Genomic DNA, 288,358 nt, shown 5'->3' with positions numbered 1-288,358 from the left:
GAATCTGAAGTGACTTTAGATTTGCTTGCTTTCCCTTTACTTTTTCTGGGATCACTTTTTGATGTTTTGGTTTGTTCGGGGCTTTTTTTTTTCTTCTTTTTTTTTTTCCTCTTTTTTTTCTTTTTTTTTTTTTTTCTTTTTTTCTTTTCTTTTCTTTTTTTCTTTTCTTCTTTTCTTTTTTTTCTTTTTTTTCTTTTTCTTTTTTTTTTTTTTGAGGGGGGTTGGGTTGTTGGTTTTTTGGGGTTTTTTTTGTGGGGTTTTTTTTGTTTGGTTTTTTTGTTTGTTTGTTTGTTTGTGGGTTTTTTTTGTTTTGTTTTGGTTTGGTTTTGGTTTTGGTTTTGTTTTTTGGGGTTTTTTTGTCATGCTGTTCGCTGCCAGGCGGTGTCTGTGCCGTGTCCCGGCCGTGCGGGAGCGATCCCTGTCTCCCTGTCGTTCCCCGCGGCCGCCACCGGAGGGCGCCCCTGGCCAGCCCGCGGGGCCGTGGGGCCCTCCCGCCCCCACAGACCGGCGCTGTCCCACGCCAAATTGCTTCAAATTATCCAAAGGAAAGGGAAAAATACAATCTGGGGATCTGGGCAGGCGAGAGCTGAGGGAGGAAAGAAGGGTTTTGAACAGGTTTTGTGCTTCTGAGGCTGTCTCAAGGCTTTCGTGCTCCAGGCACGTCACCCCTTTCCCCTTTTACTTGAGGAGGCCTTTCAGCAGCCACATGGAGGGGAAAAAAAATCGAAGAAATAAACAGAAAAATGTCATTTTGAACGTGGCTCTGTATTTTACAGCCCATTCTGTCATTACTTCCATGGGAAGTGACATATTCTCCTGCAATTACCATTAGCAGTTTTATTGCAGGAATTTTCTGCATTCCTCAGGGTTGCTCTGCAGCTGGGCCCATCGCAGGCCCGGCGAAAAGCAAACACCCGCACACGTCTCTGCCTCCAAAGCCGGGCCAGGGATTAGCGGCCAGCTCAGGGATTAACTTCTGTGCCTGGGCACTGGGGCCTTCCGAGCACTTGCTGCCTGAGCCAGCCTGGTGGCTGGCCGTGCAGGAATGGCTTAATGCAGAGGCCAGGACAAAGAGCAGGTGAAGGAGCCCCCAGCTCTCCACAGCAGCACCTGGGAGCTCTGACTAAGCTGGCTCAGGCTCTGTCCCTACCCTGGCAGACAAACCCCTCCATGAGAGCTTCCTGGTGTGAGCAGCGTGACAAAGGTGCATTCCTGCAGGATGGCTTGGCCCAAGCAGAGCCCTGCGTGAATTCCCTGCTACTGTTCCTGCTGTCTCTGAGCTGCCTGGTCAGAACTGACTGAGCCTCATGCTGTGTGCATGTAACTCGACAGGAGAGCCTATTTTGACCAGTTCTTCATATGTCAAGAAACTGAAATGTGTCTTGAAATGGCCAATAATGAGTTGAAATGACCTTTGAAGCATCTGGTAAAGGAAGACTGAGAGGGAATGTGAAGCTGAATCTTTCACCCATCATCAGCTCTCTGAGATGCCACAATATTTAACAGCTGCAGAGCACACAAACACTTCTGAGGCGTTTGAGAATGAGGAAAAATGTTCCCTGAAACCGGGGCTGTGGATTTGTATAGAAAACTTTCATGGTCCCCTTGCTGTCTGAAGGTGGAGAACTGAGAGAGGAGTTACTCAGCTGCTCCCAATGGAAAAGAGAAAAGAAACTTGCCCAAAAGAGAAACTTGATTTCATCTTCACACAGCCTGGGGACCTTCAAACTTGGAGAAGTAGAAGTCAGTGTGAATATTCAAACTGGGCAAGCTCTAATGTGAGCTGTGAAAGAAAGTGCTGCAGTCAGGCAGAGACTGAGGAATGTAAGTCCCTGGCACACTGGTTAGAAACTGCTTTCAGGCAAGGTTCAATCCAAAGACTGATTGAAATAGCAGACCATCCAATTTGATTGTAGCAGGACACAGAAAAGCAGATGAGGAGATCTATTATAATTCAGCCAGAAGGAAATACTGAGACCTCCTCTGTCAAGTGGGGTGTTTCAGAGAGAAAACCTCTACTTTTGGCATTAAACCCAAAACACAGAAACATTAAGCTGCTGAAGCTAAAGCAGCTAAGCCTAAGTTAAACAGCTACAGAAATGCCTAGCTGGAGCAGGGGTGGCAGCCTGGGTAGTAATACTCATTCTCCTGGAAAAATTTGTATTTTCTTCCATTTAAACAGTGGTTCTGTCTGCTTCCCTGTATGTTCCTCAGCTACTGCAGCGCTCATTTTCCACATTGGGAAGCCAGGGACAGGCCCAAGCAGTGAGAAAGGTGGTGGACTCCTTCATGCCTTAGCAAAACCAAGACCTTTCCCCTTCTTGTGTTTCTTCCTCTCTGTCCACAACACACTTCTTCTCTTTATCTTTTGTACCATCTTCTGACATGCTCCTGCGCCTCCATCTTTATACCAAATCACTACATTTAAAGCATTTGGAATTTAAGTTGGCCTTCCTCTCCCTCCAGAAACAACTTTTCTCTGTGCCTTCATTTGTGGGTCTGTGGGTCAGCTCCAAGGAGAACTCATAAGTAGGAACCTTTTGGTTGCTTTATGTGGCTCTTGTACAACCAGATAGGTTTCAGTAGCACATGTGTTGTGCTTAGTGTAGAGAACCATCTCTTCCATCAGTGAAAACACAGCCCCTGTGCCTGACAGGCTGGCTCCAAGGTTTTTATTGCATGTCATAGGAAAGGGATGACTGCAAGCACATAGGCATGAAGGCAGGTTCAATGGGTTCTCAGCTGTGAAAATACATCTGCTGTCTCCCCCAGACCCAGAAAGACTGAGTGCAGCCACAGAGCAAGTTCTCTTCATGTAGGTAAAATCCCTCAAGTTCCTCAGAGCTCAGTCTTCCAATGCAGGAGCACTGTAGGGGTAGGAATCTCCTTTACCCAGCCCACATCTATTTTTGCAATCCCACTGCTGTTCTGCCCCCAGCGGCCCCCAGCACAGCTGTGCTTTACCAAGCCCCACATGAACCTTCTCTAAATGTTGCCAGAAGGTGCATGCAGCCACCTTTTCAGTAAAAGGGAAGGGTCACAGGCATCATTAGCAGACCATGTTTACACAGAAAAACCAAAACCCCTTCACAGAATGTGACGTATGCACACAGGGAGGCCAGTTGCCTTTTTTGAAAACACAGCGATACACTTGAAGGCTGCCAGATTCTGCAACTCTTCCATGGTGTGCAGATGGTGAAGCTTTTCAACAGATTGAGAAACACAGGAGAGAAAATAATAATAAAAAAAAGAAGCAAGAATTCAGAATTACAAAAGCCAAACACAAATCCTCTGACAATTGTCACTGCTTGGAGTTACAACACAGGCAGAGGATGGCAAAACCACTGTCAGTGAATCACCATAGAATGCGTTGATTTGCTTAATTCCTCGGGAGTCATGACATGACTCATTCCCAACCTGAAGACCAAAGGAAGGTTTTGAAGGAAAAATGTTGGATAAAGCAGGCTCTTTGCAAAAGAATGAGGACAGTTTTAATTCCAGTCTTTGATATAATTTCATTAATGCTCCGTGCTGTGGTTGCAAAACAAGGCTGTCCCTGTTTGGTAACATCAGGTGCTCATCTTTAGCGGAGCAAACTGGCTACATGTGGAAAGGACAATGCTGAGCAAGACTTCACTTCTTTCACTGACAAGTGTTGTCTAATGTTCTGATGTGTTCTTTAATGCAGTTTTGTAATTGGTGTGCCTACTCTGCAGGCAGGGTCCCAAAGAAGTGAGGTGCTGTAAAAATTTTACTCAAAAGACAACATCCTTCTTTTTCAGTGGGGATATGTCAAGCCTTGCATCTGATTCACATGGGAAAAGAAATTTTGATTGTATGAGTCATTTCAGCCTTTGGATACGTAACAAAATATACAGTGTGATCTGATGCATGACTAATGTGTTTGTGTATTTAAGAGTCTGTGGGTGCTAATGGAAGTTACAGAGGCATATCTAGAAAAGAAGACACTTCTGAGCATATTGATTCATTACTTTTCATCTATACATAATCAGCTGCTGTTTCATAGATCTAAAAAAATTCCTCAATGTTTTGTGTGTTTTAGGACTGCACTTCAAAAGTACCCTACATCAAGTCTTTGTTTAAACATCCCACTCATCTACCATTAACCATCTCCTTGTGTTTCATTTCAGTTCATTTGCAAAGGCTGTGCACTATCTAATTAACACAAATTTTGTTGCTTGCTGCAAGCTTCCCTTCTCCAAGCTGTCACTCCCAAATATGTTCATGAGAAATTTCAGCCTTTGTTAATTGCATTTGCAAAGTGACCTTTATTCTCTCTGGGTACCTTCATTATTCACAGGTAGTTACTGAGTAACTTGTAGGAATGCTGCAGGCGTGTCATCTCTTATTAAGAGTTGTGTTCCCTGGCCATTCAGTGTTAGTGTTGTGGGACTGAGGGCCTGAACCCTCTGATATGGGCTCTACCCTCCATTTGGAACGGACGTTCCTGAACCAAACTTCTTGATACTTTTTAATTATCAGGGATTTTCTCATGACAAATTGAGCTTGAAATAGGAATAAAAAAATGTGGAGAAAAGTCCTGATATTTGCCATTTTCTTTAACCAACAGTTTGTAGATAATAATTCAAACAAAATAGTTGAATTTTTTAATTAATACAACCATGAAAATTAATATTAAATAATTTCTATTCACCTTACTTGTGGATTTTGTGGTGAGGATTCGTTCTAAGAACTGCTCACATCAAACTTAGGGAAACTTTGTGAATAGTTTCATTTATAACTGGCAGCACTCTGAAACACATTGCTATTGGATCTTCACATTTGGATCTTTGCATTCTTTGAGTCAGTATTTATAATAGGATCATAGGATGGTCTGTGTTAGGAGTGACCTTAAAGGTCATCTTCTTCCAAGCCCTCTGCCATGAGCAGGGACAATTTTCACTAGACCAGGTTGCTCAGAGCCCCATACAATCTGACCTGAAATACCTCCAGGGATGGGGCATCTAGAGCTTCTCTGGGCAACCTGTTCCAGTGCCTCAGCATTCTCAGAGAGAAGAATTTCTTTTTAATATCTAATCTAAACCTATTCTTTTCCAGTTTGAAGCTGTTCCCCCTTGCCCTATCACAACATGCCTTTGTAAAAAATCTCTCTCCACCTTTCTTATAGACTCCCTTCAGGTACTGGAAGGCCACAATGAAGTTACTCCAAAGCCTTGTCTTCTCCATGACTAGTTAAGATTTACTTTACACATGTACATTTTTCAGCTCTCTCATGAGTATCCTGTTGACCCATCTCCTTTCCTTTCCTGCTTTTAGCTGTGTTTTGCACAGGCACTACCATGCTATTTGAACGCCCATCACATTGCTCTGGCACCACACTGAATGAGGTATGTAGGCAGAATGGACCAAAAATTAATTTTAAGCTCAGGGTCCAAGCCCGTCTCAGTTGAAATAGGTAACTTTATCTCTGTTTCATACTTCTGCTGTTAGTACTGAGCAGACTTGTCACAGCATGAAGGAGCCAGGACAACCAAAAATACCTTCTGAGTCTCTCTTAGGTCAAATATAGTGTCACCCCAGTCCTGTGCTGAATTTAAAGCAGTTCCAGTAGTGATGCCAGATAGTGACTCCAGTAACTAATTCTGCACCTGTATTTCTCTAACAGAGAAATGACATAACACAAGAAGGAAAAGAAACTTTGAAGCTGTCTGCCCCAGGACAGTAGGACCAGGAAGCACTTTCCATGATCCCACCACTGCCTTTTGACACAAAGGGCAGGAATGAGGCCTCTCTGTCAAGTTTGCAGTACTATATCCAAGTGTTCTCAGCCAGTGACAACTCCTTTAGGTGGTCAGCATAAACCCATTAGCGGGAGGATTTGACAGCCACTATCACTTGAGCCAGTTAAAAACTTTTGCTTCCCTCCCTGGAAGTGTTTCAGGACAATTTGGGTGAGGCTTTGAGCAATCAGGTCTAGTGAAAGGTGTTCCTGCTCATGGCAGGGGGGATGAAACTCAATAGTCTTTAAGGTCCCTTCCAACTATGATTCTATGATCTGCCTGCCTTTGAATAAGAACAAAGGTCAAATGCACGTAGCAAAGGAGACACAGAGCTCATCTTCTTCTGAAAATGCACGTGCTATAAACAATGACCTCTGTGTCAACCCACAGCACTAAACTGTCTTTGGTAACATTACAAAACACCTGTTTCTTTCATATTTTATTTGTCATGCTATTATAATCATTGCTCCACAGAACAGCAGAGGAACATTGCCCTTCCTTTCCCAGAAACTGTACAGATCTGTACACTCCTGTTGCAACTGCAACCACTCATAAATTGGCTGCTCAGCCATGTTACAAATGCCAGGTGTGTTGCTGTATTTTTCACTTTCAAGGCAGCGCATTTATCAAACACTCTTTCCCCATCATAGGTGACGTTTATGCCACTTGCAGAGTTGTGACATTACCTTGGCTTTTGCCTGCAGCTGTCAGGTGCTGTTGCCTTGCAATGCCACCGATTCTTGCAGCAGGCATGGGAGGGTTGACAATCCCTGCAGACTTTTCAGGGGTCAGGCACTGTAACAGTGATGTCCAGCTGCTGAACCTAACTGAAGGGGAAGATGTGTTTATATGGAAACAGTGCAGCAGTGTTGCATTTCTGAGGAGCTGCTAAGTGCTTACTCCTTCAGGAGCCAGCTGTGGAGCTGTGGTCTGTATGCAGGCCCTGGCATACAGCAGACATTGAATAGGGATAGGTTTGCTCCATACCTATATCTGTTTATCCCTGCTAAAATCCCCAGCAGATTTTTTTTTCATTTTTATTTTGTTGCAAATGTATTTTGGGAAAGCAAATTTATTCACGTGTCCATGCCGTGGCTTTATTTAGCAACTCAAGTGTTGTTTTTCATTTTGCTTAAGCTGCCCCCAGCTGCTGCATTTTTTGAACTAAATGAGCAGAGAAAAGGGAGATGTGTGTTGTGTGTTGGGAAAAGAGTAGAGAAATTGTGTCTGGTTGGATGAGGTGATTCCCTGCTTGAGACGAAGGGAATCTCTTGCTATTGTGCCAGTGCTGCTGGAAATTCGCAATAGCATTTGATTTCGAGAAGTTTTGTGTGCAACTTTGAGTTAGCAGACTACAGACTCACTGGCAACAGGGGCTTCTTTTTTTACTGAGAGCAGTCTGGTGTCTGATATCTGCAACCAGATGCTGGGATAGTACTCTGTCCTGCTTCTGATTTAAAAATATACCACTTGCCAGGCAGTGGTACCAGGGGCAGGAGCTGACAATGCCCATGGACAGTCACCCCAGGTGCTCAGGGGAGACTGCTCTTTTCATGAACATTAATTTCTTTGGAGTGCCCCAGCCTGCCAGGTCACAGGGAATGTGCAATAGTGCAATTGCAGGAGGTATTTCTCTGGCCTGTGCTTCTCCTTGGTTAAAAAGAAGGTCAATTTTCTGCCAAAGGATACAACTGCAGTTCACACCAAGTGTCTGAGTAACTATAGCAGAGTGACATATGGTGACCAGAGTTGAAGCCCAGATCAGAGTGGTGATCTTTCCATCTTGCAGAAGAAACCTTGCTGGGCTTCCCTTTCTCCATAGGCTGACCACTCGTCACAAAAGCTTTCTGTTTCTAGGCAAAAGTATTAAAAAAAATTATATGTCCCTACTGTGGAGTGATACAGAAACAGGAGCTCTTCTCTTGCCTGTAATCCCAAAGCATGTCACTGTGATACAGAGCCAGCCCATTATGCATTTCGTGAGCCTTGCAAAATGTTGGACTTTTGGTGTATGACTCACGCTGCCAAGTCTGTTCTACCACAGGCAGAGGGGTATGTGAGGGGCTAATGGAAAATCAGAGCTTGCAATTGTCCAGGTTTAAAATGCAGAGTCAAAAGGCACTGCCAGTGGTGAAAGACTGTATTTGTGTCATCATGCCAGTATGCTGATCCATCAGTGCTGGAGCATGTGGGATACCTCTGTGACAGCTTTCATAAAGTCATACATCAAATTACAGGCACACGCCAGTGCCTTTGGAAAAATGGCTTTTGCAAAACTCATTTCTCCCTGACTACACATTCAAATTCTGTGAATGAATCACTGTAGATAGAAAATAGATAAAGAAAATAGAGTGGAGTAGCGTAAAATTGGAAAAAGTACTTCCAAGTGTATTCAGGGTGATGGTTTATAGTGAAGCAGGTAAACAATCATCTCTCTCCAATCTCTTCCTCTTCCATACACTATTACGATGATGCAGTGGTGAGAAGTTGTAACAACCTGGTCATTTTAAAATTTCTTCAAAATAATACAGCTGCACTTGTCAGGAAAAGCAAGTCAGTTGAGGAGAATTTTGCCAAAAGCAAATGTTACTCTGGGGAAAGACATTGGATTTGGCTCTAGGGGCTTATGAGGACACAAAAGGCAAGGTTTACTTTTGCATTCTGCCACATTCACCCCAAAAGGATGGTGAGGACCATGGATAACTCTGTGCATCCCATGGCAGCCAACCCAAAGGGATCTCCTGAGCTCCTGTTTGGCAGATATAAACAGCCAAGGCAATGTATGGACATCACACCAGTGATAGATGAGAATAGACAATGCCAGAAAGACCTGAGGTCATTCTGGCCAGCTTGATGTTTACTGGCTTCCAGCTCCTCTTTTAAATTTTGTTACTGAGAACATGGATTTAAAGTGTGTTCCAAAATCAAGACAGATGAACAGTAAAAAGATTGCATGTAGCAAGTGCAAAGTGAAGTCCATTGGCTGAGTAGTGAAATTGTCTCATCACAAACAGAAAGCTAGCCCCTTCTAGCTGAATGTGAAGGGTTTCCCCAGAGAGCACTGATACAGGTATCTGGGCCACCAAGGGTCACCAGATACAATGCTTTAGCAAGACCAGTTTCTCACATACCATGAGTTACAAAAAGTGCTCCTTTACAACAAATACCTGGAAAATAGAAAGGTGAGGGTGGACATCTGTTTCTCACAGTGTACAAAAAATGAATATGAATAAAGCTTAGAAATTCTGTTTTTTCTCCTGCTGTGAGACTTCAGGAGGTCTGGAGACACTGGTTTGCATGTGGGGCTCTGACACTGAGAACCCTGATGTGATCTGCTCCTGGTATAGATACAAGTACAGAATTGATCATTATTCTCACATCAAACACTGCAAGGTCAGTGTTTGGGAATGGATCTAATTTCTTACAGGTTGTTTCCTGTAGTAACAACCAAATTGTCCCAGTAATCCAGACTGATGGACAGGCATTAATTTCCACTTCCTGAGGATGCATGCCACCCAGAAATAGGAATGCCAGTAACTGCGGAATTTTTATCAATTCAATCTATAACAGGGGAAGATAATTGCTGCAGATAATAGATAACTGGGCTAAAATAGCAGTACACCTGGTGTGAAACTGCACTGTATAGGCTTTTCCTCATAATCTACTGGTGTTGAAAACTCAAGTTGTGAACAACAAATTGTCTTCGGACAACATAATACTTAATATGATGATACTCTGTATCAGTGAAGGATTACTAAACTGCAGAATCATAACAATTTCTCACATTCTGCTGACTCTTCTCTACCATTTGCTAATTCATCACTACTCTTTACATCCTAGTCCTTCCTCTTGCTGCAAATGATCCCTGTCTAAAAACACAGGAAGAGGCAAAGATAATGTTTTCCTTCATTTGATTGCTACTCTTCTTCATGTGATTTTTCTTTCTGAGTGAGTGTTCTGTAGCACCAAATTGATGCTGGTGAAATGTGCACACACATAACATCCCAGCTCATTCATGGTGGAAGGAGCCAGAGCCTTAGCAGGACCATATCTAGGTCACCATATAAGTAGGTCAGTAAGGAGTGGAAGTAGGTTATCCAATTGTTATGAGGGGTGAGGGCTGCCCATCCACTTCTAGGGTACATTTCCAGAACACAATAAGGCAGCATCACAACTGACATTGACATTGACTGGTGTCCCCCCTGGGGATATCCACGGAGATGCCAGGAAATAAATAGACAAGGAAACAAAACTACTCTGTCACATGGGAGAGGGCACACCCAGGTCTCGATGCAGGCATATTGGAGGAACAGCACGTAACCTGCCTGGTGAACCTTTTGCTTTCCCATCCATTCTGTGCCTGATTAATGGACAGAAAAAGGACTTCACTTTCCAGGGCTTTATTCTGACACATTTCATCAGCTCTATCACTTGAGAGTACATAGAAGACAAATAGTTTTATCCTATTATGTCAGAACAAATTGCTGCCTGCAGGCCTGATTCTCTGCACCGTTATGCCAGTTTTACGCTGGTGCAATTTTACTGAGCACTGATGAGCTCCACCAGACTAAAACCAGCATGACAGCATGAGGATGCAGGTTCTTCCTCTTCCAGAGGATGGAAGATAGAGCTCCAAGGCCCTGCTGCATTAATAGCAGTGCTCCCAAGTACAGCCTCGATGAAAAGTAAAGCCAGACACTGCGTTTTGAAGTGTGGTTATTTCCAGGGCAAGGAACAGAGAGATGTAGTCAAGGTATTGTGCAGTAGTTGTGTTATGGCAGGTCCTGACTTGGCTCCCGGTTTTCTATAGGAGGCATAGGTTACAAGAGGAACCAATGGCATGTTCCCAGTGGCTGGTGGCAATTTAGAGTAATGTCTCCCCTTAGCTCTGTGTCCGCTTACCTTTCAGCCTCGGCTAAAAGCATTTCACAAAGTGTTTCAAAGAAGATCCTTCTGCAGCATCCACTCTGTGGTTTCCCTGTAAAGAAACAGCTGTTCAGAGTGAGGTGGAGGGAGGATGCAAAGCAGATGGCATGTGGTAATTTGTAAGAGCAAAGACTCTTATAGGCTGCTACCAGTTGTTTTTTCATTAGGGTCCCCCAAAGCACCTGAAGATGAGGAATGTCCCAGAGTTTGTCCTGATTTCTTAAGTTTCTCCAGGCTGGCCCCATGTGGCCAGTGAGCTAGAAGAAGGAGGAGGAAAGGGTCAGATCATTTCCCCCCCACCTGGCTTATGTAGTTTCTTTGCTCATCTTTCAGTGTTCTACCTTCCTATCCTGGCTGGTTTGGATGTAAAACCAAACTGAAGGGAGGAGGGAAAGGAGTGAAGGCTAACATTAATCTGAATAAATCAGACAAATTATGAATATTCCCTTTGCCTGTCTGTGAATGAAGAATGACGTCTGTGTCCACACTCCAACTTTTAACTGAATTATTTTGAAGTACAAAGGTATGTGAGCTCTAAGCCTTTTTCAACACCTGCAATGAGCTCCAGTTCACCCATAAAGTCCTCTCTGATAGTTTGACAAGAATAACTGAGCAACACATACAGAAAGGGGGAATGACAAATATCGTGTTAAACAAGGACAAAATATAAGTTACTACATTGATCTCAGCTGTATAAAAAAATACGCTGACAGGAGACTCGGGAGCTTTTTGGCATAATTTTTAAATGGGAATTTCTTTAGTACCCAACCCTGTAATATCTGGTTGCTCCATTAAATGGTTTTCCCCTTGCTCCCTCTGCTTTGTCCTAGCCCTATCTTAGGGCTGCAGAGCCCTGACAAGTATCAGGAGCGCTACAATTATCTGCAGTTTCCTGGGTGCAGCATAACATGTGATCCAAGAACATCCTTCCTCTCCACTTCCCATCTCTCTAGATAACAGCACCCCACAGAATTCAGTTACTATTCACTGCTTCCAAAAACCTTACTTTTTGCTTTGCTGGGAGCTGGAAGCTGCTGATATGTGTAATTTGGTATGTTTCCCTTCAGGTTTATAAAATACCTGTGGTCTTTGTTACGCACAGTTCTCACATGGTAGAAAAAAAAAAAAAAAAAGAAAAAAAAAAGAACTAACTCAAATGTAAGATAAACAAGTAACTGAGCATGCCTGCTTGGAAATGGCTAGATTTTTATCAGGAAATAAGCATTCACAGAAACCTTATTTAAACAGCAGCATGTGTCGCTCCCTTTAAGGCTTTTGCTTAGGAACAGATACTATATTCTATAATATATGTATATGAAATAGATTTGAGGACAAAGAGTTGCTATTTAATCCCTGATAGAAAATTTCAGAACACTTGAATAGACTAAGTCCTGAATTTACTGTAGGCTAGGTAAGCAATATAAATCTCCCCACAGAATCAGCTGAATTGGAAGGGGCCACAGGGATCATCCAGTCCAACTCCCAGCCTGCACAGGACCATCCCCAAGAGTCCCACCTGAAAGCATTGTCCAAATGCTTCTTGAACTCTGTCAGGCTGATGCTGTGGCCTCTTCCCTGGGGAGCCTTTTCAGTGCCCAATCACCTTTTTACTCTTTATCTGCTGTATACTCACTGATTCAGGGGGCACAGGCTACAGCTATACTAGTAAATTAATTCCTAGGACCATTCCCTGGACTGAAGCCAACCATGTCCCTGGTCTTAAATTCTCCTGCTCCCAAAAACAGGATGCTGGACTGAAACTGTCTATGGTGAGTAGTACTTGGCCTATCCTACATGTGCCCAGACAGTTTGGGAGACAAAACTGTGCTGGTCGTGACTCAAGTGGCCTAACAAATTCAAGGTCAAGCCTCACCAACCATCTGCACTGGAGAGTTTTTTAATGCTGTTAAACTTAGCCATGTAGCTACAAACAGAGAGAGTTTGTGCCATGACAGAGCACAGCTCCTGAAGCCCAGCTCTTCTTTCCATGGCCCAATACCTTGGGTTTGCTGTAAATTTTAGGATATCATTGCTGCACCAGGGAAACCCTGGTGCCTATTCAGAATGAAGGAAGCAGACATTAGGTAAATAACCAAACTATGGTGCTGTATAACCTTACAAGATGCATGCATGTGACTTTAGGCTAGATTATTCTTGTACTTGAGCAGCTAAGTTCACCATCACTAATGTATAAAAAAGGCATTGTGTTGACACATTTGCAGAAAAAGTCCAACTGTGACTGTGAGTCACATTTCACTTACACTTGGATTTCTATACAGCCCTTTCACAGTGCTTCTGCTCTAGGCAGAACTCCCTATGATTAGTCATCTAATTCAAACTAATTATAATGGCAAGAGAAGTTTTCTGAGTGCTTGAAGAGAAGGCATTGATTTTTTTTGTGGGCTGTCTGCTGTCGTGACATTTCAGAAGAGACAACAAAACATGCAAAAGAGGAAGAAGGAACAGAGTGTAAAGAAACAAAACTAGGGAAATATTTTGATTGCAGAGGAAGTCGGCTGGTCAAGGAGTCTCTATCTGTCCATGATGCTGTTTATTTTATGGTTAAATTTAGATACTGGCTATTGGACAGCAAGACAATTGTGAAGGCTTTCTAGTGGATGGGACTGGTTTTATGGCCCATTAAGCTATTGCAGAATAACCATAAAGAGTGCATTAAATTGTACCTTAGGCAAAGGTAGGCAGAGTTGCATGCTCACATGTACATATTTCACACACTTACACTTTTTGCTTTTGCAGAAAGGTTGCAAAAGGTGTTTGTGCATTTCCTCGCGCTGAAGACAGTGTGCATTAAGAATTCTCAAGCCAAGGGAAGAGCAGCAATATTACAAGTCAGCACAGGGGATCTTCAGTAGGCAAGGGAAACTTAGACCTTCCTTTCAAGCTATTTCAAGAATTATGAAAAGTAAAATGGCTTTGGACACTTTATGCGATTTTACAGGGTGAGAGAAATAGAAATGTGTCTGGTACACACAAAAAAATAGGCCTACACTTTTTTTCTGTCACCATGAAGAAATTCACTGGAAATCCACAGATTATTATTTTTCAATTGTTCTACCCTCATGGGGTTTAGGAATAATAAGAAGTGACCAAAAAACCCACAAAAACCCAACTGAACCAACATGTGCATACAGAACAACAGAAAAAAATTCCAAGCTAAGAAAAGAAATTATTGATTAGTTTTTGATTAGTCAGGGGCTTTTTCATCATCTTGTGGGCTTTACAGCATATTGCTTGGACAAAGCAAGGAACTGTTCCCAACCCTACAAGGTAAACAGTGCTATATATCAGTTTCTGTTCACACTATTTCTGAGTTGGATCCATCTCTGTCCAATCATATATTGGCATGATTTTTATGTCAGTTATGGGGGTAAATGATACGTTTGGGAATGACCTTTCCTGTTACTTACAGGGCGAACCCCCTCTCAGAAATCCACTGTGATCACCGATTGCACAGAAATCTTGAGGTTTTTATTTATAGGTAGTCTGGACCTTAGATAACACTTTGCAACACCATCTACTTGAGGCTTGCAAAAGTCTCAAACACATAAGTTGATTGTATTCTCCTGTAGCTCATTGTGACAACAGGTTATTCAGTGTTTGCAAAGGGATCTGATAACGAAATATGCTTCAGGCTGCTTATGTCCTGTGAAGCATTAGGTTTTCTTAATGCAACATTAAAAGGTTGCCTATCTCCAGGGACTGTTCCTCCTGGATATATGCACACCTATAAAATGAAAGCACAGGAGACACAATTACACTCCACTGTTTTTAAAACTCCCTTGAATAGCACAGAGTCCCCTCCCGCAGTGACAAGATGCAAAGCTCCCAGAAATAGTAGAGGTGTTGTGTGCTTGTTTCCTACTTCTCTTACCATTCATTTTATCTCCATAAATACTCAGAGGCTGTGGATGGGGTTTTCTGGAGACAAAACTCATCAGCCTTTGCTGTTCTTAATGCAGAGAGTGTACCCTTGAGGAGCCCAGTGCTGACACACTTGGTGTTTCAGTCTTTGCTTCAAGCTGTCTCCTGTCAAACCAAACCTCCCTTATGGATGGAAAATGTGTGCAAACCAGTTCTCTCGTCCTGAAACCATTCAGAGCCACGTGGAGGGGCACTCTTGAAAAAAACTTCAACCAATACCCTACCTATCTCTAATATTTATATACATACATTAATATTTATATGTGCATGTAATTATTAACAATCATCTTGAGAACTCAACAGAACTTTTATAGCAAAGTAAGTAGCATGTACTCATTTGACAGATAGTTTATTTTCACTACATGAGTTTGAGAGAGCAAAGGAAGAAAAGACAAAAAGCCCAAAGGGCCTAAACTGCTCCTGGGTTTTGAACCACAGCCAACATATAATATCTAAGGCTGATGCTTTTCAAGAGCTTCCAAGGCACATACAAGATGGAAAATTAAATATGCGGTCAAATCCTGACAGTAGTTTTTTCCCAACAACCCAGTTGTTGTGGTGAAGCCATGCTACACAGATAGGAGGATTTTTGTGGAGTTCTGCAAGACAATGAATCTGAGGCAGGTGGAGGAGAGAGGTGATCTGTTCAAGGGGATTATTTTCTGGGTCTCTGCTGTATCTTCTCTATAACCTTTCATATATTTTCCTATATTCAACTCCACCTCCAAAACCAGCATGACTAGCTCATTTTGTGTCCCCGTCCTGTCCACATCCTCGTATCATTAACAGCTTTCTTGGACCAATTCTCCACTAATTCCAGCCCCTTTGCAAGTCTTCTACCTTTACTTATCCCAGCAACTGAGCAAAAAACCGTATTTTTCTGGCTTTTTTAGAAGTCATGCAGAAATTGCTCTGTAGGCAGCCATCTACATTACTGCTGATTGGCCAACTGCTTCTCCTAAATCCCTTCAGAGCAAACAAAAGAAAGAGGTGATGACTGCCTTTCCATTTCTAGAAGCATTAATGTGGCCACTTTTCCATCTCCTTAACTCTCTAGCGTTTTACACTAAATGTGGGCAGATCTAAAATATCTTTCACCACATTTGTTTGAAATTGGTTAAAAAGGTCAAAAGGTGTTGCAAATAGCAGCAGGGATGATGAGGAAAACTGATGGATGGGTAGATAGATATCACTTCACACAAGCCTTTTAGGAACCACACTGAAAGCAAGTTAGAAATGTTTAAAAAAATGATTCTTGGTTGTGCTTTGTGGTTAAGAGATCTGGGGTTTATGCTGTTGTTGCTATGGATACATTGTTATTGTGTACCATAATATAATAGCACCAAAGAGGGTTTAGTGCCAAGAGATAGATAGATAGATAGATAAGAGGTAGGTTTGTTGTCACATCAGCTTCCATGCACTCCAGGGGACATAGTGCTGTGCTCTAATTAATGCTGACTTCGAATGCCTCAATCGCAAATTAACATGCTCAACTGAGTTGTGGTGAAGAGAAAGACAAGGAATGTGTTCTGATCAGTCCTGGCCCATGAGAAACACCAGCACAACAATCCAGTCCTGCTAAATCCAGAAACATTTTACTCATTTTCATCTTAACCACAGTCCTCCCTGCTCCTAAGAAGGATCAAAAAGAAGGTCAAGTCTTCCTCTCATTCACTCTCCAGACTGCTCTCTCTGGCCAGACACTGTACTTGTCTAGTGTCCCTCTGGGCGTGCTGGTGCTCCCTGAGCCCTGGGTGGAGCAGAGCAGCAGTGACCTGCCTGCTCACAGCCAAGCCCTCAGAGGAGCCTGGGAAGCTCCCTAAGCCTTGGGGTACTTCTGCTGGAATGTCGCAGGCATAGTAGCCATGCTCATTCCTACCTCATCAGGAAGACAAGCAAACTGTACCTTCCTGGCAATACTGATCTTTCTAGAAAGTGGAGAAAAATTCACCTCTCCTAAAGAAAATTCTTTAAAATCCTTTTCTCTGGGGAGCTACATGTTTGTTTTCTGTGAATATGCGAGAAGGAAAAAAAAAAAACAGAAAGGAAATTTAATCTAGAGTACATCACAGTCAGGAAGAGATAAATACTAACTGATAATGAATGCCTGTAACCTTGTTATTTAAGGTTTCCAATTGACAGGAGAATGAAGTAATGAATGATTAGAACAGCACAGGAGACAAAAACCTGGTAAATTAAGCTCAGTGAACATAAAAGGAAGATAAAAGGCAGTTGCCTACCAATGGCCTGTGTCTGATGACCTAGCAGCACCTTCCCTCCTACACTCCTGGGGACTGCTCCCACACCAGCTCCTCCTCCTGGCCCAGGCACTGAAGGTGCAATTAGCTGGCAATTGTGGGTTGTGAGTCATTCCAAGAAAAACTACCCCCTTCATGCAGAGACTAGTGAGTAAAAAGGCTCACAGGGTGCCTAATACAAGTGGTCTGCCATGAAGTGTCATCTCTTCCATGTTGACAGGACCTTCATTTGTGGTTATAAGTGTGATCCACTGCTGCTGCCCAGGATGTGCTTTAATTACAGCATTGCCTGTGGCTTCCAGCTTGCTCCTAGCTTCTTAGCAAATGCTCTTCTCTGAACCCACTGTCAGTCCTTGCCTCCCATCAGCTCCTTCCTCTAGGAGTTCCTTTTGCGGACAAGGACTGGATCTAACTTCCTACCAGAATTATACAAATATCCCTCTCTTCCTCTAAAAGTCAAAAAGGAAATAGGTACTCAGATTTCGTGGTGATGAAAACCCCTAAAAATCCCTAAGAAGGAAGGGAAACAAACAAACCATCCAGTCGGCCTTTTGCCAGCCCTCTAAAGGACTAAAATATCAACTATAATGTGACTCCAAAATGGAAGAGCCGGAAAATTGGGAGTCTGCCTTAATTCTGGATCACCTGGTGGTGACTGATGGCTCACCAGAGTGATCACCCACAAACAACTAGATCCTTATTGTTGTGCTCCATGATTGTCTGCAAAGACTAGCATAACCTTTATAAGGGCTCTGTTCCTCATCAGGATTTAATTGTGAAAAATCTGCCTTCTGCAGAAACTTGAAATCTGGGATTCAATGGCACAGGTTTATTATGTAAAAATATGTTTATTATGTTTATTATGCCTGCTCACAGGCACATAATGCTGACCCTTTTCTCTGCTCAAGCACCTTCTGGAGCAACTGCTGGCAAGCAGAAGAAATTAGTCACCGCTGGGCAGCTCTATGAGTCCAAATGCTACAGTACATAGAAGAGAGCAAAAACATAATTTTCCTATTCCAGGAAGAAGTTCAGTTGTGTCCAGTAGGTTAGGCTAGGACACGTGGCATATCTAGAACTCCTCCAATATGTGCAGTCTTGCATTTCTCAACCTGTGGCTGTATCTGGCCGGGATGTTTTGATCGGTTGGGGTTTTTTTTAAACTTTTCCAAGCAACCATTAGCTTTTGAGATGCACACGGCCTTCTATCTGCATATGTAAGTGGTCAGAGTTTGTTCAACACTTTTCTTACTTTTTGCATTTCACGTGCTAATAAGGTTGAAAGAGAGTTTCTTCTTAGATTAAGAGGCCTTCAAAGAAGCTCTCTCTGTGTTGGAAGTTTAGGGCTGGACTGCCGATGACACCTTGGTTCAGGACAACACGTAGGCACATGCTTCGGTTTATTAAAATCTGGAGCCTAATTAGAATACACACACACCCCCCCTTTTTTTTTTTTTTTTTTTTTTTTTTTTTTTTTTTTTTTTTTTTTTTTTTTTAGTCAGCAATGAATTAATGTAAAAACCAAGTCATAGCTGTCTGACTGCGACTGCTGGGACAGACAGGAACAGGGAATGAAAACCATGGAAATGAGCAATAAAGTTACAATACGGTGCCTCAAAGTTCATGACAAAAGTCTTGGCCAGATAGTGTTGATTGTAAGAAGAAGTGAGACCTTGTTCTAGACAGTTTACAAAGCCATGGCTATATGAGGAAATATATGTTCAAGCAAGCATTGATTATCCATTTTAAAATAATATTTTAAACATGTTTTAGCAATATTGAGGACTCAAAGGAAAATTGTCTCGAACATTACTCATGTAACATTGCTTATATGCTTTCTTTACAGATAAATACAGATGTGAAATTGCAAGCAAGAAAGCATCTTTACAAAGTTCATTTAAACACATTTTTGTTTTATAAAGTTAATGTGTAAAAAAATATCATATTTCTGTATAATAAATCTGCCCCTTCATTCTATTTGCAGTCATGCCTGCTGGTAGCAGGGGAGAGAGCGGAGACTGCTCTTCTCTTTTTCCTAGCAGTAAGGGGCTAATAATTTCCAGGGGAGCTGGACTTAGTCACTGGCAATGTAACAACAGGAATCAATGGAAGCAGAAGAAGAAAAAACCAGAATGAGCACAGAACTAAATGCTGACACCTATATGAAGTGATGGAAAGCACAGTCACTTTTAGGAGCTGTCTTGCAGGTTGGCATGTGCTAATACAATAAGGCAAGTGAAGAGTCTGTAAACAACCTGCCCTGGAAGATAAGATATGATGTGACTGTGGTATCTTTTGTACCAGTGATGGTATCAGCAGCAACTGGTTAGGAGAGAGGGGGTTGGGTCAGCCGTCCTGGTGGTTCTGCCACTTCTGACTTGAAAAATGATAATGTCCAAACATGATAAAAGCTTGAGAAAGACCTTGATACAGACTCTCACCAGTCATCTCTCCAATGTTTTGAGAATGTGCTTAAACTCAAAGTTTTGGTACCCTAAAGTGAAATGGGTATCTTGAAGTGAAATTAGCATTTTGAATGAGCTGAGGGGCCCATGCTTTGCACGCAGGGAGCTTTTAAGCAGACCCTTTGGAAACTGTGTGAAACTAGGGATGACTGTGTTTTCCAGAGGCTGCCATTTCCAAACGGGGCAAGCAGTCTTCACCAGAGGATGCAGTCATGTAGCAGTCATTTTTGAAATGATGTTCCTCTTTGGGTTTGAGATCACCATGACAGTTCAGCATAAAGCCACATTGGCTTTACAGGCTTCAGACAAGGGCTTCTGAGGGGGATTTGTTATGCCAGAAAAATGCTAGCATGCCAGATTGGCCTCGGAGCACTGGTTTGTTAAACACTTTGGCCAGGGCATTTTCTGTGCGGGCGATGGGGTTTTGAGGAGAGAAGGATCTGACAGGCTTGGCGAGCCTCTCCTGCCCGGGGGAGGACACATGGATTTGGAGGTGTCGTGCAGGGGGGGTTCTCTGAGAGACTCCACACATGCCTGCAGTGCACTGCTCCCTGACTGCCCTGGCTGCTGCGGTGGCTGGAGGAAAGAAAAATACCCATTTTTGCTTTTGTATTGTTTGCATGAATTAACAGCAAGGGGTTCTGAAATAATACCAGACTGGTGATGAGCTGAGCCATGTATGCTGCAGAGTGAGTGCAGGGGAGGAGGGGTTGTGCTTGCAGGAACTGCAAGAGACTTTAAGTCAAGTTCAGCAGAATTGGCCTATGTATTGCTTGTTTTAAAGATCACAGCATCACTGCTTTCATTTGCTTTATCAATGTAAAGAAGTGGCTTTATCTTGCAGTGATATAGTCCCGGGTTCCTAGTCATGTGGAAAATATTTCTTGAGAATAATGACATGGCCATGGGCTTTGTCTGCTTTAAGTCTCACATGGGGGCACAAACAAGAGGGGTTTAGGGAGGTCGCTCATTTTACCTTCAAGGCCATCCGCTTTCTATTTTCCTTCTAGTTTTTCTGCTGTTTTTAAAATTATAAAGCTGCAGAACAGCTACCTCCATTTATATACATTTTTACATAAAGATACCTTTCGTTCTTGACATGCAACATATAGAATTAAACTGTGCTTCATGTATTTGAACAATACACACCTTCTCTTTCAGTAGTCAAGAAAACTACTTGGTGAATGGGACAATCTACATCTTTTCTCTCAAATGTCCCAGCTCAAGCTCCTAGAAGACCTGCAGATGTTACTCTCCACTCCTCTCAATCCCGCAGCTAGGTCATCTCCGGTCCTTTTCCACACCTGCACTGGACCCAGTGGGTCTGCAGGGCTTTGAATATACTTTGAATGGCTTTGCCTGTTCAAATCTTCTACCTGGAGAAGCCCAGACACACTGCTGTCAGTAAGACCCGTGCTGGTTTCAGTACAGGTCTTTAAGATGCTGAGCATGGCTCTAGTGGAACTGCTGTCTAAGTTTTACGCCTTCATCTGTTTCCCTCTGTACATGCTTTTGCCTGTATCAAATATTTAATTTTATATCTCTGGATTTTTTTTATCATTTATCTTTGAATATGCATATGTGCATATGTATGGATATACATATGTGTATATTTGGATGTATATAGCATACAGAGTTATGAATAAGTTTACATAATTTGTTTTTGATGGGGAAAAAGACAAAAGGAGGAAGTTTTTACACCAAAAAGTTGGAAATTACAAAGCAGATTAATACATCCTCCCATCCACAAATATCTGTGTTTTGAAGATGCTCTTGTCTTTAGGAGTTTTTGCATGGCTCTGTCAGCTTTCAATATCTCTTAACACTTTCAAATTGTGTGAATATTTAATTGGAAAAAATAATTTTGAATTATCATTCTGCAGGATTGGTAAGGAAACTTATTATTTGCAATACTTCTTAGTGCGGCTGATTTCGTTAATGTGCCAGCAACATCAATAATTTCAATATAACATTTTAAAGTATTTTTGTTAATACAGATACATAAAGGGGTCAGCCAGCAGAGGGGGCACAGAAGCCAAAACGTTGTTTTGGTGAGGTATCAGAGATGGGCATTTTCCCCTGTGTGTGTGTGTGTGTGTTGTGTGTGTGTGCGCATGCTGAGAATAGAAGAGAAACATTTTCATATTCCTTAATTTACCTTTACTAATTTACCTGCAGTGAAAATGTGTTCTGTCTTAATTACAAACACTCTTAGAGACTGTGTTTCATTAAATATGTTGAAAGAAAGTGCATTTGCAGAGGATCGTAGAGCATTTGCCATCTGATGGTTTGCATCATGTATATAATTTTTCAATAACAGAGAGAGAAATTGTCTGTGTGTGCCTTCTGACAAGAAGAACAGAAGGGATAGAAGGATTCTAAATATTTGGGGGTCCCAGGCTCCTGACTGGCAGAGCACCATGTTTTTATGAGTTGCATTTTAGGGCAGAGGCAGGCCCAGCGATGCCCAGCTGCTGCAGCCGGATGGAACACGGACGGCTGCCGGAGAGCAGAGAACAAAAGTAAAGCCAGTGCCCAGAAGCCACATATACAGGGAGGTCAGGAAGGGACAGATAAAGTATTTCACTACTTAAAAGGGAGAGAGAGAGACACTTGTAGGACAAACAGGAACACCGACCACTGAGAGGAAATCCATGCAAGCACTGAGTCAGACAGACACGCTGCTCCACAGCAAACCAAAGGCAGGAGGATGAAAGTGGTTCAGATCGAAAAAACTTCTAATGTAACACTTCCTTGAGAGGGAAAGCCAAGGAATACAGGGGCAAAAGGGGGAACTTAATATTCTTACACAAATAACACTTTATTGTGTACCTTGGGAAGCTGGTGTGCATGAGGAACAACCACAGATGGTGCTCACTAAAGCCTGCTTAGTGAGGTAGACACATCGGCTGAAGGGCCGTCGGAAGTCCTCCAGTAATCTCACAGGAGAATTAAGCTCTGAACAGCAAACTTTGGGTACAGAAGGAATCCAACTGCCTCAAAAGACCAGAGTGTTTCCATGCCTGTTTTGATTTTGGCCCATCTCCATCTTTTTTTTTTCCTGCCAAATTCCCATTTTCTTCAATGGATATTTCGCTTGAGTCATGAGTTAAGGGCTGGACCTGAGACCACAGAACATTTTAATACACAAATCTACAAAGGACATATTATTTTGTGATGTTTTTAGGAATTTTAATGGTGGCCTTAAGAGTAAATTTACAGTGTGTAGCATGTGACAGTGACACTAGCTTGAAATATTCATGACAGCAGATGATAGTTTCTGGTATGACATTTTCTTGTGTTGTGTTTGATAGGCAACTCATTCAGCACTTTGCAAATGTCAAGATTTTATTCTCTGGAGTACACTACAAACTGGATTTATCACTAATATGAATTTACTAAAAACATAATCCATAACAGCAAAACAAAGGTGTACGGCTGAGAGGGGCAATAATGCCTCCCTCGCCACTTCTGCTGTGGTACCAGTGCCACAGATATGAGCATTTTTAATGATATTCAATTTTTAAAAAATTTCCTGGTTTCAGAAGTTATTTGAATATGAGACATTTCAAACTTCTATTTATTTTTAAAAGCAAGTAGTTAGCTCTCAGGCCTGTGAAAAATAAATTGAGAACACAATCCTGGCACAATCCTGAAACTTTGAGAGCTAGTTGTTGAGGCACAAATACTTTTTAAGAGCTTCCATATGACTTTTTGTATGACTTTTTCATGTGCCATATTAGCAGTGCTGCCACTGATTATTTCCAACAGCTCTCCATGGATTTGTTCTGCTCCATATCCTGCTTGGTGCACAGAGCCAGCACCATGGTCACCGGCTGATAGTTGGTCCCTAGAGTCTTTATTGAGGGGTGTTGCTCAAAAGCAAAGCAATATTCTAAGTGCAATTGTGTAAAGGAGAAAAGCAGCCAGCAGAGGGGGGAAAGGTGACCTGGAACAGGATAAACACCCCAACTCCAAAGTAAATGTAGTAATAATGCAACAGAGCCCCCCACCCATGGAGACATTGGTTAAAATAGAACATGGTACAGACAGCTCCCTGCATAAACTTCAGTAGACTCCACCCTGTGAGGAAAGTCTACTTATTTCTGAGTGATTACATTAAGCACAACAAAGAAGCTTGATTTTTGACTGATACTTGACCTATACCTCTCTTGTTTCCCTAACATAATAAAAAATGCTTATAATATAATAGTTTTGCAATGTTCCTCTGCTTCCTTCTATCAGTAATGACAACTAGGTATATTCCTAGTTCTCTAGACATTACGTCTAGTTTAAATGCTCTGTGCAAGATCAGTAGGAGAAGCCACACTTGTGGGAGTTGCCACTCATTTTAGTCTTATAAGGATCTAGTGTTTCATATTTAAAGAGTTCATAGTCACAGGATAGATTTCTTCATTGAAATGTCACAATCACAATTGGCTAAGCCAGGCTGTGGGGCAGGAGTGCTGTCAGCATCCCTCACTGACAGTACACGCAGGTGTGCTGATGGACAGGTAGTGCTCTCTGACAGAAAGCACTTGTTGGCCACAAGAGTCTCCTTTGTCCTGACAGACTATGATGCTGATGACTCCATCTCTCACTACATTATAGAAAAAATGTTGCAGGCAGGAAGCCAGCAGAAAACTCTAACAGTGTATTGTCTAAACAGCTGAGTCTACCATGAACACACATCCTCTGCTTCTCAGTTCAGCCTCCTGTAGAGATTCCCTTCCACCCAGTTTTGCTATTTGGATGCACTGGGCCCTTCTGAAGACAGGGTGTAGCTTGCCAGGGATGAGACAAAACTTTAAAGGCTGGCTGTGGCACAAACTAGCTGAGGAACAAAGGACTACCACATTCACCACACTGCTGTCTATGGCAAAGAACTTTTTTGATCTAGTTTTCCCGGAGAGAAACCAAATAAAAATTGTCTGGGGAACAACTGACTGCTCCAACATCAAGCCCTCCTCCTCATACTCCCAACTGCCCCGCGGAGAGAAGGACAGGGTTGCCAACATAACAAAGGTTAATTCTGTAACACACATCAGAGCTGTGCCTGCACGGTGCAATAGTGGTAATAAACACACCAGGACAATCGAAGGCAGCAGACAACTGCAGACGGTGTGCCTGCCCCTCTCTGCTCTCTCACTTCTGTTGTACAGAGACAGGGGCCTGTCCCAGCCCTCCTAAATTAATCTGCAGAAATGGCAACTGTGCCGCTGGAGCCGTTCCCTTTGGAGCTTGTTTCGCTGTGTAACCCCTCTTAGAAAGGCTCTCCCAGGTACTTTCTCTGCCATTAAATACTTGTGTGTGGAAAAACCCAAGAGGTGCGATGCTCCTCCTGGGTTTAATTTCTCCGGCTGTTGCATTAACCGGCTCGGTAACTCGCAGTAAGTTTGTAAATAAACGAAGACTAAAAGACAGGAGGGCTTGCTCGGGCAGACAGAGGAGGATGGGGTGGCAACGCCTGCATCCCGCACCCTTCCCTTGCCATTGCGGGGGCCGGCGGGTACAGGTGAGTTGGGGGCACCCCCGGGGCGGGCAGGTCCCGCAGCCCGGGCACGACTCGGGGGTGTCCCCGGTACCGGCCCAGCCCGGGGAACCGCGGGGCGGGTCGGGCTCTCCGGACCGCCACCCCCGCCCCTGCTGGAGGGAGGGAGAGAGGGGCGGGCGGATGGACGGGGCGAGCGGGCGGGTGGGGAGAGCGTCGCTTGTGGCTGCGAGGAGCCAAGTCGGGGCAGAAAGTTGTCCGCTGGCAGCGGGCGCGCCGCGGAGACACAGTCCGGGGGCTGCTCCGCACCCGCGGGCAGGTAAGGGGGGCTCGGGCGGGGGGCTCACAGCCCCGGCAGGCGCTGCCGAGTGTCTGTCTGTGGGGAGACCGTGTCCTCCGCTGCGGCCGGGGGCGGGCGGCCGCGGGACGGGCTCGGGCTCTGGCTGTGGGTTGGGGTCGGGGTCGGGGTGTCCCCGTCCCGGCCCCCGGGCTGAGCCCCGGCTCCGCGGGGCGCGGCCGCTCCGGCCTCCGGCGCGGCCGAACAAAGAGCCGCGGCCGCGCTCGGCTCCGCGCCCCGCGCAGCGCTGGGCGCCCCGGGGGGAGCGGGGCTGGGGCTCTCCGGGGCTCTCCGGGGCTCTCCGGCTCCGGGCGGCCACCGGCGGGACAGGCGGGCTCCTCCGAGCCCCTGCGGGGCGTCCCGCCGCCGCCACACGCCCGCGCTGTGCCCGACACCCCGGGGTGCTCACGGGGAACCCCCTCCCGCAGCGCCGCGCCCGCCGCAGCAGCTTCGGAAAACGCCCCTCAGGATTTTAGCAAAATGGAAAGGTTTGCTGGCGCCGATCTTGGGTTAAAGATGATCGCCGGGGGAGGGCGGGGATGAGCTTTCAAAGTAAGAGGTGAAAAGAGAAACAGCGCCGTAAACAATGACAATTTCAAAAGGTCGGGGTTTGTGGAAATAGTTTTAAGCCTGGTGCGGATCGTTTGGCGGTTTTTGTACCGAGTTCTGATAACGTGGAGTAAATTTCGCCTTTTCGTATGTCTGCAGAGTTCTGGTCATTTCCCAAGGGAGCAATGTGTATGAGTCTGAGGGTATCGTGCTGGTTTTGTACACGACCGGAACTCCCACTGAAATTAATTTAACGTTTTGTTTTAAGTTACTAGTGGGATTAATAGCCATTTTCTTTAATCAGCTTTCAGTAAGGCTATACAGGAAAATCCTCCTGGAACCGTTGGGATCTTTGTATATGCAAAGAATGTGGAAGGAAACCAGTACTTTGTATGACCTTTTTTTTTATCTAACTAAACTTACAATAATGTGCTTCTATGTTTTTGGCGTGAGTGAGACTTACAATCCTCCAAATGGGTTTACTTTTGTGGCTGTTCCCTGTGGGAGGCAGCGGTTGGTCCTGGCCAGGCTCGCTCTCTGTAGCTGGGAAAAATACAGACATTTGCTCTGGGTGCTCTGCTGTGGACCCACTGCACCCTCTCCTTTATGCCAGTTCATCCGACCCTGTGGAAAGCCAGTTCCAGGAGTCAGTGTAGCAGAAACCTAATCCAGCCCCAGAGTTTCTTGGGGGGGGGATTTCTTCGCAGCTCTGCCTTCCCAGAAGAGTGTCTGAGGGAGATGCTGAGCCCCAGTGCTGTGGGGAGAGTGGAGGGAGGAAGGGGAGGACCACCTTTATTGCTCTAATTTCAGTGTCGGGTAGCCGTGGCAGGGCTGAAACTACAGAGTTGGGCTCTGATTGTGTTTTGAGTGGTTTAAACTGCTGCAACATGGGGTTGCCCTGGCAGCCCTTGCCTAGCTCTGACTTTTCCCCATTCAAAGCAGCACAAGCACTTATACTGTCCTGTGGTGATCTGGATCTAGGCACTGAGCAAAAAAAAAAGATGTAATTTAAATCTGGATCAATTCCATGATTTGGTTAATTTAGTAAGAGAGGAGGAAAGAGGGAGTAGAGAAGGTAGGGCAGCTTTTTCTAAGCTGGCAAAACTTAATACTGCTGCCAAAACTGCTTGTGGAGCTGCAGTGTGACTGTAGGTGCTCCCAGGTGCCTTTCCCCTCCCTGCCTCCCCCTGGGAGCCTGTTCCCGTGACTGCATGTAGCCTTGGGAGGCTCCACTCTGGGTAAAAATGAGCCTTTGCTAATTAATCCATGAAGTGTAATGGAGTAGTTTGTAACAGAAGAATTAAGCAAGTGCCCAAGTGTTTGCATAATTGTTGCTTTTGACAACAATAAACGCTGTAGGTAGAACAGCACAACATGCAGGGTTTTATAAAAAGTGTATGGGATTTTAAGCACTTACTGGATTTTGCTGCTCTCTGCAGTGTCTGTCTAGCACTTAATGCATGAGGTGAGCCAGAAGTTTTACAGTCAGTCATGACACTTGTATTAGTAAGTAATTATCACATGGGCTTGTGACAGGAATGGGTGCTAATCAGCCAGATGAAATAAGTGTGTTTCTCAATCCTGGGGATGATGGAAAAGAAGAAACTGAATCCCAGTGTAAGACAGCAGAATCTTTGCTGCAGCACAAGATGGGGAATCTGTTCTTTCTGTTCCTGTTTATACCATTCCCACAAGTTGCTTATGCTGGTTCTGCTGACTATGAGTTGGATCAGATCACTGATCAGGCTGAAAATTGGTGCTTGCAACTGGGAAAAAAACCATCAGCATGCTGACTGCTGTCCTGTTTCAACACTTGCAATAGCGTCATCTGAAGGCAGGAGGTAGCAATTGATGGCCAGATGCTGTGAGACCTCCCCTTTGCATAGCAGTGTAGTTTTAGCTGATGTTGGATTGATGCTGCAGTTGCTTCTTCCATTCCCATAATTGCAGTCACTTGAGCAGCTGGCAGAAAATATTCATGTGGTGCTCAGGACCTGGGCATCCCTCACTGTCTCACGTTAGATCCCCACTGAAGGTATTCTGAGTGTCTGGAAGTAATGAATTGCTGCAAGTGTTAATTAGTTGTCAGTTTCTACCTACAGAAGAGAGGCAGTCCACTTTGCCCGTGGCCATGGGATTGAAGTAGATGATCTTTAAGGTCTCTTCCAAACCAAACCATTCTATGATTCTATGATGTATTTGCCTTCAGGACTTGATGGTATTGATTTGTGGGATTTGGAGATTCTTCCTCTTGGGTCACAGTACAGCTCATCAAGGAGCTGACCAAGACTTAGTTGAAAGACAGGTTTTTGTTTGTTTTTAATAGCAGATGTGCTTCCAAAACCTGCATTTGCTATCCAGATCTGAGCTCTTTCATGCTCAGCTAATGATATTATCACCAAGCACTGCTGAAGGCCTCACTGAATTGCCTTCAGTAGGATGTCTGCAGAGGTCATGTGGGTGCCCTGCCCACAGGTGAGCTCCACGTGCTGTCTATTCACATTTGCAGTGACAATTTTACTCCGACCTTGCCTTTGATAGTGCCTGGGCACACTGATAAGGATCCTTCATGCTGTTGTGGAACACCCTTATGGATTAATAGGGTTGTTTTACCACTTAAAGCCAAAGGTGAGATTCTGATGGTGTCAAAGTGAAGTCATTGCTTCTGAAAATTCAAGAATAGTAATAGTATAATGATAGTGGATGGGAAAAGTTTCAATGGTTTCTGTATATACCCAAATTCCCTGTGGGATTTTTTCCCTTCCTGCAAAGTAAATTGCAGTGACACAAAGTAATGCACTGGAAAAGTTTGGACAAATGCTACCAATGAGATTATATAATACAATAGCGAAGGAATTTATTATGGAGCCTGTTCTTGATTCAAAGAAGAAAGATTTTCCCTGGTGGGTTGTGGACAGTTTATATCTTCCTCTCCCATCCCAAAAGTGTATGTGTCGTATTTTGCAACCAGAGAAATATATGCCTGTTCCTCTTCAGCAAATAGTTTGTGAGGACTTTAATAGCAGTTTCAAAGCTTGTAGTTCATTTCCTGGGATAGCATAGCTGGAAATAGGGTTTACTGTTGATAGTAATTAAAATATGAGCACTTTTCTGGCTTTGTTTCTCTTTTTTCTGGTCCATGTTAAATGCTAGGGTGTCTAAATTTAGAAGTGTTTCTAATGTCTATAGGTGTTGAGACAACAATTTCCTAAGTGATCTCAGTGTGTTCTTCCTTTTGAATTGTGTATTTTTTCTTTATTTTAAACCAAATTATTTGAAAAACAGTTATCAAGTAAGAGTAATAAATAGGTTCTGCACTTTTTTTATCACATTTGACATTGTATCAAGTATGCTGTGATACCCCATTTGCAAAGCAAATAGGTGTTATTGAGAAGCCTTGAAAGTTTTGATCAAGGGGGAAGCTGACAGCAAAGGAAACAAGGTTGCTTTGCTTTATATGTAATCCTTATCACTTATTTTTTAATTTTTTGTTTCTTTCTTGGTTTGTTTAGTTTGGTTTTTCTTTCTTCTTTAGTATGGTATTTCTCATTCTAGCATCTGTGTGCTTATATCCCAAATACCACAGAAGTGTGTTTCGCCACAAGCAACAGCGACATCCTTCCAAGGAATGAAGGGTGAGAAAAACACCCGCAGCACATGATCACCTTGTGAGCAAATTGTCTTTTCTGCTGTGGGCACTTGGTGCTTTGCTGTGGGCACAGAGTCAGACCTGGGCAGCAGCACCATGGAGGAGCACTCAGGCTCATCACTGCTCACCCATGAGCTCCCTTTCCCTGGGTGGTGCTGTGGCTGGCTCAGAGCACTGTGGGGTTATGCAGTCCCACACCGCTCGCATGTCCGTAGTCTGTCCGACTTGGCGTTGGCAAAAGAGCCAGCCCTGTGACGTGCCAGCTTGCCAATGACTCCAAGAGAGGCTCCATTTTGAACATGCCAGGATCCCCCTTGGCTGCCTTGGTGCCTGGTTGTGCTGTGTCATTTGCTAATGTGGTTTCTTTCTTGCTGGCCTGCATCTTAATGGAGTTCTTCAACCACGCTAACTGATTGTAATAACTTTTGCCTGTCTAGACAGGGCCTTACTGTGTCTGATTAGATCCCAGCCTTGTGGCGTGCATCACTGCCTGTTTCTTATAAATGTGATGAAAAAAAAAAAAAAAAAAGGTGCACATTAATAGTGCTTAGTCTGTTTTTTTGCTTTGCAGTGTTGGTATAAAATATTTATAGATGTTTACTTTTTGCCTGGAGGAAAAAAGTTTTAGTCAAATGTCTCTAGGATGCAATTTAGAAGGGAACCTCTTATCTCCAGTAAGGAAAGAGCAGACAAATGTTCTCTTTGAGGATATTAATTGAGGTTCCACTGAAGGCAGTTGCAAGAGTTTATTGCTCACTGAAGTCAGCAACTTCCTCATATAGGTAAAAAAAGAATTTCTCTGAATCATTAATAAAAATCAAAAGCAGGAAAAGTGGTCTTCCTGCCTGGTTTTAGTTCCTTACTGCTTTTTGGAAGTGTAGTAAGTTATATTCAACTTTGGTACTCTCAATATTTAGGCACTTAAGAGGAAAGGTTGTACAGTTTTCTACTGTAATTTAAAAAAAAAAAAAATTAAAATTGTGATCCAATTTTAGGAAACCCAATAATTACAAACCATAGGATTTGAGATAAATTTGGGTTGGTAGTAGTCTGTCTTGTCTTTTTCTTCCGTGCCTTTCCCCCCAGAAAAAGAATGATTCAGGTTTTAAAGTCTCTTAATTAATAAAGAAAAACTGCCTTGGCAGAAGAAATAAACTTCTGGTTTTGATTCAAAAAGTAAATCAGAAGATGGTACAAATGTGCACACTATTCAATAGCTCTTATTAGTATTTTAAACTCTGTGTCATGGTAACAACTGCTTCCGTTTTTCTTGTACTGATAGGATGGATTTAGACTGAGTGAAGAAACTTGACAAAAGAAGTTAGCAGACCATTCTGGTGTCTCACAGGACCGGGAAGTAAGACTACATTTTTCTGGAGCTGGGACGAGCAGTCGCAGCTTGGTTTATGTGCTGTGCTTGCCCAGAGGAAATTCCTACTTTATAGTGAGAGAGTGGCCAAGGACTAGCATATTATTCTAATTAAATCATTTAGATTCCATTGCTGTCATTTGAAAGGCTCTGTGCATCTTCTGGGTTTTAGATGGCATCTGCCGGGACACTGTGAACAGTTTGTGTACTTACATGCCATAATGTCATCTTCAATTGATGCAGTAAAGTTTAAATTGCTGATTTATTTTGTTATTAGTCACTTTATTTTTGTTATTTAGTCACAAAATGCTCTTTAAAAAACCTACATTTCTTCAGAAGTAGAAGGCATGTTTATATGTGTTAACCATATACTGAATTAGTTTCCTTTGTGAAGCACCAGAATGTTATTAAAATAGCTTTTGGATGGAAACATTTAATGCAGCCCTATAAAAATAGGACATTTACCTCTCTTTCTAGTTCAAGAAACTAGACTACTGCAGAAAGACTGAGTCTGAGATCTGGAACTGATGTTGGTGTAGCCATGTTCCCACTGCAGAGTGTTCCTTTAGATCAGATGGCACAAATTTGGTCTTGGCTGTCCATAGATGTGATCTGCCCATAGATACAGAGAGATCACACTTAAACATGGTAGTGGTACTAATAATGAGGGGTTTTTTTTCAAGATTTCTAATAGAATTATATAATCATTTTAGTGTGAGATACTTGGCAGAGTTAACTCTCTATAATTAACTTGTGTGATCATTGTATACATGACAGCAGAAAGAAGAGAAACTTGAACCACTAGGATACTTTTGTTTGGAATACAGAGCTTGTTAAGCAATTACCAACTTTCAAGCTTTACCAACTGACTGCAAGGCATCTTGTTTGAAAAAAGAAATTGTTAAAATAATTTAGTTTTTTTCCTGTGGTTTTAAACCAACAGAAATGTTTTATTTGAATTAAAATACTTTGTATATGTATCACTTTATCAGATCTCCAGGGGGAAATATTTGCTTAAAGATGTTCAAGTTTTCAGATGAGTAACTGGCTAAAGCCAGAAAGTTTTGAAAGAGTTATGGGGCTGCTTTTTTTGAGATTAATTTTCACTGACAAATAGTGATTATGGTGCAGCTATTTACCTGTGTAACTGTGGTCTCCATTTGGCATACTGTACCTATAAAATGTTTCCTGCATGAAAAAAGTTAAATGTTGCTAAGTGCTCTTATGCTCTTTCATTATCACAAAGAACAAATAGCAGCTGAAAAGCTAAGTCATCAGAAATAATTGTAAATATTTTTTAACAATAATATAATTACTCATGCTGATGTTTTTGTGACCTCATGATCATGGTCTTGTTATGAATCTTTGTCCCTTCTCTTTGTGTTTTTTATTTAATGATAGCATTGATTTGGTTACTGAAAGTAAGAAAGCTTTACCTTAACTAAGTGGATTGGACTCATGTAGTTCCAAATTAGAGGACAATTTTTAAGTTGTATCACAATCTAATAGTGGACAACAATAAAGGGAAATATCTGTGCAACACTCACAATACTCTATCACCCATAAGGTTTATCTGTTTATAAAATGTCAGTAATGCATTAGACTTTGGACAAAAGGAGATGCTGCTAGTAGGCAGCTTAATCTAGAAATATTCCCTAAGGGTAGTATGGATTGCAATGGGTAGTAGGGATTGAACAGAGCTTTAGTGTGTCATACCATGGCCGTGATTTTTATTTTTTGTAATTACTCTGTGGGCTTCTGGTTTTCTCTGCGTTTGTGATTTACATGTCTCAAGCCTGGTCAAGGTCACCTCAACTAAGATTATTGGTATTTGTCCTATGACTGGCAAAGTGATAAAACTATTGTTTTTAAATTTGCAATTGAGTTGACATTTCAGGGACATGAAATGATGTGAGCTTTGATTCTTGACAATCGCTATGTAGGCTACTGATGTGTGTTGACGCTCCCTTCTTGCAGAGCAGATTTGTTGTAGTTGGCATATTATTGCTGATAGTTCTCAAATTCCTTGCAGTAGTCCTGCCCTCCCATTGCTCTTGTTACGAACAGCCGGTTCCTAGGCTGGCAGCAGGGAGGGAAAAGGTGGGGTGGTGGGCAGGTAACTCTTACATCAGCCGCTTGCAAGTGTGCAGCAGATATCGGCAGGGCCTAATTAACAGCTGCAATTGCACCACTGGGAAGTATCCACATGCACAGAGGAGTCTTGCAGTCTGCTCAGAGTAGCCTTTATTATTTTACTGGGTATTTTGGACACTTGAACCCTGGTAAAAATATTGTCTATCTGATTATTTCTCCAGAATAAATCCCTTAATAGCCATTGCATATATTTAAATGCCTTCCTGAGTGTGTCTTCCTGAGGACCAGATCAGATGAGGTTTGAATTCAGATGATGAAATCTGTGTCTTTTTTTCTTTTTTTTTTTTTTTCCTCTGGTCCAAACAGAAGTAGGAAAAGGAGAGCTGTGCTGTTTTTCCCATTATTGAGAGAGACACTTCACCAGAGCACCTGTCTGAAATAGTTGCTCCATATTGATTGTTTTAAAATTCTGACTTGGGGACGTCATTTCACCAGTGGTGAAGACTTTTACCTGTTTAATTGGCTTCATTTTTATTAACAAAATGACATTGCTTTTGTTGTCTAACATGAGCCTAAAACAGCAATGAAGTGCTGAGAGGAATATAGAACAAAATAGGAAACTTGGAATCAGCTCTCATATACTGCTTCATTTGCTAAGGCATAGAGCCCAGGTATCACTTATTTGCAGTGTTTGTTGCTTCAGTAATGGAAGGGGAGCTTTCTGCCTTTCTAAGGTGATGGAGTCTGTTTCATTTTGTAAAGTGGTAGAAGGCCCTAAGAAAGATACCAGATGTATATATTGTTGTTTAGTCTTCCTATGGAGATATGCAACAATATTATCATCGGTGCTACCTAATGAAGAGAGAGAAAAATTTGAGTGTTATAGTACTGTAATTGATGACCAACAATTAATTATAGCATCCTTGAAGTAATTTTTTCCAAAGTGTTCTGCTTTTTCATAGTGCTCCCAAAACTGGGTTTTTGAGAAATGTTTTCTTTCTCCATTTTTCTCTATTGGGAGATACCTTTTAGACATCATCTTTCTGCCCTCTATTTCTTTTGGATCCTGACAGCTTCTACATTTGGTCATGGAAAAGACATTTCCCATAGTAGAGAACGACATTAGAAAAACAAATCACCGAACAGTTGCGGTTCTCTTGTTTGACAGTTTATGGAGCAAATGCTGGCTATGCACCATTTAGCATTCTCCAAGACAAAGTACCCACACAGTGCTGCCAATTTCATTAGAGAGCTACACCAGCTACTTTTAAAATTTGGTCCTGTTTACATAGGAATTTCAGTTTTACTACCATACCCATCAAAAGGTTATTGTCTGCACACAGAGTCACGGCTTTTAGCAAATCTGCCTATAAATCTAAGTAACCAGTAATTAAATGGAAGCCTGAATACCAGGCAAGGAATAAAACTAAGGGTCTCCCTGTGGATTATGAAGTTATGATTAGTATGGGCAGATTTTAAGCATCAATCAGCCAAAAAAAAAAATATAAAAAAAATTGTAATTCATCATTAGGACTTACCTTTCCAAAACCCAAAAGTTGAATTTCAACATCAGGCCAGAGATTACTCAAGGAAGAAAATGGTTACCATGAAGTGATGATTTCTTTTTCCTTTCAAAGAAAGGTAGCTGGAATAGGTGCTGCTTTTCCAGTTCATTATACAAATGGGAATAAAAGCTGGGTGCCTGAGGATGGCGTTGAGAAAAGTATGTCCAACAGCTTTGTTGTTTTCTCAGCTATACACTGGTGCTCCATGTCTGCTTGCTCTCTCTCTTGGCTCCCATTTCCATGGCCTAAGGTCCACAACAGGACCTCAGCAGGTTAAGCAGGGTCCAGAGTTTACATACTAGACACATGAATTATATGTCCACAGTGTATCAATCTCTGCCAGAATCTGTCTACAGCCAAGACATAATGTATAGCAACACTTTTTTAATGAGGAACATGCATCTGTTACACGTTTAGCAGAGGATATTTCTGGAGCAGTGTTAAGAAAATATGCTTTGGTTTTACAATCCCATACCCCTCTGTCTGTAGAGATGTAATTTTTGAATCAAAGACCAGACGTAAGGGCTTTCAGAGGCTGTGCTGGATGGAAGCCTGGCAGCTCTACCCACTGTAAACAGCGTCTAAGTCTCATCATTCCCTTTTCTGCTCCCCCACCCAACCCAGTAAGATGTGCTCTTCGGAGGGTTGAGGAAGCATTCCCAAGAAACACTTGAATAAAAATCCTGTTTTGTTTAAGAAGCCTTGTGCAAATGTGTAAATTCCTAATTTTCAAAAGCTGTTGTAAAACAGTGTAATTCAAAGCAAAAGCCAAGTGTATTGGTTTTGTTAGACTCTCATTGCAACACTTTAAATCATCTTCAGGTGAAAAATGTTATGTCTGTGTCAAAATATTGACACTTGAGTCAAAAACTGGCCTTAAATATTTTTTGTTGGATGGGTGATGCAGATAAATGGACATGAATGGCCCCAAGATTGAAGTCAAGACTTGAAGACAAAGCTGTGAGTGTGGGCATTTCCCTCTCCATGCTGTGGTGAAGGCAGCCAGGAATGAGCTCTGCCTGTGGTTTGTGCCAGCACGAAGCACTGTGAGCATTGCCAGCTGTGCCGAGCCCGAGGTCATGGCACAAAGATGTCCCTGCGGCTCAGCAGAGTTTATTAGTTTGGCCCAGAGCCATGCTAAGTGTTCAAAAGACTTTTGGTTATCTCTAAGTGTGGGCAGGGATTTCTTGTGTTTGTTCAGAACAAGTTTGAACCTGCTGGCATTATAACTTAGAGATATATCCCGTGGATCTGTGTCTTTGATGAAAGGAAACTGGCATGGCTTAGTATCTTGCCTCTCTTTGACTACCTTTGAGTTTGTTAATGATTTTTTTTTTAACTTTTCAAAACTTACCTCTCTGTATAAAAAAAATGAAAGAGGAGGAAGGAATTACAGAATCATTTGGGTTGGAGAAGACCCCCAAGATTGAGTCCAACCTTTGACTGAGCATCACCTTGTCAAGACCATAGCAAGTGCCTTGTCCAGTAATTTCTTGAACACTCCTGGAGACGATGACTCCACTGACTCCCTAGGCAGCCCATTCCAATGCTTAACCTCCCTCTCAGTGAAAAAATTCTTCTTTGTGTCCAATCTCTTCTAGTGCAGCTTAAGGTTATGTCCTCTTGTCCTGTTGCTGTTTCCCTGGGAGAAGAGGCCAGATGGCACCTGGCTACGCCCTCCTTTCAGGCAGTTGTAGAGAGCAGTAAGGTCTCCCCTGGGCCTCCTTTTCTCTAGACTAAACAGCCCCAGCTCCCTCAAGTGCTGCTCGTAGGACTTGTGCTCCAGAAACTTCAGCACATCAATTGCCCTTCTCTGGGCACAATCCAGCACCTCAATGTTCTTATTAAATTGGGAAAACTGAACATGGGACTCGGGGCATGGCCTCACCAGTACCAAGTACAGGGGGACAATCACTGCCTTGCTCCTGCTGGCCACACTATTCCTGATCTAGGCCAGGATGTCATTGGCCTTCTTGGCTAGCTGGGCATACTCTGGCTGTCAGCCAGCACCTCCAGGTTCTTTTCTGCCAGGCCACTTCCCAGCCAGTTCCAAGTTAAGTCAACACTACCAAAAAGCTTTTCTGCACTGTTTCATCTTCTTCATTAAGCCTTCCTTTTAGAGCCCTGTACTTGTAGGTTCTGCAGTCTTCAGTGTAAAGCTTATGGGAAGCAGCATTTCCATATGGAAAGGGTAGCAGAGGTGAACATTTTGAAATGATGCAATTACTCCCTTCCCCTTATGTCCCGTTATTTCCCCTGCTGCCTTGGTTTGCCTTGGAGAGAGCCAAACTATATTTTGGAGAAAGATAGATATAATGGAATAAACAGTTTTTCTGCTGTTCATGTCTAGCCATTTTGTGCTTCAGGCCCTTCCTGCTAGAGCTGGGCTTTGACAGCATGCTGCAGGTTCCTGTCAGAGCAGTTGCCAGATGACCTGGAGAGGAAGAGATGCCAAGATCTCCTTAGCTGTATAGTGGAAAGTTGCATTGAGGGAATAGTGACTTAGTGCAAATTAGAGACAGAGGTGTCATCCTCATCAGGAGTACTAGTCAAAGGCACTTGAAGCCAAGAATCAAATGATGCAGAATTCACATGTACTCAGGATTTCCATGGCTCTGTCAGTTAAACATCTGTGGAATAGAACCCTAACAGAGTGATGGCATGGAAGGTTTTCCCATGAGCCATTCTACTTGGATGACTTGCATGACTTGCATAGAGTAGCCATCTCCATGGTGTCAGAAGAAAGTTTTACTTGATGTAGTTACGTAGGTTCTTGGTGTAACAGTGTATCTCTGGTTTGGCAGTAGGAGTTATAGTGCTGTACATGGAGAATAGGAGGGAAGTTGTGTCCTGTCCATAAGAGGTGGTGTGAGTAAATCTCAATTTTACTCTAGCTCAGTTTGTGTATGACTTAGAGATCAATTCTTTGCGTATTTCCCCATGGTATCTCAGCTCCCAGCTCCATGACTACTCTCAGTTTGCACCTGAGTAGTGGCAAACTGTTGGCTCCACAATACGCATCAGAAAAAGCTAGAATAAATCACTTCAGACTGACAAAGGTTTGTTTTAAAATGAGGGGCATTTTCTCACCCAAACCTCCAAAACATATAGTTTAAATTTGTTTTCAGAAGATGAACAAGGGAGCGCTGACTAACTGAAGTTCCTGCAGTCCCATACAGCAGGAGGAGTTGAATGAGATGTGTGGGGAGCTTGTGTCAGCAGTGCTGGTCACTGTCCTGTGGTCTTGGGGAGTAGAAAGAATCTTGGGCTAAAAACCAAGCATTTATGTGGGCTGCTGGTGTGTTCATGTGAGGAATGGGCTGTTCTCTAGCAACAAAATAAGTCAAAGGGCGTGCAGGATGCTGCTTCAGAATACCTTACAGTATTTTGCTCTACTTAATATTTTAAGGCTTTTGCACTTTGGCCTGTGTTAGCATAAAAATAAGTACAGGACTATCAGACTTTCCCCACAGGACAAAAATTCCATTTTCCAACCACCTCTAATTATTTCCATTCTGCTGTCTGGAAAGGATCTGGAGACAATTTAGGAAGCCAATTTAAAATTGACTTGGGAAAAACTCATTTACCCTCCTGAGCCTCCTTAGATGTGCAGTCAGTGGCATGTGATCAATAGGAAATCTCATGCTCAGTGATTTTGATGCTCACAGAAGGACCTTGAGACCATGAAGTTCAGCCTGAGAACTGCTTACCTGTATGTGTGAGTTTTGTAGACATGGTGGACTGAACAGCTCGCTTGTTGAAGAGCTTTGTGTGGTGAGGGAAGTGACGAGGAGCCATTAAAAGCAGGCAGAGGGTGGCTGTGCTCTTGGAAATGCCTTGTCATGAGGCTTGTGGCCAGCCATTCCCTGCTTTCTTCCTGTGGGAGCTTGGGTGATGCTGCAGCTTCCGAGCCCAGCAGTGATGTCTCCGGCCTGTGGTCCTGAGGGTGCCTCTGGGCAGCGTCTGCAGCTCCAACAACAGGGAGAGGGAGGCACCAGGAAAAGTGTGTGTGCACATCTGGTACCAAAGCACTGCTCCTCCCAGAGCTTTGTCCGATCTCTGTGCATGGATACAGATTTTTCTTCAGCTTTTCTTGCGTACCAGGTCTACATACATCATCCTAAATGTCTCTTTAATCCTATTAGGGCTGTGTTCAGCTGGGGTTTGGATTTGTCACTAATGAGTGCTTGAGGTTAGTAATTTTCAATTACACTTTTCTAGCTCTCAATTAAAAAGGTGGCTGACATTTTATATGGAGAAGTTAAAAAACTTTTCTTTTTTCATTTAGACTGGCTGCAAATTACAAAATCAGGACTCATGGGTATACAAAATGAACATTCTTGAGAAATATTGTAAAAAGTGTTATTCGTGGCTAACATTTAGAATTTTAAGGTTTTTTTAATGTGCTTTATGCTATGCTGGCAAATTGAAAAAGTATTCGATCCTTATATGGAGAACCAGCAATTTCCCACAGCCCTGCTTTTACAGTGCTGAATGCATTTCATTTTGTGTGTGATTTTCCCCATTTGCCAACTGACTACATCATACAGTTTTTTTGGCATATTCTTTCTGTCTTATGACCATCAGCAGATATTTTGAGTAGCATATTATAAAGCCACAGATCCTTTTTGCTGCCTTGTATTTTGCCTGTTGCCACTGGGAATGGAAAAGATTTTATTAATTTTGTGGCATCAGATGAGGCTTCAGTAGAGTCTCTGTGCCTGACCCCAGCACCCGGTGCTGGTTTCCCTCCCTGTTGGCAATGGAGGGACATGCCTGATGATCTCCAGTGTGTTCTTTAAAAGTAGTACAAGATTGTTCTGGAAAGGTATGAGGGAAACGATTGATACTTGTAAACAGTTCAAGATGCTCTGCAAATCCTTCAGGATGATCTAAGTGTCAAAGAGATGGAGCTGAATTTGGGGCATGCTGCTGAAGTGGAGAAAACTGGAGCAAGGAGAAAGATGGGACCAGGCAGAGGTCTGGAAGTAGTGATTGCAGAGACATGGAATATTCTTGCACAGCAAGCTAGTGTTTTATGGAAACACAGACTGACCACCAGAAACTGAATTACAGAAACTGGGGAGAGTGTAACACTACTGGGTGCTGCAGTTGTTGTAGGGGTCCATGAGAATTTTTACCTTCAGGTCTGGGCATTGCAGCAGTAGGAAGGAATATGGTGTATATAAACTATCGGGCACTTCAGAGCAGTCTAAAAATTTATCGTGTTTAGGACATTGTGGTTTCTTTGGGTAGCATTTGTAACAAGATTAACAAATGATTGCATATTGGAGGCTGATTCAAGTGGTGTAAAGCAAGACGTGAATGTGGATTGGCTTAGCTTAGTGGGTATGGGGGGAGAGCTAACATGCTAATCATCATCCCTGAAAGCTGTAACTCTTGTGTGTAAGGGGCTATTATTTAAGACACTGTGAGGGATTATGAATGGTAAAAATTGAAAGTAGTAAGCTTAGTAAGAAGTGTAATCTGAATAAAAAGATAATCTTTACTGTCAGACCTCATAAATAGTAGAACACTTTTTGGGGAAGGGATAGGCGCCCTGTCCCTGGAGTTTAAATTTAGGCTAGGCAGGAGATTAGAATATGCACTGCTGTGAGGCAACTCTTCACTGGCAGGATCTGGATTGGCTTCAGTGTTTGGCCATCAGCAATGTTATTATTGTGAAATGTTTCCTGGAATGATACATGGGGGTTTGGTACCATAAAACAGTTTAGGTTTTGTTGGTATATTTCTAAGGGTGAAAATATTGGTGATGAATTGTCACTGTCAAATCTCTGAGCCAACATTTTTATTAGAGAACATGTCCTGCAAGACGTCCACGTGCACAATTATCTCTGTAGGAGAGAGTGTCACCCAAGGCCAATACTGATAGATCATTCACTAAAGCCTGTATTGTAAATGGCTGTATTCAGAGCTCAGAATGGGTGAAAAGGGTGGGGTTTTATTGCTGCTTTCAAGTTTGACTTTAGTCAATTACATTTTTTCTCTTGCACATTGTCCCAGACATAAAGGAGGGGATATATTCCATTTACTGAATTCAGACTGATTCTTAGTCAGTGGCTACTTCTTACTTGTGTAGAACTGGTGTAGAAATTAACACTTCCAACTTGCTAGCTGCGAAGAGTAACAAATGGGGCTAAATCATCAAAAAAAGTCCAGATTATTTAAAACACTTACATTTGCTACTACTTTTTCCCTACAAAATCATAATACAAGATTTTTCCAGTGTCTGAGCTGTGCTTGACCAATAAGCCCATTTAAACGTTCTGTTTCTTTTATAACAATTTACTTCAGCTTGGAACAGTGCTTTATTTTCTCTGGCCCACGTGCTAACTTTTTATTTCTTGCAGTGTTTTGCATTTCAGTGGGACTTGTGTGTTATAGGGAGGACACTCTCCCAAATAAAACTTGTTTGGTAAATACTTTAAGCAGCTATGTGGAGTTAACTGGTTTTGGATCTTAGGGTGGGAGCTTGACATTAACTTTTTGTTCACTTGTATTCTCTATATCCTCTTGAGATAGGAAGTTCTTATTGTGCAGTTATCTTCCTCAGACAAAGAACTTTTCATGGAGAGCTTTTATGTTTTGATGTTGGCTTTTTGCTTTCATCCTTATGAATTTCTTTGTAGAATTGTTGTAGTTGAGGTTGCAGAAACTGAATCTAATACATTGTTTGCCGTATTTCACTTAGTATTATGGTTCTATTCATAATTATTCATTATCGGTTTAAATTTTTTCCATTTGTTATTAGCATTTTTAATAAGTATATAGTAATTTATTCTTCTATGTATTATTGATATATACACTTTTTATACACACATACATATACATATATAAAGTTTTGCAGAGAAAATATAGGAATGATTTAATGGTGTCTTCAAAAGTTCATGGGAAGTTTATGGAGAAGTTATGTCTGTAAAGATACTCTAAAGTTCTCTCTTCTGTGTCTTATCCTGGTTCCTGCCGTGCTTTCTGAACTGGTTTTGCATCAGGAGCAATAATCTCTGAAGCCTTAAGCACTAAACCCTGAAAAGCTCCAAGTTCGTGGTTTAGCCATGTGAGGTCTTTGCTATCACATGGATACTAGACATTCCCTTTTGCATTCCCTGAATAAAAAGTGAATCAACTAGAAGCATGTTTGTACTAAGCCACATCAGAGTTATCCTCTGAATTAAGGCTATGTAATAGGTCCTTTAAAAGTAAATTTGTGCAAAAAGGTCTGAACTTTTTGTTGTTAGTTCAGATATAATTTGACAGCTCTAGTTTCATCACTATTAAATTTACAGTTTTATTTTATTTGAATGAATTGGAGTGTGGTTAATCTGTATGCAACTTTATATACCACTAAAATCTTCCATATGGAATTTAGATTAGATAAGGTTCCAGGAAATGGGAATCTTAGATGTGAATGACTGTAAACATGCTTAAAAGAGTTATTCTGTAAGGATTAAATAACGTTTAGCGTTAAATTTCCTATTTTTTTTTTTTTTTTTTTTTTTCTGTTAGAGAACACAGCAAACAGTGTAATTCAAGTTCTAAATTGGGGTGCATAGCATTATGATAATTTGCTGACTCATAGTATTTCATGGGCTATGCTACTTCACATAGTGGTGCAATGGATGATGATGTGCAAAAAAGTCAGCAAAACAAGAATCTCTGACTGATAGAAGCCTACACTTCTGATAGCAATTAATTGGTCTATGGTGCCTTCTTAACACATCTTGTGTTTTCTTTCCTCGGCTGAATGTGGATAAACTAGGAAGATTGGCAAGCTGAAGCTATAATCTGATTTTCCTGAAATTTCTGTGGCTAAAATATTCAAATCAAACTTTCCCATGTCTTCTTGTTGAAGATCAAGAAAATAGTGAGCTATTTTCCCACTATTCCCACCCACATTTGATATGTTTATGTGCAGTGTGTGTGGAAACTTCCCCTCTGTGCCTCTTGTACAAGTCATTGGCTTCTAGAGTACAACTTCTCCAGAGCAGTTAATGAACTTTGGGGTGGTTTTTTGTTGTTGTTGTTTTTTTTTTTTTTTTTTTTTTTTTTTTTTTTAATAAATTAATTATTTTAATCCCTTTTCTCCCCCTCTCTCCTTTGCCAACAAGATTTTAGGATGTTTTCTGTCCCCTAGTAATCCCGTTAGTTTTGAGTAGTTTTCAAAAGACCCCTGATGACTTGTTCTGAATCTCCTGTCTTTTATGCCCTGTTGGTCATTGGTACATCCTTCCTTAGGAAAAATCCCCATCCAGAGTCTTCATCTTGCAGTTTATCGGACCATTAAAATAGCAATAATAATGTGTAAAAAACAGTGAAGAGGGGGGTGGGTGGGGCTGGGATGTGGGACTAACTACAGAACAGAGTGAATTTCACTGCCAGGAGTGATACATCTTTTGCAGATATTCTAACTTGCTTTGAGGAGAAGGGATCATACAAAATAGCTTTCCTCTGGGCTTACATTCTGGTGCAGAGCTCATAAAAATCAATGGAAGTCTTTTCTTCAGTCTCTTAATGAGTAATGCCTGCAATCTTCTTGTAGTGCACAACTATGTACATGCTGCTTATGTTTCTGTTGCCATTACATAGAGATTATGGGACAATCAGAGCTGAGATAGAAGTTCTTAGCAGTAGTAGCAGCAGTCCTGCGCCAATATCCTGGTGCTTCCACCACACATGAGCCCAGGAACTGGCAGGAGGAGTGTGGGTGGTGGTTGTGTGAGGCTGCCAGGCTTCACCCAGCCCTCAACCCCTTCCTGCCCTCCCCTGGCTGCTCCCCTGGCCTGACATCAGTGACAGGATTAGGCAGGGGCTGGAAGGCACAGGTTGACTGAGAAATGGTGAAGTATAATGGGAACCCAGGAATCAAGTGGGCATGGGACCTCTCACAGTTACATTAATTTATGCACTGCTGTGATGTGAGCACCAAGTGTTTTGAAGGAATTAAATAGTTAAGTTCAAAATTCTTTATGTGCCGAGCAGTGTCTAGATGGTTTATAGCTGCAAGTAAGCAAAAGGTTTACTTACAAAATTGATTTATATGTTCATTTATGTTCTTGAATATTGAGAACAGGGAGGGAATTAGCAGTGTTTCATGAGCTACACTAGCACATTTTTCACCTTATATGGAGAATTGCCTGCCACTTATCAAGCAGGGTTAGATGTGCTGTTATTGTCACATTCCTTAAAGTTGGAAGAAAACTTGTTTCTCTGACTGAAGATTCAACTCCTAACCTTATGATTTTGTTGTTTGAATACTGTTTTTTCATCCAGGAATTGTTGGGATGGGCAGCACTTCTTGAGAAAAATAGCAGTGTGCACATTTTCGCTGCTGTGTTGTGGAGTTCATTCCTCAGCTCGGGTGGAGAAACTTAGATGCTTGCGAGGGAAAATATGTTTCTGTTTGGAGTCATCTGGAGTTCCTCCTGGCTGACTTCTCTGGTCCTGAAGAACACAACAGGAGGGAAGGTCCCTGGAAATGAAGGGAAGGACCTGCAAAGCGTGTGCACGTGGTATTTAAGGGGGTAGACCTCAGTTTTTGTTTTTCTTTATCCCTGCTGAAGATAAAGTGGCTGGTGTTTGAAACAGCCTTTTCCTGGACTCGTTGGAAGGATAGTGACTGACAGCTGCTGGCTGTGAAGTCATTGACCTGCTGGTGATTGGAGTGTGAGATGGAATAAGTGGAAATACTGAAGTGGAGACATGTTGCTTGTTCAGTCATTGATATCCTGGATTACAGAAGCCTGACAAAAGATTGAATACTTGAAAGGTTAAGAAGGTGACAATTATCAAATTTCCTTTGTTCATAAAGTACCACTGATGGTTGCATTCACTGAAATACTTGCATTTGAAAAGTGGGAGATCAGGTCTGTCTTAGTGCGAGTTCTTCAGGTTAAGGGACTGCTTTCTATTTGAAATATTTCTGGGGTTGTGTCGTTCAGGAGGGCAATAAGTCTCACCTACTGCTGCTTCTTGGTTTTTTGAGTACCTATGCTATTATAAGTTTTTTAGCGTGTGCTCTGCCACTCTTGTGATTTGAGTTTGTGTTGTGATTGCAGAGATTTTTTTTATGGTACAGCTTGGGAATTAAAATACTTCAAAATCTAATGATTAGGTGCAGTGGTTATAAAACCTTGCTTTAAATTGCTGTTGCTGGTTTCATTTCCATGCAGATCCAGAAGAGTTAACTGGAAAATGATACTCAGGTTTTTCTTTCTCCATAAAGGCAGTGTTAGCTGTATTTTTTTGAATAATAAGACGTAGGGAAGAATTCATGAGCCTAGTAATATTTGAAGCCAACAGAAACAAAAGGGTAGTTTATATGGCTAAATACTTTGAAAAACCAACATTTGAAACATTTAGCCAAATGGTTGCATTGAAGTATCCATGCAATTTTGAAAGGGTAGAGCAAAAGATGCAGATTTTTATTTTCTGTTTTCCTGTTTGTGGTTTTTATCATTCTTCCCCTTTTATGGCTCACCAAAATAGTACCAGATTTCTTATCATGTATGGATATAAAAGAACTTTAACTACATATATTTATTTTTAGGACTCCACCCATGGGCTTTGGATTTTGTGAACAGCTATTTCAGTAAATTTACATCTATATGTGGAAACTGGCAGAATGAATACTGTGCAAATCCACATTTTAAAAAAAGCAACTGCTATTATAGGAGGTAAATGATATCATAAGAAAGCCAAGTAAAAAAGATTGCATTTTTGTTTGCTGCTAAAGGAATGATCAATGCTTCCTGCTGGCTTTTGCACTCTGCAATTGGAGACTCTGGTGTGCAAGTGGTTTAAATAATGCTGGGGTTTGTGTCTGGTTGGCGCTGTATAATGCTGGGGCTGAAGTGACTTAAATATACAGAGTGTGGGCCAAGCTTGAAGCCCTTTCTCAGGCAGAACACCCATTGAAATCACATTTAAGTGTCGTCAGTGAAAGCTTTGCCAAAGAAATCATTATGGATTTGACCCCAAAGTTATTACTACTAAATTTCATATATAAGCCTTTCATTATAGTGTTTTTTAAGAATGGAGAAGTTGAATGAATCCTGGAATTCATTATAACTCTAAGTTTTTAACAGAGTATCAGCCTCTTAAATTACATTTTCATTACTCAAAACAGTTTCTTCCTCTTTGTTTCTTTCTCCATTTTTGTTGCTCAGAAAGAGGTAGAAGAGATACTCAGTGGCTCAGAATTATTTACCTCAGGCAAGCAACCTACTGAGGTGCCTAAATTAGGAGCTGTCTTCCAGCCTCTCCATGTGCACAGTGGAGAGGGTTATATCCAGAGGGGATTTTGCTCGATGTCATCTTTTGGATGTGACTCCATTATGCCCAGGGGTGGTGCAGGGTGCACTGATTTAGGAACCCAGAGGGATGTGGTTGCTTGGCAAAGGACCTCTATGATTTATAATGTGAGTTGTGTATGATTTTTAAAAAATTCATTTTTAGGAGTTAACAGGTTAATTTTTTGTCTGTCTTTGCTCCATGGATGATGGGGAATGGCAATAGAGCTGTTTGCTTTAGTACAGAAAATCTGACATTGTTGTGGGACCTTTTTGAGGTCTTCAGTCTCTCTTGCTCTCTCGTATGCTTCAAGTCTCTGGCCTTGGTGTCCTCTTCTGGAGGCTGCAGGTTTCATTCAGATCTCATGAAGTGTTTTGTGAGTCATGATGTGGACTAATGGATTATGTGACCAAGTGCCTGCAGTGCCTGGCTGCTTGTAGCAGGACTGGCTGAGCCAGGTGGTCCCTTCCTGGCCTCAGATCCCAAGAGAGGGATTTTCAGCACAGAATCTGGATGTTTCCTACTTTTTATAGCTAAAACTGCAGTAATCCAGCCTTCCCCTGTTTAAAATACTGAAGGAACAACAACAGAAAGGGCAGGCCATTAGGGTTTTAAAGCTGTTTTAATGTCTTTGCACCTCCAACTGCATTGCACAATATTAGATGTAAAATATGGTTGATAGAGGTAGTAGGAGCACCCTTAAGCATGCCTCCCATATTCTAACATCGTATTTTCACCTGTGTTTACTTCTGGCCAGCCTTCAGTCATTCAGACAAAAAAATTCCCAAGTTTTTTTTTTTCTGCTTCAGGCAGAAACCTCTTGGAAAGATTTTCAACAGAAGAACTCCAACTGTTTTTGAAAGAATGCATTAGAGAAATTTAGAGAGATTTGTCAACTTTATTTAGCCAGTCATTCCTTCAAAGCATTGTTATACCTTCAGGGAGTAGAGGGGGGAGTCAGGGTGCTTTTTGCAGCCCAGTGGAAATTAATACAGATCTACCAACCTGCCAGAGTTGGCAAAAATTCTTATCTGCACGTGCTAGCAAGAGCAGCTCAGAGGTTTGCTGATACAATCACTGGATACTCCCACTTTATAAAATGGGCTTCTACCTCACCGACCTGTCTGTGCCTGGGGTGATGAGGATGATGATGGGTGGTACTGAACACCCAGCTGGGTAGGTCCATGGTTCCTGCTGCCTCTGCTTTGTTTGAGAAAAAGGTATCTGGGTGTTTAATAGTCTTCCAAATTCATTAAAGCCTCATGCCAAGGCATAATTGAGGCAATAATTGAAACATTACTACTTTTTTTTACTACTTATCATATATGCAGTTAATTCCAATAAAGCTGAGAGTAGAATTTATAGTACTCTCAGGAGTGAGAGTACTCTGGGGTTGACAGGTGTGATGCCCAAAGTTTGGCTACAAGGTTCAAAAAAGAACTTTTTTCTTCTACATTTTTTTGCCCAGGTTGCAAGAGACTCTAAAAGATTGTACTGATAATTATTTATTACTTTAAAGGAGCAATTGTTGGAATCATGACTTCCATAGAGGGGATGGATCTCTCTGCTTTGTTTAAAAACAGCTAAGCATAAAAATACTACTGGGGAATTTTATAAAGGTTGCAATAACCCAACAAAAACAAGAATCTAATGCATGACATCCTCAAGGTGTTTAAGAAATCAGGAAAACACAGGTTGGTGACTTGAGGCTGATGGCAAGACTAAGGTCATGTCTTAGTTATTCTGCAGGGTGGGAATGAAGCTGTTGCTGATATATCAGTATTGCTCCAGTCAGAGTCTAAAAGCTTCATAAAGTTTGGGTTACCTCCTCCCATTTTTTGTTCTTTCACATTTATAAGGACATTGAAAACTCTTGCTTCTCCCTATCTCAAGCCCTTTTTAAAATATTCATCTTGCTCAGAAAACACAAAATACTCCTCCTAGTGAGAAGTGCTTTAGATCTTTGCCTTCTCAGTCATGATCCCTGAGAGGGACTAAGAGCTCTTCTGAAAGAGAAAATTTATATTTGTGGAAGTAAGGTGGATAGGAAGAGGGAAGCACTTGCCAGCCTCTAGTGTTGGTCAAGTTAGCAGACTAAGATCAGGATTGCAGCAAATAGGTAATTGTTTGCAGACTATAAATAACTAGGTTGTTCTTAAAATCTTTCTGCTAATTTGTTGCGCTAACCCTGATAAAGAACAATATTTTATCACCCTTCAAACGTGCATTCACATTTCACACCCAAAGGTGTGTGTTGCCTTGGATGTCATTGCAGAATTAGTGATACACTATTCAGCATTTTCAGCCTCTTCAGGTTATTAGGACAGTGTGTAAAGATTGTCCCTTAACACAATGACTGCCCCTCTCAAAGCATGTTTCCAACAAAAATGCAAGTAATTAAAACTTATGTGACTAGAAATGTTGTCATCTACATCAACTTCAGTCTCTTTATTTTGCAGAAAAACGTAAGGGTTCTTAGAGTGAACTAAAACAATTAAGCAGTTCAGGACCCTGTGTTGTAAAATCTTAGATAAGAGTTAATCAGTGTGACAAATTATAGGTTTATCTGCCTGTCATGTGAAATTAATGGTGAGTGACCCAGGGAATTTGGTACCGAGGCGAGAAGGAGGAGCTCCAGTGGTTTGCTTTATGTTTGTCTTGATGTGTTGAATTTTTTCAAAACATTTAAACAAAAGAGACTGAATTGGGCTCTATATTTCAGGTTAATACTTTGAAGCTATTTCCCCCCACCATTTCTGTTGCTTTTAATCAATTATGAATGTTCTGATGTAAATGCAGAATTAAAATACTAGGCTATTTTCTTGTGCATGATGTAACGCCCAAAAATTTATACCAAATGAATGTTCTGGAAGAGGGAAAAAAAATACTTGGGAAAATGTAGACAGTATTTTCTGAAGCATATCTTCCTGCATGTGGTCTGTAAAATGTAGATATCTAATTGTTAAATATGGTATCTATCACCAAATGTGAGTAATGAGCTGTTGACAATGTTGCAGAAAATTAATTACAGAAAATATGAGGCTTGCCTTTCTGTATATGCAACTTTTTGCTATTTTTTGTTAGCTTCATGGAGAATCTCACAGAAATCCCCAGCTTTTTTCAGTTTTCAGTTTTTTTGAAGGGTTTCTTTTGGTGGGGGTGCAGGGTGGTGGTGGTGGGATGGGGTTTTGTTTGTTTGTAAGTTTTATTATTTTTTACTTTTGGGTTAGTTGGGGTTTTTCTGGACTTCTTTCTTTTTTGGCCCTGAACATTACCAGATATTGGGTGTCTTTCTCAGGGTGTTCAGCCTAAGCTCTGACAGAATAATGCCACTGTTGCTTTAAGCCCATAATGTTGCTTTATATAGATCTGTCCTGATTTATAGTGTTGCTTTAAATAATAAGAGAGTTCATCTCCCTTTCAGAAAAGGTTTATGACTGATCTCTGCCTGGGTAGGAATGTTTATTTTTCTTAAGTTGCCTCACTGCAAAAATGTTTTGAAATTGAGAGTCCCAAACTGGTGATGGAGTTTACAAATCTATCGCTCGTGCTCTCTGCAGCTCTGTTCCCTTTAGCACTAGAAAGCTGTGGTTTGTGATGCATCTCGCATAGATCAGGCTCAGTTTTCAATTTCTCTGTACTTTCCCTATTGGTCATCCTGTTTTCAAAACTGTATCATTGAAGTGATCTATAGGTGTTGGCAAAACCATTAGAAGTTAGATTTAGTTACTGCTTCTAGTCCATTGCAATAACACAGGCTTATTTTCTTTCCTCCATAGCTGATGATAAAATAACTTTGAAATAAACAATTTGAGAAAAAAAGCTTTCCCCCACCAGGGATAATGGCAGAAAGGGAGAGATTTGCAGTGGATTGCTTCTGGATGCTCTCAAAATGGCATACATCAGCTTTCTTAAAAATGTTACATTTAAATGTAAATCTTTAAATGCAGCATCAGCTTTCTTGCTTGACTTTTGCTGGAGCCATGTATTGATTATGTATTAAGTTGACACAGGCTGATGGAAAAGTCCTTTCTAGCCCTGTACCAGAAGCATGTGGGGCTGTGTTGTATCCTGTGTGGTAGTTTGTGCTTTGAAAGTGAAGAAATAATTCCAAGCATGGGAAGAAGCATGCGCAGGAGAAGAGATGGTATGAAGCGGGTAATTTAGGACATGGAAGGGAAAGCTCTGCTCTTCCATCTCTGCCTAGCCTGGTTTTCTGGTCTGCCCCATGTCTGCCTTCCTAGTGTCACTTTCTGGTGACCAGTAGAAGTGACCTAGGCTGCTCCTAAAGCTGAGTCACCAACTCTACCTGCCACTTTTCAGGAGACCTTCCTGAACAAAGGAAGACATAGAAGTGGGAGATGATTTGCTTGAAATCACCTGGGGCTTCTGTCCCTCAACCTGTGGTAAGGAAGTGGTGTCTACCTTGCTCACAGGGCAGTGGGCAAGGAGAAGGTCATGATACAGGAATGATTTCTATTTGTGTGTAGAGATCAGGAGGGGATTTTCACAGAAAGAGAAAAGTTAGCCAGTCCTTGAGACTGTTCAGAACATCTTGTCAGGGTGGAATTGTGGCTCTAAAGGCAGATGAAGCATGAGCTTTTCCAGACCAAGCGCAGCATGAGTTATGGTGCAGAGCTACAGTCAAGGAGGGCTTACCTGCTTTTCAGGGCTGCAAGTCTCATGATCTGGCTGTAGACCAGACTGTGGCTAGAGGAATTTTAGTGAGATCTTTAAAAGGAGTGAGGAAACTTTTAAATAAAGCTTTCTCTTTGACTGTCTTCCTAGGTGGGGATACTGAAACCACTGGCTGGCTGGGAGTATACCTAGTTTCAGTTGTGGTATGCACTTAATGCTTGGTGCATTCCTGTCAAGTATCAGTGTCATTCCTACTTCCTTGCCTGAGCCAACTAATTCAACACTGCAGGTCTTTGGCACAGCTTTGCAAGTGCATATTGGACCTCCAGGCTTGGTGAGTTTATTTTGTAAAATTATAATGATTAAAAAAAAAAAAAAAAAGTAGATGACTATGAAATTCAAGGCAAGAAAATGTGAGACTTCCTAGATAATAAAGTAAAATAAAAATTATCTCAGAAGTTTAAGACTGAAAGCTTGGTCTTTTGTAGCTATGTTGTGGGGTTTTGCTTCTTCTTTTGAAGTTGAGAGGAAAGCAGTTTAATGCAGAACTAATTAATGTTCATTTCTCTGAGGTTGAGTGATCTCTGTTAAGTCACACCTTCTTCAGGTAACTCAAGTGCATTAATCAATGATCATCTTTCTAATTAAACTCCTGAGGAGAGAGGGTTTAGAGGATGATCATTAGTTTTGTGTAGAATCAGTGTATTAAGGGAAAGTAGTGTTAACAAGATGTTCCTTTTTCTAATGTGATCAGTCAAAGGTTAGTAAAGGTCAGAACTTTTGTTCATGTGTTACCTCTGAAATGCAGATCATCAACAAAAATAAGAAAATATTCAAGTGCTTTCAGAAATAAACATTTTGAAAATAGCAATAAAAGTGGGGAAATAAATGCTTTGGATCATCCCAGGTATACATGTCTTCTTGGCTTTGTTCTGCATTTGACAGAGCAGTTAGAGTAGATCCTGAAACTGGTCTTGGGAATGGGAGATTTCCTGAAACAAACACACAGGGAAGCGAAGTCCAGCTTTCCTTGTGCAGTCAGCTTCTGCCTTCTGGGCAGAGCTGCATGCTGTGGCACTGCCCTGCCTTTGTGGGCAGGCTGAATGGATGTGCTCAGCCCATGGTTCCTTCCCAAGAACGGGAGGATTTGCTGTCCCTGAGCAGAGCTGAAGCTCAGTGTGTGTCACTGGGCAGCCTGGGCTCCCAGGAGTTGGTTATATGCTGAATGTGTGAATATGACTCTGTTGTGTCCAGTGTGACACGTGGTGCATTTAGAATTGTTCAATGGGGCTGAAAATGTTGGTTTTTTGTTTGTTTTCTGTAAGCAGGAGCAGCTTTCCCAAAGGATTTTGCAGACTGTCCCCAGATTTCTCTAGGGGAAAGGGGAGGGATTGCAACCCAAGAAAACCATGTGGAGGAGACTGATGGACTGCTGCAGAAAGCTGCAACAGCTGCCACAAACTATTCACCGGTGGTTGGTTTAACATAGATGCCAGGGATGAAATAAAAATATCTCTCTCTGGTGACTGACAAGGCAAAGTCTAGATGTGTATCCTGTAGAGCTGTTTGCAGTGCATTTTATAGGAGGGTGCTGTACTGTACTTGGTTTATCTACCAGTGGCTAACCCTGGGGGGAACCACATGAATAATAAGCGTCGCTTCTCTGCTCCCTTCTTGCCAGACCTGTTGAGGTTTGGTAGCAGCTCATACCTCCATTTTGACACAGGTGTGCTGCATATCTAGGGAATGGAGGTGTCTGTAGAGTTGTCTTCCTGAATTGCTCAGCACCTTGTCATTGTACACTGGCTTTAACCAGGGGCTATACTTTATAATGATGATGCCTGGCAACCCAGCAAAAAACCCCAAAAAACCCATCAGCTGGAGTTTGCTCCCTGCTGGTGCAGACAGCACTTGCCCTGCTTTTGTACAGCCCTTCCCAGATCAGTTGAGGAACTACATCTGTGACTTAAGTGTTGATATTGTGTATATAATGTAATTCACTCTTTGTTTACAGAAGAACTGGAAGGGCCCATGGTAGCTTTGTACTAAGGACTTTGCTTCAGTGCCATGCCTGCTAGCCATTTGCTGGTGTTTATTTTTGTGTACCCTCTTGTTCAGCAGGAGAATGAAAATGTGAGTGCGAGATGAATGACAAACCAAGGTTGTTACCATAGCACATACTGCCTAATCTATGCTGTTGAGACTTTCACAGCTATGCCTACCTGTCTGTCCTTAACTAAATGACAGAGCCTAGGGTATTGTATATGCCATGCTTAGTGTATGGGATTTTTGTCCTTGTTAGTTGGCAGGAGGCAAAAATCTCAGTCTGGATGTGTGAGGTTTATGTGACTATTATTTTAGTACAGCAGTTCTTTCTTTTTTAAGTACTACTTTATCTTTTTTTTTTTTTTGTGACACATGAAAGGTTGTTTTTTTTTTTAGATTGATTCCTTCAGAAGTGCTTTGCCCTTGGTAGAAGTTTAATGGGAATCATTGGTACTAGAGGCATTTTGGAGACAGGAAAAGGAGAGGACTATTGTAAGATCACTGGTATAAAATGCCCATTTCCTCCTAGACAGCTAGAAAAAGATACTTGAATGTGTAAAGGTCTGTATGTATGGAGCAATATTCTACCCTATAGATTTTTCTTATGTTAAGCCTTATTATTCAAGATTGTGCAGAAACAGGGAGATGGGTATTGCGAATCTGGCATAGCATTGCTGGGAAGTTTGTATTCACCATGGCAAACTTCCTTCAATATTTGATGGACTGCTTGTGGGGGAGCATTGTGACTTCTCTAAGAGGTAGCTTATTGGGAGTGCTGGAAGCACTTAAAAAAATTTGGCCCACTACCCTGGCCAGGAATTTTCTTCAAACAGAGCAGGGCACCATCCTTAGTAACTGTTCATGTAAGACCTGACTGGTAGGGAGGGACTCTTGTGATACTTTGCCACAAATTGGTTCTTTTGTATCAGAAGTAGTATATCATGTGCCTGCTAAAAATGTTGTGTTCTTGTTTCTGCCTCTTCCATTGCAGAGAGAAATGTTTTAGCTGTACATTTACAAATCTGTGAGGACTGAGTACTGTGAGATCACCCTGGCTGTATTAGCTGACAGCTAGCTGCATTCCCCTATAGTTATGGGCCAGCAGAAATCCAGGAGGCTCAGGTTTGTCTGTGAGGGCAGAGTTTAACTTTGCATTGTTGAAATTACACGTCTATCCTGACCCAGATCTTACATTTAGCTCTGTACTAGGTGTCACCCTGTGTCTATCAAGCCATTAGTAAAGAAGCCATGTCTGTGAAGAGCTGGAAATGTGGTTCCAGCTGGAAAGGAAAATGCTCGAGCAGCACTCTTCAGTGAGCTGGAACATGGGAATAAAAGGGGCACTTTCCAGTTGAGAGATTTTGCAGATGAGAGCAAACTGTTGCCCCAGGTTTTGAGTCTTGGTTGTTGGTGCTCAGGAACTGAACCCCATGGTGAAGGAAGCCCTGTGTGGCTTTGAGGAGTGGAGCCATGCTGTGCCATTGTGTAGGAAAAGGAAGTACAACAAAAAATAAAGGTCTGGCAAGGTAGCAGTGCTATGAACTTTGGCAAAGATGATATCATGGATCATGGCAGTTTTACTTGAATACCATAATCATGGCACTTGCAGCCTTGTCTTGCAGCTCTTGGCTCTGTGTCTCTTACGGCCATGATTAGGAGGGCTTTGATGGTCTGAGCTCTAGATGTTCTGTGTAGATAAATACACCTTTCCCCACCAGCAAAGCAGGTCTGTGTTTTGTATTTGGAACTTAACAAGTAGTTTTTTTGTGTAACAACTAAGAATTATTAGTTACATTTTATTACTAACATTTCCTTTTGGGTGTAACTTGCAGCCTGACACTGCTTTTTTCTTTGCTGACCCACTGTTAATTTGTCCATTTTGTATGGTGGTTTTCAGCTTGTATTATTTACTATTTTGTTTGCATTTTATTTTAATGGAACAGCCTCTATTTTCAGTGAAGTCAGTTTAGGACTTCGCTCTAACCTCCACTGCCTTTGGAAGCATGAGTATGATAAAATTCTTGTGTTAGTTTTAATTATGTTATATGTCAGCTTAACCATTGTAGATATCAGGATATTTTTATGACAAGGTGCTTTGTGCTGTGAAGAAGCTGTTTAAAATCAGCTGTGCCAATTTGAACATCAGAGAAAATATTATAATAGAGTCTGACACTATGCAGAATGAAAATGACAGACTTTGTAGAGCATGAAGTTCTCCTTGCCAGCTTTTGGGAGCTCAGTTAGTCACTCTACTTGTTCAGTGCACATACACTGAGGCTGACTGGTGTCTGTCTTAGCATTTTCAGGTGACGTGGGTAAAAGAGCAGCTGGTTGCTCCACATCAGTCTCCTCAAAAGTAGTGGATGGCTCTTTAGAGCCTGGCTTGGTTGGTGCAACAGAACTTCCATGGGAGATCTTTGTACCTGATGTGCAGACATTTTGCAGAGGTCCAGGCTGGAATTTGATAGAAGCTTTAAATATGGATATGTGGAAACAGGCAAAATCCTACTATGATACAGGCACAGTTTGTTGTTAGGGACACCACTGTAGAAAAGGGACTGTGGTGGTGCTGGCCTGTTTCAAGCCACCTTTCCTGGTTGAGTGTTTCCTCGATGGAAACCTGGACAGCTTAACAACAGCTCTTTTTGAAGCACACGTTTATACTGTGTTGTTTTACTGGTTTCTGTTTTTCATTTGTATGTAGGAAGAAGTTTTTAGCTGTGAGCAGTCAGTGCAGAATGAGTAAGTGAGGTATGAATTGAGTGGAGATGTTTCTAGCTGTTGTTTTGTTTTTTTTTTTTTTGCTTGCGAGCTGTTGGCTTATTCATAGGAGAGGTTAATGATGTAGTTGGCAGTGGTTCAGAACAAACCTTATTTCTATTTTCTGTATCTAGGGATACAAGTGTTAACAAAACAATTTTTGTTTTTCAGATTGCCAGTGCTACGAAAATAGGGACTTCCAGCAAGAAGTTCTTCAACTTGTGAAGCCACAAGGACACCTCACCCCTTTCTATACTTTCACTCATGATGCAGAGGGAAAGAAGACATTTAGAGAGCAAATAAATTATGCAAGGTTTGTTTGCTTTTATTTTGTTGGTTTGTTTATTTCTGAGTGGGTATATTGCATTATGAAATGTTATAGGCCAAGAGCCAGATAGAACCAGGTTAAAATTTGTTTTAGTCCCTGGGTCTTAATGTTTCATATTGGTTGGGTGTCTTTGAGGCTGTAGAATCAGCCAATAGAGACCATCAGCCCAGGGGGAAATGTAGGCTATGTGAACTGTTTCTTTCAAGGCATTAATCCAAATTTTAATGCCCCTGACTTCAAAATAGGTTGTATTTACAAAACTTGAGTCTAGACAAACCTCCAAATCTGTAAACAGCAGAGATGCAGTTTTCTATACTTAGGAGGGAAAGGGAGGGGTTTAGGCTTTTTTCTGCTTAGCTCACAAGAGCATTATGATGTGGTAAATTTATCAAAGAAGAGGGAATAGATGAGCAGTTTCTGGTGTAGATTGCATTGGTCCAGAATTAGACAGAAAATTATCAGCAAAGAGAGCCCTACTCCTGATGTCTCACCTAAAGGACAGAGTGGCATTGCAGTTTAATTCCAGAGACCATCAGATGTCTGTCTGCTGTAGTTAGAAATGCTGTGAATGGCACGAGAGAGAGAGAGAGAGAGAGAGAGGTGCTTTGGTTGAGGGTTTGAAAGACCTGGTGCAAATGACCTTATGATAGGGCAAGTTTCCTCCATCCTGTTTACTTTTTGTCATCTGAAATAAAGGAGTTGTTTTTGAGATTTTAAAAGACTTAATCATGATGTTTTGTAAACAGGTCATGAGAGCCTTTAACTTTTCATTATTTTTAATTGCTTCAGCATTGTTTGCTGTTACTAACAAGAAGCTTCATGATGTTGTCAGTACTGTGCTATCTACTACACCATGTATGCTACTAGTTGTCACAAAATCCAGACTTGCCTGGACTTCGTAGCAAGAATCCACTGCACAATCTTGACGAAACCACCTTTTAGGAAGTTTAGGCCTATGGGCAGTTTGCATATTACAGGGAAGGAAAATGGTTAGACCTCAACACATCCTGTTCTTTCTCATTCCCCAGGAGTTTGTCCCATGCAATCATATCCACTGTCAAGGGATGCAGTTTCAGAGGGATTCAGTCTCATTCCGTGCTAGGACAGAATTGTTTTTCTTTCCTGACAAAATTGGGCAAGATTGTGCTGGATAAATAGGAGAATCTGTTGCAGAGTTACAGGGTTTTTATCCCCTGATGGACACATACTGGGCAGATGATTATTAGACCTAATTGTTATATAGTATTCAAACACTTAAAAATTAATTTCTGTGTTCTCAGTTTACTTTGTAACCCACTCATCTCTTTGAAAATTAGTACATAATGGAGCACTGCTACATTTTGTAACAACTTAGAGTTTTGCCACATGAATGGGATTTAGGGCACGGATGCCACAGAAGTAAATATGCACAAATTCCACATATGCTGTTGTTTGGCTAGCAGAGTATTTGGCCCATTCTTCTCTGAAACTGGCTATTTTTAATACTAGCTTAGACATTCAGGATATATTATAAAATGAAAATGGATTTGGAAGTGTGGTCAATGTTCTGAGCATGATTACAACTGGTCTAGAAGACTTCTGAATTCTGGAATCTCCCTCCTTAAGAAAGTAAAGTAATACAAAGAAACAACTCAAAAATAGTCAGCTTCTAACTGATCTTGATAAAAGGACAGCTGTGAAACTGTGCCATTGATTGATACAATTAGTCTTACTCTTCCAGTGTGTTGTGACATTCTTTATTACCATAGGTTAAAAGTACCACTGAGATTTTATGCACTGCAGCACTCATAAAAGTCGTAATTTGCTATATTAATCAATCTGTTGGGGGCCTGTGGGGGTTTTTTGGGTGGTTTTTTTGTTTGATTGGTTTTGTTTGACCTGTAATAAAAGGAAGTATTGAACTTGAGTCTAAAATTTAATGATACTACTGTCTGTTGGGGCATTTGATCCCACAATGATTGGAGTCTGCTGGTGCTTTTTTTTGCCGTGTTTCAGTGCTTTGGGAGGGATGCACTGTTTATTCCCTTGCAAGTTCTTAAGCTTTTTAGCAGTCAGTGTGTTTTGTTTCATTTTGTTTCATTGTGCCTACATGCCGCTCTCCAAAAAGCAGTGAAAACCCTGGGTGAGCTTGTAAGGGGCAGAAGGTGAATTGGCGAACGAAGGAGAAAATTACGGCATACAGATTCCTAATGATAAACACACCAAAAGCATCCTAAAATTATAAAGCAGTGTGGTGCATTAAAGCTCTAATTTGCATTTTGGCTAAGGCGTAGCTGCATTTTTGGACTATCCCTTTAATTTGGTTCTTTTAATTACCTGCTGATGAGTTCCTGTGGTGGAAGCAGCAGGAGCTGTGCCTGCAGCAGTTTCCTGGCATAGTGGTTTCTATCAGACAGAGCAATGGGATTCCTAAGGTTACTTTGAAATATGGGGTCTCCTGCTGTAAACCAGCAGACTGACATGAACAGGAATCTAATTAAAAAGTCCAAGATATTGACTAAAGCTCACAAATGCCATCTGTTCAGCTTTTCAGCTGAAATTACTCTATGAATTGCAGTAACAAGTTTGATTGTTCCTGTGTTTTTGTAGCTGAGTTTTGTGACAGCAGCCATCCATACAGGCAGAGTTGTGCAGGCTCTGTTAGTGTTAGTAACTGCTTGGACTTTGTGAAGTATTCCAGCAAAGTATGTTTGGGAGATAGTGCTGGATTCAAACTTAATCTCATGAGGAAGACATTGATACCCTGCATAGGCCTTGCACTGATTTACCAGCTTAGAGAATGCCTGGAAAGGGGCAGCACTCCATCTGTAGACTTTTGCAACAAATTGTTCCTAGGTTAATGTAATTAAAAACAAGGTCTGGTTATTTACCTCATTTGGAAGTGAAAGTGTTACTCATGTGGTTGGTTGCAGGAGAAGATGCCAAACAAAAAAAGTTTGTAGACTGAGGAGGGAAAAAACCCCAACAAGTTTGTGCTAGAATGATCAGGAAGCAAATCAAATGTGCGAAGAAGACCCCCACAGTATCTTGACAAAAACTATGGAATGGAGTAATCTTAAAAACTCTTTCAGTAATATACAATGTTGGTACCAAAAACGTGCATTCAGCCTTCATAAAAAAATGAAGTAGGGACATTGCAGAAAGAAACTTTGTGGTAATTTGGGCAAGCCTCTGTGCCTGTTCATGTGCAGTATACAAGAGGAAATGTTCAAAACAGTCTGAGGAAGCAGAACAAAACATTGGTGTACTGATGGAAGTCTTGTGGCCTGCTGTTAAGCTCTGTATCCAGGAAACAATTTCTTCTTGACAGACAACAGTAGATAAACTCAGTAATTTCCTAAGAAACTGATTTCCTAAGAAAATCAATCTGGTGTATGCATTTTTTGCAGTATTATCCCATAAGAAATATGTAAGGCCCTAAAGTCTTCAAGGTAAAATAATATTATTGTCTCCAAAGCTAGCTATCTGTAGTTACTGCCTACCCTTATTTCCTAGTTGTACATTGCTTTCCCTGTTTCCTTGGTGTTCTCTGTCACAGCTTCCTGCATCATGGCCTGCACATGCCCGTGCACATCCACAGCTGGTCTACACCATCATCAAGGATCACCAGCCTCACTAAAGATGGCATTAAGAATTTAGGCACACCTGACAAGTTTAAGAATGCTAACCTCCATCCACAGGGCATCTCTCCCTGTTACATGTATCATTTGACACCTCTGTGAGCTGGCACTGCTGACAAAGTGCTGGGATGAAAAGATCAGTGTCACCTTTTCCCTGCGGAGCTATTGGGACTGTGGTCCATGGATTGTGGTACCATGGGAGGGGAACACTGCTTCCCAGGGGATCACACAGGGTGCTGACCTGTGACCCCACTGGGATAATTAGCAGTGTGTCTGCTCTCACTCTGCAACCAATGAGATGTAGCTCATCCATCATTCTGGAGAGCCCATCCTCCCCTGTGAGGTGACAGGGGCAAGGTGTGTGTTGGTACTGCAGCTGATATACAGAGAGGTTAGCCCAGGTTCTTCCTGGTCTGTATGGCCAGGCCTTCAGTAGAAACAGTGGTGCTCTGTGCGTGAGCATGAGAGCAGAAGGAGTATTTGTGTTTATATTTCTCTGAGAGGCATTTAATTGAGGTCACTGTTAGTCTGGATAGATGCTTGTTCTCCCACCTGAGCTTTAGCACTGCCATCAGCAGTCTGTGGACATCCTTGGTCAGTGTTCTCATGGCTGCTGCTCTTTGTCTGCTCGGAGATGTACAGCCCTGACTGAGGATGGGCTCTCCTTTTGGCTCCACCATTCCTGTGTCCTGTGAAATCTCACAGCGTGACCTGCTGGTGTATTGTCTTCTACCCTGATATATCAGAAAGGTCTCTTTTTTTTCCTAAGACTATGAACATCAAATATTCCCTACAATCATCAGCTGAATTTGCATATAGAGTAGTCTCTTGAAAACCATGTTGTGCTTTCATATTGGAGAATGACAATGACAAAATCATTGACTGTGTAATACAAGATAACATTAAATAGGATAGCAAAATGATCTTGGAAATTGGAGATCCAGAAAGGAAAATCATGGGTAGTGGATATTGAGAGTCTTCACTTCAAAACTGAGTCAGTATTTCTTCTTAGCATCCTCATGCCTTGCAAAGCTTAAATGTCTGATAAGAGCATTGTGGACAGTATTAAAAAGAAATTTACAGGGGATTTCGTTACTCTAAAGGATAACTTAAGATATCTTTAGATATCCTTATCTAAAGGATAATTTAAGAAAGCACTGCCTCTTTGTGTTTGCTCTTGCAAGCAAACTTGGTGCTTAGTCCAGTGCAAACATTGCATACATTTGTGTGAACTGAAATTTTAATTACTGTTCTGTCTGCCTGTTGTTGGCATGGAAAAAATAATTATTGATTGAATTGAACAGGTGTGCCAAATCTGAAGTTTTTATAAACCTAGTTTAAAATACGTTTTATTTTTCAGAAAGGAAAATATAATTCATAATAATTCACAAGTAGTTGTGTTCACTGCAATTTCCTGTAGTGATGCTAATCTGGTAGATATTCCTACAGTGTTGTAGAAGTTAGTTTTCAGGTGGCTGGGCCAGTAAATGTTGCCCCAATTTATTAATTGAGGCCTCGTGTGAAAGCTCTGCCCTTCACACAGGGGTACAGCTGCTGTTTGGGTTGCTCAGAGTGGGTAGTTTGTGTATAAATAACAGTTGGCATTGGAGTCTGGTATCTCATGAAAGATATTTGGCTTTCAGGTATGTTTTTCCCGTTGGACTTATCAAGACATTTGATTTCCAGAAGTGCTATTCCTTTGAAGTCTCCGCAGCGTATCTGAAGAGGTGACAGTATAGTTGCAAAACACCTTTTGACTTGGGACCAGAGCCAAACGGTGCCACCCACTCTCCTGCAAGTTCCCTTGCACACTGATCACTGAGGAACTTACCTTAAACCCTAAAAAAGCTCAGCCAACCAAAAACAAAACCCACCAAACCCATCCCAGTTTTAGGAAGTGCAGTGCTCTTGACTGCAAAACTGAATTTTAACGCTGTGGATCATTTCCTGCACCATTAAAATGCGACTGGTACAAGAGCTGCTGTGTTGTGTTTTGCTGGACGTGAAACAGTGGGAAGGGCAATGTCCAAAGCTTTGTCACAGGGAGTGATAAATCAACTACCGAGGCACTGAACCTTTAGCTTGTTGGCATAGCAGGGGGAGGGGCAGAAATTGCATGGTCAAAGACATCAGAAGTAGTGATTAAAGAGATCTTATTTATTGTTTTAGTTTTCTACCTCAAAGCCTTTTCTGCTTTCTGAGTTGGCACAATGGATGAAATTCTGTTGCTGTTGATGTTAACAGGAAGTTTGGCATCATCTTTAATGGGACCAAGATTTCACCCAAGATTTCAATGTTTTAAGGTAGTTTGAGTGTTAATACAGCATCTGTGTATTGTGCAGTTCCTTGATTTGTAGGCAATAGTGTAAGTATTAGGTATCTTTCTTCAGTTACCTTAAGAATTTTTTTTTTTTGTGTGTGTGTGTACAGGAAAGGATGTTTTTACTGGCAGACTAACCAACTTAAGAGAAAAATTAACAGTATCTTGACTTAAGTCGTAGAGTCATAAAATAGATATTATTTATAAGCAATGAAAACTTTTGAGGAAAACATCTGTCTGGAAAAAAAAAGTGTTATGGAATGACATGGATGTTCTCCCGATTGCAGTCTTGAAACAGCTCTGCTAATTCCTTTAGTGGATAAGAAAAAGACTTGCAAGAAATAATTAGATTTAAAGTCAATGTGATCCGCTTGTGTAGACCCCTGTGTATTCAAATTAGTATAGGATAGTTCTGCTCTCTTTTCCATAGAAAGTAATAGTCTAGGGATGCCTCACAGTTTCTTAGCCTGTGACACCAATGTCAGATATTATCTGTTTTTTAATATACTGTATAGAGATCTGCATAGGTGACTTTCATATATATTATTTTCCATTCAAAGGCTGTATCATTAAGGGTAGGTGGGAATACTAGAATATTGAATAATAATAAGATAGTATGCTGAGATATTTCTTCATTTTCTGGCTATTTTTAACTGGTAAAATTTACTTGGATGGAAAGCAGTTTTCTATACTGTGAATTCAGTTAAATCCTCATGAGGTATATCCTAGCATTCCTTAATAAAATCCATGTTAAAATGTTATTGAGTTCATCTGGTTTCCAGGATGCGATCTTCTGTTGCACATTGGCAAACCTGACTGAAACACAATTATTTCTTTGCATCTGTTGATATCTTGCTGGAACCTGAATTAATAAGTGCTGTTGAGGACAGGAACTGAATTTTTACTCTATCCATTACCTGACACACTTGGAGCTTGTGGGAAGGGAACAGATGCTTTTCAGCCTCAGCAGAATAGCACATGCTAACAGGATGTTATGTGAATTATGCTAGGGTTAGTTCATAGAATCACAGAATCATGGAAATGTTTGGGTTGAAAGAGACCTTTAGAGATCACCCTGAAAAGTCCGCCCCTCTGCAAATGAGCAGGATCTCAACTAGATCAACATTTTCAGAGCTTTGTCCAAGCCTGACCTTGAGTGTTGTCAGGGATGGGGCATCTACGACCTGGCTGGGCAGTCCAGTGTTTCACCACTCTCATCATGCGAAGTTTCTTCCTTATTTCTAATCTGAATCTGTCCTTTAGGTTAAAACTAATAGCCCTTGTCTTATCAGTGCAGGACCTTCTAAAGTCTGTTTTCATTTTTTCTTATAAGCCTCCTATCGTGAAGGAGGAAGAAGAGAAAACTTTGGCATGAGGCTCACTGCAACTTTGTCTCCATATGACTCTTCTTTTCCCCAGCCATTACTTCAGCCTTCACCACATATTAATCTTCAGTTTTCTTGTTTTCACAGCCATTGCAGGCCTCCCCCATCTGTCCATACCCACCGTAGATGAACCATGACAGGACTGAGCAGCTAGTACCCAGTAAAGCATATTTCCAGGTCACAAATAACCAACTATTCCATACCTTGTTGCCTCGTTCATCCTTTTCTCCTCTTGGGACCCAGAAGCCTGGGAAGAGGGGAGCCTTTTTGGTGCTTGTTCATTCTGTGCGTCAGCAGCATCTGGGTTGTTTCAGGAGCTCAGCAGATTGCTGTGCTGGAGCTTAGGAAACGATTGTAAGATGTCTGTGTTGCTTAATTTCCTGTGTGTCATTTCCTGTGATATTTCTACAGAATAGCCCTTTCTGTTGCACAGACATAAATCACCTGTGCCATAATGATTCCATAGAAAATGGAGCAGTGTGTTACACATGCAGAGAGGCTGTAGTGCTGTCTACTAATGCTATTAAATATACTTTATATAGTGGTAGATTTCTGGAAAATCAAGAGTGAATTCCTGTGGGAGTAACAAAATAACAAATTTACCGACATTTTAGTCTTATTTTGTGATAACTCTATATGTATTTCTGTCTTTTGAAATGCTTTTGGAACAAGTTGAATTTTTAGCTAATGTACACTTTCTCTAGCTTTTACATGCTGTCATTTCTTTACTGTTGCCTTTGTCCACCAGAATATTTTTCATTTCTTCTTAATATAATGTGAAATCAGATCAAAGTATTAGCAAATAGCACAGGATTGGCTGTATACCCAGCATCTCAGACTCAATATTTATCCAGACTATATATAGCTAATTGATTAAAGTGGTTTCAGGTTTTGTGCAAGTCAAGAAGCTATTTATGTGTGTTGGAATAAAAGCCATAGTGTTGAACAAAGTTTTGATTATTCCCAGAAGTTGGAACTGAAAAGATATTTGATTTCCAAGACTTTAGTAGAATCAGTAAAGAAAGATGTATAGTAAAATCCAGGAGATGAAGAGTGGGTTTCCTAAGTTCCTTCATGGGACTTCATGCGAAAAACAGAGAGAATGACAATATTTTAGAAATTAATATATTGTGAGGCCAGAAGTGATCACTGTGATCATCTAGTTTGATTTCCTGAACACAGATTGTGTGACCAAATTTTTTTTCTTTCTGAAGAAACATTAGTTCCTGTATTTTTGTTAAAAAAACACAAAACTTCAGTCCTTGATAGGCCACTTCATGGTTGCTGTATTTCTGCAATTCCCCCCAAACCTTGTTTCTGCTGCTTGCTGGTCAGAGCTGGAGACTGGCTCTCCTAACTGGACCAGTGAGCCTGATCCACTGTGTCCCCTTCCTAGTTCACAAGCAGAATGTGATGAAATAAACAATATAGGGGACTTTACCAGCCTCTGCTTGTTTGCATGTGTTTTGACAGACAATGCACCTCATGAAATCCTTTCCTGCTGAATTAATTATGCAGCCTATAAGAGAAGCTGCAGCAATAGTGCTTAGGGGAGCTGAGCCCTGTCCCCCCCTTGGCCATCATTCTGCCTGGAGAAGCTCTCTTGTCCATGCACCCATGTCTCTTCTCCTTGTCTTTCTCCCTGCCTTTGACTGGGGACAAGGACACGACTCCAGCACAACACTTCTGGGTTTGTTATGATAATATGCCCTGTTTGGATGTACTTTGCCAGGCAGTAGCAGGTGGCATTCTGCAGTAAACAGCCTGATTTTTAACTAGTTACCATGGCAGAAAACTGTAATAATTTCCCTAGACAAAGTCTTGGCGTTGCTGAACCCTGTGGGGATTTTACTACAGTCAAAGGGATGTGGGTCAGCACTCATCCACTGCATTTTTATTTTTTTGTCTTTCACCCTCTGACCTTGGCAACTTTGAGGAAGATTTACCATCCTGGGACAGAGATGCCAATCTGATTGTATTGCTGAGTGTTGCCTCCTGCAACAAAAAGTTGGGGTTATAAACAGTCCTAGTCAGAACCATTTCATTAGATAAAATGTTGTGAATTTTTTAATACCAAGGTTTATAACTGCAAGGATTTGGAAACCTTAGTTACAGAGTCAGTGCTTCTGTCTAGACTGTGGAAAGAAAAGAGTGAGTGTTGCACTGTGTAGTGGTAGCTTAGTTTTTGGCAAGAAGTAACAAAATGTCCTAAGAAAACTGTCTTTGTCATGAAGATCAGTTCATATATAAATGCACAACTCTACTGTCAGTTAGTGGATGTTCACTCCAAACACTTCTACAAGGAGTGTATGGAAAAATTTATACTGTGGATTTTCCCAAAATGTAGTCTAAATCTGAGAAGGCTATTTAAAGCAAATACAATATTAAAAAGTTTCAAAGCCATTAGTTTTAAACTGTTGTGTTATTTATACGTAAAGTATTGCTTTTGCCTATTTCATGTAACAATTAATCAAACCTAGTGACACTTGCAACAATCATTCCTTGTTTCAATTTGGCACAGTCAGTTACTGGAGGCTTTTAGCACCATTGTAAGGGCTAATAAGGTCATTTTCCACCCACATTGCTATTTTTTGGTAGTTTGTCTGTATATGTAACCTTCCTAAGGTAGCTTGGCCTTAGCTCTCCCTGTGCTTAGAAAGCTTTCCATGACATCTGTACAAAAGTTTCTTCACTGAAAATCAGGCTGATTTATTTCTCATGCATTCTTGATGAGGCTGGCCAACAGCTGATCCAAAATCTCTTTTTATAAGCCTTTTATATACTGAAGGAATACTCTGCATTCCATTTTTGTACTTTTTTTCCAAAGAGGTCTTTCCTTTTTTATTTCTTCAAAGTGTCTATGTCTTCTTTTTAACTAACTGGAAAAAGTAATTCTGCAAAAGTTCTAACAATATTGATGAAAGAATTATTGTATTTGAACATTTTAACAAATGAAAGAATATTTTATTTCTGTTTCAAAATTGCTGATTTATACTGTTTAGTGGCTGTATCTCTTTAGTTGTAGTGTCATTCCTACTTTCTTCATGTGTACCTCAAAAAAAATATGCTAAAAGGAAAAACAAAACCAACAGCACAAAAATTATGATTTGCATGAGAAGAAATGTAAATTAATTGCTGCTTATTTAAAGAAGCTTTAAATAAGCCACTCTCAAAGCTCTTTTTTTCCCCCATACCTGCTGTCATAATTTTGTTTTATTCTATGACTTATTTATAAGGCATCCTTTTCAGCCAAATGTAGAAAAATGTGGACTTTGTTTTGCTTCACAGTTGCACCAATGTGAAAAATACAGGATGGAGCTGTCGTTTTTCTGTAGAGATCAAGAATGTGCCACATATTCAGAGGGCCTTATCACCTAAAATCAGCAACTTAATGTGTAAATACATAGTGTAAATACATTGCTGCTTAAGAAAGGAAGATGGTAAGTGAATGTAGTTCCAAAAGTTACAGTTATCTCTTTAATTGGTTGATGGGGCTTAACATTTCTGTACCAGCTTTCTACAAATCAAATCTCCCGCCTTGTGCTTTTGAGGAGGAGAGTGTGGCTTTTGGATGTTGTGCTGCTGTAGAGTTTCCACATGAAAATGCATTCAGACGTTTTTGGTTAAGATAAGGGAGAATTTGGAGGCAGGCTGTGCAATGCCGGGTGTGTCAGGGAGCAGCAGTGGTCCCGGGTGGGGTTCCTGTTGGAGCTGCAGCCGGTGCCAGGGCCTGCCTGGGTCACCAGATAGCAGCCAGGAGCCATTGGAGCATCTGCAGGAAAGAGGTTGCCTCCCAGCTTTGCCCCTCTGGTGCTGGCATCTGCTGGAGTGCCTGTTGGAGGGGCTGGGCTGGTGGGAAGATAACCCTCTTTGGAAAGTGGGGCGCCCAAATACGTGAAGAGTTGTCTTTTGAGTGGACTACTCTTAATATCCTTAGAAAAGGCTTAGAAAAGTCTGTGGCCTTCTCCTAAGGTCAAATCTTTGAAATGGTTGTAGAAGGGTCTGGTGCAAGGGGTACAGGTGGGGCAGGCAGCACCTTTCTCTGTTCTCCTGTATAACATGATTGCATGATGGTTTACATCACTTTCAGAGTTCCTCTGCACCTCTCAGCTGGTGGTTAGGACATGTTTGTACTTGTCCTCTCTATTTTCAGGGTGACAAACACCCATCAACTTGGGTGTCATGAGTGCATTTAGCCTAGGAGACTTCTTGAAGTGGGGAAGCAGCTAGCTGCAAATGACTTTGTTGTAGGGGAAAACAGATATTGACTTACTGTCTGATTTCAGAGCATGGTGCTACCTCCATAATAATTAGTTTATATTTTTGCATTTTGTTTTCTTTAATAAACTGTTACAGTGGAATAAAAACTAACTGTTCAAAGACTGCTCCAAGCTAATTTTGATGCCATGGCACAGGTGGAATAAAGAAACGGAACAGAAGTCGATGTTCCGCTAATTGAGGTGGGCAGAGGAACTTGGAAGTCCAAGGATGTAGTGGGAGTGGGAGACAGCAGGATAAACGTGCAGGATGGCAGCATGGCCATCTGTCTGTCTCACAGGCATGGACCCAAGACATCCTCAGCTCTCTGTCTGGGAGATTGGTAGCAGGCAGCTGTAGCAAACAACGTTGTCCATCTCCTAAGGGCCAGATCACACAAACTGGGAGAGTGATGCAGTGAGATAAGGGAGTGGGGAGAGCTGGGTAGGTGTGATGGCTGGGCATGTGTGACAGAGCAGCTCCCCTGTGACAGGATCTAACCCCACCTGCAGCTCATGATCCTGAGCATCCAGCTTCAAAACAGTCCCTGTAGTAGAAAGCTGCTCCAGGTGAACCAAGTGGGGCATGACCTGAGCTGCTTCACATGGATAATTGGAAGGGTTTTGGGGACTCATTATTGGACTGCATTCAGAGAGGAACAGGTAGCTGGGAAGTGAGGTGTGTAGCAGTAGTTGTGTAGCGGATAAAATTTGTGATGTTGATGTGAGAATAATGGAAGACAGGAAGAGGAGAAGTGATGGAAAAGAATAGCTAGAAAAAGAATATAGGAAGCACAGGTCAGGAAAAGCATATGGTGTAGTTTATGTTTTATAATTACTTGGTGAGAAAAAAGTAACTGAGATTTGTCTCTCTGAATGAGAGATAGCTCTTGTATGTAATTTGGACAGCTTGATGGCACCCCTCTGTTGCTCAGGTTGTAACATACCTACCTGAATTGCTACACCAGATTATGTCCATGAGGTATAGAAATTATTTGAACTTTCAATTAGGCTTTTCCTTACAGAAAGGTAGTTTTTGTGTAGTAATGCCTGTATGCAGATGTTTCTTATCTTCTTGGAAAAGGAAGTGGCAAACTTATTTCAAGGCAGACAGGATGCACTTATCTGAGGCTGTCCTTTTTCAATTACTGCAAGATGTGCTGCTTGTCACTAGAGGGGAAAGGCTTATTTTCAAAAAAAAGTAGCAGTTGAAAATGTCAATGAGTTATTTGGATTAAAAAAAAAAAAAAAAACAAACCTGAAACAACTACAATAAATAGATTGTATGTCGTATTTTCATGGCAAGAGAGGAGGCATGTGCAGGTTCTGACTGCAAGAAGAGAACAGTTAATATGAGCACCCTGCTATCTCAGATGCTTATTGAAAAGGGGGTGAATTAGTCTCTGAAATGCCTGGGTTATTCCACTGGCTGCAGCAGGAACTTGGAGTAGTTCTGATCAGAGAATGTGAATCCCACCATGTTCTTGCCTGTCGCTGTAGGTGCCCAGCACCAAGAGCCATCCGATGGGTATCCAGCCAGTGCTTTTGCAAGGTTTGGATTGTGTGGCAGAGCTGCTGTCTCTGAGTAGGAGTGAATACTGGCTCTCATGCACTATTTAGTTGCTGCACAGATGGAGTCAAAATGGCATCTCAGGCTGACTTCTCCATGGTTGTTTATGGCTTGTAGCGGTTTCAGGAAACGCTGCACTACTAATGTTGCTGAAATTCTTGGATAATGCCATTTCCGTCACTTCAGGAGCCATTGTTGTGGTGTGTGAAGGGCTGCAAAGCATTTGTCTAATGCAGGGACCGCACAGAAATGGTGCTAAGATGTAGCAGGCTTGGGTGTTTTTTTAATCTTTAATTTTCTTCTGATGTTTTTACTTTGTCATCTGTCACTCTATACTTGTTACAGGGCTTAACCAGTAGAGTTTAATCAAAGCTTTTGGTTAACAGAGATATATTTTTTTTCTTTAAGAAGTTTGAAAATGACTAAGGTATCATCTTCCAATGAGTTATTTTTATAGATCATAGCAGCTTGTTGGTGTGTTAGCAGCCAACATAGGTCTGCACATAGTGTCAAGAACCTGATGATTAGAACAGAACCAGAAGGTTCATACATTTGTGGTGGACTCAGAAGAGGAAATATCTCCCTTTTTTAATTGCAGAAAACTCATCTAATATTGCTATGCAGTGCCTTCCTGCAAGTTATTCTCAGTAGCTATACAATTATCACCATTCGTAGTGATAGCGAAAACCTTCCCCAGCATTCCTGTGAAGTTGTGAATCACACTTCTCCTGAGATGCCTCTTGATAGATAGACTGTATGAACTATTGTAGTTAGAGATATTTAAGATGAATTATAGTATGAATGTGAACACAGTGTGAATTATGAGTTACATTTGATTTGCAGAATATGTTATGTCTATTGAACTAATGCTGTCACAGAGAAGGGCTTACCTGTTGTGTTTACAAGAGATGGTCTTGTCCAATTTTCTGGCTGGACTTGCCAGATCTGCTTGTTAATCGAACTGTGTTAACAACCCCTCCCAGACAGATTAAGTAAGATTATTTTCATTTTGGTGTTGGAGAAGGTTAATGTAATCAAAGATGCAAAACAGTGGTGTTGAATCTGGTATTTGAAGGCAGGAGCTGCTTCCCTCTTAGGCAGGATTTTTAGCAAGTCATTATTATTTCATTTGTGTTTTCCACTTTTGTAACTATGGTTTCTGAAATCTAAGTCCTTTAAAGTGAAATTAATCTAAACCCAGAATGTAGGTGGTTGTTGTAGGACACTGATATTTTCTCATTTGCCTGCCCAGAAGTGGCTGTGTGGAGGGCGGCCTCCGTTGCCTGCTGTGGCTGCATATTTGAGCAGGCATGCAGGAACTGGATGTTTCTTCTGGATTGTTTGGAAATTGACAAGGACATAATGAGTTTGAATGGATGACGTGGCTTTATAGTTTAATTCTGTGAAATACTGATCAAAGTGATAGCTTTAACTGTTGCAGGATGTGTCTTTCTCCTTACCTCAGAAGATCCTAGAGCAGGATTAAATGATGCAGTTATGGTGCTCAGAGGCACAACATTTGGTTGGTGGGGTAGTAAGTCTTCAGCTTCTGTTTTTTACAAACTATCTGGTTTATAGTGCAGTTCCCAGGATGTTTTCATGCAGCTTGGACAGAAGCCTGGGTGGGCTGCTGAGCCACCCCCATGGTGCAAGAAGTGCTGGAGAGATGACGAGGTGTAGGGGAGCAATCCTGGCCTCAGAGTGGTCTGACAGGCTTCTCCCTTGCATTTTGCTGCAGTCAGGAGTTTCACTTCTTCTACTGTGGCCATGTTGTTTCTAGGCCCAGTCTGAGGAGGTCTGTACTGTACCAACAGCTTCTGCTTTCCTTTCCAAAAGCCAGGTCTTTGATTCAGGTATTTGTGCTTGGCTGTGGCTGTACGTGATGTTCAGCTGGTGACCATCCTTGGCTCAGAGGTTGCTGCCTGTTCCTGGAATTGGCCTGGCTCCTGACCACTGGGAACCATGGTCCTCCTGCTGTGGGGCTGCTCAACCAGACTGCAGAGGAACAGAGAGGAGGGGTGGGGAGCAGCATGAAGGATCTTTGTTTAGAGGCATCTAAGTTTCAATTGGACTTGAACATTGTTGCACACATAATTAAGGCATAAACAAAATGTACAGTTTTATTCTTAGTGGCGTGGCTTGTGATGCTGCCAGAGGTGAACATGGACTCCTGTTGTCAAAGCGAACATACAGCAGGAGCACAGCCCTGTGGTCCTGTGGGAGCAGCAGGTGAGTGCTGTGCCAGTCACAAGGCTTGGTGCCACCAAGGCTGACTGTGTGTGTCCTTCCCTGCTGGGCCCCAGGTCACACCCACAGGCTCTTTTCTCTTGCTTCTTCTCCTCTGCTCATCAGTTCTTCCTCTCTTTCATAAGTATGTGGGCACAGGTATTTGTTTTAGTGATTGCTTCTTTTTTGCAGGCAAGGGCAAGATGCTGTTGTCCTTTCTGTGGACTGACTCAAAAGTCAGTTTCAGGCAGTGTGTTCTTCTAGCCCTGCTTAGTGGGGGAAACCTCAGTGTGTTCTTAGTACCTTTTGATTAGGCAATACCACCCCTGTCACTGCTCAGTACAAGGCTTCACTGGTGAGCTGCATCCCCACACCAGCTGGGGAAAATGGCACTTCCACCCCAACACAAAATATGCTGTTTTCTTCTATACATTCTTTGTACTTCACAGATACTTCTCCTGGTCTGCGCCATGCTGTTTTGTTGTCATGCTTTCTTCTGACTTAGTCAAATGTCTATGTGTAAGACTTGATTAGTTAAAGCACTCAGGCAAAATTAACTGAAGTAGAGCTTGTCTTTTCCAATGGCAAAACAAATCATGAGGAAGTTTGAGTGGAGCCAGTGTTTATCTTGCTTACAAGTGAAGGGTCAAATTAATACTTGGTACATTGTTATGGCTTTCTTTCCTTTTTAGTGCTTTTGGATGCCTCAAATGCCTTAATACACAAGCAGGCACCATCCAAAGCTAGCCAGATCAGTTGAGTGATTTAAGCAACAAGTTTCCAGAGGACTGTGGATCACCTTTAGATGCCTGTTGTATATATTCAACATACATTTTTCCTCTGCTTCTCACCTGGCAGCTGGGAATGTATTTTGCCTCTGGCTGCCTAAAGGAGGGCATCTAACTGGCAACCTCTGTTGTCATTGCTACTCATTAACTCTCAATAGCACTAGTTGTTCTCTTCTAGTATTTTGAGGTGGGTAACATTACCTGTCAGCTCAGTCTGCCTTAGAGCAGCTTCTTCCCTCCCTGCACATAAGCAAGACAAGAACCAACCCCTCCCCAAAGTGGGGAGCAGGAGGGCACAAGGGCGGTGTGAGGGGATTTTCTCCCTGCAAAGGTTGTGGCAGGTCTTCAGCTGAAGGCCGTCTTGCCTTGTGCCTACATGCTCTCCTTCAGTCTTTCTGGATTTTCCTCAGCCGACCAGGGCAGCCCCCAAGCCCAGGGTGATCAGGGGAGGCCATGTTACCTCTGGTAAGAAATTGGAAGTGTGTGTATGTGTGTTTTAAAATATCAAAATATTTGCAGTGGGACAAATCTGTTTGGAAACTGTCCTTGCTATAAATGTGATCCTAGGTCTCTGTTGCCTGTAAAATGTACCTTGTCCATTTCTCACCCCTGTTTCATGTCAAAGTAACATACTGCATTTTTATCCTACCAATTTATTTCAATCTGTGGAAAAACAGAGATCTCTAGCTTTTTTTCTTCTTTTTCACTTAAGTGGAACAGTGTTTTTGTGACACTGATTATGAACCAAGCTGTGCATTGACCTGCAAACATCTGCAGAGGTTTCTGGTCCCTGTGCCTGTTGCAGGCTCAGTGATGTGTCGTCATGGGTTCTATAGAAGTGAGTTTGGTTAGGGCCCTGCAGGGACCTGCTGCCTCAGGTCCCCGCCAGCCCCTGGGGATGCAGCCAGCACTGCTGCTTGGTCTCAGGGTGACACAGCCGTGCCCTCTGCCACCAGGGTCTCAGAACTTCGCTCCTGGGATGAACCCTGAGAAAGGGCAAACCACCTGGGGTTGGTCAGGTCAGACCCTTAAAAACTCAGGGGGTGGTCTAAGCTGTAAATTCTAGTTAATAAACACTCTGCTTTAGTGGTTGAACAATGCACGAGACCTTTAAAAATCTATTTGTCATCTCAGTTGTACTACAAGTCAGTGTCACCTCTCTGTTTTTATTTTCTTCTCTTTCATCCTCAGATTATTCCTCCAAACAAAGAGGAAACAATTCTGACAGCGCTTTGTCAAAGGTAGCTAATAAAACAATGGAAGGATGTAGGCTGAAGCATAAATGGGATATTGTGGCAGATGTAGATGATTATTAACCAGCCAATGTTTCCGCCAAGGATTCTAATCATAAACACAGCATGGAGTGAATCTGGGTGTATTAATAGCAGAGGTTTTATGGAAAATCAGAATGTGGGCTTTCTTTTAAACATTCCATTTCCTGCTTTAATTGATAGAGTGTGATGCTTTCATGCAAATAATTTGGAAAAGATTATTTTGTATGTCTGACATTAAGTACATGATACAGGCCAGGAACAACATGTCAAAGAAGGGTTTTTTGAAAAGGATTCTTACAGTGATGCTTTTTTAGAGATGTGACTAGACAAATGCTAATCTCAGTGATATAAAAAGCCAAGTGTCTGTGGTAGGGGAGTATCTATTTGTGTCTATGTAACCTGTGTTTTAATGTGACTTTGCAAGAAAAAAAAAAAAAAGATATCAAAAAGATCATTACACTGCAAAACTTGTGGGCTTCCAGTTGGATCAGATGTCCTCTTATTTAGTTTCAGTTTCGTATTGTCCTGTGTTACATTTTGAGAAATAAAATGCTAGGTTTGTACTGTAATCACTGATTTAGAATTGAAATACTTTAAATGTACACCTTTGTTTCTGCAGCTCTGCTACAAGTTTGGTCCATCACTCTTCTTTTTTGAATTTCTGAATTTCACCCAAATAGAGTGATGAAAACTCTACTTGACATGTTACACCTCAGCTCTGTGAACATTGAGTTCTAATACCATTTGCAACCATCAACAGTTCATTTGTCGTATAGCATCAGCTATTTTTGAAGTGTAGACTGTTGCTTACAATGGGATAGAAAATGCTGGGAAAGGAAACATCATTTAACTGTTATAATACATTAAAAAGACAATATAATTGTCAATGCATGTGTTGTTTTTATAATAACTTGTACTCTGCCAGTATCAGCCAATATATTTCAGAAATTTTGTGACAGGAAGGGCCACAGGATAAAATTTGAAAGTAAGGGAAAGTAGCAGAAGTTTAATCAAGATATATGGACAGGTACCAGTTTCTCCACTGGTCATCCCTAGCTCTCCAGGAAAATGGGATAAACTGTAAAGCCAAAGGGGAACAGCAGTATTGACCTCGTGGAGGTTCCTCTTGCTGCAGCATGTATCTTTCTGCAGGAACACCAACGGGTCCATCCACAGCAAAGCATTTACTTACTGCATGTGGTCTCTTGTCGCTTTGGAGCCTGTTTTCTGGTGGCTGATTAAAAAAACCTTCATTGTTCTTGATCTTAATTTTTCCCTTTCTTTTTTTTTTTTTTTCTTATTTTTCTTCCCACCCCCCTCCCCGCCTCCCCCCAAGCTGTTTCTCTGCTAAAGAAATCTGCTTAAATTAAGCAGTTGGTGCCAAGTGAAATTATTCAATTATTGGCACTTTTGGTCTTTCTTTTGAATAAACAGAGCCTTCCTGAAGGCAGGGCAGTTCCTCAGGAATTCCTTTATGGTGAATTAAGCAGAGCAGTGATGAATAACTGGGAGCAAAGGACAGTCTGAGCAGCAAACCAAATTGATTATCTAAGTCCTCAGCTGACTACTTCAGGGCAATTTTGGATGGGACCGATATCCCCTAAGGCTTAGGTGGAGCCTAATCTCACCCCAGGGAGCTGCTGTTGTTAATGTGTCCTGCCCTGTTATCTGCCCTGCCTGTGTGCAGCTGGGGAGGGCCAGAGCCGTGTAGGAATTAAGGGTTTACAGGAAAGACCAGGAGCTGGCAGCTTTGCTCAGGGATGCCTGGTGCACGTTGGGGTGGTGGTGACAGGACATTCCTGTGGCACACCCAGCCCTTTGTCACCCTCTGGCTGCCTCTTCACCCCCCTTCTCCTATGCCAGTGTAGTCCTGCCAGGCAGCCAGTCCTGCTGATGGTTTGGATGTGGTGCCCTTTGCCTTTCCCTCTTGGCACATTGGGTCGGTTGTGACAGTTCCAGCAGGCACTGGCTTTGCCACACGGCCATTCCCTATCCAGGTGCTTGAGGGGTCCAGCAGCTGAAGAGTCTGGTCCAACCTGCCCATGCCTTCAGCTACTCCTGTGCCCCAGCACAGAGCACACACCTGCCAGGGGAACACAGCAACACTTATTTCCCCATCCTGCTGTGCTGCTCTGGGAGAGATTAAAGCTTCTGTCAAAAAACCTGGAATGAGCCTTTACCAGTGTTTTCTTTCTACAGCAAACCTGTGACCTGCCATATGTTATAGGAGAGAACAAAGCATCATAGCATGGGCTGGTTTTAAGTGCACTTTACTTGGTAACAGCCTAATGAGCTCCCTACCATCTTGAGAGACTTGTCATTCGCAGCAGTTCTTTCTTTTATTTTTTTCTTTAACTCATTCTGGCTACTGAGGCTATCATTGTAACAGCAGAACATCAAACCAGTCTGTAGGAGTGTAGAGAATGATCTCCCCTCACTGTGTACTGTAAAAACTAGCATCCAGTCTGATAACTACCTTGAAAGGCTAAGGTGAATCAAAGACTGTTTACTGCACACATTTTTTTCTTCCACTGTCCTTCTGAATGGCTTTCTCTAGACTAATTTGTAATTTCACCTATTATTTGCCATCTGATTGCATTTGAAGAGGCTCTGCATTTAATATTGAGTGCTTTTCCCTGATGGACACATTGGGGATGTGATTGAAGATAGAATGAGGAAATGGGATGTGGAACTCAGGATGAGAGCAGGAGAGAGTGATGATTTCAGCTGTTCTTGTTTGCACTGCCAGCTCACTGTCCTGCTAAAAAGCTACTCCAGAACTGTCTGGTATTTTCAGAGTTAAGCTGATAATAAAATATGCAGCCTCTCCAGGAAGCTATACAGACTTACTGTGAAATAAGCTTTGAAACGGATTTAGGAGCATCCCCACTGTTGCTTTCCAAAGAGGATAGACTTGGATGGGTACATCTTGCTTCCTGTGCCACTAGAGCAGAGCAGCCCTGGAAGACTGGGGAGGTTTCCAGGCAGGGGCAGCAGCCCCCTATTCCTTACTTTTCTCTGAAAGAAGAAAATTCAAAGGGTGCCAAGCTTCCAGAGTAACCTGAGCTCACAAGCTTCAATCAGATCTGCACCTCAGGTGCCTGCATACCACATAAATGTAGTGCCTGCTGTGGAATGATTTTGTTTCCTGATTATTTATTTTTCAAAACTTTGTTTCTGGGGAAAGAGGAGCAACAGTGGATGGACAATACACCAGACACAGCAGTTAAAGCATCTCTGTTCCTCAGATCACTGGTAGCAGACTGGCATGCAGCATTTGGATTTGGTCTGGATTTTCAACCTCTTGCAGGCAATTGCTGCTTCCAGTGGCAAGTCACAAGACAGTCAGCAAAGATAGCTGAAAGAGTTACTTTTCTCTTGGTGGACAGAGGAAGGGAAAGGATTGTGGGAAGCTGTATTTCATTATCTTGGATATACTGAACAGAAGTAAATTGTGACACTGGCCTCTGCCTGCTTCTGGGATTAAGTTCTCAAAAATATTCTCTGGGGCAGTATGCTTCCCTCCAGTAAATATTTAACTAGCTGCATCTTCATCAGAATTGAACAAAGAACTACTCCACTGTAGATGGCACATACTTATCATGGAATCCATGCTTCTTGTTCATTCACATTGTGCAGAAATGGTACATAATACATGGAGATACGGGAAAAGGAGAAAGACTGGTGGGAAATAAAGTTCATAGACTGTCTCATCCATTTGGTTTTCGCCCTGTCATGCCCTTATACATCATAAGTCACTCTGATGTAGATTTTCAGGTTGCCTGGTACAGAGGTCACACATGGAAGTGTTTGTCACATGCTAAATTTTGTATTCAGTTTCTTTGCTTCTTAGCACTACTTGTTGGAGAAACTTATAGAAAGAGCTTTGGAAGCTTGGCTGGGCTCTGGCCAAGGAGTTGCAGCTGGTCTCCTAATTAAAGAAAAAGAAAATGATATGTAGGCCTGTGGGGATCTGTCAGACACAGATTTATTGGGCAGGATGGAGGGGACTTAAAGCTATCGCCTCCACTCTGTCAGCCCCTCCTCACACAGTGCACATGCACTGAGTTTCATCGTACTTTTGCAGCCTTGCAAAAATCATCATCTGGAGCACTCTTATCTCCATGCTCCCTGCTTCCTTTCCCTTTTGCAGCTCCTCTGCAAAATGGATGCAAAATGCAGGAAATAATGTGCAAGATAAATGTATCTATATCAAAATAAGAGATTTTGCAGGTTAGGATTGTTAAGTGATAATCTGACTATCTTTGCTGTCTCCTAGTCATCCTCAAACATCAGTAAAGAAAAATACATCAAGATTGTTCTTGATAAAATGGAGAAGCTGCAGCACCATTCAGTTGGAATATTTTAAAAGAATTTTAAAACATGAAAAGTTTTTCAAAATTGAAATTTATTGATTTATGCTGATTTTTGCCATGTTTGGGTCCCCAGTTCTTGGCACATTGCCTGGGGAGGATAAGGAAGAGGGACCAGTTCATCCTAAGAGTCTCTGCACTCTTCTCTTGAAAAACTTCCCACATGATCTTTGTTAATGGGGAAAAAAAGGCAGGGGAGCCAGAACCTTACAAACAGAGATAACAAACCCTGCTTGTCATTCATTTGTGCAGTTAATGTGCTTTAGCTACCATCTTTGGACGACTTGATGCTTTTGCCCTCCCTGCATAGTCCAACCCTTCCACAGGGACTGCAGGCAGAGAGGTATGAAGAGAGGACACAGGTTTTGTACTAGGTAATAAACCTAATAATCTCACAAGTGTAGTAGCACAGTTTGTTCCAGGCTAATCTGAAGAAAGTTCGTAGCTGGAAGTGATCTCATGCCAACATCAGTCTAATTGGGATTTCACCTTCAGGAATGTGAAAGAAAATTAAAAAAAAAAAAAAAAAAAAAAAAAAAAAAAAAAAAAAAAAAAAAAAGTGCTTTTTGAAGGGAGTCATCATCAGGTAAGCCTTAAGCAGTAGTTCAAGGTACAGGACCTCAGTGGGATAAAGATGTGTTAAAAGTTAAGCTTGTGCTTAAGATGCTTTTCTAATACCTTTTGCATGTAGAAACCTGAGTGCTCCAGTTGTGTACTCTGGCTGCAGTATTCTGCAGTGTACACACCACCCTAACATATGTTTCTCAAAGCTGGGAGAACCATTGCGTATTGTGTCATTCTTCATTTCATGACACTGTTGATGCAAACCAGGACAGGAAGCTGTCTGGGATAACGATACATCACTTATTTCTGTTTACTTTTTTACCTTCTCTCCTTGCTCAGTGGAAATTAGAAAGCATTAAACCAAAAAAGTAAGAGCATAGAAGTGGATAAATGCTTCCCTTTTGCAAGAAACTGTACACATTTTCTTTTGTCTTCTGTATAATGTAACCGTTAAAAACAAAAAATAGTAAAAAGATAAAAGAAGGGTTAAAATTGTTTTGTAGGTAGTTTACTTTTTGACCTTGCTGCCTGACTGTGCTTACAGGAGAAGCCGATCAAGAGGTCTCAAGAGTTGCAGCTTCCTGGGATTGTCTGTCAGAGGAATGAAGAGCAAAAGAATAACTTTCCATCATGAAGTATGTGCCACTATATTTTCAAGTGTCCTTAAAAGACTTTTCTTTGGACATAATAGAGTGGATTCAAGGACCCAAGAGGTCACACCAACAAATAGATATCAGTCCTTAAACTGTCTGAGTTTTTTAAATGAAAGTCAGCAGTTGATCTCGGTAATGTTTCCTGTGTTAAATAGTGGCATGCCTTTTGGTGCTGGTTTGCTGTTTGGGTTATTTACATTAGGAAGTAGAGTGACCTTTAGAATGAAGTATTTCTTTTAAGAAGAATTCTTCCTTTTTGGTGAATATATAAAGTCTTCCCTTCTGCAAGCAGCTGGAATCCAGCAGCAGGAGGCAGTAGGATTGATCTTCTACTTTTCCTTAACATCTCAGTCCACTTTTCAACTATGACTTTACTGAGACAGCGCTGTCTTGATTTATCTCAGGGCCAAGATAAAAGCATTTCCCTCAATGACCTTGAATTTCTTCAAACTCCTCCATCTCCTGTTTCAGGCTTGGTGTGCTCGTCTTCCCAGCAAAAGCAGAGTCCAGCCATTGACTAGCTTTGCTAAACAACCTCTGTTTGCAGTCTTGGCAGCTCAAATGCTTTGCTCCAAGAGATGTACATGGATGGAGGGCAATTATGATCAGAAATTTTCAACAATATTTTTATTTCCTTAGTTTTGGCAGGTTTGCTGTCACATAAAAGCTGTACATGCTTTGCTGTAAGTGAAATTGGTTCCTGGGGTATCAAGATGGAGCCCTTGGATGTTCTTTTCTCTGCTGCTGTGGTATCTCATCTGTATTTGAGTAGTTAGCTTCATTTGAAGATGTTTGTTTTCATCTAGAAAGTTAATTTGCAAATAGTAGTGCCACGAATTCATCACTTCCCTTGCTGTATGAGTGGACATAAAGAGCCTGTACCCTGCCCTTGGGGATTGTGTGCAATCTTCTCTTCTCTTTTCAAAATTGTATTTATTCTGTTCTGGGAAAATGACAACAATAAAAATTAGTCTGCTTTTAAGGTGGGGATAAGATACCTCAGAGTTAAGTGGCATTGCATGTAACTGCCCCTGTGAGGAACAGCCTTGGAAAAAGAGGGGTTTGGGGTTTCCTCTTCATGCCGTGCCTGTGCAAGGAGGCCCTCATCTGAGTGCAGCTATTGTACAAACATGAATTTTGTCTGATTCTCATTATGCATTCTCATTACCTTCATGTGTGGCCTGGGAGGGAAGTGGGAAGGGAGGGCAGAACAGACCAACCCACTTCCCTCCCTGGTGGTAAGCCAGAGTTTTTAATGTGAACTGATTTGGGGTAGGAGAAAAACAGACCAGCATCTGGTGTGTCTGACTGCAGGCTTTTGCCCTGTTCAAATCCTGTATGTTTGTGGAAACTGGGCTTTCTCAGCATGGGAGGGTTTAGAGTGACTTGTGCTGCCATCCTAAGAGTCACCTATGTGTTAAACTCATTTTGTACTGGGCACAAGTTCTCTTCCTAGAGCTGAGTTGGTTCTCCAGGGCTATTTACCATGCTAAATTCTGTTTTGCAACTGAGAAGCAGTCATAGTTATCTTTTTTGCTCATCAGTAAGTCATGTTATAAGGAACTAAACATTTATATGATTGTACCTAATTTTAGCAAATTCTTCATTTGGCACTTTTTTGTGTACATTTACATGGGGCATTTTCATGGCTTCCTAATTTAAGTGTTAAGTTTTGGGGTTTTTCGAGATTAGAGTTATATATAAAACGGATGAACAATGTATTTACTCTATTTTGTTGTCCAGAATGTCTTAAATGTGGTGGCAACAAGAGAGAATGGAGAAAATTTATCAAAGTGTGCAGTTACTTAATGGAGCTAACAGAAATTAATTCAAAAGCCTTATGGAAGTGTGACTTGGCTGCCCTCCATCCTAGCCCCTTCCAAACTACCCAGTCGGGTGCTGTTACCCTAGTGCTCCAGGACCACTAACCACAGGCACTGAAAATGTCCTTGCCTCCAGCCCCTTATGAAAAGCCTAAGTGATAAGTGTTGGGACAGCTAATGATACCTGGAAACTATGTGATGTTGGTCAAAAAAGGAATTTATTGTGGGAGGAAAGGAGCAAGTAGGACAGTGATGAGTATTTGGGGACAGAGATGAAAAAAAGAAGTTAAAATTTGCCAGGTGGAATTTTTTTTAAAGTAAATAAAAAAGAGGCACACTAAGATACACGTTCTGAGCACCATGTATCTTTGTTTTTTGGGGTTTTTATAACATAATCTTGGCAAAATCAATTGTCTTAAGTGCTTTAGACTTCCCTCTCCCCACACTGTTTACAGATGTTTGGTGAAAACTTTGTGAACACAGAACAGTCTGTGAATTTTGTCCAGGTCTTGACAACAGTTTTATGGACTGATTAATGACCTATGTTGCTGTAGTTGCAGGTTTCCTCTTCTGTCTGTTGGTGTTGTAAGAAAAGCAGATATAGCTTTCACAAAAAAATAAAACCAAAAAACCAAAAACTCCAAAACCAACCAACCAAAAAAAACCACAAAAAAAGTACCAAAAGACAAATCCCCAAACTCAGGGATGCATTCTTTTAAGCGGCTACTTCACAAGATAAAGTAAAATGGAGAACTTTTCTCCTAAAAGCTGTAGGAGGAAGAATATTTAAGTTATAGGGTCTGTAGGGTAATGTCTTGTGGTCCTTAAGAACTGCTTATCTTGAATGCTTAAAGCAAGGAAAAGCAGTGAACCAGCAGAGGAAGGAGAGCTGTGCTAGTTGTTTTAACTCTTGGTTAGGCAAATAGGATTAGCTATGGGGGATTAAAATGATCAGATCTGAATTTTACTTTAATATAAGTAGGACCATATGTCTTTGAGAAACCCCATCTGGTTTCAGGCAATCTTAGTGAGAAAATGAGACCATTTCAATACTTTTGTCATTTGTTGTGGGGTTTTATTTGGGATGAGTGGGGGGTGCCACAGTTTCAATTTGTTCAGTTCATGAAGTTCCTGCTGGATTAATCCTCTGTAAGTGAAAAGTTTTGTTTTTGTTTTCCCACTTGTCAGCTTTACACTGTGTTTTCTAAAGGGACAGAGACAGCTTGAAAATTGAATGCTCTAGAAAAGAAAAAATGGGACCTTATAGTCCATCACTTCACATAGCCTTCATTGTCTTCCAAAAAATCTAGTGTGACCATTTTTTGGAAGGAAATAGGGAACAGTGGCAGTGGTGAATAATGTAACTAAGTTACGTAAGTAATGAAGATCTTCAATGTATTATTGAAATGCAGGTTTCTCAGTTACCCTGTGTTCCAGGGTGGTTACAGGTTCAGTCTTCATCTAGTTTACAGAGAAAGCAGAGAAACAGATGAAACTGTGTGCAATGGGTGAATTAAACTCAGCCAAACAGCTTGGTTGTCCTTTTTTCCCAGCATTTCATTATTTTCTTCAGAATAATTGCATTGATTCCATTGAAGTTACTCCTGCTGTGGGGATGACAGTCTGGTGTTGTGGTTTTCTTTGTTTATCCTGCAGCTGGACTTGTAGGTACCAGCCAATTTGTTTTAGAATAGTACAAAAGTTAGGTGGTGTTTGTTTTTTCCTTTTAAAGAATAACATAATATTAATTTAAAAGGAAAATCTTACATATGAACTCATGGTTTAGAGCCAGCCAAATATGAGTCAATAAGGTTCTGCACTTATTTTTTCTGAGAAGGGGTTCATCTTTTCACTGTCTTAGCCACCCTCAGTTCTGCTATGGACCTGGAGCTTGCAGGATAACGTTACTGTTTCATCTGCCACCTCATTTGGATCCTGATGGCTACATCACCTCATAGAGTACAAAATTGCAATATAAACCAGAACAAACAATATTGAGCGAGACTTGTATTATAAGAGAAAGTGAAAGAACCTGGTGATTCTAGTCCCTGAGGAGGGGAGAGGAAAAAAGCAGTACAATGGCTGGGCAGTACAAGCCAAGTACAGGAAGAAAATTGCTGTTTATGGGCTTCCTAAGAGTACCTGCATTAAGCTTGGTGTAGTATGAGAAATGCAATAATGCAGAGAGAAAGGGAAAATTGATAGTTCTAAATATAAATCAGTGCATAGCCAAAGAGCCACACAGTGCTTTTCTCCATGGAAATTGCTTTTCCTGGGTAGTAAATGGTACTTCTGGAGTCATAAGAAACTCCGTTTCCCAGAGTAACAACACTTAGTCCATGTTGTACACTTGCCAGAAATGCCATCCTATGAGTCAGTGCTCTGAACTCAGGTGTTTAATTAAAATGACTTCCAGTATTTTAGAAAGACTACTCTCCCTGCCGATCATACTTGAGACAAGCTTTATTATAATTGTTTCTTATTTCCTCTACCAGTAAGCATGAATGACAGAGGCATGACCAGATCTGCTGTTTGCACTCCATTCTTGAACAAAAAGTGATAGAAGCAAGGAAAATCTTTCTGTCTTGTGAATTTGTTTGTGTGGGTACAAAGCAGAGGAAAAGTGCTACAGGCTGTAATAGGTCAAATTTGATGCTCAGATGCTTGCAGAATAAGAGTTTTCTGTAGACACTGCTTAAAAGGGAGATGGATCTCTTTCACAGGAGCAAAGTTTGACTTGTAATTCTATCTCTAGGAAATGCACATGCATCCATTTGTGTTTGTTTGTAATTCCTTGTATTTCAGAGCCAAGGAGAGAAAGACATTTTGCCTATTCCTGCCAAAGGATGTAAATAAAGCATCTGCTTTCTTTCACCATCTATAGTGGCCCTTACAGAAACCTGTAGGAAGCAGGCATGATAAAGGGCACTAAATGGGTGAGCCAATGAGCTACATTTACTAGCTGTGGTTTTTAGTGGTGCTGGGCTTCTCTCCATGCCAAGGCAGAGGGGCTCTGGCCTTGTGGGGAGCTTGTCAGCTCAGCTTTTGGCCAGAAAGCTCTAATCAGACTCTTGCCGTGGCACTGGCTGGGATCTCCATTTTCCCATCAGCCTGTGGCTAGCAAATGGTGGCAGGCATTTGGCTTAAGGGGCTTCTCAACCTCTGCTGCCAGAAAGTGTGGAGATGAATTTCTGGTTGCCCTCCCCTTGCATGTTTGTGTAAGTAGTTCTAAGCTTCACCTCTTCTGCAGTGACAGGTTTCTTAAGCAATGGTAGCAAAACAAAAACCACAAAAAACCCAAGAAACCCCAACACCCCCCTCCCACAACACCAGACCAGCTCTTCTGTTTTTAAACTCTGGTGAGGGCACATCTTGAGATACTGTGTTCACATTTGGGCTTCCCAGTACAAAAGAGAAATAAAGGTACTGGGGAGAGTCTGATGAAGAGCCATAAGGATGATGGACTGCAACATGATGAGGTTGGGAAAGGCTGAGAACTGGGATTGTTCGCTCTGGAGAAGAGAAGGCTCAAGGGGATCTCACCAACACGTAGAAATACCTGAAGGGAGGATACAAAGAAGTTGCAGTCAGGCTCTTTTCAGTGGTGTGTGGCATCAGGAGACCGGAGGCAATGAGCACAACCTGAAGCCACAGGGGGTTTTCTCTGAAGATCAGAAAACACTTTTTACAGTGAGGCATGACCATTGGTTAGTTGGCCATTCTCATTCCCTAATAATGGAATTATTCATAGTTAAAATTGTTTATTTGTGTGTACCTTGACAAAGTAACAAGGAACAAACTCAAAAATATTTGCAGTCTCTGTAAGGGTCACTGCTGAGTTTTCCCTTTTGTTCATATTGAGGTGTTAGCTTGCTGTAACAGCTACGAACTTTATAACTGGGATTGACAAGGCATATTAAAAGCACTGTACTGTTGTCACACTATTGTTGTTTTGCTCAGTTCTTCAGAACTCCTACAGAGTGCATGCTTTCTGTCAGGGACGTTGAGCTTTGACAGTTCATCTTCACATTGCAAATACAGACCACCACATGGAAAATGAGGTGCTCTACATTTTTTCCTCTGCGTATGTGCTCATTTATCAAATTCAGAGTTGTCAGTTGTAGAAGTTTGTTGTGGAAAAATGAAAAATGATAAGTTACCAAAACATGTTGCAGGATTTTATATGGACTTCCCCCTCTCCACCAATTTCACATTTCAAGAAAATTATTTCATCCAACACATGATTTTTTAAAACTTTTTATTATCTCCACTTACTAAAAATAGTTATTTGACCAGATTAAAATATTACGCTGGAAGCACTTTGGAAATGCAGAGCTGAAGTGCAATCTAGACTGTGGATTTGATTTATTCCAGACACAGTGAAGTAAAACCTTGAGATCCAGACATTCCTTGTTTTTGAATATTGTTCAGTATTGAATATTGTTCAAAAAGGTCCAGACCTGAATCTTGCATTGGAAGGTTGACCAATTTATATATCTCTTTAGGGGGTATTTAGCAAGATTTGATTAGACCTGGAAGGCAATGACTGTTTAATATTTTGATGAATAGAGAGGAGTTAAGGATTTCCTGGGGATGGTCCTGAGGTCATCTTGCATTTGACAAATACATCCTGCAAGACGAGGTTGCAGACTGCCCCTTGTGTATTGGAAAACTAATGCCAGCATTGATAAACTCAATATATAGTGAGTGTGTTCAGTGAAAAATACTCCTTTTCTGTATTTAGCACAGTTAAACAAGGTGACAGTTTGCTTAATGTAATATTTTCTTTATTTTTTTATTATTTACTTTATTATTCTGCAAATTCGAGATAGTAAAGATGCAATAATCCGAATTTAAGATGGGAGATATGTTTCAGTATATTGCCTCAGTGTACCTTAGCAGCCTGCCATAAGGTCAAGAATAAAATAGCTGGAATCAGGCATATCTAAAGGACTATTCTTAAATGAAATTCAGAAAATGGAAAGTCTTTCTGTGATCTGTGGTTGGCTTGGATTGGCCTCTATCTTAACAATGCCATTATGTCAGCAATAATGTTTCAGGAAGCTGAAAAGGCAGCTTGATAAGGAGGGAGAGAGCAGTCAGGACTCAGAAACTGCTGCTACACAGTAGACTGTTCACACAGCATAAGTGTTGTTTAGAAAGTGTTGAGCACTTTGGAAAAACAGATCTGCTGCAGCACATTGCTTAGGGATACTGAAGTCAAAGAGCATCCAAACATTGCTTTGTGAGTTGCCTTTACTGCAAATAGAGTTAATGTTTCATTATGTTTGGAAAAATGCTATAGAATTACCTTCTGGGCCTCATGGAAAAAGTGAAACAACAGGAATGTTAGTTGTTACCCCTTTCTCAGACGCCAGGAAAGAGTCCTTGAGGCTGCCATAACCTAACAAGATATCCTGTTGAGGTCAAGAACATTTTTTTTTCCTTCCCTGATCTTTCTACCTCAGGCAAGGAGAAAGGAACTTAAATTAGTTAGAGCAAATAGAAAACACAAAATGCTGATGCTGGGCTTGTTAATTCACATGGAACTGGGATACACATGGGGAAGGGCTTGTGTCTTTCCAAGCATGGCTGCACGGAAAAGCCCCCTGCTGTGTGCCTGGGAGATGGGTGGGAGCAGAGTGGCTGTGCCTGGCTGACTCCGCTCTTGGGAATGCAAGAGGGGCTGGGCTGGGATGGGATGAGGGTATGCAGAACTTTACAATGACCCAGACATTATGAACTTCTGCACATTGGGGTATTAAGGATTACATCCCTAAGTGGCTTAGCTTGGAAGGCAGTAAGTATGGGCAAAGAGGGCCTCAGAAACCCCTGGTCCCTGATTCTCTTTTGTTCCTGAGCTGGGAATTAAGTCCAGCTCTGCTGCCCACCCTGCAGCTCAGACTGGAAGTGGGAAAGGATGCCCAGCACACGGCAAGGGGAAGAGGAAATCCCTGGCCACATGACTTTGTGCAGATGGTCTTGGGCTTCTCACATAATCCTTTGCTTTTGTTTCTTGGGAGAGACCCCACCTCTCCTTTGCTTGAGTGTAAGCTTGTGTAGGAGGCTCAGTGGGGGGATCTTGCTGATTTAATCATTCCTTACATTTTGTTTGCCTATGTATGGGACAATTGAGCCTGTAACAATCAATCTTGCACGCTCTCAAATAGGAAAATGCTACGTATGATCTAAGCTACATGCTGAAATGTGGTTATTGGAAATGAATTTTATGGCTGAATAGGCCAGCATCGTGTTGTCTCTCTGCTTTTTTGGGCTTTTAGTTAGTTATTTAATCATAACGTCATGCCAGCAGAAGATTTTATGTTTTTCCATTTAGCTCGCTGACTTAATCTTCTGCTTCTGGAAATGTTTATATGCAGATGACAAAATAAAGATTTTGTAAGTAAACTGGTGGCTTACTTTTTGATCATGTTAATTGAAAGGCTTATCTTTGTAGCATCTCTTTAAAGAATAAGAAAGGAATTTCCTGAACTTCTTTTATATGCATAAAGGTAATTAATTTTTGCTGTTTCTTATTCATATTGTGGTTGCTTAAGAGCAGAAGTAATAATATTAATTTGGAAGTGTTTTCCTTCCGTTTGTCCTTCCATCAAATTGGCAGTTCTCTATAACTGTTGTGTTCCAAATGGTAATCTACCAAATATTTACATGTCTTCCCTTATAGCTTTTGAATGCATTTGTAAATCTCTTTCTTCTCACACATGGTCTGTGTTTTGGTAAAAGAGGTCTAATGCAGACATTCCTAATTACTTCACTAAAATTCCATATGAAGTTTACGTGAGGAACTCTGTTCAGATCTTAGGTTTTGAAGAGATTCCAAATTTTGGAGGCTGTGAAGAAAATAAGACAGTCCTGTTGATTATAAGACTTGCATTTTTTCCGTGTCGAGAAAGGCTAGGATTAGGTGAGTTAATTGCTGCTGCAGAGCATGTTTGATTGCTCCTAATTAAATGAGAAATAATCCATCATAGATAAAACTGCCTGTTAGTAGTAGCGTTCCCCTTCATTTCTATGTATATTGGAGGTGGGAATATGTTTGAGAGATCTGGCATTTTAGCTCTGAGTGACACTTGTCTGTAATATCTGTGCTGCTACTCTGTTTTGTTGATACCTGTCATCTAATCATATGGTAGATGAAAGGAAAAAAATCAACAAACAGCTATTTTGCCTCCCCCTAACTTCCCATATGTTGAGATGCTTACTGCTGCTCACTTAGCATTCGGGCTGCAAACTGTGTGTTTCAATTTTCTCTTTAATGTATTTTACTTCTCTACTTAGTTCAGTGGGTGTAGTGCATAGCAGCAACACATACTCTCTTTGTTCAGGCTGAAGGCTTTAAAAAACATCGAGATGATGATAAACTGAGGTGCATATTATTGTGGGAGCTGGTGCCCTCCATCTTTCGTTGTAGGGTGGGGATAATAGAAGCCTCTTGCCTGCCTAACTCATGTGATTCAAATGGGACACATTGTGATGTTCTCCTCAATTAGCATGATCGGCTCCCGGGGAGCAAGGGAACGCTGGCTGGGGTGGTTCACATTTTCCTCTCTAATGAGTAGAAAAAGTCTTTCGAGAATTGCTAAATAATTCAGGCCATTAGGAACCTGTCAACTTAAACAATGCCCCCTCTGACCAGAAAAATGGTTGTGAGCAGTTGGACACCATGGCAGATGTTGAACTTGTTCTCATTGTTCAGTCTGCTTCAGGCAAATAGCTTTGCAGGATTTGTGTGTTGCTCTGTTGAGGCAGTGCATGTGGGTGTAAAAAACACATGTTAGGCAGACTTCATCTAGCTTTTATACACCAGTATTTCTTTTAGTTAATTAAATGATATTATAATAAGCTGCTAATATTGCCATTTACCACTTTTAGTAAGTTTGCCAGCTAGCTATAATGAGAAACCACAATCAAGACTCAAAAAAAAGAAGATAAACAACGTCCCCATCCCAAATTTGACTTGTTTTAATATTCCTTCTGTCATGTTAATTTCTTATTTTGCATTTTGAAGTGCTTCTCTACAAACAGAATGATTAGAGGTATTGTTAAGGAGAATTTACTGTATACTCATCTAACCCTGGGATCTGAAACTTCTGGGGAAGCATTTATGTCTTGAAACATCCTATAAAACCATACACATATTCAGGACTACTTTAGTTGAAATTCATTATACAACAATCTATTTTATATGCCTTTAGGTCCATGCTATTGAAGTAAATAGTGTTTTGATGCATTTTTCTTAGAAACTTTTCCATACTTATCCTTCCGTAACATTTATTTACATCTGCACATTTTTCTAACTTAATTGATGAACTCATGATCAGTATTCTAAATAAAAGTTATATAATAATTATTTAATAGGCTTGGTTAGAAAACAACCTCTTAAAGCTTCCTACCCCCTGGCAAATATTTGTGCTCCTGTCTTGAATGGGTGACAGCAAATAGTCAATTTTGCACAAGCAATTAGCTGGTCTGTTGGATCAGTTAATGGAACGAGCAATGGTAGTAATGCAATGGGAAATAACATGTGTGCTTTCTAAATATTTATGTTGTAAGACCTCCTAGTATATTCTTGTGACAAATGACTCCAGTTTCTTACATGTTAAATGGACAAGTTTTTTTAAATGGGATGTGTGAAGACTTCAGTTCTCATTTTGTAACAAAATGTATTCCAAAAACCTTTGCACTCATATTTTTATGAGATTTGTCCACGGTTTAGATTTTTGTTTCCTCAAATTAACTGTCCTAAATTGAGAACCTTTTTTACACGCAGCTATTGCAGTAAAAGAGCTTTTAATTATAGCTTGGAAGATACAAATATCTATTTAATTAAGATTATTTAGCTAACTCAAATTTGTTACTGTTCATTGAATATTGGAAAAGTGTGTTTTTAAAGTAGAGTGCTTGTCAAAAAAAGATGCATCATTTCTGCTGCAATATACCAGTAGTGGTATTGGATGTAGCAAGTGCTGTTAAGGACAGGTTCTGATCTTGGTATCAGTGTTTCTCACTTTTTTTTTTTTTTTTTTTTTTTTTTTTTTTTCCCCAAAAAAAATTCAGCTTCTACTGTTAGTTCTAAAGAAAAGGAAATTATTAAAAAGTGTGATCCTTTGAGGTTGTACAGGGCAAGCCTCTCTGTCCATGTGGATACCATTGCTTCTGAGGGAAACCTTTGTCTCAGGTTAACCCTTGTGAGGGTCTTGTTGATCTCATATGTTGCAATGAGAAGCCTGTCAAAACAACCCTTCATTTTTATTACTGAGCATGACATTATATGGTGTGGGATTATGTGGTCTGTTGGGATCATCCAGCTGTGTCCTCTTGCCCACCCCATCCTGCTCCTTGGCAAGATGGAGTAAGAAACAGAGAAATCCTTGATGCTGTGCAGGCACTGATCAGCAATGGTGTAAGCAGTCGTGTGCTGTCACCACTGTTTTGGTCACAAATCCAAAACAGAGTACCATAGGGGCTACTGTGAAGAAAACTAGCTCTATCCCAGCCAGTCCCAAGTGCAGGACTACTGGTGGATCATTGCATGCCAGGCTTCTTGAATCCAGCATGCTTAGTTGCTGAACTTGAGGCTGCATAGTTCATCTTTTTTTTTCTCTCCTATCTTGGCATTTTTCGGTAATGCTCATGCCATGTGCCTTACCTATGATGTGATCATATATGTTATCATGCTTTATCTTTCTTAATTTAATTATACTGAAAGAAATAAGACAGTAACTACAGGCACTTCTAGTCCCTAACTATTCTCTGTGAGACTTGAAAATAGATCATAACCACAAATAGTACGTCCTTGTCTACAGCAGTGCTAAAGAACCATGCAACATAAAAAGAAAGGAAAAATTGCATCTTGCTGTAAGATCAAATGGGTTTTATTGCGCCTCTTAAATGGCAGTGGATTCTCACTGTTTTGGGCACAAGGTGTGTGTGGAGTGTGTCTATACAGCAAGCCCCTCTTCTCTGCTGAGCTGGGCAAGGGAGCACTGACTCCACAGGGAAGTGGGCATGGGGAGAATCCCTTTGATCTCTTTCATCACAGCATTTCACAGAGACGACAGGAGACTGACAGAAAAGTAGTAAGCACTTAGGGCATTGTAGGTCTCTCTGATAACTAAGGGTATAAAACTGTGCTCATGTACATCATGTTTTCATTCTCAACATCTATTCTGACCCATAGCCAGAGCTGTTAGACTTGTGTTGATGATCTCATTCAGTAAGTGAAATGGCAGGCTTTCTGGTGAGCAGGAATGGGCTAACACACAGGCTCCTGTTTACTCTTTTTCCAAACTCCTCTGAATCAGAATTAAGTAATGAATGACTTCAAATTTTTTTGTCATTTTGCATCTGATAAACATTTAGAGATGAAACCAGAAAGCTAAGTGTGTGAGCACTGGCTTGTAGAAGGTTGAATTCTCAGAAAATGAACCAGTGTCTTTATGAAAGAATTTATTGTGGTGTAAGGTTTGCCTTCATCACTTGTTGAATGGGAGACCATCGTGTTTCTTGTGCAGTTCCACTTCAAGGCCAAAGATACCAAGAATGGATCTTAAGTATGGTTTAATGAGAATATTTCTTTAGCAGATGTTGCATGATTCAGATGTTTCAGTCATGAGATCAGCAAGGCTTTGAAACTCATCTCTGGTTATTATCCTGTTGACAACAACATGCAATTATTCTTCAGCATTATTTACATGTAGTATAGCATATCTTCCCATCTTTCTTGAGAGTTCCATTAGAGGTTTTCGATTTGGGAGCCCAAATTTCCTACTTCAAAATTCTTTAATTCCTACATAGATTCTGTTTCAGAGAGCCTGGGAACCTGTTTTGGATTTCATGGGAAGGCGCTGTACACATCTGTGTACTGTAACAATCTGTGGTTAAGCCGTGATTGGCAAGACACTGATATCTTTCCACATGTGCCATCCAGCACCCATCTGTTGAGTATTAGTCGGGGGACCTTATGGATCAGGGATTTTCACACAGCTCAGCTGCATCAATGTCAGGTGAGCCAGGCAGGAGAGGTCAAGAGGCAAAATGGAGAACTGGCATTTCAGAAACAGACTGGACTGTGTCTAGGAAAAGAGATTTTATAGGTATGGCATATGTATATGAAAGTAGGCTGATTTTAGGGAAAGAGATGTCATTGTCTCAGCATGAATGCTGGGGATAGGTGCCTTTTCTATCTTTTTCTTAATGGATTTCTATTGCTAAGGAAACAAATCTTTGGTGACTGTGGGATGTCTTAGAACTTTTGAAGTAAAATCTAAGAGTTTGGAGTGTAAAAATTATATAAAAGGTTTAAATACCTGTCTTTAATTTTGATGATTCATTTCTCTTCATCTATAAAATTAAGTGGCTTTAAAACATCTTTATAGATGGAGAAAAATGAATTCTCAAAATTAATACACACAACTTTGTTTTTATTTCCATTATGGACTTCTCTGCACAAACTGCAGTTTGTTTTTATTGCAAAACAGAGACATTAAGATCCATTAAACTACCAGAGACATAGATTAGCACAAGCTAGGGGGGTTCCTCTTGCTGTACTGAAATACCCCTTGATTTCCTGTGTGACCTATCAGCTCTTTAGAAAATAAAGACATTAACACCTTTCCCTTCCCCAGCAATGTTGTGATGATAATACATTTGTGGAAGATTGGGAGGTGCATAAATACTTCTCATAGTAGTAAGAGATTCATCTATTATTTTCACCATGGGGCTTGCCTACACCTTGTTGATCTCCAGAGAATTGGAGGTTGTCCCGAGTTGATAATGGCAAGGCAGCAGGTGAGAAAAGGGGGACAAGGTGGATGTGGAGAGTCAGTTTTGGGAGTGTAATAAGTAAGGACCCTCATGTTGTAACCCACAAGCTAGACTGTACCATGTAAGTCAAGTAGAGGTCAGAAAAGTATGCCTTTCACATGCAATGTTTGTGTGCTGAAAGTAATCAGTTAGGTATACTGGAGGTTAAATTTTGAAAATAAAACCTATTTGAAAATGAACTTGGGGTATCAGCTGGAGTCTTAAGACCAAATTTAATGAATGTTGATTGCCTTGTCATAAAGAGAGGGAATACATTGATGGAAAGGCTGATAAAAAGTGGAAGGCATGATGAATACACAGGTAGATTAGAAATAATGTTGTAAGCTGAATGACCCCTAGGACTGCAATGATCACCTGCAGTGAACTTCAAGAAGAAGAAAGTACAGGATTGAGTGTTTTACACTAATAGCAGGAATACACATTGACATTTGTGGGTAACCCTCTGCAAATGGAAGTGGAAGGGAAAGGACAGCCTTATTACCTGTTACTGAAAGATTGTGAGGCATTCATGTGATTCAGCTGGGTCCTGGGTTGTATTGGTCTAGGTATATTTCACTGAGTTAAGGAATGATCAGTTTTTTTTAAAAGGGTGCTGGAGAGACATCTTTGGGAATAGCATTTAGCCTTCTGAACATTCATCTTTTAAGACAGATAAATTCAACAGAATAGCTGATGATGAAAGGCTTTTGGACTGGTTGGGTAGTAATTTTATCTAAGTAATTCCTTATTTTATTCTCAGGAATCATTTGAACATGGTTTCATTAGTGACCTGAGAGATGGGCTCAAAGGGGAAATGCTGTACTCTGTGTGAGAAGGGGGATAGGACCAGGGGCCAGCTGTTTCTCCTGAGAGAGAGCTGGTACTTTGACTCGTGAGCTGTCCTTCCTTCCATGTTAATCCCTGGATTTGGCCTGTTAGTGAAATAATTGGACCACAGCAATGTGAAGTGAAAAGAATGTAACTGTACCAGGACCATCAAGAAGATAATAGTCTGCTTTGCACAGAGGGAAAAGTTTTTACCAGAACAAGCAGATGTGAAGCCCACAGACCTATTTTCAGTTGCAGAATTTAGGAGTATGGGCATAAGTCATGTACTGCTCTATCGGGTTTTACAAAAACTGGCCTATGAAACTCACACATGGAAAACTTAATGGAGTTCAGTAGAATTCAAGGAAGGATTTGACCTTTGCCATGATGAGAAGATAATATTGTTAACCTGTGAAGTTTGAGAAGAGATCCAAGTTGTTTTCCAGTGGATGAGTTAGTTATAACTGAGCTTTGGAAAGGAAATAGAATTTTGTTCCAAATTACTTCAAAGCTGCTGAGTTCTGGAGCTTCCTCTATAATGAGTCTCAATAATGGACACAGTAAAACAGGGGTCCACTTTTAGGTGGCAATTCCTCTGTTACCGTGCAAATCGTTATTTCATTTTTGTGGACCTACATACTGATTTGGGGCTTTTGAGGGTTGCTAATGCTTTTTATTATAGTGTTCATGTATTTCTTTTCAAATGAACACGTCATCTGCAGTGTAACTTGGCTGTATTTTCACACTTGGCACTTGAATGTAACTCTGCAGTTTTATTAGAATATTTGAATAAAGGCATTGTTTTTTGGCCGAGTTTGTTCACCAACTGCTGCTGCAATCAATGAAGTTTTGAGCTTTTCTGGTAATAAAGCAATTGTTCATGCACCTAGCTACGGATTAATAGCCTAGCTCTGTATGTTGTAACTTGGGTGATGCCATTTGCATATTAAGAGACATATTTTATCTAAGGTCAGTTATTAAAAACCAGTTATTAAAAATGTACTGGAAAGGTAATTCTTTCCACGGGAAAGTATAAATGTCTGACAAAAGAAAGTTTCAAGGAAGACAGCGCTGGAGTTTGTGGTTGTATCCATAATGCTGTTGTGCAGAGTTGTTAAACACAACTGGGAGCTGCTCCTAAGAGTGTGTTTTCGTGGCTACAGCATTCCTGCTGTGGTTTGAGGAATTACATTCTTGCCAGGGTGTCTCACTCGAGGATGTTAGGGTTACCTACTCCCAACTAACAAGCTTAGAGGGAAAAAAAAAAAAAAAAAGAAAAAAAAAAAAAAAAAAGGAAAAAAAAAAAAGGCGGAGGGGGAAAAAACCACAAAAGACAAAAAAGGAAAAAAAAAAAAAAAAAAAAAAAGAAAATAAAAGAGGAAAAGAAAAGTGGAGGAGACCCTGGAGCTACCTTCAGGCAGGCAAACGCCTTGCAATTCAGCAGATTTGCAAGCAGCTTTCCTGTGGAAGCAGGCTGGAGGCTCAGGAATGCGGGGTCAGACAAGAGCTCAGTCACGGTGTATTCCCCGGCGGCTGCCCGGCATCGCGGCGGGCCGGCCCGTGGAAAACCACCCTCTGCTTAAGCCTGCATCCTGCTGCTCCACCAATGGAAAAAATTGAACGGGAGGAGGGTGTGTAGCCTGCAGACAAAAATACATCCAGCCTCGCGCAGGATCTGTTTTTAGTTCCCGGCGGCTGTGCGCTCTGGAGTGTTAGGCACAGTTTCCTGGCATGCCCAGGGCAGGGAGAGGCTGTGTCTGCGTGTCCCTCTCCCCGCCGCAGTCTCGGGGAGCAGCGCCCTGGGCAAGGTAAGCGGGGCTGGGGACCGGGAGGGAGATGCTGGGGGACAGCAGTCAGTTCCCCGCTCTCCGGCTGCCGGACAGAGCTGGAGCGCTGAAGGGAAAGTGGGGAAGGACTTGGGAAGCCTTTGAAGCGGAGGGCAGAGAGGGCTGCTGCATTGCCAGGACTTGCAGCCCCTCTGCCGCCTCTGCCATGGGGGGCTGCTGCCAAGGTGAATGGTTTTCCTCCAGAAAACAGTTCTTGGTGGTCATCTCTCAAACTCTATTGCCTGAATTGCTAAATAAGCCACTGCTGGGATCATTTTACGTCTCTGCTATGATGAGGCTGGATTCCTTTTTCGAGGCAAAGCATGAGAAAGTGTGATTAACGGTGCTGTGGTTTCTGTTATGTTAAAGTGATTCTTCCAATACAGTGAATTGAATAATCCCTCCGATTTTTTTTTTTTTAAATTATTCCATCTATTCTCAGTAAGACTTAGAGTGACTTACAATAAATAGCGTACCCAAGCAAGGGTGTAATGTTTGTGTAGTGTTAGAGGAAAAAGTTCCAGTCAACACTACTACCTCTGCTGAGATGGGATGGTATAGAAAACTAAATTTCTACATCTGCCAGAGGTAGTTCCAGCACAGGTTTTAATCTTTATACATAAATTTTTAATACATAATTGTACACAAACAGTGAAAATGCTATGTTCCGTGGCAGACAAAATAAAAATGAGGAAAATGCCCCAAAAATGGAGAAGTGCCTTTGCCCCATTGGTTTCCTTTTTTTCTTTCTTTTTTTTTTTTAGAGTGATGATTAATTGTTTTTGCAAAGCAATCAGAGTTTGCAACTTTGTTTGTGCTTGTTGCCGATGTGGTCACTGAGTTAATTTTGTACACTGATGACTTCATTCTGGAAATCATACATCTCTTTTTCTTTAGGGTGGATAATTTGACAATCTTATACAATGTATAGTAAGTTACAATTTAGAGGCAAGAGCTGGAATTTTTTTATCTGATCGCCTTCAGTGGGAAAGGGGTATCGATGTATCATGGCAGGATGGACTCTGAATAGGGCAGTCTGTAGCTGTGAAGCTACAAAGCAATTTTTTTAGTGAGGAAACCTAATCCTCATTGTACTCTTTTTGTTCTTTTAATGTGTGAGTAACATGCTGGTACTACAGGGGTACAGCAGTAACACAGGAAAGCTGTGTTACTGCTGTAGAGCTCTTGGCATGCAAAAATCAAGGTCTGCTTTCAATTTTCCAAGGGACTGTGTCTCAAGTTTACTTTTGGTGTCTAACTCCCAGATCTTCTGTCCTCTTCAGGAGGTCCCAGGGCTGAAGGTTGGAAAGCATTTACTTTGGAATTGACACTCCCAGGTATTTATGAATGTGTAAACTGAGAAGTAGAAAAGACTATGCCAGTTGTGGGCTGGCTTCCCCCTCCTGCGTGTGGAGCAGGCTGTGTAATAGGTGACAAACAGGGAGTTTTGCAGCCACCCCAGCCCCTGTCCCTCAGCCTGAAACACACTGTTCTGCCAGTTCCTAAAGGAGGCTTTTCTCCCATGCCATGGGTTAAGAGCTGTTCCAATAGACTTGGAATGTGTTATGCCAGAAAGAGTCTTTGTGGGCAGAATGTGTAAAGGTTCATGCCTTGGATTCTTCATTTCTGCCCTTTGCTTCTCTTCTTTGGTAGGGTCTCTGTGGCTGCTCATGGTGTTGTGAGCTGTGTCCTAGTCCAAAAATAAACTTTATCCTGTCTTCTCCAAAGCTGATGTTTTGGCACCTACAGTTTTGCGGGGATGTGTGTGAGAGAATATCCTCATAGCTTCCTGCTGACTCTGGCTGTATTTGATAGCACAAACTGGTTGGTACTGAAACAGACAGGAAAGGAGAAGGGCAAATGTTCTTGGTGGAGAATTGGGAATCCCAGTTTGACCAGAAAGCCCAAGCCTGCCCTCCTGGTGTTACCATAAGTAAAGATGGCTGAGGCAGAGACCTCTTCAGAAGTTTGTTTTAGCAAAGTCTGCAAATTGCACTCGGTATCCAAAGTGCTGGGCAGCGGTGCTGGAGCCCAGGCTCCCCTGCTTGGAGTATCTTGGCTCTTTTCAGGTGCACCATCCTCCCCACCCAGCCTCAGGCTTTGACAACCCCTGAAAGTACCGTGTAATTCTGCACCAGGACCTGACAGTGTGCTTACAACCCAAGTAGGTGGGGAAGTCTTTCAGATCACTGAGTTAATTTCCCCTCCGAGGGCAGGAAATAAACCCTTAGACATATCAACTCTTTAACTACTGCAGCTACCACATTAAGCCAAGATGTTAGCTGGTTTTCCTGATGGGTTCTTTTTTTTTTTTTAAAAAAAAAACAAGCTTAATGGCTTTTATTTAAATGGATGTGCACTTTAGCCATTGTGTATAAATTCAATAACATTTACAAATGGTGAAATTTGTTTTTCCTGCCAAAGAAAAATAAGTCCCTAGAGATTTAGACTGTATCAGCACTGGTGTAATATGATAAGGATCTTCAGGCTTGATTCAGCCTTCCCTATTGCACTAACTTGAAAGCTATAAAGCCTAATTCAATAAAGCTGCCAGTGTCTTGGACCTAGAGTGATGGGTTGAGCAAAAGAAGGGCTTATGTGCCCAATACGGGATGTTTAATTCTGATGTGATATAGATGTGAAACACTGTAGATCCATTGGAATTATTGTTATTTTAAGACAAGAAACCAGAAAAGGAGAGTGTCCATTTCTTGCTTAAACTGTAAAATTAGAAGTCCATCTGCAATGTAGGTATGATTCACAACATGAAGTGTCTGGGGTCATAAAGGCTACTTACATTTAATGAGAAAAACAGTTGACTTTAATTTGATGTGTAAGCTATCAAGCAGTTCCTAATACAGGAGACTAGAACTCTACAGAGACTAATGAGTGAGTGAGGAATTCTGGCTTCAAATTAAATTTTTAAGGCAAAATAGTATTTTTTTTTCTTTCTTTTTTTTTTTTTTTTTAATACAGGCATACTTGTGGTGTTTTGGTTATTCATTCTTTGAATGCAGCGGTATATAATGCAAAGTATCCTGCCAAGAATACCGTGGCATAATTATTATGGTATATTTTTATAATAGGAATGTGATTGAGATTGCAGGAATAAGAAATCTGCTTCTGATTTGTGGAAGCATGTGACCAAAGTGCGTAGTTTGAAAAAATACAGTAAATTGTTTCCAGTAAGAAACTCCACATTTAATCCAGCTACAGTGTTGTGCTAACCTGCCCCCCTCATTAATTTCACATATCCGTCCATACATTGCCATGCAGGAAGGGGAGGGCAGGTTCACATTCTAGCATTCTGTATTACTTTCATATTAAAAACCAAGGTAGATTAAAAGTTAATTAAAGCTTCAAACCTGTAATTCTGTATCCATGTAAAAATTCACAAAGCACAGCGATTCTTTGGAAAACTTATTAATACATTAAAATCTGGAAGTTAATTATATGCAATCTCAAAGATTTTGTAAGCCATTTGAAGTGGACAGTGTTTTAACCGTTAGGTGAAAGAAGATGTAAAAGTTGTTTGAAAGAAAATACAAGATTTGCTCAGGCAATTCAAACCAATAAAAAATAACACAAAAAGCTTTTCCTGATGTATAAATCTACCAGTGTAATTGCTGCACATCAAACCCTACAATGTTTCTAATTTGGTCTGCTAAAAGAAAAGAAAACAAATTGGTCATTTCTTATAAATCAGGTGATTTTCTGTTTTGTTTTTTTATTGTTCTGAAATAGTTTCAGATTCTCCATTGTGCACAGTCTCCTGGGATGCACTTAGGAGCTGTGCACTGAGAGCAACAGCCTGTGTAAGGACCTTGATGCTGCTTTTTCTCTTCTCTGTGCCTCCCCACTCTGTGTGCACATCCAGAGGTGACCATGCTGGTCCCACTCCATGGCTGGGAGCCCTCACCTGCCCTTGTAGAAATGAGGGTAAAGCAGAAAGCATGTGAATCCTCTAGCTTCATCACTAGAGAGTAGTTGATGGGATATACTCTGCCCTCAAAGGTGCTTTGTATAAGACCTTTTATCACTGCAGAATGAGTTGAAGCTCTGCCTTTCTTTGGCAAATGCTTATACTTGGTTAGGTGGCTGTGAGGGACTGCTCAGTGGCAGGTATTCCAGGATTGGTCCTATCCTGTCTTGAAAGGAGCTGCAGTGGTACAGGTAACAATCCTCCTGTTAGTGAAGAACGTGACATGAGTTTGTGATATGTGCTTGCTGCTTAAGCTATAAGTAAAAATAAAATACTTGGTTAGTTTATTTCTTCCTTTCCTCAAAGAAAGATTTTCTTAAAAATTAAAACTGCATCCTGCTGTGTCATTGTGAAGAACTGAGAAGATGAAGGCTGCTCTCATCTCCCAGGTAACAAGTGACAGGACCAAGGAAAATGGCCTCAAGTTGTGCCAGTGGGAGCTTTATATTAGATATTTGAAAAAATAATAAATCTTCACAGGAAAGAGTGGTCAGGCATTGGAATAGGCTGCCCAGGTAAATGATGGAATCACCATCCCTAGAAGGGTTCAAAAGGCATATGAATGTGACACTGTGGATAAGTGGTGAGCTTGGCAGTGTTGGGTTAAGATGATCTTAGAGACAGTTTCCAACCTTAAGGATTCTGTGATTCTATGTAGGATCTTTTTGTATAGGGATGAGACAGCTAGCTTTAGGTCTTACCCTATCTCTCCTTTTAAATGCTTTTTCCTTCTTAATGAGAGGAGGTTTTAAATTTAGGCTCTTCTGCTGTGAGTGAAGAGTTTTGTTCTTGGTAACGCTGAAGACTCTTATGAGTTCCTGCATTTTTTAATGAGCACTCAGTGGTGCCAATTTTATGGTATGATATTAGCCTCATCTGCACTCATCCATATACTGTTATATATTTTATTTTATTTTATTTTATTTTATTTTATTTTAATTTTTATACTGTTTTTGCCACTCTGGCACAGATATGTTTAGTGAAGTGAAACTCAACTTCCCTGTAGCTCTTCAGTTGATTTTTGGAGAAGCTTCAGCAGAGGTAAGTGGTTTGTAGACCACTTATTTTTTATCTGCCAGTGAAGATTTGTTTTCACCAGCCACCCAGAGGAATAAAGGCATCAAAATACATCAGAGGCTTAGCTTTAGTACATGTGTTTGTCTCAGGAGGATTAACTTTGTGATTCAGACTAAAGTTTAATGTTGCTAGGGTTGACTTTAGTTGAGGTCTTTCAGCATCCTAGGTGGTGGGACAGAGACAGTCCCAGTTAAGCAAATTTGCTGAACTCCCTAGGAAGATGCTACCACAGCCCCTTGTGTTTTATGGCCACTGTCTGATGCTGACTGTGGTTGTGGAGCAGTGAGCCTACTGGTGGATTCCTTTCTGGAAGCTTGCCATTTTCTGACCTGTAGCTTGAGAGAGTATCAGCCCAGTTAGAGTGACTGTATGGGAAGCAGATGGCTGACAGTAGCAAAATCATGCTTGGTATGTGCTCCTGGTATAGCAGATGAGAGCCTGCATCCCTTGACTCAGATCTCCCACCGATTCATAACACAATAATTCCTTGTTATATCACATAAGCAAACCTAGTACTGGGAAATTATTATTATGATTCAGTTTTGCTTGAAATATGGTTAGTGAGTCAAGTTTGGAAACCTCTGAAAGATTAAAACTGGAGAGAAAAGCACCCCTGCAGTTGCTGAGCACTACTTGTACTTGTGTTCATCTTAAAGAAAGTAATTTTCTCCTCTAGCATTAGTAAAACAGTCCAACTGTGGTGGTAATAATAAGGGAATTGAGGTGGCAGGAGCTTCTCCAAAACAGCTCCTGAGCTTGTGTATTTGTGTTGTGAAGTGAAAAAGGTCTAGCAGAAGTTTATGTGGAGAAGCCCCAAGGTGGGGAAATACATTTTTAGCTCTAGGGTTATGACTGGTGCTAATGTTTGGGTGTGGTGGGGATGGTGGGGTTCCCGGATTAGTATGTTTGCATAGCTGGCTTTTTTTGAATGTGTCAAGGGGAACCAGGGTGAAGATTGAAAACTTCTTTTTTAGGGAATGTGGTTATAATTGAAAGTAAATAAACTCTTAATAGTCATCTTCAGGCACGGTGAGCTGCTTTCTAATTACACTGATTATAATTGCTGAAAATATTCATAGAAACTGGTTTTGCTCACAAGAACTATTCATCTCTCTGCATAGGAAATGAAAGAAGCATGTCTTCTGCAGCAGTGGATAGCTGTGAGAAATCCAGCTGAAGCTGAACTCTGTCCCCTGCACTGTAATTTCCAGGACTTCCACAGATTAAATAGTGTAAAACTTGAGTGTTTGGAGTGAGCACAGCCAGAGTTTGTCCAGGACCACCACCCTGTATCATGCAGCCTTTGGGTAAAAGCTGACTCTGCTCTTCCTTTACTAATTGGAAGTAACAGAAATGAAATTGCTCCACACAAGTGTGAGGCAAGAGAAAGGCATGACAGCTGATTTCTAGGGTGATGGTCTTTATGCAGCCTCAGAGATGCCCCGCTAAGTTATTGCAGCAGTAGCACAGATGTTGAGCCTGTCATAGTTTTCTGAATGGCTGGGATGCTGAGAAAAATCCCTTGGGGCTATTTCTATGGAATTTATTGACTGTTCTGCTGTAGTGCAGACTGATTCCTGCACAGACTGAGACAATGTTTTGTAGACACTGTACCCTGAAATAAATTTATTCCCTCACCCATTGTGTGGCCTGTGTGTTGGAGACATGTACAATGGACCCTGGTAGCCACGGCTCAAGCCTTGATGAATTGAATGTCTGTCTTTTGAGGTTCCTGACAGCAGCTTGCTCACTACCTACTCTGTTAAAAGGATTACCTAACCATTGCACAATCGCTATGGAGACCAGATGGTCTTTTTGCCTGTTTCTTTAGACAAATTGAGTTCAGTGTTTCCTTATGAATAGATATAAGCTCCCCAAAGCTCTCTTGTTGAATGTACTTTTTGCTCCCACATGAGGAATTCTGAATGTAAACTCGTTGTTTGTTTGTGGTCTGTGCTTCTTGGATATAGGAAGAGAATACTGCTGGGTGTTGGCAGTTTGTTCAGGAGCTTGGAGCTTAGGAAGTTTGCATGTTGTCTTCTGCTAACCTCAAATCAATAGTCTTTTTGTTCAATCCAAGTTGCCTATGACACTTTAAAAACTGTTTGCATTGAGGAGAGTGCTTAGCAGCATAGGCAAAACCTGCACAGGCAAGGGTATCATAAATAGCAAACTTCCAAATTGTTAGAGAGAGTAAGAAAATTACAGATTTTTTCTTCTTTGAGTGTAAGATGAAATTTCTGTCGCATATCTGTTTTATCAGATATCTTTGTGATAAAAGGCATTAATTCATGTTTATACGTCTTTAGTATCTCTATCATGATCTGTCTCTTCTAAGTGATTTATTTGCTAACATTTTTCTAGGTGTGCTGTTAAGATTGTTTTTAGTTCTACTTGGCAACCTTTACCTTTGTTTTTGGTAAGGTTAGCTACATACTAATGAGTTAGTTCAAACTCTTTCAAGGTTCTTATACAGTAAATAGCCACAAAAAAGTCAATGAGAGCAAAACCCAGCATGTTTAAATCAAGTAGCTATTCAGTTGAAAATTATGAACAGTAGCCATGGAATTTAGGCAGACAGGAAAAATTGTGGTGGTGGTGTGTTAAGAAGGGTTTCTAACTTAACTGTGTGTTCCAAAACTTAGTCTAACATCTTGTGCTGCTTCTTTTCTATGGAGTGTTTCAATCCCTAAAGTGCTGGTGTGCTCTATGAGATCCAGATTTGGTCCTTTTGCTTTGATTTGCGATCTTTGTGTGCTAAGTGAAAAGCCAGTACTTTCAGAGGATTAGGAAGAGCTTGGGTCTTGTTACCTCTGGGTTTGTGCAATACTTGGTGCAGCCTTTTTTTTTGTTGTTGTTGTTTTACTAGCTGATTAACTTAAAATCAGAACAAACCTAAAGAGGGAGGTTACTGGGTGGCTGCTGGAGTGAATTTCATGGTGGCCTTTCACTGCAAAGGTCGTGGTTGGAATCCAGGCGTGGGGAAAGATAAACAGATGCTGTGGGACATGGCTGTGATAAGTCTGGTCCACATTTAGTGGACCACTGCACAATACTGTGAACTGTAATTGGTCCTCCCAAAGGAAAACTGGAAAGGGATGAAAGTTTGTCCTAACTCATCAGTGAGAGGAAAGGCAAACAAAGAGGAGAGAAAATGAAACATTTACTCAATGACTTTTTTCTACTAATTCAATGTCAATTGTTTAAGTATGCTTATAAAAATGTATGTCTAAAGTCCAGGAATCTCTTTCATCAAACTTCTCTTTATTTGTAAGTTTTGATTTTTTTATTCATTTTACATACAGTTGGAGTAAAGTGCCAGTTGTATTTGACTGAAAACCCTTTTTTTGTCTTTTTGATGTTTTCTAGGAAGGCTGTGTGCAACTCCATTCTGGTTTTGGCAAGCATAGTGGCTGACCACGAAGACAATGCAAAGCATGTTGACTGCTAACCGTGCCCATATTTGAGAGTGTTCCTACAGGTTTGCCCTTTCTTTTATACTATACTTTTAATCTGAAAGTGATAAGGGCTTGAAGTAGGGATGCTAAAACATAGAAACTCTAAAAGATAAGATTATGGTTTCACTGTGGCTTATTCTGACAATTCTTTAATGAGGCAGCAGTGCATCCTCCTCTGGGTGATAGTCTGAGATCCGATGTGTAAAGAAGCACAGTGCCAATGGAAAAAGGCATTTTGGTGTTGTTTCTGTACATTACAAACACTGGAGATTCATTCTGAGTAACAAAAAGAAGTGTCTTTTTTTCTTTGGAGTGCAGTTTATGTAGGTTTGAAATCTTCAGTCACCTCAGTGGGGCAATTTAACTGCTCACTTCAAACACTGAAAAACTGAAGAGCATTTTACCAAGCAAACTATTGAACTGTGCTGTGCCGAAAGAACATAATGCAGTTTTGTGCTGTAGTGGAAGATGAGGCTGTTTGCTAACCAAGTTATTTTTTGTCTGATTTTTTGGCATGGGGTTTTTTTTCCTTTCTCCTAGGTTAGCTTCATTTAAACACATAGCTGGAGTTTACTGAACGTTTTATTGAGGCAACACTTGGTTGCACAGAAATCAGTCAAGCTGAAACTGCAGTGGGCTTGTCTGCTGGCAGAAGGGATTTTTCTGAAAGTACAGTTCACTTTACATCTAAGTTATGATTATCTTGCTGTCTCCCTTTCATTATGCCATTGTTCTTGGGAGCCAGAGATTTTGTAAGTTATAAGAAAAGGATGTTGCCAAGGGTGTGGGTGGAGGATGGTGTTGACATGATTTCAATGGAGTTAGATTCCAGCTTTATAACAGGGGTAATGAACCACAGAGAAAATAGCCTTTCCTAGCTTGCCCCTAAAATAAGTTCAGTTATTAATTTAATGTTGTACATGACTATTTAATGGCTTTTTTTGAAACAATTGTTTCATATCATTTTTTAAATAGGCGTTTTCCTGTGTGGAGGGTAAAAATGGCCTGTTACTTTTTGCTCTATCTTTTAGCCATTGTTTCTAATAAAACGCTTCTTAATTTAGTGGAAAATGGGGAATTCAGAAAGCCAATACAGTCTTCAGGGGTCAAAAAATCATACTGCTACTACAGCTGGTGCCAAGCAGAAGCCTTGCTCCCTGAAAATTCGCAGCATTCATGCTAAAGATGAAAAGTCTTGCTCTATGCATGGATGGGGACATACCAGCAGCGGCTCAAACTACAAGTCAAGGTCTCTTGCCAGAAGCTGCCTTTCACACTTCAAGAGTAGTCAGCCTTATTCCTCTAGACTTGGTGACACTGTGATGAAGGTCTCCAAAAGCAGTGTCCATGCCAAACACAGGACAAATGCCTCAGGGGACTACTGCCAAGGGAACAACGCAATGTTTTTGCCGGAGAATAGGTTCCACTATATTGGCCTCCAAGCTGGAAGTAATCATGTTGCCTCCCGAGAATGCAATGGCCACATTTTAAATTGCTATGGAAAGAATGAGAGTCTTGCATCAACCTCCCCATCACAGGACAGGAGGAGTCCAAAAGTTCTCATTAAAACTCTGGGGAAGCTGGATGGTTGCTTGAGGGTCGAGTTCCACAACAGCAACAACAGCAAGGTACCAGCTGAGGAATCCAGTGGGCCAGTGCAGTTGCTGAGGTATTCCCCTGCCTTGGAATCTAAGCCAAATAACCTGCTTGATGTCAGGAGGAACTCCAGTGCAGACTGTTCCTCAAGCCATCGTCTGTCACCTACTGATTCAAGGCTTCGGTCCAGTAAAGGAAGCTCCCTCAGCTCTGAGTCTTCATGGTATGACTCTCTCTGGGGAAATGCTGGGGATATCAATGAGCTGGATGGCTCCTACTTGACCAGGAGCACTCCAGATACAAGCCTTCATGCCAGTTTCCCAGCAGGCGACAACAAAAAGACATTCAACCAAAGTTCATCTCTTTCCTCACTCCGAGATCTCTATAAGGATATAAATTTGGAAAGCACTCCTCCACCTGGGATCAGGCTGTCTGATGAGTATATTGACACTCCTGGTAGCCTAAGCAACCGTGTCTCATTTGCCTCAGACATTGATGTTCCCTCCAGGGTAGAGCAGGGAAGTCCTGCACATTACACCTCCTACACCCTCCCATGCAGAAAGTCTAAGCCCCTCGGTGAGGATGCATCCAAGAAGGATACATTAAAGAACCGAATGCGACGCATCAGTGACTGGACTGGAAGTCTTTCAAGAAAGAAAAGGAAGCTGCAGGTATGTACAAACCAGCCTAAGTGTGCGAAAGTTGGTTTCAATGTTCCTCTTATAAGCATAGTAATTGCATGATATTTGTTTTTTTGCAGGTTAATTACTTGCTTATCTCATTTAGTAATTTGTGGAATTTTGAGAGGTTTTGCATCCTTAATTCTGTCTGAAATGTCAGGAGCAAAAAAAGAGACACATTATTTTGTGCAAATTTGTTCTTCCTATCTTCCTATTTTGTCACCTTCTAAGGTAACTCCAATCTTTGCAGCCTAGTAGCTCTGTGAATGTGCCTTTGAAATTGTTGCATTACTTAAAAAGTGACTTGGGCTTTAAACCTTCTTTTTATTTTAAATATGAAAATACAACCTCTCTCTATATATATGCTATGAATTAGCATACACGATCTGAAGTGTGGAAGGGGCAGTAAAAGGACGACATTGTAGCTATCTTTGCAGATGTTCCTTGTCTGTTTTAGTGGCTTCACCAGATACTTTTTGCTTGTCTGTCCATTTGTAGCAAGGCAAGCAGCCTTTGTATTGACCAGAGGTGCTGATTCTGCCTCCACCTCCTCTGAAAGGGCAGCCTCCTCCTTCCTATGTGGCAGCGTAGTTCACCAGATGGAAAAACTTGAGTTGCCATCTGGCTCGCTGGGAGATGGTAGTGTGAAGAAGGAGATGGGAGGGGAGAGCAAGAGGAAGGGAAAGGATGTTTCTTTAGAAGAATTTAAGACTAATCCCATTAATAGGAATTTAGGATGCCTGTGGTCAGGAATGAAATTCTCATCTCTAGCTGCAGGCCCCAGAATTGGCTCTTTAAATACCAGACCGTGCCTGGTCTCTGTGTGTGAGTTTGCAAGCTGAGATGAGACTGTTCTTGGATTTGGTTTGGATTTTTGGGTTTTTTTTCTTCTTTTTTTTTTCTTCCCCCCGCTGGATCTTCTCTGGTGTTTCTCATACTGGAACAGTCACGGTGCTTTCCCTAAATGAAGGATGTTCCCTTTCAGCAACACTGATGTGCTGGCCACTTCAGAAGTTAGCAGAGAGCGAAGGGCACATGCCCACTTCTGCAGAAGACCATAACACATGCTTTATGTGGCACATAGAGCAAACGCTGTTTCCTGTGCTGGAAATTCAGACAGGTCTTGTGCTTAACCATGTGCATCTGTCATTGCAATGTAAAACTCTGACAGACCCTTAGGCTCAGAAATGAGCTCAGCATAAGGTTTGCTGGTGTGTATCCTAGTTGAGGGCTACAGAACTGGGAAATGAAAATGAAAGCTGTTTATTTGGATCACTTCTTTTGTGAGTTGGTGCTCATGTACTTTATCAGATGCTGTCTTTTCACCTTCTTATTTAGCTGCGAGAGGGCAAAAAAACCTGGAATCATTGAAAAGCCTCAATGCTGTGTTCCAGGATTCTTCACCAATTTCAACATCTGTAGCTGTTCTGGATTTTACTGCCAGGCTTTACATATGATTTCTGCATCCCAGACTTTTAGTATGTATTACTTAGTTATGACATTTTCAGAATGGCATTTGTGGTGCGCAATTCATAGCTGTTTTGAATTCGCTGTGCAGTGAGCTGACTTCAGACACAGCAAGGAAATTTGGCTGGCAAGATTGCATCAAGCTTGAATCAGATTCTGGTAGAAGGAAAACAGCCCTAGCTTCAAAAATGGTGGTTTCTTAGAAAAAGGCATAGGAAATGGTTAGTCACTGATTTTAATCAGACCAGTATCCAGCAACAGGAAGGGTAAGAGGGAGGTAATGAATGCTTTGTAGTTTTGCAGTTCCTTGTGTGGCTTTATTGGTTCTTTTCCATCTTTCACACTTTGAGTAACCTGCCATCTCTTCTGGGGGTTGCTGGGTTGTAGTTTGGTAATGTTTATACTCTTAACAGGTCCTTTAGCTTAAAAAGACAGAAGTGTCGTGCATGGTTCTGATCTGTCACGTGGCTGGTCCTGTTTGTGCGACTTCATCTCGTCGATGGCAGCAGCATCTGTGCTTTGCTCTGAACAGCGCGTCCCTTCCTCCGTACATTCGTAATAACTGGCTGTGAGTCACTTGGGCTGAACGTAGGTGAAAGCTGGAATATTTCCCTATAAGTGGGCCCAAGTGCTGGTGGTGGCTTGGTAGTGCCTCCAGCTGCCCTGGTGGGAACAAACCAGCCAAACCCCCTGCTTCATGGGAGCACAGGCCTAGGAGGCACAGGCTTGGGATATTGAGGCCAGACCCTTGACACTAGAAAGGCAGTGGAGTTTAATCCCCTTTGTGAAGAAATTGAAGCTTAAACACAGATAGGATTTTCTCCATCTTGAAGGCTCTTTCCAGACCATCTTATTCAATGCTTGCTAATAGACAGAGTAAATGTAGTCCCAGACAAGTTTGTTCTGATGTCAGTATTGCCTGCTACATTAGTTATTCTTTCCTACTTTTTAATCTGTTATGATTTATTTAAAGAGAGAAGTGGTATCTTTTCTTGGCCTGCATTTGTGGGCCTATATAGACTCTCCTTGGTCTCCTGTGTTAAGATTGGAAATCGATTTCCTTTTTGTTTTGGCACCCTTCCTCCTCATCTGTTTTAAATCATCCACAAACAGATTTGCATATGGGATGTTCCAGAGGAGTCCTGGTTATGCCCAGTCCAGTTACTTGGATGTTTCCTTATGTCTGACTTAATCTGATGTATCCTGGAATTGAGTTTGCCTAATAATGATCTTGCATCAAGACTTGCAATCATCTTTTCCAAGACCTAGTTTTCCTTGCACGGGGGTGTCCTAAAGTGTTCCCTCAATGCATCAGTGTACTGTACTGCAGCACACATCTTCATTTAGTTTAATCTGTGCAGAAATGGCATTGGGGTGATTCTGTGTCACAATTCAATGTGTGTGAGCTGAAAGGTGTGTGTGATATATGTGAGGCCTGTGGACAGAATTTAGATAGAGCTGCTGCACAGCCAGATATGGCTAAAGATGATGGTGTAAACTCTCTGCAACTCTTTAACATGCAGAACATTAGCAAATTCTGTGTAAAATGAAAATCCATCCACCAGAAACAGCTACTGAAGAAAAGTTCTTGAATTAAGTAAAATAGCCCCACTTCAGGAATCATATGTGAAATTTTATGACTTAATAAGCCAGAGCCCTGATGTGGGCTGTAAAGAGAATTTAAAAGAAAAGTCAACCTCTTTATTTGACTTGAAAACTGATACTATTCTCCTTTTAGCATGGTCTTAATGAATGTAGCAGGCTGTGTTTTTTCCTGTGCTGTTCTTTACAGCTAATTATTATGTGCGTCACTTTTTCTAATTGGTATCTTAGCCACTTTATCTTTTGCCTCATATTTAACTATTCCAGACCTCTCAAATATTGAGAGGTCTCCTTGAATGCAGCTGAGCAGAAACATTGGTACGTCTCTATCATGACTAGATTCAACTGTTGCAAGCAGGACACAAAAGAAAAATACTTATTAATTCGCATGAGAGTGAGAAAAAGAAGGACTTTATTTTGGGAATTTTAACTTACATAGTTTTTGGGATTTGGTTAAGGGATTGTGGGACAAGAGGAACACCCTTCTGACCCCATTGGTTAAACCAGCAGTCCATTACAGAGAGGAATGTGAAAACAATTTACTTTGTTTATGTTTCATTCGTGAGAACTCCAATACAAGAATTTAAAAACAATTCAGAAGGCTGAAAAATAGGGCAACATTCAACAGAGCAAAAACCAGCAGTCACCTGGCAAGGAAACCACCTGGACCAGCAACCTAGGTCAAACCTTTTCAGTAGTGGTAGATATTGCTACAATAACAGCTTCCTCAAGGACCAACAAGGGCTGCCAGACTCCACCAATTCAGTTCTTAAGAAAAGAAAAATACAAGTGCTGGTGTCCCAGTGAAGTGTGTATATTCATTTTGGATTCTTTATCCATTTTCTCTACTCTGGCACTTCATCATTCCTACCCTTTCTGTGTGGGAGGAGAAAACATAGGATTTGGTTAGTGGCTGGTCATTGACAGGTTGCATCCCACCCTTTTCCTTAAAGTTTGTTGTTCCAGTGATGGGTTTTTACAACAGATCCCTTCTATGTATTTGCCTTGTGTTGTGTCTCCTACTAGTGCTTTGGAACTGAAAGAAGTACATATTCTTAATAAGCTGTGTACTAATGTTTTCCAGGGGACACTGGCAAGTCCTGGAGAATAGTCAAACAATTAAAATGCTGCATTTTGGCACACAAGTACAGTGCCAGTGATTAAAACAAGGGTGGAGAAGGCTTTCAGTTTCCCCCTGAAATGGAGATTGCCAGTGCAGTTGTACGATCCATGTTCTACAGTCCCTTTGTGGCATTAAGATGTTACATGAAGGACTATATCCTGGTTTGCTACCCCATGTGCCAATCTTCCTCCCTTTACCATATAAAAAAGCAGCTAAACTGTTGATGTTTAGGGAGTCACTCTTTGATAACACTAATTAACACTCTGCAACAAGATTTGAGGAAGGTGCACCTTTACCAGGAGAATTGGATCACTGGACAGTGATCTGAAAAGCCAAACTTGAAGTTTGATGTGCTGTAAGGGAATGTGGGTTTCAGTTCAAACTGGCTTTTGTGAGGCCATGGGCAGCAATGTCCTGCTACTGGAGAAGTAGTTTGTCTGGCATTGCCTGGGAGGATGTACAACCCCAGACTTGGCTGCACACTGGAGATCCTGATGCTATCAAAATGCTGCACAGCTTTTCCGCTGCAGTTTTGAAGAGCGTCAAGTAAGAAGCAAAGAAACAAAAAAGTAGTTGTTTTCAAAGCTGCTGGGGAGAACAGCTCGCAGGAGACCAATGTTTATTTACTTTGTTCTTAGTACAGTAGTCTGTGAGAAAATAAATGCTTTTAGAGAGGCAGTCTAAACTTGAAAGTATAATGGCTTTATTATTACCGAGGGTAATAGCTTCACTTCTCAAATCGTTTATTGCAGTCTCTTCTTTTTTCTTCCCTCATACTTTTACTGCAAAAGGCAACATGTCTTTTGTGTTTTATGTTCTTAAATATTGGTTGCTTTTAAATAGCATTGGCAATGCTTGAGTTCAGAAGACAATAAAGGGCTTCTTAGGATGGATGGCGTGGTTCTCAACAGTGAAGTTAGTCCAAGGAGCTCTGTTTTGAGTAGTAGGAAAATCCCGGTCAATCCTTGGTCCCTGGGAGAGTTGGGACCAGACAGCATATTACTTGGAAAGGTTAAAGAGAGAAAAGGTCCAATCTGCCAACAAAGTCCCACATTGACAAGCAGTGGCAAGAAATGGGCCTACTCTAGAATCCATATCAAAGGCAAAGTTGAAGTCATACCATCAGGCCTGATTATTTCAAATAAAATTGGCCAACCCTTTCAATCCAAGGGTTGAAGTTGCACATTGCAATTAGGAAAAAGGCCTGTCAGTGCTTGATGGGATGATCAAACTCTCAGGATGTTCCCAGCAACTCAGAAAATACACAGCTTTGCAGTCTGGAGACTGGATTTAAGCCAGTCAGCAAGCGTGTCTTTCTTTTTTTAAATAATTTATTGTTTTAGATTAGATTTTAGTCAATTGATCAATTCTAACAAGCTTAAAATATTCTCAACTTTTGATCTTTTTTTTGTTGGCTAAGCACTGTTGGTATGACAAATAGAAAGTGGAGGTTAAAATCAGCCTTGTGCTGAAGCTAAACCTAGCCACCTTGCACTGTGATAGCACCAAAGTATCGAAAACCCTATAATAATTAAAAAACCTGTTGTGTCACTGCACCTGCTTGTGCTTAGACCAATGCAAGCTATGGTGCCTGCATTTCAGATGTAGGATGTAGCTGTCTCCTGGAGTACCTCAGGTTTAAGACAGTAGATTCTAGTGAAATTTGAGATTACTCAAAGGTGCCAGAATTATCAAAATGCTCAGATTAGTGGGTTTAATGGGGTTCTGCTGAAAAAATTGAATGGTAGCAGTCATGGTGTCAGTGGCTGAGGCAAAGGCTATGATGTAATGATGAAAAGATGAAGAACTGTAAGTGGTTAAACATGAAACAAATTTACTAGACAAATGAGGCATGTCTTTTGGTTGTAGCTCTGGTGACTGATTGCAGATAAATTTCTTTTATGCACAGGAGCCAAAGTATAAAGATGGGAGTGAATACTTTGACAGCAGAATGGACAACTTCACTACGGACACACTGGCACCATCACAGCTCTCCACTTTACTGTGGTCTCCTGGCTCCAGCCATGCCCTGTCCCAGAGAAGCGAGTCCACCAATGCTGTCAGCAGTGATGCCTTGAGGCAGAACATTTATGAGAACTTCATGAGGGAGCTGGAGATGAGCAGGATGAACTTGGAGAACACAGAGACCTCGTCAGAAACAGAAGACTCCAGTGGCGAATCCCTTAGTTCCTTGGAGCAGCTGGATTTGTTGTATGAGAAAGAGCAAGGGGTGGTGCGCAAGGCAGGGTGGCTGTTCTTCAAACCCTTGGTGACCCTGCAGAAGGAGAAGAAGCTGGAGCTGGTCACACGACGGAAGTGGAAGCAGTACTGGGTCACTCTCAAAGGTAAAACCACCGTGTTGATCCTTCACCTTGGCAGCAGCAGTTCTTTTTGTTGTGGCTCAGCAGCATTTCCTGCATGCTGGCTTCTGTTAGTGGATTTAGGGGGTTCAGAAAATCACACCTGACTTTACAAGGTGTACACACCACCTAAAGTAGAGCACATGCCTAAGCAGCCCACTGAGCTGAGGTGCTGCTCAATGTCTTTGGGATTGTGTGTGAAGCCTTGTGTTTCATACCATAGTGGGCATTGTTTTGTCTGAATTCCTAGTTTGTGTGGAATTCACATTGGATTGGGGACTTAGAAGATGCTTTTGGATGTTTGGAGGTCAAAGACCAAATTGAACCAAAATTTAAGGGTTGGGAGAAGTAGCTAGCGCCCAATTCCTTCTTAGAGGACATTGTTCCTTAGGCTCTGCTATGAAATTTACTGAAAGATGGGGTAGTTTATTGTAAAAATGTTTAGTTCATTTCTAGCACTTTAGGTGGCAATATAATGAAGAGGTGAACTCCCAGTGCCAGAGCATTTGCACAGACAAGTGTGTGTGGTTCACAACAGGGGAAGCTGAAGCAGCAGCACGTAAAGTCCTGTGGTGCCCAAGGCAACCATTCCTAGGACTTGAAGGTCTCCCTCCTTTCCCTGGGTGGTCTTTCACTTTCCCCACTCCCATCAATACCAACCCCTTCTGGCTTTTGGCATGCCCAGCTCCCATCTCCTGCAGCTGCACCTGTTGAGAAAACAGCTACCCAGGAGAGGAATCCACTCAAGGGGGCTGCTGCAGGTGTGATCCTTATGCTCCATTTATGCCTCAGAGGGTGCTACAAGAAGTGTATAGGTGTCAGGAAGTGTAAGAAGGAAAATAATATGTGTTGTGGGGAGGAAGGGAAATTTAATGGGTGAGTCAATAGGCTTTTTTTAATTTTGAATTGCGTCCAAACGGTTTGCCTTTCAGTAAATATAATACCAAGTTGATCATAGGAAGTGATCAAGCTTGATAATTTCCTATCATATCTGGGACTAGAGGAGAGAAAATATCTTTCCAATAGGTTGCCCTTTTTTAAATTGTGCAGAGGTGTAGACCTGAAGAAAAATGAGCAGCAAACAGCAAGTGCTGGTAATGTTGTGCTTGATAGTGCTGATTGAAAAGAAGCAAACTTGCTAGAATGAGGCAATTCTGCCAAATAATTCAGAGACTTGTTATCAAGGGATCAAAATGTAGGCAAGCTTAACAGTTTAAACCACTTGCCCGGCTCATCAGATAGCATGATTCATGCTTACAAGCAGTGTATACAAAGTGAAAAACAGTACCTGAGTTCCACCTTCTTATTGTGTGTGTTTGCGTTATGGAGTATGAATACGGTTTGATCTGCATCTTCTAAAATTCAGTTTCTAAACAATTCTATCAAGACTCTAAACTGAAATATGTTATATTCTAATAGTTTGTACATTTCTGGGATAATGAAGCTCTGGAAAGCAATTTAGGTTCTTCATGTTAATTTTTTTGGCTATAAAATTGGCTTATTGTTGACCTTGAAAAAATTGCATCCCTTCTTACTACCTGAATTTCTGCAGCTACAAAAAGATGAACAATAAAATCCTTTGTAAAAAGCTTTATTAACTTCTAATGTTATAAGTGTTAGAGACAATGCTTTTTACTTCAACGGTTGATATGGCTCCATTCATGGTACAAGTTCTCTTCCACTTTGCTAGCTGTTTTAAATATACATTCCTCATTTCCTTCATCTCTTACCTTTGTTGTCCTGTGGAGATTTCTGATTCCAAAATAAACTTGCCTGTCTGGATATCAAGGCATACTTCTGTTTTCATAATATATATCAAGATCAAGGCACTTACTTTGGTTCTCTTTATACAGGTTTTTGAATAAATCTGGGTTTAATTTGTTCTTGAAGTTTAAATAGCCAAGATATTTTAAAACATGACTTAAAATAACCACATATGTAAATGGAGAACAGCATGTTTATTTGCACTCTGTTGAGGTGTGTTTAATTATAAATATGCAGAAGGCTTTTAACCTGGTTACCTGCCAGACTTAAAAGTATACATGTTCTGAAGCCTCTGCACCACTTTCAGGGCCACTAGGACTTGAGCCTGAATAGTAACTGTGTACCAAGAGTAATTCTCTTTTCTGTCTGTCCTGCTCAATTAGTTACCTTTAACAAGGGAAATTGCTTTCCCATTGCTCTCCCCCTTCAGCTCAAGTTTTAATTAAAATACTTGGACAACAATCAGTCCCAGTGGGTCTGACAGAGCTTATGAAACTAGCTGCTTCAAGGGATCGCTGGACTTGACCCAAAGATTTACCTGGGGTGCCTTACACCAAACCATACATGCATGCCCTTAAAAATTTTTATTTATGTACATATAAACTCTCAAGATAAAATACAACTTATCTTTACTTAGAGCTAATAGGGGAAATATGGGAATATGGAAATATTTAAAAATAAATCTTAAGAACTTTAAACTTCTGTACTTTCCTAAAATGCAGAAGTGGAAGCAGTTATATGTTGCTACTGCTGAATACAAGAGAAGACTTGGTTTTGTTGGTTTAATTTGCCCTGTTAGGTTCAAATTATATTTTTGATATGCAGAGTGGTACAAACCATGTCCTTTTTTTTCCAACTGCAGAGTTCTCCAAGTGTTTCAGTGGCATAAAGAATATACAGTGAGGGAAAAGATAGGCCCAACACATCTATAGGATTTGTTCTTACCCAAAATATTCTGCCAGTGACTTTGGACATTAACAGGAAGAGGTGCATTTATGTAGTATAGAGGTATTTCTGTGTATCAGATTCCTTACTCTGAAAACTTTTCAGTCAATAGATGATTTGATCAGAAATCTCTGATATGGGTTTCCCTTTGTAATGGTATTTTAGAAGTGCAGTTCAGTCCATGACCCCTTGAACAGGCAAATTGGTGTGTCTCAGAGGACAGTGGGTTATAACATGAGGCAGGAAGGAAAGGCTGTCAGGGGTGGAGGGGACAGGCCCTTCTTCACTGCCAAAGGTAACATGGCACTGTAGTCATACTGCTGTGGACTAGGATCAAGTGTCCTCTGCTGAGATCAAATCTCCTCCACTCTCCTCCATAAGTAATTCCACTTGTTATACTTGGGATTGTCATCATCAAGGATGAGGTTTGCTTTCTGGATGCAAGCTTCATACCTTAGATATTACACTATTTACAAGACTGAACATGCTCAAATTCAGGCCCTTTAAACTGTTTTAAATTACTCAGAATTGTCTGAGTCTCCAATTTTCAGCTAGTTTCAAGGAAATCCAGTTTAAATTTGAGAAGTTTATTCACTAAGCATGTTGTATGAAGAAAAAAGATTCTGCAAATCTTTTCAACAAATACGAAAATTTCTTAATTATGTTAAGAGAGACAGCTTATTGGTTCAATAAAGAGACACAAAAGCCGATTTAACTAAGCAGGAGTTAATCTCTTCTACATTCCTTAACATTTTAATAGGTTGAGTTTACTGATAGAATATTGTGGGTCAAAAGGAACCTTTAGTCCAGCTTCCCTGCCATTGACATGGACATCTTTCCATACAGGAGATTGCTCAAACCCCATCCTACCCTAACACTTGGATGTTTCCATATTGAGGTGCCCTGATTTGTTAAGTTCATAGATGTTTGTTGTGTCCCTATTAGATATCTGTTTCAACTTTTCATTGGTAAATTCATCATTAACTTTGCCTGTTTTTCTGTGTAGAAGATCTTCCTTTTTAATCTGTTTCCAAAGAGGAGTGGAACTTATGTTCCCTGTCTCTGAAGAGTGTCTTAATTCACAGAAACATTATATAATGTTAGGAGATCCACAACTTACTTTCTCCTCTTTTTTTTTTTTTTTTGTCCCTCTGAACTGCAAAAGGTTGTACTCTACTGTTTTATGAGACCTATGGAAGGAACTCAATGGAGCAGAGCAGTCTGCCTCGATACGCCCTGTTTGCAGAAGACAGTATAGTTCAGTCTGTTCCAGAACATCCCAAGAAAGAAAATGTGTTCTGTCTCAGCAATTCTTTTGGAGATGTCTACCTATTTCAGGTAACAGGATGCATGCATAACTTGGTGTTTGTTTCCATTTCAGGATGTGTTTGTGAGTCTACACATGCATTTATATATATGATTGTAGGTACACACACACACACATCATGTTTGTGCCTTTGACTTAAAAATAATAGCAAAACTGCACCTGTTGCATTACACTTTTATAATATTAAATGTACGTGACTTCAGGTATTACACCAGTTGGCTCATTTAATTATGGTTCAGAAACAAAAAGAACAAGGATCACAAATCTGAAAGAAGCTCTGGGTACCTGGTTGATCATAAGCTTCTAAAAAATTAACTAATAAAATAACTTTTTATCATTTTTTTTTCACATCTATTACTATTCCACCCTTACAGAATGGTGTGCCTAACCCTGAATCTGCTGACCACAGAGAGTTTTTTTGAGCAAGATACTCAGGAAAGAGTGCTAAAAATAATCAAAATATTTTGGCTGCTCAACCGCACCACTGGAAATGTTAATAAAGAACTGCCTGCATAGAAACATGCTGATTCATAGGCACACTTTTACATATCTCCAGAGATACTTTGTGTAGATTGCATTCTCTTTACCTCAATGTTGCCTCTTCACTAACTTGGCACTTTTAAAGTAAGCAAATACCTCTCTTCAGAATGTCAGATATAAAATCTTCTTTCCTGTCGCAGAAGTGAAGGTTTGTCTTTGATATCTGTTAGGGTTTACTTTAATTATCTGGAGGGATGAAAGACGCAAGTCACATCTTTCCCACAGCTTATGTGGCTCTTGTGCTCCTGGGGCTTTTAGACCTTGAATGTCTAAGAAGCAGAAGATGAAGGTTGGAGACAAGTCATGATGGAGTGCAGGAAAATCTCACACTTCTTCTATTTACTCAGTTCTAAAGACAACCTTATGTCACTTGGTTAAGATAAAGTGCCTAAGATGACAGTAAACCCATCAAGCACTTCATGCCCTAGCACTGTTGATTTTATTTTTTTTTCCTCTTACCTGCTCATAACGTTTTACTATTGATTGGTTTCACAGGCAACAAGTCAGACAGATCTGGAAAACTGGGTTACTGCCATACATTCAGCCTGTGCCTCCCTCTTTGCAAAGAAGCTTGGGAAAGAGGACACTGTGAGGCTGCTGAAAAATCAGACTAAGAGTCTCTTCCAGAAGATTGACATGGATAGCAAAATGAAAAAGATGGCAGAGTTGCAGCTCTCAATTGTTAGTGATCCGAAAAACAGAAAGGCCATAGAAAATCAGGTACTGGAAAATGTATTTTTTTATGAGAGCTTATTTATCATTACTTCTTGCTTTGGTCTCTGTTTGTGCTTTCTAGGCCTGAAAGTAATTGTCTTGGGCACAGCTGGCACAGTCCTTGTAATTATTGCCAGAGTAATCCAGAGCAGTGCAGGAGGAAAGCTCCTCAAAGCTGCACATCAGACTGTTTTGTTTTACGAGCACAAAGTTATTCCTTGCTTCTTCTGCGAAAATGTAATTAATTTTCACTGTTTTATGTTAATAATATCTAGCCGTTACATTGCATACCACAGAATATATAGTATGTTCTGTGAATAATTTATTATTGCATTGCAGAAAAGATTGAAGAGTAGGTACTTGGCAGTATTGTTCTGCACCTTAAGACAGCACACGAAGAATACTTAGTCCTTCCTCCAACTTTATTGTGTAGTGGCAGACAAAACCATGTGCTTCCAGTTGAAATTTAGCCATATCTAAATTTCATGATCACCTGATAGTATGTGTGGTGGTGAACAAACATGAAGCCTTGCTTTGTTCTCAGTTCTAGCATGTGAACCAGGAATCACTCCAGTGATACCTTATGGAAGTACATCTCGCAGTGTTGACGTCTTGCCCATGCCCCCAGTTTTGCAGGTAGTAACAGGAAAAAGATGCTTTAATTATTTAGACATGCTTAGTGTTCAGCCAACCACCTCACTACCATATTGTGCACTGAACTTGTCTAGTAGTTTAGCCTAAATAGGTCTGTGGACTGAGACTGCTCTATCTTTAGCTTTATTAGGCCACTTAAAGAAGACTTCTGATAATTTGAACTGATTGACTGGTCTTGGAGAGTCCATCCCTACCTGCCTTTCCAGTCAGAGTAACTATTCCTCTGTCAGTACTTCAGGCTGCATATTATGGCCCTTTGAGTAGCAAATGAAGTTTATTTCCTTTGAACCAATACAGCATAATTATTTTTCTTTGGTTACCTAAACACTTGTAATTTTGGGGATTCGATGCTTATAATATTTAAAATTCTTTCTCTACTGACTTGGACTTGATGAAGAGCAGACTGACTAATACTGACTTCACTTGCCAGTCTCTTGTGGCACACTTGAGTCTGAAACTGTATGAGTAGAGTTCAAATAACATGCAGGTTTGTGTAGAGATTTGTGGTGCAGATGTTCATAAGCCCTTTGAGTGCTCAGTTGTTCATAATTTATTTCCAGGTCACTTTATTTCATGTTCCAGAGCTGAGTGAGGTGAATGGAGGAGGAAAAATGTTAAGCATCCTTTTATTGCAGTAGGCTTTGAGACCTAGAAGAACATACAGATTTCTACAGATGTCTAGTGCTTGTAACGTGATGCAGTGAGGAAAAATCCTGATGTATATTAACTTAATTTAGCCCTCTCTCATCAGATAGTCCTGTTAGTAGCTCATTTAGAGTCAGCTGAAGAGTATTAATGATATATCTTAATATCTGCTATTTAGATGTCTTATCCTTGAAAGACTGTCATTGTTTTCCAGCTCTGAAAGAAGCTGGCTTCATTCCGTAGAATTGAAATCCTTCTCTAGGGCTGCAGAAGATTTATTCCTGTCTGTGTGTGTCTCAGAACATTGAATGGGGGCAAACCATTGTCACAAGGAATGAAATGGATCATTGCAAACATCCAGTAGTTGGCAAAGAATAAATTTATAGCAAGAATTTTCTCCATTCTTGATCCCTTTGATCTCTTTAAAATCTCTCCTTACAATTGCCTAAGGTTTGCCGGCAAAGTCACTTCAGAGAAAAGTCAATAGATAACTTGGTTGCCTAATCTTCTATTTTGTTGTCTCAGATTGGCTTTTGCAAAGAAAAAAGAAAATCTTGGTGTAATTAGTAACCAAGAATTTTTAGTATACTTAGTAAGCTAATGATTTTGGGAAAACGTTATTCCTGAGGGAATAGTTTGCATATATGTAGCTGTAGTTGTTTAGTAACTGTGGTTGTTTAGTTGTCTTTTGCCTATTTTGAGAAACAAGAGAATATGAATTCTGGTTTTGGTTGTGTGTAAATTTGATGGTGTTTCAAGCATGTGGCAGATATTATTCCTCCATGCTGAAGTACATAGTATTGCCAATACTGTATTTGTTAAGCATGCCATGCATCCTGTGCTGGAAATCTTCACTGGTGATTTATTTTGGGAAGCCAGCGGAAACAGTGTGATTGACTTCAGAAGGACTGTGGTGGTTTTTTATGTAAGAAAGAACTTATTTTCACTGGAGAATTATTTTGGAAACTCTGATTTCTATAGCCTTTCTCCTTTTCCATCCTCTTCCTTAGAAAAACAACCACCAAATGTCAACTTGCTCTTTCCTTTCAGTTCTGTATTGACTTAAAACCAATACTTCTCTGCTGAAGACTTAATAATTCTCAGGGCTTTAAAAGTGGCCAAAACCTTTTTTGTTTCACAAAAAGCAGGTTGTAACCACCACCTGAAAGGCAGTTGTACAAGGAAACTTGCACTTCTAGGGTTGCTACAGGTATTTTGATATACAAAATCATTCTTTTGGTGTCCAGCAAACGGACTAGAGAGGCTCATCAGATACTATCTGGTAAATTTTGTGAATTTGAAGGCAATCAATTGATCAAACCAGTGCTAAACAGAAGTGCAAACAAACAAACAACAACAGCAACAAAGGACAAAATGTTGCTTTTCTAGAGAAATTGTTGTTTTATATGTTTTTGTAATTGTTTTTGACACTATCAAACTGGTTGAGAAATGTTTTCAGTCTTGTGGCTTATATGAGGGATTCTCTCTATCTGCGTTTACTGGCCCAATAACAATAATAATATTAATAATAGTATGATTAATAATAATAGACTTTGTAAGTGTTTAAGAGAAAATTGTAGCCCTTCACAAAGTTATTGGTAATGTTGGTCAGTTTAGAAGACATCAATGAAGCTTCTGCAAGATGGCAATGTGGCTGGAAATCTCACAAGTCTGCACATGCCAGCTACAGCCACGTACATTTTTATTACTATGTAAAATAAATACGTTGTGTGTGATGGTATTCTCCCAATATGTAACTTCTTCCCTCAAATGAAGATAATTAGGACAAAAGGTAGCAAGTTTGACAATCTCCTGGTGCTGAGATGAATTTGAAAGCCTTTCTTTAAAGAAGTTTTGGTTTTCCTAGATGTTTAACCTGCTAGAGAAACCTCAGTGTTTGCTATAAATACGGAGCCCTGTTAGTGAAAGGGATTATTAGCATTTATTCAGAGCTCTTTTAACAAAATATTGCACATTAAGGCAGAAGTAAAGCTGCTCTGCCTGCAGAACTGGTTTTAATGGGGTGGAAAATCTCTCTCGCAGGAGAGGGCACTGCAGCCCTGTGTGTAATTTTTATGCAGTTGGTACATAAGTCTATCCTGATGTCTCACTTTAGAACAATAGTATGATTAATAGTTGCTTGAAAGCATTATGGAGTTTTGTCTTCAAATTTTAATATGTTGGTATAATCATGTTTTCCAAGCTATTCAGAGGTTTCTGATGTGATTCATATTTTCTCTGCATATAATTCTTAACTTTTCAGAGGGTGGGGAACATGTGTATTTACTTGCAGGCACTGAAATGGTAAAGCATTAATGAGAAGAACAGGCATATGCTTAGAGATACTTTTTTTGTAAGTTTTCATGTGTGTCCTCCACCTAAAAGTAGTTTGTCGCAATTTAAAAAAAAAAAAAAAAAAAAAAAAAAGGGAAAGGGATCAGTAAGATGGTGGTCTGTTTATTTTGGGTAGTCATTAAATCCATTAGTACCTTTCTTCTTTCTTCCTTTCCCTGTAGTAGTCTTCAGCTTTTTACAAAGAGCGTAACTTCATTTCTTTGTTTTTAAAATTTACTTGACTCTCTTTTCTCTTGCATTTGAAGAAAGATGATTGGAATAGGTCTGGGAATTTATTCTTCAGCCTCCACAAAGCTCAAATTTCGTGTCTTAACTTTCTATAAAGCATCTGATGAAATATTTTCTGACATTGAGATCCAAATTCTCAACAACACTCAAAGACAGTCTTTTCAGGGACCTTTGCTAACACATGCCATCATTGCTGCAGACTGGAATCTCAATACACAGTAACTTTTCACTTTTCCATAGCCTCTTAAACTGAAAAAAAACCCCCATTGTCCAAGCTTGTTAGAATGGATCTTCAGTTTGTGTGGTCTTTGAACTGGCTAAAGCATAGCTCTGCTTTCTGAGAGGTTAGTTCAGTTTCTTTCCAGGTGTTACTCTTCAGTAAGGATGCTCCTTCCCTACATCATTAGCAAAGTACTTCTTAGTAGTAGTAGTCTGGGAGTGAAATGAGTTGGCAGACACTTCCCTAACAGAAAGTTAGGAAAGTTAATCTCCATTCTCTCTGAACTGTTGTTACTGTTTTACAGATGGGTGATTTTCCCTCTTTGTTTTGCAGTGATTTAGCATAAAGTAATGAAAAATGAATGTGGAGTTGCACAGCATTATCTCATACAATAGAGCTGGTGGGGCAGCCTGTTCAGAAAGGGTTGGTGATCTGGGTTTTGGAGAGGGCAGCTGGATAATAAAATTCAGTGGCTTCCTTACTCAAATCCCTAGCTATAGACATATATGTGGTACCATCAAGTTCCGTCAGATATTCAACAAGATGTAAATTGGGTACACATGTGTCCACTTCTATGCTATCAGTGGTATTGGAAATAAGATTACCTCTGTCTGTTTTGGTTAAAAATTATGAAAATTCTGTTCCTCCAATGCAACCAAAAAGATGACGTTTATTGTAAAAAAACCTCCATTGTCTTGATTTTTCAGGAAGATTTCTTAACCTCCTTTAAGTCACCATGCAAATGAAGAATGAAGTGTTGCTAATTGCACATGAATGTTGTACTCTATTACAATGCCTTCTTTATGTCTTTAAAGTAAAAGTTATGATAGCATCTCAGTAGTGTTTTCTGAAGTAATGGAATTTCTGGAAGAGTGATTTTTTTCTTCTTTGAGTTCTCTTTAGGAAGTAATGACAATAAAAATCTGTTCCCTGTCCCCAGAAACCAAGTGACTCATTTCTCCAGATGGATACAATATGTATTGTGTCTGAGAACCAAGGACTGGAATGCAGAGAGTTTGGTGTTGTTTGCAATGTGGTTGAAAAGCTGTACATATAGAACAGCAGCAGAAGTTTCTTCTCAATCCATAGAGTTCCGTACATCAGCCTGCAGAAACACTTTCCATCTGAAAATAAGAGATTGTGTAGGGAAAAATTGAGAATTTTTATTGCTATAGGTAGTGAATTGTGTCAGCAAGGCCCTCATGCTTCTGCATGGTATAAGAACTACTACTAAATAAAATCAATTTTGAAGGCTTAAATATTGAGAGAAGGCCTGCCTTCCTGTACATCTTTTCTTTTGTGCTCCTTTGAATAGGTGCCAAGTGAAAAGCTGGTGTTTTGTTATCAGGTGAGCTGTTCAGGAAGTTTTTTCCATCCTTCTTCTAGGTCCTTGACATGTTGTTACCTTGGATTGATGCAGCATCATTTCTGGCTGAGATTTACACCATTCACACACTGGTTTGGGTTTTATTATACTGAGCTCTTTTTACTTTGTAAAAAGTGTGTTTGCAAATGAGACAATTCTTCCTCAGTCCCCCAAAGGATACTGTTCGCACTGTAGTGTACGAAGGACGAGGGGCCAGGGGCCATCCCTGAGCCACACTGCCTTCACTGGGACTGTTGAGGCTTTCCCTTTCAGTCTGCACACCCCAAACCTGTTCCAGCCGAGGTGCTGGTGCCACTGCAAATGTTACCTGCAAAGAGAACTGTAGAGCATGTAGGCATTATGAATCCCCAAATCACATGCTGGAAACTGTTAGTGTGTATATATTCACCCCTGTTTTCCCAAGCTCCCACTTTAATGTTTAAGCATAGAAAACCTAGCAGGTTTATTGACCTGAGAGAGATCTGCTTTCAAACAACTTCCTTTAGCCCCTCTGTTTGTGCGACTTAAAATATAATTAATTTGCATTTTTTTTTCTTAGTGCCTGAACAGATTTTTCACTAACCTGGAGGAGAATTGACTATTTATGTTCTGAAAATGATCATTACTGCTGAAGTACTGCCAAAAGTACCATGCTGATCTTCCTTTGTGTGTTAGCTCTTAATAGCTCAATCCTGCACTAAGTCTTTGATGCAAAAGCTTACCCCTCACATAATTACTGTCTTGTCTTTGCTTCCTTGCATGAGTTCTCCTGGTCCAGGCTAAATAATTCTCAAGGCTTCCCACATTTCACTGCTTCTTATCTCTCTACCACAGCTTCCTTTTCCACTCTACCTTACAGGATCCTGCTAGGTTTGATACATTTATTTGGGTGTCCCCCTCTTGCCTTTCTCCCAAGCTCTTTCATGCTGCCATTAAACAGAGAAATCCTTGCTTAACATTTACCTGGACTGACAATAATATCCTCCCTTTCCTCTGGAAAGACCCTTTAATGCTTTCACATTTCATATATGCTGACTTGTCTTGGTATACATCACTTGGGGCCATATCTCTTATATCTTTTCAGACTCACTTCATGCTGGTGTTAGCCTTTGTCACCCATTCCTGCTCCCACAGCTGGCTGCTGCATCCACTTTTTTCTGCTTGCTTTTGAGCAGATTTCAAAAGGGCTGTTTTTGTCTGTGCATGATGAAGTTAAGTCCTTGAGCCTTCTTTCGGGTAGTCCTCCCACGTGGGGCAGAGATTTGCCTCACACAATAGCAGAGTAGGGATTGCAGCAGTGAGTCTGCAGGCTGTAAATTAACTTCATGGACCAGGTCATACTGTGCTTTGAAGTTGTTGCTTTTTTATTTGTGTGCTTCTCCCGTTTATTCTTCAAGAATATAAATCTCTAGGAAGAATTATCATAGTTTAAAAGCCTTAGACAAATAGCAGCTGGTATTGGTTCACGGTCTCCAATTGGTTCCAGACATCCCTGGTTTTGATAAGACTACAAGACAATCCCAGAAATTCCTTGCCTACAGCTTTTGCTAATGCCATTAAATGTAACATTGTGATTACCGATGCTTTTGGAGCTGATTAGCCAGTATCCTGTGTGACTGATAAACAATGTAATTTAATTTTTTCCTCAGAATGCTCCCATGTCGTACCCCATTCCCCCTTCTTAGATTATCTTTATTTTAAAATACAACTTCATGCAAATGTTTAATGGGGATTTTGAAGAAAGCCCGAGACACACAAGGATGCCTCTGCTCAGCCTATGTTCAATGAGGACAGGATGCTCCACTCCAGCAGTGCCCAGAACAAGGCTTGCTCTGTTCCTGAGCTGTTAAAAGTTGACTTGGCTCTGTACCAACAGAGGTGTCATCTCGAAGGGAAAGACATTACCTGAGCTTGTAGCTTTTGGCTTTGTGAAAAGCTGACAACCATGTTTTCGTTCTACTTGGATGTTGACACAGAGAAACAGCTCATCTCGCAGTCTCCTGTTGGAGTCGTCCCATGCGTAAAGTACTGGCAAGCAGAAGAATGCCCTGAGAAGCATCTGAGAGCACAAAGAAAGCATAAAAAGAGGGGAAATTATCAAATAAACCCAAGGAAAAGAAAGATTATTCTTTCTGGAGTGCAGAGGATGTGTGTTTCAAATGTTTGTGATGAGAGATTAGATAAGGCATCTTAGTTATGTCTATCTCTGTCCATTTTCACTAGACTTCTGAGAATTGATCTCATGATAAGCTTTTGTAAATTCTCTCTTTTCTTTTTAGTAGTTATTCTTTGAAAGGTTTTTTAAGTGTACTGTAAATTGCAATTTTAATTTCATACCTGTACAAAATGGTATATTGTCTTCTATTTCTTCACCCTACTTACCAAATACCTCTTACTTCCAAAAATAACTGATGCCAAAATTTGTGAGCACATGTGTAAGGAAGCTGGACTGGGTGGGGTCCCTATTGGTTGTTGTACAAACCTTAGCTCTGTTTTGTTAACAGGGCCTATTTTGCCCTTTCTTTGCTTAGTTCTTAATTCTTGAAAGTAAAGTGTCAAAATAGTTGTTTAATTCTTGAAATATTTGGCAGCATTATAAGGAAGCTAAACTGATTTTGCTTCTAAACGAGCCTAAAGGGCATAGTCCACCTAAGGTTTTTATATTTGTCAGCTTGTTTCATGAGTCACAAAGGTGCTTGTGCCAGCCTTGGCTAACCTCAGTGTGAGGTGGTAATGTCCTGGGCATGTGGGGACAGGCAGGTGTGCCAGAAAAAGGTATGAAGCCAATGCTCATTAGAGAAAACGTGATGAACTTTCTCCACAGCCCTAAACCACCTGTTGAACAGGCAGCGTGCAGTGACTGGAGCTGACATTGGAGGATCTGTGTTGGCAGGAGATTTCAACAATTGTCAGTACACAATCTTGGTGTACCTTGACCTAGTAGACGTGCCTTTTCTGCCTTCTCATTTTTCAATGTGCTTGCTGCCTTTTTTATTTGCACTACCTATAGGTATTACTGTATGCTGTACATTAATTGTACAATCTGCAGGGCAGATTTTTGCTGCAACTACCACTGTGTAAGTTGGGGAAATGAAGAGCAAATTTTTACTTTGGTGCAGTACATAAGAATATGTGCTTAAATAAGTGTGTATGTTTTAAATGTGTGAATATATTTGTTTAAATCAGTGTGTATCTACACAAATATCTTAAAATCTGTCATCTAAACCTTGATTCAGAGCTTTCAGTATAGTAAATGTTTTAGTCTTCACTTTCCTAATTTTATATTGCTACTGGGTTGTTTCATCTTCATGTACCTCTGCTAGATATTTTAAGAATTGCATACTTACATTCCTACTTTTGGGGCAGTGGTTTTTATTGGGTCTATATAGCTGTTTTTATGCAGTTTGCCTGGGTGTAATCATGTATTACCCTATTAGTCAGAGCAAGAACCATGAGTATTGTCTCCTGTTTACAGTTAGAGGAACCGTAGGATGGTAGTAAAGAATGAAGAGAACCTAAAACTGCAGCTATTTTGCTTTGTGCAGTGTGTTAGAGTAGCTGTTTTCTACTTTGCTTTCAGCCAGCCAGCTACACAATCTAAGCTAAAAAAACAAGACTAATTTCCTAAAAAGGGGGTGTGGGAGGAAAGAAAGAAAGAAAGAAAGAAAGAAAAAAAAAAAAAAAAAAAAAAAAGAAAGCAAGCCTTTGTGAGGGTTGTGTTTTTACGTAACTATTTTTGTGGCTATCAAACTACCCGAAGTTCATGGTATGTTCATCTTGTCAGTATGTGTTTAAGACCACCAGCTTTGTTTTATTTCAAGTCATCTTTAGGGTTGATGTAACACAATATGACTGAATGTGTTTTGGCAGAGAGTAACTAATCTAATTCATATACTACCAGATGAAAGCAATTTACAATGGGTTTGGGGTAGTGCTCGAATTTTCAGTGCAGCCCACAAAGACATTTTTCCCCCATTTAATTGTCCCTTTTTATATCCAAACAGATCCAGCAATGGGAACAGAACCTGGAAAAATTTAACATGGACCTTTTCCGAATGCGATGTTACCTGTCCAGTTTGCAAGGTGGGGAGCTCCCCAACCCAAAGAGCCTTTTGGCTGCTGCCAGTCGTCCTTCAAAATTGGCACTGGGGAGGCTCGGCATTTTCTCTGTCTCATCCTTCCATGCACTGGTAAGTCCAAGTGCACTTTCATGGGTGTGTTACACAAAATCACCATGTGCTTAAATGTGGAGTTGTGCTGGAATAATACATGGATGCACCCACATGCATTGCTTAGGCAACCCTGTACCCCTCTCACTCTCTCCTTGACTGCAAGTGCATTTTCTTCTACAGGATATGGCCATGATTATTTTATTTTTTTTTTTTTGGTCTCAGAGGACTCCAGACTTGGAGTCCCTCCTAAAAATGAAGTATTCTTAGAATAGGCTAAAGCTAGAGACAATTCAAAATTAAATGTCACTTTTTTAAAGAACTGTGGGTTGTGTTTCTAAAGAAGAATGAGTGAGTTCCTCAGCTGCTGTAGCCTTTTGTCACCCCTTCAGCTTCAAGGGAAGTACAGCAGCAGCAGGTTCGCCTCTGCTCTTTAACCTTGGCAAGGCTGCAAGGCTGATCTTGGCAGAGAGGGTAGTACTGAAAGACCCATCAGGGAATGTGTTCCTCTCTGCCACTGTTTTTATCTGTGTGGTTTGTGCCATTCTTTGTTAATAACTCAATGCCATAGCATTTATCTCCTATGCTTGGGAATTTGGAGAGTCTGTCTTCCTCTAGCAATTTCATATCTGAATGATACATTATTATTCTTCTTCAGAGCCCTTTTATTAGCTTTTGTTTTACAGAGCAATATTTTCTCAGATTCTCCCTTCCTGTGGCTTCTAATTTTGCCCCATGACAAAAAAATTATGCTGCCACGACCCTGGAATACTGAAGCAAGCATCACTGCTGAAAGTTTAAAACATTGTCCTTGCACTTTGGCATGTTACACTGAGATGAACTGAAGTAACCCCCATTTGATGCCTCAGGTTGAAATAACTGTCAATAATTTGCTGTTATAGAAGTGATACAGGAGGGTTTGTCTCTATGTTCAAATAGATCTGCTCCAGGGATGAAGCTGCTCTCAGGAAACGTACCCTGTCTCTGTCGCAAAGGGTTCGAAGTAAGAAGGGTTTATTTTCTTCTCTAAAAGGACTGGACACATTGGCAAGAAAAGGAAAAGAAAAGCGACCTTCCATAACTCAGGTAGATCTTATTCGCTGGGGATAGCATAGAATGGCTTGTTTCTTCTGGGGTTCATCCTGCAAGGTGCTGTTGGTGCACAGGATAGAAGACATTTTTCCATAAAACCTGCATCCAAGGTTTCAGTAAGTGTAGCCAACTTGCAAGGGATCATTATCCATGAAGAGTATATGTCTAATTTGGGTTTTTTTGTGTGATAAATAAGATCACACAAAATAATTTTGTGTGATAAATAAGATCACTTATCTATCTATAAGATAGATAAGATTGGTGAATGACAGATTTTGACCCAGTAATTTAATTATCTGCATAAGAACATCAGGTTGGAATTTATAACAAAACTTCCTTTCTGGAACATTGCTAACTGTTGGGAAGTAGGATTTTTTTCAAGATAGCCTCTGTGCACACTCCTTAACAAACAGTGTGCGTTTGTTTGTGACTGGGACTCTGAAGCACTGTTGCAATTCAATATAGAGTGGCATAGGTGAGTTTTCAAGGGAAAAAGCGACTCTGCAAAGACAGACATTTTTGGCATGGCCTCTTAAAGCAGCACACACTTCCTGGAAGTGCATTTTAGCCACCAGGAGAAGACTGCAGTCATGCAGGGAGTCAGCTCTCAGTATAGACAGCTGACAAATAATACCAGACCACTGTGCACTGAAGACTTGGCTCAGGTTTGGTGTGCAGGGTCAGGCTGGTTCTTGGGAAAGGGACTATGCTGATATGTGCCCCCACTGAAGGGCTGTGTCACTGGTGAAACCACAGCAGTTTGCTGCCTTTTCCCTGAAAAAAAAAGGTAAATAAGAGCAGAGATGCTTCTTGACAGAGAGGCAGAAGTTACAGGGGTGCACTCTCACTCAGAACACTGCTGTTTTGACCAGCCTCTGCCATGTCTGCTGTTGCTCCTGCAAAGCAGTATTTTGTGCATTGTTCATTAGGTAACTTTGTTCCTGTTGTTCCCTGGCCTTTGATTTTATTAGTCACAAAATCTCTGATCAGCACTTGAAAATAGGCTGTTCTTGCATGTCTGGTGGTCTGTTGCAGAACACTTAAACAAGCCTATCTGTACATGTCCTGCAGTAGACACAGAGCTGACCCAACAGATTCAATGTTGCAAAATAACACATCAGGATTTTCTGGTCTAGTCGTTTGTAGTTTTAATAGGTAAATATGACTGGCATTAAACTTCTGCCTGTTACACGTTTTGTCACATAGATCAAGGTGTGTTAACATGGTGAAATTGATTAATAAAACTCAAGCCTGTCTTACAAAAGAAGGAACTAAAGGAGAAATTTTCCCTAGGTCATCTTTTTCACATAACTTCCCCTGTGTTCCCCAGCAGCAGAGTCTGGTCGGGGAGTCCTGCACCTGTATTTCTTTAATATGAGCCCTGAGAGAAGGAACGTTATGCCCTTTAGCTCTTCTTCCAGCAGAGCTGATATCTCACACTGTTTTTAACTGGGTAATACGTCTTCTCTTGTGCTTTATAGCCCATGAAGGGGATTCTGTGGAGCTCAGGGACAGGAAATCTTATATCTATGGCAAGGAGAGGAGGCTCCTGCTGCCCTCCCAGTGCTTTTCTGAGCAAAGAGAAGGGAGGCCTATTGCAGACCCAATGGGTCTTTACCCTTCTTATTCCAAACCTTGCAACAAGTTGGCCCAAAAATGTTTTCATTTTCATATATGAGCCTTGATTTTTTTTTTTATTTTATTTTTGTAATTAAACATCCTGCAATACAAGGAAATATAAATGCTGAGTGTTGCCCGTAAAAGTGAGGAATTTTTATGGGCATGGCTTGAAAACTGACCCATGAACCTAGAAGATGGCTGAAAAGAGAGCCACATCCTTGCTCAGACTTGTGCATATACACATAATTCTATATCAAAATCAGAATAGGCCTGAGGATAACTTTCTTGTCTCTTTCAGCTAATTGGGTTAAGCAGAGAAGTGGGGTTACTTTTCTGCTCATTGTGTTGAGATGATTCTGTCAAACAATAGATTAAAAAAAGCGTTGCTTTCTTGGATTTAAGCTCATTTGACTGAAGCTGGTATGTTTTAATCTCCAGTACCCTAGCTCCAAAATCAGATGTTATATTCTTGAACATCATTGTGTCAGAGAAGTTTTTAATTTTATCTTGTTTATTTTTATGGCATTAATAAAAATGTTCAGAGTTTCTGTGCTGGGAAGCTTTCGTAAACATTAATGAAGTGCTCAGTCTTCTCCAAATCAGTTAAAACTGCACTGTAGCAGATGGGGGATGTCTAGGCTCACATTATCCTCAGTTTCTTAAATGCTTATCTGCTTTCTTCTGTCTAAATGGTGAACTGTTTTGACAAATCATAAGCAATAAAATACTTTGATTAAATCTGTGGGTGAGACCAGGAAGTTCAGAAGTGGTACCCTTTATTTGCATTGGCAGAAACTGGATTTTGTATGAAATGCAGAGTTTGTTGTTGTCTTGGATTGTCTGAAAGGCTTTTGCAAATACTAAAACCTCCCAAAAGCTCAGCAGTAAGTCTGATATTGTCCTAATTTGTTGACTACAGAAGGAGTTTAAAAAATGGTTTTTATATTTACAGTTTAGGAGGGTAATGTTATAACTTGCAAATTTCAGTGTCATACATAAAATGTATAGGTCTACCCTTGTGTTTACACCAACCTTATCACTGAAATATCTGTATCCATAGCCATTAATTTGATTGGGGGTGGGGGGAAAAAGCTCAGCGCCTTTGTGAGATACCAGTTGTTAAATTTCCAAAGCATGTGGGCAATGTATGTCGCAGGTCCAGCCTTCATCACTCCCAAAATAGACACAGTAGTCAGCTACTTCCATTACTTAATAGTGTGGGGTTTGGGTCAACTATGCCTTTAAAGCTAAGCTAAAAGTTTCAATTGATAGTGCCAAGAAAACTGGTTAGAAAAGATGAAAAACTGTAGGGTAGAAGGTTTTACAAACCAGCAACAGTGATTTGAAATCATGATGAGATTGAAGTCATGATGAGATTTGTAGCTCTCCCTAACAGTATCCTGAAGAGAGAAATTTATAATTCTAATATAGTGTATGATTTGAAGGTAAATGACTTTAATCTTTATCAAAATAGTAGATAGGAAAAAACAAGAACATGTTCTATACATATTTGAATCAGAGTATGCATGTAGTTTAAAAGAGAAAAACTGCTTGAATTTTCTTTATATGGAGTGACTTGTATTTCTTTATTACTTATAGTCAGAATAAAGCAATAAAAAGTACAAAAAGATCCCTGGGGCTTAGCAGGTTGATATATATTACTTAATTTAGTTTTATTTTTTGTTTTTGGTTTTGGTTTTGGTTTTTTTTCAGTGGATTTACCCCAAACAGATAAGATGTAAAGGTATTTATTTGTTCAACCTACTTATTTATCTGTGATATTTTCAATAGGTTTTTGATTCAGCAGGAGGACATGGATTTGCTGGTGTGCAGAATTCAGCCAACTCTGCTGAGGTATGATATGCTCTCATTCTGCATCATCATGTTTTTGAATTCCTGAAGGCATTTCTCTAAGGTAATGGTGGGGCTAGTTCAGAGACCCTGAAGAGGTTCATAAAATGTATGTATTGTTAGATGACAGGATTATAACTCTGCTAATGAAACCACTTTGACATAAGTTTCTGAGCATTCATGGTAAGCTTTAAAAAAACAAAACCCCTAGAAGCTCTTCACACATTAATGCATACAGTCTGTATGCTGTGGGAGAGACTTAGGGCCAAGCTTGTCTGAAAACATCCTTCCCAGAATGGCAAATCATAGGAGGGTTTTGACTGGAAGAGACCTTTATAGGTTGTCTAGTCCAACCCCCTACAATAAACATGAAAATCTTCAACTAGATCAGGCTGCTCAGAGTCCTGTACAGTCTGACCTTGATAGTTTCCAGGGATGGGATGAAACCCAAGATATGTTTTTCCCCTTTGTCTGCTTCAACAGAACCTTTGTATTTTGAGTTTATGGCAATAAAATCTATGTAAAGTCTGTGGACCATCTCATCAGAGAAGTGAGATTTAATATAAACCTGGAGATTGCCCAAGTAAAGGAGAAGGATGGAGCATCCCTCAGCTGCATTACCCAATAAATAGCTGTGATTGATATTCTCTGATGCCCAGGAGGAGGAGATTTGGTGCTTTGCCCTGCCTGGCCTCAGTCATGGTCCTTCTCTATTCCTTCAGCCTCCCTGGGACATAGTGTTTCATCCCCCAGTCTGGAAGGACTTCTCCCACTGACAGCAGCTAATCCTGTAACACTGTTTTGCCTTCTGAAAGTATCTTCACATTTTGTCTGTTTTTTGAAAAAGTGAATCGAAATACCTGAATTACCTTTGTTACTTGGCCACTTGCCTGTTATTTCCTGGAGTGGGAAATTATTTAAACCAAATCACTCCTCTCTTTTCAAAATAAGTTGTAATTATGAGGTTGAAATCAATTCCTGTAGAGAACACTTAACAAATTCCTCCAAAATGTACCATTGTGGGTGGTGTGACACGTCATTGATGTCCCGTCTCAGAGACAGCAAACACAATTCATTCCTGTTCAAACATGTGGAAAGGTTTGCCACATGAGAAGTGACCAAATCTCTTGGGGCACAGCCCCTGCAGGTTTCTCCTGGAGGGCTGTGACACCAATCCCTTGGTTAGATGCCAACCCCCTTGGGGCTGGGAGGTTGATGGAGCTGCCTTATACAAGAGGGTCTGGTGTGGTTCTCCTGTCCTCTGGCCTAACAGAAGCATTTAATCCTTCTGAACCCCTCTGAGGAGACATGGAAATGTTTTGAAAGCACTAGAGAGCAGGCAGAATGAAATGCTCTTTCTTTGGTCAAGTGTCAGCAAAGAGACAAGGTCTGCCCCAGCTCTAGATAAAGCAGCCTTCTCCAAATTCAGGCAGGGATTCACAGCCCTGTTCCCCAGGTAGAGGGGAACCACCAGAGATGGCTGCATGTTTTAGGCCAGAATTAAAAAATTTAGCAGGGTTGTCTTTCAAGACTAGAAAAACCCACACAATTTAGATGCTGAGCAGCGCTCTGGAGCTAGAAAAACATTTTTTTTTCCTTATTATTTCAACCCTATTTCTGAACCTTTTTTCAATGGGTACTAAATACAGCGTGGGCATTTTTAAGAGCCTGACATTTTGGTGAATCATACAACAACTCAGAAATGATTCATCATAAGTTCGAAAACCGTTACTCTGGCATCAGCCTGGTTTCACTGGCTGATTTAAAATGAAAAAAAAACAAACCCAAAAGCAGCATCAAAACTTTTATGAAATGCTGCCTGGGGAGGATAGCAAATGACAAATAGTGAAGTCTGCCAGGGAAGCTGTATTTTCCCTGAAAAGGATGATAAAACCAGAGGCAAATAGTGGGAGGAAATTATGAAGTAACCTATTGGTCCAGCAGCAGCCCTGTGGCACAACATGTGACAGTCTGCAAATCCTGGCACCTCTTTCTGGAAAATTGGATGGGTTGTTATAGCTTCATGTGGCAATGAATGAATGAACTATTGTGGAATTGGTCACTGCAAGCATAACAGGAAAAAAAATCCCTTTTCATGTCAGATTTTCTGAGATGGAAAATGTGGATGAAGCAACGGTTCCTTGACTGCAGTTAAGGAACACAGTCATGTTTAATAACAGAGGGAAGTTTATCTTAAATTGTATGCTTGAGCATCAGTGTACATGGCAAGGAAAGGATGTAGCTTACATTGGCTGCAGAGCTTTTTGTCCTGTTACAAAAGCTTACATCAAAAGGTGGCCTTGAACCTATTTCTCATCACCTTAATCCTCAGTGATATGAGGTTATGTTGTTTTTCATCTCTGGCAATAGTGAAATTTATTTCAGTTGCACAGATTTGCAGGGCAATAAACCAGTGTAGTAGTTGCAAGCCTCCCTTGCTGAGGCAACCATAGCCTTGGTTTTCCCTGGAGGAAGCCACGAGGGAAATTCAGCCTGATTCATTTGTGCTAATCTCTTAGAGCCTTCCCACCTTGCCCCCTTTCTCCCTTCTATTATTTACACTGTGGAGATAGGTCAGGCTTCATTCTCAGGCAGTTGATTTAGTGCTGAGAGGACTACAGTTCCACAGGAGTGATCTTCAACATCAGCAGTGTTATGAGCAGGCTGTACCTACAGCCACCAAGGTCAAACTTCACCTGGTGTAGATTTCAACACTATGTTAATTGCAGTATGTAACATGACTCCTGTTATGTACAAGTTGATGGATTTCAGTAGGATTTCCATCACCTATGTTAATTGAAATTTCATGTTCAACTAGTTAAAAGGGGCTAGCTGAGCCAGACAGACAAGATTAATGAATAGACTTAGTTCATTAATATTATTCCACCAAACCAGTGTTATTCTGGCATCACATTATTACTATGCCACAATCTGGGTTGTCTGTAACCTGAATTTCTGCATTGTTTGGTAATTACCTGGATAGGGTTGCTTGCTTCATCGTTTTTACAGCCACAGTTGTTATTTTGCAAAAAGAAAATAATATTGGTTTCTCTCTTGCTACTGACAGATTGTTGTCAATAACTTTGTTGCCTGCAGCAAGGGAAAGAGTTCTTGTGCGATTTTTGCAGTGGCTTTTAATTGTGGTGCACTGCTGGGCTTGTGTCCTGGTGGAGAGGGGGCAGAACTGGGTAATGAAGGGTCTTTATGTAGGCAACAAATCCCCCCCAGCCCAACAAACAAACAAACAAACAAAAAATACTAACAAAAAGCATGAAGGAGGTAAGGATGCCTGGGAACAGCTCGGGATATCTTAAGATATGCCTTGGGTGAAAGTCTTGCCATTCTATGGAGTCATTGTCCCTTTCCAGTGACTGCGTGGGGAACCAAGGGACCTCATCTGCATAAACTTAAATGCCTTGATATAGGTAATTATGTGATGTACGAATAGGCTGACCCAAATAATATGTGAAGCTCAAAATTCTGAACAACTCTATGTGTTTGTCTTCTTTTGTGGCTTTCCTTTGAAACGTGCAGCCTGAAGTTCAGTACGGGGAAAAAGTGTGAAAGTGAAAGGTGAGAAAGTGACAGGGAATTTATTTAGGACTGATGTTATTTGACCAAGCAGAGTGGCATTGGAAAGAGGGAAAATGTGGAGCAAAATGGTAAACAGGCAAATAACCCTCTGCTGCCAATGAAACACCATGTTCTCAAACTGTAAATAGAATAGGAGCACTTTATTCCTTCTTCAGTCCTTTATTTTGTTATGGCTAGCCTTGCTCCACAGTGCTCTCTGCTGGAATTTTGTTGTCATTTTCTGTCAAAACGACACTAATTCCATTTATTTGTTTATTTGTTTGTTTACAGTGTTATTTTACATATATAGGTTAGGTAAAATTGTAATTGTCAGTTCTTCTTAAATATTATTTTCAACTGTAATATAATACCAGGTAGCTACATACTTCCAGAATCAGTTAAATCAGTGATTAGTATGAGATAAAGACATGAAATTCCATAATGGGAAAGCACAGCAAGTTCACTCCGGGCTCTAGAAAATAAGGTCTTCAATAGTGAATGAGAGCAGGTAACAGAACTCTCTCCTTGGCTTGCCATGAGGAAAATGCACAGCACTGTTTTTGAATATATGGCCACTACAAACCGCTAATGTAATTGCACTTTTTTGTTTTGTTTTGTTTTGTTTTAACATCCACATATGTGATACCTTTCTCCCTTATTTCCAGCAGCAAGTTGACGATTTTTTGAATGTCTACTGCTCAGTGCCAGAGAGCATCCAGAAGGAGAATGCTTGGGAGACACAGACATATGTTCATTTCTGTGATGGCCAAGCAGTGGCGCTGACACTCAAGCCAGAGCACAGGGTGGAGGATGTTTTGTCTTTGGCATGCAAGGTACTTATTTTTCATGCACAATTTCACCTTGTAAATAGCTGTGGACTCAAGAAGGAACGTGGTGTATCAGTGGCTGGGCAAATAGGGAAAGCTGTGATAAGATTATCACTATATATAATAATGCAGTAATGACATAATGTATAATACTAATAATACATAATAAGCATCTCCCTGTCACTGTCTCAAGGCACATTGCTCTGTTTCCTTAGTTGTGATTTTTATATGCTGTATCCAAGACAGCAGGGCTGTGGAAATGTTTTTAAAAAGTGTTGCTGGAGACAGCCCACAGGGGGTACTTGGAGGGCAGTGACAGTGTGCCAGGTTGTCAGCCCTGGGAAGTCTCAGCATGTGCCCACTCTGTCTTGTCCTTGCAGCAAACCTGGTTATCCAGTGCAAATTAATCCCAGAGGAGCAACAGAGACTGGTTGAGTTAGACCCAGGAGATTAAGACATTTAAGACTTCTGTGACAAACAAACGCTATGGTATAGGTTTGCTTCTGAAAGGGCCCTTTTAAGCTTTTAATTAAATACAAGCTCTATCTGTGAATTTCAAAGAATGAGTTCGCTTGTGAAAGTCAGTGCTGGCAATTTGAGAGGGAATGCTATAGATCATGGAACAGAACAGTGAGTCAGAGGTTGAAAGTAAAATGGAAACACCAGTTTTAGCTACAGACGAAACACCAGCACCTCTGGAGCATTGTGACATACCTAACATTTCTGCCTCCATATGTATCAGTGCTTGAACTTAGCTCTATAACTTCGTTATTTGAGTCACTTAAATTATGCTAGACAGCTTTTTGGGAAAAATAACTCTTTACCCCCAAGCTCTGTTTTCTGGCCAACTGGTAGATATATTTTTATTTACTTCACAAAGGGAAAAACAGGGAAAAAAGGAGTCCTGTGCCGGACAAGATCCAGCTGTAGCTTTTGGCATAGGTTACAGTGAATTTCCCTGTGAATTCATTGAACTTGCTTGAAGTTAATGAATTTCTAGGCTTTAATGGAGGAAAGGGCCAATTTAATAGCTCTTTTCATGTGCTAATATTGGGTGGGGGAAAAAAAAAACAACAACAAAGAAAAGAAAGTTTTTAACAATCCAGAGTAAACTATAGTTTTTAAAATCAAAAAAAGCACTCTCATTTAGGCAAGTCTCAATGCATCTCCAGGGCATGATTCAGAAGAAATTATCTTCTCGTGGCTTCTCCCGGTGGAGACTGAATACTTGAGAAAAGGTTTAATGTTTGGCTTTATGTTTTAAAACTTGGCTGTACCCTGTCAGGCCGAAGGGATTGTCTGATACACGACTGGGCCACCAGGTGGCACGAAAGAGCCAGAACATCTGTGGTCCTTAGGGTGCCGTGCGAGACCCCTGAAGGAGGAGATGAAATTTATAAAATTAAGTTGAAAAGGAAATTCCTTACCTCTCTTATTCTATCATTCCAAAATATTTGTAATTGTAATGCTGACTTTTAATTTTCATTGTCTGTATCGCATGAAAATTTCATTTTAAATTCATTGATTTTTTTCTTAAATGTTTTTCTGTTTTATTTTGTCTTTCTATTCTGTGTGTAAAGCTTTTCATAAGCATTCTCTAATGCTGAATACTTTCTGCTCATCTATCCTGGTTCTTTTCCTTCTTACATTTTCATTCTGCTCTGGTGAGTGTAAGGAATCTTTCTTCTTAACAGAAAATGTTTGAATGCTATGTGGATAAGGCTAAACTTCAGAAGAGTTGTTAGGGCTTTATTTTTCCCCTTCATCCATGCTTTATGAGGTTTATGCTTTTCTAATTTCTGTTTTCCATATGAGGTTTTTGGATAGCACATATAAAAAAACTTGTGCATTTGAATTCAGTTTTTCAGGATACAGAACACAAGTAACTTGTAAACTGCAGCATGTAATAAATGTTCCCCAGTTACTCAGTAGAGTTAGGTTTTGTAAGCTGCTGAGACATGTTAAAGGGGTTAAATAACCCTCAGGAAGACTCTCAGTCCACTTCTTTTGGAAATGTTGCTTCCTTCCGTTTTAGAATTGGTGGTCTATTAATACGCTGAAATGAAAGGTTTTGTGCCATGGCCTCACCAGTATCCTGACTTTTTCATAGCCTCCCATCAGGGGCTCAGCACTTTCAGGCTAATATCTTTTGGGAATATCCCTATTTCCCTTTGGCTTCCTGTTGAGACAGGATCTTTACTTTGACCTCATGTGGAAAAAAAAAAATAGGGGAAACTCTCTGATCATAGATGAAACCCAGCAATAAAAATAAAATCTAATAAAGGCAAACCCTTAGGGAACCTGCTTGCCATCCCATCGCCGCTCCTGACTGCCCATACATGTACACACATTTTCTACATCAGAAGCAAAAGCTGCTGAGTGGAACTGAATCATTAGAAGTAGTCATAGAAAAAGGTGGTTGTGAGTGCTCAGTTCAAAAGGACAGAAGACTGTTGAGATATCTTTGGAAACATATATTAGTGCTCAGTTAATCTAATAGCCAAGATATAGTGCTTATAAAAGGATTTGAGAGGATCATAAAGCAAAATGGAAATAGCACTGTAACCTTATATTTTAAGCAATGCATCTAGTTTTGTTTATACTACAAAATTAGGTAGAAAATTACTTTTTGAGATTGCTTTTGCACTATTTTAGAAGCTTGTTGTGTGTGTCACTTCTCTGTCTTCTAGGATTCTGGAAATAAATAATGAATTCCAAACTCCATTCTTTTTCTTCTTTAGATGAAACAGCTGGAGCCAAGACACTATGGTCTACAACTCAGAAGACTGGTTGATGAAAATACTGAGTATTGTGCTCCTGAACCATATGAATACATAGTAGACCAGGAAAGTGTAACTCCTTTTAGATAAAGTTTTGTGATGTCTGTAGCTGCAGTTGAGTTATCACCTACAAATGTGAGAATTTTAGATCTAAAATAAGGTTTTAAAGCTGTTCTGGGACTGCATTCTGTCATTCTGGTTCACAGTTCTGAGTGGCAAGGCACTGGAAACACTTTCTTCAATAAATGTTTGAAGATCTGAATGAGGCTTTTTAGTACAAAAGTAAAGTGTCAGCTTGTACTCCAGGGTGGGTTTTAGCTTTAGTCCCACTCCCAGTGATGCTTACACAGTAACAAGGTTCTCTATGTAAAGACAGCAAGTCTTGATGCAAAGAATATTGTGCTTGTTTCTCATGCTGTATCTGGGGTTTAATGCTTGCATTTTCATAATTTGATGACTTCTGCTACTGTTCTTTTCTAACAGGTGTATGATGAAATAGAAATTTGTCCATTAAATGTTTATCATGTTCATCTTACAAAGACTGAAAACATAAGTGATTATGGTAAGCTCTCAGGAATTCTTTTTATTCTTCTCATTGCTTACTTTCTCTCTTCAGGACTTTTTTGTTTCTGAGAGCAGATAGAGCCATCCTTGATAGCTCAAAGTGTGAGTCTGCAAAGAACTTGAGGCATTATAGCAAAGACCCAAACTGATTGTTTTACACTAGCAAGTACATTTCTTATGTTTTGGAAGAGTCCACTTTGTAATTTTCTTACAGTGGCCAAATAATTGAAGCATGGGCTTGTCTGAAAAAATGGATGTCCTTTGCCAAGACTATAAATGCTCTCAGTCAGGCAATGGTGAAGGTCTGGCATTTTTGGGGTGGGATCCTCTGTTGGCACAGTATCAAAAGTATACTTTGGAACTAGTTCTGACAGGATTTTTGTCCATGGGAGGTAGTTATGCTTAGGAATAATTACATACCTTGCAAGGGTACCTTTGTAAGGCAGCTTTGTGCTGTGCTTTAGCTGCAAGTCAGTTTTAAATTATTATTTTCTGACCTTTCCCACTCATTAGTCTAGTGTAGTTTGCTGCTTTATAATTTGAGTTTCCAGTTTTTGGAATTGTTTAATACAACTCTATGTCTGATGGACACTCTGCAGAACTCTTACTGTAATGATGGGCTCTGCTGTGTTATGGAAATGTCATGGAGCTGAGGTAGAAAATACTTTTTTTGAAACATATTTTTTGTCACAGCAGAGCATGGCATTTTCTGGGAGTTGAAAAGTCTTACTAATTTTAATAGGTCTTACAATGACTGGGTAACCATGTGATAATTTCTATATGCTCTATGGGTATGTTCTCATGAGAAGTATCTTTCTTCTCATGTAAAGTCTACTAAGTCCAGAAAATAAAAGGGAAATGTTCCCAAGTAAGTTTATTTGATTTAAACCTCTTTTGCTTCAGGCTTTGCTGTCACAGCCCAAGTTGCTGAAAATGAGCATCTCACCCATATCTTTGTAAGTGATGTTCTCCCTGATGGACTGGCATACAAGGAAGGTATTGTATCTTGTTTGTGTTTAAAACCATTCTTCATTATCTTTTTTGAGTCCAAAAACTTGAAGGAGCTTTAGTAATGCTGTCTGAAATGTTTCTTGGCTTTTACTGTTCACAGTTTTCTTTCCTGAAAACCATGGAAAATATGTAATAGTAGAAAAAATAGTGTCCACAGAGTAACTGAATTATCCTTTCAATGTAGTGGGGACAGTTCTTGTTCACCCTTGGAGACAAAGTCTGTGTTCAGCCATCCAAGCGAGTGCTTTTGCACAGAGGAGCAAACTGGAGGAAGAGTTCATCTCACACTAGGGAGCTTCATGGGCTTGATCAGTTTCTATGACCCATTGTTTCCACTTCTGCTGGCAAAAAGCCTTCCTCCCCAGAATAGTTTTCTGCATACATTTCTGTGAGCACCTTCCCACTGTGCTGCTCAAAAACTGTGCCTCTCTTCATCAGCACATGGGAGGATCACGTGGGTTCTGCTCTCTGAAAAATAGCCCCAGAGAAATGGAGACAGAGATATTTGTTTGCTACCTGATGGTAATATCTACTTGGTTTTGCTGACTTAGAAAGACAGCACTTGCCACTGTTTAGATTTATATAAAAGCTGATAAAATCTTCATCCTCAGTTGTTGCAGCTTTGCATGAATAATTTGATCTGCGTGACTAGTGCCTTGTTCTTCACAGGTGATGAAATATGTGTTATGGTGCTGTATAGTGATGGTATCTGGTTGTGAGAGGTGCCTCTATTCTAATCTTCTTGAAAGCTGTGCTGCTCTCCCACCCACCCAATTCTGTAGCATCTTTAAGCAAAACCAATTTGATTGCTGTACTCTGGGTAGCACCTATCAAAGTAAGCAAGCAGAGGTCAATCTGTATAATTATAGCAGAAATAAAGCTCCCATTGGTTCTAAAGGACTTGTTGTAGAATTAGGCTATTTGAATTCAAACCAAAAAGATAAAAGGCAAGCCAGCATAAGGTTTGGGTTGTGGCCCTTTTTATATTATATTACATTACTGTGGGGTTTTTTTTTTTTTTCTTTCTTTGCTTTCACATGCCGCCAGGGCTCCGAGTAGGCAATGAAATCCTGAGCATAAATGGAGAGGCTGTGTCTGATCTTGATCTCAGGCAGATGGAGTTACTGTTTTCAGAGAGAAGTGTAATGCTTACAGTGAGAACGAGCCATTGCGGGACCCAGCAACCCTTATGTGTGTCCTGGTCAGATGGGGATATTTCCAGGGACCCAAAGAGTTTGCTGCCCCCTCCAAACCAGTCACAGCTCCTGGAAGAGTTTCTAGATAACTTCAAAAAGAGCACAGCAAATGGTAAGAAATTGACAATAATTCTATTACTTTCACTTCACTTCGAATATCACTGTTTTTTAGAACTCAGTCATTATTAAAATTATGTGCTTGCCTTAAGAACACAAGTACAAACTGTTTAAGTTCCATTTGTGCTCAATATCTGTGTGTTGTTATTTTTTAGGGAGCAGAAATGGAACAGAATATGACTATGTCTGCAGAGAAATTATAATATTTTTATCTGTTTGTCTGTACTATCCAGTATTATCAAGTGTTCTCTTAACTGTTGTGTGTCATCTTGAGTACCTCCAACACATCCATTTCCCAGGCATCAGTGGCTGAAATGGTGTGATGGCTTTCAGAAGCAGAGTATTGTTCTGTGTTTGCCATGCTTTCTGTGTGGCTAAATACCACATACATTTAGGGTATCTTCAATGCAATAGTCATCATCACCTCAGAAAGGAGTCGTTGAGCTCTGTTCTCATCCAGTGATACTGTGCTCCTGCTGGGTACACCAACCACTGTGTAGAATAAAACCTATGAGAAGAGCTTTTATAGGGATTGTTCTGTTTCTACCTGCTCACATTCCTTACTCAATATAATACCACTGTTTTAAGCAGTGGGTGGAGGATGTATCCTTACAGTGCTGTCAGGCTGAGATCCTGATGAGTTGCCATGTGAGGAGCACCAGGCAGAGAAGGTGCCTGTATGGTAAGGAATGCTCCTGGACGACATCACAACCCCCAGCCCAAGGAGGTGCCAATGCCCACTGCCGGGTTGCCTTTTCAGCTGGAAATAGGAGGTGGGACATAGAGGGACTCTGCCACTATGGGCGGAGGTGAGCCATGGATTCCCTTCCCTCCTTTATCTGATGTTACTTCGCTGGAGATCCACATCTTGTGATACCAGAACACTTGTGAATGTCTGTCTGAAATAGAAAGTACGTGGGGCTTTGCTCCCCTTTCTTCCCACGCCTTGACTATTTTTCAAACAAGATAGAAGCAAATTTATCGAGCTTTTCAGCGTAAAAGGTGCAGTTTCGTCTCTCTGCCTCTGGAGGATGCTAGTAAAATTCTGCAGGAAAGCCAGCCAGGATGCAATACTGAGTGAAGGGAGCAGGAAGAGATACAAAAAGAGACCGCTGCTTTTTGCATATAATTACGATGGCGAGTGTTTTCTGATTGGAATTTTTTTCATAATTAAAAATGGGAGAAGAGAGAGAATCACATAGGAGAAGTTGTTAGAATGGATTTAATTATAAAGCAATTTTATTAGGTCATCTTTTGAAATTAAAAAAAACCTGAATACAAGATTTGTGATTCAGTAAGTAGCATCTCTCTCAGGGGCCTTATTTCAATTTAAAATGCCATTAAATTGACTAGTGGCACATAAAAGTTAGTGTCATAAACCAAAAATTATGATAGAGCTAATTAATTACATAATTATATCAGGGCTATCATCGAGCTTGTTGGCTTGATATCATAAGCCAGCATTACCTCGAGTATTCAGTGTAATAAATGTATGTGTCCATTCACTAGATTCCTCATTCCTCGGGGATAAATTTGCAGCCTGTGCAAATATTCCATTATAATAGGAAATTACTGTAGTATGTATTATACTTTAAGCACTAGTGGATAAAGGGACATAGTATATTTGCTTTTATGCTAAAATGCAGTTAAGGAAGATTTATTTTATTCTGAAAGGGAACAAATAGTTCTAAATTAAGCTTCGTGAGAAGAACTTTTATGTTAATTGAATTCAGCGCTTAGTGTCTGATCACCTGATCAGTTCAAATGGAAACAGAAGAAAATGGCATTACTTTGAATTAATAGATAATCATAAAGGGTTTAACTGTTCTGTGTCCTGTTACTCAGGAATTGAATAAGATTTTAGATTAGTAGAGGGGGTATTTAATGATCCGAACAGGGGTTTGGAGGCCAAGGACTCTTAAATTCATAAGTAGTCTTTAAGAAATTCATAGAATCATTAAGGTTGGAAAGACCTTAAAGGTCATCGAGTCTAAATGCCACCATGACAACCAAACAATAGCACTCAGTGCCACATTCATTTGTTCCTTGAACACTTGTGGGAATGGCGACTCCACCACATCCCTGTGCAGGGTGTTCTGTTGGGAAAGAAGGGACAGGAAGGACTTATGAATATGACTGCATGGTAAGAAATACTGTAGATGTAAAACATGAGTGAAATAGGAATGAAAGCCAGTTTTGAGATGTGTGCATGGCAGGCAGGAAGACAGTGATTAGCTGAAGACTGGAAAACAAAAGACAAGAATGTTGCCTTTCCACCTTAGCAAAGACATCCGGGAACAAGTGCATAAGAAAGAAGTCTATAGAGTTTAGAATATAAAATGACATGGTAATGTAGTAGTTCTTATAGGCTGCATGCAAAGTTTGTAGGTTTTGTATTTCACGCCGGTTGGTCACTGTAAATTAGGATATTCAACACAAAAAGAGATATAATGTATTGTAACAAGAGGATCACTCTCTTCTCCTCTCTTCTTCTCTCTTCTCCTCTCTTCTCCTCTCTTCTCCTCTCTTCTCCTCTCTTGTCCTGGCTCTTTTGCCCTTACCTCTCTCCTCTCCTGGGTCTCCTATCTTCTTCTCTGGCCCTCTCACCCTTCTTCCCTTACCTCTCTTGGCCCATCTCGTCTCCTCTCTCTCACCTCACTTGCTCCTGTTTTCTCTCCATGTTTTTCCCCTGCTCCTACCCCATTTTTACCCCTTAGCTCTCTTCTTTATCTCTCTCTCCCCATTCTCTCTTTAGGGCTTTGCTTCAGCCGAGGCTGGTGGCTGGAAGCAGGCCCTCTTCACCCATGACCCTTGTAATAATAAAGCCACGTATTTCTAGAACATCTCAGGTCTGCAGAGTTCCTTGTCCCTGCCATCCACGGAAAAATTTCTACAGCGTTCCCATGCCTAACTGCCCTTTCAGTGCAGAAATACTTCCTGTTGTCCAGCCTGAACATTCCCTGGTGCAGCTTGAGGCCATTTCCTCTTATCCTGTTCTTCTCTGGGAGAAGAGGCTGACTTCCATCTGGCTACACCTTCCTTTCAAGGAGTTGTAGAGAACAACAAAGTCTCCTCTGAGCCTTCTTTTCTCCAGGCTAAACACCCCCAGCTCCCTCAGTGGCTCATCATATGACTCTCTCTTCAGATCTTTCACCAGCTTTATTACCCTTCTCTGGACTTTCTCCAGCCCCTCAATGTCTTTCCTGTAGTGAGGGGCCCAGAACTGGACACAAGACTTGAAGTGCAGCCTCTCCAGTGCCAAGTACGGGGACAATCTCTGCCCTGCTCCTGCTGGCCACACTATTCCTGATCCAGCCAGGATGCCAATGGCCTTCTTGGCCACCTGGGCACAGCTGGCTCATGTTCAGCTGCTGCTGACCAGCACTGCCAGGTCCTTTTCTGCCAGGCCACTTCCCAGCTACTGTTCCCCAACCTGTAGCTGGGGCTCTTGTGACCCAAGTGCAGAACTTAGAACTTGGCCTTGTTGAATCTCACACCACTGGCCTCAGCCCACTGGTCCAGAGATCCCTCTGGAGAGCCTTTCTGATGAACACTCCAAGCAGATGAACACTCCAACCCAATTTGGTGTCACCTGCAAACTGACTGAAGGTGCACTTGATCCCCTCATCCAGATTATTAATAAAGATATTAGACAGGACAGGCCCCAGCACTGAGCCCAGAGTAACACCACCCATGACTGGCCTAGAGCTGGGTGAACTCCATTCACCACCACTCTCTGGCCCAGCTTTCCAGCTGTCAGCCCAGGGAAGAGTGCACTTGTCCAAGTCATGGGCTGGCAGTTCCTCCAGGAGAATTCTGTGGGAAAGAGCATCAAAGGCTTTACTGAAAGACAGGTTGCCTATGTCCACAGCCTTTCCCTGATCCACTGGTTGGGTCACCTCATCATAGAAGGAGATCAGGTTGTTCAAGCAGGACATGGCTTTCCTAAACCTCTGCTAGCTGTGCCTGATCCCCTGGTTGTCCTGTTTAATACTGTTCTGTCTACTTGGGTTGAGTTGAGTGAGTCACTCTTAATGCCACAGTTATCAGAAGTAATTTCTAACATTTGCCTGTCCATATTGAGTCTGTTCTTCTGAAGCAGCACCTTCGAAAGTCAGTTAGTGCTGGAAGAGGAGACTTTTTTAAAAAGTCAAGCTCAGTTTGGCTGAAGGTACATGCCAGGAGTTAAAAACCCTCAATGCTTCTGCTGTTGCCTCCCTGTTTTTTAGAAATTAACCCTATCTATGAGGGTTAATGAGCTAAAATAAACATAGCACTTAGAAAATGGAAATTTTCGACACTAAGTCACACAGTAATGCCCTGCCTGGTGGTTGGTGATGACCACCATGCAAAAGCAAAACAGAACTTAAAATCACTGGCTTCATTTAACTTGGACAGTAATAGTTTGTCCACATTTGTCCACAGTTTTGTAACTGTTTGTCCTAACTCTGATGAATACCTTTTCCTACACATTCTGCTGTGTTGAGGATACTCAATTATACCTTGTGGCAAACCTTGGCATCTTTTACTGTACAGAAGGGAAGTGATTGACTTTCTCCAAAGCCACTAATTCTGCCACTCCTGAAAATTATTCCCAGGGAATTTTTGGTGAGAATGATTCATTTTCTCCAAGAGGTTGTTATACCCTTGTAGCTGTATTTTGGACCTGCTGTGGTTGTATCATTTGATCTCCCACATGGCACCACTATGTTCCTGCTGCTTAGCTGCTTGGTGAGTAATAAGCTTATCCTGGAAAAGAAATGAGATGAAATACTTGAAAAAAATGCACTCATAAATGTGGAGCAATCAAATTTTCTCCAAGCTCCAATGCCAAGGAAATTAAAGAAATATTTATGTAGAATTAAAAAATGAGGAAATTGGACTGAAGTTCTTACAGCTGTGGAGAAAAAAAAAAAAAGAGGGGAAAAAAAGGCTTCATTTTAAGATGGCATGGATATTTGAGGAATAAACAACAGAGAAGGCACAAGAATTGAAAACTATATTTAGGGCAATGATGTGTGGGTTTATGGTATATCTATAGAAATACCATATCTATGGTATGAGGCAGGAGGTGGGAGCATTAGTAGGTGTGAAGATCAATTGCAGAGTGTTAGTTACTGTCAAAGTTGGGCAATTTTTCTTTTTCCTCAGCAAGTGTGTTTTTGCCAAAAAAAGCTGTTGTTTTTGGTTAGCTGACAGTGTTGAAATCAACCCTAATTTGTAAATAGAACTGTGTGATTAAAAAGCGGGAAAAAAAAAAGGTGGGGGATGGCAAGTTGGAAATGCTTTAGCAAGTTTCCATGATGAAAACTTCCATCTCTGAGGGTTAGAGAGTTAAATGGGGAAGAAACCACTTAAAAAAAGAAAAAGGAAAAAAAGAAAGAAGAAAATTAAAAAGTAAAGAATAAATGGACATATTGTTCTTATGCTCTGTGTTGTACTCCTCACCTGTGGGGTAGGCTGCTTACCTTCTGTGCAGGGTCTGAGTTCTTGTCTGGACCATCTTTCTGGAAGCGTAGTCCCAGGAGCAGGGAAGAAGTCTTGGGTGCTGCTGACAAGAAGGAGGCTTGCTCCTCCTCCTCTTCCTCTGGCCCCATAGCACTCCTCCCACCCCTGCGCTGGCAGCAGCTCTTGCTGCAGCCCCTGCAGCTAATCAAGGAGAAATCTTTCTCCCCAGCCCTCGCACAGTCAGGGAGTTGAACTGATGGGTGCAAAGTTCTGACAAGGGCCAGAGCAAGGTAAGGAGGAGGAGGAGCAGGGAGCAGGCAGGTGCCAGCTGGTTGCAAGGAGAGCTACTCTCAGAGGTAGAAAGTTCTCTTTCAGTTGAGCTGCACACAGAACACTGCTGTAGGCACTTTCGAGCAAGGGTTTTGCTGTCTGCTTTCCTTCCTCTTGCACTGATGCCTGGGCAGCAGCGTAGTCTGGGACATGCTGTTTTGAGTCACTCCTGGTGAAGCTATTTTGTGCTGTATAAGGCATGGCTGGAGTCCGGGAGGGAGAGAGTCAAGCTTTGTGCTTTTTGACAAATGGCTGGGCAGTGTGCTGGAGAGGAGCGGTTACATTTTAGCTCCTGTTCTGCTAAACATTGAGATATTTTTGCAAAGTGTCAGTGCTTTAGGAGGAGGATCAGTGGTTGGAATCATCACATGGAAAGTGGCTCTTCTGTTTTCCAAGACATGTGCAGCATCTGATTGTAATCTTCGTGAGCATCCACAGAAGCAAAGCATATCAGTTGGCCACAAGTTTAATTTTTATATGACTAAATTATTTTTTTAAAAATTACCTTAATAATAACAAGTTATTTGGAATCAATTCCAAGGTACTTCCTGTTTTACACGCACTTTGCTTGGTGTTCTAGATGCCTCTGTAAAGTGTAATTACAACTCACTTCTTCTCCAGAAAACTTTGCTCCATTCAGCTTTGTCAGATACCACCGAGGTGAGAGAGGAAAAGGAATACAGGTTGGCTCTGCTGCCAGCTGTCTCTCTGCATGTCACTGTGCACACCTTTCCACATAGCACCCTGTACATCCTCTTTCAGCTCCAACCCACCCTGAATATCAGAAAGACCTGTCTGTCCTTCTTAGGAGAAGAGATAAAGTTAGGAGGATGTTGAGACTAAGGTGGCCTCTAGCTCCGGCAGCTGGGGGCTGTGCCTGGACCACTGGCTCAGACCACTCTGCTTCTTGCTATTTGCCTATAGGTTTTGGTAAATGTCTTTAATGTATTGCAGAAAACATTTAGTACACTAAAGTAAAACTAAAACTTAACTGAAAAGCATTTCTAAAATAACTTTTACTTTTAGTTCTGCCCAAATCAGGTCCTGTTTGTCTAGATGCTGTTTTAACATATAAATTCTCTTCATTGTGCTGTAGGATGTCTCCTTCCTTGTGCTTTGTGTGAGAGGTATCGAAGAAATCTGTTCTTTATTCTTTCACAGGAAATTCCTTTGAGCTCAGAAGAGGTGATTATTGCTTCTTAGCTTCTCAAGTCCCAAGGATACCCACAGTCCTGTTAGATAATGGGCCCTGATCTCTGTTGCTCGAGCAGATCTGCATACATTGCTCCCTCTTGCCTGGTGGATCTAATACCAGGCTTTGCGTGGTGTAAGGCAATGTACTAGGAAAGCCTCTCTGTAACACAGACATGTAGTTGTCTGTGCAGCATAACTGCTTATCTGCCTGAAGATAGATGACTCTCCTGGGCTTTCCTTTTCTTACTTATTGCCCAATTCAGTGGGAAACCACATAGATGTGATAGGACATGCTCTTCGGAGCGAGCGCGAGGGGCGGGCTGTGTGTTGACAGTTGTCTTGGACAGCTGTGGTGGGTTGGCTCCTGCTCCAGCTGTTTGTGTGCTGTGAGCACAAGTGTCTTCATTGTGCAATCATGTGAATCTCTGAGGAAAGGCTAGGTCTGACCTGTGACAGTACCTGGGGCTGTAGCAGTGTAGAGATCAATTCAGAGAAAGCATTTTTCTCTTTAGAAGCTGGATCCATTGGAGCGCTTGTTGATACTGCATGTTTTGCAATACAAGTGTTTCCCAAGAATGGTGGTTTAATGAACTCTTGCTGGCACATGACAAACTGTCCTGTTGGCTTTCTGCTAGATGTGTGTGCACCAAATTAAAAGATTGGTTATGCTATAAAATGCTCTTCGTTGTGCTTTCCTACTGAAAGAGCATTTTGTTCTGCTTTGCTAAATGCTGCTATGATTTAATCCCTGTGAAGTCAGTGGGCCAAATTGTTGGGCTTTTTTTCCTGGTGTAAACTTCATTAAACCCTGTATAGCTGCACCTTCTGGCTCAGTGATATGTAGGCATAAATCATCATATTGCCCTTCCTACTGAGTTCTGTAAAGTGACAATATGGATAGCAAGGAGGTTTATTAATTATGATAAAGTTAGAGATCCACATATAGCCTACTGCTGTAGGCATGATTTAAAACACATCAAACAGCAGATATTCTGTGTTTCACAGAGGTAAGGTAGGTTGAGTAATGATATGAAATGTCTAAGCTAGCCACAAACTCTTGTGAACTATTAAGTAACTTTTCCTCTCCTCTTTCCCTGTTTTCATTACTTTTGTGCCTGTAAATCTGAGATGGAGAAGAAAATGTACTGCTGAGGTGGTATACTTGGAACCTGGGCAGGGCTAGCTCAATTTGCTTTCCAGATCTCCTCAGTGCAAGTGACCTCTGAGGGCAGCCAAAGCCTCCCAATGTGAGCAATCCAGCAGGAGCAGCAAAAAACAAGGAGAGGGACCCCTGACAGCACCCTTGCATGTCCAGCAGCTGTAGCCTGGAAGACCTACTGGCAGCAGTGAGTTACAGCCTTTGCTGACTTAGAGAGTGTGGTGTAGAGGACCCAGCCTGGGCTCTGCTGTGTCTTCCTCTCCATACTGCAGTCACACATCTCCAGCTGTTTAACTGGAATTAGAAGGGTGATGCATTAGCTGTGGCTAACAGGCCTCCAATGAGACTGTATGGAAGAAGGCATTTGTTAGGCACTTAGGAAACAAATGCATTTAGGTAACAGTCTGAGAAGCTGGTGTGAAGTGTTAAACTTCAGACTGAAAAGGCTGAACAGCTGCCCAACTGGGAGATACTTGGGCAGAGAAAGTTTAGAATGTTAAATAATCGTATAGAAACACACCGCTGAGATGCAGGGGCTAATCAGGCATTGCTACAGAAGTACAGGCAGCTATTTCCTATTATGTTGCTAATTTGTATCTCCTATAGACTACTTAATGAACTAATGAGTCAAAAGACTTTGCCTCCCCATGCGCTGTTAATGGACAAAGGAATCTAAAGGGCTCTGCTCCAGCATCAAAATGGATGTTTCTGTAGATACTTAGAAAAAAAAAGAAATATAAGAGAGCATAAAGCAGCCTATAGAAAGTCAAACTTGTACAAGTAGGTGGCTGATTGGAATGAAGCCACTGTTCAGCATGTCACCCAAAATGTCTTAAGAAAGCTGTATGATACAAGAATATTTGCATGAACATACTGCCTTTTTCTATACTTGAAAATGTGGAATGTTAAAAAAAGAAGTGTCACTTTCCTCACTGAAGGGTGAGAACAAAGGACAAAGGCTTGTCCTGCTTGATCATGTCAGATCCTAGCCAGAAGTAGGAATTTCTCTTTGTCTAGGCAGTATCACATATGCAAATAGAAGCAGCCTAGTTGCATTGTACATTGGGAAGCATGTAAAGCACCTTCTGATGTTTCATAGTTTGCTCCCTGAAGCCAAAACATATGGATGAGAGGGGCCATGAAGGAAACCTTCTTGGCTGGTCGGTAATTGCATGTCTTGTTTGGGAACAATTAGTCTAGTTAATGACAGGCCTCTAGTAATTCTGTGTTCAAGAATCCTGTCTAGGAAATCTGATGTTATGACAGCTGTATACTAATTTTCTTTCCAGATTTTAACATATGGAAAGGATTCCTGAATGAGTGTCCAGCTACACCAAGGAGTCAGTTGTTGCAGCCTTGAAGCCAGCCTGAGAGTATACCTTCTAGCCAGTCCCAAAATAGGTTACAAAACATCCAGACCACTAAAAAGTAATAAAAGCCAAAATCCCTTACAGAGATTTTGTAATTTCTGATTTATGAAATTCAGTTGATTTTATTTGTGTTTTTCTAACATGTTCAGTTTTCTAGAGACTGAAGTTACTTTTACTAGTAGATTCAAGCCATGATAATTTAGCAATGAGAATTTGAGCTAGCTGTTATCTGAAGTTAGTTCAAAAGCTTTCAGAAGAACTTGAAAATTTCCTAGGCAAAAAGAGGAAGGTGGTTTTGAATTCATAATAAATTTAGTGTTTCACTATCTTTTTAACTGTTAGTTAAAGCAGCATGACAGCTGTAAAGTACTGCACAGTTAGTAACCAAATTACTGCCTGCAAATAAATTTGGATTTACTCCAGCATTGGAGTGAACACTGTGAGTACCAACTGTGGGGAAAAAAATGGACTGGGACTGTGTAATAGTTAAAAACTTACATAGATTCAATGAATTGAGCTAACATGAACACTCACTTGATTGGAGATTAATAAGAATCTTCACTTGGGGTCCATGGTACCTCAGTCTCTTGCCCAAATCTATTGAGAACCTCAATGAAGATAAAAAGTGAACCAAATTGCTTCAGCTTTCACTTTGAAGTGGTAGAGAATATGGTGTGTTTCCATGGACAATTCTCCTCTGTGGCTGCAATCTACCTACCTTCTCTTAAAAATATGTTTTCTTAATGCAAAAGTTACCTAGAGACAGTTTTCAGCCTAGAAATCAAATGTGACCATAAAAGCTCCTCATGAATAAGCTCAGTGTGTAGCAGCCATTTTTTATATGTTGAGGCTTGTACTAGTAGGACATAAGAATGCAATAAATTGATTTGTTTATTTATTTGCTACTATGATATGCAGAGGAAATAGATGAATAATTAGGTAAAGTAGGACCTTCCAGTCCACTTTTCCTGGGTGGAAATTAGATCTCCACTTGTTACTCGAGCTGGATCATTCTTGTGTCATGGTCTTTGAATTTTTCTTCAGCTGACTTATCACCAAATTTCTAATAATCTTTCACTGGCCAAAGATTATTTAGAGAAAAAAACCCTGCTTTTATTTGAAGGCCTTGAAGAATTCTATGTCTCCAAACACCTCTTGATGTTTAGCCAGACCTTCATGAGGAAACCCTGGAGCAGAATCTCCAGTGCCCTCTTGTATCACAACTTCACTAAACTTACCTGGCTGTATTCCCACAACTTCATCTTCTAGACCCTCCTCACTTTTACTGGCAATTTTTCCAGTGCAAATGGCCATTGTGGGACAGTTAAGAATCTTGTATGGAATCTTCTATTGCGTTCCTTCTTCCTGGCCATAGTTACTGTGTTTTTTGCAACCTACAGAAAAATCTAAAGGGCTGTAGAGATTGTGTAGGCTCTGTCATATATACCAACTGGTGTGTGCCCCTTCCATGCTGATCCCAGGGAATAACATGAGTCAAAGAGCTGAAGAGACTTATCCTCACATAAGTAAGACATACCAGTTATTCATAGGTGAACTAGTGAACCCAGAACCCTTCATCTCTCTGGTGAAACTTGGATGCCCTCTTTAAAAGAGATTGTGAGAATGTCTCTTGAAAGCTATTCAATAAATTCCTTTGGATCAACTGTTACTTTTTGAAAGCTATTTCTTGAAGTTTTTCAGAAAGGAAAAGGATACAGAAGGAAATGCTTACAGATCTATTTTTTCAACTTGATTACAAAAGAGTAAATACATTGTTGAAAACCTGAAATATATTTGGTGGTATAAAACCAAAATAAATAAGCACATACATGCTACCTGCCAGGCTGAACTGTTTAACTGAAGTTATGAGTGCTGGTCTCTGAGGGAGCATTTTTAGAGCTCATTATGCTGATATTTCTCTTCTCCAGGCAGTGCTGGAATGGTTCACCTACCACTCCCTGTTTTTCAGTAAGTCTGAAGACATGAAGACCACCAAAGCTTTGTTCCTTTCTGAGAGTTGGCTCAGACTTTTTAATATCTGCACCAGGGATTTCGGAAATATTTTTTATCTTCTCTTGGAAGTTTACTTTTCTCTTGATAGTAACATTGGCTAGAAGAATATGAGAACTATAAGCTTATCATAATTAACTGATCAGTCTGGAGAATTTGAACAACAATGAAAAATGCATCTTTCAAAACACCTGGCTTAACTTCATCACCCAAATGTTATATCTCATTTCCAGATAAACCATACAGCCAATTATGGAAAGTCTCTGTAATAGGGAGTGGGAGAATATCCTACATGCTGAAGATCAGCTGTGTTGTGTTTTTATTGGCAGTTTCTAGAACATTTGAGAATTAGTGAAAATATTGAATACATTCTTTCCTAGTGGACAGTTTGGACCTCCTGCAATCCTTTACAGCTGTGGATCCTATTTTTTTTCAAGCTAAAATTCATATGACTATTCTCAGAAGTAAGTTGATGCCCACTTTATTGCTGTTATGCATCATCTGTCTGAAATCACTGGACAATACCAACGTTTGAAAAATTCTGTCAATTCCTCTGATCTGAGATCAGGATATCAGTCTTTTACAGACTAGGCCAAGCCCATGATAACTTCTTGAGTGCCAGTACATCTACAGAATCTAACGACTGCAGATTAAGAACTGCAGCAGAGAGGACAGGAAGTGAGAGTTTTCTTTCTCTTTCAAGTGCAGAGAACTACAAGCAAGAAAATGATCAGTTTGTTGCAGTGCAGTTATTAATGGACATCAGAGCTGGAGTCAGCAAGAAACTGGGGTAGGGCAATTGCTGGGGCTCATAACCCACGTGCACTTGTAATATGAATGTTTTCTTAGTCAGGGATACCAGGAAAGACTCACAGCTGCTAACTGTTAATCAAGCATCTTATCTTAGCTGAGACACACCTGGATGCAGTTCCCTCACCTGATTCCAACAAAATGTGTAACTTCATCTCTTGCCCTCTCTCTTGTACAGCTGAGGATAGTTATCAAGTAGTGCACAGGGCTGCTGCTCCTCACAGATCTGAAAATGATGCCTTGCAGTGGTCTTAGTTTGTTTTCAAGTGAGAGACTGAGTACATTTAATTTTTCTGTGTTGTCTTCTCATGTAGATGAAGAAGGAATTTTTCTTCAATTTATCATTGTCTTTGGAGTGGCAGGTGGAAACACTCCTTCTTGCCATAGTTTGAAAAAAGAGGTGGTTACGCCACCTACACAGTGCTTGACATTTGATAACACTTGACATGCTTGTGATGGTTATTTGGCATTTTTTAAAATCAGTGAGAGCAGTCTGAAATGGAACAAGTTCTGATGCATTATGAAAAGAGAACTATGAATAAAGAAACAGGATCCTCAGTTCCTACTCTCTCCTCATGATGATTTTGCCTTTTCAGTGAGCAGCTAAACGGGTAAGAGCATCTCTGACTTGAAAGTAATTAAGGCTTCTTCGTTAATTAAACAGAAGAAGAGAGATAAGTGACATTTGCATTTGCTGATGGCTTCTTTATGGTAAATGAATTGCCGGATGGTTGATGTTGATGTTTTCCAGTTGATTTCCTTTGGATTCTTGGCTGGGATTGCAGCAGAGATTATTATTGTCTCACACATCTGCTAGACGATGAGTTTCCATTGTACCTCACTGCTCACAAACACATGAATAACTTCCACATTCACCACTTCTACGTGTATCACTGCATCAACATAGGAAGAAACATTCCCGTAGGCACACAGAGCTCTTGGATATGCTGCATGTGTTTGTTTTCCAACCAACTGTCCCATCTGTGTGCTCTGTGCCTGCTTTTAATTGAATGTTGAGCAGTGAGGGACATGACTTAAGAAGTATGTTTTCTCTCAGTTTTTAGTGGTTACATTATAACTTCTCTTGAATGATTGAGTCACTTACCTGCCTGCCAGGAAGACACAACATTGCAGGAGTAATGACATTCTTCGGTGATGCTGTTGGTAGCTAAAGGTGCTGAGTGTGTTCTTAATATTTGGTGGTTCTTTGGTAGAAACAAAGAAAAATGTTTAGTATGCATTTCATATGATGTGGTTTAAGCTTTTCACACAGAGGCACTCTTTCCCCCCAGTGCTTTTCTGGGAATCCTAGTATTTCATCTGCTGTTGCTACTATTGTTTGCAACAAGCTGATTGTATTGGGTTTGTGTGGCAAGTTTTTGGTAGCAGGGGTCTACAGGGGTGGCTTCTGTGAGAAGCTTCTAGATGCCTCCCAGTGCAAGCTGCCTCCAATATGGACTCACCACCGGCCAAGGCTGAGCCCATCAGCAGTGGTGGTAGCTCCTCTGGGATATTTAAGAAGGGGGAAAAAACCTGCATGCTTGCAGCTGGAGAGAGGAGTGAGAATATCTGAGAAAAACAACTCTGCAGACACCAAGGTCAGTGAAGAAGGAAGGGCTGGGACGTGCTCTGGGTGCTGGAGCAGAACTTGCAGCCCTTGGTGCAGACCATGGTGAGGCAGCTGTTCCACCACAGCCCACGGAGATCCATAGGAGAGCAGAGATCCACCTGCAGCCTGTGGAAGATCCGCAGCAGAGCAGATGGATGCTGGAAGGAGGCTCTGGCCCCATGGGAAACCCACACTGGAGCAGGCTTGCTGGCCAAATTTGTGACCCTGTGGGGGATCCAACCTGGAGCAGTTTGTTCCAGAAGGCCTGTGCCCTGTGTGAGGCACCCATGGTGGAGTAGTTAATGAAGAACTGCAGCCCATGGGAAGCAGTCATGCTGGGGAAGTTCAAGGAGGACTGTCTCTCATGGGATAACTCAACACTGGAGCATGGGAAGAGTGTGAGGAGTGCTCCCCGTAAGGAGGAAAGAGCAACAGAGACAGTGTGTGATGAACTGACCACAGTCCCCCATTCCCTTATGCCCTGTGCTGCTCAGAGGAAGGAGGGAGAGAAAATCAGGAACAAAGTTAAATCTGGAAAGAAAAGAGGCATGGGGAGATGTTTTTAACATTTGGGTTTATTTTTCATTATCTTACTCTGATTTGATTAGTACTTAAACTAATTTTTCCAAGTTGAGTCAATTTTGCCTGTGATCGTGGTTGGTGAATGATCTCTCCCTGTGCTTATCTCAACCCATGACTCTTTCATAATATTTCTCTTCCCTGCACTGCTGAGGAGGGGAGTGATTGAGCTGCTTTGGTGGACACCTGGTGTCTGGCTAGGGTCAACCCACCATGCTGACAGTATTTTCTTTTCTGGAGACACTCCTGTTTGCTAGACTGGAAAAAAGAATCGGCTTCAGAGATTCCTGTATCCCAGCTAGAAGAGGTAAACATTTCAACTCACCAAGCATGAGCATGTGTGTAAACAGGACAGGGAGGTGTTCTGCAGCAGAGAAAAAAATATGTTAAACAATTTAAACCATGTTTTGTTTAACTCATTATTATCAGTCCCATTTTTATTCTAGACATTTTTGTCACCACCATGTCAGTAGAATAAATCAAATGTACTCTTGTAATGGAGCTGTATAGGCAGATTTAGCCATGATACACTCACCATTTACTATGCTGGAAAGCCTCTCAAGCAACGTTTTCAATAAAATATTCAATTTTTTCTTAAAGTAGAGAGAAACATAATTCTAGTAACATCAGAGTTTTGGGTTTCGTGTTGTTTTATTTTGTTTTTAAATAATGATTTTAAAAAGCCTGGAAGTGCTCGTTTGACCTTCAATTTCAATGATTTTTAGGAACATATAGCTCCTTGCATACTTTTCCATCCTCATGGCCAGCAAAGAACCAGAATATTATATACTGGAACAAATTTTTATTTCCACAGTGATAGCATCTTCCTTAATTTTGTGAATATTCTGTACAGTTTTATTGCTAGTTTTAACTGAAAGAATAGTGGTTACCCAGCCTGTAAGAGAACACTTTCACATTACTATTTGTGAACATCTTTGATAAAATTAATTCTATTGTAGAACTAAATCCAAATTTGAATGTTTAAAGAAAATACATTTGGTAGAGTTTGACTTTTCTAGTCCCCTTCCACTTATCACTGGAAGTAGAAAGAATTTCAGTATTGAACTTTTTGCTTTTTGTTCATGTCCTTAAGCTTTGCATTTGTAATGACCCATTCTCTAGGGTAATACTACTTTTTTTTTTTTTTTTTTTTTTTTTTTTTTGAGGTGGGGGACTGGGGGGTGGGTTGAGCTACGCAGCTGATATTGGTGCATCTGTGCTTTTTGGGAATAGTCTGTAGGAGCAGATCCAAAGGAAGTCCCGTTCCATAGCAAAAGAAGGAAGAGGAGACAGGATGTGGATGCTAAACTGATCAACAACCCATACATCCTTCCTTCCTTTCTTTCTTGCCTCCCCATGTTAGTTCTGCATACAATGCAGGATGCAGTAGGATGTCCTTTTTTACCTTGGATTCTTTCCGTGTAACTTTTTTTAGGTTTTGCTATTTAAAATAACATCTACTGTTGCTTCTCCATAGTCAGCAACTCATTCTGCCAAAAGCAAATGCTATAGAAATGAGCAAGACTATATAAACCTACCTCTCACAGTCCTGTAGAATATAAAGGTAAAACAAAATGAGGGTGAAGGCAGGAAAAGATGGGTCATCTGGAAAAAGCAATACAATATTCTATTTGTCTACTTTAGGTGTTATTATCCTGATTTCTTTTGTTGTTTGCTGATTATTTTACCCTATTTTCCTCTTCCCACATTTATGCTCTCTTGTAATTGCTTTTGTAAGTTGGTTTTACTGCTTCATAAAGGACAAATATGTTTAACGGTCACTTTGTAAAATCAGGGAAACAGGTTTTTTTCTCACTAGCTAGCTACCTGAGATCAAACTCTGGATCCTTTATGCCTTTGCCAAATGTGTCTCAGGTACATGCTGGAGGGGAGAAGGGCATTAAAACCCAGAGGGCAAGTAAAAACAGCTCAGCTGGCAAACAATAGGAAATAATATCCTTGGCGTCACCTTACCGTGAAGAAAATGTTGTTAAAAGTCAATTTAGGTTTCTGGGGTTGGCTTGCCCAGGAGTGACAATGGTGGAAGTCAATAGGCATTCATGTGTACTCATATACAGAAGAGAGTCTCAAAATTACTTTAAAAGTCCAGAGGAGAGGGGAAAATTATTCAGGCTTGTTGGAGGGAGAGAGGTAAAAGCATAATAAAATAAGTAGACAAGACAGACTCTTTCTTAAGGTCTTAAAGATGACGGATGGCTGGAGTGGAGTTGTATAAAATGTGTTTTTTCTGTAAAAGTGATAATTCTTGGAGTATTGCATGTTACACAGGCTCTTACATATCAGGAACCACACCTGATTCTGAGAGGAGAAGGTAAAAAAGCCTGAGGGGAGAAAAGTGATGAGAACTTGTTTCTGCAAGGATAGGGAAATGAGAAAGTGGTCAAGTCTTTGGCATGTGGTTGGAAAATGTCAGCCTCCATGCTAAGCTTGACCTGAGCTCTTTAATAACATATAGAAAAACCCAAGTTGACATTGTGCTGAGTTATTTGCATGTCTTTCTCTGACTTGCCTCTGGAGTCTATCAGCCATGTTTTGTCTTACCAGCCAGGCTCCTTGTGGGTTGCAAGGTGCTCTTTTGGGCCTAAAATTCCCATTTTCCTCTGTGCTTCAGTTCATGTTGGTAAATTCTTTCTGAGAGGAGCTGGTTCTGCTCTGCATGGACAGGACAACAGCAACACCCAGGCACCTAAATTCTGTTGTCTTTTACAATTTCTTTATTGTAAGCTGTCATGATTTTATTGCAAGATGGGTGGTATTTTTTTTAATTACTATTTCAGTTGCTGGTGTCAGCGATTAAATAAGAATCTTACCTTTCCCTCAAAAATAAATCTCCAGCATTTGTAGATGTTGAGAAAGAGTTTGAAAAAGTGGTAATGTTGTGTGAATTATACTCTGGAGTCTTAAAGGCTAGGAAACAAAGCAACAAACTTTAACCTCCCTTTATTTTATTGCTGTTTTACTATCTGAGGTTGCTGAAAATCCTTTTTCCTTTTCCCTTCTTCTTTTCTTTGTTTTTTTTATTTGGTGGTTGGTTTATAAGTTTTAGCTACATGGATTGATAGTGCTGCAGATCGAAAATCACTTAATTTCTAGGGTTTTTAATTAGAATTTCCATGTGAACAGCTCTGCAGATTTTCAGCAGCCAATTGAGGAAATATAAAGAGAAAGAACATCATTTTTATATGAACACTCAGTGTTGCTGGACAACTCTTGAGTTTAAATGTAAATGTTACTGAAAGCTACAGTCTGTCAGTAACTAGAGCAGGGCAGTGCTGCCTCTGGTTTTTGTGTTGTGCCAGTTACTGTGTAGATGGATTCCAAACTTGAGAAAATTGGTAAACTATTTGCGAAAAGAAGGGATTGTGTCTGTATTCTGAATTACGGTGTTTGTTCCACAGCAAAATTCTCTTTTCCTCTTAAATCTTAAAAGGATTCAGGACTAAGTCATGTCGAACAATGGTGTGTTCATCCAAGGAGAACCGCTGAGTACATTTAATAATCTTCACTGATTGTCTCAGCACAGAGTATGCTGATTATAGATAGTGCTGCCTTCAAAAGCTTTCTGTTAGCAAGAGCGTTAGGTTTATTTTGGTAGATCAGATATGCACATTGCTTCTGACAGTCTCTGGTGTCCAGCCGCTGTTTGGAAAGCAGAGTTTCAAGGCGTAGTTGCTTCTTGCTTTGACCTCTCCCATTGTTTTCTGGGGGGTGGAGATGATTGCAAATTTTATATTTCTTTTGGGCATGGTACTTAGTGTCCTGGTCTAGCTGACATGTTGGTGTTAGGTCATAAGTTGGACTCAATGGTCTCAGAGATTTTTTCCAGCCTAATTGATTCTGTGATTCTCTCTTGCTGGTGTAATTGTACTAGACATTGAAAATGTTGCCAGGTGAGAGCAAATACTTTTCCTGTTTCTTTCCTATAACCCTCTAATTTATTTATGTGTTTTATTTCAAATGCAGACTTCAGTAATGTGCCTGATGTCACATCCAGTTTGAAAAGGAGCAGTACTGATGGCACTCTGGACCAAGTGCCACACAGGGAGAGGACTGATCCACCCTTCAGGGTAAGAAAATGCTTGACACAACAGTCCTTATGAACCAAAAGGCAGTGTTGTAGCATTAATGCTCCATATTTTGTTGGAAGGAATTTAACATATGGCATTAATTTGAAAAAAATTGTATGCATATTAGCTGTACTGGGTGTTCTAGTATCTTGAGGTCACCCTGACAGGTCAGCATCTTCAGCACAGCTGCTGCCTCTGCAGGAGCAGTGCGATGGGGGCAAATGGCAAGCAGGTGGAGACTTGTCAGATTCATTTTTCTGTGTGGCTTGAACCCAGTTCCTGGAGAGAACAGTAAAGCTGCTACAGCTTTCTAATTGATTCAGTTTGTTTTGTCTTCTCTTTTTGCTGATAGTTCCAGGGCTTGCTGTTAATACTGCAGTGACCATAGCAATACAATGTCAGTAGTTTTAAACTGGGCTACAGACTTGGAGAGGTGTGGTGTTTGAGAGACAGTGATTGCCACTCTCTAATTTGGAGACCCTCTATGTGTCTGCAATTTCTGTTTGACTTGGCTGCACTAATGGTTTTCCTTCTCTCAGCCTGGACTTTGGGGGCTGAGGCAGGAATGCCCAGAATTAGTGCCCACCTTCAAATGCACTGGTCTCTGAATAGCAGCTTTTGGTCCATTTTGCTCTGAATCAGGCAAATTGCAACCTGTGTCCAATTCAAGTGCACATTGTTTTGAACCTCTTAACTGCAACTGTGGGTAGTGTTTTTGTGTTGGTGGCCGTGATTTTACCTGGCATGCCATTCTGACAACAGAAGTGTGTTTTTAAATTCTGTTGATGAGTTGGTTGTATCTTCAAGCAAATTTGTGATAACGCTTGTGTTAGCACTCTTGCATAACAGGAATGACGTTAGATTTTTTATGGTTCTGGAATATATTACTGTCTTCTGCTAGGTTGTATGAAAAATTGGTAGAGATGAGACAGAATGTAAAAACTCAGAAGACTGGAATAGGGAAGATACATTGTGCCTCTAACCATACATACCGAGAGAAGCTGTTAATCTTACTTTATTAATTACTTTGCAACCTAGTTCAGTCTGTATAGGTGATTTTATTTCCCTAGAGAATAAGGAGAAGCCCAGTGATTGTGGGTCTTCAGCCCATTTCCTGCTGCACAAGGGGATTCTCACAGAGATGATCTCTATCCTGTGTAATGATTTCTTATGCTTCCCCAAAGTCTTTGCAACCAGACAAGAACAAACTGGATTTTCTCCCCTTAGGACACATTGTTCCTTTGAAAGGAGTATTGTGGATTTCTCTGCTCTGCTGTTTTAGGACTTCTGCCTGGCTTAGGGGTGGGGGATCTTTGTGGGAGCACAGCAGAGGTGACCCCAAGGCTTAGGATGCTTTGATGGCTGTTCCACCAGGCCAGGCTCCCCTGAGTACCTTGGGGTGCCCTGCTCACCTGGAGTATGCAGTGTCCCTTGTGCACTGTGTGGACATAAATGCTGACCTTCTGTCCTGCTGGAGGGGAGGAGATTCTGGGGCATCGGCTTTGCTTTAGCAGAACAACAAAGCCAGTCCTGATTGCCTGTGTCAAGTATACCAGGTGTCAGGAAATTAGGGAGAGTTCCAAGGACTTAAATACACAGAGAACAGTTATGTACATTAGTTGTTGCTTTTAATGCACTAAATTTGCTCCAATGCTCTAAATTACATGCTGCAATTAAAGCTCAGAAAAAGAGGGGAAAATGGACAGGTCTGCTCCCTGCCCTCCCTTCAGCCTCAAATTTGTCAAATTCAGCAGTTATTAAGGCTTTTGCATGATTTGCTGAAGTAATTGCCCATTCTGTATTGCAGTTCACTTCTTGAGCTGACATGCAGGTCTGCTAGTGTCATTTTAAAAATTATCTGAGGCTGTCCTGGTTTTGTAGGTACAAGGGTGGAAAACAGCCTGGCAATCAGAGGCAGTCTGACTTGGATTGCAGCTGTAAACGAGTCTGTGACAGCTCTACAATTTCTGCAAATGGCTTGTAATTGATTGCTGTCTTTCTGTTGGAGGGTGCCTATTACCGTCAGAGCTTTCTGTCTGACCCTTTTTATATCTCCAATAGATGTAGAAGTAAAGAAAACCCAAACCTAACACTTAAGTTCAGATGGTGTATATTGTATGTGCTTTTGTGATTATGTATAACAGGAATTAAAATGATTTCTGTTTTTACAGCTGTGATTTGGGACCGCTCACCAGATGAACAATAACTATTGCTAATAAAAGCTAGTTTGAGGAAATTGTGCAGCCTTGAAAAGCATAGCATCTGGATTTGGGGTTGTGGATTTTTTTTTCCCTTTGCCTTCTGTTTCCTGCATGTGCTGACTTGACCTCCCACGCCTGTGGACACCATTAGTGCAGTAGGCAAGTAGGCGATGCTGCAGAAGTATGGGGGAGAGGAGCTCTGTAAGCACAGCTCTGTGGAGGAGAGGCTGGTGGTGCTGAGGGGTTCTGAGCACAGCCTGGAACAACAGGCAGTTTGGGATTATTTCAGGGGAGACACAGCTAGAGATGCTCGTTTTCCACTTGACAGCAACTGTAGATGTGACTGTTTGGCTCTGAGGGAGCAGGCTCCTTTGAAGTTTGGTTGATTTTTGTCCCCTAACATGTAAGTAAATAAAAAACAGTCTTAAAGCTTTGGATTTAATGGTTGCATGTCTCATTTTTGGCTTTTGTGTTTCTTGTTCAGAGCATTTTCATTTGTCTGTTTTTCACTATTTTCTTCATCTCATGCCAAACTAAGGTTAGGCATCATCTTAACTGAAAGTACAGTGAGGCATTTCAGAAGTGCCTTGTAATCTCAAAGAAATAAGTCTTTCATTGTGTGTGTACTATATTCAAACATGCTTTCATTTAGTCAGTCATTCATGGACTTTTTTTCTTTGTAGACTGAGAAATGAATGCATTTAAGAGGGCAAGAGAGTTTTCATTCTGAAAATGGAAGCCCTTCCTTAAGTTATAAAATATTATTACAAATACATGGATATCAAGAATCATCAATTCCAGATGCACATTAGTTCTGACAGTTCTGTATTCTCTGGGATACCCTGTTTGTTCTTTAATACCTTTAACCTTATCTTCAATTTTATTTAACAGGGATAAATATTATACTTCAAACACATTGTGCTGCAGTACACTTTCAAAGTGTGTTAAAATACTGTTTATGTGGCAACAGCATGTTGTCCTTGCTCTTGGTTCTGGACTATGTGAATGTTCTGTTGACAGAAGAATATGTGACCTCAGAAAATCTGGGAATTGAGCATGCCTGTCAGTGTAATTAAGTTTAGCTGTGTTTAATCATTTTGAGAACTAATTGTCTGTGCTCCTGGTGCTCATTTAAATACTGGTATGTTGGCAGTTTCCAAGAATCAAGCTCTCTGTACATCAAAGTAGCATGAAGCTGAATGAACAAAATTTGCAAGTTTTCCTTTAGCTGCTTGTGATTTCTAATTGCAATATAGTTTGCACTATATTGGCTAGAAATGTTTTCTCTGGCCCACTGTTTGTTTTAAGATTAGGTTTAGTAGTCTGTTACCAATTGCTTATCTTTACTTTGTATTTTCAGTGTATTAAAAATAACCCTTTATGAAACATAGCTAGAGGGGGGCATTTTACCATCTAATTACCTATTATTTTAAAGTCTCTAGAAAGAGACCTGCTGTGATCTGACTTTTGGTTGCTCTGAATCTTTTGAGTGTCATCAGAGAGACACATTTCTGAAATCCTATTAAATTCTAACAGACATAAAGAAGTAACTTCATATAAATGCATGTGAGAAGGGGAAGATGTATTTTCACTTTAAGTATTTTACAGATCATAAGGAAAAACCTTAGGGTATACTCTCTGCAAATATTTCACATAACTCCATTATATCCTCAGCTGTATCTTAGAGGTCTTTAAGAAATTCAAGGAATGCAGTAAAAATAGCTAATGTGATGGCTTTTAATCATTATAGAAACAGTCAATGAATACAGAGTAGTTTTATGGTGGCATCTTCAAAAATTAACATTGCAGGTGCAGAAATGGAAGCTGCTGTGTGAGAAACTTTGAATGGTGACAAGAATTGGCTTTTTAAAGAATGGCCAACTGGTTTCATTTTGTAAGGCTTTGACATGCTGCTTTATTTCTTTCAAACAATGAAGCAAAATTGGTCCTGGGAATAAGTTGAATATAGAAACTTGGGGAAATTGCCTTTGCTGTTGCCTCTTGAAATAGTCACTTTACTCTCAGCAAGGGTTATTGATCATACACGAATGTGTATATATGAGGACAAATCTATCCCCATCACCTCGTAATAAAAAGAAGTAAAAAATTCTATACACTGCAGAGACAAAAACCATTTTTGTTTCCTTGAGAATACCATTCTTAATGCAATGAACAGAAGTTATGGTTAAAAATCCTAGAACACCTTTCCCTAGCTTGAGCTTATTTAGATTATCTCAACTGATTCATCTTTCCCTCCTGTTTGATGACCATATTCCCTCTTCCTTCATCTGATAAGGAAATGAGAATTTGTGGCAAGTTTGATCAGCAGAGTTCATGACACCTTTGGCAAACACAAATCTGCATCTCCTGCAGGAGGGAGCATTTTCATCTAATGCTTTCAGCTTTTCATGGGAATGAGGTCCAGGTCAATATGATGGCCCTACCTGAAATGCTCATTTTTACAGATATAGCGGACAAAAAGAAAGTAGAAAAAAGATGTCCTGTCCTTGTGTGTTTTAGACATCTTGTGTTTGGATGCTTCAGTTACCTATGTAATATCAAATCATCCTTCCAGTGCTTTTGAAGCTTGTGTGTTCTGTTTACTGTGATGCCAATTGTGGTCACTTTTTCACTTCCCAGTGCAGTGAGAAGTACATTTCCATGAAGTCGGCATGTCTAGGTCCATGGTGAGAAATCTGGTTTTTTGGTCTTCCTGCACGCAATGCCGCTTTTCCTGTTCAAGGAGCCAACGTGCACATATGCCTGATGTGGGCAACTGTTCAGGTTTTTTTGTAGCCCTTCTAATCAAAAGGATATGTGCAATTGAGCAGTTCATTTGCATATCTGATGGTGCCCAGGAGGTGTGAATGCAGAGAGAGGCTGGGTCAGAAAGCAAACCCATCTTCCAAGTTCTACATCATGCAGCTACCTTAGGTAGCTTCCCAAAACAGTGCTTTCAACAGATGCAAAATACATATGTTGGGATTTCAAAAAGGAAATTGCTCTATTAGCTGATTTCACTCAGCTATTTCTGTAATAAAAATCAGTGAGCATTGTAAAGAGTTGGCTGCCTTTTATGATTTTTGCCTCTTGTATATACAACATAGCCACTACTGAAGGGGTGGTTTTCATAAGTTGAAGAAATTAGTATTTTGTCTTCAAAATCTCTAAAGCTGATTTCAAAAGCCCTCCATTAGTAGTATGACCACAGCCATCAACTTCTTATGCAGAATAATTTAGGGGTAAAAATTAGGTACAATATACATTGCGGTCTAGGTTCAAACCTGGATGAGAAAAAATGTATCTCATTCCTGGTCCAAATGGTCAGTTGTTAAAGAAGAAAAGCATGGTTTGATTTTTGGGAAGAGGAAGGGGACAACTGTGGCAGTTGGCATAGAACAGCAGGAATGGAAAGTAGTTAGTAATCATTACTCATACTTTCAGTCCAATCCCAACAGAAAATTGATGCAATTGTTCAATGTTGGTGACAGAATGGTATCTTATCTTCCAGAAGAATGCAAGTGAGTGCTAGGAATGATGTATTCGTATGATTTATCACCTAGAAAACATTGTACATTGTGATCTGTAGCAGATGTGCTTTGAAGTAGATCAGGGCACTGTTATTCAAAACACACCCAACTGCTTTTTACTGCTACTGTCAGTAAATGTAATCTTATTTATTATATGGATCATATATGTTATATACAATATATGTGTTGTCGTTGATTTATTTATTTTGATCTGGTGATGACACTCATCACTCTCAGAGATGAGTATGGGATAATCAGTCTGACTGCGCATATAAGCAGTGTATGTGAAATAATTTTGTTAAGCAGATTGTAAAAATCAAAAATCTTGGAAAGGGAATGTTAGTACCAACCAAGTAAACACCAGTTGCTGAGCTCCATTTAAAGAAAACCAAGCAGAAATGACCAACAGAAGCTCAACAGAGCCCCAGACCCACTCCTTGCATGGAGGCAATTCCAGCTGAATGTCAGGATGGCTTCTCATTAGCTCTGTTTCGCATTGCCTGGGCAGTTCCACTTGCACAGCATGTCATTAATTGCAGGAGAGCTGCCTGCCTGAAGGTTTACTCAGCATCCAAAGGACATTAAGGATTTTTCCTTTATTTTATTAATGAAAACTTCTCTTTGGCAGTTGATGACATCCAAAAGCTTGGGGAGTAGTCTGCAATTAACATATATATATTTTTTTTTTTACTTTGTAGGAGGGGGATTAACAACATGGTACTCTCAAAATCATGTGTAGCCTCTGCAATCCAAGTGTCATTTCCTTCCAGATGTGACATGCATTTAGGGAATCTCAGAGCTAACATGGGAAAATAGCATGTTTCTCAGCAGTGGTTTCCTTGATTCATTTGTGCCTGGAGGGGACCATTCTGCACTAAAAGCATGACAAGCCTGTGGGGAGTTCTACTAATTATTGTGCTTCCCTTGCAGATAGCCCAGCCTATGGTGACCCTAAAAGAGCTGGTGGCTCCAGCAGTGTAAAGCTGCTGATGGACTCCTACTGTATTCCTGTGCCTTTTGAGAAGTGCATCAGTGAAACTGTAGCCCTTTAGAAGTTCATAAGAATTTTGCTACTTAATCTAGGTTTCAGTGTATTAATCTATTGCTCAGAGAAGGCACCAGAACTGGTAGACTATAGATTACAGAAGGCTTTTATTGTAAACCCACCAGTGAGTGCTACTGCCCAGTCCTGGATTTTACTTTGTTGTGTGAAACGATCCTGCAGTTCTGCATCCCCTATGGATGGCCCAAAATTCAAATGTAAGAGTTGCGAGTCTTTGCTAACACAGCGAAGGAGCTGCAAAACCACAAGGCTTAAAAGCATAGAAAATGTGAACCTGTAACCACGTCAGGCTGCAGTTGGAGACCTGCTTGCATAGTTACTTGGTAGGGAGACACAAGAATGGTAGAAAAGAAGACTGAAGGGTCTGCATAGGATATACAGTTCTTGCATGCAGAGATGTGACTTTGTGGTGCTTTGTTTTGTGCTATTACATTGAGGCCTGGGGCTTAGGGGAGGAGGGGTGTTTGTTATCTTTCCTCCAACTGAAGGAAACATCCTCTCAAAAGTACTGAGACAGCTTTTAGTGTAAAACATGCAGATGGTTTTGATCAGGAAAAGAAATTGTGTTGTGTTGATGCTTGCAAATGAAGGAAGCCAGTGGGAGATGACTTACAACACAGCTTTTCTTTGTAGTCATCTGGGAAAATCCATAAGGCTTACCTGCACATGAAAAGGGAAGCACATGACAGCAGCTCTGAATTGTTGCAACAGGATATGGTTAGCAGTGTCTCTGGAGATGCCTGTGACTTCACTGATGAAGGGCAGGAAGCTGCCTGGGAGCCCATCACCCTGCGCCTCCAAAAGCAACCCCGGTCACCTGCAGTGCAGGATATGACGGCAGTGTTTCATTTTGCAATGAAAGGCAGAGATATCTAATCACACTTCTGACAGACCTAGGGAACTGGGTTACCTCTCTGCCAGCTGCAGAATATTTGGTGGTTTGTTTGTTTTTTTAAAAAAAATCTGTTCAGTTTTGAGATACTGTTCAGTTACAGCGCTGACAGTAATATATGTGTTTTTTCCTTGCAATGCAAAAGCATCTAAACCCAATTTTAGTGCATGCCAAGGTATGTGATCTGGCCAGCAGTCACCCATAGCACACAAAGTCACTTTAAAGTTGTACAAAGTTTCAGTATAGGATTTCAGATAAATACACATCCCAGATACCATCATAACTTCATTGACAATTTGATTCCTATTTTGCTCTGTCAGGAACATGTAATGACAAAGGTAGACCTGAAATTCCAAAACTGAAAAATGTCTGCTACCTGCAGCAAATTCTGCAAAATAAAAGATAACAAAAAGGTACGTGAAAGAATGGAAGAGGCAGAAGAACTTAAAAAAAAAGAAAAAAAAAGAAAAAAAAGAAGTAAGGGGTCAGTTGAGTCAGATGCTAGGGGAGGTTCCACCAGATTTTCATGTTTTGTTACCTGTTGTTTCTTGTTAACATATTGTGAGCAGACATAGACATCCTCTCACATGGTGATTATTTCCTTCTGAGACAGTGGAATTCTGCTGTAGTGCTTAAACAAAGCCTTGCCAAAACCAGGGGAGAGGTTGGTGTAGCAAATCTATATTTGTCTTTACAGGGGGGTTACTGCGTCGTTTAACATTTGGAATGCAAAAGCTGGCTACTAACAAGAACAGATACGAGTTGCCTTCTCTGCCTCCAAAGGTGGCACACTGCAAAACTACATTGTGAAACATGAATGCAATTGCAAAGATAATGTCTCAGTGGTTGCTATAGTTTCTAATTCAGTACTTGAGAAAACTTTTTGCATTCAGCAGAAAACACTTTGAGTGAGAATGTTACAAACAATATTTAAGATGCTCGAAATTAGACTTAAAAACAAGAACTCATTTTACACATTTGGAATGCTAACTGATTTTTTTTTATCAGTGGAATTAAAGCAAGTCTTCACTGTGGTCAATTATGCTTTGAAAATACATTTTGACGGCATTTAAAAACCATGTTATTAGTAAAATAAGCATGACAGGAAAATATGCAGAAAAATTATCCACCCACAGTTATAAAAAGTAAAAAACAGACTCCCTCTAGATCAGTGTAGAGGTCTGGAGACAAGCTGTATTAATCCTGGGCTTATAATGCTTAGAGACCACTAACATTGCAGAGCTCCTGTTAGTGAAGAGTATGTAAGTACATGTATATTTATATATATATATATGTGCGTGTGTCTACATATGTATGTTGTATATATGAATTATGCTTCTGTGTCACCAGTGGTGTTACAAACTAGCCCACAAGTGCTCAGGATTGTCCTGCAGACAAGCCAAGGTTTCCTTTCATTTGAAGTGTACATGGACGGAGCAAAATTAGCCTTTTACCTTCATGCATTAAGGGCAAAAGCAGGATGGGAAATGAACTGGATGCAGATAAGCACACCTACACGTATCGGGACAATAGAGGGAAGCCTGTATTATGAAGGATGTCACTGTTATGGTAACTATCAAGGCTGGTGCCACTGAAATGGAAAGATGAAAAACAGATGTCGATAAAGGGAATGCGCATTTTTCAAAGTACACAGGAACAAACAACAGGGCTATGTCATTTTTCCAGTGATCTTAAAAATATTTCACAGTCATAGATTATTTCACTTGTTTTTGAAAAGTGCTTGAGTGCTGCTTGTGTGTTTCTAGAGAAAAGGAAAGGCTAAATGAAAAGCATTCATTCATTTGCTTTCCTTTAGTTTATGTTGTTCCCCTTTTTGATTTGTCCAAGTCCCTCAATAGGAGATGGAAAGATTACTGAAACATAATTGTCTTTTTTTCTAATGAATACACATTCAATAAAAGCTGTTAATTGGTAACATATTTTAGCTGGCATATGGCTAGCTAATAATGCAGGCTTAATTAGCAAATCTGGGGAAGAATAACTTCCTAATATGGAATTAAAAAGGCTTGTCATTGTTTTTCATCAAGATTGACGATATTGCTTGGACCTGAAATTTAGCAGCCTTTTTTTTTTTCTCAGTCCCAGTGGATGAGCTGTGTTTTTACATGTATCTGTTAGAAAAACAGAGCTTTAAAGTGCCATGACTATTGCAGATAGGAAACAAAGAAACAGTAGCTCTGCAGAAAGTATGGTTATACTCTTAATACACCTGGATCTGGTGACCTGGCCTGTGTTATTTTTAAAATGCCTTATGCAAGATGGTAAACTTTTGATTTCCACAAACTATTTAATTAATTTTGTTTCTTATCTTCAGACTTGCTTTGTGGATCCCTAGGATCTGTGGACTACTGCAGCGGCAACCACTAATGGTGGATAAGAACAGTAGCCTTGTACATGCTGCACAGTAATCTACAAATTTGGATTTTTAAACCAGACTGTACATCCAATGAAAAACAAAATGTTACGGAGCAGACAAAACTTCTCTTGCTCCTTCAAGACCATTACCTCAATTTTCTATTTACAGTCTTTCCCCCCCCAGTGAACCTGACATGTCTCCAAGAGAAAGAAAGGGCACAGTCCATCCACTAAGTTCCTGCTGCCGTGGTGTGTTCTGCATGTCTTATCAGCAGCATGTTGTTTCAGGACTCCAGCATCATTTTTCCTCTGATAGGCAGCCTCTCAGTCACTGAGCTGTACAGTTTGGCAAATGCTGAGCTGTCAAGTTGTGCTAATGATTTGGAAAGAGATGGATGTAAGTTTAATTGCAGTAATTAAATGAGAAAGCTGTGTTATTCCCTTGCTTGTATGAAGGTGAACATCCTTGAAACCTTAGAAGCAGTGCACTCATAACCAAGGATATAGATATCAGGCTTGGTGCATCATTTGGGTTCAAGAGAAGGGTTTGCTAGGGAGCAATAGGTGAGGCCAAGGGCAGTGTTGAATGGAGCCTTATAGCTCAACTTCATTGCACTGTAGGGGTGCTGTGATAGGAGCAACATGGGAGTTGCTGTGTTTTATTATGCCACTGGTGTAGTTCTCCTTCTATTAATGAATTGCTTGTCACTCTTTTATCTCTTCAGTTCAGTGTTGTCATGTCCTATAATGTTTTATTTAAAGCTGCATTGTTCTTAGGGTAATCTATCTGTAGACCCAAATGGTTTTGTGTAAATATGTCAACATCAGAACTCTTACTTTCAAGCCTGAATTTATTGCTGAGCTCATTTTAAATTTCTTTTTATTGATGTAATTATGGCTAAAAAGTTCAAACAAAGGACAAGCATAATTATATAAAGAAATCATCCAGAGAGCTGCCTATTTGTTTTTCATTTTATCATTGTAAAAGCATTTTTATGCCACAACATTTAGCAGCATATACCCTTGACAGAGCATCAGTGTTATTGATAAATCATGCTGACCTTCAGGGCAGTCACCACCCTTTAGATATTTTTAGGTATTTGGCTAACTTTCTCAAAGCACCTGATGTTTTGTTTATGCAGTAAATTTCACAGGCAGGGAGGCAGGTATATTTCTGGGGAGATCAAACTCATCTTCCTTTGTCATAACTGAACTTTGTCCTGTACTCACCACATCAAGCTATTTATAAAAAAATCTTCTCATTTAGCATCCTTTTCCTTCATTTGTAGCAATAAAGGGAGGCATGGCAGGTCTGTCTGTACTCTCATACACTGCTTAGCCTCCTTGCACTGCGATGTTGTCAGCGTCTCTGATTTTGGGTAATCGGCACGAAACAGAAACTTGTGCAGCTGAGCTCATAGGGAAGGTGTGTTTGTGGGGGATCACAACACCCGTGGCTTCCTTCCGAGGGCCCTTTTCCTTCAGTGAAGTTTGTGTTCACGAGCCACAATGCCCGCCTTCAGGAGGAGTAAAGCCAGAGCTAAGAGTTTAGCGCTGGCTCGCAAAACCCAGCAGCAGGCAGCGGCAGCTCGCGGCTCCCTGCACAGGATGCTCTCTGTGGTGAGTTCTGCAGCGGCGTGGCTTCAGCTGGGGGTGCTGCTTAACCAGGCTGGGGTGATGGGGCTGCAGCAGCATCCCAGCTGCCTGTACCTGATAAATAACGACTGTCCCAGCATTAGTAATGAAATCATGCATTCTGGCAATGTGTAGTTGGTGGCTGAGTTTGTGCCAGTACTCTGCATGGGAAAAGGTTTGGGGGTTCTGAAGTTTGGGGGAGGGAAAGGTGGGTTGGTTGCCTGCAGTATTTGCTGCTCAAGCAAATTGTTATTTCTTGCGTCTCTCAAAGAGAGGACTAAGTAAGATCCATATTTTGACAAGAAGTGGGAAGGTTTTAAAAAAATTCCTCGTGGAAATAACTGCAGCATGAATATTTTAACTGTTTCTCTGTTGTTTCACAGTTAAGTTAGTATTGTGGAAATAGGGAGGGAAAAAATATGTTCTATAATCAAGGTAAAGCGGGTAAAATGTAAGAAGGCTGTATATATATATATTACACAAGTGGCAGAAAAATAACATGAGCCTCCTGCATTAAAATTGACAATATCAGAATAAGGACTTGGGGTAGAAGGGACTGACAGTTTTTTACTAAATCAGGGATTGGGAAAATTTTTATTGTGTGCTTTGATGTTGCCTCATAAGACTCTTCTTTTTGTGATCTGGACTGTCAGGGTTCCTCTTTTTGTTTTCCTTATTCTCTCATCTTTACATTTTGTAGAGGCAGGATTTAATGTCCTGTGATGGAAATCACTTCTGTTTTGCTTTTGACTTTGGTATGAGTTGGGTTAGATGGCTCTGGAGGCTGATTGTAGAGAAAATGAGCACAGCACCTATAAATTCAGTGGTTGTTCCTTGTCCTGGAGACCTGGTCAATGCAGACTCAAGGCCCAGGTCCCTGCTGCATGACTTGGTTTATTACAAGAGTTTCAGTCAAGTACCTCATTCAGCACTGATTGTTCTTCTGTACTCAAAAAGAATGATGGGCATCTCTCTGTGTGGCAAGTGGAGGGAAGATTTGCCACCATGCAAATATCAGTGGCTCAGGCACCACCGCAGGTGGGTTGCATCTCAGCTGTTGTACACATCTGTATGTTCAGCCTTCTTTCAAGCCTCACCCTGTGCTCTCTGGAAAGAATTACTAGGTCAGCAGCCCCTCCCTCTTCTTATAGTACTTGTGATAATTCTAAATGAGTTTGGTGACCTCTAATTCTCTTAACAGGCTGATTTGCTAATGTAAATCTCTCTGAAATTGGGAAATTCTAACTCAAAGACAAAAGTTCCTTGTTAATCCCTTGCCTTTTGTATAATCTGGTAGTGTCTAGCAGACCACCTTCTCATCCTGTGGTGCAGAGGATTTGCTTCTCCCTCCTTGAAACATAACTCTAACTAGGTTTCGCTCATCGCTATGAAGGTTCTGAGTGGACACTGAAAAAAAAATGCCCTTCTTTTAGCAAAGTTTTAAGTATTTTTATTAAGAGACGGAGTGAAACAAAGCAGACCCCTAGAATTTTATTGTCAGCCAGGAACAAGTTCATTTTGAGTGGCCCTAAAGTTGGGAAGAGAAGGAGCAGAAGATAAATAATGACTGAGGCTACTGCTTTGGTTTAGCTTCTTCAGCCAAAAGCTGAGCAGCACTTTTGACCCAGACATCTATGGTGAAAATGCCACAAAGTATTTTTCAGTAAAGCTGTGCTGGCATTTTTCAGTTTTCATGAACAAATTAGAGGAATGAAGTAATATACTGGTGGCTAACATAAAGCAACTTTTTTCCCCCGTAGTCTTTAAGGAAGCTAAAGCCTGCAACTTTCTAGCTTTTTATGTTGCTTGGTTACAAAGTACTTCCCAGTCTGAAGAGATGCCAGAGATGCCCATAGAATGATGCATCCACAAAAAAATTGGCGAATGTCAGGGCTACCTTTGTCCTGGAGAGAAACACTTTCTATGGCAAAGTAAAAGGGATGGACTTCTCCAAGCGCTTTCCTTTTACACAGAGCAAGGGATGTAAAGGTGTCTCAGGCTAGTTGTTCATTGCTCAAAATTCCATGTAATTGTATTTCTTCTGCTGACTGGTGCATTCAGTCTTCCTGGAAATGCATACATCAGATAGAGCTGACATGTTAGCTGTTCATTTTTGGAGGGCAAAAGTCTAATCTATTTCTGCAGGATGTTTCTGAGCATGTTTCCTCTTAGGGTAGGGAGTTCAAAGGATTGGTGATCCAGCCTATAGATGTGGTCTGTGTCCTGCACAAGGATACTGAGTCCTGAGCACTTTTCAAAGGACATGCATAGCTTTCACTTCACCAAGCACTCTTTCTTAAGTTGTGTAGAATTTTCTAAGTCTGCTAAAATACTCTTTTCTATCACTGGTGGAATACGTGATACGTGTAAATGAGAGTAAAGTAAACAGCAGCATGCAGAGACCCTGTAACACTAATTGACCTTGTGCAGCATTTATGCTCAGTCAGTGTAATTCAGTAGAAAGTCACAGGATAGCCATGAAATCATTGTGGTAGTTCTTAACCACTGCTGATTAATGTCTTCTGGTCCCTCACTGATTAATTTTATAGGGTTTTGTTACTCTGGTGGGAATAGCACAGCCTCAAATGATGATATGCTTGTCTGCAAGGAGCAAGGAAAATCTGTAAGACATCCTTGTAAGAGTATCTTTTTGCTCATTTTAGGGGAATAATCTGTAATATTTCTTATCACAACTTTATAGAAAATAGAATGTGCTGCATCTCCATCTGACAAGCTGAGCACACTGTGGTTGTTGACTGGGTCAAGGTGACATCTCTGTGGGCTGGAGCTTTCCCTTCAAAGGTTACTTTGAGCAGTCCACATTCACAGAGAATATTCCTTGCAAAAGGATGTGGAACCTTAAATCTAGGTCTCAAACACGCAGGGATGAAAGAAATGGTTTCTCCAGGCTACTTGTACACATCCTTCTGGTTTCTAAGAGGCCAAGCGAGTAACGGGTAGGAGGTTGCTTCCCCTGACTGGTAGATCTGTAGAGCAGTTTATACATCTTGGAAAATTTTGAATATGGCCAATAAACCTGCACACTGCTCTTAGCTTCCTTCTCCCTGAAATATAGGTATATGTGGGGGATTTTTTTTCCTTTAAGCCATGCATAAACTCTATTTTTCTTTCCCACCTCTAGCACTGTTAGTCTAATTTTTTTGATATTTAGCCTTATCTGTCTGCAGTTCAGTGCCAAAGGCAAGCTGAAGCTGCTTGTTGTTCCCTGTATGTGTTGCTGAAAGCGGCATACATAAGCTCAAGTAATGGATTTTGGAGGAAGTTTGCTGCTTCCATTGTAGGTTCTCCTCAGCTTTTATCTGTTCCCAGCTACCTTGTAGCCCTGTCTGTAGTCATTTATCTGGACTTCTCTTTTTTACTGATTTAAGTGTTTTTATTCTGATAAGCTGCACACTATAAATGTTGGCATAAGCCATTTTTATTTACTGCTTACTAAATACAAACAGTCTTGGTCTTCCACAAATAAAATCAGCTGTGTGCTTGAGGAATTTTCAGTTTTATCTGAGAGTCCTATCTGCCTGTATTAATCATTGCAATGTCAAGATCAGAGCAAATTCAGGGTTAATTCCCTCCTTAATTCAAGATAGCGGAGGATGTGCATAATATTAAGAGGAGGTTCCTTTTGAGATTTCTTGGCTTAAGGGCACTGGACTACCAAGTTTTGATTTGACATCCAGAGTGCCAGCTGGCTTTGAAATTCCAGCTGCAGGGCAATCCCAAATAGAGGGCAGAGGCTGAACCTCTGCTGTGAATACATGCCAGATGTAAAAGAGGTGGTCCTAGGGGTTGTCACTACAGACTCTCTAGAAAGGATCTCTTTCAAACAGTTTAAAAGAGCAGGAAATTGTTTAGTGTCAGAGGCAGAAAGTAGCATCCAGAACACTAGGGAAAAAGGGTAGAGATCCTGACCTGAGTGGTAAGAGAGTTTTGGGAAGAAACACGGAGGAAGAGTTGTTTTATGCTTCTCTACTTGCTTGCTTGTTGCTCTGTTCTCATGTATACTAGTCTCCTTGTCAACAACTAGTAGTTCTACTGGCAAAATAGATTCCTTCATCTCCTGTGGTTTATGCAATGTGTATGAGTGAATGTGAAACATTTTTGTCCTGTGATCAAGTAGCATTTCATGCTTGCTTTGACCCAAGTGTAAATACCACAGTGGGTACAAGGATATTCTGTGGTCTGGAAGACTCTTCCCTCTTGTAAAGGGAAGGACACACAGCAGCAAGACTTAAGGAAAAGATAAGATTCTGTGAGCAGGGAGGTCAAGGGCAATATTTTTAATACCAAATTTGCAAACATATCCAGTAACATAACAAAGTTTATAAAAACAAGTGCTTGTCGGCAGTACCTGAGAGGTAATACTGTGCCTTGGGCTTAGGCCAGCTCTGCAGATCAATTTCTGACAGCAAAATTATATTGCTTAGGTGATCAAAAAGTATTTATGTTGAAGACTATCATCTATTTCCATATGCTTTCCCATACAGTGATTCTCAGTGACAGATGCAGCACTGACCCCAAAACTCAAGGGGATGTAGAAATAGCACATTCCCCAATGCCTGCCTGCTCTATATGCAAAGATGGTTGAGGAGGAATAGAGGACTTCTAACTCTTCCCTGTAAAACTGCCTGATGATGATGCTTGTGACTTGTTTTCAATAGGCTGCCTTGCATCCTTGATCCTCGTGTCCTTGACCAGTCATCAGGCTGGTGTAAATCAAGCTGTTCATGTGCACCTTGAGCTGTAGAGAGTGTAAAATCTGAAACATTCTGATATAAATACAAACCTTTCTGACATCAGAAACAAAGAAAACAAAACTGAAGTGCTTTGGCATTCAGTTGTTTAGAAGCTGCTTTAAAATAACCCACATACACACACACACACACACCTCACTTCCTAAACTGTTTGTTTGCAAACCACTAATTAATGTCAATGTCACAGACTGACTACAATTTTTAAATTTATTCGATCAATGTGGAGCTGTAATTCTAATAAACACCATTCAATTCATATTGCATTTTTGGGGGCCTAGTAAGTGTTGAGAATACTAAATGTATCTAAATTTCATAGTCCTGCAAGCTGTCATTATACTGTATTATGAAGATAGTTGCACATATAAATTTTTTTTTTTTTAGAGTGGTGCTATTTTTCAAAACTGGGAGCTGGGAAACTACAGAGTGATATGGACTACATGGCAAATATCTGACATTTTAATATTTATTTTCATCAAATAGGAGTTTTATCACAGGAATGGTTGACTTTAAATATTGCTAGTCCATTTAGCCTCCACTTTCCTGAAAGACTTTGTATAGCTGAGTTCATTTTCAAATTAACTTTTGCATTTGTTCATTAATTTATGCATTTGGCCTAGTATGTTGGTGAACCAAGGTACACAGGTAAACAGCGGTGAATCAGGACACTCAAAAAGGATGACTTGAAACAGCTTGTGGAATAAAGTACAAATTAAGACAGTTTTGAAATACACTCATGTCCTGATATCACTGAAAAAAGACTTACACATGAAATAAGGCAGCCTTCATGTAGTCCTCATTTGAACGCACTTGCTAAATAGCAAGGTGATAAATGGCACAGCTTATGCAACTGTCCAGTTTCTGCAAGTCTCTGAATGACAGAAGCACTAAAAAAGAATTGTTTCACGTCATACAAAGATGTGGATACCAAATGCTGTTAACGTAGAATTGGGTAATGGTAGTGATGTTTAACTTTCAGGGAAACACCATTAAAGAAAGAGAACAGTGGAATAATTTCAAATTAAGCACTGAAAATTATGGTCTGCAAAAGTTGCTCTTGGATATTAATTGTGGTCATCCAGGAGCAAATTACATAACTATTTAATGGTGTCAGAAATATCTCATCTTCCATCTTTGCATTACAAGATTAGCTGATGTTCTATCTTCAGTTCCTACCTTGTTTGAAAATTTTCTGGGTTTTTTAATTCTGTTTTTAATCATTTTTCTAAAGAATCTCAAATATTTAGTTTTCCATTTACCTTGTTTGAAAAAAAAAAGATCCTGATATGTAGTTGTATCCTTGAAGAGAAAACATCTGACCATCTTTTAACACCCTGAGATACTGGAATCTTAACCCTCAGCTCCATATCTTGTTGTTTAAAAAGCAGCAACAAAACATACAACACAATATAGGTAGCAGATGAAATATAAAAGAATTATTCTGGATGCTTATAAGAGCTAATTCTTCAATTTCGATGCAGTGAGTGTTGCAAAATAAGAGAAGTGGAGAACAGTGTGGTGCTAGTGTCATAAGAATCAAAGTATATGATATAGCCTAGTGCTCTCTCATCTTTTGCACTCCATGAGTTTGTATCTGAAGACTGAAAATAATTTGTGCTGGAAAATCACTAGCAATTTTAAATTCTTTTTACTGCTCTGATCTTGTTCTGCTACAAATTAAAGCTGTTCAAAGCTTTCAAGATGCACATCTGACAGAAAGCACTGGCATGCTCTGGCCCCTGAATTTGGAACAGGAGCAAAATTGGAGGAATTTAGAAATAATTGTAGTACAACTTGTATTCTAAAACATCATTGCTTGTCTGTTTCTTCTCACTTAACAGAGCGCAGAACAGATCAGTGCGTTGTGCCGAAACTTCCAAGAAGTCCAAGCAAGCAATATGGAAGGACAGAAGGACAACCAGGATCCACCTCCACGACCACTGGCTCGCCACCTTTCGGATGCAGATAGACTGAGGAAAGTCATCCAAGAACTTATGGACACTGAGAAATCTTATGTCAAGGTAAAAAAAAAAAAAGCACAGCTCATTTGTTTTTGAGGCTGACCGTGACTTGTGGACAGTCTTAACATATTTTGATCTTATCTTTATACAACTAACCTTCCCCAAGAGCTGCAACCTACAAAGTCTCCTTATCTAATTGTTCCTGTTGTTTCTGGCAGACTTGCTCCTCTAGCTGAGGCTGTAGGATTTGATGTAGTAGCATTAGTTGTAGTCAATTTGTAGTTGTATTGGAGAGTGGTTGTTGGTGGGGAGAAGATACCAAGCAAAAACAGTTTTCCAGGGGATGTCTCCCCAGTTTTCAAGATAAAAATAAATCTGGTACAGTCAGTACAGAACAGAACAATCTCCTAAAAATGAGTATGTGAAAGAGTGCATGATTGTTTTTGAACCAGGAAAGCTACAAGGCACAACTCCAGTGGGTTGTAGCATGACACGGAAGTTCATTCTCTTCTGACTGATAAGCCTGCAAATTTGTTTGATGTATGTCTCTTCATTTTATGAACTCTAAAATCATGTGACTGGATGCCAAAGGAATCGTGAAAACACTGATTTCATTAATCTCCAGCACGAAGGCATCATCTCCTTTTCTGGATCTCAAAATATGTATTTACATGTGTCAGTACTTGCTGCAATAACGTTTGTGGAAGAGAAAGCACTGTATCCACAATGTACTAACACAACCATAAGCTGGGCCCTCATTTATGTCCACCTGATGTATCTTTTAGGGGAATTGCTTGAACAAAGTATGACCATGGAGGCCACTGATATACGTGAAATTTTGCATCAGGAAAAATCCTGGCAAGTTGCAATACTTGTTACTGCATTTTTAGGGAGCTGCTCATTATTCCTTCTACATGGAATTTCTGGTGTGTCTCTTCCCAGGGTCAGAGAGCCCTGTAGTGGGCCCCAGCCCTGCTGTCATGCTTTGGTGTGGGGTAGTAAGTCTTCAAAAATGGCATTAATTTTTTGAAGAAGTGACTGAAAAAGCCCTTGATCACACCTACCTGACAACATAACTGAACACTTTAATAACTTATAGGGTTTTAAAATGCTATTTGTCGGTCTGGATATTACTACAAATGATTTGAATAAGTGGCTATTTATACAGTTTATTTAACATACATAATTAAAACATTTGATGCTGTTCATATGGATGGACTCATTTGAATATAATCATCTGTAACAATTCTTCCTCATGCTAGGCTAAAATATAATTTGTTATAATCAAGTTGTAAAGCTTTAAGGATGAAACAAAACCATTACACTGAAATCAGTTTGCCTCTAATTAGCAGTAACTTCAGTGCTAACAACATGCAGGCTATTTTGTTATTGAAAAGGAATTGTATCTTTAGTTCATTCCCCAAACTTACCCCTATCTCAGGGTTGTCACATAAAGAATAGTTTCCAAATGGTACAGAAAAAGTGAACAAAAATTCTTTTTTGCAGGACTTGAGCTGCCTCTTCGAGCTATACTTGGAGCCCCTTCAAAAAGAAACCTTCCTTACTCAGGATGAGGTGAGGGAATATCTGAACAAAGGTCCTTGTCATTCTTTTATGGGTTAAGACCTTGGCACTTGGGTTTTTCATTGCCAAGAGCATGACTGAAAAAGCAAATGACAAAGATGTAAATAGGAATGACACCAGTCAGTGTCCTTCTCTCTGGTGTGTGCATCACTTCCTTTTCTTAAAGGGTAATTGTTCTTCTGAATTAACTGCTGAGAAATCTTCACTTTTTGAATGGATTGTTTATAAAACCTGTTTGAAAAGTATTAACAAAGACATTTCTTGGCAATCTCTCTGTGTGTTATATCTCCTTAGTCCAGTTTTCAAAGGACAACTTTTAGGTCCATGGAGTGCTGTACTTCATAACCTGATGTTTTTCACAGATGGAGTCCTTGTTTGGCAGCCTGCCAGAAATGCTGGATTTCCAGAAGGTGTTTTTGGAGACACTTGAAGATGGGATATCTTCTTCCTCAGATTTTAATACATTGGAAACACCATCTCAGTTCCGGGTAAGTATTTCATCATTTCGTATTTTGTAGTGTGCCTGCAAATGTTTGTGAAAATCTGGCTTTAAGAAGTTTCTGGTTCTAAGATGTTTCGTAGGGTTGCTTTTATGTTTGAAGCTTTACTTTGGATTACAGAGTTCTATTCAGCAATGAAAGATAAGTGCTATTTTTCATGGTCTTATCTTCCTCCCCATGGCAAAAGTTGCAACACGGGAAAAGGCAGAGTAGACTTGGAGTACACCATAAACTGGCAGTGTTTGTGAGGCAGAACTCCTTTGTGTTTATTGTCACTGTGCTGAATTCTGCCCTGCCTGTGCTTCTCCCTGCTGTGCCCACCTAACCCCCAACAGACTGGGAGCTTTTCTTGTTAAATGCCACAGGAATTTCCCATCTTGTGAGCTCCAAGAAGCAGGCCTGTGAAGTGTAAATGGCTGTAGCACCACTCAGTACCTGCCCTGACTGGAGGACATAGATTCCCTGGCAATGGAGTCACTGCCTCAGGACTGACTGCAACTGATGGCAGGTCTTCTGAACACTTGCTGCATTTTGTGGAGCAAACACTGATTTAAAAAGGGGAGAGGGCTGCTTTCCTCCTCTCTCACTACTCCTCTTGCTTATATTTGCTTTGGGAGGCATTTCTCTAAAAACCTCTCACTTGTGATTCAGTTCCTCCCACATCTTCCCAGCCTCCCCTTCATCCAAGAACATCAGAGGTGTCCTGTAATTACCACCTGCCTGAAAAAAAGGAAAAACAGCTGGAAAGCAATCCTGTATTTGTTTTACTCTGTCCCTTCTGGCTTTAGTACTTTAATGCCTTGCTTCCTATGGCTCACATTTTTTTCCCAGCACAACTTATATGTCTGCTGATTTTTGTTCCTGTACTACCTGAAATATAAAGTAAAACAGAATACCTGCTCAGGAAGAAAAGAGAAAATTGCAGGCTATGCCTAAATAAATGGGCTGACCTCTATACTCAGCAAAATACAAAAATATCATCAGTTACTATCAGCAGAATATTCATGTTTTATATATATATATATGTTGTGGTGCATTTGAGATTTACCCAAGTCCTGCATGGTTTTGTTCCTTGTTTTGTAATGGTTTGTCCCTATATCCCCTGTCCAAACCCCTTGGTCTTTCCCAGGTGGTGGGTCCTCTCAATCACCTTGCCATTCTGCCCAGAAACCTGGAAAATTCTTGTAGGGCTACAAGGTGATTTGGCAAAGTCTCGACTTCCCTCCCTCTTTTATTGTTAAGTAGCCCCTGTTCTGGGTCACTCCCCCCTCCCTCTGGGATTGGTTCTAGATCACCCCTGGCCCTTTTACACGCCCCTTGCACTTAAGCCGAAACCCAAGGGCCAGAACTCACGTGAGCAGCCCTCTGGGTGGAATAAAGCCTAGTTGAAGCCCACGTGGGAGGCGCCTCCTTTCTTCTTCCACACCGTTTGCCACCTTTCTGCCTGAGGCTCAGGCCCACAAGATTGCAAGGGTACTAAGCTGTACCCTTGAATGCAGGTTTGGTGACAAGCTAGCCGGCACGCAGCTCCGAACCCCCACATATATATATGCATATGTAAAATATATGTATAGAAAGATAGCAGATAATCTACCATTGAGTCTGCTTGTTGTATACCTGAATATTTTTTTAGGATTCTAGTGGTGAACTAATATTTTGATTGTGTTGATTTCAGAAATTGCTGTTTTCCCTTGGAGGCTCCTTTCTGTATTATGCTGACCACTTCAAACTGTACAGTGGCTTCTGTGCAAACCACATCAAAGTTCAGAAAGTTCTTGAGAGAGGTAATTTACTGTCTTCATTATTGTAATTCACTTGCATGAATTCAAACTGCAGTGGACTACTGTAACAAATTTTGTTAACTTGCAGACTATTGGATAAAATCAAGGAATAAATGTTGGTATAAAAGAAGGACTAATCAGGTATCTTCCAGCAGGAAGATCTAAGATCAGAGGTTCTGCTGAAGTGTGGTATAGACCTGAAGAATAAGATTCTTTTTGTAACCTCCAGGCAGTAGCCTGGAGAGCTGTAGAAACACCTTCCACAAGTTTGTGCTGTCTGCAGGCCCAGACTCCAGAAAAACAGCAACAAATGGTAGAATAAATCAGGAATTACTTCTTCTGCCATTCACTGCAATGCAGTGGAAAAATTAGAGGAATAATCTCACCTTCATAAAATTGCTCCCTCAGCCCTTTTGAATGTTATTTGATGCAGGAAATTATTATGAAACAAATAGTGTATACTACTCTGTAAATCATCCATTGAAAAGGGCGAGAGTTTTGGTGCTGGGTCCAAGTTGCCATTCCATCTATGTTTTTCAGTTATTGTAGCTTCCATGACTTTCACCTTCAACTGACCAATATTTTTTTTTTTTTTTTTTTTTTTTTTTTTTTTTTTTTTTTTTTTTTCATCTAGCCAAAACAGATAGTGCCTTTAAGAACTTTCTGGATGCTCGAAATCCCACAAAGCAACATTCTTCTACACTGGAGTCATATCTCATAAAGCCTGTTCAGAGAGTGCTGAAATATCCTCTGCTTTTAAAAGAGCTGGTGTCTCTGACAGACAATGAGAGTGAGGAGCATTATCATTTGACAGGTAACTACTTTTTTTCTACAGGAGTGAATATGACTTAACTTTTATTTCTTGCCCTTTCTAAAGATACAGGTAGGCATTCTCATAGATAGTAGAGAACTTGTCAGAACCTAGAGAGAACCCTCTCCTTAAAAATAGTAAGAATTTTTTTCGTTCCTTTAGCTAAAATTCCTTCTTGGTATGTCCAAGTCCCATTGAGAAGCAGGTATGCCATGGCAAGTAGGACTGGGATCTTTATTTTCATGCACAGGAGTATGTCAGGTCACAGTGTTGCTTTTTTTTTTTTTTTTTTTTTTTTTTCCCCCACCTGAGAAACACTGACCAAGGCTCCATCTTGTGGTTATTGTTTAGTTCTTGAAATATGTCAAAGTTTAAGAGCACCACAGAAGGAAGTATTTGTTGTTCAAGGTCTTTCTGTGATTCCTGCTTGTGTTGAAAAGTTCTTAGTCAAATGTTTGCAGTCCTCCCATGCGGAGAGACTTCTCTAACATGCATTAGAGTTGATTCTAGACTCACGTGCCTGGGACTTCGCCCTGGCAAATTCCAGTTCAGGTCTGTCAGCCTCTGTGGGTGAAAATCAAGAAATCAAGAGACGTATTTTATGGATCAATTGTCATTTTCATAAAACGGGTGCAGACAAAATACACTGTCAGTAAAAAGCCATGAGACTCTGACTTCAAAAGGGGCTTCCAATATTGCTCAAGCTGGAGGTAGGGACTTATTTGTAGGTCAGGATAGATGCCAAACTGCTAAAACACTGCACCCTTAAGAATTGATGAAAACAAAGGATCCCTGTCCAATTCCGTTCTGAATTAATACAAAAACAGAATGGAATCTAGTGACATTCTTGTTTGGAAAACATAATTTAAACAAAACCTGGCCACCAGCATTTCATGTGTACAGCTTTTGAGGAACTTGTACAGCCTAACACTGTATTTCTTTGTCTGTCCTGGGATGAGAAAAATGCAATTTATTTCTCTTAAAGATCATTAGATAACTTATTGTAGGATGAGTGTAGATTACTCCAGAGGTCCTAGTGGCCCTATATCTACAAGATGCAAAATTAACCATGGTACTATGATACTGCTATGAATAGTGATAACTTTGGGGGCTTGTTACTAGAATGCTTATTGCAGCCTTTTCAGCCACATAAGAAACCACATGAGCATTTTTCACTTATTCTGACCAGGAAGTATTTCTTCTACTGTTGCTATGAGAAAGGACTGATAGAGAGCTGGAATTCAGTTCACCAGACCTTGGGAAGGCAATGTCATTTTATGTGTCTCAAGGGGAATTCAATTTAAAATTACCATATTTAGAAAATACAAATTAGTAACATAGCTGTGTATGAAATTTTTAAACCTTACAGAAGCACTGAAGGCAATGGAAAAAGTAGCAAGTCACATAAATGAGATGCAGAAGATATATGAAGATTATGGCACTGTATTTGACCAACTGGTTGCAGATCAAAGTGGAACAGAGAAAGAGGTAAGAGAAGAAATATGTTGTATTGAATCTTGAAGCATTATCCAGCTTCTTTTGGGGCTTCATCTCTTCCTGAGGTAATTTTGGGAACTTATATGTGCTGGGCTTGCTCCAATCTCCTTTAATGTTTTGACTTTTGTTTTTTATCTGCCTGTCAAATTTCTTTCTGTCAGTAGGTTACAGTAAAGTTTTCAGACAGCTGCCAGAGCCGCATTCTGCACTGACAGGAACTGCAAGCAGGAGTAGATATAGTTCTCAGTAGGAAAAAAAAAGCCTCTTGTCAAAATGCTGCAGAGATTATCCATGCCCCAAGGCATTCAGATTTTATGCTGTTGAGTTCTTAAGTTCTTAACATATTTTTTTCACCCGTATAAATGAAAATGGCAATTTGAGGGATTTCACATTAAGGTCTGTTATTCTCATTCTCTACACTTCCAGTGCTGAGGCATCCATGGATATTTGTCAGAGCAAAACCCATTCGTTATACAGACTATGTGCAGTCATCTCTCAGAACTGGGGCAGCAAGGCCTCACCTTAGCCATTTACATCAAACAATTACTAAGCAGATCAAATCTATAAAGTTGGATATCAGATATGAGAGATGTCATCTCAGTTGTTTCATTTCCTGCTAGTAAAAGTCAAATTGTCTCTGATGACTACCTGGTTTCTCATCATTTATGGGGAAACAAAATGTGACAGCCTGTGATATCCTTCAGCATTATGCTGTGTCCCACAGAAGAAAGGAGCCTCAGAGTACAAGACTTCCATTAATTCTGCCATTGGTAGTGTCATTAATACTAATTACTCTATAGAAATTAAAGATACTTACAGCTAATAAATCAGGTGGTTCATAACTGGCTATATGGAAGTGTAAGACTATCAGATCAGCTTAGTATTCTTCTAAGTTATTAATAGTAAGAACTTCTACCCAGCTTCCCATAACTTATGGGCTATTACTTTGTATATTTGTAACCTGTTTTTAAAAAAGGGATTACTCAAACTTTTCCTGCTGTGGTGAAGATTCCATACATTAATAGAGAAAACATAGATCATTAAAGTTATTGATGTGTACTAAAATGCAGCACTGATGTACATATTATTTATTTATGTTATTTACTGTTATCATTTAATACAGGTGACAGAGCTTTCAATGGGAGAACTTCTGATGCACTCTACAGTAACCTGGCTGAACCCTTTCCCATCACTGGGCAAAGCAAGAAAAGACCTTGAACTTACAGTGTTTGGTAAGTCTTCCTTAAGGACTCTGTGCTTTAAATTTGAAGATTGCCACATTAGATCTTCTCAGAGGATAAAAGCCCCAAACTCCCTTCCCTGTAGTCATGTGATATCTAGGGTGGACTTATATGTGAAAAAATACATAGTTGTATTTTTCTAGCATGAAAAAAGTTTCTATTTATTTGCTTGCTGGTACTGTTTACCCTATGAGCCACCCTCAGCTGCTATCTTGCCTATATTTAAAATATGGAAGATTTTCAAGAGGCAATATTAGAGTCTTTAGAACAATCTGTTAAATGAGGCTTTCAAAAGAGGCTTGTGGGAAAATCATGGTTTATTCTACTCTTGTGGATTCAGACTAACTTCTGCTTTACAGCTACTGCACTGAAATCCCCATCCAGATTATTTTAACCTGAAACTTGATGTGGAAATGAGAGCATACAAGCAAATTTCTTAAAAAAAAAAAAAACCTAATATTTCAGTGGATAAACAGCTTCAGAAGAACGCCAGGTTGATGAGACAGCTTTGTCTTTCTCAGGGCATTCCTTCCCTGGGAAGCATGGTTTAGGGGAGGGGATGCTTCAAACAGAAGAACAAACTGTTGAACTGCAGGAAGAACAGACTGTGTCCTTCACAGCACTCTCCTGCTGTAGGCCCTTTGCTCCACTTGAAAATGTCCAATGTCTACAGAAAGAAAATTTTTACATCTAACCTATATTTTCTGTATTTATGTGAAAATATACCAGAGATAGGTGGTTGCAGGTAGTTTCGGAACAAATGTACAGAATGGCTTCATCCTAAATATTCAGAACAAAATCTGAGGGAAAAATACTGGCATTGCATGAAAGCATAGGAGAAAATCCCAATTGTCATCTCAGCATAGGGCAAATGCTTTTCAATGTTTGTTTATCTCATCCTTCACATTCCCATGACTATAATAATGAGCTTCTCCAAGATAGTGTTTTCACTGAATATTGTAATATTCTGCCTATAATTAACCGTTTCATTTTTTTTTTTCCTCTTTTCAGTCTTTAAGAGGGCTGTAATACTAGTGTATAAGGAGAACTACAAACTGAAAAAGAAAATGGTAAGTCTGGTGTCACTGGAGGTGAGGTGGGTTTTTATGATATTACTGCAATGCGAGATGGATCACATCGGTGTTAATGGGGGAGTGAATGAGGTGAAACACCACTTTTCCTTGCTAGGCTGGAATTCTGACTATCCTGCTAAAACAAGCGCTCAGTATCTGTGTAGCAATAAATATTTTTTGTTATTTAGTAAGCAGCACCATCTTTTTTGTGAGCCCCAACATTGATTTTATCAAGTGGAATATGAAGCATTGCAATGCAGAAATCATTAATTCTTCCAGATAGCATTTATGATTGCCTACCTCACCACAGGGTGTAGGTGAAAGACCTTTGTTTTACAGACCCTTGATTACCCTGGAAGGAAAGAAAACGGGCATTATAGACCTAACGTTCTCTGCACCCACTTTCAGACTCAAAATGTGGAAGTCAGGTAGCAAACTGTATGTTCCAAGTACCAGTGGTGATATACTGCACCATGCTCGTTGTAACAGATGGAGGGGCTCTAAAAGTAGCAGCAGCACCTACATGATTAATGTATTCTGCTAATCGACAGTCTGCATGTTCTTTCACAGAAAACTTCTTCCCTGGTAGTACTTACAGGCAAAGTATTATTTTTATCCGTTAAAATCAAATGGCTTTTAAAAGTTGAAGCAATTATGAATTCCAAAGGTTGTGTCTATCACCATTTCAACTACTTTTACAAGTTCATTTTAAGGTAGTGAAGGGAAGTTTCATCAACTTAGTTTTTCTTCAAAGGCGGGTCTTTTATGAGTAGCACAAAACACCACCACTTTTTCTACTTCTTAGAAATATCCTTTGTTTTCTTTTTCCAGCCTACTAATGTTCGTGCTGCACATAATTATGGTGACTTGGATCCATTTAAATTTCGCTGGCTGATTCCTTTATCTGCTCTTCAAGTTCGACTGGGGAACACAGCAGGTAACTCTCTTGCAGTAAACACTTTAGGACTGAATGCTTTTCTGGGATTCTGTAAGACTGCTTCTTCCAGATGTCTGAGCCTCTAGAAACAAGCAGGTGTAGAGAAAATACCATCTATCCGCTGTTATCTCTGCACTCAGGGGGTAGAGGCTTGATACGTTTACAAACTTTCTTCATTTAGTATGTTGACTACTTCTGTGCATTAAGGGAGATGTAACATGATGTGGAGGAACAACAGAGTGGAAATTTCCAATAAAAGGCAGGTGGTTTACCATAGTTGACATCCTGGTGACATGCTGGTGCTGTGTATGTGCTGATCCTCATGTTTTTTCAAACAGGGGAGAGGTGATTGTAATTTGTGCTAGTAAAGGGCTGTGGGTTTCTTTTCAAGCTGATCTTTATAGTCCTATCCACTTCTGTATATTCTGTAAATTGTCACAAGGTCTTTAGAGAAAACTGGGTGAAGGCTTGTTAAGGCTGGAAGACATGGAGAAGCAGCAAGGCTGGGGGAAAGCAACTCTCCAAGAGAGAAGTTATCAAAGGCAGTGCTAGGCTGCTGCAACAAGAGAGCTCAGGGGACTTTCTCTTGGGTTCCACCTTGGGTGAGATCTGTAGCTCCACAGGCAGCTGAGTTAACATTGCCTTCTGGAGAGTGGAGGAGCTCTAACCTGGTCTTTCTAATGCCAAAGCTTTTCTGGAGTGTATGCAAAAGTAACGTTTCCTTCCATGCACAGGAACAGAAAACAGCTGTATCTGGGAACTGATTCACACCAAGTCAGAACTAGAAGGCAGGCCAGAAACAATTTTTCAGTTGTGCAGCAGGTGAGCTTTACATGGAGGTTGTATTTCACAAATCACATTAATGGAATGTAAAAAAAAGGAAGTATTTCCCCCCATATGACCTTTGCATCAGCAATTTCAAAGTGGCACTCATTATTTGAAGCCAGGCACTATACCTTTAATTGTCTTTAACTGCATAAAGTATAACAAATTCGGATGGGTGAATTAGTGAATTAGGTGCGATCCAATGTCAGAAATCTGCAGATATAGGACCACAAGCTGCAGTATGGTATGGGCAAAATAAATTATTTTATCAGACTCTCAGTTGATTAACAGAAATTACTTTCTCATAAAAACCAGTTAAGGTGGTGATTCCCTCATACAAAATTTACCTTTCAAGTAACTTTCTAGAGAAGTAACCAAGATCTCAAAACACAAGGTGTGTAAACTGCCTAACACTGTTAAGATGTCTGTGCCCATGGCAGTGTGGTTGGAACTAGATGATCTTTAATGTCCCTTCCAACACAGAACATTCTATGATCTTATGACTGCTGTAAACCCACTACTGAAGCAAGCTTTTGAAAAAAAAAAACAAACACTGCACTAAACACTGCACTAAAGGCCATCAGCAGAAAGGAAGTGGGAACATTCTACCCTAGTGTCTAACTTGGGAGAGGAAAATTAAGTTTTGTGTTTTCTTAAACTTGCAGTGATTCTGAGAACAAGACTAACATTGTGAAGGTCATCCGTTCTATTCTGCGGGAGAATTTCAGACGTCACATAAAATGTGAGCTACCACTGGAGAAAAAATGTAAAGATCGCCTTGTCCCCCTTAAGAATCGTGTACCTGCAACAGCCAAACTGGGTAAGAAACACTTTCTCACATGAAAACTGAAGTGTCCAGACTCCAGTGCTGGTAGGGCATTCACAATTATTACCATGACCATAGAGTGTCACGTGTGAGACCCACAAATTGCATTTCTTTTTTTTTTTTTTTTTTTTGACTGGAGCAGGAGTAGTTTCTCTACCACTCAGCGTGTGACAAGGGCTAGAGGAGATAAGCAGGCTTGCTATCTCTCCTCCTCTCACTGCAATGTGTCATTAGCTCTCTTCAGAGAACACTTTATAAGGCCCAAATTAATTTTGCTGGAAAGGAACAGACACCCTTTGGTATACATTAATGTTCCTTCCTCTAGGTTCCCTTTAGTAACTCAGCCCTAATAACATTTATAGCTAGAACAACAGGCAAAAGGCAGGGGTCTTGCTTCTTTCAATGCATTAAATCTGCATCCCAGCTGATACTGTAATTAAGTATAGACTTCAGACATTTTAGTTAAATGGGTAGTTACTAGTATTTCAAGTTCTCTATCGGATCAGTCCTCTGTAAAATCCCCTTAACATCAGCAGATCTGAGAGAGTTCAACTTCTGCCTACATCTGGGCCCTTCAGTGCTTGAGGTGCCCAAGACAGTATTTCTTTCTGCAGAAGTGTGTAATTTAGGACTACATTTTTTTGGAGGATTTCATATGTATTGCACATGAAGGCAAGCACAGACCCCTAGGATAGGTGTAATGAAAACTGTGCCTTGTGTTGGTATCACAGTGCTGACACATTTGACTTGGAATGACTATGTACATTGCAATCATAAGTGGGATATTAGGTTAAAAAATATAACCAATTTTTTTGCTGAAAAAATAAACCTGCATTTTTACTCTGCCCAGCTTCCACAAGATCCTTGAAGGTACTGAAGAAGTCATCCAGTAGCGAGTGGAATGGTGACCAGGGGAAAGGTACCTTCCAGGACTCTGATGAGTGCAGCCTAAGCAGCAGCACTCAGAGCAGCAGCTGCCACACTTCTGAGAGCATCCAGGAGCCCAAAAATCCATCTCCCGATAAACATGCAGAGAGTACTGCCTCTGACTTTTCTAATGTTCTTGTCAAAGAATCCGATATTCTCAGTGATGACGATGATGACGAGGACTATCAGAGCCTAAAGAAAGGCAGCCCTACAAAAGACATTGAAATACAGTTCCAGCGGCTGAAGATTTCAGAAGAACCCAGTGCTGAGTCTGAACAGGATCAGGCTGCTGAAAATGAGGAAGGGGATGGCTTTCAGATAGCAGAGCACCCAAAGCTTGTGCGGGGCCACTTTTGCCCAGTGAAGAGAAAAGTGAACAGCACAAGGCGTAATAGAGGAACTCTAATGGCAATGCAAGAACGTCACCAATCCCTCGACAGTCACTCTGATGCTGCAAATCTGGATCTGAACTCTATTTTAGAGAGAGAATTTAGTGTCCAGAGTTTAACATCTGTAGTTAATGAGGACTGTTTTTATGAAGCTGTGGAGAGGCATGGAAAATCCTAGCTTTCTAAGCACTATATTAAAACATTCATTTGAAGTCCACATAAAATTCAATTTTGCTTTACAACTAGTAAATTCAAGGGAGATGCAGGAAAACTACTATCTGATTTTGTGCACTAATACATTTTTGCTCAAAAACAGCTGTAAAGGATTCTTAAGTTATTTTAATTTATTGTGGATCAAAAATTGATTAAGTTGGCCCAGGTTTGTAAATTAGTTCGTCCCTTTCAACCAGTTATTAAGATGATGTAGTGTTCTTGGGGATGTCCTCATTAATATTTTAAGTAATGTGGAAAAGGTGCCAGTGAGTGGCAGAGGGGTTTACAATGGAAAATAGCATTGCAAACTGAATTTTTCAATACCTTGGGCATTTTATTTCTTTGGTTTTCATGTTTGCTTTATTTAAAGCACAATTAAGTTATTTTAATGTGTTTTAGTGCACAACAGTGCAGAAGTTTCATTTTTGTATGTTTCAATGCTGTTTATACTTATACATATGTGTAAATACAAAAACAAAGCTTGGCCTGTAATCTTTTATTTGACTGTATTTTTTATTTTCTCTATGAGCCTGTACAGTAAAAGACAAATAAGTATTGTACTTAGCTATGTTTTCTACTTTTTATTGTGCTGCTTTTCTGTAGTTGGAGCTTTAAATCCCGAATCCTTTGCTTCTGCATAAATGAGAAGAGTATTAGCAGACCTTGAGGCAATTGGTGCACTTTATCCTCCCATAAGCCAGTCATTTGAGTGTATTTATAAGAGTCTTGGCTCCTGGTTTTTTTTTTTTTACTCTGCACAGTAGGATGTTCCAGGATAAAAAAAGCACAAAATCCCAAACACAATCTTACATGCTGATGTCTGAAAAAATATTTTTCTTCCATATCAGTAAAGAACTTTCATTCATACACAATTTAATTATATCAGAAGTATTGCAACTTAATTACCTGTCTCACAACGTACCTTGTTTCTTGGTATGTGTTCTAAGCCATTCCCCTGAAGTAAAAAGAACTGGATTACCTTTTCCCTTCTGTCTGCAGCTGAATGGAATGGAGAGAGATGCCCTCTCTCCCTACCACTTTCTCAAAAGTAGGTCTTTCATATCTGCACAGATGCAGGAACATCTAAGCCTTCTTTCACTGAGTCAACACCTGTAGATCAAGGAGTTAAAACTAATTAAAAAAAAAAAATCAGATTTGTGCTGTTACAGCTGATTTTCCTCTTCAGTCTGTTCAGGCTGACCAGGGCTCTCAGGCAAACTTCTTGTTATCTTCTTTTGCCGTAGTTCTTCTCTGTAGTTGAACACAAAAAGGCTTGGATCTTCATCACACATTTTCCTGTATGCATTGCATAGGTTTCTAAACTGTGACATAGAGAGCTGAAAAGGACGCAGAGTTGGATCAACATTTGCTGTCATCATCAGCTGTTCTGTTCTTTTCAAGCGTCCACTTTCAGGAAACAAAGTCCTAAAAGATACAGAGTGAAGAAAAATTTCAGCAATTCAGACAGACATTTCCCTTAAGAATAATGTGGAATTTACTTAATAGTAAACCTAAATTAATTATGTCACTATTTTAGCTCTGGCACTCTTAACATACCTCATTATCTGAGCAATCGAAATATACAAGGGTCTTTTTTCTGAAAATGCAAATTATGACACCATAGGAAAGCACATACATACATTATAGACTAAACATTTGCACGCATGATCATGTTTACTAACATTAAAAAGAGTTTTGGGTATGAATACAAGCACAGAGCCGCCTTAGAATTAGCCTTGTATTTAGAAAGCAACAACAGATTAAACTGTGCAAAGCATCAGATTAAAAAAAAATACTTTCTTTCAGACTGTTTCATTGCAATGGAAAAGACAGTTATCACTTGTCATTAATACCCTAATTCTACTGTCAGAAAAAAAAAGCCAAGAAAGAGGAAAGGAGTATTTAATTGCCATTCCCTTTTTAATATTTAGAACATGGCAGAATGTGGCAGGAGTCCTGGACTTTGTTTTCAGCTTTGTCATTGTTCAGAGATAGGCATGTCAGTACATTTACTCTGAGGCCAGATGCATTAACACCTCTCTTTCAGAAGTTCCCCAAATTTGAATGAAGAGTACTAGGTAAGTGATTTTTAATTTCACACAAATATACATACTATACTATTCAACTATTGAAAGGACCAGCTCTTATTAGCAGTAGTTCTCAGCCTATAAAAGGCCAGAAAGACAAAAAACCTGCACATGATTCATGGGCAATTCTCAATTTTCAAATTCTATCTGTGTTACATACATAATACCTAAAAATGTTGTGCATCTAATACAGTAACGCCCCCCGGGATGTGTTTGGCAGGTTGGCTGGACAAACTAGTCAAAAGGCTTTGTACCATTAATGATAGTTGGTTCCTGGTAGGTGCATAAAACATGAAGTTAAGAAGGTGTTTAAAATTAAAAGCGAAAAATGAAACTTCTGGGAAACCTGTTTTGATGTGCTACATCAGGCCTTTGGCAAAATGTTCCCAATTAGTTCAGCATCTAGGTCAGCAAGGTTAAAATGGATCATTTTTTATTTCAATATCCTTCTTTCCTTTGATTCTGTAGTTAAAAAACAATGCTGGAGCAAAGTCTACCCAGTCTTTTTTTTACAGACTATGAACCATCTTATAAATGTCTGTGAACCACAACTCAAACTATAATATGGACATCATAGCACAATCTTGTATTTCACATCTCAAATCCCAGAATTCACACACAAATATAAAGTGATTCTATTGTTTTTATAGTCTGTGTGATAGAGAACCTTATAATGAACTTAGCAGCTTTTTTTATACACCAAAATTTGCTATTTTTTTCAGGTCAGCTAAAGAATAAGAGGATTGTGTTTCTTAGCTGCACACTAGGGCTAAGGTATGATAAGCTGCTAGGGGAATACGTGACGTCCAAAAGTTCAGATTCCCCCTCCTTGCCTCAAAAGAATGTAAAGCAGTTATTAGCAATTTGCGATTACACAAAAGTTGGGAGGGTTTTTTTTAAACTTTGTAAGAATATTGTACATAACATAGACATGCTGATTGCATATGCCTTCTGCTTACATTGTCAAGAGAAATTATTTCTTCATAGTAGATAAAAAGAAAAAAAAGAAAGAAAACCACCACCACTCTGTAAGTCAAAAACAAACCAGTCTAGAGTTTGGACACCTCATTTTCTAAACATTCCCAAATGCATACTCAAACTTTAACACAGAGAAATCTATACTCATTTTAGGTCCAATGTCTGCATCCCACACATCAATGCAATTCATGACCACAAGGAAAAAGAATCCAACAATCCCAAACTAGATGCCAAATTCTTTCTTCACCTTTAAAACAGTGACATAGAAAGCTTACCAGTAAGGTGGTATCTACCCTAATTCTGGACTGCATCAGGGCCAAAACTATGTGCTGCAACATTCAGGGAGCCCAGGCTGCAGGAGATGCCTCTAGTCCTAGCAGCATCTCTGTCACACATTTTACAGTGCTGAATGCTGGGGGCTGCCTATAGTAAGTCACACACGTGGCAGTGTTGGAGCTTAAACAGGATCCTTAATGAAGAGACTGCATGTTTCTCACATCAGAGAACCTACTGAATTCCCTCAGTAAGATATTGGGATTTTTAAAGAGCCAGTAAGAATTCCATAAAAGGGCAAGCACAGAAACAAAAGTTTGACCTTTTGACATTATCCCCAAATAAGTAGAATTTCCTACAGATGATGTTCTCCTCACACTACCATCCTTGGTTCTGGATTTTGATACTTTTGTTTTTCAACTCAATCACTCTGTAGTTTTTGTGGTTGGGTTGGGTTTTTTTTCATTTCTGAGACAGACAAACTATTCAAAAAATAATCCCTTTATCCTAGTGATTTTTAACAACTTCAACTGCATGAATAAAAATGGACAAGTAATTATTGCATAAATGCATTAGATATTAATCTCATACTTTTGTGTCCAGAAACCATTCCAAAATGAAAATACCTCATGAACTATGATGACAAATTTAAAACTGGAAGAATAAAATCATATTCATAGCTGATTTAGTAGCTGATGCATTTACAAAAACATTACCTGGGAATTTTTGATTAAAAATACTTACTCAATTCCACGGAAGCAGTATTTTCTTCTAAACTGAAAAACACTTTGAACCACTTTTTCTACCAGCTCAAATGGCTGCTGTATCTTTGGTTGCACCAATGGAGTGAAATGCACCACAGCCACATCCACCTATATGGAAAAGAAAGATAAATTTGAGTAGACATCTTCCTGTAAGACACATTATTCTGTTATCTGGCCAGACATCAGCAAACAGGCACAATATAAAAGATATTCTTTCAGCTGGTAAACCAGCTGTGCAGTGACTAATGTCATGGTATGGAATATAAAGATTTGCCTTAGCTTTCAAGACCCTACAGAATTTTAGTCTTAGTTATCTACATATTTCCAATTAGTTCACATGCCATTAGTACTTGGTACTTTTTACCCCCATGGCACTTCGTCCATTTAGAGGAACTTTCAAGTAATCTGTAAAGTAATTAGCACTTCTGTCTTCAGATCCTTCCACAAGATAATTCTGACATAATACACAAATTAGATAATATTTGATATACAGGCTGAAGGGCAGCTGGAGAAAATTGGTATTATAATTAGAAATCAAATCCATTCCCTATATGTTTTCTGTTGCTCCAGGGCTTTTCTAAAATGCAAGCCAAGGAATTGCTTTTCAACATATTAAGATTTCTAGTCTATTTAAAGGAATGGTAGGTAGAAATAAGTGCACTCAGTTTAAGTGACCACACAACTCTCTGTTTACAATGTGTATCACAGTTCATCCAAAATTATGTTTGAATGAATCTGCATTAAAAATTAGGAGCTGGACTAAAACTCCAGTTCTGCACAACAATGAATAAAGCAGCTCATCTTCCAAACTGATATTAACAACAATAAAAAGGAAAAATTTCTGTGGAGGAGCACACTGAACATTTGTACAATGTGTACAAGTACTGTACAAATTTGTAAGTGCCAGATTTTAAAAAATATTTAGTCTCTTATTAAAAAGAGTCTGCTAAAATGATAGGCTATCAGTGAATTTTTTTTAAAAGATCTGACAGTCAATACTGGCACTCACAGAACATGAATCACAGGTGCTAGTTCTGACAGAAAAAAGAGACACAATCAGACCAAAGAACAGTTGCTGCTTGAACCACAGTCTCAGTGTACCAATTGTTCAAGATAACCCAGAGCACAAGAGTACTTCAAAAAACAAAGTATTTTGCCTACTGCTTTAACCAAAACTGCTCATGGCAACCTCTGATGTGGACATAATCCAACACAAAGGTACCATCCATCCAGCTCTTTCCATGGGAACAGCTCAGCTGTTAAGTACATCCATCTATCCAGTACAACATAAATTTCAAAGGCATTGTAAAATCCAAATGACGTAAGTTTTTCACGTAGATGGAACTTACAAAGCTGAGCAAAAATACTGGCTAGAGAAAGGAAACAAAAAGGAAACAAAGTACCAATTAATGGTGCTGATGAAGATAAAACCCACACCAAGTTTCCAGTGTTAGCACTGCTGATCCCAAGTATATATTACTGGAGTGTTTTTCTTTTGTTGTCCACCTTCTCTCTGAAAGCTAGAGTTAAAACTACAACAACAACAAAAAAAACCCTTAAAATTACTAAAATCTGAAGCACAAGAACTTATTTAAAAATCAAGTGACAAAAAAACTCAACATATGGAAACTGCAGTGAAACATGCATAAATTATTTCCCAAAGCAGATTTTTAATTTCTCAAACTTTCAGAATGTCTGCCTTTGCCACAGGTTGCTCCTATCAGGAAGACCACTGGGACATAGAAAAAACTTGTGTTTACATTGAGTATAAGAAAAGTTAATCTTTTTGAACAGAGCAAATACATACTTCATATGTCCCATCAGCTCCTTGAACTGAAATACTAAGAGCACATGCATGTTTATCTACATTTTGGTCAGGAAATGTAACAAGGTATTACCCCCACAAAATTAGGGGTAAAAAAAACCCAGAGTCCATGCAGCATCACCTAATCACGTCAATTTTGCTGAAATGCTCATAAGTGAGAAATGAGGCCTCTTTGGGAGTTAGGGCCACATCTTTAACAAAAATTTCTAAAGGAAAAAAGCACATGATCTAAATGCAGTATACAGAGCCAAGCAGCTCAATTTGCCAGTGGGCAATAATTTCTGCTTCTGAAACAAAACACAGCACTCCTCAGCTCTATTATAGACACTGTTTTCTTTGGACCCCAGGAAAGCTGCTTGGTTACTATAGCAACAGATACAGGGGAAAGCTTTTCATTTGTAAATGGCCACTCCTTTAAAATCATACATGCTATTTTCTCCATATCTTTTAATATGCATCAAATAGAGAGTAGAATTATGAAAGCCAGTAGGATACACAAGAGCACTTAAAATATACAAGTTGATTTGGTGATAATTTTACTACTAACACTTTTCACCCCACCAAGTATGTTAGAAATATTTACAAAATAACACTCAAGTCTTACAAAATAATGAATATGAAAATCATTCAACTGATACATCCCAAACTGTCAATAGTACAGCAATTACTCACCCCTTACTGTTTTAGTATATCTGTACAATGAAGGTTTATGTTCTGGTAGGGTAGGAAGAACACGTAACAGAGTATAATTTAATTCACACAAGTCTGCTGCCTTGCTAATGAAATCAACACTCTAAATCAGAATAACCTTAAATGAGACAATTTTTACTAATTGTTGACAACAAAGGTCTCATAATGGGCAATATATGTACCTTGCAACAGGACTGTATTAAAAGCAAACACACATAACCTTTCCTCAAGATGTAATTTACTCACAGGGAACTAAAACCAAAGCAGAACATATCACAATTTCATTAAAACAGACTGTTTGAGATCCTACTGAGATAGTTCTAAGCCAGCACTTTTACAATCCAAGTATTCAGTAGCATTTTATCTGTCTACTACAAACGTCAGGTCTAACACCAGATATGTGCAACTCAGAGCAATCTTGTTCAGATGAGAGTTTAATTTTGGCTCACTTCCAGCAGAAAGTAACTATGCCTCTGCACTAATAAAAATAATTTCTGTGTAACAACAGCTCTGCAGTAACTCCATTCACACCAGCCTCACAAACAGGATCACAAGAGACCCAAAGTCAGGTACAGAACTTGTGGGTATATCATTGCTGCAATGAGCAATACCTTTCTCCCAACTTCTTGATTTTTCAGACCAACTTGTTGATGCCACTTCTCTGATGTGCTGTATTTACACTGGAAACCTTAACAGTAGCTTTATTCCCTTATTCTTTTATACAGCTTTAAACAAAGGTAACAAGTTACAGGATAACCTATGGAAAGGCTAAAGCTATCAGGAACAGATAAGCAAAGCCTGCAGTTGAATAGAACTGTCCTGCTGTTCCAATTACAAATTAAAATAAATTGCACAGTTCTTTTCTAGGAAATTTAAACTCTTAAGATTATCTGTGATGAAAAAAAACAACTGACAAACAAAAAAACTCTCCGGCTCCCAGTGCAACTTAAATTATTTCCCCCCATTCCGTAAGTCCACAGTTTCTGGATTCTCAAGATTTTACTCCACTTAATCACTGCTCACACTTTCCATCATAGAATCTGGATATCATTATGTATTTAGGACTAAGGGCCGCCGTCTGTTTTATTCCATAATCTCTTTGCTTTCCCTTACTGAGTGTTTTTCAAACAAAACTCATTAAACAAAGTACTCCTTTATTCTCGGGTAGATGGAACTAAGAGAGGGAACAAACAGCAGTAATGCACTTGCTGTGGAGAACAGAAAAAAAACAACATTCCAAGAAATTTTGTTAATACATGCCAATGCAGTTTTATATGAGAAGGGATAGTTCCATTCAAGAGAAACTGCATTTTACAGGACATCTACAGTGAAGAAAACTTCTCAGACCTCACAACCAGCAGTAAGTCCTACACAAACAGGAATGAAACCTAATTGTATTTTTAATAATAACTGTAGTGCTTATACTTGAATTTATCATGCCTTTAACTTGGTTCACCCCATGAAATGTAATGTATGGCTATCATTTGCAGTGTTTTGTGTATACGCTTGCGTGTTTTTATGTACTGATATTTTAAAAAAGCAGCAATGAAAAAGGCTGATTCAGAGTACTAATTAGCTCTTTCAGAATATGAATGAGTTTTTGAATGAGTTTTGAGCTATCCAGACCTGTCAGTTCCTTCTGTAAAAGGAAGTTAAGCCATCTTTCCCATGGGCCTGTACAGCAAATGATATGTATTTGCCAGAACATCTCTTCCCAGCCTGAACAAACTGAAGGGATTTGGAAATAGCCAGGTCTTTGAAATAAGGTTTTAACAATGAGTAGCTGTTAATATTCTCACCTTAACTTTAAGCATTTTTAATATATATATGCTGGATAGAGTTAGCACATCCTTGAACAATTACCTGAAATAAATACAATATTAAAAGATTAGAGTATAAATATATAAATTATATATATAGAGAGAATATAGGGAATTATACTATATATTATAATAGAGCATAACAGTATTATACTTCTAAAGGATAAATATATTAACTAGTCCAGAAATGCCACTAAAGACTGATAGAATACACACTGATCAAAACCTTGTCTTATGTATAATGAACTGAAACAATAGTACAGGGCTACAGATATTCTATATTCCCCTTATTTTAATTTTATCCCTTATTTTTTTGGCTTTTCAAGGAAGTTCCAATCCTGAAGACCAATTTTAATATCATTGTACATATTTAGATAGGAAGTCTGGATCATGCTTTCCAACACAGAAGCCTGCCCTTTGTCTATCACTGAAAAAAGACAAAACCTGCCAATTTTACAGCCCCACACAAAAGATAAAGCAGTGAACCACTTTCTAATCTTCCTCTCAGAGGTTTCAAACAACTGTTGTGCATCTGCAATCCCAACAGTCCAGCTGATGTGACAGCAACAGTTCTGTCTTCCCAGCTGCACAGTTATCATACTGCCTAAAATGTTCTTATCTGTCAAATGAAATCAGAGTCTATATAAAAGAATAGCAAGGAGCTTTTTTAATGAATTTTTTTAAACTGCCACTTCATGGCAAATTTGCAAATTATCTCAGACAGGTGCCTGATTCAAAAAAGGCACTTCCACAAATGAGCTGTTTCATACCAGTATTAAAGACATTATTTTAGAGACAGAAGAAGCTCATATTCACTCTTATGACTTGCTAAATACTGCTGCCCTTAGTCAAGGAACAGAAATCACTGAAAATAAAAACCAAGTTTAAATAAAAATGAAATAAAATGAAATATTGATTTAGAAAAGTCGTGACTAATTGTGAAAATACTGCAAAAACTAAATTCCATTTTATTCTCCTCCAAAGCCAAGATATTTTGCAACACTTATTAAGTATTTAAATATTTAATATTTAAGGTAATATTTAAAAAAAAAGAAATAAGGGGTTACCTTTAATCATACTTTCAATATGAGACAGTATAACAGTGCCCACTGTTATAAAAGTCAACAGGAGCTAACCACAGCTATCAATACTTAAACAAGGTACCTGAAGAGCACAATGTATTTTCTACCCGAGTGTTTTCCTACCTATGACTACTAATCTGCAAATTTCTAGTGTTCCATTTACAATGTATATTTTTCTAGTAAGCCTGCAATCTGTATGCTATTACCAAAACCAACTGCAGTAAAAGAAGTTTTGCCCGATGGCTTGCAATCATGTATGAAAGCTCCTTTTTACAAGCAATTCTAAAGCACTGTCCATTTGCCATCATCTCTGTTCAAGTACCTTGTGTACAGCAGCTCAGCTGCTGCAGGGTCATAGTCAGATATTCATTCAGATAGCTCTAATTTTAAATGCAAGCTTTTTTTGTTTGCTGATTTCTTTTCCTTTCCCCCTCGCACTTCTCCTCCCCCGCCTTTCCTCCCTGTTACAAAGACGGCCACAGCTCGGCTACGAAGCTCCCAGTTACTCATTTCCACGGGAGAAAAGGCAGAGAAAAGGTGACAGAAGATAACCATCATGGCATCAGCAAGCCTTCAGTTCTTTGCTTTTATTCTGGCTTTGTTTGGTGTTTTTGGAGATATCGCAGCCACCTTGTTACCACACTGGAAGGTAAATGCAGACGTTGGCTCAAATATCATAACAGCTATAACACAGATGCAAGGACTCTGGATGGACTGCACGTGGTACAGCACTGGGATGTTCAGCTGTACCCTGAAATACTCCATTCTCTCTCTCCCCGTCTACATCCAGGCTGCACGGACCACCATGGTGCTGTCGTGCATCCTATCAGCCTTTGGGATCTGCATCACTACAGTCGGAATGAAATGCACAAGGCTGGGAGGGGACACCGACAGCAAAAATAACGCTTGTTTTGCTGGAGGAATTTGCTTCATTCTTGCAGGAATCATTGGATTAGTACCAACATGCTGGTACACGAGAGAAATTATTTCAAACTTCCTGGACCAGACCATTCCAGAGAGTAGTAAACATGAACCGGGAGGAGCAGTTTATACTGGATTCATCTCAGCAGGGTTTCTGCTTATTGCAGGTGTGATCTTCTGCTCTTCCTGTTTTAAAAGGCAGCAAGGAGCATGGATTTATCCTCCAAAGCAGCACCATTTCCCATCCACAGAGCAGGAGAGCAATGCAGGTTACAGCCTGAAGGACTATGTATAAACAGTTATTTCTATCCATTGAAGTATTTCTATTCATTCAAGGGGTTTTTTTGTGTGTTAAGCGTAGTTTGATTATTTCAAAGAATGTATAACATAGCACTTAACCTTTCTTATATCTGGGTTGCAGTTATGCTTATGCAAGGTATTTCATTTATAGGGGCATCCACAGAAAGGAACAAGTAGGAAAAGATGCTTGTCTGCTACAAGAGTACTTTATTTTGTGGATTTTTCAAATTCTTCTTTCTGACTTCCCAGGTAACACTTATAGAAGAAAAATGGACTATTTAAAAAACATAACTGACTGTACAATTCATGCATTGATGTCTTGTTACAGCAAAGGTGATTAAAAACTAACTGCTTTCTGTTTAGTGAATCAGACTTTCAATAACATATGACATTTTATAGTGTATTTTACATTTTAATCTTGATTTTATTTATGATGCAAGGTAAAAAACCCATAAAGTATTTGTCCAAGAAGCCCAAGTCAAAGGTTTTTAGAAAGCAGACACATCTGCCTTTCATTTTCAATTGTAAATTGCCTTGGTAACTAGATTTTGTAAAAAAAAAAAAAAAAAGAAAAAAAAAAGAAAATACATACACAGAAAAGTCAACCAACCAAAACAAATCCTCAACAAAAGCTCAAGGCTCCAAGCCTTAGCTGTACTGTCTACTCTGCGTATCAGGCTGAAGGATCAGCAGTACCATTCAGCTCTTGCCAAACCCAGCTCTCCTGCCCCAAACTGCCACCTGCTGTGGGTTTCATTTATTATTGTTAAAGGAAACTGTGCTGGACATTCACCAACTGCTACTAATCTATTACTACACACTCAATGTTAGAGATGAGGAGCAGTACAACAAGACAAATAACTATAACTGTGAAAACACCTGCAAACTGTAACAAACAGGACAGAAAACAAATTATCTATGTTCAAGAAACATCTGTAAACATTCTGGCTTACACTTTCTAAAGGCAGTTATAAACAGCTCAAATAACACAGTAACCACTTATTGTCTTCTACATTTCTGACCTGAAAGAACCTTTTAAGTCCTTTTAATTATCCCTGTAGGATCTGTTCCAGGCCCACTCCCAGGTATTCTATTACTGGAAAATGTACTATACAATGGTGATAAAGAGACAGCTGCTTTATTTTTTTTAACTGTCTTATTTTGAATAATTACCTTAAATCCTTTAACCTTTTCCTTCACAACACAGATTTTGTTTTGTATCGGTCATTGGCAAAATATGTTCTACCTAAATACTTCCCTAAGTGAGAACCAAATCAAGAATGAAAAGAGGTATGATACAGGCCCATAAATTTAGGAATATAATGCTGGATGAGTCTTTCAATAAATCAACTGCTATTTATTCTGCATACTTATACACAACTTTCATTTCCCATGAAACTAGTCTGAAATTTGCTAAAAGATCCCAAAAGAGCCCAAACATGTTTAAAAACAGAGTTAAATTTGTTTGCAAAAATTATAATCAAGAGGCATTTTTACAGGAGGGGAATACAAAATATCTGTAGCCTTATACTCTTGTTTCAGTTCATTATATATAAGACAAGGTTTTGATCAATATATAGTCTATCAGTCTTTAGTGGCATTTCTGGACTAATTAATATATTTATCCTTTAGAAGTACAATGCTTGAAGGAGCCCATTACATGTTCAGTATGTTGGAAAAAGATCTTCTGTTATAGCATTTGGGAAAGTGGACTGTTTTATGCACTTTATTCACAGAGTCTTCATTTTTCACACAAAGAATGGCATTACATCTTGTTTTTATTCTACTGTTACACAGCTATTTTCAGATTCCTATGTTTTAATCAAGGAGCTTGTTTTGTACTATTCCTAGTACAAAATGTACAATTAGTACGCTCCTTGTACTATTCCTAGTGCAGCTGATAGTTGCATTAGGAATAGTAAACTACAAGTACTATAGTACTTGTTTTTTACTATTCCTAATGCAACTATCAGCAGTTATTAGGTATTGCAGAGACTTCACTATGACCAAAAAGCCAATTTCTTTTTTTCCTAGACACAGTGTTGTGCAGCACCATTCCATTAACCAAGAATCTTTTATGTCTCAACACTCACAGAAATGCTGAAATCATATTCATGCATCAAGCAAATGAGGCAAATAATTCCTTCTTGCAAACATGCATCTCCACCTTTAGAAAGGGGTTTGACATGACACTAAGCTGTGATCACCACCATGTATGTGAGTTAAATTTGTTTGCAAAAATTATAACCATTTTTACAAGAGGGCATAAGAAAAAGGTAATAGTGGCATACCATGAACACAACAAAATGTTCATTGGTTACACATACTGCAAACTTCTCTTCCTGGAACTTTCTAAAAAAGCAGCTGTACTTTAATTAGTTATGAAACAAAAATCAAGGATGATGCCATTTCATTCACAGTATGCTGCATGAGTTTTCCAATAAAACAGATTCTATGAGAAATTGTAACATCCAAAACCATGTCAGTCTACAGCCAAAAGAACATGGATAAATCAGAAGATCAGCCTACAACAGGAGTTTTAAGGAAAGAAAATAATAGTGAAAACAAATGCCAGTCCTGTCTGAAAGAACTGTACTTTCAGCTTTTGCAATAAGCAATACTTGTTTTAACTCAAAAATACATTAAATAAAAATATGCCTACCTTTAGTTGTACTGCTTTTGTTATTCAACAGAGCACCAACTGACTCTAGGACGTGCTTATACTAAGATATTTGTCACAACTCTGTGTGTTACCTCTCTTGGTCAACTATGGCCTTTTCAGTACAGGAAAATGGAAATATTAGTTAGAGCTTCCCAATTCTGGGACACAGTCTGCACAACATTTTTAATTACATTAGCTCTATTAGTACGCAAATAGTACCTACCACTGAGAAAGCCCCACCATAAAACTGGAATATTAGCCTTACTTGAAACTATTTCACATATTTGACAGTGAGAGAGCATTCTGAAATTATTTTCATTTCAGCTAGGAAACTGGAAAAAAAAAACCTAAGCCAAAACCTCAAAGCAAAAAATGAGATTTCTTAAGCATGGTCATTTTCTTTCACAACAAACTACTGTCCCAACTAGTAATTTACAATTTTACTAGTTGTAAATTTTACAACAAATACTGACAGAATTTTAAATTATTATCAAAATATACCCAGATAGAAGCCTTTAAAATTCATTGTGATAAATGGGAAAATAACATTCCAAAGGTTCTCAAGAGATATAAAAGTAAAAAACGATCAAGAAAGAGATAAAGGGGAAGAGAGATGTATTGAAGAGCTGAACCAACTAATTTAAAGGAACTTCCAGAAGCGGCAAGTTCACTGAAACCGAACAGCAGTTCGATAGGACAAGCAGTAATGGTTTTAAACTCCCAGAAGGTGGATTTAAGTTAGATATAAGTTAGCCTTTCACAATGAGGCTAGTAAAACACAGACATGTTGCCCAGAGAAATAGTGGATGTCCCACCCCTGGAAACATTCAAGATCACTTTGGACAGAGCTCTGAGCAACCTCATCCAGCTGAAGATGTTCTTGCTCACTGCATGGGAATGGTACTAAATGACCTTCCTTCCAACCCAAATATTTCTGTACGCCTATGATTTCCACATGTATTCAGGGACATACATGTCACTTAAGTCAGGCACAAATTTTTACAAAAAAAAACACAAAACAAGCTTAAATACTGATTTATTTCTTAATTTTTGATTTGGATACTCATAATGGCTATAAATAAAAACCAGTGGCAGTAGATAAGAGGAAACAAAGAGATTGTTCTCTACTCCCTCAAGAACACGTAAGAGCGAGAAAAGATTGTTGCTTTTTTAAACAATCAGTGGGATATAGGTGACAAAGTGCTGTAGCAAATAGGAGGGAATGAAATATGCTAAAGATGACTGGGGTGAAACAAATGGAAACAAAGATTACAAACATGGTAAAATTAGAGATGTTTGACAAAGGTGACAAATGAAAAGCTTTTCTTATCATAGTCTTTCTAAAGACCCATCAAATTCTTACGGCACAATTCCCAAACTGTTTATAAATGTGAATGGTAAAATAGCAAGCATTCCAAAAACAGCACATTTCCATTCTGCACACTATCCTGCCATTAAATCCTAATCTCCAAAGAAGTATGCTGACCTTGCATACAGGTTTGAAGGTCAAAGCCAAGTTCTGAGGAACAAAAAAAAAAGAAAAAGCACTTTCTCAGAGTAATTTCTCAGGAATTTCAGATCACTCCACTTTGTAATATGGAGATGTACAAATAGAACAGCCATCAATGTTCCTCAGTGAAAGTAAGATGCATTGCTTGACTGACATATTAACAGAAACTACAAATAAATACAGGAAAACCTACCTCTGGCTTTGGAACAAAGGCTTGACCTGGAATTACAAAACAGTTTTCCACAGTGCAGAGATGCTGAGCCATGATGGACAGTCTGCTGCGTTGTTTACCTCCTGGATTAGCTGTAAGTCTCTATGGGAAAATCAAAACGTACATCAGTGATACTGAACTGACCAGATGATCAGTTATATTAAAGCTTGATTTTCAGTTTTATTTATTTTCTTAAATCATATTTAAGAAAAAAAACACCAGTTAATCATTAAAAACTTGTATTAAATTGTGTGCCCAGTTCATCTAAAATTTTCTTCTTCAATATAGCAGCATTTCACTATGACACCACGCTGATTTACAACCTCAGTCCTGCAATCAAATGCACATGAAAAGGAATCCCAGAAATTCTGCAGATCTAAATGAATGTCAGAAGAATTTTGTATGGATACAAGAGAAAACTAAAACTAATCTGACTGCAGGATTCAAAACAAACCTGACAGTAGTCCCAAAATCATTTCCTTCCACTGCTTCTGTATACTACTTTTTTTCTTCTTCAAGATTAAACAAAGCTCCATAAATTCAAGATCAGCTAGAAATCAAAAAGCTCTCCATCAGTAACTGGTCTACATTTACAATATTTGCAAGGAAGCTGCATCTACTTTACATAAATTTAGAATGCCTAACAGTGAGAGCACTTAATACTTTAAACTCAATTTAAGTATTCTCTGATCTTCCTATGATTTTTTTTTTTTTTTTTAATAAAATAGTAGCGTGGACAGAGATTTCCTACACTTTTGTAATCTGGCAAGAAAAACATTTTATCATGTTTTGCTTGCCCCCCAAAAATATAAACATATAAAGCATCTTGTAAAACAAGTCTCAAATTACAGAAGTCATTTCACTAACTTACAGAAAAACAGAATCATGATGATTCCCGTTCTTATTTACCACCACCTCAATAAAAAATATAAAATGAAATCCCAATTTGCCTATCTGGTAATATTTGTACCACATGTAGTTCCATATGAAAAGCCTACTCATGCTAATTAAACTTATCCCTGAAAACTAAAATATAAACCTGTCACCAAAGTTTTACATTTTTTCAAACAACTCTTCCAAAAGGCGGTTCAGCATGGAGCAAATACTTTTCAACAACTTTTTGGAAAGAATGTTTAGTGATTCTTTCTGTCTATGCCAGCATTTAAAGCTACTTTCATTGTTGTGTCAGAGGAAATTTTTATTCTCTAAAAAAAACCCAGACTGCAAAGTCTAACAATGCAATCTGACACGCACTTCCTTAACCTCTGTAGTAAAAATGAAAGTGACCTAATAGCAACAATTGTAGCAATGCTCCCAGTGCCAACTCAAACAAACCTATCTTTACTTCTCCCAGAAACCATCTAGCAAGTCTCAGGCAGTGAATTCCTGCTTCTCAATTACTGAAGGGATAATTTAACATCTGGATAGTAACATCTTAAACCACTTCAACCACAGCAGCAGGAACATACCTGTGTACAGCACCCGCACACAGATCAGCCAGTCAATTCCCCAGCCATGGGCAGGGACACGCGCAGCGAGGTCAGCTTGCTCAGAGACCTGCTCTGCCTGACCTTGAAGATTTCCAGGGATAGGGCATCTACCCCATCTCTTGGCAACCTGCTGTAGTGTTTCACTACCTTCACTGTAATTTTTTTTTCCTTATATCTAAATCTACCCTCGTTTTGGTTTAGGACCATTACTCCTTGTTCTACAGCAATAGACCCTGTTATAGGATCCATTCTAGAATTTGCAGGCTGGAGGAACCTTCCCTAGGTGACAGATTTGAAATGAAGCACTGAAGAATTTGGGACAAAGTAAAAGTTCTTACCCACAAAGTGAGTAAGAGTTTTACAAATTTAAACTACAGAGAAAAAAAATTATCTGCTTGACACCCAAAAGTGCTATTTTTACTGCTGGATATTTTTACTGCTATTTTTACTGTGGATATTTGGCGTTATCCTCCTAAACAGGCCTCAGATTCAGCATATAAAATAACTGCTGGTTCTCATCAGCTTTAATCAACTTGTATCATATCAGAACAGAGTGAGCTGCAGTAGTAGGTGTGTAGTGACATTACTCACACCAACACTGCTGTGCTACAAGAAAACAGAAAAGCGATATACAAAAAGCAAGAAAGGCAAAGGTATTTACTTCCCTGTTATACTGGTAAAACAAAGTTTGGCCATAAAAAAAAAGAGCACGTTGCTTCATTTTATTACTGTTACCATCAAGTTATCCTAATTCTAAAGCATGTCACTCCATTCCATGATGTATCTTACACTTTTGCTGAGCTTATGACATATACAGAGACTTCCTTTGACATCAGAAATATCGAGGGAGAACACCAAATTTTTGAGTATAAGAAATTCCCCAATCAAGATTATAAATCCAGAGAAACACAAAATATCAATAGCACCTCACTTATATCTGCATTATACTGTTTTTTCTTTCCAGATACTGAATATGCCTGTACACACCCATTTACAGGGGTTACCTTAAGCAACCAGAGCGTCAGGAGAAATGACACAGAACCTAACTATTGTTTTCTCCTAATCATAAAATAAAATAGTATCTTTAAAACAATTTCTTTTCATGATATCAAACCAATAATGGAAATGCAAACCAAAAACCACAAACAATTTTGTCTGTGGAGGAAACCCCATGTTTAAATTGTGTTGAACAGGAATCAAGAGATCTCAGAATATAAACTCAACAATAATTAACACTGATTCACTGCATGACCTCGAACAACATATTCCATTTCCAAGTGTTTCTAACTCCTCAGTATTTTAAGTACAAGAGCTAAAGTGTGCAGGGTATTTTGCACCTGAGCTATACTGGGTGTAGAAGAACTGGAATCTGCATGTCACCAATGACACATGCAGCTGGGTACAGCGATACAAACTACAGAGTGCTCTCACACAGTGTTAGCTGAATTTTTGCTGTCACAAAACTATCACCACTCTGCATTTTACATCACAGTCCATTAGCCATATTTTGCAACAAGGCCTAATCTCACATGACATGAAGTCCTTCTGAGAAACAGACCTGGGTTCTGTAATGCCTGAAATCAAATGAGCCCAGAACTGAATTAAGAAATCTGGTTTATTTCATACCAATTGTTTGTCCTCAGTGTTCTCCAGAGCCACCAACTGGAAATACTTCTTCAATCCTGACTGCAAGGCTAGTGCAATGACAGCACAATACGGTTTTTTTTGACCCAAAAAATGACAGCAGACACTCCACTTGCACATATAATTATTACTAATATTCACAGAGGAAAAAAAAAAAAGGCAAAATTTTCCTATACAAAATTTTACTTTGAAGGATTAAAATTAAAACACCATACACATTGAGGCTGCACAGACAAAACACAGCAGTTACAAACACCGGAGTAATAAAATGGAAATTCCGTTTTCAGGCTGATGTGCAATTCCTTTTCTTCTTTCTAAATGCAAGTGAGATGCTTGTTAAAAGCCAGACTGCTTCCATAACTGCAAAGCAAAAAAGCTTTCCATTCTCTATGTTTTATATGCTGCACACAATGTCAATAGAAATAAACTATTAAGTCTGAAAGCACCATGGAGTAAGCCAACCTAATATCAACTGATCCGGCATTAATACTACTAGACTGCAGATCAGTCTGGCCTTCTTTGAGAAACTAACTATTAATACAAAGTAAAATATCAATTTGCTCTTGAACTCGTGGTGACAGAAATCAATTAAGGCCCTTTTACATACACAAGAATGGCAGAATACATTAATAATTCTGATATCAAGTCTCATTCAAGAAAGCCAATGCCAATTTCCAAGGTCTTGACGAACACCTCCCACGTTTTAAGTGTTTAATCACAACTGGAAATAATGCTAACTTTCCATTTTTCTGTATTTTAAAGAAGGTGTTTCTTGAAAATTATTTTTAATAAAGAGAACAAAGAAAATAAATATGTGTATTTCATGAGATGAATGAAAGGTAAGGAAAAACAGACTGATGACACATTGCACAAATGACTGTGAGAGAATAAACATATTTAAAAACAGAAGAGTGCTGCACAATCTATTCACGTTAAAGAAATCAGACTTCAGAAAAGAACAGATAGAGTATCTCAATGAAATATAACCTTGCATTAGACACTAAAAAAAAATTTACATGCTTGGGAAAGGATCAGGGCAGATAATTAAGTCATCAAAATTCATAATTTACAGCCACATAAACTAAAAACTGAAGTAACCTTTTCCTCTCTTTTCAAAGTCAACTAAGACTAGGTTTGCAATTTTAAACAAAAGGTTGCATATAAACAGTTTTTGTTCAATTTAGCATCTGTACAATATTGGAATTTTACCTCCCCAACTTCCTTTTGAAAAGTCAGTGTCATCTGTGTCCTGCCGTAAATAAAAGGTCCATCCCTTTTTGAAACATTCTCAAGCCATTTGATGATTAGAGGAGTCGAAACACTGAAGGGCAGATTCCCAATGATATGAATATTTGGTGGCTCTGTTGACATTTGACAGAATAAAAATAGCTGTGAAAACATTTTGGGTAAGATTTTGCCAAGAAATAAAACACAAGAAAAATACACGTCCATCAACCTAGACTTAAAATATGGAAGCGATTTTTTATCATGCCAAACCAAAATGATGCCTGTCCATTTATATTCATTTTACGCTGACAAAACTTCGTACTATTCTCAGTATTTATGTGGAAAAAAGTGGTTAGGTTTGGTTCTCATTTACATCTGAACAAATCAGTAGCTTTCAGACGATTTTCAGCTGATGAGTAAATCCCAGCTGAGCTACTCTGGAACAGCAAAACCACAAGAGTATTCCTGTAATTTCAAACTGACTATGAGGTACAGAGTGAACAGCCATACTCATACTACTGTCCAACATATCCTTTTAGAGGCGTTTTACTGAGTCCTAATGACCCTCAAAACAACCCCCTAACTCACACTGCACAGAGCTCTCCTTCTGTACAGAGTCCTCTGAAATGAAAAGGTGATATAGTACAAGACTTAGCCATAAGAAGCTAAACCTGGTTTTCAGTTATGGATCATATCAGTATCTATGTGTGTTGTACAACACAACACAGGGATTTCAGCAGCAGGGAGTCTAAGCAGGAGTGCAACACAAGTGGGCAAAACCCAAAAGCCAGTGTGCTGTTTCTTAGACAACATTTAATAACATAAATAAGAGATGACAATATCAAATTCAAGCTGTTTTTCTGGCATACTTATTATGGCATACTTTTTAGGCAGTGATATTTCTAGACTACCTGTGGTATTACACACTTATCAGAGATGGTAATTTTTGAAACCTACCAGCCTTTCATATGGCAATAACACAGAAGAAATGTATCTTGCCTCTAATTGGTCAGCTCAAAACCTAACAGTGACTGTATCTTCAAGGGTAAACTTTTAAAACTACACTCTCACACATACATTTTATCACAGTTTGTTCTCTGAAGCACTTACCTTTTGCAAGGATGCAAATAAAACACACAGTTTTCTAGGTGAACATAATGTGCCATGGGATTTTACGTCCTAAGTCAGAAAGCACTTTACTGCTCTTCAGGCATTGCAAAGAGTGTCTTTACCTTATATTAATAAATTTGGAAAACGGGACTGGGAGGTTATCTCTGATTTATATAATAATAGGACGTTTTAAAAGGGAAGTGAAATAGTATCCTATTGCAACCTCAGGTTAAAAAAGAAAAAAAAGGAAAACAAAAAAACAACACAATCCTGATTAGATTCTACTTTTGCCAAAGATCTCCAGCTGAAACCAAAGCAATGAGAAATCTAAATTCTGGAAGGCAAGTTTTCCAGAAGTTTCAAAGCAAGTTAGAGAAATTTCTTCAGTGGAACAACAGCAGTGGTGATTTCTAACTTCTTCAAAAAGAGGAAGAAATCAGGAAGTACACTATTTGATCTCCTTTTATGCTCTCAGAAGTCATTCTTCTATAGTAAAGACACTCTAAGGTTAATAACTGCAAAGCTCCTCACTTTAAACTAAGGTCAATATCACACAAACTTCACTGTTATGTATTAGAGAAGTAGGATTTTTCTCCCTGTTTTCTCTAGGGGGAAAAAATCCAAACCAACAGTTTTCTCTCTATCTTCAACATGTACCAGAAGAGAGTAACACCTGCACTGAGTGAACTTCAATTTTATCACTACTTATGATTACCTCAGAAACCCTAAAAAATGAAATAAACCAAATGCAAATACTAACCATCCTCCCAGTTCTTTTTTAAGTGCTTTGGAAAAGCCTTCTCCATCTTGTAAGTCAGGATATCTCCATGAACAATGTGCACTTTTCCTGGAGCTGCTTCAGATAGCATCTGTTTGTAAACAAGCAAGCAGAATCCACAGTGAGAGTTAACCAAACTTATTTCCAATTTCAGCCTCTGCAGGAGTTAAACCATTGTGATATATTTATTATCTTCAATATTCAATAAAGCACAGTAGGAGTTAAAACTGAGAACACTATTAGTAACTTTACTTTCAAAAAGCAAACACTAGAAATAGATTAATGTGTGATTCTGTAAACGCTTAACTATTCACAGATGTAGAATTCTTAACAGAGAATTCAAACTTGAAAAGACTGCTAAGAGTCTCTTCAACAATAACAATTAACAAGTCCCAGGCCACTAGCAGGACCTCACCTGATTTAAGTAATAATGCAAGCAGGAGGTTTTGAAAGGTTTTAGATCAATTACCTATGAAAACAAGGGCTCATGTTGTTTATTGTTTCCCCCACAGCTTTAGGGCCTATTATCCAATTTCAGCCATATGTGGTACAAGGCTGCAGTAATATTAATTTTTCATTTTACATGAAAAATGTGGAAGAGATTCTCTTAATATTCCCTGTAGTAGCCTACACTTGTACCATTAAAAACAAGGAATCCAATCAAAAGAAGGAATGAATACCCAGCAGGAGGGAAGACCTCAATGTAATTTCTATCTTTCTAGACATTACAAAATCATCTCCATTGTCAGCTTCTGCAGCCCACTTGCACAACTTATCTAGAATTTAATAAAGGCTGATATGCAAACTCAGCACTGGCTGCAGTTTGACAACCAGTTCTTTCATTCCTAGTGCCAGTTCCCAAAATCAAAAATAGTTTAGCTTTTTTAGTGTTGTATTAATCTTTTCTCTTACACTATGAAACAAAGAGCACAATTCAAAAGCAATGGTGACTTTTTCAAAGATGACATTTGGGGATATTTATTGATCCTATAAGAGAATAATGAGAAAAGGCTTAAAGAATAATTTTGCTTTTGCACAGAAATCCAAATCCATAAACAGTTAAGTGCCAGTGGCCTAACTGCCAAAATAAACTGCTCATCATTGTTAGTCCTATTTTCAATCTGAATGATTTTTATATGCTCAGGGGCACAAAAAGCTTTCATGATTCTCTGAGCCAAAGGACAATACTGTTTTCTCCTACTATTCACAAAATGTTGTCGTTGTCATGAATTTTTTTTGATTAAGAGTTTGGGGTTTTTAATTATCAAAAAAGCTAAGTTTTATGTAGAGCAATAAAAGCTTAACAATAAACTAAGTGTTCCTACATGTTTTAAGTGCAATTATTTCCAAACAGAAAAAATAAAACTAACCTCCAAACCACTTAATGGACTTTTCAGCATTACACTAGCAATTATATGACATAAAAATTCACTAATCTGCCATGGTTTGTCAAATCTTTCTTTGAAGCTGTTATAAATGCACTAACAGGATGAAAGATAATGTAAGATTAATAAAGTTAGAAAATAGTGTCATTTGCTAATAGCAGTTTCCTTAACAAGACGAGTTTAGGGGTTGCTGAGTAACACACTTTAGATAACTGAGAACTGCATTTCATTTGTGACCAGAAAATCATTGCTGTATATTTCTAATTTGAAATACAGACTTGGAAACCAGTGAAGCTTTTTTCATTTGAAGGAAAAATGTGTAGAGCTAACACAGCTCCAGGAGCTGCTGTGCATCAAGGACATCAGCCAAGTGTTCCATCACACAGATACTCTCACTCTTCACACGCAACCAAAAGGGCACAAAGGAAGCATAAGGGGCATAATTTAAAACATGAAATGGTGTTCCTGGAATAATTTCATATTCAATGCATTCTCTTGCTCTCTTTCTCTCCTTATCAATCTTTCCAGCCTAAAAACTATCAAGGCTTATGGCATAGAGAGGTTGGGATTCTTTAAGACTGAGACAGAACTTACAGACTCTCAGCTTGTGTAAACTTTAACTCTGTATACATATGTTCTTCACTGTATTTCAGTTCTGCAGTAAAAAAAAAATCCCCACTTCTGTTTTGTGAGAGACCACAGCTTGAAAAACAGTTAATGAAAAATGCTGTATGCTTTACATCAGCGATTTTAAAAGTACCTAGGAGACATTTTTAAGTAATAGCCCACAATTGTTATTTTAATCTCTGGCATTTCCCCTTATTCAAATCTCAACTCTTTTATGAGCACAAGTCTTGATAGTTTGCTTGGGAAACCATAAAAATTATTACAACCCACATTATTAGAAAATAAAGATTCACTGTTATGTATCTTCTTATTTGTTTGGGAAAAAAGAAATACCAAACTGAACAGTAATGGATACAAAGCATTTCTTGCTCATTCACATCCACTGGTACTGAGTTATACCACCTCTATGTTCAATAACCTCATTCAGACATTCACTTCTACTGTGAGGAGATTAGCAATTAAAAATAATGACTAACATTATGTCACTTGAACAGTAAAGATAATTACATACCAAAAGCTCATTTTAGATGCTGAGAAGTATACTTCTATTCAGATGAATCTGTTGCAGTGTACGCATTTTGGAAGATCAGAAAAAAAATCCAACTACTTAAAAAGCTCTCTTCACTAAAACAGGTGTCATCTAACCTCAAATTCTCTCCAGTCCCAAACCAGTTCTCAAAATCTAAAACAAAAATGCTGATTTCCCCCACTCAAATAAAAACATGAAGGTTTCACATTTCATAAGACTAAGATAGCTTATACATTACTAAGGGCTAACCCCACAAAGACATAATTACATGCACATTCAGGTTTCAGGATACAAAGTTTCATTCATACCTTACATTATTTGTATCATATAAAGAAATAATAGCAGTTCTCAAGTGAACTACTTACTTATTTTCACTGCTGATTTACTGAAAAAGACACAGTGCAATTTAAGGAAAGGCCCTTGAATTGCTCTAATCTGAGACTGTAGAGACATAAGAAAACAGTCTCATTTTTAGATTTCTGGACTCTGTTTTTCTTGCTGGATTTATACAGCCAAATTCCATGAACATCCAGCAACACAAGTAGATAGCATTTGAAAATGACACAATGAGTCGGGAACTTATACCATCTTTAAAAGAAAGGAAGAAAAGCTTAAGAATGATTTTTTGAAAATGTAAAATAGATGCTTGCTTTATTCTTCCCTACCTGGATGTTAATCCACATTGACTGTATTAACTGGAAATATGCCTTCCCAATTTTATAAAACATAATTATTAGGATTAAAATAAATATAAGACTGTACATAGGGACATTACATTCAGCCTTCAAATTATGATTTCACTATCATGATGAAATGCACCTGAAATGTCTCAGCCTGAAAAAAAAACCCAAAACCAACAAGCCTTGGCAGTAATTTGGTTGTAGGATAAGGCCCTAAAGGGCCTATGAGAAAGCAAGAACAATGAATTGTAATATTGTGTATATTTATCTTCAAGAAAATTATAGCTCTGGTTTCTGGCACAGAACCAAACCTATTTTTCAGTGCTGAGATCCCAACAAGACCTCTGGAATCTCTCTTAAGTTCTCAAAATGTTCTTATTCAGTGCTGTGGTTACATGTACACAAATTATTCTCCAGTAGGTACCTGCAATCCTGGAATAAATCGGGCATCTTTTTCAATTAAAAGGAGTTGTTCAACACCAGCACTGAGAATGGATCTGGTAATTCCTCCTGGCCCAGGGCCCACTTCACAAACATGGGCATTTTTCAGCTCTCCAGCCTGTTTCACTATCTTGTCTGCAAGACACAAAGAACACACTAAGTCTTTATTCTCCAGGAGATCCAGCTCACCAAGATAACCTCATTGTTTACTGCTACACAAGCACAAGCACGCTTATCTCTGAACAGACATAAACAGTGACACATCCCAGTTAAATCATCACGCACCCGCCAGACTGCACAGAATTCAGATTTGTTCCATACTACAAGATATACTGAGCTATTTAAAAAAAAAAGCTATTTTTAGTTTTATGTCTTTAGTATTTATTGTGCTCATTACAGAATCAAATAAAAAGAGAATATCACTCATCTGTACAGTAGCAGTACTATTGTGCTGCAAGCAAGGACTTATGTTCGACATCCTAGTCTCACTACTTGTCCTTCTAAAGGTATTTCACTACAGCACCTCTATTTCAAGGCAATTTAAGAAGTAAGAAAGATACAGTAAAGCTCTATGAAGATTGTATTATGTACAGAGCAATTTTATGAGGGAGAAACTGGACTAAATGAAGAGCTGGAACACAGGCAACTGGTAGCTATAGAAAACAGGGCACTTGAAAGGTGAGGAAGAAATACCCATACACAGGTGAAATGATACAACATTATAAAGTATTACAGACACTAAAGAAGGGAGATTAGAAAATGCAGATAATGAAAGAAAGAGCTCCTTGGGAAGCATGCAAAGAAGATATTGAAAGAAATTATGCTGCTCACTCCACGATCTCTGATGTATGCAATTAAAAAAAACTATCTACTTGTAAAGTTTACTAAAGGCATGCAGACATTTTTATTCCGGGGTAAGACTCCAGTTGTTCAGGAAGTGGAACTGAGTTTCATGTTCTGAATTTTTATCAATCTGAATCTTCAAACAAAACCAAATAATTAGCTACATGGAGCTGTACTGCATTTGTAAATGCAAAATCCAGCCAACACCATGCCAGTGGAGACACCCACCCTTCACTGACAAGAACAGTGCCAGCTTTGTCACCCACTGCTGACATAAAGCTGGAAAAAAATGAATTGTTCAGAACAATGCAACTAGTTCAAAACAGCTACACTTCTGATAAACTGAGACAAATGACTCTCCTATCTACAGCACATAGCAAACTCTGAATTCCACAGTGTCTAACACACTTTCTATGATACAGAATAATCTGAAAAAACCACTAATTTTTAAGTCAAACTTATAAACCAAAGTAGTACCCAAATGATACAAGTACTACTTTGGTTTAGATTTTCATGTTTCAGTCAACAATCCATACTTTATATAGGAATATAGTTTCTATCTTAAAAATTGCACTTCAGTTTATAAAGTAACTGATTTTTGAGGAGTAGGTAAAAGCAATTAACCAAACCTAAAACTACTTTTAAAAGAGGTCTTTATTATAAAGGTTTATCACTGTGCTGCCATTAATCTGACAAACTCTATTATGCAAACATCATCTCCTTAGCTATAAATCTGACAAAAACTGGGACACATGTTCTATGTTGGCCAAAAATATTAAAATAAAATATTTAACCTGTCAATCGCAAATCCAGTAGAAAGTTCTGGGAAAGCTGTTTCTGTGCTTTAAGGCGAAAGAGTCTAATAATCTCTCCAATAGTCGGCAGGGGAGGCAGACGGAAAGCTGCAACCTTTCCTGGAGCAGCCATAAGACGCAACTCTCACGCTCCTTCCTGCTAGAGAGACGCCGAAAAGATTATTCTATTACACAGAACGAATTATAATTAATAATAAAACCGCCACTAAGCTTACAAACCAAGGCGTGATTCATAAATCATTATAAGAGGACTTAACTCCAATCACCACTTTCACTTCTGGATGCAGTGTTTATGTTAGGCACGGGGTACTTGGGCAAGTCTCATTTTGCAGATGCGCCAAAGCCTCAGGTAAAACAAAGCCCTCTCTCAATTACTCAATGTCAACCTTTCATTACTTTAGAGAAGACCAGTAAGCATTAGGAGTTCATGGCACCATGCAGACAGAACGTGTTTATCCCACGTGCCCCCAAGACAGGCCGGAATAGCTCCGCCCGACTGCGCAGGCGCGCACACCACAGCGCGGCTTGGGCGGGCCCGGGGCGGGGCAGGCCCAGGGCGGGGCGTAGTGCGGCCGCACGCAGCGGACCAGGCTGGGCCAGACCGGGAGCGCCCCGCTGCTACCGCCTGCGCTTTCTCGCTCCCCGCCTCTCCCAGCGGAAAGGAACGCTCGGAGCGGTGCCCCGGCAGCACCGCGGCTCCTTACGGAGCGCAGCGGGCGCCAACCCGGAAGAGCAATGGGCGGCGCGCTGCGCATGCGGCTGTCCCGAGGCCTTACCTGGCTGTGCGCGGGGCTAGCGGAGAGCGCGCGCCGCCCGCTCGGCGCATGCGCGGTGGGAGCCGGGGGCGGGGCTGGGCGGGGGACCCGGAAATTAGCAAGGAAGAAGCGGATTTAATAATAAGTGTTCTTATAAATAATTTCATTATGTAAGCGCATGTGCTTACATATATTTGCAGGTATATTTATATCTAGGGATATACTTTTAAGGCGTTTTCTTGTTTTGTTTGTCCTGAGATGCACTGGTTGCTCTAAAAGCCATTTTGGCAGAGTATTTCTGCAACATCTTCTGTCATTAAGGGAGTTCCCTTCTCCACTTCTCCACAGCACTTTTAAACGAGTATTTGATTTTAAAGTTCTTTTTCAATTTTGCCTGCCATGTTCCGTGTTATTATGACTGTAACTGAATGTTAAGAAGGTATTTCCTGGAAGCTAGACTGTTACTAAGGTAGCTGGAAAAAAAAAAAAAAAAGGCATTAAAGGATCTGCAAAGCATAATTTCTCACTCAGGAAAAATAATGGGAGTAATTCTAAATAGTTTTCTACATTAGACATATCTTCTAGACCAATATCCCACTCCTTTTAAATAGTAACAGCAGATGCTGTAATGCATATTAGTGTTGTCCTGTGAAGAAGTAGATGGAAGAAGACTGATACACAATATTTGCATCAATATCTCTTTGCAGCTGTGGGTTCGGTTGTGTTTTGAGATCAATCAAGCTTATTACAGTTGAAACCTATGTGTGTGAGATAAGTAATACATGTATGAAGACCTGGGAAAAGGTGGTGTCAATAGAAGAGATAATATAATAGAACCACATTTACAGAAAAATGAAAATGGATCTAATTATTCAGTCGTTAAAAATATACAGAGCTTTGCAACTGGTGTCAGTAAGAAAAGGACCTGGCCTAGGGCTTATTTGCATATAGTAGAATAGTGGAATAAGCTGTCATGGTCCTAGTCTTATCTGAAACACTGAAGTTTCAGTCTGTGATGTATAAAGTATCATTTTAACATATATTATTTGTATTTAAAGTCATTATAAATTAAATATAAAATGTAAGCTCCACCTGTTGGTGAAAGTCTGGGATTTCAAATGGTACTTGATACTAGCCCTATGATAGCTCAATTTCAAAAGGGCATTACAAGAAATTGATATAATGGTGATTTTGCTGCTTAAAATCTGAAGAAATATGAAGGAATATGGGCTGCATCTCAGGAGCAGCAAATACGAAAATGGGATCAATCAGCTTTATGACCAGCTGAGGCATCCAGGCTCTTTTAGCTCCCTAGCAAAAAAGATGCCAATTTAAGTTTTCCTCTACATAAAAAATGTCATGTCAGAACATTGTTTTAATAATGCATTTCATACTTGATTGTCACCAAGACTATGATTTTTCATCTCACAACTTCAAATCTCCTCAGTCCTTGTATACAAGTGTTATTCTGACATAGTTAAAAGTACACACTTTTTCTTGATTAGATGCTCATGCATAAAAGTTTCTAGGTTATTTCATGTGGTCATAACTCTTACTGTAATTCCAAACTACAATAGATGTATAGTTAAATAGGTGAATGAAATCCAGTAGTCTTTGCTAATACTTTTACCTGTAGAACCTTTTTGGTAGAAAAATTGCTTGCTAAAATAACATTTCCAGTTTACAGCTGAAATGTTTTCAGACCACGTCACTCACCATGGTAACATTGGATCAGTCCAGACTTCTGCGAGGCAATTTTTTGTGTGCAATCATCCAATTTTATACACTGTTGTTATTAATATTTTTGTTGTTATGGTTTGTTTTCCATATTTAATTGCTGTTTTTCCGGTAAATTATTGTCTCAAAACATAATTGCTGCCTTTGTCTCTTTCTTATTGGAGGAGGGTGGGGGCAATGGAAATGGCAGATTGGAGCTTAATTTCCAGCTGATTTTAAACCACAATAACTGGTCACCTCTAGAAGGTGTCCCCCAACTAAGTCTTGCATATTCTGCAAGAGGAAAAGTGAGCTTTCCAAGCTTTCATCTATTCATTCTCTTTATTCCAGCCCTTTCGTGCCTTTGCAAGTTAGGTAAGGCCTGCAGGAAGAGAACTGCCTTATGGTCCTAACCAAGTTCACAAAAGAGATGTGAGAGAAGGAAGCTGGAAGGAATTTTTTCCATTTCTGTGAATGCCTGACGCCCACCCTGGGACTCTCCAGTCTCTTTGTCCTTTGATGTGCTGAAGTTGTCCCTGGAAGATATTTCTGATTACTTACCACAAAGGTACTCGTGTAGAGTACAACAAGGGATTGTGAGCACCACAATTAAGGCAGTCCTTAAATGCAGAAAGAGGATGGAATCTGGAGAGCACTTGTATAAATAGCAATAATAAAATTTTAATGACCTCTTTGACTTTGGGCAACTCCATTTTTATATTGGAACCTGGCCCAATAATCTAATAGAGAGGTTCTTAATCTATTTTCTTTCATTTCTCCAGGGTGAGAGCAGTTGAAAAAAAATCACAATAATGCAGAATTTTGGAGAAATTTTTGCTGGAGAAATGCTTTATTTTGAGAATGACAGCAATCCACCATCTGCTTATTTTGTCATTTGATTGTGTCTTAACCTTACCTGCAGAGCCTGCTGATTTTGAAGCCAGTTGAACACTCAGCATATATTCCACAGGTCAGGTAGATGCCAGAGAAAGAAATACTGAGCATCAGAAGAAGCTCAGGTCAGGTTCTGAGATCAGTTTTGCAGAGACACCATCATGGAAGCAGTTGGAGTTCTTCTCTTGACTACAGCTTCAGTTCAGGTTCACCTTCCAGCACTGCAAGGGTTGAAACCAAAGTTGTGTCTGTAATGATGAAAAAGCATGTTCACCAAGGGGAAGTTAATTTCACACACTTGCTGAGCTCATTCATAGGTACTAATTATTTACTGGTTGTATGTTCAGGTTTTTATAATTTAAAAATAACTCCCTTTAAAAAGGAGTGCAGTCTTACTGAGCTAAATGTTTTGTTGCTTGGGAATATTGTTACTAGTTTTACATTATGGCATCGTGTTGTGGAAAACAGGATTCACACTATGCTCTTGAAATGCCACACTCCACTCAATTCTGAGACAGAAAAATCTATTTGACAGTTATTTTACATCAAAGTAAGGTAAATAAGATGACAAGATGTAAATGTCCAGATTACATTGTAAAATGATAAGGAAATGTAACACCCCAAAGAGACAGAAAATCTTGTCTTTTCCACCCTGCTGGAAGTATTTTCATATCACAAGGCCTCTATTCTTCAGCTTGCTCTCAAAGACACTGTTTTCTATTGTTTGTTAAAATAAAATGTTTATTTTTTCTGTTACACTACCTCATAAGGATCCTAAATAGATGATAGGAGCCCATTGCACCAGGCACTGTACAAAAAACCACAGTGACTACCCTCTCTCAGGAAGACTTTTATGACCAAATAAAATGTTGAAGAAAATAAATTAGCAAATGGGAAGAAGTTTAGGGAATATAACAGCAGAGAGATACATTTGTGCAGTCACAGTAATTTTAGAAGGCATGAACTGCAAAAAAAGTAGAAAAATTTATGACACCTCTTCAGTATTAACTCTGTACAGGCTCTGTAATATGGTTTGTTGCTCTTTGATAGTGGAGGCAATACATTTTTTGAATCCCTGTTTTGAGCTAAATGTTTTGCTCACTTCAATATTTACACCTAATGTGAAATAAACCTGAAAATTATTTCAGCTATTTCTTCTGGTGGAGCCAAGTAATTCAGATGTGGGAGAAATCTTCCTACTTATGTCAGTCTACCACTGTGGATTTGTCAGGCCACATTTTGACCGGGAACACTGTTTTTCTTGTTACCATTTCAATAATGCTGTGTAGCAAAAACAAAACACTCTAAGAATAAAGACTTCACATTAACAAAAAGTGTGGCAGAAATTTCTGTCCAGACTGCTGAGTTCTTTCCTAATATAATTCAGGAAGTACAAAAATCTATGGCTTTCTGTATTGTCATAGCAGATGGCTAAAAATCATTATATTTATTTTAAAGTATTAGAATTTCTTTAAATGCTCTCTTCTGATGTGCCTTTTTATTTGTGAGCCACTTAACTCAGGTCACATTGACAGCTCTAGCTGTAGCCGTCCCCACTAGAAAATTTATTTTTACTTGACAGTTTTGACTTTCACTTGATCATGCCATTTTAGGTGCTAGGGCATTTATAAGAAATATCAGTTAATGCAGATTTTGGGTTAAAATTTTAGGAATGCCAGGAATTATGAGAATCGAGACTACTCTCATTTACATTATCTGCTGGCTTCTGTAGAAATGGGGATTTTCACACTTACAAGTAGTACTTAAAACTGCGGACTCAGTACTGCCAGGAGCTGCAATTTTCACCCATTTATCATTGGAAATTTTAAAGCATCATTGGCATTTTAGTGAGCTTGGTCCTGCTCACCCAACACCTGTGTGTCTGTGTTGGAGAATGTTCCCTTGAGGATAATAGTTGTTTGAATCCTAATTAGGCGCTCCGATGTTCCAGTTTTAAGCATTAAGTATCCCCAAGTTAAAAATGTGGAAAGCTTTGGCACTTGCAACATGTCCCCCAAAGATATTCATTAAAAATATACTATACCACATCAATTGGAACCCAGACTTTTGTACTCTGATCGTAGAAAATAAATACAAAATAATCTAAACCTTTGAGAAGCGCACAGGTAACTGTTCATCGCCACACCACGTTGCCATCTCTGCCTCCTGTGCGACAGTTAATTTTTGGCCTTGTAAAACCCACCCATGGACTAGAAGTGGCACAAGGGGAGATCACAAAACAGGCTATGTCCCTGGGTTTTCCTTTCCTGCGGCCACATGTGTTTTGCAGTACAGTTTAAAAACATTTGTTTATCTCATGTGGACCACTGAACAATATGTTAGAATTAGGTGAGGTCCTTGAACTCCTCATCCTCCTTGCTTGTGTCAGGCAAGTCACCTGCTGCTTGACCCATCGGAAATACGCAATACCCTTTATAAGTACCTCATAGCTGTGGTGGATTGTTTATGCTCCCAGAAAATGTGACATGAAAAAAGATGACAGAGAGGAAACCTTTTAGCCTCAGTTCTCTAGTTTCTGTCTTTCAAGTCCAGAGGTAGGATTTGGGTCTGGAACCTCAAGCATGAAAGGATTTCTGTCTTCAGTATGTGGGAAGGGGAATTATAAAATACAGACGGCAGAAACTTCGGGACGTGAATGTTGGGCCAAGCTCTGTGACCACTGGGTGCCACTCTTGTTCCATGACGAGTGAATTGCTGTGTCTTTGAAAAAGACCAAAAAGTTTACTGACTCGACTGAATGTCCTTATGTTGAGTCAGGCTGCCAGAATACGAATGCCGTATATTCTGCCTAGAGGAAATAAAAAGCAGAAGGTCAATGATAGACGCTTACAGTAAGCAAGAAAGGAAGATTCAGCAAGCAAAATCCAAGCAGTAAAAACCTAGAAGTTCAGGTCTGCTGAATATACCACATGTAAGGGTAGGTTGTTAATCATAGTTGGGAACTGCTAAGAAGGCAATGTCAGAATTTTTATTTTCCTAAGGAGAGGGTGAAGAAACTGATTTAAAAATCTGTTTTTAAAATAAAACATTTAATTAATAGGTTTTAAGTCAGCTTTTTGCATCTCATACAGCTGGCAAAATAAGACATAGTGCCTCTGTTTGAATCATAACCTATTTCTATCATTAGGGTGCTGTAACAGCCACAGCATTCTGATCATGCATTTCTAAGGGGGCAGACAACCACCACTGCTGTAGTACTGTGTATGGGAGAGTAAAGCTAACTGCAATGATTTTTTGGTCCAGACTAAGAGAAGTGCTAAACAGAAATAAAAAACCATCAGCAAGACATTGCTCCCCTAATCAACACTGTGAGATTTTCAAATAAATATATTTTTCTGAGGCTTTACCTGGCATAAATTGCTACAGTTCTCTTATAGTTGTGGTGACAGCAGTGATTCTTAAAAGAGACTACTCTTTAATTCTTTTATGTCTTGTTAGTTTGATTTGATTTTAAACCAAAAATATTCAAATGTCTTTGAAAATGTAACAGTGAACTGCTTGCTTCCAGATAAATTTTGTCATACTGTGATCTGAAAATGGAGGTGGATTGAGAGGGATTTCTTTCTGGTTCTTCACTTGCAGAATACTTAAAATTAATTTGGAGCCACAGCTCCTTTTGGACTGCTAATGAATGTGTCTGTTTAGCCCTGTGTATTAAATAGATACTATTCAATATTGTATTCAAAGCTTAGAATGGACTTTTTTTGTTGTAGTTACACCCAAAGCCCCCAGCAGAAGTCTAGCACATCAGAAATTGTACTAGCACAGCAGAAGACGGGAAGGGAAATCTTGCCATGTGAGTCCAAATGAATAGGTGGAAGTGAATGCTGACAGATTAAGAGAAATTAGATGTCCAAATGATAATGATAATCTGATTATATGAGTAGAAGGAACTACAATGATCAGAAGAAAAAGATATTGCTAGGAAAGAACATTTTAAGGAGGGTTTTTTCCAAGCCATGCCATCCCAGGCCTCATTCTGGGCACAGAAGTACACACTTTAGCTCTTTCCCCCCTCTCTGCGCTAAGAGCAAAGTGAATCAAGATTAGAAAGAACTTGCAAAAGACTCCATATATTTGATAGCAGAAAGATTTTGTAAAGTATTTGAGGGAAAGCAGGAGTTTACTAGGACTGAAGCTGTAAAACAAGGAGCATATGAAAGCTTGGATCTGGCTGCGATTTAGAAGGACAGCTGAGTATTGGAGAAGATCCAGCCAAGACTGAAGGTTTATTGCTCTAAGTACCTTGGAAACTTTGGTTCTGTGTCAAATAAAAGACCTTAAAGAAGAATTAAAATCAGCAGGAGCCCCAGACATGGTTTCACCTGGGTAAGTAGCTCACTGACTTGTAGCATTGCAGTAGTGAACCCAGTCATCATAAGAAGAGTGGAAATAGGATGTTGGGAAACTTTGGGGGGAAGATCTCTTATATTTGGTATGAGAGAAATGGAGAATTCTTTTGATTAAACCTACAGTAACTAGGCTGCACAGGGTCTAAATACCTTTGTAGGTATTACTAAAGCCCTCAGTCAATTATGAGACACTGCTGGAAAAGAAGTCCTTAGAGACTTGAGTCCTCTGTGCAAGGACTCAGTTTGCAAAGTGGTGTATCAAGATATAGGTCTGAATATCCATAGTATCAAAGTACCTCATCTGCAAGTTCCATCTAGTCGTAGCAGCAGGATGTGGAACAGATACAGCTGATACGGGGGCTAGAAAGGCATTTAATGTAACTTTTATTTTTCAGGAATAATAGAGCTTGCCAATATCCATTCATTAACTCCAGGCTGGATTTTTAATGACTATTCTCCATGTCTCTTCCATTTTATGAGTCCAAGAATCAGAGTGGGTCAAATTTAGCTACTTCATTTTCTACTACCCTTCTAGTAATCAGTACAAAATGCAGATACTACAAGTTAAAACAATTAGAACTTTTCAAAATCTTAAATAAACTATATTCTGCAACTATTTCTTGGTTGTCTTTGATAATTACTTCATAAAGTATTTTCTTACTCTTAAGCAGCGAGTATATGATTTATTTCATATAGTTAGAAAGGAGCTCATCTGATGTGGTTCTAAGCACATCTGACAACGTCTTATCCTTAACCAGTCATTTCCTCTTTAAGAGAAGGTACACAAGCTTCCTCTTTGAGATCTGAAATAGGTTTCCTCTGAGGAGTCATGTAGGTCTTCTGCCAAGACCCATATTTGAATTGTTAAGGTTGGTTTGGACAGCACAACCTTGGATTTAACGCATCTTCCTTGTTTTCCAAAATTGCAGTTGATTATCATGGCCCCATTTCCCCACTAAACAAATTACATTTCCAGCTTCTACAGTGATACCTTGGTATCTCAAATGAGACATGACAATTACTGACACTGGAGTGTTGTTTTTCATCAGAAAGCAAAAATCTTATTTTTGGTAAGTAGCTCAACACTGAATTACATCGCCATTGAGAATACTGTGTAGGACGTAGGTTATTGGCAAAGGCTCCAGCTCTGTGCATCTTTTCCGCCAGGCTGAGTATAAATCAGATTACCTTTTTACTTTTGGTCCCTGTTCTTTTCTCTTCAGGTACAATATTCACTGGTTATATACTTTACATATATGTACATATATACTTTATGTATAATAATGAAAAGGCAGAAACTTACATAAATGGCCCTGAGACTTGTAAAATTGCAAAGAGGAAATACTGCAATGTGTTCATACTATCACAGAATCATGTAGGTTTGAAGGAAGCTGTTGAGATCATCTAGACCTGTGTTTCAGTTTGTGCCCATTTCCTCTTGTCCTGCCACTAGGAACCACTGAGAAGAATCTGGATCTCGTTTTCTTCATTTTCTCTCATCAGGTACTAAAGACACAGATAAGATTCTTCTGAGTCTTTTCTTCTCCAGGCTCCTTCAGCCTCATGCTGAAGATCATGCTCCAGATCAATAATTCTCTCATGCTCCAGATCAATAATTATTTTAGTAGTCCTTGGCTGCATTCAGAAAGTCTATATCTTTTTCGTTCTGGGTAGAGCAGCACTGGACCCACCATTCCAGATGTGTCTCACTGGTGCTGACTAGAGGGGAAGGATCACTTCCCTCAACCCGCTCTTCCAAATGCTGCCCCAGAGGCTAATGCAATTGAATGATCATGTTCTAATTGAATCAAGATCTGGTGTTTGGAAATTCTAGTCACTTCATTCAGTGGTATTCTCAGGACATCTGCCTTTCACTGGGGATCTTAAAGGGAATTAACTGGCGTCTCATCTGCTGGTCATCTCTAGGGTGAACTAAGCAGCATGAACTAAGCTCTTGGAATTTTGCCTGCCCCAGAAACACAGGTGGTTTCCAAGCCAACCTGAAGAGACTTCTAGCATACACCACTCTCTTCCATTCTGGACATGACTTTCATTGTTTTGAACTGGTAGGAGGAAAGTACATTGTCTTCTAGGCAGCTACACAAGTGCACATAACTTGATTATTGATCCATAGATCACAGACAGGCTCTAGGTAGACTTTCTCAAGTCTAAACCCACATGCAGTAGGGTCACAGTAATTTTCCACCATCACCTTATCTGGCATCAGTATCAGTGTCTCTTTGTGGTAGGATCCACAGCTGCATCCAATAAACCTGCTGTGGATCTGTTACTCAGCTTTGGGAATTCTGACTTGTCTGCTACCTGTGTACTTCCACTGAAGTTCTAGAAGCTCTCCATCAACCTTTGAGATACAGCTACTGGTAGTCAACATGAGGTTCCATACATTAGTATTTGACTGCTCAGAGCAAAATCAGTTAATGACCTCTCCCCTCTGCCAAGGTGGTCACCTCTCCTAAATCAATGTTGTTATCTACTGTGATTCCCAGTGTGTACAGACAGAGAAAGTAAGATCCAGCACAAGAGGGGCAGCCTAGAAGTTCAGAAGGGGTTGACAATCTTAAGAGCTCAAGACCTTATGCTTGTGACTCCTTTGGTTTTCTTGGAGCTCAAGTCAAAATTCCTATCAATTTTCTATGTGTTACATATTTTTTCCAGAGCTAAAGACATCGCCAGAAGCAAAACTTTCCTTTGTGTGACGCCAGATAGAAAGCTGTTTCAAAATCAGTGATTCATCAGAGGAACATGCTTTTGAGTGAGCTGTACAAACTCTTGAGCTGCAATGATGATGTTATCCTGAATATGAGTTTGAAAAGAACATTCCATGCTTAAATTATCAGTAGACATCTGCAATCACTTTTCTACAGCCAGGAATGGCACCTCTGTGCCCTGTGCTGCACACAAAAATAACCCATTCACATCTGGGACATTTATGGGCCTCAGAGATCACTCTGAAACATCTGTAAAGGAGCTGCTGCCATGTTAATATCCCCTCTCTTTGTGTGACATATCTGAAAAAGAATTATTGCTAGGGCCTCTGCCTACTTTACAGCCTCCTGCAGCTCACGTTGCCCTACCACCCATTTCCACCATTGGGTTATGCCTTCTTGTCCATGTTTGCTCCACTTAGGGACTGCTCTTTGTCTCCTCTGACTATGACAGGATAGTCAAAGCCATGTTGGTTTGAATCTCTTAAGCTGGCTCAGTTTGCAGGTCACAACAAATGCAAACACCAGGAAAAAGACAATAATTCCACTTCAAGGCAGCCTGAGTAAGCCTTCCAGCTACTCCTGGTAGAAGGAAGAACTATGCTTCAGTGAACAATTGTCTCTAGAAATGCTGTGGCCCCTCTGCCCCTCCCTTTCCTTTGACATCTTCCCAATTACAATGTGCTGGTTTCCAACACAGCGCAAGCCCTCATGCCTTTGACATAGCTTAGTATTGAAAATACTATTCTATATATGTCACATATTTATGTCACATGGATGCCTGCGTCGCATTGAAAGTCAATGTGATTTAGTCTCTTAACTCAATTCCTTTTGAAATGTTACCTTTGATAATCCTATGTATTTGATGAAAAATCCAGTTCTAAATATAATTTTTATATATTTGATAACCTAGACAACTAAATGTTACAATTTTCAGCAGCAGTAGCGTCATTTAGAAACATTAGCACATGTGGGTTTTATAGCCATATTTATCTGATCATGCTCTCCCAGCCTAAACACACTGAAATCTTACTCTTGTCTATTTCAGAAAGCAAAGTATCCAAACAAGAGCCTGAAGGAATGCAAATGAAACATAAAGGCTTGACAGTGAAAGCATTGTCATGGAGAGTGTCCCAAGTTAAAGTCATTTTGCTAAATGTGAAAATAACTTCCAAATACTATAGATTCATAGTCATCTTAAGAATGGTCTGTGCTTTTTCCTACTCCTAAGGTGAAGGAGTCTTCTCAGTCTAGCCTTGGTTTTTATTTTAATATTTTCATATTTATGTTCTTCCAGACATTTGCACACAAAAAATTATTCTGCTTAAAAAAAATGGCATAGTTCACACTGTCAATACTGTCGTTGGGCTTTGATACTTGGATTTTCAAGTCCTTTACTGAAGCAGCTATGTAAGACTGAGCTGACAAAAGTACCTTTTCTAGAGCTTCTAAACAGGGATGTACAAGATAATGTGAAGATAATGAAAGGATGTTTTTTGCAGAAAGCACTTTTGCAATATAAAGTCATTCTGTATTTAAATATCTTAGGTAATCTCTGGCTTTAGGGAGATTTTTATTTTAATTGTTCATTTTTTTCCCTTCCCATATCACAGTTTAATCATGTGCCCATCCTTTTAAAGTGACTGGGTGGAATTTTAAGTGGCAGCATACTAAAAAAGTAATTCAGCTGTGGAGCTGCTATAATTCTGATGGTTTGGGTTCAGCCCTACATGCAAGCATTAATTAGCTTCAGTTCATGAAGCAGGCTTTCAATGACTGAATTTCTAGATTGATATTGTCTTTTAGAATAGTTTTCATTCTTCATCTTAACAGTATGCTCCAGTGCTTTGTGGTGCTGGCAGCTAGTGGAGTTGAACTTACACAGTAAGGTATGAATTACATTTTCCCCCCTCAAATTTATTTTATTAAAAGGGAATTTTGAAAATACATAGATCCCTTTCCTCTGATGAGCCTTGGATCTTTGTACATGAGTTAACACCAATCAAAAGAAATAGGATAAAATCAGCATAATAAAATGTCTTCTATTCTATTCTATTCTATTCTATTCTTGCCATCACAACTGCAAACGTTCATACATGTTTTCTGATTTCTTCTGCAGAGGGCGAATTTTTCTAAATCCTTCCTTCCCTAGCATTAATATAATAGAAAATACTAGAGAATAGAATGAGAAAGAATGAATTTACTCTTGTAAATAGTGTTATTGCAGACACAGCTTCAATATACCTTTAAGTTGGGTAATAACCAAGTACATTAGTCTGGGTGACTATGGAGACGGTAACTGAAGTGATAAAGAGTCACAATGAAGACTTATTACCTGGTTATGTTAGAATTTATTTTAAGCTGTTAATGGAGGATAGCTGTAATACCTAGGTACCCCTTTGCAATCTTAGAAAATTCTCAAAGTACAGGCAAGATGACAGAAATCAGAAAGCAAACAAATGTGGTGTTGACTCAAATGCTCATAAAGATTATGAGTGCATCCCAGGAAGTTGAAGCAGAAGGTTGCTTATTTACCTAGCTTTATTATTTTTATTGTATATTTTTGACAAGAATTGTTTAAAGAGGAGCTTTAACACTTGAAAACTTTCTCATCTGCCCTGTCTGAAAATGAAATCTTAGCTTTCCTGACAGTGCAATGCTGTGCTGTCTGGTATTTAGCTGGATCCTGTTATGGGAGGCAACAAGCATTTTCCTGTCTTCTTTGCTCAGAGTAGGATCAAGCTTGAGTCCATCATCAAGATCTATGTTTAGATATTTAACATTATTTCTAAGTAATAACCCCAAACCTTGTTTCTTTTTTGATAAATATTATTGTTTCTTTGTTTGAAATCTCCTGTTTTAACACCGAAATCATTCATTATCTGCCAGAGGATCTACTTTTCATGTGCATACTTTACATCATAGATAGAATTCTAGGAGTAAGCAAGTACAAATCATACTGGTCCTGAGAACCGAAACACTTACCTTTCAAACCATGCTGCTCAATAACAGTAGAACCCAAAATAATTTAAATCCGTTCTGTGTCCATTCAGAAAGCTCACAGATACTTTTAAGGGTCATATCAAATATATGTAATTCAGCCTATGGGAAAGGGAGATTGCTGTAACAGTTCAAGCTACAGTCCTTGTCATGAAAACCTGTTTAATCCTTGTCTTGACATTCTTTTGAGAGCCTGAGGCAACCACTTTGTATTTCTGTGACTCAGTTCCTCATCTAAAACTGGAAGTAATAAATCGTCCACCTGACAATGACATTATGAGAAAGCATACATTCAAAGCATTTTGAACTTCACTTAGGCTTTATTCATAGCTATCTATATGTATAGCAATAGGACAATCAACATGTAGCAAAGCAATGGGTATTTAATTATAAACAAGTCAGACAGTTTAGAATTTTTTTCTTTGAAGTTCAGTGTTCAGTATTTGCAACATATCATTCAGCACCAGTATTGACTAAAATCCAAATTCTACTCTCTTCATTTTAGCAAAAACTCTGGTTAATTTTGTTGTCTGGACTCAAAAGTTTTGATTTTGCAGAATGCTAAGCAGATAGAATTTCTTTTAGTTTTGCTAAAAGCTCTTTCAGTTCAGCACCTCCCAGCAGCAGACCAATTTTAAAGCATTTTCAGGCTCCTTTATGAAAGCACAATGTTATAGAAGGATGATGGACTTGCTCAGATAGATGTAGGGTGGCCAGCATTTATTATGCTTGATGTTTCTTACTATAGACACATCTTTGTAATGCCAAACACATAATAAAATAGTTGATGTAGTTTCCTGTCAGAGAAATTGTACTTGGGCATGTTTGTATTGCACAAAGTCTAGTTCAGTGAAATCTATCTGTTCTCCTCATGATTTGTATTTGAAGTAACTTCAGTGTTGACCAGTATCACAGCATACATTTGTTTGTTTCATCCTCAAACCTTTGATATTAAATTCAAAGTTGTCCAACTGTGCCTCTTAACTATCTTCCTCTTGCCAGCCTGGTAAGGAATCTAAAAAAGAATGATCTTAAATGGCTAACTCTGCATTGGTATGCATTCTGCATAGCCCTCTGAATTTTCTTAGCAGCACACAAACTCTGAAAATTGCATGGATATTTTACTAATATTAATGAGCAAATAGTGAGCATTCTTCAATTTAAACATTTTTATCTAAATGTAATGTAATTGTATGGTAATATATAATTAATGAATGTGATATGTTGCAGGTTGATTATGTGCCTGAGACCTCTTGAATTTAAGTTTGTCTTTCATTTTTTTTAACCTTGATGAATTCCTAGAAACATGAGAACAAATATATTGTGCTTGTTACAGTAGGAGGGAATTGTGTGTGTGATATCAAAGCAGATAGATATCTGCAAATTTCCTGTGTGTGTGCATCCATGCTGCAACTACTGTGTGTTAACTTGGGCTTGGGCACACATCCGTATCTTTGCTCAGAAAGTCCCATTTAGTTCAGTGTTTTGACAGTAATGATTTCTGTGAAGGTTTTTGCAGCCTTAGACAGCAGCAGGAGGAAAAATGTTGCTTTTGTGCAAAGAACCTGTCTCCAGCAAGGGCACAGGAGGTTCAGCATTTAAGACAGTGATACTGGGGAATGGTCAGCAATATGCTGGAGACCAGGAATTCTGTCTCAGAGGACAGGCTCTTGTCTGTCCCCTCTCTTCCTTATTTGCATATATCCACAGAATAAAATGTTCAGATCTGCATATTCGTAGTTTGGCCAAAATAAAAGAAGATAAAAGCTCTCCCCAAGCCCTTTTTTTTCTTAATAAAAGCTCTAAGAGCATTAAAAACTAGGCCTTTTATTAGCGTGTATAAGTGCAATCTTATCTGTGTACCTTAAGGCGAGCATGATTGTAAGTTATCTTTCATATTCAGAATTACTGTACCAGAGAAATGGTCTCTAGACAAGTATCAAGACAGTCTGGTAGTGTAATAGCTGAATAATAGAGATCAGCCTTCAGGACCCAGCCTTGAGCCTGACATCAGTCCTCTGTGCATGAGCTTCAAAGGAAAACCATATTTAGTCCTCTAGGACAGTAAAAAGATTGTTTGAAGTTAGAAAAGCACACGTGTAAGTATTGGCAGGCTCAAGGCTTTTATCCTCAATGAATACAAATGTCTTACCATGTTAGAAGTCATTATTGTTTAGAAATAATAGATGCAAATATTTGAAGCAGATAGCCTTTGAAAAAATATGCTGGTTTGAGTGGTTCATTATACTATACAACTTTTGTTTCCTTTGGTGTATTCTGGAAGGATATACTAATATATCTTTTGAAGAGTTTAAGCTTTTTTTGTCCTTTCTTGCTTTTGAGAAAAAGTGTGTTTCCATGTCAACTAACACATTTGTTCCCATATATTAAGACCCATTGTGTAATTGAGATTTTTTTCACTGCTAGATATGACTCATTGAAGGACAAGTAGACTCCTGTTAAATAGACCTAACTAGCTGGAGTTCTAAAAATGCAGATCATCAGCCCACTCTCATTTGAACATATTCAATAACATATAAGTAGACATTCCTGGAAAATGTGGCTGCAGCTTTAATGATATGGACACTCAATTTTATTCTGCAGAAATGCAGAATCTCTCAGACAATAAAGCGATCACGCAGGAGGAGTCAGAGTTGCTGCTGCAGAATACAGAATCTGGCTGAGGTGGGAAAGCCTCAGGTCAGCCAGGTTCCAGCACTAGGAAGGGTTAGGCCAGCCAGTCCTTAACAGGGTGTCCACCTTGTAAGTGGTCACCAAGGTGACTTCACGCCTGCCTGGTTTGTGATTGCTTGAGAAGTGTCAGGTGATACAATGAAGTATTGCACCTTCCAACCCATCACTTGCTATGCTGCTTTGACCTTCACAGGTTTCCTCATTACTTGGTTTATGCATGTTTCACATTCCTCATTACTTGGTTTATGCGTATTTCACTTAAGCTTTTTGTATTTATAGAGCGAGCTGGATGTCACTTTTTTCTTTTATTTTTCTCTGTTCCTGAAGAAATTCAGGTAATTTTCCGTCAAGAAAAAAAAATCACTGAAATTGTTGACCAGTTGAGATTATAAATCTACCATATCATTTAGTTTATTACTTTTCTGGAGGCAACTAAGCTGCCTTTAAGGCAGTTCTTATAAAATCTCCTGCTAATCAGGAGTACTCAAACCTTTGAAAAGTTTGTCACTTTTTTGCAGTTAACAGTATTTCCACTAAGCCATTCGATTATACCTAAAAGCAGGAAAGAAGCAGGAGAGTCCTTGTAATAGTGTTGATATGGCGCAGACATCCTATGATAGATTTTCTGTTAAGAGTGGCAGCTTCTCTTCAATATTTTAGTGTAAACTAAGGAACAAATTTAGTAAAATAATTTCTACTACATACAACTTAGGAGAAGGGGGAGAGGGGGGGAAAGTCAGAATATATAAGCCTATGTATTTCAATTTACAATTCCTAGTGAATAAATTTAAATTATCATAACAAAACTTCAATCATTATAATAGCACTCTTTTTATTGTAAGAGCCAAAGTAATTAATCTGTATATTTATGATCCTTGTCTATGATTAGTTTTCTGTCACAGGATGTGGTGAGTCTGTGCTGTTATGACTATATTTTATTTAATAATATTTTCCTACACGGTGCTGAACACTTCCTGCTGAAGCAGCTGAATGGACAAATCCATGAAGATATCTTTCATTTTCCCTGACAGTGAATGATGTTTCCATATATAAACATAATAATAGAGTCGTTACATATGCACTCACATTAACATAGCTGCTGTGTGCCCAGTGTTATTCAAAACAAGGCAGGAAGCCAAATTTTCCTAGTTCCCATTTTGATTCAAATTGTATTTGTAATAAAGGGATTTTCATTCAACCCAAATGCAGTTTCATCCTCATCCAACAAACCTCCCCACTTTTTTTATTATTATTATTATTTTTCCTTTATTCTAGGTCACTCAGTCTTGATGCAAGAGAAATTCTCCTCTGGTGGTGATAACAGCAGCGCTACTCAATGAACTATAACAAGGGCTCTAAATGCATCTCCTGTAGCATACCACAGTGATTTGCAAAAGTGGGAATAAATCAAAGCAGTGAAGAGATGCCATGTTGAGCCAGAAGCTAAATGTTACATCTTGTTGCATGAGGCTGGGGGGAGAACAGATCCTGTTTTTCTGGCAGCACAATATCTTTGTGCTTGTTACCTCCGATCCAACCCCATTAAGACAATCATTCAGAATCTGCAGGAAATTGTCACCTCTTTCTTTCATGCAATGGCAGCTGGTATTGGTGCCTACACACATTTCTCATTTCCTTCAAGATTTTCAACACACATAAAAAAAAGAAGCTTAATTTATATTAGAAAATGTGTCAGCTTACCCTGAGGCTCAGCATGGGCACCAGGGGAAAAAATAAAAGATAAATGCCTCTAGGTGAACTGGCAGAGGCTCTAATTCTCTCCTCACTCTACTGCTAACACAGTATGCTCTGCATTAATCATTTCACATAGGCAGGCATTTTAAAAAAAACCCCAAACTTCAACTATTTTAAAACAAAGATGTGTTGCCCTAAACTTAACAATAATACAGTGGTATATTATGAAATAATTTCAGCTCACACATACCATACTCCTAGTAGAAGATGTATAAAATAATTTTGGAGTGTTCTCTGCCATTATTTTTATTGTTCCGTTTCTTTTGTCTATACAGTTATGTCCCCTCTAGTGGGCATTTCTTGTCTGTGGGTAAGGATACATATAAAATGTTGTCCTCTGATTGTCATTCAAATGCTGACATACACAGGATGTTTCCTATCTCCTATTTTTATCATGTGGTTGGATAAATACATTATGTGATCCTAGCGAACTGTTACACCAATATTCGAGTCCAGCTCAAATATTTTTACTCACTGTGCTGGGATAGAGGGAAATATTTTTCTCCCTTTTGTAGCTTTGGGAATGTTGCATGATGGGGAGGATTGATGAGCAACAATTAAATGAAGAGGCAGTGGACTGGAGCAACAAAGTGCAAAGGATGATGTGAACAGGAGAGATGTCACAACCAAAAATACAGGGCAGAAGGGGCCCACTCTAAGGTATCCACACAAACTAGAAAGTGACTACAGAAAAGCAGGTTGGAGTAATCTCTAACACCTCTTTTGGAAAACACACATGACCGGATGCCTTTCTGAAGTGCATGTACACTAATACACATAGCATGGAGAGGACACAGGAGGATTCAATGCCTCCTGAAGTTTCCCATGCAGTGGGGTCCTAGAGAGAAGAGGGGTCCAGGGGAACTGGAGGATTTTCAAGAATCCCCTTCCCCAGATTCAAGTATGATCCCCTCTTGCTGTGTACTAAGCCAGTCAAAGGTGTTAGGAGATCCATATGGTTGAACAAATCTCTCCTGACAGAACTGAAGCACAAAAGGAGGCATACAAGAGGTGGAAGCAAGGACAGATGATGCAGGGAATATAGAGACAATGAGTGTGCAGAGATGGGTTCAGGAAAGCCAAAGCCCACCGAGAGTTAGATCTGGTGAGAGAAGAAAAGGGCAAGAAGAAGAGCTGCTGTCCATGCATTAGTAGCAAAAGGAAGGCAAGGAAAATGTTGCTTTGCTGCTAAATGAGGTGGGGAACTTGGTGCCCAAGGCCATAGAGAAAGGTAGAGGTACTCAATTCCTGTTTTACCTCAGTCTTTACAGCTAAGGCTGACATTCAGAGATTCCTGGCTTCTCGAGCAAGAGTGGAGATCTGAAAAAATTCATGCTTACCCTCAGTGAAGGAAAATCAGGTTAGGGATATTTTAAACAAGTCCATGGAAACTGATGGGATGCGTCTGCAAGTACTGAGAACTTGCCATTCTTTATTTTTTAATAGTTATGGGGATAGCAGAAGATTCCTGAGGAAGGGAAGAATGCTGATGTCACTTGTCTCTTCACAGAATCAGCTCTGAGCAAGAGGTTTAGAGTGGAAGCCAGGGGTGCCTTCCCACCTCAATCACCCTGCCAGGAAGCTTTTTTCCACAGTTTCTGTTGTGTGTCTCTTGAGATCCATTCACTGAGTGCAAAAATTTCTGGAGTCCCCTTAGCCTTTTAAACCTAAGTACATATTAGACCATGGGACACACAGATACCATTCCCACGGAAATGTCAAGTTTAAATGGTGCATATCTTGGTAGGGCAAAACAAATTTACTCCTTTGGAATTTGACAGAGTGTATAGAAATAGTATTGCTGTGGCACAAAAGGTAATGTGGATATGGATGTTTGTGCAGCGGGGGTGTAAAATCAGAAAACCAGGAAGGAAAGCTTTCAATGGGCATGATTTAAACAGCAGGAATGTATTGCCTGTAATCATACACAACAGCAAAGTGCAGCTCTAAATGTCCATTTGACTCATGCCTTTTTCTTCAAAGGTTATGGTTTGTGTGTGTTTTCACACAGGTGTAGAGAGATTCACAGCATCATTAAGTAAGCAATGAAAAGGCCAAGGAAGGGGTCCAAATCTTTAGCTGGCATAGGATAGCATTTTTCAATTTGCAACCTATTTCTATTTGCAGCTCTTAATATCTGGTCTGAATGCTGCAGAATGAGCAGAGGATGGGAGAAAATGGGAAAAAATTACACAATCTGGTCATATCTATTATCCAGTACAGCCTAGAAACTTTCTTTGTTATAGTGAAACTGAACTCCTCTTGGATCAACTGATGAATGGGAGTTGCATGTTTTCTGCAGGATCTTGGAGAGAGCCTTGGGTCCACAGAAGAATACGCCAATACTGTTGCTGTAATCACAATAACAACAAAAGCATGAGAGTAGCAGAGGAAATTGATACACTGGACTTTTTGGCTGCCTCCAGCTTTGCATCTTTTCAAATGGCTTCTTGAAATATACATCTGAAAAATCTTGTGTTGCTGTATATTTTGTGTTATGTACTGTATGATTTATGTTACTATATTAGAGTATAATAATTTTAATACTTTCATGTTTATTATGTATTATTACATTATTTATTAGATTGCTATATTAGAGGTCACAAAATATTTAAATGGTAACTCTGGTTTTGATCTTCATAGCTTTTTGAATCAGAGAGGCAAACTTAGTGCTTGCACTGAAAATTTTAACTGCTTTTTCTCCAGCTGAGTTATTTTTTTCCTAAAAATATTCAAAATGCCCAGCTACTTCTGAGTTTTCTTCTCCTCTCCTTGTCCCTCCCCCCCACCCCCCCACCCCCTAGTCTAACACTTTTCTGCCTAGGGACAATTTTAATGTGGCTGATTTAGTAAAAACAGTTGTAAATAGGTACTTCTTATAAAATAAGAACATGCCAAATGTAACAAAAAATTGTGTTCATATGTGTACAAGCACGTAGAGAGCTGGTAACCTGGTTGCCTGCTAGAAGCTGCCTAAATTGTTTGCCTCCACATACCCTACACGTATTGTTTTAAAGCATATATGCAGACAAAGATACACAGAAGTGCTGTGCTGCTGGGGAAAGCTCAATCTGCAGAAATGCAGAGGAAATTACAAATGATAGTATGAGTGTAAAAAGGTTTGCTCCTGTAAAGGAGGGGCTGTGAATATGATTTTTGTTCCCAAGCCATAGCCCTCAGAAGTCATGCCCATATTGCTCTGGTACTCAGTTGCACCAGGTTTACCCTGCAGTGGTGTATTCCTGGTAATCTGCTAAAAGACGCTGTTGCAGCCAGGGGGAATTCTATCAACCTAGGCACAGGGGCCCGAAATTTAGTCAGATCCTAAAAGTTCAGTGTTTCATCACACAATAGAAACACAAACAAGAGTCTGTTTGACTCTTTAATCCTCTGTAAGTCAAAGCAAGAAAAAACAGGGTATTCTTTTCTCATAAGCAATCCTAATTTCATGCCAGGGTTTTTTTAAAAGTGTAACATTGACCATAAATATGGGCATCTAGGCTCATAAAAAAAAGAAAAAAGGAAATTTTCCTGTCAGTTTAGACCTGGCTTTCTATGGAGCTACCTCAAAATCCAGTATAGAAAGCTAATGCCCATATCCCCCTGAAGCAGGAAAAAAACATTTTTATCTCATCTGTACTTACAGTTGCAAAAGTAACTAAAACTTATAACTTTTCAACTATAACTTTAAAAGCTCTGTTTATGTAGTAGAATCCTTATGAAAGGTCTTTCAAAAGTCATATTTTCTATTCTTGGCCTTTTTATGCTTTTAATCTTTCATATTTCCTGATTGTATTTATTTTGACCTCCATCAAGTGAATTCTCTATTACTGTTATTTTTGCAATTTTATGGTATTCTTGTAGCTTACTGTATTCTCTTTGATCTCCTCCCTTTCAGCTTTTTCTTGGGTCTTTTTCATCTTTTAAAAAAAGTTTTCTCCTTTTTCTTTTCATATCTCTGTCTCCCAAGTGCAAGCCTTTATTTTGCATTAGCAGGTAAATGTTTGGAAATCATAAAGTCACAAAGATTCTGGAATTTTCTACTGCTGAACACAAAATATTTCAAATTCTTGCTTCAAAGGCTTTCAGGAACAAAGAAGCTTTTCTCAGACCACTAGCAAATCCACCAAGTTCAAATGAACTGTCTTTGCCAGCAGAGATGAACTAATAACAGAACAGCATAGTCTTGCAAGAGCGGCCAAATATGTTAGGGGAACAAACATATCCTTGACATCATAAGAAAAAAATCACAGTTTATCTCTTTAATAACCATCTTCAAGGGAAATTAATGCTACTTTGTCCTTTGTGCAGAACAGTAATTGGATTGTGTGTTTCAATTATATCTGGACAAAGGCCAGGATATTGAAATACTTCTAAATATTAGATTTTCGTGTCCAAAAATTAGATTTTATTGGCATTCTCTTTCCGAGATTTCTTCATTAAAATCTTCATTAAGCATAAATCTTCTTTCCACACAGCAAAAAAGAAGAAATTATTTTAAAAGGGTCATTTAGAAAGGTTTGCTCTCCCCTCCTCCCACTGTTTATGCCGAGAGAAGAGTTACCCAACAAGGTTAGAAACCAGCCTGCCTTACCTAGGATGGTTTTCAGCTAGTTGCTTGAACTCATTGTCCCAGTTTGGCCTTCCATAACAGGTTTTCTGTCTCAAACCAGTAATTACGTCCATCTTGTCATCACAATGTAGGGCTATGTGAGTAGCCTAAAGGCAAATTTACAAGATAATAATTTTAGAGTCAAAAAATATATTTCAAGTAAGAGACAAAAGCAATAATGCTTCTTTGCTGGGAAAGATGGAATGAGGGAAAGAAAACTGTAATTATCAAATGGAAGGAGAGGGAGGGGTCGAAGGAGGAGAGAGGGAGAGGGAAAGGGAGAGGGAGAGGGAGAAAGAAAGAGATGAGTATTTGAGAATTCACAATATTACTAGAATTGTAAAAAGCATTTCAGAAGTACCTAAGAGCTAAGTCTGGAGCATTCTGGTGCGGATGGAAAACGCAGCGGATATACCAGCTCAGCAGGGGTAAAAACAGGGGTCCAGCAGAGGACCACAAAGATGATGGGGGATCTGGATCATCTCTCGTATGAGAAGATACTGTGGGAACTGGACCTGTTTAGTCTTGAGAAGAGAAACTGAGAGGGCATCTCATTAATGTATTAAATAGCTCAAAGGCAGGCGTCAGCAGGATGTGCCAAATTGTTTTCAGTGGTGCCCTGTGACAGGATGAGGAGCAATAGCCACAAACTAAAACACAAGAAGTTTCATCTCAACATAAGGAAGAATTTCTTTACACTGAGGGCAGCAGAGCACTGGAAGAGGCTGCCCAGGGAGGTTGTGGACTCTCTTTCTGGAGATATTCAAAACTCACCTGGGCAAGTCCCTGTGTAACCTCCTCTAGGTGACTCTGCCTTGACAGAGGGGAGGTTGGACTGGAGGATGTACAGAGGTCTTTTCCATCCCTAACTATTCTGTGACTCTGTGTAAAACCCTTAATGTTTTGACTTTTCTCCTAAGGTAGAGGCAGGTGCAGAGAGTGGATCACCTCAAGTGGAGCACTGAACCAAGTAAGCTCCTCAGCTCCCAAGTGCCAGGAAAAAAATTCTGATTTTCATGGATACTTACCATCCTATACTCCTATTCTATACCCATTACCATGCTATTTGAGTAATTCCCAGGTGCATTTAGAAACAAAAAACACTGCCACTTCTAATTGTACTGCTCTTGTGTAGGACTAATATGCTCGTTTCCACTATGGACTATCATCATTGCTGTGACTATTAAGAAATTAACAGAGGAAAGTAAGTTTAAAAATGGACTTTGCATTTAGTCCAGTCCCTAGCATGACCAAAGTATCATTATCATCTTTTGCAGAAGTGGTTGCTGAAATTTAGATCCATTTCCTAGGAATACTATATATTTCTTCTAATGAGTCTTCCATGTTCCTTACCAACACAATTATTCTTGTCAAGCAAAGTTGTCAGAAGAGGTTGTGTTTCTAAAAGCTTGTTCTTGTTAGTTTGAGCCACTGTCATGAAGGATTTGAAATAGTCCAAGAAAGAACTTAAAGTATTTGGCAAAACTGGGAGGTAGAAAACGGCAGAATTTTTGAATTGTTTGCAGCAAAATTGTCCCATTGAGAAGATGGGCTGTTCTCATTAAGTGGAACTTTCCTAGGATTTTTGATATTAGCCTTTGCAATTGCTCACGGTGTTAAGGTTGACTAGGAGTCTCAGGGGTATTGCAGGGAGCTTGTCCAAGCAGAGGCAGACCATGTGCCTTATCTGCTTGACCATCTGTTGCCACCATGGAATCTGAAAAGAGCTCAAAGTATAGAACAAACATGTCTAAGGAGTAGACACGTGTCTGTAAAGGAGGCTGTACTAAAGGTTTAAAATGCCCATCTTCCTTGGCTTCAACTTCACTTGACTACTGGTCATCTATATGGTGAGACAGGGAGAGAATGCAGAGAATGTTGTTTTGGTTTTTTGCTAGGGAAGAAGTAAAATATCATACAAATATTACTGGCTCTGAAGCTCAAATTTTGATGAGTGATAAACGGGAATTTACTAAAAAAACTAAGTCCTATAAGATTAGGGAGCTTTGTGTGTTTCTGAAGAAGATGATGTTACTGAGCACAGTGCCCAGGTCAGACTGGGAGAAACAGCCACCGAAGAACATTACTCTGACAGGAATTAAGAGAGATTATGGGGTTGAAGAGAGGAAGAAGTCCTTTTCAAAAAGTGCAGGGCACATGAGTGAAGAGAGAGAGATGCCCCAGCAAGAACAGTTGTCACCTTACCTGACTTCTGGCCTGATGTTTGCCCAAGAGGGAAGTGAGGTGATAGTTGAAAATGAGGACAACTTTGTGGTTTTTTTAGGCTCCCCAATAGCTTCTTTAACTGAAGGTTTTAGGTAATATCCTGTGGCATTGCTAACGCAGGGAAGTAGTTTCTATAACTGCCATGTACTTCACAATGGCAGTAGATTTTTCTGAATACAGCTGTATATACATACCTCATTACTTGACAGAAACTCTAAGGAAGGCAGAAAGAAACAATGGGGGTTCAAAGAAGGGTATCAGCAGAAGCAGAAAAGGAAAAGCTCTATTAAATCTGTATTTTTTTCACTCTACTAGGCAGTTCTTCATTCAACAGAGACAGCAGGAAATAAAACAGTAGAGCAAAGATTTCCCTGTTAGAGATTTTCTGGCAGATGCCTAACTTATCACTGCATGATCTGAATGATCCATTAAAAAGGGAAGAGAGAGAGAAAATCAACACATTTGTGTTCAGGAAAAGACTAAAGAAGTTGAATAATATTGACCCAGTCTACGAATTAAGCACCAGAGGTGGTATGATCCCATGAAATTATGAGATGGCAAATTTGAAGTCAATAAGAGAAAATGTCATTTCAAACAACATGAACTATACCATAGGGTTGGTTACCAAAATGTTCCAAGTGCAGTACTTTTCAAAAATGCCCTGTATATATATATATATATATATATGAATGTGAACAACAGAAGCTATAGCAAATAATAAGGGTAAATGAAACCTACACTTTTTAGATAGCCCTTCACATTTCAGCACAAAATGACAGAATCTAATGAAAGACTGCTCCTAAGACATACACAAAATGTCCTTTCATGAGCTTCTGAAAGCTGTATGCACTTTTCTGTGAGACACCTGGTAACCATCTTTGTCCAAGACAAGATGCAGGACTGGAGGTTGGCTTGGTTTCTCCATTCCTGTTTTCCTAAATGTATGATGTAAACAAACATCTTAGTTTCTTCATATTTACAGTTCTTTGTCTTTGCTTCATCCATCATTTATTCAGCTGTTCCTGTTCCATATGTTACCATACTGGAAAAGCAAGGTACATTAACTCTGACTTGTAACAGTTTCATTATTACCTGACTTTCATCCCAGCCAGTAAGAAATATATGATAGCTTAGAAAATCAAACTTCCATTTTTCAGCCATTTTTGTTTCCAAATGGAACAGAAGATCAGCAAACCACTCAAATGCTGATGGGTCTCGACAAATCCAGTAAAAATAAACCTGTCAAATAAAGTAAAGAGATTTTTAAAAAAGCAAACTTTCAATAAAACTTCCTAATTACTGGCTCAAGTCATTAACCATATAGTGTGTGATTCTTCGCCACTCTAAATTTATAGTAAACATATATAAACATCATTTTGACAATTTAAAACTTTGATTTTCATCTTAAACAATGACTGAATATATTAATATGATAATGAAAGTAGGCAATGGAAAAGCTTCCCATCTATCCCTGCCAGCACATCTCTGCTTTGATTCATAATATACCTGGTGCTTCATTTTTTGCAAATAATTTGATGATTATTTGAAATTTTGGATTTATTTAATTTCAGTTGTATTCAGCATCCAAGCAAGGAATTCCTTGTTTTCAAGACCTTTTGCCATAAGCTAACTCTTGATGTTGTCAAAAGGTACTTATGTTCTTCAAGTCATATGCCCTGTATAAAACAGGTGAAAAATAGTCCCTATTCCTCTTTTTAAAATCTATTTATTAAAATATGTTTAAATTGGAGCATCTAGTTTCTAGAGAAACCTGAAATTAAATTTACAATTGCCAAAGGGGTAAAATGAACTGCAGTCCATGATCCGTTTTCAATTGCTTGAAACCCCCCTCTCTGTCAAAAATTAACACAATTTCTCTCATTCAGATTTCACTAGTTTCACTTTTCATCTTTTTTGTTTCTTGTCTATTGTGTTGGAGAGCCTGTTATCAAATTTTTGTTCTGCAGATAGAAATTAGAGGATGGGATCAAGTCATCCTATAATTGTGTCTATGGCAAGCCATACATTCCTGGGATCTGTCACTGAGAGGCATCCTTTAATCATTCCTATGGCTTATTTTTTCCTACTCGACTGCAGTAAATCAAAAATATAGCAGAGTTGGTTGGTTTTTGTTTTGTGTTTTTTTAAAGAAAGAAGCTAATTTCTTAATATCTTGGCATAAGGTAATGCTTGCATAGGAAAAAAATCTTTCAAACAAGACTGTTAGTCATTGTCCATATGATGATGAATTTCTATTTCTAGAGTCATTCCTCTGGCATCTTCAGCTGGAACAGCAGAAGCCCACAAGAACCTTTTTCTGCACAGTTTTTATGGCCAGCTGGCCCAGGGATCATTGTGACCACTCCTGCATGTGCATGATCTATTGTGATCTGTTGTCTTAACTGCATATAAAGCATCTTCTAACTAATTAGCTATTTCTAGAAAAATGTCCTATATTATTATGTCCAGAAAACACTTCTGCGGGAGTGGTTTCTGATGACCATTTGCAAATGTCTTGTCTGTGTACAAATTAAAAAAGTTTGCAACAGGAACTGCCTCAGGACTGATGAAATTCCCTTATCAAGATCTTATCAATACACTGAAACTCAGTCACTCCTAGGCCCATCAGGAATTACCTCAGGGAGCCCTCAGCACCATCATGATTTCCCAGTTGGAAATCTCTAGGAATGCTGTGCTGTGTAGAGGACTGGGACAAGTCCATCCCCTGGTTTCAGCTCAGTGCCTTGTATGAAGCCAATACAGATGTGGAGACAACTCAACTGTGAGTTCCTGTTCTATGCAGAGGATGAATGTCTGAAATTCCCAGGCTGTCTGCCCAGGCACTACCCTGATGGCAGTCTGAAGCACAATTACAAGATAAATGTGATTGCAATTCTTATTACTTGAATTCTGTAGCTCTTGCCACACATTCTACCACTCTACACTCTATTCTGACCAGATGGTGCCAAACCTTGAATGGGCCTCTGCAGGCTGTGTATTTTCATAATTTATCCAAAAAAGAAATTTACAAACATAGAAGAAGTCTAAAAATACAGTTTCAGATGTGAAAGGAACAGCAGGAAGGACAATGTATAAGCTTATAAAAACTGGATTATTGGAACTTATTTTACTGTGACTGTGATTTTTATTTTGTTGCCAAATCCCTTAGCTTCCTCCAACCCATCTCCTTCTCTGCTCACCAGCCCCTCTGTCCTTTATCATACTGCAATATCAAAGGTGATCTAGAAGATATGTCCCCCAGGCAATCATTGTGGTGAATCCAATGCTTTGGAAATTGTAGCCCTTTTCCACAGGATCAATGAGGTAAAAATGTGTATTGGACACTTCTGAAATGAAAAACCAGAAAACCAGAGAAAGAAACCAAAAAGCTATAAAGAGATTTCCCAAAGATTTAATATACTAGGTTGTCAGACTTCTGGTAAGGTGGTGGGAGAAAAATGTGGTAATACCATGCTTCAGTGGAGATTTGGTGAAAGACACTAACAGTAATTTGATATGTTTCCTAGATCTGAGTGTACTGTAAGGGACCATCTGTGGTTTATGTAAGAAATATAAATGATGTATGATCCCAGAAGCAGAGATAAGGCATTCAGGGTTAAGTAGGGTGTTTTTACAGCCCAGGAATAAGACTGTCTGTGGAACTTTAGTACTAACCATCTTGGGTGTTTGCTTTTTCCCCTTCTGTTTCAATATTTTGTCTTAAATAGGACCTCATTGCTTTATGGAGGGGGTTTGCTGCTGATTTACACTGGCATAGGTTATGAGGAAAAAAGCAAGCTCACTGACTTTATAGAATTTCATATTTGTGGCCAACTACAGCATTATTTTAAATTACCAAAACTAGGTAAGATTTATAGCTTTAACCTTTAAGTAGCTTTTTTGTGTCTGAGTCCTAAAGTCTTCACTTGTTCTATATACTCAGCACCTTGAAAATCAGCCCACTGAGTGCTGTCAGTCTGTATCACACCATAGCTGTTGATTTGTAGTGAGAAATTTCTTCCCCCAGACTCTACTTGATCATGTTATTTCTCAAGTTTTTTCAGCAGTTCATTTTATGGAAATGTATATTTAGTACATGTGTGTGGAGAGGAGATATGTATTTCTAAACCAATAAAGGATTGTTCATGGGGTAGCAACTGGGACCACGTGGGCAGGACTGGGAGATAAGCACATTCAGGGAACGAGGAAGAAAAGCTGGCCAATGAGTTGAGACAATACAATCTTCAAATTGGGGAACTGGTTTCCAGAACATCAGACTATAGATCTTGAGGGAATGCTTTGAGCTGTTTGCAGGCCTGGCTGTCACAGTAACAGCCAGTCCAACTGGTTGGATCAAGCTACCTCTGGCACAGTCCTCTAAGGAAAGGATGCAGCTTTCTGAAGCTGCAAAAATTCCTTAAGCTCATCCCACGGCACCCATTGAATTGCCTCTGATTTTCACGTTAGAGGTGGCAAGTACTTGGTGATGAAGACAGCCTGTCATTATAAGAAGCATTTTTGGCTGTGATTATAATCTTAGAAAGAAAAGAGATAGTGAAGAAGGATGGCCTATGGGTAAAAGGAATTAGTTTCCCTTAGATCAAAGAGGACTTCTAGTCTAATATGTTAAAATAAATGGTGTTTACAAAGAACTCTTCCTTTCTTTACACTGGCTGCCCATAGCCCAGCACAACACATTACATATATAATTAAAATACAATAAATGCACCAAAAAATTAATCCTTATTAAAACAGTAGAATAAAGTAGCTCAAGTATGTCTCTATAATTAAAGATTATTCTGAATCCTGTTTTTTCTTGTAAGCCTCATACTATTAACTGACTGCAATTATTTAGGACCCTTAAAAATCTGGTTTAGATTTATGTTTCGTTGGTCTCCACCCACCCTACTGCCATCAATTGCATTCATCAGCTTGATGGCTTGCCCAAGTAAACTGTCTTAAATTTTCCAAGTGCTCTTTTTGCAAATTGAGTTAGATGCAGTATTGCTATTAATCAGATCAAAGCAGGGGTTTGAATAGTTGCTTATTTCTGTAATGCTCTGCTCACTTGCAATTCATGGATATTTATCCTTCAGTTTCCCACATCCTGAATTTTTTACAAAGGACAAGAACAAGAGCTGTGTTACCTCTTTCCTGTAAAGTGAAAGAACATTCTTTGTAAATCAGCTTCCATCATGAGGAAAGTCATTAATAATTATCTGTTGATAAGCATCCGTCTGTTTCTCTGCACTCCCTGAAGGCAGAGTTGGAGCTGCAGCTCTGGGCAAAGCCAACTTTTCACTAAAGGGATGTCCAAGGAGGACACCCCTCATCCCTGACTCTTGCTGCTCCCTCTTAGGCAGGAATATCCCTGCAAAAACCTCTTACACCTGCAGGTGGACACCTCCCTGCAAGCGTCCAGTCCTTCCTGCTCTTGAGTATAATACATTACCTGTGGGCTGTAGCACACTAAGCAAACAAAAAAACCAACCAACCAAAAAATCAGAGGTCTTCCTCTGTGCAATTAATTCAGGGAGCCACTCCAGGGAGCCACTCCAGGTAAGGTACAGCAGTGCCTGCAGCCTGGGGCATGCAGGGGTGGGGGTTTGGCAGGCTGCTGGAGGCACTGACCCAGAGTTAGGGTGGTAGCAAGCCGATTTTCCTATAAATGCATAACAAGGTTCAAAATCATATCCCTAAATTTGAAGCAAAAAGCTTGAATTGTTATCAAAAGAGATCAGAAAGATGGTTACATTTGACGGAAGAAAGAACCTAGTTTTTGAGATCTTCAAGACAAGATTTTTTGTGCAGAAGGGCTGGGTACTGGGGCAGCGATTTACCTCAGGTGAGGAAGTCAGTCTCAAAGCGAATGGAAGAGGCTGACTGTGTTTTCCTCTCAGTATGTAGCTGAAACTTACTGCCACAACATGCTGTGGTTGTCTAAGGTCTACATGGATTCAAAAAAACAATTATACTATACATACAATTATGTATACTATACATACAATTATGGCAGAAAAAGCCACAAATCTGTACGGAAGTACAGCTCTTGTATCAAGGCATTACTGAGCTACGAGTCACTCAATGGTGAGAAAGTGTCCTATAAAAACCAATCACCATCTGATTTTTCTGGTCTGTATACTTTTCTCTAGGTGTTCATGAAGAGCCACCTTTGAAGACAGGATATGGGGCTAGATGGATATTTGGTGGTACTCTGTAGGACCTTTCTTATGTCTGTTGTAGGGAAGAGAAAGTGAATGTTTGCTAAGACTAGAATCTGATGGATCAGTACAATTTTATCAATTTCGGTAGCAATTGATCTGAAAAATGAGACCACTAATGTGGAAAAAAAAAAATCATATTATGCATAACTAAAGCCAGTAGAAACTTTCCAGCCATGACTAGTAGTACATGCAAAAAATGATGGGGAAATGAGGGCTCTAAGACTATTTAATTGGGAAGAATCAATTAGATAAATGTGTACTCCTTTTGATTTGTTGGGTTTTTTAAATTATACAGCTGCAGACATTATGGAAACTGTAAGTATTTATATCTCAACCATATGTGGGCAACATTAAGAAATATTAGTTCAATAACCGTAATGATAGCTGTACTCAAATCAAAACGAAGTTGTTAAAAAAAGGAAAAACCTCTTATTTATTTCCTTAATAGATATTTCTATGGTACTCATCATGGCAGAAAGAGAGGGCTGAATACTTTGAGGGAGATTAAATTATTTGTAATTATACCGCAAGTGGAAGCTTTTAACCAATGGGGAAAAAAAAAGTGAAGCTATCCTGAGATTAATCGCTCTCACTGAGATGACTGCTAAATTTTTTTAAGTAATGCTGTGAACTTCCCCATGACCTTTCATCCACACTTTCAAAATATTTTACAAGCACTGATGAAATTTAGCCTCATAACACCTGTGAAAAATAAACATTGCAATTCCCACTGCACCAATAAGGAAGCCAAGATATAAAAAAAGACAAGTAGAAATCCTGATAATTTTGTATTTCACAGGAATTCAGAAAAACTGAACTCTGTAGCAGAAAACCATGGCAGAATGCATGATGCATTTATCTTTGCAGGCACACTTACCCAAAATTCTCCCTAATTGTCCCTATGACTGAACATCCTCAAGTATACTATTGATGGATAGTTAAATCCTGTTCTTTTCCCCTTAAGATAGCAGTAATGGCAATAATAACAACTACACTTTTACTTGTATGCATGTAGAATATACATAATCTATATGTATGAAGCTTCTATGCATATGCATAGCTCTCCTTCCACTGAAAAAGATCATCCTGGTACAATCGTAGTGTTTGCAAATACACTTCTTTTCTCAAAAAGCATGTATTTCAATTTTTATTTCCCTCCCTTCTCAGTGCTTTTTCTGCCTCAAAGATCCCCCCTGGCAATTTGAACCTGTCCTCAACTCCTCAGTTACTAAAATCCCAGATGCTTTTTCAGTGGCAGCTCGTCATTAAGATGCCAGTTTTAACACTCTTTCATTTAAAAGGATCAGCCCCTTGGTCCTACAATCAGCTTCATATGTATTGACCCTTTCAGAGATCTGTCCTATCCAATGCAATTTCAATGCTTGTCCTTAAATGCGAAACGTTGAACAGTTCCTGATTCAGCTTTTACTCTGGAAAATGGCCTAAAAGAAGCTGTAAGGTCCACAAGCTACCACTCGCCATGATGGATATGGAAGAAAATGTTTAATGTTGATTTTTTTCTATGCTGGATTCTTGCCCTCACCCCACTTCACCTATTATCTCTTCTTCACCTATCCTTCTCCATCCTACTGTCTATCCTGCTGCCTCACATGCCATTAGCAAAAAGTGTATAACAGGTTAGAAAATTAAGAGTATGTTAATTTAATTGGAGCCATCTTTACCTTATAGATCTGAACATATTTTTTCAACAAAATAATTAAAGTGGTTTGAGGGAGTAATACATCTTGATATATGCATCTCATCCGGAGCTTAAATGCCTTTTATATTCTTTCTGTGTTGGTTAATATCCTGACTTCGCAATGTGAGAAAAGCAGCAAATGGTTGCTGAATGCAGCCTTCTGGACCAGGACACGCTGCTGAAGGACCCTCACAAAACTTGCAGCAAATTCTCTGGACAAAGAGCAAGTGCTGCCTTTCACTTCTGATTGAGATGATGTTTCAGGATTTATTTTTGGTAAGAAAGAGGATAAATTTCTCTTACAGCTCTCTAATTATATGTCTAGCTATGAAAGTCATTCCACAGTTATCTCCAGTTGCTATTGAAAATCTGATCCTTCAGCTTTCACTAAAAACACTGCAGCTAGGGCTACATTCCTTCTTCAGGGAATGACAGTGAGTTCAGGAGACTTCGCCCCACAATAGTTCCTAAGGCAACTGGAACGGGAGTGACTCCTCAGAGTGAGTTAAAGCACTCAAGTGAGCCTCTAGCTTTGAATTGCCTCTCTTCCCTGGCTAAGCAGGCTCATTTGTGGAACTTTTAAAAGAAGCAATAAACTTTCCCACCTACCTTCTGCAGTGCCAGTACTGTGTTAGGGTTGCAGCACTTGTACCAAATGGATTTTAAAATAGAGGCAAATGGTGTGACTCCAATTCCTGCTGCAATGCACACACTGACTCGGTAGTGGAAGATGTCTGTTGTTGCAGATCCATATGGTCCATCCACAGCCAGTCTACAGCAACAAGACATTTAGTCCAGAGTCAACAACACATAAAGTGACGGAAAGATTAACATTTGTTGGGCTACACATTGTCAAAACTGAATTTCTGTTAAAATAAAAGAGAAAAGACGTGTCTAAGATGGCACATAAATTGCCCATAGAAATGCATTTAATTTTCAGTGGGTGCCATTTAATAGCAAAGCAACTGTCTTTTCTGAAATGAGAGAACAAGAGCACCCATGTGGATTTGGGGCCTGGCCATCTATTTAAGCATGCAATTGCAATTTTCTGGCTTTCTGAAATGTGATTAGTCATATAATTGCATGTCCAAATTTAGCTGTGGAATTTGCATATTTAATTATGAATTACTGAAAAGCATCCTGTTTTAGAGCTTTATTTGTTATATTGTACATATCAAAGTAAAGAGGAACAGATTATATTAATCATTTTAGAAGTTCTGTATTTGAGTTAAAGTAATAAAAGAGAAGGCAAGAAAAAGGTCATCATATGCAAGGGAACTACTATTTCCTCATCTCTTTCTGAAAAAGCAGTATTTCAGGAATACATTTTTGGCATAATACTGTACTTAGTATCTGATGTAAGGGAAAAATTTGTAAGGAGAAATGCATGTTGGTATTACTACCTCCTGTAATCTATGTTGCTGATGCCAAGAGATTAATTTTGGTTAAAATTAGACATGAAAAAGATTATTGAATAATCGGATTCCTTCCTTTAGCAACATGAAATGTAAATACATACAGTACTTTGCAGTGCTCTTTCCAGCCCTGTCTTTATACAACATACATGCTTGGAAGACGGTTTCACCAACACCCAATCCTTGGGAAAAAAAAAAAAAAGGTTTTTTCATCCTTTTAGATTTTCTGTTGTTTTGTGCTCTTTATTGTATGAATCAATCTTAAAATTTATCCTTAAGTAGTACAAACAAATAGGCACACATAATTAAAATTAAGTCTTCTAACAGGAAAAGAAAGGGGGATCCTCTAGCAATGCTACACAAAATATAGGGAGGGACACAACATATCTCAAATCTTATTGTTACTTTTTAAAAAGTCCTAGCAAACATTTTCCTTTTTATTTCAATATTCGAAATGCCCTGCAAGTGCAGTAGCAAACAAAACAGCTAATCTGGCATAACTTCTGGAAATCTGACCCTAGACATAAAGGATTTTTTAAAAAATATGTACAATTATTTAGATTATTGCCCAGACCAGTATTTTTTGAGCAGTCAAAACTTCCTGTAAAATATGGTTAATTTATGGCATATATGTATTGTACCTAAGAACGGCTTTCAGATAAGCTTTCTCTGCAATTTAATGTGAGGCTGGAAGCAATTCTCATTGTTGTCAGTAGATTGAGAAAAAAATTGATCTGGAAGAAATTTCAAGGAATCTCTAGTCTGTTGCTGTGCTATAAGACAGGTTCAATTATTTCTGAGTCATCCCTTGAAGAGATTTGTCTTGTCAGTCTGCTCCTAAATCCTCAGGTGACAGAGATCCCATCATTGCTTTGAATGCCTTACTCAGCCACAGCTATACAGCTTAGCCAAATACAAAGCCTCAGAGAAGCAAGGAGGAGAAAGAGGAGAAGGAGAAACTGAGCTATGCAACTCATTCATTTGATCTAGATGGAGGATGAAGGTAGGAAGATAGTAAACAGTGACAGAAAAAATACTACATTTGCATTTGCCCAAAGAGAAGGAGGAGATAGGGCTATGGACTTTGTGGTTTGGATTGTCCATATTCTTCCTATCCATTTCATTAGGAAAGAAAATAGATCTGTGGGGAAGGCAGGAGAAATACTTAGTTTTGAAAAAGTATCATTAACAGATTCTATGATTATTTTTAGAATTTAAACATTTGCTGATCATCATGATGATTGTGTAATACTTCTGACTGTAGGAGCAGTTAGATTTTGGGGCAATGTATTAAACCAGCAATTAAGTTAACCAAAATCCTGAAGAGACATAACATGAAACTTGATTATTTTCACATGAATAGTCTATTCTGTGATTTTAGCTCCCAAATTTGTTGGAAATCACAACTGTCTTTGCTACCTATATATATGTATGAACATTTTACTTTAATCCTCAAGTAATTAAAACCCACATATTTTATTAACCCTACCTTATTATTCAGTTGCTATATCTTCTGTCTTCTGCATAGTTTCTGCTATATGTTATTTTTTAATATGGCCACCAATTTGGTGTATAACTTTAGATATTGAAACTGTGAAAAAGACCTGTTTTTTGCTTTATTGCTAGTTTAACTATTGAAATATTCTTTTTAGTATATTGCAAGAAAGACAGTGAAGGATGTCATTAGGCACCCTAACAAGATTAAAAAGAGGAGTGTTTATATATGACAGTACTGTTAATTTCAACCCTGCATTGTGGCAAGCAACATTTGAGAACTTTTTTCTTTTCCTCGTTTTTCACACTTGCTGTCAATCACTTTGCAAAATTTTTGCTCCAGTTCTGCTGAAATGGCATACTTCTCATTCCAGTTGCCTTTAACAAAGGCACTGATTTCATTTCTAATTCTTATTAACTGATACAATGCAAGGACTGGACCAGACTTTCCTGTCTGCACCCACCCTCTAACAAACCTCAGCAGCTCAGTGGTGTCTATAAGCTTTCCAGGGAGAAATCAGTCCCTCCAGTCCCAGGCTCTACACACTCCACCAAAATTTAAATGATCTTGTGCTGGGCTCTTTGCTGAAAATCTCCCCTATTCCTGAAAGCAGTGCAGGAGTAGAGCTACGTGGTTTGAATCCATTCTGTATTGAGCCACGTCTTTGCCTGGAGTAAGTCAGGATGGCTCCTTTGACTTCAGAGGATCCCCACTAACTTGGAACGACAGAGAATGAAATTTTTGCTTGTTTTAAGATGCCAAAAATGCATAATTTGAACACAAATAACCTTTATAAAGTGGAGCAGGGTTTGGGAAATAGAGATGAGGTTGAAGGACCCTGCCAGAAAGAAGGTTTATGCAGATGTTTCAGGGACCACAAAATACCTAAGTAACTGAAAGGGAAAAACTGGGATTTTGGATGGTGAGTGATGGGTACCATCAGAGCATAAGCATAGAGGCACAAATCCAGCAGATATCTTCCAGTGTCGTTTATTAAACAACCATCTTCCAAAATAGGTATCTTTAGATGTGGATCCAGGTATTAGAGATCCAAATGGTAGCAACAGAGATAAGGATACTGATATGGACTTTAAATCTTGGATTAGTCATCACATCCTCTTGGTAGCTTCTGGGCCCAGTTAATGGCTATTTGTTTGTGCTGTTTTTAGCATAATGTATTTATGAATCCAGAACTACAATGTAATAATGTATCATAAATACACACCCAAAATTAATTAAAATTAAAATGTTAACATTTCTTTTAAAATGTAGAAATAACATTTTAAAATACATAGTCCCTTATTCAAACCTTGGTAACATCCACAACTCCTTGTACGCTTTTTCCTCTGCTCCAAAGGCCTTGAAAAGAGCTGCAGTCCAATCCCCGACGGCCCGTATGTGGACGCTGAAGTAATCCTCCTCAGGAGCTGATGTGAGGGTGAAAGGGTGCCACTCCAGCTGTGACACAGATGGGCACTGTAGAAATACATATTGGCCAGCTCCCATTTTAAAGCCATGTTTCTTCATGTGAAGCTCAAGGACCCCAGAGGAATGTGTCACCACCTAAAAAATTATAATAAGACAAATTTTATTTTCATTCAGAAGGGTAAATGTTTGTTTTCATTGGGTCACAGATATCCTAGGCTGCCTGTTGCAGTGCTGTTGCCCAATGGCTTGAGAACATGTACAGTATGTATTGTAGGACAGCTTGACTTCTGTGTGCAGGACGCAGAGGAAGGGCTGTAACAATTCAACAGTTTGTCAATTTTCTTGGTATAACCTGGGCAAAAGTATTTCTTAATTGATTAGAATAAATCCTTAATTCCTAGTTTTACTCTCATGTAAGACTGCTAACTCTGTGGGATTACAAAGAAAAAAGCACAGTGAGCTCAATTCTAATATACTTTTATAAAGAGGTAATCTCAGTTAAGCAGCAGTTTTGTATGTCACACATAATATACTGAGATGTTCAGATAACAGCCACCCTGTGAAATCAGCAGCAATACATATCCAACATCCTGTTCCCTTCACACAAGATACACCTGTTCCTGATCCCTGGCTTGATACACTCAAGCTGCTTCAATAGCAACATCCTCAATCTATTCTGATGTGACTTTAATAGTCCCATGGCACACAGCTGGGGGAAATTGTTACAGTGGTATTAGTGAAGCTTCAACTATATATGCTAACTGATCATATAACCCTTCATCTCCTCAGAAGCCTTCAGATTTTAGAGTAAAAACTGTGTGCTGCTACTGAAGCCAAGGTAATCTCTGGCATTAACTTCAGTGGAACATAGTTTTAGTTCATTAAAAAGAGAGACCACAAACAGATGTTTGTGTTATGGTGGTGTAAAGTCTGGTACTTCATTAATCAAGTTTGGCCCCATATGGAATATTCTTATGGATTTGCCATCAGAATAAATGCAAAATGTAAAATCAATACTTGACTGAAAACATGGGAATGATTGAAAAGTTGCTGAAGCTAGGAGTGAAAAATGAGGTTCCTAATATAGAGAAGTTACCTAAAATTTATTTAAAAAGTCATTGACATAATGGGTTGGGTTTTTTTCAAATATGCAAACTATGTTACATACCTTAGTAATGATGACTTCCTGTCGAAATCTCCAAAACCTAACAATTCTTTCACAGATGTACAACACAATAGGACTTAAAACCCACTTCCAAGCCTGCAGAAGATTCCATATTAAAAAGCAATGTTTATTTGAATGTCTATAAAAATACTTTGCTTTTCTGGTTTAAATCAGCAGATAGCCTAAAATTAAATTACTTGATTTTCTGTGACTTTTGGTTTGTCTTTCTCAAGAGAGTATTTGTGTTGCTGCTGTAGCTGTTCTGGCTTTCTTGTGGAATAGACATATGGAACTCCCTCACAAACACACTCCCAAAGCACTGCTAATATCTATCTGTACTCTGGCCAAGAAGAATCCTTTAAAATCTTTTCCTATTAAAAGGTAAAGGATTAATTTATTTAGGTGTTTTTACACATAGATGTCATTGGACCTGAAGCTGTGTAGATGCATACAGTTATGCAGTATTTCCCATAGCCTTACTTTTTTTTTTTTTTCCCTAAAGTATTTCAAAGCAGTCAGATAGGATTAGTTATTATTGTCAGCTGTGAGTTTTCTGATGGTGCATGAGAAAACATTAAGTCCCAAATATTCAATTAGAGAAATGAGATATGTTTCCATTCAATCCATTAGTCAACTCTTTATCAATAAATGTGGGGTTTTTTTGATCTGGGATACTGAGTTGGTCATACTTCAAGTATAGCAGATGATTGCTGTGCTTGTACTTGCTAATTGTATGTACTGATCACTGTAACAATCAGAGATACTTGGCTATTCAAGTGTACGAGCTGATCATTTCACTGAGTTGCACTGATAGCTAAGATAATTAGATATAATTGAATCTTCATGATTTAAAAAGAAATTTTTTTCCCCAGGAAGAGATACTATTTTGTTTCCACTTTTGTTAATTACACTGCTCATTCTAGCAAACTGAATACTCCAAAATCATGTGGCTTTTAAAATCGCCAGAGAATAACTTTACTTGCTGAAACATTGACTTTGCTCCACAAGCTGGCTAACAGGGATTATAAAGTATCTTTTATGAGGAGCAAGCCATAAAATTATGTGGCTTCCTTGGAAAGTGCTAAGAGGATGGAATGGCAATTTCCCAAGGTTAAGTCTCGAAAATTAAATTTAAAAAAAAGAGCATAATTTTATAATGGGAAGAAACCAGCATTAGCCAGAAGATTCTCAGCTAAAGCAGAAACTCAATACATCCGTTGTCCCTAAATACTACAGGTGTCTCTGCACGGTGGGTAACCTCATGTCTTGAATACATTTGCATATATCAAGGCACAATAATGATGAGATCTGTTTTTTCCTCCCTTCCATTTGGGCTACCTGTAAATAAAAGCATGTGACAGGAATGATAAGGTTGCAGGCTACCCTGTGTGAGAGCTCAGCTGGGATTTTAAGTGTGCCATCACTCCAGTGCAATGGAGCATTCAATCCAAAATATCTCTTGGCTAGGTTGGGACAATGGGGCATCCACCAGGAGAGATGGGCTCCTAAGTTACACAGATCCTGGCTGGCTAATCAGGGCATCAGTATCCTTGCCCAAGTAGTGTTTCCTCCTATAATGAGAATGAACTGGGATGGGGCGGTGATGGCTCAGCCAAGGCTGTGAGGACAAAAGTCCTGGTGCAAGAGAAGTGCTCCATCCTCCTCAGCAGGAGCCAGACTGGGCAGCCTCCTACCTGAGGCTGAAATATGGAGCAGAGGAGCAGGTGTGGTGTGACTGAGAGAGGGCTCTGCCGTGGTAGCCTCCCCCAGGAGCCATGGCCAGTGTGGTGTGCCCTCTGGTCACTTCACAGTGCCCCAGCCATGCACAAGGCCATCCCCTCCCTGCTCCAAGGCTATCCCACCTGCACCAGCCCCTGCCAGTGCTGCACAAACCTTGCCATGGCTTTTTAGCCTCTGAGTGAATCTGTGCTGTTTGTCTGCACTGTCTAGCAGGTATCACATCACAGCACATTACACATCCAGCAAGGCACTGTTCGTATAGATGATCTATATGCCATATGGTATTATCACAATTCATTTAAAGTAATGTGACTTTGCAAGTATGGCCCTGGGTAGGCAGGAAAGTGTGACAAAATAGGTTTAACACAGAGAAGTGGAAGTTCTTTCCAGTTAGTTTTATGATAATGAATGTCAAGACATGCTGTTGGAAGCAAGCTTGTGTCTGTATTCATGGTCTGTAGCCATGTATTGATTTTTATGGTGACATTGTAGCTGAAATTTTTAGAGAAGCGTTCATTTTCTCATTAATATGCAGGTTGGATAGTGGCTAACAATAGTTTAGTTTAAGAAAAATCTATGTCAGCCATTAAAAGAGCTACCAGGCACTGAATGCTAATTTTTCTCCTTTACTTTAGGATTTCCTTTGGTATGTTTTTTCTTTTTGGAAGAAACAACAGAAACTTGCATATGAGCAACCTAAATCTTGAGCTGAAAATGTTAAATGATTTTGTTTGTATGCAAGACATCTGACATACTGTACAAGTCTGCTACTTAATTACCCCCTGTGGATTTGCAATCTTGTTCTAGCAAAATCACCCTTCCCTGGGACATTTTTCCTGCCTTTTGCCTTTCCCTTTCATAATTCACTGTTTTGAATTCTCTCCTTTTTACCTAACTTAAGACATCAAGACTGGACAGTATGAAGCGTATGCCCCAAAGCAAGGACATGATTTTCTCTCCACCTTATTCTCCCTTGGTATTTAAAGTATCCATACTAAAGTACTATTAGTTAAAATAATAATATTAATTTGCATCCCTAGCTTTACAGTTCTGCTGTATTTTCTGTATCTCTACCCTCATAGGGTTTTCTTTTGGAAATCACAATTTATCTTTGTGCAAGGATATTGGTGATACTGAATTATTCAAAATAAATGTATACAACAGATGAGAGAGTAAAATTTTGATATTCATACCCTTCAAAGAGAGTGTTAGTGTTCTGTAACGAAAGGATCTTCAAGAAACAAAAATCGCTGCTAATGACACCAAAATTATATACAATACTCTTCACCTGCACATGTCTGTACTGATTACAGAGAAGGTTGGGATCACTATTGTAATGCACAGGGAGGGGTCATGAAACAGGAATATGAAACTACTCTCTAAACATGACACTAAGCGCCAGTCACTGGCATAGGCTCCAGCCCTCTGTTCCCTAAAATATTTGGTCTCCCAAGAAAGGACAGTAAGTTAAAAACAGAAGAGAAACATCACTCTTACCACAGGTTTGTTGCCAGAAAACTGTGGCAAAGGGCACTGAGTGGCGTTCTCCCATTCCCAGTAGTGATCTTTACAGTAAGTGACATTGTGAAGCAGCAGGCTCTTGGGTGTCTGACCTCGGACAAGCTGACTTAAAACAAAAATGTTCATCAATGATATGCTTCTTTCCAAGGTTTCTGTGTCTCTCTAGGTTTTGCAGTAGTAATCAAATGCCAGTTCTGTGATAAGTGAAAGTTTGAGAACTGTCCATTTTAAACCTGTTCTGCTCTCCTGTTCAAATCACCTTTCCTTTAGTTTTGCAGTGAATTTTTGACGAAAGGCGAGAAGTGTGCTATAGTATTGGTATCCATCAGTGTAGCTGAAGTGGAGAGAGCCCTTGCATAGAATATGTACATTTTACTGTATGTGGCAAAATTTGATTTCCAAGCTCTTTGGAGGAAGCTCTTTGACCTCCTCTGTATTTGAGCATCTGGTAGTGTTTAGTAAAGTGATAAAATTTAATAGTGACAGACTTTCTCTTTCCTGCTTTCTAAATGTATTTTTAAAAGCTATGAATAAAGTTGGGGGGATGTAATTAGGTGTATACTCTCTAAACATACTAAATTCTAGCTTACTTCTGAGAATGTTAATGATGTGAATTTTAAAAAATGTATCAATCCTGACTGCTCAGTTTAAATGGGTTTTGCCTGGTGTTGATTATGGGCAGAGAAAGAAGATTTTTATGGGGAAACCCTGCTTGTTTCATATTGTTTTTCTGAATTTTCCCTTCCATACTTAGTTTGGTTCTGCCACCTGTTCAGACAGAAAGAAAAGGAGTTAGTTTTGAGTGAGGTTTGTTCAGCCACCTGGGAAGGAGGAAGAAGTGAGGTGGATGAAACATTGGGGTTTGACTCTTTTTCATTAGCAGGGCAGTGATAGGGATGTTGTGGGGTGGGAGGAAGCTCTGTGGCAGTGCACTCCCAGCCAGGAGCGAGCGGAGTGCTCATGGAATGGAATGGATAGGGCTCTTCAGTCAGTGCCCTGGTTTCGGGGCAGTCTGTGGCTGAGTAGTGCTGGTCACCTGGCGAGACAGAGGGAACTTACAAAGCTGAAGGTTTTAAGGGCTTCATTATAATTGTTTTAAGTTAGATTATGAAAGTTTTGCCAGAGAGAGATGGGAGGGGGCATTTTAATCAGGCCAGAATAAAGTTTATAGCATTTGCTTGCAGCTCTGCTTCTGTAAAATGGGACTAATTAATTGGGCCGACTTCAAGAACACTCAGAGCCAAACTGCATGTGGCAACTCTCAAACGACAAGGAAAGAAGTGGGAAAAGTAACACATCACAAACCATTGTACTGGCCTGTTCCCTGCCTCATGATGATGCCACCCATGTACCTCCAGAGAACAGGCACATGCACACACTACTGTGGGCTGGGAAGTTCCACTCTATCAAAGAATTGTGGTCTGTACATACTTTAGTGGTGGGCAATAGCACCTGAATATTTTATGAAATAGACATAAAAAGTGTATTATGATCACCAGAACAGGCTGATAGGGTTTTTAGCAACCTGGCCTAGTGGGAGGTGTCCCTTCCCATGGCAGGGGGGTTGGAACTAGCTGGTCATTAATGTTCTTTCCAACACAAGCCATTCTGTGATTCTGTGAATACCAAATGACTGTCCTTGGATCTGAAAAGCTTAACTACAGCTTGCAGCCATGTGCACACAAGCTAGCCAGCAGGAAAGGTCTGTGGAGCAAAGCAATCTTAGTTGAGGGCCCCTCACTGGACATGCTTGAGGGCTGCCTAGGGCTTAGGACTAGGTCTGGCTTGGTCCTGTGAATGGATCACTTGTTAGCTCTTGGAACACAGCAATGTGTTCCTGTCAGTGTATTTCTACATCAAACTCCAGGTTTATGCAGCCCAGGGATTGTACCATGGTAGAAGCCAAGTCCAGAGTGTGAGGAAGACCACAAGATTTGCCTCAAAACTGCATTCCCTGAATTAAAATGTGAATGCAGATTAACATGAGTGCTATCACACAGAAATGAGAAAAGGGAGTGGAGGATAGTACACAAGGGAGAAGTAGATGATGCCAGTGGAGCTGGAAACAGAAGATGGAAACGTTTTCAGCTCTAAGCCCTTCCTGCTCTCACTCTGCACTGACAGAGGATTTATCAGTCCCCGAACTTCTCAGGGAAGGTCCCATGCATCTGTTGTCCCTCACTGTAAGAACCAGAATCCTCTACTAAGAGGACAGACCTTTCTTTTGTGCTGAGCAACAGGGAGACAAACAGCAACCTGGCAGTCATCCCTGTCCATAAAAGCTATCTGACTGGGCTAGTCATAAGCATGAGTTGTTTGTTACTGTATTCATTTAAACCTGGTTTCTAGTATAATACCTAGCACTTCTACACAATATGTCTGCATGGTGAGGAAATTTGGAGCTCTGGTCCTTGCAGAGAAAGGTCAAAATCACTTCACATTTATAGAGGCAGAGGAGAATGGCCACAGAGACACCTACCATAGGGTAAATGACATGCTGAAAGCTTCTCAAGCTTCAACAAGGTCTCTTGCAAAATGCCTTAGAAGACCTATGAGCGTAAGGTCTATCCCTTACTAATTTGAACCCACAAAGGTTTGGTTCCTGGTCTGTAATGTCCTCAGTTCCCAAGCACGAAAGTTCATTCATTGATATGGTACAGGTTTTAAGATGGTAGAAGACTCTCTGAATAAACTGAAGGACACTTTCATTTCTCAGGAAAGTGATGTATTTTAATTTCGGAATAATTTCATTCTGTAATCTCACCAAAGATCCCAGCAGTTTATTAGTAGAAAAGCATGGGACTGTAGATTTGGATGGTGTTTCATCTCAAACTGTGTACATATATCCCATGTCCCATACTTACCCCATACCATGGATTATCAAACCAGTGAAGAAGACCACAAAGAGGTGATGGGTGTACCAGAAAACCTCATAGCATGACCTTCTGATGAACTCAGTGGATGAAGTCATGATCAGAATTAAAGCCACTGTTATCACAACTCCAGTTATTCCAGCTATTGTGGTTAGTACTTGTCCTGTTGTGTTCTAGAAAAGGAACACATTATTAGTATTAGAAGTAGTAGTTATGGTTGTTATAACTGTTATTTTTATTACTATTTCCATTGCTTTATTATTGCTCCTGTTGCTACTATTATACATGAAGCCAAAATCTTCAGCATAGGAACAAAACCAGAACAAGATATGGACAGAAGACTGTCCTTCATTTTACCACAGAAGAGCATTGAAAGACATCCCTTTGCTCCATTTCTACTCAGGGTTATTCCAAACAGATATTTAAATATTTGCTGCCACTTACTTGTGTCAGGAATTGAAAGAAGGAAATGAGACAGTCTCATTCATACTTTTATCAATTTTGGTTACTTATACCCTCAATGAAAGTATGTCACAAATAAAGAAAAATTATTAGAGAAATGAGAAGATTAAACCTAGAAGTCTAATAAAGAAAACAGCACTAAAATCACCTTATTTATTTGAGGGTGATAAAGTGAGGTGCTAAGACACCTGCAACTGTAAAGGTGTGGAACTCTTTAGTGCTTAGTTTACTTCAAAGTTTGTGGGCCTGCAGCAGCCCTGAAACGGTACACAAAGATGGCATAATCACATTTACCTACAAAACCTATCTTGTTTACCTGTTTCTTACATTTATCTGGAGATACTCTGCATAATACTTGAGTTTATTTTTAAAAATACATATTTATATTAACATTTTTATACTTGTCAGTGATGAAACATCTATATGCTGGGCTGCAACATGTTCCTTCTTGTTTATTACTCATAGATGTCAGCACAGGTCTGGTATATCTGTCTAAACTCACCAAAACAAACTGAAGTGAGAGTGAAGATATATTTTGAACACAACTGTCAGATGTTGATTGCAGTTATAAAGTGCAAATCATGAAGAACAACAGTAAAAATCTCACACACAAGATGAGAATCAAGCTAAATATGCCATCAGAGTGTAAATGAAGTCCCCATTTGGCCTACAAAGCATGTATATCTGGTTTCCCAGGGCTGATGCACAAGAATGAAGGAGCTCAGCATGCCTTCTAGATCTTGATTTGGTTTTACAGCTTAATACACTAGGAAAAAAAACCCAACCCTCTATTATATTTGTAAAGTGCACTCATTTGATATGGAAATCCTAAGGTGATAAAATTCCACAATGCCATTTTTACAGTCACTTTGTACAGTAAAATCATTCTTTCAAACGCTCACACTTGACAGCACACAGTACATTTTCAAATTGGCACCTGTGAAGAGTGCGTTCAGACCCTATTACATATTAACAGGATTGATCTAGGTGATATTTTGAACATTTCCACTGCAGTGGCTAGTTTGGATGTTGAGATGAAAAAAGGCAAAATGTCAAAGACACTTAGTACATTGCTTCAATGGCAGTAGGATGAAACAGAAAAGAAAGCCTGAATTGTTGGTCTCAGAACTTTCTCCTCTGAAGTTAGAAACAATCTTTTGTTTGCTTCGCTTCATAATTTATTAATTCTGAGTTTAGCTACTGATGCATAAGTGAGTGATAAAAGAAATATAAATATTAGAGGTTAGAGTAAATTCTAAGCTGTAAATTGAAAGGTAATTGTGGAGTGTATTGCTGTGAGAAATCTGAGAAAGAATCTCAAAATATTCTAGCCTTCCTCCTCAAGGGTATTTAGGATCTTAGCATTAATTAGAGGCCTACCTCACAATTACATTACTATGGGAATGCTTAGTGCAGAGAGAAAAAAACTGCTTACTGAAAGACAATAAGCTCCTGTTCAGAACTGGGAGCTTTGTTCTGCTGCTGGGGAACACCTCATGGCCATGCAATGAAGGTGGTCACTGGGTGTACTGAAAGACTGGGAAGCTGAGCCCTTGGTTTTCTGTCCTGTTCTGACAAACCGGACTGCTTTGTCAACACTAACAGGAAGAAATTTGCATTCATACCACTGACTATGTCGATTTGCTTGATTTTTTTCAAATTTGAAATTGTTTACTTGTTTATTTTGAAGGATGAAAACCCCGTGGTATCTAAACTGGAAAGCAACTAAGGAAAAGCAGAACAAGCTTTGCAGCTTAAAAGCACTGTTGAATCCTATCAATGGCTGTCCAGCCATCTTCTCACTTGGCTTCTTGTTTCAGTGGAACACACACCCCTCTCTGAAAGAGCACCAATCCATGGTGTTCAGGCAGTCCTTATTTCATGCTGACTGTGGGATTTCTCTAAAGAGTAGAGCAATATACATAAGAGTCTCACTGGGGCCATTTTGACCCTGGAATATGTAACTGTGAAACAGGCTACACAAGGAAACCTATAGCACAAATGTGATGTGTGCTATTATGGAATACAGAAAAAAAAAAAAAGCTCATTAACTTTTGCATGGTTTACATGCATTCTCTGCATGCTCAGCTTTTCTTTATGTTATGAATATTATAAGGGAGAGTTTATAATGCAGTTGTGGGTTATCTAAGAAAGTGGGCAGGAAGCACAGTCACTTTTTTCCCTAAAACAAGCAGAACCATTTATGGGTTGAGGATCCTGTAGCTCTGCTCAGCTCTGAAGAGCACACAGCAGCTCTAGCTTCCCCCTGCACTCCTAAGTGCAGCAACCCCCTGTGTGGTTTCACAGGGGCTCTTCCCTGAGCAGCCACACTTGACACTTAACAAGGCAGAATCAGCCCCCAGATGGGGAAGGTGCCACAGCACCATGGGGAGAGACAAACAGCAAATGCGAAAGAAATATTGTGAAGTGCTATTGCTGTTTGGTTATTTTTCTTCCTGAAAAGAAGTTGTGTTTGTTCCATGTATCGATAGTTTAGTTTTGGGGTTTTTTAAAATTCTTTGCAGGTTTATTTAATTGCCTACTCTTCACAACACTCCTTATCCTCCCCCCACCAGCTGTCTCCTGACAAACTAATTAAAATACTATAGACATTTCTTTGAGCTTAGTAACCTGAAAATTGCAGCTCTGAGTAAGTGTTTTCAGCTGAAATTGAGATTAACCTTTGGCAGCACCTTCTCGCTCTGGTTAAAAGGCTTTGAAATACAGTTTTACTGACAATAGAATTCACACAGGAAAACTTTTTGGATGAGAAAACCTAAAAAGTGACATCTTACTGTTTCATAGGTCCTGATTGGGTTCAAGTAGCTTTCATTTGGGCTCTTTCCAAGACCAGAAAGTTTATTCCGTAACTCTCCAGCTTCTTTTGACTGGCTGGAATGATACCGCTCAATGTTGATGGAGTGGGCAACAATATGGATGGCTGGAGAAGAGAGAAAGGGGTGTGAAATTACAGGCACACTTGTATGTGCCCACAGTGCCAGAAGGAACTTCATTATGCACACTGTGAACTATTTGAAAAGCTCAGGCATAAATTGAGAGTTTTGCATGGATTAAGCTGACAATAAAAAGAGAATTTTATCGACTGCTTGTCTAATATGAAGAGACTGCTTCACAGTGGAGAAGATAGGAACAGCTCCAGGGTCACCTCCCATGTTTACAGTCAAGTGCGCTGCAGTCTCCAGTGTCATCAATGGAGGACCTCTTGAGAGTTGATATAAAAGTGTATGCCTCTGACTTTAAATTGTTCAAAGCTAAGTAAACTGACTAAAATTCCCATTTTTTAATTAATGTACTAGGATGTACCATGGTTTACCCTTGCGACACAGGACAAAGAGTTGACTGGCTTAGGCATGGACCAGTTTGCAACTTGCACTTGAGATGCTTTCAAAATCTGTCCCCTATTAACAAGTAGCTGTAGCATTATTTTATGCAGGTGGAACCTGGAAAGCCACAGGAACCATGATTTAAAGGGAGAAGAGCAAATCACTGTGCTATATCTGATTTGTCCTGAGTATCATATATTGCCTCTGCTTCTGACCTTCTCCCAAAAGGTATATGAAATGGTCAGTTTAGAAAAATGACTTTAGATTGAAGTAAGAACTCCCCTGTAATTGTTTTCTTGGGTGGAAAGAGTATAATTTAAAGAGTGGAAAAGGAAGGACTTTATTTTATTATTGGCTAACATAGATAAAGTTGTAATCAAGCTAGGTGCAGAGTTTCATTTTTCAATATGAGAGATTCTCAAATCCATTACATGAAAGTTGTAATTAATGCAAGATATTAAATGCCAAAGGATGAAAAAATGACAATGAAAGATAATTATATGTTTACAGTACAGCTATTTCTAGTTTTTATAATTAGCTTCCTGTTATCATCCCTCCTTCAGTGGTTATCTGTTTCTGTCCCTGACCATTTAAAATCCTTTCTAAAAGGCAGTATTTGTATTAAACCAAATATGATCTTCTTCCCTGAACAATATTCTAAAAAAACCCTCTCCTCTCCTCTCCTCTCCTCTCCTCTCCTCTCCTCTCCTCTCCTCTCCTCTCCTCTCCTCTCCTCTCCTCTCCTCTCCTCTCCTCTCCTCTCCTCTCCTCTCCTCTCCTCTCCTCTCCTCTCCTCTCCTCTCCTCTCCTCTCCTCTCCTCTCCTCTCCTCTCCTCTCCTCTCCTCTCCTCTCCTCTCCTCTCCTCTCCTCTCCTCTCCTCTCCTCTCCTCTCCTCTCCTCTCCTCTCCTTACCTTTTTCTCCACTTTTTTTAAAATTGTGGATGTGTAACTATGTGGATGAAAGTAATGTCTTACTATACTAGTCACTGTTTAATCATAAATGTAAACACAGGATTAAATGCATAAGGACCTTGGTATTGTTGGTCTTTTAGGTGCCTATCCACTTAGTGGGCTCCCTCACTCCACATGCTGGAACCTAGCTCCTCTTCAGCACCTGGGGACAGCTGTGTCCATGGGAAAAAGAGTTAAAGTAGGATGCTGGCAATGGAAAAGGTTAAAGCAGCCAGTGCAAGAAGGTAAAACATTCCCCCCAACAGTAGGTTATCCCACATGTCCAAGCTGGAGAGAGACTATTTTCTGTGCTTCTCAGGTGATCCTTCTAGAGCAGTAGATGTGCTGTGGTTGGTTGATTGTCAGGATGCACTTCATTCAAAATGTAATGTTAACTTAGGGACTCCCCCCGCCATTCCCTGACACCTGCTTCACCTCATTGTCTCATGCTTAGATATTCACTGGGTGATGAAAGATCTATTTTAAAATCCTTGTTACATTAAATTTAAAGTAAGGCTTTAAACCAAATCACATGTCCTAGTCACTGGGTTGACTGGTTATTCTCTTTTGAGCTGTCTCCTGATGAAGCCCTTAATAAAAATAATCCAATATTTATTGATATAGGCATCCCAAGTGAATATCCTGAGCACCCAAACTGCAAAATCAACCTCCCATTTCTCCTGAATCTTTGGCCCAATGAATAATAAATTATTTATATAAGCTGGAATAGCTTCAGCAGGATGGAGACTGAATGCAAATGGGTATGAACTGCGGAGAGATAAAATGAGCCTGGAAATTAGAAGACAGATTGAAGACATCAAAGGAATAAGACTCTAAAATAACCTTTCGATAAAGGAGATAATGGGCTTGAGCAATCTCAGCAGCTTTCAGCTGAGGGTTGGTCATTTTATGAAACGATGTGTATGATGTGACTGTGAGCATCAGAGGGTGCTGGACTCAGTGGCCTGGCGTGTCCTGCACATGTTGTTATGGATTAGGTGCTGCATGTGAAACAATCTCACCAGCATCAGGTGAGAGATGCTTCCTGGAGCCTGTGCATGAGAGTGTGCTCCCAGCACCCCAGCAGTGCTGCAGCACTGGAAGCAAGGTGGCACTGGACCACAAGCAGCAAATGAGATGTGTGGATTTAGACTGTCAGATCCCGAGCCCTAGAAGCTCTGAGCTGCATGGTTTAGGTGGCAGCTGTGTGGGGGCTGTGGCAATCTGTTCCCCAGTGTACAACTGGTGTATAAGCAGTATATAAACACTGTTTATGTATTTAAGTGTAACAGCACGTTTAAGTGCTGAGTGGGAAGGGGGGACCTCTTCCTACAAGGGGCTTCTTTCAGAACAGATGTGTTGGCCTGGTAAGGATGTTAGCTGATCCAGCTGGAAGGGAACCAAGTCACTGCTTGATGAGGACATGATTTCTTTGACATCTGAAAGAGCTCACTTGTAGGACAGGAGTGTGGGGTAACAGATTGCTGTCTTTGGTAAGCTGTGGAGTCACATGCTGCACATTTTCTGGTATGGGCTAAGGGAAAGAGTAAAGAAAATTTTCTAAGGATGGAAAACCCTGACAAATGAGTCTCTAAGTGGACATCCACTAAGCAGGTTTTTTTTGGCATCTACTAGTGATTACTGTAACTTGAGCCTCTTGCCCTCTATACCTACAGGATGCTCTTTATAACTCTGGTATGATGTAATAGTCCCCGTAGCCTAGGGACCAAGAGAGTTTCACACAGTTATGCTCCATAGTGCTGTTTTACCAGAGCTTGCCTGCAGCCTGCCGTGAGCTGCAGGTTTTGGATTAAATTTGCTCATTTAGAATTGTGACATTGACTAATTGCAGAGGTTTGAATCTGTGTTCATAACAAAAGACACTTTCTCCCTTTCACCTTCAAAACAGTAGATTTTTTTAAGTGATACTGCAGACTATAAAATATTCACATGAAATGATGACATTTCTGTTCTTTAGAAAGCTACAAAATCTTGTACCTTCCCCAAAGTGAAGGATTCTACATGATTTGCACAAGTTCTAGTCATGTCAGCAGTGACAGGATATCTAATGCTATCTGGCAAATGCTGAGTGTTGAGAGTGAAATGAGGTGCTAGTTTTCTCCAGACAGACTGAGATCCACATTTCCTAACAGAGTATTTCTAGTCTTGGACAGAAAAAAAAAATGTGTTGAATGGGTATAGTTTCTCAAGAAGGTCTTGAGACTATAGTTGATGAGGAGTACTCATGTTGCACTTTCCCTTGGAAGAAGAGAACTTCCAGCAACCTGGCCTAGCAGGATTTTTCTACAGAGGACACTGTCTTTTCCATCTGCACATTGTTCTGTTTTCATGTGTTTCTGTCAATGGAAACATCATCATACCTTCTTCTTGGGGATCTACCACACCTTACCTTCTGGGTGACATTCTCTCGAGCTTTTATCTGACAGGTAGAGGATATTACAAGTGTAGAAGACTTCCAGAATGAACAAGAGAGTTGTTGTTGCTGTTTTTATTTTCTGCAAGCTATTCTGTGGTAGATGTTAATGTACAGAGCATAATGATACGTTGAAAAATATTACATTCTAATGATGTACTGAATGTGTTGGTTTACCTGAGTCTCCCATGTTATTATATATTGCCTGGAGTCTTATTAGATTAATACTTCTGAGGGATTTTTTTGGGCTGCTAGCAAAAAATGATGCAATCTAAAAATGAATTATAGCTGGATGGTAAGTGTAATGCAAAGATATAATTCCATTTTCAGTGTGGTTCATTTAATATATAATAGTTGTAGCAGAATAAAAGTCTGGCACTGAACACATTGCCATTAACTACAATATTTTACATCCCTAAACTGCATTTTCTGAAGGTCTTTACATCTGCAGTGTATAGAATTTACTAAGCAATTCCAAAATTAATATGCAGATTTCTGAAATCTGAGGTTACCACGGTTTGTATTTCTTTCCTCTGCACCACTTATCTAAGTTAACCACGAGGGCAAAGTTTAAGGGACTATGTCTCAGAATTTTAGGTTCAATTTTTTCCTCATTCTGCATGTCCAAATATAACATATGGAATAAATCACCCAATCTTTTAAACAAAGTTCTTTTTTACAACAGTTCATGAAGACTGAAGGATTTTTGTTGTTTTTAATGACATCTGGAACCTCTGAAGCACTTAACATACATTAATTTGTATTTGACCCTGAGATGTTCTATCTAGTCCACCTCTGAGATCAAATAAAAGGCTTTATTGGAAGGAGAGAGGGAGGAAAAGGATTGCTATTAGATCATGGTGTTTACTGTACATATCCTTAAATACAAAGAGAGGTAATTAAATTATCTTGAAAGTATGGTCAATTTAGCTACTCTTATTCAGCCAATTGTGCCTTCAGTGAAGCATGCACAGCTCTCATTGAACTAAACAGAAATTTCATGTGTTTATCTGTGGACAAGATTTCACTCTCTTTTTCTGCATGCCTGTACAAGATAATAATCAAATTGGAGCTTGCTGCTAGCAGTTAAATATTTTGATTAACCAGCCTATAATGATAAAATCGAAGGGTCAAATCCTGGCCTTTCTGCCCACAGCAAAGAGAGCAACTTTGCAGGCAGATAACCCAGGCATGGAGAATTCTGCTCCTGACCAAGGCTGGGGTTCTTTTTGCCACCCCCTGCCTTCTGCCATTCCTAGTTATTCAGAACCCCTAATTCAACTTCATTATGTCTTTGTAGACTAAAAAGGTGGAGGTTGTATAAAAATTAAAATAGTGACCACACGTGTGCTTGCATTGTATTTTAAGAATGGTTATAAACATCAAAGACAAACAAGGCCTGGACCATTTTTTATCCTAGCTGGAAGCCTGTAATTTTCAATTTAATATTGTTTCCTTCCCCCTAAAAAAGACGTTTTTTACTGTTTTCAGCTTCCTTTTTTTTTTTTTTTTTTTAAGACGTTTAATGGAAGTTTGATTTTTTGTAATTTCTGGAAGTACAACACTGAGGTATCAATTAAGCCTCTTTTGAAGATAGGCATCTTCTTCCCTGAAAACTTAATCACTTACACAAAAATGTGACTCAGGTCACCAAAGCCATTCACATAGTTTACCAAAAAGTGGTTGAAAATGGAAAGGTTTCCTAGTATTTTTAGCTATAGATTTTTCAGTGCTTTTCAGAAGCCAAATACACCATACTTCTTTCTGCACTTTTCATGTTTTTAAAGAACACATTGCTGGAATTCTTAAGGAGCCAGAGCCATTATTTTTAGCAGCCTAACTCCAAACAACTTTGTTGTCCCTCCCCTATTTTCCCCAAATTGCTTACACTTTATTAATATCATAATTCAAAGATTGATGGAGCAAAATATCAATATGATCTTTCTGCAAACACTAAAACAGTGCAAGTAGTTTCTTCTTTAAGATAAGCCAAACATATCAAAGTAAAAAAAGAAAAATCCCCCCAACACTCTCCGCTTCAGAAAATGTATGAATATGCTTTTTTGAGAGGGTAAAAACAGTATAGTAAGAGGTAGATGTTGTATAAAACATTATTACTATCTCTTGTAGTGTCTTTAAGTTTCAGTCCACTGTGTCTCAACTGAAAATTCTTTTTTCCATTACAAAGCCAAGAATTATTTGCACTGATCAAACTGAGAGTGCATGAAACTCTGATTTTATTCTAGCAGAGTTACAGGTCTATAAGGAAGATTTATTAGTGGCTGAATAACTCCCAGACAGCTCTTATCAGAGACAGGCATGCAGAACGCAGGAAGCCAAACTAAGCAGAATTCCCTTTACTGAATTTTCAATGATGCCCTTGATTATAGATAGCATTGTTTACTCTCTCTCTTTCCTCCAACTTCCCTCTTCCACTAGTCTCTAATTATATCCCTTTATGACCTGACCAATTAAAGCCTGCTCTTGAATTTGTATTAGACCTGATGAAAAATTAAAGGTACAGATGTACTTTTTCCAAGGCCAGGCACACCTCAGCTGAGCTAGATGCCTCTTAGAAGCCAGACAATACTAATGTTGCTCTATTTTTAGCACACTATTAAATAAACATGCTGGAATAACACCACCTGGCAAGCCAAGATGAATACATGTTACTTTAATAATGAAGGAGTTTATAATTTTATATTGTGAGGCTAAACTTACTGATCTCATCTTCAAATTGGTTTAACTTCTTGCTGCCACATTGTCTATTGATCATACATGGGTGAACATCCATTTAACTAAGAATTACTAAATTGCAATACACTAATAGGAGTTGACTATGTTTTTGTGTAATAAAAGGCAATATAGGTAGTACTAGGATAAATAATGTGTCAGTTGAGAGGAAAATGGCATCTATTTAACAATCTAAGATTTTATTGTAAAAGATTCAGTGTACTTGTGGGTACCACTCTGAAATGTTGCTTTTCTGTCACAATGTGTTCTATAGATTTTGTTTTTCTATGAACTTAAAATTGAATTTCAGGAAATTGAGTTTCTGGCCATTCTTTACGCAAGTCTGACTATACAGTGATGTAGTGTTTTTCCAAATATGATAAATGTTTCTCACTTGACTGTTAAGGAAGCAGGAATTCATAGGTTGTCATGCTTTGTTTATTAGACTTCCCTGTGTTGTGTCTTCTTTCTCAAATATCTCATCAACTATTTTTCCATTTTATATTTTAGAAAAAAAAAATCAACCAATCTAAATAACAACCCAAAAATGAACCCTTGATTTCTCCCTAGAGAGTGATTTAAATGAGAATTATATGATCATGCCTTCTGTCATTTTACATTGGCTTCTGTGTCTTTTTTCTTGAAATTAATGAAATCATTAAAGTAATCACTTTTCTGATAGACTTGCACTTCCCAAACTGTCCACATTAATGCACTAGCAAACATTTTAATATTAATTAGAAATCCAAAATATAAAAGGTTTGAGTGTGCAGTTTTGCTTTCTTTTTGGAACGTGACCTATTATACACCAAGATGGGTTAATTATACACCAAAGTTGGCTAATTTATATTCCTAGGTTGATTTATTATTTAAAGGAGCAATGTTGCACTCTGTAAGAATCTGTTCTGTGGTGAAACTGATCTTTGATGAATGAGTGGACATGACAGATAAGTAATTCAACATAACACACTGTAAGATGAATGTTTGCATCCTGTAGCCTTCCTCTCAGAATTCTTTACCCTGACATACAGAAGACAAACCTTAGCTATTGGTTCCTATTGGCAATCCTGACTTCATGTTCTTGTTTTACTGCATGAGGACATTAGCAACCTATACACGCAAAAGCATCTCCCTCACGCAGGCTGGAAAAGGATATTGGGACCAGAATCCACCCTGACAGCCTGGGGGTAAAACAGTTACCCTGCAATGTCTCACGCTTGCAAATAGCCCTGATTAATTCCTCTGTCTCCTTCCCATTTTCTAAGAGAATGAACTATCTATCTATCTATCTATCTATCTATCTATCTATCTATCTATCTATCTATCTATCTATCTCAGATACCTCTTCATCTCTGTGTGCTCATGTCCTTCTTCACACTGGCTTTTGTTCATTCCTCTCTGTACATCCTTTTTCCTCACGCTATCTCCTGTTCCCCTCATGTCCTCTGAATCCCTACAAACTTCAGTCTTCACCAGGTCCTTTTACTACTTAGAGAACAGGAAAGTGCCCTGTCTATTTCCCACCCAGGTGAACAAACACCTTAGTAAGTCACTAGGACCAACAGACTAGATAAATTTTGATCCCAAGTTGCTGTTTTTCCCTCAAAGGGGGCATCCAGTTTCCTGGGTCAGTCACCTACTAAAAATAAATATCGAGAAATCCATTGTTTTTGAGACACTTGCCTCTCTCAAATTCAGATTAAATTTATTAATTTTAATATTTTTAAATTTATGGTTGAAAAATCAGTGAAGTTGTATTGGTGGGCAGATGTGTGTTATGACTCAAGCATTATTTCCTTACAGAATCACACAGTAATGCTATGTCATCTCCCCAAACATCTATCCTCAGGGATTCAATTACAGTTATTTACACTAAATTTTAAGAGCACACTACTTGGTCAGATTAGCTAAGTGGCAACTGGTGTTTATCATTCAGATTGAAAGGTTATTTCCTTAACAGGCGAACTCTTCTCAAGCAAAAAAGATTTCAAATGGTTAATCAGATGGGACTCATACACACATTTAAAGCTGCAGTCAACGAATGATTGCACTAAAATATCACATCTCAGAGCTGATGGGGATTACAGCATTAGGCATAATCACTGTGAAATTCAAAACAGTTCAAAGGTAAAGAAGAAAAAAATAAAACCAAAAAAGCTTACTTGCATTTAACGCTATTCCATAGGCAACCATCTTGTGAAATGTGATGTTTTTGTCAAGCTGTCTCCTCAGTGCTCCTCCACAGTACTTGGTGAAAAAGCAGAACTTGTTTTATATCATTCCTGTTGGTGCTTACAACTCACATTTTGGAGAGGAGAAGAGTTCAGTACATTTGAAAAATGGAATGGTGAAGGAATTCAGTGGAAGTTTTGGGTTAGTTTTAGGACTCAAGTAACTTTCCTGAGTGGAACTCCAGGGTTTCTGAAGCTATTCATCCTATGTAGAGGTTCAAAAAAGGGTTTGATAAAGCTCTGCTACATTTAGCTGTGATTTGTGAGTGGTTTATCCGAGCTGACATTAACTCATTTGCTGCTATAAGGCCACCAGGCTGAGCCACCACTGCTTTGTGAGCTTAGCATAACAGAGCTGAAGTGCTGGCAAAGCCAGCTTGCAATGAAAACATTTTCTCTGCTTTCAGGAAATGCACACCCCAGGAGGGTGAGGCTGTCTAGACCTCAGGTGGCTGCATGCTGGTGTGTTCCTGAGCCATGTTCCCGTTGTTGGAAGGGCTTGGCAGTGCTGTGCTCAGGGCCAGCCTGGGCCTGGGGACTGGCTGCAGTGAGCCAAAACTAACACGCTCTGCTGGAACCCAGACAGCACTCACAGATAGAATTCGGTCTCTGAGTGGTGGTGTGGGTGTCTGGATTACTCACATGACCTGGCATGGCACCATGCCAAAGATCCTGGCATGTATCCACGTTGTTTGCCAGCTAATAAGTCTTCCAAAAATCTGGAGCGCCACAAGGTGTGATGTTAATACACAGCACCTCCTTGGAGAGGCACTGGATCCAGCCTGGTGCTGGCCATGCTGGAGCAGTCAAGCTGCTCTGTGTCATGCTCCTCAAGACCAGAATATTGTCCAGAAAAGCAAAATATTATCTGTGAGAAGAGTTCCAGTTCTCTGAGTTCTTACTCAGCATCTAAATGGGCATACATATATTCTGTGCAAATTCACAAACTGATTCAGAAGGCCAAGACACCTTTTCTCTTTGTTTTTGTAAATGTTCAACTCCCGAACTCAAATAATTATGTAAATGTTGATTCCCAGCCTAAAGACTGCTTAGCATCTAAGCCTAACAATCACAGGAACAAAAAATGGCAGAACTGAAATAAGAACCAGTTTACTATGAAATAACTGTATCTTACCATTTCTAAATTCCTGTTGTTCCTGGAGTCATGAAGTGATCAGTGATATTTTACCCAGATGTGGTATTGGGATTGCTGTGACTATAATAATTCAATGCAAGTTGAAGTTATAGCTAATAGAACTAAAACCTTAAGTACTTCCTCTGTGGAATTCCAAGGTTAATGTGAACACCTCTGTTACAAAAATGCATTTACCACAAATGAAGATCTGAATGGTGGCCACTCAGAAAGAAGTGTTTAAACATGTTCATTATTATCCTTAGGACATTTTTATGCATCTGAACATTTTATTTCTCCAATTTTCACTTTTCAGCTACAGAGAATACACATGATGGATATGAATTTTCTCCATTTGGCCAAGTGGCATTATTATGTCCCTTTTTTGTAGCTTCTCACTTTTCTCTTCATGACACCATGCTATGCAGCAGCTGCCAAAATCAGTGTTGCATTTAGAGCACTGTGTTAAACAAGTCATTTGTTTCTCTTCAGTCATGAATACTGACAATTTAAATCGTAATAACTAGGCAATAGTGTACAGGCTTCTCTATCAAAAATTAAAATTCCTTGGAAAATGTTTGATATGGATAATACTGCTGAACTACAGAAATAAAAAAGAGAGGATAATATGGCTATTTGAGAAATGGTACTTACAATGCTTGCTCCTCTTAAGAATGAAATAAGGTTTCTACAGACTGGTAACAGGATTAGCATGCAGTTAAAATTAAGGCACGTTGCAGAAGCTCTTGCCCAAGCCAGGGTTGACTGTACATATAACAGCATAAAGAAATTAAATTACAAGCTTGTTATAGGAAGAGCAAAAGAAAGAAAATACTATATTAATATAACACTCTTATATGGGAAAATGTTGAAGTATGAAAAGTCTTATGAAGGATGTAAATAAAATCAGACTACAAATGCATTCTTCTTGTGAATCCCTTTAACAATCAAACTCATACTTACTCCCAGCATAATCCGTGTATAAATGTAAGCATTGTCATCTTCGTACCAGTGGAAGGTATCAATAAACAAATAGAAGTTCAGTCCCAGCCACACCAGCTACAAAGCAGAGAGGCTACAGATTACTGACATTTGTAGTATTTTTAAATGCATATAAAACTGATTATGGTTATAGTTTTAGGAGGATATGAGACATGTTTCAAAATCAGTGCGCAATGCAGTTCTTAATCACAGATGACAGAAATCAAAAATGCCAGCTGGAATGAGGCTATGTTTTAACAAATTCAGGGTTACAGTCCTACCCCCAGATCCCCAGTAAGGGATATAAATGATGTTTACTGTGTCATGGTAAACTTGCTTTTAAGCACAGGCCTTAACCTGGTCTCCAAAAAGGAAATAAATTCTAAAATTAGAAAAGCACAGAAACTGAGGGAATTAAGAGCTAAGGAAATTCCTTTCTCTGCTCCCCATACACAATTCTCCAAACTGCCTGAAAATAAATTCAAATATAATTTTAATTAGAATTTCAAACCCCTGCTTCCTTTATCTGAAGACTAAAGTACATTGACTTAAGAATAATTAAAAATAAACCACTAAGACTTTAAATTGTTTTTAAGGCTAGTTATAAAAAGGCTGCTGAATATTTTATAGCAAGTTTTACATTAAGTTTGGGAGTATTGCTGTAAACAAACCATAAAGTATCTTTTAAACAAGCTTAAAATATTTATATCTATCCAATTGGGGTTTTTTTAATGATAAAAATACTCACTAATAGCAGTACTGAGAGTTTTTCATTCAAAATCCAGCATCCCATCCTGAGTGTCTCTCCCTATGCTAGCAGCAGGTGACTCTTGCCTTTCAGTGTAACCAGAGTTCTTTGTCCATTCCTTGGGCTTTTCTACCAACTCCTTTTGTTCTTTAGTTTTTAATAAGCACCTACTGGGAGCATGAGTTCTCTCTAGGAATTTTCTAATTAAAGACTGCCTGACAAGAACAGATCACCTGAGTGAAATATCTCATGATCTGTGTAAATAAAATGCTGGCCATTGTCCAGTCTTTTTTCTCTCAGGAGTTATTTCTCAGCAAATGAGAGATACTGTCATTAAATTTTCCACTTGTACTAGGATGTATTTGGGTGGGGTTTTTTTGCTTTGTTTTTGTCTTTTGAACAGAGTGCAATGTTTCTTTATGATTTGTCCTTTAACACAGTAGAAAACAGCAGTATCCCTGATATCTGTATCATATGGGAGAGTGTCCTGGTGAGGGCCCTGCATTTACCCTTGGTTCCCCTTGCCAGAAGCTGTGCAAATTCTGCCTGTAGTAATCTCATTCTTTCTCTAGTAAAATCATTTCCTTTAAGGCTTTCCTGACTTGCCTGTGAAGGAGACCTTTCTGTGACAACTTAACTGAAAATTTCTGAAAGTTGAAGTGCTATCAAGCTCAGCTACTTTTTAAACCAGTGCTAATGGTGATTGATACGAGTTAGAGGAACCATGGGAGTGTTGTTATGAATGCTTTGAATGTAAACATTTACAAGGGATTTTTTTTGAGCTTTATTTTTCTTGGACGGTAAAATTAAGTATTATTTAACAAACTTTATGACAAACCATGTGCACTAATTGGCCACTGTCCATTATGTAACTTGATATTGCCTGTCCCCACAATCACCCCCTTTATAGTAGCTTTGGTAGTGCAGGGGCTAACAAGATTGTGAATCTTGCTGTACTTTCCAGAGGTCAAAAGATGAGGAAATAAAGGAGAAGGGAAAAGAATGTGCAGATGGTAAGGAGAAATACTAGTAAGGTCAGATGCCAATTTTAACTACTTAGAAAAAAAAAAGGAGGGAGAGAAAATCCACTATCTGGATTAGCTGTACTTCAAAGGGAAATGCAGCACTGCGATGTTCGGCTTTGAAGTTCAGCCGATCCAGACAGCAATTTTCTAAACTGAGTAAAAACTGGCATCTGAAATAGATTTTTTTTCAGAGTACAGCAGATTCATATGCTGGTGTAGGCTCCAAAATTTGTCTGGATCAGCAGCTGTACTTCAAAGCAGCACATCTCAGTACAGCATTTGACTTTGAAGTGCATGTGGTCCAGATGCCAGTCCTCTTAAAGGAGCCAATGAATCAACTGCACTTTAACTTTTGTCTGTTGAAACAGCTATGGTTTTTCTCATATATAATGGTAATGTGTGTGGTCTCGAGTATGGCATCTATCAATAAAAACATAAAGTTAACAGAAAAGCTCTTTATTGCTTCATTTGGTACAAAGGAACTGGTCAACATCATTTTATTACACTGATTTGCAGTGATCTCAGCCAATTTCTAGCACAAACTATTCAGACAAGACTCAGGAAAGGACATTTTATTGATTAAAGATGTAATGGTATTCCATTTTGTTATTGTTTTATCATTATCATGAGCTACAACTGTCCTAAAAAAGACATAGAAAAAGGATTAAAAGGAGTTCATTCCAGTGGTTGGGTAGAAAGAAATTCTGGCCTTGCTGAGTTCCCATGCAAGAGACAAGCATCTCTGTCATTATCTTAAAAGGTCAGTTTTTGCATGGAAAGAGGTTTATGAGGTGCTGAATTCTTCCATGTAAGTATCTCAGCATTAATGTCAATGTTTGTATCAATTACTGCTACAGACCTCAATCACAGTTAGTTCTATTCTATTTGACAGCAACCTCTATCTCAGATTGTTATTAATTTTTTTAAAAGTACTTTGAACAGTGCTTACCCTTTGCAAGACTAATTACTATCATGAGACTGCATACACATACCTACACATATTTCATTTTGCTAGGCTATTCTGTTTTTACTATTAGGTATGCCTGCCTTGTTTCTCAAAGGCAAAATCATTTCAGTTGGCTCTTAACTCTGCCCCAGACCCATAGTTTTCCTGTATGCTTGACTTTATGTCTATTAGTAACCTGGGTTAACTTTATAAGCTTCAGTATGCTGCTTACAGAGATGGATATAGGTAAAACTGAGAGCCAGAGTGCTCTAAGTTTGCAGACCAGATGAAGCCATTTAATTGCTGAGTATATCAGAGAATACACTTTGCATTAGATTGTACAAAGTGGTGGCATTGCGGTGTTCTCTAATTTTTACATTAACTTGGCTTAATATTTCCCTAAAATGTTCAAGAAGCAGAAGGCAGATTTGTCTCTGATGGGTGAGGAAGATGAGCAATATATTGGATAAACGATTCATTTTTATGAAAAGAGAAACTGCTGAAGTTAATTAGACATCAAACCCTTTCTTTCTTTTTGTTTGTTTTGGGTTTTGGTTTGTTTTGTTTAGTTCGGAGTTTGTGTGTAGGGTTTTTTTGGGTTTTGTTTGTTTTTCCATATGAAGGCAATTTGAGGGAGTAGAGGCCAAGGTTCATCTTTGATTATTCTGTAGTGCTCTGATTCTAGCTATGCAAAAGAACACTGAATTTCAATAAACAGTGCCTGTGTGACTAGTAGCATTAAAAAACAGCTATATAATTTTTAGAGATTTTTTCATAGTGGGGCTTTATTTTTTATATTTAACTGCCTCATTAATGTTAATGGATTTTTTTTCCTTTTATGAACTGCACTCACATTATGGATGGGGGAACTGTTTTGCAGTTTGAGAACATTCATAAAATCCCCAAAGCTCTAAAAGACTAATGTAATTCCAGCCTTGTCAGTGCCAAAGATTCAAAAATCATCAGATTGTTCTAAAATTTATGAAAGTAAAAAATAGAAAGTGTGCAGTTTGGGAGACAGTACTGAGGCATCAAGGGCATCTGGCTTCCCATTTACAGCTTTTTGTCACTGACAGTGTGTTTATTTTTTAATGAAATATTAACAATCTTGGCCCTAAATGTGAGCTTGAGCAACAACAAAAAAATGCAGTTACCAAAACACTTGTGATGCAGCTGGCAGAAATAGTAAGGGTATAGCAAATATTGACTGTATCCACAAACTCAGTCATTTGTCACAAGGCGCAAAATTGAGAAAAACTTCTGGTTTTATCCAGAAAAGCAGAACAAAGTTTCATAACCCATTAAAAAGAAGAAAAGAATTCTGGTTGTAGATTCAGCTCCTCTTGAGCTCCATAAGCCAGGGCAGCAGTACAGTTCCTCTCCCTCTGTTAGCAGACCTGATACCGGTTTTAGGGATATTTCAGCTGATGGGCAGTGGAATCTGAATCTGGATCTGGAATCACAGTGTACACATGAGATGCCTGCAAAGTCCAGAACAGGATTCAATAGCATGGCAAAATGCAAAGGGTCTGGAATCAAAATCCAAAATCATGTTGGGGGCTAAAAGGGAGTTTGTCACTGACCAGCGTAGGAGCAACTATTGTTTCTGCCTAAAACAGGGCTCAGCCCCCTGTTGGCAGACTCTGGCTCTTTTCTCAAGCCAATAGAAAGGTTTATCAATGAGAAACCTAACAGCTCTGTCTTGGAAGATAATCAGTTCCCAGCCAAAAAATATTAATATTTGAATTCAGATATTCTCTCTCTCAAGGGACTCTTTTATTGCCATGCTCACACTGTAATCAAAATATATTCAGGAGCAATTTCAGATGTTCAAAAGCTGTTTGTTTCAGTAAGTGCCAAAATCTCCCAGCTCTTGACTGTGCATCTCCAGAAATAAAGTATCATACCGTCCTAATTATATGTGCAAAATTCTAGTTTTCCCACAAGAGCTGTTTAACACCCTAATAAAAGGAAAAGAATCCTTCAAAGCAGCTGAAATCTTGTACAAATAGATGTTTCCACAGGTTACTCAGAAAAATTTTCCTCTTAGCTGTATTGCAGGCAGCAAACTGTGGAAAACATTTTAAGGATGAGTTGAGAAAAGGGAAGAACAAGGAGCAGGAGGAAAAAGGAATGAGTAGCATCCATGATTCACTTCCCCCAGAGCCAGGGCTTCACCAACACACTGGAGAAATTATTGAGAGAGACTCTATATGGGTATAAAAGGGTTGATCACGTTCCACATCAGCACACAACCAATTCCTTAATACTGCTGCACACACCTAATCCTCTGGTCAGATTAAGGATGAGACCTGGTGACAAAGGACATGGCAAAGCTGAGGAGCTCAGCTTAGTTTCCCTAAGTTTCCCTTACTTTCCCTAACCCTTTTTCACCTTAGTTTTTACGGGGAAAACTGACTTTCAGTTATTTCAGGCCCCCGAGTCAAGCTGGAAAGTTCAGAGTATCAAAGGTGTACTTTTGTGTTGGGGTTTATCATTGTTTTGTACCTGTTTTATGTATAATTGTGCATGTTTTATGTACATTTCAGTTTAATGTACTTCAGTTTATGTTCCCCAAAATGGCTTCCCTGGGCCCTGTCCCTCAGACTCCATTTTGTTGTTTACACTTTATGTTATATAACCCTCTGCCTACCCTCCCCGGAGACAGTCCCTGATTGGCCCGTCCTTCCCGCCACAGGCCCTGTCCATCACCCTCACCCCCCCATGCCAATCTCCCTGAGGCCTGAGCCTAGGGATTGGCTGGGTCCCTTCCCGCCTTTTCCCTGGTCTCTCCTGAATGGTTCACCCCTCAGCCTTGCCACTCCCTGGTTCCCCCTCATTGGATGTTGACGCTTTCCCCACACCCACTTTATGTACTATATAAGCCGGTGCACTGAGTTGCTCGGGGCTCTCGTTGGAGTGCCCGGGCGAGAATAAACTTCTCCGTTCCCAACCTCCCCGAGAGTCCCTCTCTTTCTTCGACACCGGCTTCGTGGCTGCGGATCAGGTGGCTGGCCTAGGTGGAGGACCCCAAGCGATTGGTGTACTGCCACGTTGCGCACAGGGCTAGCCTATCGGGCAAGCGCACGGCGGCAGGGGTGGCGCCCAACGTGGGGCACCTCAGCGTCAGCTCCTGAGTTCCTGCAGCGGCGCAGGACGCGACAAGTGAGCCATCGGGCTCGGCTTGGATTACAGTTGGTAGACTGTTCGCAGTCTGCGCACCTTCTGTCGAGCAGCAGCTCAGGCTGAGCGCTCCAGAAGGGTGGAGAAGGCAGCTCCCAGCACCAGGGAGTCTTCTCCGAAGCCGGACCGCCTTCAAGCCGTTTTTCGAGGAACCTTGGACGGGTAAGTAGCCCCGAAAACCCTTCGCTCCCAGGGGGGAGGAGGTTTCGGGAGAGAGCTTGCCCGAGGGAGGAAAGGGATACTGCTGCCCAGGGGGGTGGCGGTGGTCCTTTTCTGAAAAAAGGGAGGGAATCTCGGGGTGAAACCCGAGGTTCCTAGGCTGCGCAGCCCCCGGGAGGGTGAGAGGGGACCCGCTGGTTTTGGGTTTCTTGCTTTGCCGTTCTCGGGTTTGGTTTTCCAAGGATTTCTCGCGTTTCAGTTGGATTTTGTGGCTTTCGTTGTTTTGTGTTGAGCCTCGGTGGCTTTTGTCTTTTGTTAGTCCCGCCCTGGTTCAGAGGTTCGTGGCCTTGCCAGTTTTTGTGCGGTGGAATTTGGTCTTGTGTTGCTTTTGTTAAAGGCTTGTTGGTGTGTTTGTGGGCGCATTTAACATCTAAGAGCCATGGGTGCAAGGCTCAGCGCACCACAAAGAGAGGTCCGTTCTAAAGTTAAGAGTTTGCTTGTTGTTATGAATTTTAGGTTTTCGAAGGGAGATTTAAATAAGTTTGTGCGGTTTCTCTTTTTGCACTTTCCCAAGACGGTTGCCCGATCCGTCGACACCGCGGTTTTTTGGGCTGTGGTTTATATTAAATTTGCAAATTTGGCCAAAACGGGCGATAAGGATGCCTTGAAATTTTTGTATTGGGTTCGGCAGCTAAGGGCTGCAAGCATAAGTTTAGAAGGAGTGCAAAAAGGGAGTTCACGCGGCTCCCTTTCGAGTTTGTGTTCCCCCCGTCCTAACCCTCCTTCCCGTCCCCCTTCTCCCCGGCCAGGGATCCTTAAGGGGTCTTCTAGCCCCGGCCCCTTGAGGGACGGCAAATCCCCCCGCCCGAGCTGTCCCGGCCAGACGGCTCGGGATTCTCTGACCAGGTGTACCCCGCCTGCGAGGAGATCTTCCCTTTCCCAAATGTCCCCAAGTTTAAAGCCCCGAGTTCGTTTTTCGTTCGCTGAACCGGATTCCCCCGGTACTCAAGATGGCGCCCAAAACCCCTTTACACAAGATGGCGGGCGTCTCGCTCGCTCCTCCTCCCTCTCCTCCTTTTTCCCCTCCCATTCCCGTTCCCCCGCCCTTCGGACGTCATCTCGAAGTACCAACCCCTTCCTTGACACTCCTCCCCTTTCCCACGCGGAGTTCCCACCTCTTTCTCCTCCCACCTTTCCCCCCGCCTACTCTGCTTCAGCCCAGCCCACAGGGAACACGCCCCTTCCCTCAGCACCGCCCACCGCTTGGTCCCGCCCCTCTTCCGGTTCCCACGCCTACCCTTCCGGTTCCCACGATTGGAGCCCGGAAGGGGAGGGCCTGGAAACCGGAAGCCCCGACCCAAGTAGCATTCCCACGGTCACCCCTGTAACCTACCGCGGCCGTGGGGGGGCAGCTACTTGGAGACCGTTCCCTCAGGCAGCCATAAAGGATCTGATGAAAACCTTGAAGGAGTACGGACGAGAGAGTCCGTACTTCCAAGGCATGTTGGAATCCACTCTTGCGGGGCATGTGGTCGTCCCATGGGACCTGAAGCAGCTCTTCCGGTGCCTGAACAATAAAACGGAGTACAAACTCTGGCAGGGCACCTGGAAAGACCTGCTCGGACGAGCACTCCCCAGCCTGTTGAGAGATCCTGTGACTGCCACAGATAACGGTGGGGACCCAATCACTCTCGAACATTTGATGGGAGAGGGTGATTGGAAGGGCGCGTCGGACCAAGCTGAAAACATTCCTGAAGGGGTGCTAACGGTTATCCGTGACAAGGCAATCCAGGCGTTCTGTGAGATGAGGCCCGCGGGACCTTTAACCAGTTACAGTGAGATTTTGCAGGGTCCAACGGAACCATTCGTGGCCTTCGTTGAGCGGCTCACTGCGGCCATTGAGCAGCAGGTGAACAGGGTGGGCGCCAGGGACGACATCCTGGAAGAGATGGCCTTCAAAAACGCCAATGAGGAATGCAGGGAGGCCATCATGAGGATTCCCAAGGCGCCAGGAGAGCAGCCCACCCTCGACGAGATGCTCAAGGCCGTCAGTGCCCGAGTTGCCGCTGGGAAGCCACGGACCCTGCAAAGGAAGTCATCTGGTCCCGCTAGGGTCGCAGCAATCTCACAGAACGATCCACCGAAGACACCAAGAACGCAAAGGAAGCCACCGGATAACCGTCCGTGTTTCTTGTGTGGCCAGAAAGGCCACTGGTCAAGCCAGTGCCCTAAGCGGGCAGAGTTCCAACAATTCTTGGGCAAAGGGGGAGGCGGGAAGGGGAAACATCCCTCCTCACAAAAAAACTAAGTGAGGAGCGCAGCGCCCCCCGGCGTGACGAAACAAATAGGGAGGGCTGCACTGCCGGGGTGAATAACCATTTTTCTGCTCTTGCCCTCAACAGGACAATGGTTACACCAAATGTGACCGAGGTATTCGAAGTAACCACTTCACCGGACATGACCTCCAAACCGGACGTGACTTTTTTGCCAAACAAGACTGAGGCACCACCTCCTTCCCAGGACGCCAAGCCGGAGGACGAGAAGATCTTCGTCCGGGAACCTGAAGGATCCCTGACGACCGACTCCAGGTATGAGCCCTTTAGGCTCAAATTGGCCGAGCCTCTTCACTTGCGGGATCGCGATTGGCACACAGTCGTGGTCTCGAAGGACAGGGGCACATGGGACGAGATTGGGTGCAAATATGTCGTCGTGGGAGATTGCAAATTTACACCACTTGACATACACATAGTCCCTGGGGTCATCACCACCGACCCCAGGAGGTTTGAACTATGGCTGCGCACAGACCACCCACCCACATTCTTACCGACGGGGCAGATAGTAGCGCAGCTCATCCCAGAACCCCTCCTTGCCGCCTGCACAGAGGAAGAAGGGGACGAAGCAGAGACCACGGGGATGAGCTGCTGCGAAGAGGAACCACCGAGCGTCCTGTCGGTGAGAAAGATCACAAGGTCCAAACCAACGGATACATGCAGGATCAGTGTGGGTGGGGACTCACGTAACATCAAAGGGGTCTGGGACACAGGGGCGGATGTGACGGTCATACCGGAGAGTATGTGGCCGTCACATTGGGCTCTGCAAAGCGTGGGGAAGCACGTCTCGGGTGTAGGCGGGCTTCAATTGGCTAAGCAGTCGAAGGACATGGTCCAAATTGAGGGGCCAAACGGACAATTGGCTTCACTACGTCCGTTTGTTTTAAACTATGAGACACCCCTGTGGGGGAGAGACCTCATGCATCAGTGGGGGGTCACAATTGGCTTTCCAGACCCCCCCAAGGTTAATACGGTGGCCATCAACGAGCGCCCTACCTTGAAACTGAATTGGCTGTCTGATGAACCAGTCTGGGTAGAGCAATGGCCACTGTCACATCAAAAATTAAAGGCGCTCAACGAGCTCGTGGCGGAGCAGCTGGCCAAAGGCCACATAGTGGAGTCCACGTCACCGTGGAACTCCCCGGTCTTTGTCATCATGAAATCAGACAAGACCAGATGGCGGCTCCTCCACGACCTCAGAAAAATTAATGAAGTAATTGAAGACATGGGGTCACTCCAGCCAGGGATGCCTTCCCCGACCATGCTCCCCCAAAATTGGCGATTGGCTGTAATTGACATAAAGGATTGCTTTTTTCAAATTCCGCTGCATCCGGATGATGCACCACGCTTCGCCTTCTCGGTTCCTACCATCAACCGAGAAGCCCCAAGGAAGAGATATCACTGGCGGGTTTTGCCCCAAGGTATGAAGAACTCTCCGACTATTTGCCAGTGGTACGTCTCTTCCTTGCTCGCTCCTGTGCGCGCAGCCGCGCACCAGGCCGTCATTCATCACTACATGGATGACGTCTTGGTGTGCGCTCCCACCGACGACCTGCTGGCCCACGCGCTTGACCTTACAGTGGCTTCACTGGCTGCTGCAGGGTTCGAGTTGCAAGAGAATAAAATTCAAAAGATGCCACCCTGGAGGTACCTGGGCTTAGTTATCAGTCAGCGGACCATTGTTCCGCAACAATTGGAAATTAAGACCAAAATTGAGACATTGGCGGATGTCCAACAGCTGTGTGGGACGTTAAATTGGGTGAGGCCTTGGCTAGGTCTCTCTACCGAGGACCTGGCCCCCCTTTTCAGTTTACTGAAAGGGGGAGAAGAGGGGCTCAGTTCCCCTAGGTCTCTCACCCCAGAGGCGAAACAGGCCCTGGAAAAGGTTCAGGAGGTTATGTCCACCAGGCAGGCCCACAGGTGCAGACCTGACCTGCCCTTCCGATTCGTCATCTTCGGAAGGCTGCCTCACCTCCAGGGACTGATATTCCAGTGGGACAACGTCATCCAGCAGCTCCCTAAGAGGGACCGTGATGGCAGTGACCCGCTCCTCGTCATCGAGTGGGTCTTCCTGAGCCATCACAGGTCCAAGCGGATGACAAGGCCACAGGAATTGATGGCTGACCTTATCCGGAAGGCTAGGCTCCGAATTCGGGACCTAGCCGGTTGTGATTTTGAGTGCATACACATGCCAATTAGGCTTTCCTCGGGCCAAATTACAAAGGCAATGCTTGAACACCTCTTCATGGAGAATGAGTCACTCCAGTTCGCATTGGACAGCTACTCTGGGCAAATTTCGATAACTCGGCCTGCCCACAAAATTTTCAATTCGGACTCCACATTCCAATTGGAATTGAAAACGATTCAGAGCAAAAAGCCCCTCGATGCCTTGACCATTTTCACAGACGCGTCCGGGAGGACTCACAAGTCAGTCATGACTTGGAGGAATCCAGAAACTCAGCAGTGGGAGTCAGATGTTGCTGAGGTGAAGGGATCACCTCAAGTTGCTGAGTTGGCCGCAGTCGTCAGGGCGTTCGAGAGGTTCTCTGAACCGATCAACATTATAACAGATTCGGCTTACGTAGCTGGAGTAGTGTCCAGAGCAGAAAACTCCATACTTCAGGAGGTGGACAATCTTGCCTTGTTCGAGCTGCTTTCGAAGCTTGTCAGACTGATCTCCCACCGGAAGCAGCCGTTCTATGTGATGCACATCAGGTCACACACGGACCTGCCAGGGATCATCGCCGAAGGGAACAGGAGGGCCGACGCCCTTGCTGCCCCGGTGGAGGTGATCCCTTTGCCTAATACCTTCGAGCAGGCCAAGCTCAGCCATCAACTCCACCACCAGAACGCGCCAGGTCTGGTCCGGGAGTTCCGCCTTTCCCGTGATCAGGCCAAGGCGATCGTGGCCTCATGCCCCACTTGTCACCGGAATTCGGTCCCCTCGATGGCCACGGGGGTTAACCCTCGGGGGCTGTCGAGTTGTGAGGTGTGGCAGACGGACGTCACACACTTCGCCCCCTTCGGGAGGCAGAAGTTTGTGCACGTCACGGTGGATACCTTTTCCGGAGCAGTGTACGCCTCTGCCCACACAGGGGAGAAATCGGCGGATGCCATTCGGCATCTGATCCACGCTTTCTCCTTCATGGGCATCCCCAAGTCTCTCAAGACTGATAACGGTCCTGCGTACGTATCCAGGGAATTTAGCAACTTCCTGCAGCAGTGGGGAATAAGTCACAAGACTGGCATCCCTTATTCCCCAACGGGCCAAGCGATCGTGGAAAGGACCCATCAGAACATCAAGCGGGTCCTCAGCCAGCAGAGCACCATCTTGAGGAATGAG

At 40.0% G+C, this 288,358-nt stretch overlaps 4 protein-coding genes across 8 annotated transcripts; 2 read left to right on the top strand and 2 right to left on the bottom strand.

Moving 5' to 3' along the window:
* The first annotated feature begins 52,566 nt into the window (after nt 1-52,566).
* Nucleotides 52,567-192,483, top strand: TIAM2 (TIAM Rac1 associated GEF 2). Its single transcript, XM_083856087.1, has 29 exons — nt 52,567-52,962; nt 55,333-55,474; nt 78,410-78,500; nt 103,250-103,361; nt 104,403-105,605; nt 111,716-112,151; nt 116,041-116,213; nt 117,238-117,462; nt 126,929-127,114; nt 128,033-128,179; nt 131,597-131,659; nt 135,895-136,062; nt 138,798-138,903; nt 139,321-139,398; nt 140,304-140,396; nt 141,459-141,719; nt 160,218-160,321; nt 178,629-178,808; nt 180,255-180,323; nt 180,695-180,820; nt 182,508-182,616; nt 183,248-183,427; nt 184,794-184,912; nt 186,045-186,153; nt 187,174-187,232; nt 188,067-188,172; nt 188,907-188,994; nt 189,663-189,817; nt 190,674-192,483. Exons 5-29 carry the CDS (start codon nt 104,409-104,411, stop codon nt 191,315-191,317), a joined length of 5,181 nt encoding a protein of 1,726 aa, XP_083712213.1. The 5' UTR covers nt 52,567-52,962; nt 55,333-55,474; nt 78,410-78,500; nt 103,250-103,361; nt 104,403-104,408; the 3' UTR covers nt 191,318-192,483.
* Nucleotides 192,123-218,878, bottom strand: TFB1M (transcription factor B1, mitochondrial). 5 transcript variants are annotated; one of them, XM_083856090.1, is made up of 8 exons: nt 218,297-218,534; nt 218,024-218,176; nt 216,370-216,521; nt 212,707-212,815; nt 210,819-210,970; nt 206,458-206,577; nt 195,435-195,562; nt 192,123-192,777 (listed from the first exon to the last, which is right to left on the bottom strand). In XM_083856090.1, exons 2-8 carry the CDS (start codon nt 218,154-218,156, stop codon nt 192,516-192,518), a joined length of 1,056 nt encoding a protein of 351 aa, XP_083712216.1. In that variant the 5' UTR covers nt 218,157-218,176; nt 218,297-218,534; the 3' UTR covers nt 192,123-192,515. The 5 variants fall into 5 exon arrangements, with proteins under 5 accessions (XP_083712216.1, XP_083712214.1, XP_083712218.1 ...); XM_083856088.1 differs by lacking the exon at nt 218,297-218,534 and adding an exon at nt 218,821-218,878 and having other exon boundaries at nt 192,124-192,777; nt 218,024-218,183; XM_083856092.1 differs by lacking the exon at nt 218,297-218,534 and adding an exon at nt 218,821-218,842 and having other exon boundaries at nt 192,124-192,777; nt 218,024-218,180.
* Nucleotides 199,257-202,087, top strand: CLDN20 (claudin 20; the record flags this gene model as incomplete). Its single annotated transcript, XM_083858111.1, has 2 exons — nt 199,257-199,329; nt 201,344-202,087. The coding sequence occupies exon 2, from the start codon at nt 201,428-201,430 to the stop codon at nt 202,085-202,087; it is 660 nt and encodes a 219-aa protein (XP_083714237.1). The 5' UTR covers nt 199,257-199,329; nt 201,344-201,427.
* Nucleotides 218,879-238,181: 19,303 nt separating the features above from the next.
* On the bottom strand, nt 238,182-277,417 carry NOX3 (NADPH oxidase 3; the record flags this gene model as incomplete). The annotated part of the gene is made up of 13 exons (XM_083858333.1): nt 238,182-238,308; nt 240,552-240,676; nt 243,888-244,034; nt 251,328-251,490; nt 254,938-255,191; nt 256,225-256,317; nt 259,459-259,588; nt 262,347-262,528; nt 265,613-265,758; nt 274,443-274,527; nt 276,298-276,408; nt 276,607-276,702; nt 277,373-277,417. The coding sequence occupies 13 exons, from the start codon at nt 277,415-277,417 to the stop codon at nt 238,182-238,184; spliced, it is 1,704 nt and encodes a 567-aa protein (XP_083714459.1).
* Between the last annotated feature and the right edge of the window lie 10,941 nt (nt 277,418-288,358).

This window comes from Zosterops lateralis (genome assembly GCF_965231275.1).
Source record: "Zosterops lateralis genome assembly, chromosome: 3".
Lineage (NCBI taxonomy): Eukaryota > Metazoa > Chordata > Aves > Passeriformes > Zosteropidae > Zosterops > Zosterops lateralis.
This window is presented reverse-complemented; position numbering and strand designations above follow the sequence as displayed.

Excerpts from the sequence above, each read along its gene's own strand:
- TIAM2 (XM_083856087.1), top strand. The coding sequence starts at position 104,409 with ATGGGGAATTCAGAAAGCCAATACAGTCTTCAGGGGTCAAAAAATCAT. Across the intron at positions 136,063-138,797 it reads TTTTGTCTTTGGCATGCAAG|ATGAAACAGCTGGAGCCAAG; the intron begins GTACTTATTTTT and ends TTTCTTCTTTAG. Across the intron at positions 184,913-186,044 it reads AAAGTGGAACAGAGAAAGAG|GTGACAGAGCTTTCAATGGG; the intron begins GTAAGAGAAGAA and ends CATTTAATACAG.
- TFB1M (XM_083856088.1), bottom strand. The coding sequence starts at position 218,156 with ATGGCTGCTCCAGGAAAGGTTGCAGCTTTCCGTCTGCCTCCCCTGCCG. Across the intron at positions 216,522-218,023 it reads ACTGGATTTGCGATTGACAG|ACAAGATAGTGAAACAGGCT; the intron begins GTTAAATATTTT and ends TGTGTCTTGCAG. Across the intron at positions 195,563-206,457 it reads CCTTTGTTCCAAAGCCAGAG|GTGGATGTGGCTGTGGTGCA; the intron begins GTAGGTTTTCCT and ends TTTTCCATATAG.